Source organism: Giraffa tippelskirchi, chromosome 7 (assembly GCF_054371585.1).
Source record: "Giraffa tippelskirchi isolate mGirTip1 chromosome 7, T2T-mGirTip1v1.2.pri, whole genome shotgun sequence".
NCBI classification, from domain to species: Eukaryota; Metazoa; Chordata; class Mammalia; order Artiodactyla; family Giraffidae; genus Giraffa; species Giraffa tippelskirchi.
The window spans coordinates 3,158,538-3,424,332 of NC_137281.1; the positions used below are offsets into that span (position 1 = coordinate 3,158,538).

Genomic DNA, 265,795 nt, shown 5'->3' on the forward strand with positions numbered 1-265,795 from the left:
CGGCCAGTCCTGTGTCTCAGGACGAGGACTGGCCTCTCCAGCCTCCACCCACAAGATGCCAGTAGCACCCCCTCCGTGGTGATAAAAATATCTGTAGTCCTTGCCAAATGTACCCCTGGGGGCCAAAGCCAGCCCCCGGCGAGACCTGTGGGCTAGAGTGACAAGATGATGGGGAAGGGGGGCCTCTGAGTCAGTAGTACAACCGACGCCATCACAGTCCCAGGCACCCCGGCGTCTGCCTCCACAGCAGCACTGCCAAGATCGCCCCACACCTCTGCAGATTGTCCCCGGAGGGCACGCGCGTCTGCCTTAGCCGCACAGCTGGTACTGCGCCCAGCCCACCGTGTGCCACCAGGCTTTTGCCTCAGCCACCAGGTAGAGGGAGCCCCAGCCTCGACAGGGAGCTGAGAGGCGTCCTTGTCGAGTCCTGTGGGCCAGCAGGCCCTGGGATGCCGAGGAGCTGGGGCTGGCAAGCCCAGTGGGAGGGCAGGAGGGTCAAGGTTCAGGCTGAGAACCCCATCATAGACCAGGGAGCCAGAGCAAGGAAACGGGGAGGCTGGCTGGAGGAGAAGAAGGGGAGAGCTGAAAGAAACAGGAAGTAATTCCAGCCCAGAGTCTCAGGAAGTGCAGCAGCTGTGCCTGAGACAGCAGGGGAGCCAGGCGGGACACTCAGGCCTGGCTCCCGTTTCTTCCCTTGAGGGCGCTCTCTGACCCTTTTACCCTCGGCCTCCAGGAGCTCCCAGGTGGCGCTAGTGGTAAAGAACCCTTCTGCCAATGCAGGAGAAATGAGTTCGATCCCTGGCTGGGTCGGGAAGATCCCCCTGGAGGAGGGCATGGCGACCCACTCCAGCAGTCTTGCCTGGAGAATCCCATGAGCAGAGAAGCCTGGCGGGCTACAGTCCATGAGGTTGTAAAGAGTTGGACATGACTTGAGGCAACTGAGCCCACACCAGGAGCTCCAGGGCCCTGTTGATGGGTTTGGTCATCCTGGGCTTGCCGATCGGGAGGGCAACTGACAGTCAGTCACCCCACCACCCAGTGTGATACTGGGCACCAGAACTGGACTGATATGCCACAGGTTGTCTAATAGACAGAGATCTCACACCCCCTGAGAGCAGCTGGGCTGGACACTGTTCTGGCTCATCACATGGCATCATCCTACCCACAGCCCTGGAAAGTGTAGGTGTTGCCATCACTGTGATCTGGGTGAGAAGGTCCCAGCCCAGAGGCCTGAGGAAGTCTGTCTGGGGCCACAGGGCTGGCAGGCTTCAGGGCCGGGACTTGAGCCCATGTTCAGAGCTCATCCAGGCTCTGAGGTCGTTGGGAATGAGGCAGGTACCAGAGGGGAGGCCGGCCCTGTGCCCACAGGAGGCCCAGGGCTCGGTTCAGCAGTGGCTTCCATGGGATGGTGCGGGGGGTGGACAGAGAGCACAGCGCTTGGAGGGCTCACAGAGCAAAAGGTTTGGTGATTCTGTGATCCTGAACCTGCCAGGGGAGGAAGGAGCTGCAGAGGGATGGGAAGAGGGTGGGGTTGATGAGAAGAAGCTGGGGGTGGGGTAGGGGAGCAGGTATGCAGGTGGGGGGAGGGCTGGGGGAGGGGAGACGCCGGAGGCCTCCGTTTCCTTTGTCCTGGCAGGCTGACCTGGGGGTTTCAGGATACAGCCAGGCAAAGCTGGCTGGGGAGTGGTGGAGGAGGTGTTCACAGCAGAGTTTGGGGCCTGAGAGTGTTGGTCCGGTGGCTGGAGGTGAGGTGGGTGTGGCCCTGCCCTGGGCTCAGGCATCCATAGGACAGTGGTTCCCAGCAGGGAGGCTGGGCGAGTCAGCAGTCCCAGAGGTGGTGGAGGGATGGGGCTGGGATCCTGGCCCCAGAGGGAAAGAAGGGGGAACTGGGAGGGGCTGCGGCGGCTGGCGCCTGGGGAGGTCGGGAGGGCGGCCGCGGCCGCACAGGTGTCAGACCCTGTGCTCGGGCGCTACCTGGGTGAGCTCACCGAGTGTTCAGACAGCCTCCGGTCCGTGCTGTGACTCAGAGCTGCCTTGCCCGCGTGGCATCGCGGCTTGCTTTCGTCCCTGCGGCAGCGCCACCTCTGTGCAGGCCAGAGGTCTGCAGGTCAAGGGAGGTCGCGAGAATGTCTCACACCGCCCCCCCCCCCGCCCCCTGCCCTAGCTTCCAGCCTGTCTGTCTGTCTGAGTCCACACCCTGTGCCCTCATTTGCCCGGGTGCCTTGCAGGTTGTGGTCTGAGAGCGGGAGCCCGGGGCCAAGGTTTCGGTGGAGCCGTCGTGGGAAATGTCACGCTGGGGTGTGCCCTGGGGAGGGGGCGATGAGGGCAGTGTAGAGGGGCGAGGGAGGGGAGTGGAGGGACCTGTTTTCCCCGCAGCTCGCACAGCCCCTCCCGTTGTCCCACCTCTCCTGATAATGGGGTCTGCACCATCTCTCTGCACAGCTGGAGAAACTGAGGTGATGCAGGTCAGGAGGCTTGTCCCGGGCCACCCAGGAAGTCATCACATGATTAGTAATAGCCACCTTTGAACCCTGGGGTAGAATGGGGACCCTATGAGATCACTGCAGGCAGAGTCTGGGGGTCCAGGCTGCCCCAGGAGGCTGACAGCTTCAGGAGGAAACAGTCAAATCCACCCCCACCCCCACGCCCACGCCCATCTAGGGCAGGACCCGGCTAGAAGCCCCAGGCTCCAGGTTCTGTCGAGGGTCACTCAGCCTGGCTCAGGGCAATGGTAGTGGTGGTGGAGGTGGCCGGAGAGGTGACATTTTGAGAGGCATCTGGAATCAGGATGAACCTCAGCATTGCTGTGTCTGAGCTTGGCTGAGGGCAGGCCCAGAGCGGGAGTGGGGCGGGAGCGAAGAATAATTCAGCCTGGAGCTCCGAGTGTCCTGGAGGAGCTCACAGGGAGGGGTTGGCAGGAGAAACTGAAGTGACATATATTTGAGCAGAGAAGGCTGCTCCCGGCCATGGGTAGGTGCTGAAAAGACCGAGGGGACTGGGCGGAGCACCCTGTTGGGAGAGGCTCATGTGATGGGTTCGGGGATGTACCGGGAGGGGAGGGGAGTCAAAGGGGCTGGGGGCCAGGGAAAGGTGGAGAGCCAGGAATGGTCTGGAGCAGGGAGGGAGTGACAGGGTCAGTGCTGGGTGGTGTAAACATTGCTCCTCTGTACCTGAGATGGGATGGAGGGGGTGAGACTGGTGGTCCAGGAAGGGAAGAGGACCCTGAGGGACTTGAGTGACAGGTGGGGGACTGAGAGGCAGGACCCTGGAGCCATCCTGGCGGGCAAGCGCTGGGATTCAGAGAGCCAAGGCAGACCCTGCTGGAGCCGGGGGAGCTGGGGAGAGGACGGGAGGGACTCCCTCACTCCTCCCAGGACTGGAACCAGTAGTGTCGGCTGCAGGGCACAGGAAGGGCCTCCCGATGCCCCCTCACCTTACCGACCAGACATTAAAGAGAAATACCAACAGTAACGCCGCTTTATTTGAGGCTTAAAGACGGGGCGGAGGGGGTTGAGGTTTGGGGCGGTGGGGCCCATTTTCCGGGAGGCGAGAGGATGGGGCGGGGAATGTCACTGGGGCCGATTCTTCGGAGGAGGAGCCGCGCTCAGACAGTTAGATTTTCCCAGCGAAAGTCCCGTCCTTGATCTGCTCGGTCCAGCGCTGCACCTGGGGGTGGGGAAGAGGGGAGTGGGCGCCGTCTCGGCTCAGCCGACCCATCCACCCTCGCCCAGCCCTTCCGTGCGGCCCTCTGTCCGCTCACCCAGCTGATGGGGCACAGCGAGTGGTACACGCGGAAGTAGTACTCGCAGGGCTGTGTGCTCTTCCCGCGGCGGTTCATGGCCTTGATGCAGCGATGGTAGTCTGCCGACGGGGGCGGGGAGGGGCGGGGCGAGCAGGTGGGTAGTCCCGCCCCCACGGCGGGCCTCCCGCCGGGCACGCACTCTACCTGCCCCTCGTAGCCACGCCCCCGAGAAGGCCAACCCCGCCTCCTCCCCGCAAGGCCCCGCCTATCCTCTCTTCCCACCCTTCCAGGACTGGGTCACACGCCTCCAGGATAGGCCCCGCCCCTTCCGAGATTGAGTCCCAGCCCAACCTGGAGGGCCCCACTCCGCCCTCCCAGGCCCCGCCCACCCCTAGCCCCGCCCCCTCCACGACTCGGACCCTACTCTTCCAGGCAAGGCTCCGCTCCTCCCTCGCCCCGCCCCTCCACGGAACGATCCGCCCCTTTGAAAGAGGCCCCGCCCCTCCGGCTGTCGCCGGCTCCCTCTCCATCCCAACGGTTTCCGTCCCCGCGGCGAGCTGCGGACGCCCTCCGCGTCCTCGCGCGGGGCGCGCCCCTCCCCGCCTCGCACCTTCTCTCACCCGCCGCCCCTGACCTGGCCCGCGAGGTCTTACCCAGGAAGTTCTGGTAGCAGTTGCGGGTCTGGTTCTGGTTGGGGAACCGCGGGTCGAAAGGCGGCGTTGGCCATTTCTCCTTCCAAGGCTTTGGGTAGTCAGCACCCAGCATCGGCGAAGGCGGCGCTGCCGGGAGGGGTGGGCTCCGTGGGGCCGACCCGCGCCCCTCGCTCCGCCCTGCGCCCGGCGCCTGACGCTCGCCCCAAAGCCCAGCCCCCGTCCCCACCTGTCCGGCGCTCAGCAGGCCGTCGGCGGGTCGCTGGGTCAGCTGTGCCTGTGGCTCCGTCGGGGGTGGCCCTAGCTGCGGAGTCTCGAGAGTCCCAGCCCAAGAAAGCACTACCCCTCGGGCCCGATTGGCTGGGCCCCCCGGAGCCCCAGCCAATGGGAGCCGCGGCGCTGCAGGAAACGTTGCGGGACGCGGGGCCGAGGTCGGTGCGGACGACTCCCCCTCCGCCGCCCGCCGCCCCCTCTCGGTGCCGACGCGCGCACACAGGCAGCAGGCGCTACTCACTCCGGCCGAGTCTCAGACTCGGGCTTTTAATCTCTGCATAGCTGGGGCTCCACGCCGGCTCTCCCGGGCCTCGGCCCCCGCCCCCCGCCCCGTCCCCTATATAAACGTATAGATAGCTCTGGTCTCTCTACCCGAGAAGCACCCCGCCCCCGCCCGGCCTTTTCAGCTCCCTGCTGCTTACGGTAGAGGTGCACAGCACCTGGGGGCCTGTGAGGAAGAGGAAAGAGCCAGGGTAAGGGCCGGGCTCCTGGACTCCAGGGCCAGGTGTCAGGCGGACCTACAGGGTTCAGGGGCTACCTGACCCCGCTGGGCTCCTCTGGACACTGGCGACTTAAGTTGAGTCCCTCGCATCCCACTATTGATAATGCTGTGAGTGCGGCCTGCTGGAGAGAGAGAGAGAGAAAGCTAGAGAGGTTTTGGGGGACCCGCGGGGGAGAGTAGTGAGTGCTGATGGGGGGCGGTTCCTGCTTCAGGGCCCGGCAAGCCTGACCTGGAATCCATGTTTCCTCCAAGGTCCCTCCTAGGGTTCCCTCCCTCCTGCCTCCCCAATATCAAGCCTGACTCTGGATCCTTCACCCAGCATCCAAATGCACTAACATCTCCTTCCTCTCAAGAAGTCCTCTTGTGTCCTACATCCTAAACCAGGTTCCTCTTCAGGTCCCTCCTTTCCTTCCAGCGAATTCCTTGGGAAGAGCTGGTGAACGCCTCCTCTCCCATTCCCCTCTTTACGTGTGTGTGTATAACGAATGGGGAAATACACACTCTGCAAAAATTACCACTGTAATGATTTGGAAGTGTGCAACTCAGTGGCATTAAATTGCACTCATAATATTGTGCAACCACGTAGTTCCCAGGACGTTTTCATCACCCCAGAAGGAAACCTCACATCCTTGAGACAGTTGCTCCCCATCCCTCCCACCCCTTGCAGCTCCCAGCAGGCAGCCACCAATCTGTTTCCTCTCTCTTGGGATTTGCCTCATCTGGACGTTTTGTACAAACCACATCGTACACGACGTGACCTTGTGTGTCTGGCTCCTTTCACTCAGCCACGTTTTCAAGAGTTGCAGCTCGGTGATCCTGCCCTGTGCTCGCCTGAGCCTGCCCTATTCAGGTCCTCCCTCTTCCCCTCCTTGCTGTTAAATCCAGAAGTTCTGTTTCCTCCCATCTTCCTTCACCTGCTTGCAGCATTCCACATGGCTGCTCCCACAATGTTCCTGGTCATTTTCTTCACTTGGTGGGTTAAGGAGGCTGTTCCGTGCTCACCCTCTCTGACCGTGTTTCCCCTTTCCTTAAACACCGTGGACCCTGTCTCCGCCTGCCCTCGCTCGCTGGTGACCTCCAGGCTTATAGCTTGTGGAAGCTGTCCACGTGCGGTTGACTCCCCACATCATTCTAGACTCGTGTCCAGCCGCTTACCCCACATCCTCACCTGACATCTCAGAGGCGAGACGTCCAGGACAGAATTCCCAGTCTTCTCCCTGACACCTGCTCCGCCCACAGCCTCCGCTGCCGCACCTTCTGGGTGTCCCAGATCCCAAACCTCGAGCTCACCCTCAGTGCTGCATCAAACAGGCACAGCCCATAAGCTGGCCCGTGGGCTCACCCATCAGAGCATCCGCAGAGCCCCCTCCACCGTACTTCTGTCCCCGCCCCTCTGGTCCAAGCCAGCATCACCTTGTGCCTCGGTCACCACGGCAATGGCCTGTCCCACTCCTCTCCTGGCATCCACCCGTCCCCCTCCACCTCTCCACACTTCAGCCAAGGAGCGTCCTTTCTAACATACGTAAGTTCCAGCCGTCCTGCTCAAAACCCCTAGGGCCACTCAGCACCGAACCCACACCACTTCAGGTGGCCTGCAAGGCCCCGCATGACCACGATTCCTACTGCGGGACATCCCGGAGCTCCTTGTCAGTCCGGCACATCACGTGCTCTCCTGCCTCAGGGACTGTGCCGCAGCTGTTCTTTCTGAAGGGAACGGATTTTCCCAGAAGTCCACATGGCTTCCTCACCTCCTTCCTTGAGATCTTCACACAGATGACACCAGCTCACTGAGGTCTTCCTGGACCAACTCAACCCAGTACTGGAACCTGCCTACCCCCACTCCTAGCTCTCCCTACCCTGCGATGTGCCCAGAGCCCTCCTGCCTTCTAATGTACAATATAGTTAATGTGGATTCTGTCGTCAGAGTTGCCAACCTCAGCACTACTGCTGTCTCGTGGGGCTTTACCCTTCAAGGGGGGCACCATCCCTTACACTGTGGGATGTTGAGTGGTATCCGTGGGCTCCACCCCAAAGATGCCAGGAGCAACTCCCTCCCCAAATTGCTCAGTGCCACGTCCCTAGTGCGTAGAATGATGCCTGGCGCCTGGTCGACGCTCAGTCTACGCTGAGAGCCCAGAGGGAAGTGAGGAAAGAGGCTGTGAGCCCCCTGCCTCCTCGTGGACACTGGGTAGACAGGATCATGACCACCGCCAAATACCTGGGCGAAGGAGCGAACGCGCCCAGCTCCTCCTTTATCTTCTCCACCTTGGAGGCCTCATCCTTCATACTCTCGATTTCCAAGAGGGTGGGCAGGAGCATCTCCAAGTTCGACCCCACTGTGGCCACAGGGCCCTGGTCTGGCCCCCTCTCAGGGTCTTGAGACACTCTCCTGGGCTGCTGGGAGACCCTGGCCTCCATCTTTGAGATGGGGGTCAGCGAGGTGGGTGACTCTGGTATGTCCTCCCACCTCGTGGAGGGCAGAGGGATGGGAGTCTGAGAGGCAACGTTCATCTTGGGGCTGCTGGCCGCACGCCTGGGGCGAGAGGACACGTTGGAAGGTCCCTTTGAGTCCTGGGGCATCTCCACCCTGACCCCCAACTGCGGCTGCTCCCTGACCCCCGCCAACGTCTCATTCAGCATGGACAAGTGGGTGGGGCTGAGGGGTACCCTGCCCATTGTGGACAAGTCACACCCCTGCGAAGTTGAGAGCCAGGAGGGCAGGTCGACCAGAGCCGACCTCAAGGTGGGGTCCTTGGAGCTGGCAATGATCATCAGCTTGGCAAGGGTGAGCCCTTCCACAGAGAAGGGCCTGATCTGCTCCTGGGGGGCTTGTTGGATGGCCAGTTTCTTGGTCTTGACCCACTTCTGCTGCTGCCCCACCTCCGTGGATTTGAAGCCTGGCATGTCCAGAGCGATCTCCTCCTTCGTTATGTGGACCCTGTCCTCCAGCTTGCCCTTGCCCTTCAAGCCATCCACAGCAATCTCCTGGGCCTTGCGGATCAGGACTTCCTCCGACTTCTTCTCGGTGGTGGTGAAGGGCACCTCCAGGGTTGTTTTCTGAGTTCTCGTCTCTACTACATTCTTCTCCTTGGTGCCCATTAACTGCACCGGCTCTGGCTTCTCTTCAGGCTTCCTCTTCTCAAGCACATCCCCTCCATGGCTTCTGGCGGACACCACGCTGACGCTGTCAGGGCCCAGTGTCATGCGGTGTTGGGTGGGTGAGGTCAGACCCTTCTGGGATGGGGCAGGTAGGAACACAGATTTCCTGTTGGGAGCAGGGTGGGAAACAGCCTTTGGGGAGACACCAAGTGTTCCTGGGTCCCTCTGAGATGGCGCAGCCATGGCTGGGGTCTTCTGGGGAATGGCTGGTGCATGACGGGGCTTCTGAGATGGGCCAGGCACGACTGGGGCCTTTTGGGGAATGATTGGTACATGAGGGGCCTTCTGAGATGGGGCCTTTTGGGGAGCAGGAGGATAAGCTCTGGCTTTCTGGGAGGGGCCGGGTGCAGTGAACGTCTTCTGCAGTGGAGCAGGCATGGCCAAGACCCTCTTGGACTGGTCAAGGATGAATGGAGCCTTATGAGGGGCAGCGGGCACAGCTGGGGGCCTCCGGGTGGGCGGCAGAGGCCTGGCCTTCTCCTTGAAACTGGGGAAGTCGGGAATGTAGGCGGCTGGGCCGATGGAGGAGGTGGACACGGTGCTGGTCTCAGGGTCCATCAGGTTGTCCACGTCCTGCTGCCACGTGCACATATCCAGGTGCTCATAGGCGCCCAGCAGGGGCATTTCAGGGCTGTCCTCCGAGATACAGCGTAAAGGGGTCTCGAGTAAACCTGCCAGGAACCGGCCGCCCTCAGAGTCAGAGTAACCCTGTGGGTGGGGGACGGGAGGGGAGGGGTGGTCAGGCCGGTGGAGACGCCCAGACACAGGCTGCAGCCCCTCCTCCCTCAGACCCGGGGGTCCAGACCCCCAGCCCTTCCCCTCTCAGACCCAGGAGTCCGGGATCCCAGCCCCTCCTCCCTCAGACCTGGGGGTCTGGACCCCCAGCCCTTCCCTTCTCAGACCCGGGGATCCAGGCCCCCAGCCCCTCCTCCCTCAGACCCAGGGATCCAGGCCCCCAGCTCCTCCTCCCTCAGACCCAGGGGTCTGGACCCCCGGCCCCTCCTCCCTCAGACCCGGGGGTCCGGACCCCAGCCCCTCCTCCCTCAGACCCGGAGTCCAGGCCCCCGCACCTCCTCCCTCAGACCCGGAGTCCAGGCCCCCGCCCCTCCTCCCTCAGACCCGGAGTCCAGGCCCCCGCCCCTCCTGCTCTGACTCAATCGTTGCCCCAGCCCTGGGTATACAACTGCCCTGGGAGAAGACACCGTGTGGTCTGGTGTGTTGGAAATGATGCTGAAGATGGTCCGAATGGTGATGCTGGGCTTCTCTGGGGGGTGGGGGAGGGGATGCAAGGAGAAAACAGTCTGAGTCCTCTGCAGGAGGGTCAGAATTTCGGGGGTCCGTTCATGGAGGGGGGGAGTGTGCTCACCAGAAACTTGGATTTCAGTCTTCGGTCTGCCAGCGGGGAGGTCGGTTTGGGGCCTGCAGGGGATATTTGGTGTGAGTCTGGCAGCTTCTGCACCGAGACCCCCCCATTCCCACCCCCCACCCCTCTACCTCCCTACCTCCCCTCCCCCGCCCCCTTGCCCTGCTGGATGAGGAGGCCCCACGCCTACTTCTTTTCCGTGGATTTCTTCCTGGCATCCACGTGCTCCAGCTGGGACCTCCTGGACCACACGAGAGGCAGAGAGTCGCCCACGGCCTGAGACTTGAATTTGCGCTTGAGGGTCTGGAGGTGTGTGTGGGGGTGGGTGGTCAGGAGGTGCAGCCCCTCAACCCCTCACGCCCCGCCCTGCTCCCCCCGCCCTGCTAGGCCCACGGCCGGCTCACCTTGGCCTTCTGTCTCTGAGCTGTCAGAATCTTGTAAGGAAAGGTGGGCTCGGCAATCGTGACTGGAAAGAGACAGGGACCGGTCACATCAAGGATCCAGGGATGGTGGGTGGAGGCCCAGAGGATTCTCACGGGGGGCTCAGCCAGGGGACAGAGAGGAAGAGAGGGACTGCCGAGGCTCCGTCCACGCCTGGTGGAGGAGCTGCAACTTGGGGACGGGCCCAGTGGACACCCCAGCCAGCTCACCTGAACGCCTGTGGTGGGACGGGTCCTGTGGACAGGGAGGGGGGCAGTCAGGAAGGGGGTCTCTTCCTGGTGTCCACATCTCCACTATCTCCCCAGTCCAGACCCCCAGCCCCTCCTCCTCCTTCAGACCCAGGGGTCCAGGCCCCCAGCCCCCTTCCCAGGGCTCCTATACTTTCATGGCTTTTGGTCCTGACTCCCTCTGGAATCTAGAACCATAGCTGCCCCCAGGGATCCGTGGGGGTCAGGGCCGCACCTGGAGGCGCCAGGTGGAAGCAGGAGGCGCTAGGAGGGAGAGGCCCGTGGGGGGCGTGTGCAGGGTCCTGGGGGCCCAGGAGGTGGCCGGCTGCTGGAGCAGGTTGATCAGGCGCATCCAGCGGTCGAACAGGAAGCTGACCTCGCTGTCGGGGGCGTCCAGCTTCAGGTAGTAGTAGCGGCCCGTGACCAGGCGCAGCTTCAGGCGCCAGGCGGACAGGTTGTGGACGTAGAGGTGGGCCAGGTCCAGCGGGATCATCCTGGGAGGGGGAGACGGCGGCTGTAGAGTGCGTGACGGGGGCGCGGGGGACGGCGGCGGTAGAGCGCGCCCCCGGGGCGGGGCACGAGGGCGCGGATGGGGGCATGGAGGCACCTGGTGAGGACGAGGTTGGAGCACTCCCTGTCCTCGGGGGGCTGCGCCATCAGCAGCATGTCCGGCAGCACCAGGCCTGGCAGGGAGGCGGCCACGCCCATGGTCACGCGGTTGGTCCTGTGGTGCACGAACACCGGGGCCCCTCGATTGGTCACCTGGGGGGTCCAGGGAGAGGGGCTGGGACCACTAGGGTCTCTTACTGGCTCCCCCACAGCGAGCCCCCTACCCCCATCAAGACCCTCCAGCTGCCTCTTGCCCGCCGAATCCCCCAGCCGGGGTTGGGGGGTCTCCCGCCCCTCCTGCCCCTCTTCCACCCGCGGGGCGCAGGGAGCCGGGGACCTGGACGAAGTTACTCTCGAACATGGGCAGCGGGCGGAGGGGCAAGTGCTCCCCCTGCTGGAGGGTCTTCTGCAGCTCGCCCAGAGTGGGGACCCACTGCGGGGGGCCCCGGAGCGGCTCCAGACGCTTCAGGTTCCGGAGCCGGTTCATGGCGGCTGCAGAAAGGACGGCTCACCCGGGGGCGCGGAGGCAGAGACCCGGCACCCTGGAGCCTGGCTGCCCCAGCCCCCGCCCCAGCCCACCGGCCCCAGCCCCTCGGACTTCAGCGGCTCCAGCGGGTGGAGCTTCCCCCGGGGCTTGGGCATGGCCCTGCAGGGGTGGTCCGCGCCGGCCTGGGGGAGGAGCCTTCCTCGGAGGGGCTTTGTGACCTCATGGACCACAGGTGCGGCGCTTCCCGGGAACTCCCCAGGGACAGTGGGCTCCCTTCTCCTCCTCCTGGGAACCTGCCCCGGAGTCCCGAGGGCTGGGGTGGGTGAATCAGAATCCCCCCTGCAGACCCAAACTAGGGACAACCCAGGGCCCTGGGAGGGCTGTCAATGGATCATTAAATCCAAGGGTTTCTGACTCTTAAAGAGGGGGAGGCTTCAATTACAGTCCCCACTTGCCACTGACCCTTCTCCAGACCCAGGGGAAGGTCCATGCTGCCAGGGACCTCAGTTTCCCTGTATCTAACTTGTGTCTGTGGCAGTGGTTGCGTACATTGTTACAACGAACTTGTAATGGCCCAGTGCTGCACGTTGGGACATCAGGTTTGGAATGAGCCGGACTAGGCAGAGTCAAACTGACTTTCCCTTGCTGTGTGGCCTTAAACGACGGGATCCTCCAGGAGCCTGTTCCCTCCTCTGTAAAATGAGGGGGGTGGGTATTGAGGAGTGCAGGGAATCTTGTAAATAAAACCCCACGCTTAGGGCCTGGCCCAGAGCAGGCCTGCAATGAATGGTCATTCTTGTCCCCTTCTGAGGTCTTTTGGGGAGGGTGGGTGCCGCTACTCTGTCATTCTAAATATAGTGTTTATTTTCTTTTTTTAATGGGTCATGCAAAATACGTGGTCATTGTAAAAGTTCTGGAAAATACAGAGAAGCACAAATAATGAAAGTCACCAGCAACCCCACCCCCACCTTCTACCCTGAGCTGGCCATTGCCAACATTTTGATGTATTTCCTTCTAGAGTTTTAAAATAATCCATGTATCTATATCTGTGTCTACATACCTACATGTGTAAACACACACACACACGCAATGGGGATCACACAGTGGTTTGCAGCCCGCTCCTTCTATGCCGAAGGCAGGCTCTGTAACGACCCTCTTCACGGCTGCTGTGTTGTCACACAGATAGGCACTGTAATTTACATCCCCTACTTTTGGGCATCTAGGCTGTTTTCAATTTGCTGTTGTAAACACTGCCATAAAGAACAACCTTGAACTTGCAACTTTGCCCTGTACTAGTAAACTTCTGGAACCTTCCATTAAATATTTATTGAGTGCCTATGAAGTGCTGGCCACCAGGTGAGGCTCAGGCCCGGCACTAAGAACTCACAGTCTCTGGGGGTGACCCAGAGAGTAGATGGCCCCCCTCTCCTTCCCTGTCCGACCAGGGCTCCCCCAGGGACCCCAGCATCGAGCCCGCAGCCCCCAGAGAAATCACCTCTAAGTGGATGTGTATGACGAATTTAATTCCCCCTTCTCCATCTCACAAAGGTTTCTCACATTTTTGTACAAAAACCCAGGCCTCCTTTCCGCCTCCCTCCCCACCCCAACATAAAAAGTTAATAGTTTAATAAATAATATATGCTCCTGCCCAGGCCCAGAGGGGTGGGGGTCAGGGAGACACTGTGGCCAGACTTCTTAGAGACCCAAGATTCTGGGAGCCAAGTTCCCTCCTCCTCAGGGACCCTGGAGTCCACCTACCTCCCACCACCCCGTTAAATAAATAAGTATAAATAAGGCACAGATGCCCCTCTGCCCAGGTCTCCGGGATGGATCCTGGAGGGATCGTCTCTAACTAGGAGAAAATGGAGTTGGGGGGAAATCCTCTGACCGCCACAACTCCATCCCAAAATAAATAAATAAATAAGATCTGGCTTTGAGCGGCGCCGGTGGCTCTCGGCAGAAGGTCACAGCCGAGTCTTCAGCAGGAGCAGGCCCCGCACAGCCCAGTCGAGCGTCAGGTGCAGCCCCCCAAGGATGGCATGGGCCGCCCGAATGCCTCCCCAGGCTGAGGCTGGGGGCGCCAGGGGCGGTGCCGGTGGGTCTGGGGGCGCCTGGGGCAGGGCCAGGCGGGACATCTGTCAGGAGAGGACAGAGGGTTAGTGTCAGGCCAGGGGTGCAGTGGGGGATCCGAGTAAGGGGAGTGGTTTGCAGCCTGTGCTGAACCAGGTTGGAGGAGGGCCGGGGGTCTGTTTGCACAGCGTCTCGGGCTTGGAAGCTGGGGTGTCGAGGGAGAGAGTTCTGTAGGATGCCGAGTGCAGAAAACTGATGGTGCGGTTCCAGAGTCAAGTTCAGGGGGCCAGGGTGGGTCTGTAAGGTCAGGGCTGGGATCCTGGGGCTGAGGTCTTAGATGTGGGATCTCTGGGATCAAGTTCAGACACTCATGGGTGAAAGCTGGGGTCTCAGAGCTGAGTGAGAATCGGAGTCTGAGTTCCAGGGCCTTTGGCTCATGTCCAGGAACTGAGGACTGAAGTCTTACCACCTCAGGGTCTTGGGTCTGGGGTTTAGAAAGTCAGGGTCTTGGGGTCTTAAGGGATCACAACCTAGATCTGAGCTCTTGGGAGCTCAGGCCTCAGGGTCTGGGGTCTTCTCGTTGGAGTTCTCAGGATCTAGGTCCTTGGGGTCTGGGGCTTGCAGAGTGAGGGTCTCCAGGCTGGTTTTGTGTTAGAGCTCATCATCTTAGGGTCTGGGGTCTTAAGGTGTCAGGATCTCAGGGCCAGGGTGTGTGCTGGGGGTGGTCTCAGGGTCTGGAGGTTCAGAATTTCCTGGGCTTGGGGTCTGGAGTTCTCTTGTCTTGGGGCCAAGGTCTCCAGGTCTTGGGATGAGGATCTGGACTCTCAAATCTTAGGACTTCAGGGTGGGAGACTCGGAGTCACAAGATCATGGGGTCCGAGTCTCCGCATGAGATTTTAGAGTTTCCAGGCAGGACTTCGGAGTCCGGGGGCTCAGGGACACAGGGGGAGGGTCTCAGAGTGGGCCTGGAGTCTTGGGCCTCAGGGACACAGAGGGTCTCAGGGACCCAGAGAGAGAGTCTCAGAGTGCCCTGGAGTCCAGGGCCTCAGGGACACAGGGGGAGGGTCTCAGAGTGGCCTAGAGTCTGGGGTCTCAGGGCCAGGTCATCGTACCAGGAGCTGCAGCCGGCGCAGCAGCCGGTCCAGACGGGCCTGCAGGGTGCCCAGCTCGGGCTCCAGGGTCCGCAGGGAAGGGCCTCCTGAACGTCGCAGCCACTGCACATGCCTCAGGTAGGAGAACAGGTCTGCCCGCAGCCGTGTCAACACTCCCGGGAGCTGGGGGACCGGCGGGCGTGGTGGTGGGGGCGTCAAGGAGCGCCTCGCTAGCTCCCACGCCAACCCCCTGCACCCGCTTCACTGGCCCACCCCCGCCCTTACCTGCAGGGCTCCCAGCGCCCCCGCACTCATGGCCAAGGTGGGGAGCGAATCCAGGCTGTGGTCTCCGTCAGCTGGGAATTTGTCTCTCTTGGGGGGAGAAGAGGCCGTGAGAGGGACCCAGCCCAGCTCTGAGGGTTCCTTCCTCCCCCACCACAAGCCCCTGACCCCCTTTTCCCCTGTCTCGGCCACCCTGGTAGCCCAGAAGCCCTCCGGGTCTCGGTCCTGGTCCCAGCCCATCCCCTGCAGGCTGTCCTACCAGCTGAGCGGCCAGCTGCCGAGTGTCCGCCAGGAGGGAGCGGGTCAGGAGGACGGCGCTGTCCAGCTCAGCGCGAGGGTCCGGGGAGGCCCGCGGCGGGGCAGGCGGCGGCCCCGGGGCAGCAGCTCTATCGGGCCACAGGCTCAGGGCGGCCAGGACCAGGCAGCAAACACCTGGGGAGGTGGAGAGGTGCGGGGAGAGGGCAGCGGCTCAGCCCCGACCGGGGGTCTGAGGGAGGAGGAGCTGGGGTGGGGGTCCTGGGTCCCCGGGCGCAACGCCCAGGGCTCGGCGCAGGGCATGGGCGGGTTTCCCTCTCCCTCCCCGGCTCTGGCTGCCCCGCCTGTCGGAGCAGACGCGGCCCCGGGGCGGGTAGACGGGCCGGGCGTCTCCCGTCCGCCCCCGGACGCCGGAATCCGGGCCCCGGGGCGGGGCACGGATCGGGGGAGACGCACAGGCCAGGACCTGCCCCCCTCCCGGGGCTCGGGAGCCCGAGCCGGACCGAGAGCAGGGGAAAGAGACCCGGTGGGGCACGGAGCCGCCGGAGGAGCCCCCATGGGGGCCGACCCGAGCGGGCCGCAGAGTCGGGGATGCCCCGCAGCGCACCTGGGCGGCGAGCGGCGGGGAGGCGGGCGCGCCGGGCGCGCACGCGGCTGGCGGCGAGGGCGCCGCGCCGGCGGCGAGGTGCGCGGGGGCTCCGCGCCGCCACCGCCCATCCCCCCCGCCCCGCCCATCCCGCCCGCCGGCCAATCAGCGCCCCCCGGGCCGCCCCACTCCCGCGGCACGCCCCCGGCCCGCCCCCCGGGCCCTCCCCGCCCGCGGTCCGTCGGTCTGTCCGCGTCCGTCTGGCTCTGCTGTTTCTGTCTGCGCCCCTGCGTCTCCCTCTTTCTCTCCTCCCCTTGGCTGGGCGCGGTGGGGGCGTGGGGGGTCCGCTCTGACCTCATGGGGCCCTCTGCCTCAGTTTCTCTCCTGGAGCCTGTCCGTCGGGGTCCCCGGGTGTCTGGGGCCCCCTGGGCTCAGCCCCTGGCGTTTGTCTGTCTCTGGGCCTACCATCTCTGTCTCTCCGCCTGGCGCTGCCCCGTCGGGGTCTCCGCGTCCCTGACCCGGCCTTGCACCCCTCCCGCTGCCCGTCCCTTGCCTAGGCCCCCTGCGCTCCCCGAAGGTCCTCCTCGCTGCGTCTCCGCCTCCCCATAGCTGCCTCGCGCTCCACCGGCGCTCTGTCTGCTCCCCACCCTTCCAGCCGACGGTCCCTCCCTCCTCTCTCCCTCCCTGTCCACCCCCCGCCCCAACTCCCCGCTCCAGGAACTTGAACCAACTTACTGTTCATGTCCCCACAGGGCAGGGATTCCCCAGGGCAGGGGGCAGGGGGCTGGGGGCCTTTAACCCTTCCCTGTCCGCTGCCGTGGGAGCCCTGGGGGTCAGCTGGGCCTCGGCCTGGGGAGGGGAGGCATGTGCGTGTGAGCAGAGAGGGCCGCGGCAGTGAGGGAGTGTGCACGCCTGGGGGGTTATATAGGGGGCCGAGGCGGGCGGGCGGGGGGCAGGCGGCAGGGGAGGGCGGCCTGACACATCCTGACTCACCCTCCCTGCCTGCCTTTTCCATTCAGACGGAGCCGGCTGCCTCGCAGGGCTCACGCCGCCGCCGCTCTCGGAGGAGGGCACGGAAGGAAAAGTTGGAAAAGTTGAAAAGGGAAAGGGGGGGGTGGTCGGAGAGGGGCTGGTGAGGTCATTGGCGTCCCCTCCCTCCACCTCCTCGGCCGGCCGCCGGGGCAGACACACACTGCTGAGAACGGGGCCTGGCTGCAGGGCGAGGGGGGGGGCCCGGGTGGCCCAGGGCTGGCAGAGAGATGGGGAGACGGGGGAGCTGAAGATGGGGGCCAGAGGGCTGGAGGTGTGAGTGCAGAGACGATTTTAGGAACAGAGAGAGAGACAGAGAGGGCTGGAGAGACCCAGGCAAGGAGGTCCAGACACACAGAGAGATGGGGCGCAAGACAGAGATGGAGCGTCTGAGATGCAGAGAGACAGAGATCTCCCCAGAGAGACAAAGACAGCCAGAGAAAACCAGCAGAGAGGTGAGGTCCAGGAAGCAACACAAAGACAGCAGGAGAGATTTGGAGAGATCCTCCTCCCAAAAAGGAAAAGAGATAGAGACAGGTGTGTCCAGAGAGGCGAGGCAGGGCAGCAGCGAACAGAGACACAAGGCAGGGTGACAGAGATGGAGCTGCCCCCAGGGGCCGAGGTCCTCTGAGAGAGGCAGATGCCGGCAAGGGGTCAGCCATGGGGACCGACAGAGGGGGGCCCATTCTCCCAGACACACGCTGGAACGTGGAGACAGAGGACCAGAGGCAGAGACAGGGACCAGGAGCGAGAGACACCCAGCAGGTGTGGGACCTGGGACACATGGCTTCACCTCGCTGTGCCTCAGTTGCTCTGTCTGTGAAATGGGGACACCCCAGGCACCCTCCCCAAACGCCTGGGCAGGGATGAAGTGAATTCACTCCTGTAGAGTCACACCGTCAGCTCTCAGTAGACGCGAACCATTGCCATTCTCACTATTGATGTTTTATTAACATATTCAGGGAGACAGATACAAAGATGTGGCCCCTAGGGAGATGGAGATGGGGAGACGGGGGAGAGAGCAGCTGGGAGGGGGGCGGGGACGAGGAGAACACAGGGGCTGGAGCCGGAGGGGGACACGTGGATTCCAGGGGACAGCAGTGCCAACACAGACGCACATATAGCGGTGAGCACCAGGGGTATGGAGCAGAGGTGGCCCCCGGGGTTCATGGCAGGACGAGTGAGGGGCCCAGACAGGACTCCAAGCCCCAGGGAGCACCACCCCCCCACCTAGGATAAAGGTAGCAAAGGAGGATAGAAGGACGTGAGAAGTCAAAAGGTGACAAGGACTTTCGAAGGTCTCCCGGCAGAGCACCCCCCACGCTGCCCCCAGACTGTGCTGAGCTGCCAGGGGGACCCTGGGGATGAATGGTGGCTGCAGGCCCCCTCCCATCCCCCACCACTTGGGGGGAGACTGCTGAGGCCCCCGGGGAGGTGAGGTCACAGCCCCCCCACGGTGGGACATGACCTCATCGCCTCAGGTGAGAGCTCGCCCTGCCTCTCTCAGTCTGTCGCGGCCACCCCTTCCAGGGCCCCCCAGGGGCCCTCCCCAGCCCCCGTGAGCGCTGGGACCCAGGCCTCTGACCACTGGGTCTCCGCCCCTCAGGGGGCCTGTTTCCGGCTGAGTCAGCGTGGGGGGCCCGAGGCTGCGTCAGTGAGGGGAGAATTGACGTAGCCCCCCCCCAGACTGGCGGGGCCAGCCAAGGTGACTCAGGCCACCAGCCCGGGGATGGACTGGCCTGAGGGGGTGTGGGGGCCTGGGCCTGGGGCCAGCCTGTCCAAGGGCAGCCCCTCCACCGACAGGGGACAGGGCAGGGGAGGTGCCAGCCCCCACCCGCTGCTTCAGCCTAGGATTGCAAGACTGCCCCCCCAGCCTCCTCCCTCTCTCTTAGGGGTCCAGACCCCCCACCCCCGCCTCCTCCTCCTCCTTCACGTCCAGGAGCCCAGCTCCCAGCCCCCTCCTCCCGCAGACCCAGGTGTCAGGTGTCCAGGCGCGAAACCCTCGTTTCTCAGAAGACGGAGAGACCTTGTGAGCATGCTACAATCTGGGGAGTGCAGTCCGGAGTGCGGGTATGGGTTGGCGGTCCACGACCAGCGCCAGCCCCCTCCTCAGCCCCCACCCTGAGGGTGTGGGACTCATCTCCCCGCCGCCCCCAGGGTAGGGGGCGGGCTGCAGGGGGCTGGTGGGTGCAGGACAGCAGGGTGGGAGTTCTCAGGACTTCTGGGTCTTCCCCGAAGGTGGGGACACTCGGGCCACTTCTGGGGAAAGGAGGGTGAGAAAGAGAGGCAGAGACAGAGCCCCGGGGAAAGAGATGGCAGAGAATCACAATGACAGGAGATGACAGTGACAAACGGAAACGGGACCACACTGAGGCACCAGAGAGAAAGAGACGCAAAAAAAAAGTTGGGACCCACAGAGACACAGAGAGACGAGCTCAGGGGCTTAGAGACAAAGACGGGGAGAGAGACAGGGGATTCGGGCACTGAGGGGTGGTCACAGACGTGGGGAGGGATGCCGCTGGGAGATGACGGGGCCCCAGGGGGTCCTTGCTCATGGGCTGGCCCCCGGGTGAGGTGGAGCTGGCCGGCGTGAGGTCAGCAGGTCCGAGGCTGTGTGTGTCCGTCTGTCTGTCCCTGGGGGGTCCTGTCTGGCCTCTGGGGGGTGACGGAGCAGGCGGGCCGCAGAGGCAGCCCAAACCTGTCATTAGCGGTGAGGGCCCTGACGGTGGGCCCCCCCAGCCCCAAGCCGCGGTCCAGGGCCCGCGGCCCCGCCCCCCACCCCCTCCTTGATCCCTGAGGAATCCCGGGAATTGGGAAGTGGGTCCAGATGATGTTGACACAGGAAACGGTCAGCAGCTGCCTGGCCTCAGCCCTGCAACCCCTCTGACCCCCACCCCCGGCCCCCTGCCGAGCCCCTCTGACCTGTGTCATCTCTGACGAAGGCAACCCCGAGCCCACTCAGCACCCACCAGGATGTTTACAGGAGGTGGGGAGGCCGGGAGGCAGCCTCACAGGGCTCCTGGGGAGGGGGCTCTGGACTCCTGGTCAGCTGCCCTCAGACCTCGGCCCTGCCCCCTGCACCCTCAGACTGAGTCAGGACCCCCCGGGCCTCCTCTGTCAGACCTGAGTCAGGACCCCGAGCCTGTTGTCCTCAGACCCAGGGGTCCAGACTCCCCGCCCCTCCTCCCTCAGACCCGGGGGTCCAGGCCCCCAGCCCCTTCCCTCTCAGACCCAGGGGTCCAGACCCCCGGCACCTCCCCGCTCAGACCCAGGGTCTGGACACAAGGATAAACCACTCCAGGAGAGATGAGCCCCATCCTCACTGGCTGGAAGCTGAGTAGAGGTTCAGGGGAGAACTCAGGATCAGTTCCCAACCCAGCCCCCAGGTTGGCCTCCTCCCCCACCACTGGGGAACCGGACCAGAAGTCTGGGGACCCCAGCTGGGTCTGTTTCCCTATTCGCGGGTGGGGAAACTGAGACGAGCTAGACAGGGCTCCCTTCCTATGACCCCCCGCCCCACCAACCGGGCCTCAGGGCCTCAGATCTTTCGGATCCTGGGGAGCCCAGCCCTCTGGTTGGTTACACATTCCCCATGGTGGGGGGGTTGCCCTTGAGACCAGGGGGCGCCTGAGCAGGAGCTCTGTGGCCTGACCTCCATTTTCTCATCATCATCCTAGGTCTGGTTGCTCGGGGGCCTCCCTAACAATGGGGCTCAGTGAGGTCTTCTGGGTCTCAGGCCCCCCACCCCTGGTTGCTAGGGAGGCCCTCTCCCTGGCAACCATGTCCGAGGAGCCTTTGGGCCCCCTGGACCTTCCCCTTGGGCATCAGTTTACTAAGCAGAAGGAGGCCCTGGGAAGAGGTCTCAAGGTGCCCACTCTTGGGGTCCCCTGGTTGGCAAGGGGGAGATAACTTAGACTCCCCTTTGCTTTGCACCTGGGTTGCTGAGGGGGCTCTTCTAACTCCAGGGCCCCATCCCACCCCCAAGGCCCCTTCCACCTGGTTGCTAAGGAAGCAACTCCCTAGCAACCAGGCATGACCAGGCCAGTGTGACCCCCCTTTTTGCTTCCCCACTGCTGAGGGGGCTCCCTAGCAACAGAACTTAGAACTTTGGGGGTCAGGCAGGCAGGTGGGCGGGGCCAAGCAAGTTGCTGGGGTGATGGCCTTCAAGGTCTCTCCCCACAGAGGCCCCAGGAGGCTGGGGAGGCGACATGGTGGGCTCTGGGATCCCAGCTTTGGGTCTCCTCCTGCTCATGCAGGGCTCAGTAGGTGAGGGCGCTGACGAGAGGGTCGGAGGGCAGAGCCAGGGGCCTCCTCAGCCTCCAGTCTCCCCACACCGCTCTTTTCTTTCACAGCCGGGAATGGAATCCAGGGATACTTCTATCCATGGAGTGAGCAGTGGAAGACACCTAGGATCCCCCCAGGGACACAGAGCCCAGACTAGACCCCCGGGTCTGAGGGAGGAAGCATGGGGCCTGGACCCCTGGGTCTGAGGGAGGAGGGGCTGGGGACCTGGACCCCCGGGTCTGAGGGAAGAGGACTAGGGGTCTGGACCCCCGGGTCTGAGGTAGGAGGTGTGGAGCCTGGACCCCTGGGTCTGAGGGAAGGGGACTAGGGGTCTGGACCCCCGGGTCTGAGATAGGAGGCGTGGAGCCTGGACCCCTGGGTCTGAGGGAGGAGGGGCCGGGGACCTGGACCCCCCAGGTCTGACGGGGAGAGGAGGGGCTGGGGGTCCGGACCCCCGGGTCTGAGGGGGGAGGAGGGGCCGGGGGTCTGGACCCCCAGGTCTGACGCGGGGAGAAGGGGCCGGGGGTCTGGACCCCCGGGTCTGAGGGAAGAGGACTAGGGGTCTGGACCCCCGGGTCTGAGGGGGGAGGAGGGGCCGGTGGTCTGAGGGAGGACGGCCGGGGGTCTGGACTCTGGCTCTGACAAAACAGGGGCTGCGGGCCCCGGCTGGAGTAGGCTCTGGGCAGGCCGTGGGCTCCGTGAGGAAGCTGCCCCTCGTGATTGGCCCCCAGGTTGTGAAGGTGACGTGTGGGACCGGGAGAGTTGCGGGGGCCAGGCGGCAATTGAGAACCCCAATCTCTGCCTGCGTCTCCGATGCTGCTACCGCGACGGGGTCTGCTACCACCAGCGTCCGGATGGTGCGCGGGGAGCCAGGGCCCCGGGCTGGGGGCTGGGGGCGGGAAGCCCTGGGTCTCACCGCCCCCCCGCTCTGCGCAGAGAACATGCGGCGGAAGCACATGTGGGCGCTGGGCTGGACGTGCGGCGGCCTCCTCTTCCTCATCACCAGCATCTGCCTGTTCTGGCGAGTGGGGCTCGGGGCTCGGGCGGGCGCCCCCGACCCGGGCGTGGGGGCAGGGGGACGGCGCGGCTGACGGTGTCCCCTCCTCGCCAGGTGGGCCCGGCGACGCTACATGCTACGGCTGCCCTGGTTCCTGAAGGGCAAGTGCGACCTGTCCAAGACGGTCTCTTTGTTGTCCAAGGACCGGACTCCGAGGGAAAAGAAGACGCCGTCTGTCGGCAGCATCCCTCCCTCCGCGCCCACAGAGGGGGCCCTGGATGTCTCGGGGGGCACCGAGGGGGAGGGGACGGAAGGGGGCGAAGAAACGGAAGGGGGGGAGGAAGATGATTAGGGGCGCCCCCTGGAGGGGGCCCCTCAATACAGACGTAGCACAGAGATGGACGGTCTTTTTTCTGAGAGGCATGAAGCAGGGGGCGAGGTGCTGGGAATGCGTGTGTGTGTGTGTGTGTGTGTGTGTGTGTATGTGTTTTGGGGGGGTCTTGGGCTGACGGGGGGGGGCCTGGGCTGTGATCACAGGGGTGGGGTGCGAGGGGACAGGCGTCTGGAGTAAGAGAGGCCCCGGGGTAAGTGCGGAGGATCTGAGCTGACAGGTACTTGGGCTAACGGGCACCCTGAGTTGAGTGTAGGTCCCAGCATGTGATGACCCGGGATGGGGGTGGGGAGTGGGGGGGCGTCTAGACTGAGGGGCTGGGGCTGAGTGGGGGTGGCCTCAGCTGAGACTACAGCTGGGCTGTGGGGTTCACGGGCAGTCGAACCCCTCATCTGTCCTTCTGCCACTGTCTGACAGTCTCTGCTGCCCAGCCGACGGCCCGTGGGATCCTGCGGCCCTTGCCGCTCGCCCCGCTTCCCACAGATGCCGGATGACTGCAGCCCTCGGCCTTGGGACAGAAACCTTCCTGGAAGCTCCTTACGGTTGAAGACTCACCCTGCTCGGCCCTTTTCCTTCCTCCTTCCTGTCTCAGGAGACAGAGCCCACCCCAGCCCACCCTCCATAGTGTTTGTGTTTTCCCCAATAAACATCTGGCAGTCTCTGTCCCTCTGTCTGACTCTCCCCGGGGGACCTCAAACTAACCGAGGAACCTGGGCTGCAGGAGGTCTGGATGGGGGGTTGGGTCTGGGCTTGAGATTCCAGCCTCCCTCCCCAAAGAGGTGGCCTGGACCGCTGGGCTCCTAGGCCCCCTTCCCCTGCTTCAGCAGCATCCCTCCCCAGACAGACATGCAGTGCTGGGAGGCAGAGCCGTTTATCTGGGGGAGGAGAGATGGGAGACAGGTAGGCGTATCCTGGTGGCCAGGGGCTGCTGGGGGCGGCTGCTTGTCTCCATCAGGTGCTCACAGGTGGGCCGCGTGTTCATCTGCAGGAGGGAACGTGGGTTAGTGGCGGCTCGGGACCCCTGCATCCCAGGTCCACCATGCACAGCAAGGGGCCCCTTCCTCCTGCTTTGGCCCCTCACAACGGACTCTCACACTTGCTCATTCAGGGCTCCTCCATTCTTTGCGGCCTGCTGTGCAGCAGCAACTGTGCCTTTAACGCAGCGGACCCCAGGGGTACAGGGTGGGGGACGAGAGGCCGGCAGAGGCAGAGAGAGGGAGAGAGAGAAGTCGAGGGGACCACAGAGGCACAGTGATACAGAGCGATGTGGGAGACAGACTGTGACAGACACGGCACACAGCGAGACAGGCAGAGACAGAGAAGATGACACTGGCTGGGGCTGGGGCTGTGCATCTCAACGTGTTTTCATCCCAGAGGGAGAGAGGAGCGCCTGGAGGCCAACCCTCTGTTCAAATTCTGGTTCTCTGTCGCTTGTGTGCTGGAGCCACCTCACCCTGCCCGTGATAGAGTCCTGTCTTTGGATAGGCCCGTTTTCCTTCTCAGAGGGACCTAGAGTCTAATCAGCTTGGCCAGTTTCTGGCAAGCGGTTCTGGCAGCAGAGGTCCACCACAGCTGGGTTAGACTTCTGGGCAAGGTAAAGTGTTTCCAGGGGGTAATGTTAACCACTGGTGGTTATTTCTGCATGGTATGTCAAATTGTGTGTTAGCTCATGCTTCGTCTATGCATACATTTGTTCATCTTCAGCTGTTTCCTCATCTGAACCACAGAATGTAGCATATGATCCGGGTGACTGTTCTCGAAATTCTCTCACCAAAAAAAAAAAAAAAAGGTATATAACTAGCATCCTTCTGGTTGCAGAGGAGGAAAATTAATTCATCACCAATGCAGAATGTCCTAGGACATGGATTTAATCTGTTTATGGAACCCCTCACTTGGGAAACTGATTCGGTCACCCATCCATTGTTCCACTTACCTGTTCACCTACCAGCCAACCCTTCCATCTGCCCTCTCATCTGTCTGCCTACCCATCTGCCCCAAATCCATTCAACTACCCCCCACTAACTGCCATCAGTCATTCCCACCATACTGGGAATCCCCTGGAGGCCCAGGGGTTAGGACACAGCACTTTCATTGCCATGGGCCTGGGTTCAGTCCCTGGTCAGGAACTTTAAATCGGACAAGCCACACAGTGCAGCCAAAAACAAAAAACCTAAACCCCTACCATATCCATCCATCCACCCACCATCCATCAACCAATTCATCCATCCATCCATCACTCATCTATCCATCCATTCATCCACCCACCCACCCAATCATCCACCCACCCACCCAATCATCAGCCTCTGAATTCCTGAGTTCACTCTCAGCTGGGAAATGCTAAGAACAAAGACACCAGAGACCCAGATCTTACCGTCTAGGGTCTCCCTCTTGGGTGCGAGAGACAATCAGTACACACACACACACACACAACACAGGGCAATACAAACAATAAAAGGGGGTAACTTGGACCATGAGAAGACCCAGAAAAAGGCACTGAAATCGGAGTCCAATCGTAAAAGACATCTGGTAAACTTTCTGTGCGGAGTGAAGACTACGAGTGCGCCCCTGATGAAGGTGAAGGCGTGGACAGAGGCCAATTGGTGCGAGGCATCCTGGCCATGATGGATGGGGGTGGGGGGGGTGAGGGGTGGGGGTTTCATCATCACAGCAGAGAAGGCAGGAGAGTGGGGGACACACACATATTGAGTGGCCTGGATTCAACCAGAGGGCAGCAGGGAGCTCCAGCAGGTCTCTGCACTCTGGAGAGTGCAACAACTAGCCCCCCTTGGGCAAGAGGTGGCACCTTTTGGGGACCTCAGCGTCCTCCCTGGGATGGGATGGTAATACTAGTAACCTCAGAGACTGTTACATTGGGAGGATTGCATGGAAAATGAGACCGGGGGTGCCTGGAGACTGGAGACACTGGGACCAATACCCCCAAATATCCAAGGAGCTGATAGTGACTCTCCTGCCCTCATGTCTGGGGTGTGTGTGTGTGTGTTTGTGTGTGTGTGTGTGTGTGTGTGTTAGTTGCTCAAGTCGTGTGCGACTCTTTGTAACCCCATGGACTGGAATTCTCCAGGCAGGAATACTGGAGTGGGCAGCGACGCCCTTCTCCAGGGGATCTTCCTGACCCAGGGATCGAACCCAGGTCTCCTGCACTGTAGGCAGACTCTTCACCATTTGAGCGACCTGGAAATTTCCACGTCGGGGGACAGGGTCTCATTTGTCTCTCACGGCCTACACCCATGCGTATTCTCTCTGGGACTTCACCCTCTGGTCTCTGTGCTCTTTGTTTCTCTCCCTCCCGATCTTGACCTCTACCTGTCTCTCTTCCCCGCATGTCCCTTTCCCCACCTCTCCGCTTCTCTCTCCATTTCCCTGTCCCTTTGACATCTCTCCCCTCGGCCCCGCCCCGCCCCGCCTCCCCACCCCTCACCTCGGGCTCACTCGGTGCCCGCTCCCGCCGCCCCGGGCCCGGCCTCGAGCGAGGCGAGCTGCAGGCGCACGCGGCGGGAACCGGCGGCGGGCGGCGGGGGCGTGCGGGCGGCGCGGCGCGCTCCCCGGGAGCCGGGCGCGGCGCGCCGGCCGGCGGCGGAGGAAGCCGGCGCCGACCAGCGGCGGGAGAGCTTCCGCGCGAGGCGGGCGAGCGCCGAGGGCCTCAGACCGTAGTCGCGCTCGAGCTCCTGGCGCGAGATCTCGATGTTGCCAGTGTACCAGAGGATCCAGCCGAGCAGGCTCAGAAAGACAAGCAGCGCGCCCGTGTAGATAAGCAGGTCGCCGAAGTCGCGGCCGCGCACCTGCAGCTGCGCGAACACGCCGGTCAGCAGCGCCGCCATGCCCGCCACGTCCAGCGCCACGGCCAGTAGCAGCGCCATCCGGCAGCGGCCCAGGCCGGACGCCAGCCCCGGCGCGCCCGCCGCCGGGGACGGTGCACCGCTTGGCGGAGGCCCCGGCGAGGTGCACACGGCCGGCGCCGCCGCCATGGCTGGCTCTGACCCGCGGAGAGCGCGTTCCGCGTTCCGGGTGCGGCCCGGGGCGGGGTCAGGGTTCTGCGCCAGGTATGCCCGGCGCTCTCCTGGTCACCTGGGCTGGGCCGGGTGTGGACGGGCCCGGCCCGGGGGCGCCCTGGCGCTCAGGAGCCTATGCTGGGGCCAGCCGGGCGCACTGGTTAGTGTGGCCCGGGGACCCTGCTCCCCCAAGGAGTCTGAAGCCGCACATGGTCCAAATTCAGGACGTTCTGATGGAGGCACCATAAGGCGCGGAGGAGCCCCGGCGTTGTTTCTGTACCTGCCTCCCGCGCCTCCTGGGCAGCGGACCCCTCGGTGGGGACAGGTGGGGTCAAAAAACAAGTATCAGACAAGGCCCCGGACCCCCAGCAGCTCTGGGAGGCAGGGAATCAGCAGTCAGAGCGCCTTAAGGGATGGAAGTGGGCTCTGCGGGGCTGAGATTTCTCGCACTTATTGCCTGCCTCCCGAAGCCGCCTGTGTGGTCCAGAATGATCCCAAGGACAGAAAGGTGGATCGGACTCACAGGAACTCTGTCACCACCATCAGATTTAGAGCACTCCAATGGAGGGAGCAAGGCAAACCCCAACGTCCCTGTTTGCTCAGATTTCTTCTGAGGCCTCGGGACTGTCGGGACTCATTAGGGGCGAAGTCCAAGGGCAAGGAGATGGACAAGGCCTCTGCCCTCGAGGAGTTCCTGGACATAATCACGAGTTGTCCTGATGGACGTGACATAAGGCCCTGTCTGTCTTTCTATTCACTTGGGAGTCTCGCCAGGCCCTGTGCCGGCCAGGCTGCGACACAGAGATGTATCAGGCGAGGCTCCTACCCCTTAAGGAGGACCCTGACAACAGAAAAGAAAAGTTGCATAGTGTAGCGGCTGTGAACGAGGCGGACCAGGTTGGGGGTGCTGGTGGGAATGGGGCTCAAGGCCACAAGGCACAGGAAGGGGGGGAACATGAATGGGAGCTCTAAGGGAACCAGAGGTTTCGCAGGCAAATCTCCTCTCCTCCAACACAACTCGCCCTTAAAGGAAATCCACGTCCCCTCTGGGTGGCGGTCTGCGAGAAAGTTCCGTCCAGCTTTTCTCTAGACTCAGGGTTCAGGCGTTTAAGAGGGCCCTGGGGAGGGCGAACTGAGAGAAGGGGCTCCCGGGGATAGCCGAAGCTTTCCGAAGGTGGCCGAATGGGGACCGAGTGTTTCCGAAGCGATCCGAAGTGGGCACGGGGCAAGAGGACGGAAGGAGGCCATCTTTCCGAAGGGCGTTTCCGGAGAGTTCCGAAAATGTCCGAGCGGGCCTGCTGCCTTCGTCGGGAATAGCCGACGGTCTACGAAGAAGCTGAAGGCCCTTGAAGTCCCTGGAACTAGGGTTAAATAGTTCACGCGCTCACAGGTTCATTTATCAGACAAAATGTGTACTGAGCACCCATGCTGTGCCCAGCATTGGGTGGCCATGTTGGAAAGAAGCCGCTGAGGAAGAGGACTCAGGGGCTTCTGGAGCGAGACCCGTTCGGAAATCCGGCCGAGGACACACGAAGGGCCCTCGGAAGGGCGCCGCTGCACGTCGAGAACGCACGCGCCCTCCGGCCCCTGGCCAAAGGCTTCCGAAGGGCCCCGAACGGTTGGCGATGGGCTGGCGGAAATAGCCGAACGTTGACGAGCCGCCTCGGAGGCGGGGGAGGCCGACCGCACGCGCGTGCCCAGACAGGAAGCGGAAATGCGTGTTGGTATTAAAGGCGTCGCCCCGCCCCCCGCGTGCCTCTTTCCGTCTCCGGCCGCCGCATCGAGAGGAGGTGAGCGGAGGCCTCTTCCTCTTCCCGCGTGGCCGCGTCTCGCCCCCGCTGCCCGTGTTTGTGCCCCGGCCTGGTCGCCGTTACCGCGCCCCTCGCGTTCTTGGCTGCTTTCCGGCGCCGCCGCCTTAGGTCTCTGGGTTCTCATCGCCTCGTCCCCCGTAGTGAGTCTCGGCCGCCTGAGTTCAGCCCCGCCGCCTTAGGCCGCTCAGCCCCGCCTGGCCGACTTCTAGGCGCCCTCAGCCCACGTGGTGCCCCCATTCCCCGCGCCCCCCCAGAACACCCCTTCTCTGTGGTCAGTCTTCTGCCTGATGCTCCCCTGACGTTTCCCCGCGCCCCTTTCCCCGCAGTCGCCGCCATGTCCGCGCATCTGCAATGGATGGTCGTGCGGAACTGCTCCAGCTTCTTGATCAAGAGGAACAAGCAGACGTACAGCACCGTAAGTGGGGCTCCGACGTCTCGGTCGGAGGAGGGGCCTGCACGATCGTCGTGCCCCCTTCGTCCTCACGACCGCGATGCGTTCCCGTTCTCAGGAGCCGAATAATCTGAAGGCGCGCAACTCTTTCCGCTACAATGGGCTCATTCACCGCAAGACCGTGGGCGTGGAGCCGGCGGCGGACGGCAAAGGGGTCGTAGTGGTGATGAAGCGGAGATCCGGTGAGCCTTTACCCTGGCTGGGCCCACGATCTGACCCCCATCCGGGGCAGAGGGCTGTGGCTTTTCAGTGTCAGTGCTTGTGCTGTTGAATCAGGATTCCTGGGCTCAGGGTGTTTGCCTGGGAGGCTGGTTCCTTTCCAAGCGAGCCTACCAGTTACACGAGCTCATCATCTGAAAAGTGGAGAGATTAATAGGACCTGAGTCAGGACTACAAAATTGCCGCGGTTTGATGATGTTGTCAGAATAAATCCTTGAAGCATCCCAGGTGGAGGTGGGCGTTTGTCTCTCCACAAGTGGGGAAACGGAGACAAACAGATGAGGGACCGATCTTGAGTTTCCACATGTAGGAGGGGAAGCTTCTGAAGCAGTAGTTAGACTCGAGTTGTGGCTGGGGGAGCTCAGAAGGAGGACTCAGCATCCCACCCCACCCCTCATAAACTGGTTTCCGGCACAGATTTGCCCTTTAGACTCTTAAAGAGGGGTCAAGGGGAGGAGGGGTTTCTGGATAACAACTCAGTTAGTGTATCACACCTTCAGCACTTTTGTTTTTGAATGGGCACTGGGTTTTATGAGATAGAAATGCGTTTTCCCAGGTCCCTGATTGATTTCTCTGTGGGTTCTGAGCTCGGTGTCCTGTTCAGTGACAGCACCATCCACAGCTGCTGCCTCCTGGTTTCACGGGGAAAAGAGGTAGTCTCTTCCCAAGAGCACAGCCCCGGGGCAGCCAGTTGGTTATGCTGTTAGGCTTCCCAGATTCCCACGCTCCTGAGAACTCTGTTCTGGGTTGCTGGGTCCCAAAAACCTTGCTTTGCCTTGTTGGATTGTTGGTGGCTCTTTCTGGGCTGTCAGAAACTGGGTTGAGATGAGAGGGTAATGTGGGCTCCCCTCTGGGGTTAGCGAAGGCTAACATCAAACCTCCAGTGTGGTACAGGGTCATAGGCTTCTTGGGGGAACCCAGAAGCACAGGATGCTGCCGGGACCCCATCAGCTCTGAGGCACAGTAAAGGGGGCGTTTTCCTTTCTATCTTGCCTGGGCAGTGGAGAGCAGACTCCAGCTGTGTGCAGGTGAGGGCAGGTGCTTGGCACCGCCCCCACCCTTCTTCCCTCAGTCCCTCCTGTTGCTCCAGATCACCCCTGCATTGATCGGGGCCAGGCCTCAGAGCTTTTGAACTCCCGTGGCCGAGACAGTGGTAGCTTGGGCCAGGGAGGGTGCGAACGTGAGGAGCAGAGCTGCTTTCTGGGGAGCACTCACTGCCTGGCCCCTGCGGTGCCGAGTGCCCGCCTCACTTGGGTTCAGACGACTGCTATGTGCGTGTGACCTTAGACGTGAGAGTCCACCTCTGTCCAGTGAGATGAGCAGTGTTGTCTCCATGCTGGGGTAGGGAGGAGACCCCTGTATCAGTGCAGGGCCTGGCCTGTGGTCATCCCTGTGATTGTCCTGTAAGTGGAGCTTGGAGATGAGGCGGCCTCCCACACTCAACATGGCCCAGGCACTCAGGCTCTCCGGGTGGATTGTGCCCTCATGCCAGGTGTGGGCACCGACGTTCCAGACCATCCCACTGACCCCTGGGGCCCCCCTTCTCCCCATCCCCTGCCAGGCCAGCGCAAGCCGGCCACTTCCTACGTGCGGACCACCATCAACAAGAATGCTCGGGCCACCCTCAGCAGCATCCGACACATGATCCGGAAGAACAAGTACCGCCCGGATTTGCGCATGGTGAGTGGGCCCAGGAGCCTAAGCGGTCCTCTCCTGACTATGGAGCCAGACCTGTGCTCTGGAGAATGTCTCCTGTCTGGGAACACACAGGGTGGGGGGCACAATCTCCCAGGGGAGGTGACCTGAGCCTGCCTCGCCTCCAGGCCGCCATCCGCAGAGCCAGCGCCATCTTGCGAAGCCAGAAACCTGTGATGGTGAAGAGGAAGCCGACCCGCCCTACCAAGAGCTCCTGAGCCTCTGCCCTCCCCTCCCCAGAGCAATAAAGCTGTTAGCCGACTCCTCCACCTGCCATCTTTTGTGCAGCCCTGTCCCTGCTCCCAGGGACCGCCCACACCCACCCGTACCACACAGGTTGCCCCAGCGTCTTCGGTCTGAAGGGCCAGCTCCAGGCAGGGGGCCTGAGTCCGTGGCCCAGTGTTTCTGCCCGTTGGGGCTGGTGGCTGGTGTAAATTCAACACTCGGGAGACTAGGAATTGCAAGTGAAGCAAAATCTAGAATCGTCACACCACCACGCTGCCAGTGCATGCTGGAGCTTCAGGATAGACATACGTTGAAGTTTCTGGTCTCTAAATAGTCTGTCCCCTGAGTGGTGGGCATCTGGATGGAGGCTCAGCGCACCTCCTGTTCCCGTAGTTCTGTGGCCTGTGTCACAGCAGCGTTGGCAGTGTAGTCTGTGAGGGTGACGTGTGTGCTGTCGGGCCCTGCCTGTGGACTGTTTTTCCTCTCAAGGTGGTCTGGAAACCCCAGTGGGAGCTGCGACGGGGAAGAGGGGTACAGACTGACCCTGCCCTCTACTGAGGGTCCTGGGCTCACAGTCTCCTGGGGGACCCTGCAAGTGTGAACTGAGGATCTTGGGACTTAGGGCTGGGCAGGGCCCACTCGTGCCTTGGCCTTTGGTTCTGGGCCAAATGCCTATCTGGGAAGGGAGCCTGCCCTTGGGGGCACCAGGCAGCTTCTGAGTCTGGGATCCTGTTGGGACCCTGTCCCCAGCGGCAGAGGGGAAGGCAGGCTGCAACGGCCACATCCTTGCACAGTGTCTTCTTGGGTAGGAACCCACCTGGCCAGGTTGCATTGGGAGTGAGCCCTCGGGCCCTGCAACCCTGACCTCACCTGCTTCCGCCTCACAGCAGATGACTGACCTGCACTGCGCCCAGCCCCCCTCAGCTCTGCCCACTCCACTCTGCAGCAGAGCCTCCCTCCAGCCCTTGCCCGGGTGCACAGCTCTGTCTCCCCAGGGTCTCTGTTCGCTGGGTCTGAAATAGGTTCTGCTGCTGGCTTCCTGGTGTTTGTTAAAACCAGGATGTAGGCACCGCTGCTGGGCGTCTAACCTGACTCCTTCCAGCTTAGTTTCTAGCTGTGTGGTCTTGGGCAAGTGAGTGCCCCTCTCTGCGCCTCTTAGAATTAAGGAGGTTAATGAATGCCCGGGGGAGAGCCTACACATGGTAAGTGGGGTAATTAGCTGTTGGTAACTGTTGAGATCGGCCTGTGGCATGCGTACATATGTGTACACAAAAGTGTACATAGATACTTGTGGAGTGGCTATTTGTCTTCCAGACACCCCATGAAGCAGATGTTATCCCCACCTTATAGATGTAGAAACCGAGGCTCAGATGAGTAAAAGTCACCCACATCATGGCTCCTGGCATGTTCCCTGTGTACCTACTGTGTGCCAGCCATTCTGCCATCCTGAGGACCCTGCCCCCTCCCCACAGCTCTGCGCTGGGGTCAGGAGCTCCAGCCTTTCTCAGCAGACGTGAACAGGAAGCCTTCCTACCAAACCTTCCTCCCCTGGACCAACCACCCTTGCCCGCCCAAGGTCTGTTCTCAGCCCTGGTAGGGCAGCATCCGTAGTTGAGGTAGAACTTCCATGACTTAACACCTGCTCAGAGCTCTCCCACGGTTCCCGTCCCACTCCATGGAGAGCAGACCCTGGCCGTGGCCGATGGCCCCCCCCACCGCCCACCCTGCCTCACCAAGCCTCCCTGTTCTCTCTGGGAGGTGCTTGCCCACACTGAGCCTTGGTCCTGGGCACGCCCACCCCAGTGAGTACCATCTGCTGGTGAGTCACGTTAGCCCAGCGCCCTGGCAGGCCGGAGGCTCGCAGCGCTGGGCGTCTGCTGCACGGCGTGGCAGCTGGTGGTCAGATGTGGGGGTCTCCTTGTCTGCTGCAGATGCCTGCTGCTCTGGGCGCTCAGCACACATGCAGGCCAGCTGGGCAGATACACGTCCTGGCAAAAATGCTGGACGCCGTGACAGGGGAAATCTGGAAAGCAGCAAGAGAAAAGCAACTGGTGAGGGAAGGCAAGACTGACTGCTGGCTTCTCAGTGGGGGCTGGGGCCAGGGTGGGGAGAGCGGAAGACGCAAGTGCCAAGGTGCCACCCGCCCCTACCACCCACAACACTCCTCTCCGCGCCAGTGGCCAAGCTGCCTGAGTGCCAGTTCCAGAGCTGCCCATTCCTACACTTGTGGCACTAGTGTCTCTGGGCCTCGGTTTCCCTATACGTGAAACGAGTTCCTTTCCTGTCTGATTGCTTGGGGCTCTGAGAAGCAGGGATCTTGGTTCTGTGTGCTGCGTCGTGTCCAGTGGTAATCTAGGGAACGTTTGCCGAGTTGAGTGTAGGGCACGCCCTTGGCAGCTGCCCCGCACAGGGTCACTCAGAGCAGTGGAAACCTGCTCCTGTCGAGGGAGGAGCTGGCCTTGATTGGATTTCCGTCTGCATGGTTTCCTCAGGGCTCCGCCACTCCTTGGCTGTGCAGCCTTGGGTTGGTTCCTTGACCTCTCTGTGCCTATGACGTACACTTCAGTAGACCTTACTTCCTAGAGTTGTTAAGGTTAAATGTGCAAAGAGCTTGTAACATGGCCTGCTGGGACAAGTCCACAGATTTCCCTTGCATGTATGAATGGATGCAATTTATCTTGAGCAGATGGACTCAGAACAAACACAAACGTCTTTCTGTGTCTACAACTACTTGCACACAAAATGATGCTCGGGTTTTTCAGAGCACTTTGAGGAAAAATCCACGTGTTAATGCCTGTGGCTCCCAGTCTCATGAGTTATGTGAATACCCTTGTGCCCTCTGCTGCATTTCCTCCAGCCTGTCTCTGCCCTGTCTAGGAATTTTAAAAATTTACCTTTCTTACTCTTGTAGTCATCTGCTGGAATAAAATCTATTCTTTAAAGTCTTCTGTTACGAAAAGAACGTGTGCATGTGGTTTGGAGACATGCAAGGAGCCCAGCATCCCAGTTGGGGATCCAACCATGCCACATGGCATGTGGGATCTTAGTTCCCTGACCAGGTATCGAACCCATGTCCCCTGTAGAGGAAGCATGGGGTCCTCACCACTGGAGAGCCAGGGAAGTCCTCGTGCCCCTTGGCCAGGCTGTCACAGCCAAACCAGCACACTGATTTCAGCACCTTTGCATTTACAGAGGAGACGCAGCCAGGAGGCACACTGTACTGTCTTCACAATTTCTGTGTAAATCCAAAACTGTTGTTAAAAGAAGTCTTTTAAAGATAACTAAGTGTTCACCTCTCAGGTTGAGAAAAACCCAAGTTGGATAAAAATCAAAGTGCTGGTGAGGCTGTGGGCAGGGGTGGGGCGGGGGTGGACACAGGGTGCTGGCAGTGTCAAGCAGTACAAACCCATGGGGAACGACTTGGCAGTATCTGTACCGAGTTACACATGGATGTACCCTCTAGCGCAGGAATGTCACAGAAAAGAGTGACTGCAGACTTCTTGTGTGCCCCGGGCTCCATGCACCAAGGTCATTCCTTGCAGTGTTGCTGCGTTTTTTGCCATACATTGGGGTGCGACTGAGGGCATGGAAGGGCTGGGTACTACAGGACAGCCAGCCAGACATGCTAAGTCAAAAAGCCCAGGTGTGACATGCCGTGTGCAGGTCACTGCCAGTTATACACAAATGAGACAGTGGACGTAACAGCACAGGTGTTAGGGATCTTCCCCTGCTGGTCCAGTGGTTAGGACTCTGCGCTTTCACTGCCGAGGGCACGGGTTCAGTCTCTGGTTGAGGAACTAAGATCCACAAGCCGTGTGGTATGGCCAAAAAATATAAATAAAAGAACATACGCTTAAATTTGGGGGGCTTTCCTGGTGGCTCAGTAGTAAAGAACCCACCTATCAATGCAGGAGATGAGGCTTCGATTCCTGGGTTAGGAAGATCCCCTGGAGAAGGAAATGGCAACTCACTCCAGTGTTCTTGCCTGGAAAATCCCATGGACGGAAGAGTCTGGTGGGCCACAGTCCATGGCGTCACAGTCAGACAGGAATTAGTGACTAAACAACATGCTTAAATTTGCTTGCGTTCCCATAGAATTGCCTCAGGAAAATACAAGAGAACCCACTGACACTGGATGTCCCTGATTAGGGAGTTGGGTGTTGGGGAGTTGGGAGTTTGAGGGAGCCATTCTAGTGAAACTTCGTTATCTTTAAGTCAAGACTTTGCATTTTGAATGGGTACCATACACACAGTATTCCAGGCTCTTCTTTCTTGGGACAGTGTTTGCAGGTGCTAATGTCACCTTCTGGTCAAAGTTTAAAAAGAGAAATGGTAGCATATCTTACACAGCGTTGGCATGTTGCTCTTTCTTACGTAATGTTTTGGAACTTGGTCCATCTCTCATAAGGCACTTCTTCATGTTCTTAAAATTCTGAAATATAGCAGATGCACAGAAAAGCACACATTTACACATTTATATGTTTCACTCCTGGGCTCCTTGCTGGTTAGGGGTAACCAGTATCCTGAGCCTTAGGGAAACATCTTCTTGCTCTCAAACACAGCGTGACCACCAAGGTATGTGCGTTTAGCAGCAGAGCTTGGTTTTGATGGTTCTGGAACTGCATGTGAAGGTGTCCGGACTGTGGGTCTCCTGAAACTTGCTTGTTTGGTTGATGGCAAGCTTTTCCACAATGCTGGGAGCGATGGCCCACTGCTCTTGTGTTGCATAGGATGTCCTCAACTGTATACAGGCATGTTTATAGTGCTTGCAACTTAGAAACGTGGCTTTGCAGCTCGTGGTATGTGTGCAAGAATGCTGAGTAATGACATACTCGTGCTTTCTGCCTTTCCACCGCGTCTCCACGTGACTTTCATTTCCCGCTCCTGCCAAGGGGGCACTGTGGGCTGGGAGGGCATCCGTGGTTCTGCACTTGGGCATTGCCAGGTCTAGTGGGGTCAGCTTGGGCTTCTGCTGTACCTTTCCCATCCCTCGTGATGATGGGAATCTTCACCTGTGTGCCTGCTAAGTCGCTGGGATTCCCCTTTTTGCGACGTGTTTGTGCAAGAGCTTTTGCTTTCACATTTTTACTGATCTGTAGGAGCTCTTCACACATTTAGATTTGTCCTTTCAGTTGTATGTCTTGTTAACCATCATCTTTCCCACTGAACAGAATTCCTTGATTTAAAAAATGACATCCAATTCTGAGATGTACTTGACGAAGAGTACAATACACCGATTTTAAATATACACGTTCACATAATTATGCAGCCACGTGACCCCAACCGTAATCGCGATCTGGAATGTGCTCATCACCAAGGCTTGATCCTCCCTCATCCCAGCCAGCCAGGGATCTGCTTTTGGCTGTCATCTAGACTTTCACAGAAGTGGAACCAAATATTTTGTACTCTTGTATGTGGCTTCACTCAGCGTTTTGTGTGCCTAAGTAGTATTCTGAGTGACTGCACAGTTCCTTCACTCATCTGTTGATGAACATGTCCGCTATTTCCAGTCTGATTACAAAAGAAGCAACTATGAAAGTTGGCGTACCAGTCTCTGACAGGCTTTCATTTTTTGTACTTTTTGATCATTTCTGATGCTGTCCTGAGGCCCCGCAGAACCTGATGGTGTCCCCCTCTGTGCCTTCAGGGGTTTCTGCCAAACCAGTGGCTCCCTGCTTTTCCTCACTTCTCCAGGCTTTGCAACCTTACCCTGACCCTCCACAGCCGCCCACCAGGTGCAGTGATGGTCACTCTGCCCTCCTGCAGATGAAGAAACTGGACGGGGAGAAGGGCTATGCCCCAACCCCCACTTCCCGCCGGGACAAGCGCCTGCAGTCAAGTTCTTCCCCAGGGCTCATCAAACAGCTCCATCTAATCAACTAGGCCCTGCCAAAGGACGTCAGCCACAAAAGGGGGACGTGGGGTGAGGGCCCTGGCAGCTTCCAGCTGAGGACAGCCCCAGGCCCCACAACCCAGGAACTGAGCCCTGGAGAAGACCCGAGAAAGGAGCAGGCCTAGTCAGCTTCACTCCTGAGACCTGAGCAGCGACCCGCCCACCACAAGACCGGGTCACAAGGCCTGGGAGGAGAGTCAAAGGCCCACGGGAGCACACTCTGCGGCCAGAGCTCGACCAAGAACCCAGGGAAGGGCAGATACACGGGGGCCCGCACCCGACCAGAGACCCCACCAGTCCACTGTGCCTGTTTCAGGACAAGGGCAGGAGTGATCGGGACCGGGCCCCCACCAACCACTGCACCCCAGACAGGACCGGGGTGCCCGCTGCTCACAGCCCAGGCAGCAGAGGCGCAGAGCTGCTTTTCCAACTTTATTTAGAAAAACAAATCCAGGTCCCAGTGCCCTCCCCCACCCCAGCCATAATTTAAATAACTTAGAGACAGAGTCAGGTCAGGTGGGGAGGGAGGGGAGAGTGCCCACTACAGGCGTCGCAGCGCCCGCTTCTTGTCCGTCTTTTTCTTGGCTGCCAGCTTCTTGTCGCGCTCGCCTGCGTGCTTCTTGGCCATGGGCCCCTCAGCCCCCCCTGGGCCCCCTGGGGCTATGGGGTCGGCACTGGAGGCCGCCGCCCCGCTGGCCGTGGCCCGGCCAGGCTCGGGCCGCCCGCCACTGGGCCCACCGGCGCCGCCGTGGATCTCGGTGAGCAGGCGCGCGCGGGCCGCGTACTCCTCGTAGTTCTCCAGCAGCAGGCGGCCTGCCTCCTCGTTGAGGGCCGACTCGGGGTTGGGGTGGATCAGCAGGCACTTGATGGTCTGTGGGGAGAGGGCCGGGGTCAGGGGCCCACCCCCAAGCCTCTCAGACCCCTACGCTGCTCCGCCATCGGTGCCCAGGCCTGGGCTGGGGAGCCCAGGTACTGGCCCGGCAGACCACACTCACCACCCCGCGGGCATGCCCGTACTCGGTGAGCTCACCCGCAGCCTCCCTGGCAGCAGCTACTAACACTCCAGGGAGACAAGGCACAGCTCTGGGGTCTGTTTACCCTGGTGCTCAACCCTCCCTGTGCCCTGTAGGAAACCCCAACTCCCTGTCCTCCCAACTGTTTGCCCCAGGGGCTCGTTAGAAATTCAGGTTTAAAAAAAAATTTTACCTTGTGAGACAGGTGGGGAGAGGCACCAGGTGACCTCCATGCTCTAAGGGGCCCACAGGGACCCTGGAGCCCCACGTGGGGGTTGGGGGGCATGGCTCTCCAAGGGGCAGGCCTGTGGCAGGAGGGGCAGCAGCTCCCCAGTGTCCACCCACTAGGGGTGCAGCACCCCAGCTGGGACAATTAAAGACGTCCCGGGGGCACAGAGCCACTCCTGACTGAGGAACAGCAGAATTACAGCGCTGATGGTTACACTAGTTGTTCGGTATCGGAAACGCTCTCCAACCAGATGCTCGGCCTGCACCTGTCAGAAAACTGTCCCCACACAAACCCATCACCTGCCCCATGGCAGAGCTACCTAGGCACTACCTACCCTTCTAGAAAAGCTGGAAACCTGGACTCTTACTTGGAGGCCCCCACCACTTCAGCACTTCCTCTTGATTATTTTAAAGAGGAACAAGGCTCTGTGGCTTGGACATGACTGGACAGGCCAGGAGGGAGGCCGGGTGCAGAACTCACCAGAAGCACATGCCGGATGCCCAGTTCAGCAGTCCAGTCCCTCTTGAGCACGTTGACGCAGATCTCACCGTTGGCGCCCACGTTTGGGTGGAAGATCTTGGTCAGGAAGTAGCCCTTGGGTGGGGAGGCCGGAAAGTCCTTCCCCAGCAAGAGTTTCATGCGGAAGAGGCCTCCAGCGTATGGGGTCCCCTCTGGAAGGCAGGGAGGGAACGCATCAGGAGGCTCAGGTCTTCTAGGCACCCCCAAAACCCCGCCTCCCCGGTTTGACGGTGAGGCAAGTGCCCCCCTGCTTCCTTCCCCAGACTGGGAGCTCTTGAGAGAACGACAGGGCTAGGTTCAGAGGGGCCTGCAGGCGACCCCTCCCTACCCCCAGCTCAGAGCTAACCCAACTGGTGGTCCCCACCCATGGAGGCCTCCTCACTCCCCACTGAAGTCACAACACACTGTTCCCAAGTGGCACAGACATATATGCCCACTTAGTCCCCCAGAAAAACATCTGGAAGTCTCCCAGGCAAGAGTCAGGACAGTTCTGTCCACTCTATGGTCTCCCCGCTACAGCAAACAGCCCTCTCATTCACACTCCTGATCAGGCCAAAAACCCGTGGGAGCCATTCCAGACCCAGGGCTGTTCCTGGTGCTCCAGCCCCCCATGTCCAACCCATCCAGTTCCCCCCATAAATCTGAGCCCCCTTCCAAGTCCAGCAGAACCACTTCTCTCACCTGATGGATGCAGCCTCCAGCTTGCAACCCCACCCAAACCCCCACCGGTCACACTGAAGTCCTGCTTTAAACCCACCAAGGGCTTCCTTTCTCAACTCCTTGAAAAAACCTACAGAACCTGAAAGATCCGTTCTCTGTAAGCTTCACCAGTCTTTTATCTTCTGTTCTTATGAAGTATCTAATACACCCCAAGACTGCCAAAGGCCTTTTGGGATCCTCACCTCTTGCCGAGCCCGCATCAGCATGGGGTGAATCACCTTGTCATCATCTCAGGAAGCCTTCCCTGACCCTCTGCCCACAAACCCAACTCCAGACTAGGTCTTTCATTACATACTGTTCATTTAAATCGTAAAAATTCAATAATCTAAATGTAGTACACGTGAAGGGACACGCTAAACCAACCTACAAGATCAAACGCTTGCCTGCAGTGACTTGGTTATTATCTCCCCCAAGCCTGCATCTGGCTTATTCTCTGCTTGGTGTCCAGAGGCCCAGCCACTGCCGACAGGAAGAAATCTGAGATGGTCCAACCCCCCTTCCAGGCCTTTGCTGACAACTCCCCACCTGGCACCCTCCTCCCAATCCCACGTAACTCCTGCCCTGCTTCGGGATGGAGGAAACACCCAGACCCGAGCTAAGGGCCCATTACACGCTCTCTTGGCCCCCACGGTTCTTTCTCACCAACACATAACAGGGAAGGAATACACAATTTGTCATTCCTAGTGTCCTGCCCTGCACACCAGGAACACCATATGTAACAGGTGTGCCTGTCCTGCCCACTCTTGCGTCCTCAGGGTCTGGCAATCCACTTAGAGTGGGAGCCTCCTATCCTGGCTCTAGGGTGACTAGGATCTGGGAAGTGCACCCTTCCCTGTCGTCCCCACACTCACCAGGGCCCTCAATGGTGACCTGCAGGTCGGTAAGGTCCTCCTCGTTGGGAAAGACCTTGATGCCGTCAGGTGGGTCAGCGGTCAGCGTTGTCACCTCCTTGTACACCAGGCGGATGATGTGGGGGGGCAGGTTCTCCACGTTGGAGTTCTAGGTATGGAGACAAGCGGGTGAGCCACCAGCAGAACTAAGGCCCGGAGCCTCCTGCAGGATCTAGGAGTCGGTGGAGTCCCGGACTGTCAATCACCCCTCCCGAAACCCGCAACCCAGGAAGCTTCAGGCAACGGCCCCAGGCTAATCCACTAGAAATGGGGCGCATCTCCGAGCTCCTGCGGACGACCCCACCTCCCCCAGAAGCCCGTTCGTAGATCCGCACAGGCTCCCCAATGACTCTGGGTAAGCCCGAGGCCTACCTTGGTCCCTTTCCCCTACCTAATCTTTATAAGACCACCCTGGAAACCCCGATCGGTCCTGGAGACGGCCGCAGAGTGTTGTTGTTCCCGGAACACCCACAGGCCTGCCCAAAAGGCCGGAGCCCTCCCCGGGACTCGGCCGGGCCTTCCCATCCCGCCCCGCCTACAGGACAGCCCCTGGGCCCAACTCAGGCCTCGGACCTCCAGGTGGGCTCTCCAACCCCTCAAGCAGACCGCGAGAGTCCTGAGACCACGCCTCTTCCTCTACGGCGGGGTACCTCGCCCACCCTTCCCGGGCCTGGGCGCCGCACTCACCATGACTGCAGCCGGCCGGGGGCGGGTCCCCCCGGCCCCCTTCCCTCACTCTCCGCCCGCCTGCCGGGGCGGGGGGCCCAACTGCTGTCGCTGCGGCCCTAGCGAGGCCCCGGCGGCCCCGCTCTGCTCCTCGCTGCCTCCGACGTCCGCCGCGAACCGCACGACAGCTGCACCCGCCCCAGTGACCGGCCGCAGTAAGCCGGCCGCGCGCGCACGGCCACCCTTTTATATCCACCTACAGGCCACGCCCCCTCACGGGCCCTTCTCGCGGCGCCTCGACCCGTGACGTCAGCGCGCACGGTCCTCGGCGTTCGACGGGCTCGCTCCCTTCCTGCAAACTGCGGGCAGAAGTTGGAGAGGGGGCGCGCGGCGGGCCAGCCAGTCAGGGCGCGTAGGGGTCCGGGAGGGGATCAGGGAGAATGGAGCTGTGGAGGAGGGGGAAGCAGAAAGGAAAAGGACGTAAACGGCGACGCGAACGCTGATTGGGCCGTTTGAATGAGACGCCTGCGTACGCGCGCGCCCTGACGTCCAGAAATCGCGCACGCGACTAACGGTCGGCCGTGGAGCCTGGGCGGGGCGAAAGGAGGTGGGACTCGCGGGGTTTAAAAGGATGATAGAAGGCACTCCGACCAATAGGGGCGCGCAGTCGTGGAGTGGCGTCACGAGACGCGCGCGGGCCAAGCCTTGACGTAGAAGGCGGTACCAGAGGGGCGGAGAAAAGGAGAGTGACCAATGGGAGCTCTGCCTAGCGCGGACCCAGGCTCTCACAGCCAATGAAGTTCGTTGGTTTTGTGTATGCAAATAAGTCGCGGACATTCGCGCCCCTTCCTCAGCCCGTCGTGGGGGTGGGCGCTGGCCGTCGCGGTACGTTTTTCTTCGAGGCGCCATTTTGTGGTGGGAATGACGTGTGACCTGCGTGCCGTGTAGCGGAGGTTCCAAGACCAGTCAGCCTGGCGCTGAAGGCTTAGAAGCCTGGCCCTCCAATGTGTGACCTCTGGCCCCCGGCCAGGCCTCAGTCTCCTTTGAGGACGGTGTCTAATAAAGAAGGAAGAGCCCTCAGGCTTTGCTGAGGGTCGGGCCTTGCCTGTGACTGACCCCGTTCTTCCGCCAGCCAGGCCTCGTCAGGACTCCCTTTCCCTGTCTGGGGAACTGGCCCGGCACACCCCGGGCGGCCGCGTGTCGGCGCCCTGAGAGCAGGGCCCCTGGGAGTTGACCCGCCTCCTCGGCTACTGTGTGGCCACAGCGCCCCCGCCAAGGTCTCTTAGACCCTCTAGAGAGGGTCCCGACAAGACCCCAAGTGGGGCCCTCCCTAGCTTCTGGAACTGCGGCAGAACCGTGCAGAGACACCCACCGCCCTAACCAGAACTAGTGTGTGGTGGGTTGACCGCACTCGGGCGCCCCCCACGCCTCACCTTAAGTCCGGCCCAGTTAACACGCAAGGACTCTGACGGAAGAGGGGTTCTAGTGACTTGCCCAGGGCCCCCCACTTGGGAGGAGGCAGAGTTCGTGCTCAGACTGATCTGTAGCTCTGGAGTCCACCCGACAGACAAGGACTGATGGTGCTCATGATAGTGATGGTTACTGATTCATGCTTGCTGGCCTGGGCACTGTTGTAGTTTATTTGCATGTCTGATCTCATTGAAACCTCGAGATAACCCGGTCAAGTGGATGCTATGAGGTTCCTCTCTGGACACTGGCAGTTATTCAGTATGCTTTGGGTTTTTGAGCACCTTCCTTTGTGACTCAGTGGTAAAGAACCTGCCTGCCAATGCAAGAGACTCCCCTTCGATCCCTGGGTTAGGAAGATCACCTGGAGAAGGAAATGGCTATTCAGTATTCTTGTCTGGAGAATCCCATGGGCAGAGGAGCCTGGCGGGCTATGGTCCATGGGGTTGCAGAGAGTTGGACAAGACTTAGTCCAGCAACAGCAACATCCCTGTGGCAGGCAGGATGCTTTGGGGATACAGCTGAGAGTAAAAGGGACAAAACCCCTGTGTTCAGGGCGCTGACAACCTCGTGGGGAAGCCAGACAGTAAACAAGTAAGTATATCTTATCATGTCAGCGAGTGATAAAGACAGACCGGATCAGTCAGGGCCCAGGGTGCAGGGAGAGAGGACTGGGGCTTCTCACTGACCTGTCAGACGAAGAATTGCCTGGGATCCATATGGGAAAAGCACTTCAGAGAAGGGAACAACCCGTACAAAGGTGAGGCAAGGGGATCATGCGTGATGTGTTTGGGGCGCCACCGGGAAGCCGGTGAGGCTGAGTGAGCGGTGTGTTGAAGCGTTCAGATCCTGGGGAGCTTTTGGAGGCTTTGATGGGCCGTGGGCGGGAGCAGACAGGCCGGTGAGCAAGTTGGTGGCAGGGCGTGTGGGAGACGTGCTGGGGATCCCTGACGTGGACAGGCCCTGAGGGAGAAGGAAGGAATCGCCCACACCCTTAAAATTGGGCTCAGCGAACCTTCTTAGTAAAGGTTTTTGATTCTGCAGGCTATCCATCTCTGTCCCAACCGACTCAGTTCTGCTGCCCTAGCCAGAGCAGCCAAGTGGATGTGCAGATGAAGGGGGCGGCTGTGTTCCAGTTAACCTTTGTTGATAGAAACAGGTAGTGGCTGGGGCAGTCCTCAGGGAGGCTGCCCTTTACCGACCCCTGAAATTCCAACAGGCCCCATCTCTGCTAAGAACTTTTCATGATCTTTGCCTTTTTGGGGGTTTCCTGTGGTAAGGGAAAATAGACACAGAAGCGAAATGTAATAAATAAAATACATGGTAAGTTAGAAGGGAGCGAGTGCTGTGGAAAAAGAGAAAAGTAGAGCAAGGGGGAAGGGTTTGGATGGGGATGCCAGATTGTGGGATGCCAGCTAGAATGAATTTTAAGCCAGGTGGCCAGTGAAACCTCACCACTCAGGTGTCATGTGAACACAAGTTTGAAGGAAGGGAGGAAATGAGCTATCAGGAAGGTGGGCAGTTGAAACAGCTGGAGCAGAGGCCTAGCACATTTGAGGAACTGCAAGGAGGCCAGTGTGGTTGGAACAGAGTGGGCAAGGGGAGAGTATGGGGAGATGAGGTCAGAGAAATGTATGTGTGGATGGAGTTGGGGAGGGGGTATCATGCAGGACCTTGAAGGCCGTGATTAGGACTGTGGTCTTGTCTCTGAGGGAGTAGGGAGCCACTGCCAGATTTTGAGCAGAGGACTGCTGTGGTCTCACTATGACTGCTGGGTGGAGAAGAGGATGAAGGGGGATGCTCATGGGGATGTGGGTGGAGGAAGGGAGGCCAGAGAGGAGGCTGTTGGAATAACTGTGAGAAGAGACAGTGCTGGTGGTCAAAGATGTATAAATGGCCAGTAGCACATGACAAGATGCTCAGTGTCATCAGCCATCAGGGAAATGAGAATCAAAACCACGATGAGATAACATCTAACACCACCAGGGTGGCTGTAATCAAAAAGTGAGATAATAGGTGTTGGGAAGGATGTGGAAAAATTGGAACCCTCACATAGCTGGTGGGAATGAAAAATGGTGTAGCTGCTTTGGCAAACAGTATGGCAATTCATCAAAGGGTTAAACCTAGAGTTACCATGTGGCCCAGCAATTCCACAGCTAGGTACATACCCCAGAGAAATAGAAACATGTCTACACAGAAAGTCATACACAGATATTCATAGCAGTGCAGATACGCATATCATAGTTTGTAATAGCCAAAAGATGGAAATAACCGACATATTCAACACCTGGGGAATGGATAAACTAAATGTGGTGTATACTTACAATGTCAGATCAATACAGCCATAGAAAGGAATGAAGTACTGTTACCTACTACAGAGTGGACAAACCTCCAAAACGCTGTGCTAAGGGAAAGAAGCCGGTTACAAAGGACTGCATTTGTATGATTCCATTTATATGTAATGTCCAGAACAATTGAATCCATGCAGACAGAAAGTAGATGAGTGATTGTCTAGGGCTGGGGGATGGGAAAGTGATGTCTAATGGGTAGGTTTTCTTTTGGGGGCAATGAAAATACTCTGAACTTGACTGTGGTGATGGCGTAGATGTGTGACCCTGTGAGTGTACCAACACACTTTAAATTGGTAAGTTTTGTGTATGGTATGTGAGTTATATCTCAATAAAGCTGTTACTTTCTAAAAAGAATTTTTTGAAAACCCTGAGATGGGAGGAACTGAGAGAAGGGCAGAGGAGTGAGGAAAGAAAGGTCTGACTGGAGAAGGTTTTGAGCTGTGAGAGGTGGGCATGGTCCGTAGGGCCCTAGGGAGCTAATGAGGAATTCTGACCCGGAGGTGTGAATGGATTTGTTGTGATTCTAGCTCAAGGCTGTTGGTTAGAGACTTGATTGGAGGGCCCAGAGTGGAAGCAGAAACTTCAACAGGAAGTTCGTTGTGGCTTGGGCTAGGGTGGTGGCCATAGCTATGGTGGGAGAAAAGTGGGCAGATCTGAGGACTCGGGAGGTGGCCTAGTGATGGGCCCTTATGAGTTAGTTTGGGAGATGGATGGGCAGGAGATGGGCTGGGAGAGGTGTGTCCTTCCTTTGCTAAGTGCTGGAGGCCCAGAAACTTAACTTTTGCTCAGTGAAACCCAAATTTCTAGCTTTAGAAATAAACCTTCATTTCTTCTGTTCATATGTAGTAAGTCACAGAAGAAATACATGTTTGGAGGGAAATTCACAGTGACTGCAGTGAAAGGAGGAAGCACAGCTCTAGCCCTCCTTCCCCTTTCATGTTCCCATTCACGACACCTCACATACCTGCTGTGAATATCTGGTGTCTGCCTCCCCACACTACTTGCACATTTACATTCCCACACATCCTTCCTCAGCAGCGCGCACTGCAGTCCTCCATAAGAACCTGGGAGTTTCTAGCATTCTCCAGCTAATGAGTGTTTACGCTGGTCTAGTGTGTGGTTAGGAGCTGCAGTGAGCATCCTTGGGCAAAGCTGTGAGCTTTCCTAAAGGGGAAGTTCCTAGAAGTGGAATTGCAGGATCAAAGAGCACGAGTGTCTGAAGTCCTGCCAAGTAGCCCTTGGCAGGGCTCTCCTTATTTGGATCCCCACCACTAGGATCTGGTCCCTTCATTCAAGTATTTATTTATAGCCAGCTGTCTGCCAGGCCCTGTTCTGTGTGCTTGGGATACATCAGTGACCAAGACAGGAAGCAAGGCACCACGTTCCTGGGGCACCCATTATATGGAGAGACAGATAATAAACAGTAAGCACTAAACCCAGGGTGGCCAACTGTCCAGGTTGCCCACAATACCAAACTTTAGTGCTAACACTGGGAAAGTCCCAGGCTAATTGGTAAGAAAAGTTGGTGGTACACAAAGATAATTACTATAAAAATTAGAACAGCTAAGGTAAGGTTCAGGAACACTGGAGAGGAAGAGGGAGGGGGGAGAATTTTTAGATTAGGGGAGTCAGGGTAGACCTTTATTGAGAAGGAAACATTTCCATAAAGATTTAAAGGAATTGAGGGAGCAGGTTTTGTGAATATCCAGAGGAGAAAGACCGTTCCAGGCAGAGGAGGCTGCTGATGTCAATGTCCTGATACAGAAATGAGCCCAAGCATCAGCAGTCTCTGAAACGTGCGTCAGTCGTGGAAAGACAGAGGTGCCTTGTGTTTCTCCTGTGTTCCCTTTCTTCCCAGTGAGGCTAAGCATCTTTTCATGGGTAAATGCCTCCATATTTATTGCTGAGTCCATGGTCTGTGGTTGCTGACAAGGTCTTTGTCCCTTAGTGGCCTTAATATTTTTAAGCATGTCGTCTATAGGGGCTGTGGTAGGTGATTAACAAGAACCACTTTCCTCTGTGTCCCTGAGCAAAACTTAGAACTTTCTTTGATGGTGAGAGCCACTTAATTGGTAAATATGACTGCAGTCATATTTACCATATTTACCAATTTACCATGTTGGTAAATTCTTAAAGAGGTAGGAATACCAGACCACCTTACCTGTCTCCTGAGAAACCTGTATGCAGGTCAAGAAGCAACAATTAGACCTGAACACAGAACAACAGACTGGTTCAAAATTGGGAAAACATTGGGGAAAGAGTACGTCAAGGCTGTATATTGTCACCTTGCTTATTGAAATTATATATAGAGTACATCATGTGAAATGCCAGGCTGGAGGAATCACAAGCATCAGCCTGGAGAAGTATCAACAACCTCAGAGATACAGATGATACCACTCTAATGGCAGAAAGCAAAGAGGAACTAAAGAGCCTCTTGATGAGGGTGAAAGAGGAGAGTGAAAAAGCTGGCTTAAAAATCACAATATTCAAAAAACTAAGATCATGGCATCTGGTCCCATCACTTCATGGCAGATAGGTGGGGAAACAGTGACAGACTTTATTTTCGTGGGCTCCAAAATCACGGGATGGTGACTGCAGCCATGAAGTTAAAAGACGCTTGCTCCTTGGAAGAAAAGCTGTGACAAACCTAGACAGTATATTAAAAAGCAGACACATCACTTTGCTGTTAAAGGTCCCTATACTCAACGCTATGGTTTTTCCAGTAGTCATGTATGTATGTGAGCGTTGGACCATAAAGAAGGCTGAGTGCCACATAATTGCTGCTTTAGAATTGTGCTGGAGAAGACTCTTGAAAGTCTTTTGGACAGCAAAGAGATCAAACCAGTCAGTCCTAAAGGAAATCAACCCTGAATATTCATTGGAAAGACTGATGCTGAAGCTGAAGCTCTGATTCCTTTGGCCACTGGATGTGAAGAGCTGACCATTGGAAGACCCTGATGCTGGGCAGGAGGAGAAGGGGGTGACGACAGAGGATGAGATGGTTGGATGGCATCACTGACTTAGTGGACATGAATCTGAGCAAAGTCAGGGAGATAGTGACGGACAGGGAAGCCTGGAGTGCTGCAGACCATGGAGCCCCAAGAGTCAGACCCTACTTAGTGCCTGAACAACAGTGCCTGCAGTGGATCAGGTGCTCCCTCTAGTGACAGCGTCAGTGAACCGCATTGCCTGGCTCTCATCTTGCTCCAAAACCCCAGGCTGCAGGGCTGACTTCGCCTTGGATAAAAGCGTACTTTAGCCGCCAGAGGCTTCCTTAAATGGCTGTAAAACTGACTTCTCTGATGCACTGCAAGATTAAATAGAACAATGCCTGATGCTGGTGACTGTGGGAGCAAATGAACATTCTCACATACATGGACTTGGCAAGGCTCTCGGAACTGCAACTTGGCATCATGTAGCAAAAGTCTTAAAAACACATCTCCCTCCAGCCCAGAAGTTCACCCTCCTAGGAGCTCATACCAGGGAAAACTAAGTAAATGCTCCATGTGGTGTGCAAAAACATATTCCTCAAAGTATTGTTTATCATAGTGGAAAATGGGAAAACCCTAGGTGTCTACTGGTAGGGACTGAAATAAAAATTATGCTGCTCCTTGGACTCCAAAACTCATGAAAGATACTGAGAAGCTGTTCAAGTCTCGAGAGACACAATAACTACACACAGCACCTAATCCCAGAGTACCAGGGGCTGAAAAGAGAATTGCTCCAAAGGACTATATTGGGACAGTTGGTGAAACCTGAACATGGACTTCATCACTGTTAAGTCCTTGATTTTTGATAACTATACTGTGACTCTGTAAGAGAATATCTGTTTTTCAGAAATGTTCCTTAGAGGCTGCTGACTCTCAACTGTCTTAAATATATGGGAAGAAAACTGGAAAGCAGTGGAATGAAATGCTGACAATTGGTGAATTGACAAAAGCTGTGCAGGAGTTCTTGGGCTTATTCTTGTAATTCATGCACATTTGAAACTTTGAAAATATAAAGTTAAAAAGACATGAAAAAAAGGCACACAGCATCTGGTATAGATATCAGAAGTTCACAAGGCTATCCCGTCAAATGCAGGTTAAGAATACCTGCTCAGAGGCTGAATTTTTTTTAATCAACACAGTGAAGTTGCAAATTGAGCAAGTGTTAGGTTACAAAGGCAAAACTCTTGTGCCAGATCTTGTCCTTGACTTGCCCAACTAAAGCACGGGACATGTGGATCAGATTACTTTCTTGGTTGAACAGAAATGAAGTAGTTGACAGGCACATAGAGGCCACATTTAATGAAAAATAGGTAACATTTAAGCGCTGGCATTACAACTGCATGGGAAGGGAATGAGACTCCTGTCTCCCATATCACCCTCACTCCTGGGCATCTATCTATTTAGTGAGGGCAATGGCAGCCAAAGTTGGCACTGCTGACATTCAGATTTAAACTTTTTTTGAATTTGAAAATATAAAAAAAAATTTAAGTAAATTTTAAAAATAAATTTAAACTTTATTTTTAAAAACTAGATTGAAAAAAGTAAAAATGAAAGTGTTAGTTGCTCAGTTGTGAGCAACTCTTTGTGTCCCCATGGACTGTAGCCTGCCAGGCTCCCCTGTCTATGATATTCTCCAGGCAAGAATACTGGAATGGGTAGCCATTCCCTTCCTTCTCCAGGGGATCTTCCCAACCCAAGGATTGAATCCTGGTCACAGGTGGATTCTTTACCATCTGAGCCACCAGGAAAGCCCAAAGGTAGGTTACGCAACTACAAAAAAGTCACAAGTGCAAGTCAGTCAGTCAGTTCAGTCGCTCAGTCGTGTCTGACTCTTTGCGACCCCATGGACTGCAGCACGCCAGGCCTCCCTGTCCATCCCCAACTCCTGGAGCTTGCTCAAACTCATGTCTATCGAGTTGTTGATGCCATCCAACCATCTCATCCTCTGTCATCCCCTTCTCCTCCTGCCTTCAATCTTTCCCAGCATCAGGGTCTTTTCCTGTGAGTCAGTTCTTTGCATCAGGTGGCCAAAGTATTGGAGTTTCAGCTTCAGCATCAGTCCTTCCGATGAATACCCAGGACTGGTTTCCTTTAGGATGGACTAGTTGGATCTCCTTACAGTCCAAGGGACTCCCAAGAGTCTTCTCCAACACCACAGTTCAAAAGCATCAATTTTTCGGTGCTCAGCTTTCTTTATAGTCCAACTCTCACATTCATACATGACTTCTGGAAAAACCATAGCTTGGACTAGACGGACCTTTGTTGGCAAAGTAACTTTTCTGCTTTTTAATATGCTGTCTAGGTTGGTCATAGCTTTTCTTCCAAGGAGCAAGCATCTTTTAATTACATGGCTGCAGTCACCATCTGCAGTGATTTTGGAGCCCAAGAAGAGAAAATCTGTCACTGTTTCCCATTGTTTCCCCATCTGTTTGCCATGAAGTGATGGGACTGGATGCCATGATCTTAGTTTTTTGAATGTTGAGTTTTAAGCCAGCTTTTTCACTCTTTTCTTTCACTTTCATCAAGAGGCTCTTCAGTTCCTCTTCACTTTCAGCCATAAGGGTGGTGTCACCTGCATATCTGAGGATATTGATGTTTCTCCTGACAACCTTGATTCTGGCTTGTGCTTCATCCAGCCTGGCATTTCGCATGATGAAAAACCCTGATGCTGGGAAAGATTGAGGGCAGGAGGAGAAGGGGACAACAGAGGATGAGATGGTTGGATGGCATCACCGACTCAATGGACATGGGTTTGGGTGGACTCCGGGAGTTGGTGATGGACAGGGAGGCCTGGCGTGCTGCAGTTCATGGGGTTGCAAAGAGTCAGACACAACTGAGCGACTGAGCAACTGAACTGAACTCTGCATATAAGTTAAATAAGCAGGGTGACAATATACAACCTTGACATACTCCTTTCTCAATTTGGAACCAGTCAGTTGTTCCATGTCGAGTTCTAACTGTTGCTTCTTGACCTGCATACAGATTTCTCAGGAGGCAGGTAAGATAAAAGTGCAAGAATGTACAGCAAATAGCCCCAAGCCATCCAGCTACCCTTCTCCATGGACAAGATGCATCACCCAGAATAGGCTGCAGTGTCCCACAGTAACAGCAGCCCCAGAGCCCCAGGTGCTAAAGCAACAAGGGTTTGTTTATATCTGGCATGTCTAATAGCATCTGGGAGGCAGGGAAGTACTGTCCTAGTCTGTGCCCAGGAGGAGAACCTCTGAGTGCTCAGTGGTGCCATACTTAGATGCAGTGCATTACCACCCTCCCTCTCCTCCCACCCCACCCTCCAATTACCTGTAGACAAAGCCTCCAACACAAAGAATAGATGGACGAAAATTACATGCACCAGATGGGGGCATTTTACCAGTGACCTAACACCAGTATTTGAAGGCGTTACCCCCTTCCCCTCCCTTTAATCTAGAGTCAAACAAATGGACCCAAGCAGGTAAAATCTAGCCGGTGGTGAACATGTCACGGAAGGGGAGGAGTGTTTCTCAACTGCAGGTCACACTCCGTCTTCCAGCTAGCCCTTCCTTGCAAGGATGGTTAGGTTTCATGTGTCAAATTGGCCAGGTGACAGTGCCCGGCTGTTGGTTCAAACACAGCCCTGGTATTGCTGTGAAGGTATTCTGTGGACACAGTGAACACCTACAGTCAGCTGACTTTGAGTAAAGGAGGTTATGCTAGATCATACGGTGGGCCACATCCAATCAGTCGAAGACCTTAGAGCAAGAAACTGAGGTTTCCTGGAAAAGAATGAATCCTGCCTCAAGACTGCAGCCTAGAAAGCCTGCCTGAGTTTCTGAAGTGCCTTACAGACTGCATTTGCCAGCCCTTACAGGAGATGCAGGAGACACAGTTTTGATCACTGGGTCAGGGAAGATCCCATGGAAGAGGGCATGGCAACCCACTCCAGTATTCTTGCCTGGAGAATCCTATGGAGAGAGGAGCCTGGCAGGCTACAGTCCTTGGGGTCGCAAAGAGTTGGACACAGCTGAAGCGGCTGAGCACGTACAGTCACACAGGCCAGTTCCTTAACAGAAATACACACACACACACACACACGTTGGTTCTGTTTCTCTGGAGTACCCTGACTGAAACAGAATAAAATCTAATATTTGAGAAGCAAACACTTAAATGCACTAGAGAGGAAGGGGATTTCTTAGTGATAAAACTGATACTGGGATGCCCTGCACACAACAACCCAGAGAGACGATCCAACTCCTGCTTTGATGTGATGAGAGCTGGCAGTTGGTAAACAAGCCTGTAGATGCTCCTGGGGTAGGCCGTCCTAAAGTTCATAAAACCCAGCCTGCAGGGCACCTCCTGGGATGGAACGAGGGGACAGTTCTGTCTTCACTATGCATATATGTTAATGCACTGGCCGGGAAGAGAGGGGTGTGGAAAATGCTTCCTGGTTATCATAAAAACTGACACTTAGACTGTATTCTGTCACACGTCCTGTTATGGGTTGAATTTTGTCCCCTCCGCCCACCAAAAAAAAAAGTGTTTTAAGTCCTAACCTCCAGGACCTGTGAATATGACCTTGTTTGGAAATAGGGTCTTTGCAGGGAAAATCATTGGGGTGAGCCCTAATCTGTCATGATGGTGTCCTTGTGAAACGGGACGTTTTGCCAAGGAGATGGGCCTACAGAGGGAAGACAGTGTGTTGACAGATCCTCCCACCCAGCCTCAGGAGGAGCGGGTCCTGCCAACACCTCCCTCTCAGACCTGCAGCCTCCAGCAGCTTTGGGAGAGAATGCACTTCTGTTTAAGCTGCCCCGAGTGTGGTATTACTGTTACCACAGCCTAGGGAAACTAACACAGCAGTCCCCCCGCCCCACGCACTTTAATGACATTCAGTCAAAAAATTCGATGTAAGGAGGTGCAAACAAATAGAATCTGCAAGCAAATGCTTACGTGCTCAGAGTCAGGACACATAGGAAGAAATCAAGGATTTCAAAGCACCTAACAGTGCAGCCCTATGTCCGACTCCTGACCTGTACACACATTTAGATGCTCACCCTGCCTTGGCCACAAAGAGGACTCCCCAGTGACCTGCAAATGCGGAGGTGGAAGCCCAACCTTTCCCCACAGTAAACCTGAGGCCGGGGATCAGGAAAACATCTGTTTATTTAAAAAAAAAAAAAAATCAAGTGCAGCTTGGCTGGCTGTCCTCACCAAGGAGCTGGGGCAAGAGGCCGGTGTTGGGTGGAGGAGTAGGGTAGGGAGGGGTAAGGAAGCAGGCAGAGCTGCGGAAGGTCTTTTGGTCCAGAATGGATCATCTTCTCTCTGTACTGCCCTCCACTGCCCACTCCCTGGAATGGGTGTGTGTGTGTGTGCACACACAAGCCTGTATGATGTACAAGGCGGCGGAGCAGGGGGGAGACTCAGATGGCGAAGTCTCAGTTCTGGAAGCATCAAGGGGGTCTGGCAGGACATGCACACTTCCTCACCCACCTCGAGACCTCTCTCCACTATGGCTTATTTGAGATACGAGGTCAGGGTCCCAGGGTCAGGCAGCCTGTGTCGAGTGAGTGATGTGTGGTGGGTGGCGGGGGGCGAGATGCCTGGAATCCAGGCCAGGAAAGAGTAAGTGGAAGGGGAGGGGGTGTAGAAAAGACGAGAGGCTCCAAACCCTCCAGTTGTGGGGGCTGGAGAAGGCTGAGTGCTCCTTGGGGGTGGTGAGTGGAGGGGAGGGGCTCTGGGAGGGGGCAGGTGCTCCAGCCGTCTCCTTTTGGGGGAAGTCACAGTCTGCCGTAGGGACCCTGGGTGTGCCGAGGCCCTTGCAGGGACTGGGGGAGCCCACCGGAGCAGCTGCAAGCAGGGCGCTGGGGCCCTGGGAGATGGAGGGGAGCCCCTCAGTGTCCTCAGTGTGGTGGGGGCTGTGCTGTGTGCTCAGTCGCTCAGTCATGTCCGACTCTTTGAGACCCCACGGAGTATTGCCCTCCAGGCTCCTCTGTCCATGGGGTTTCCCAGGCAAGAGCACTGGAGGGGGTTGCCATTTCCTCCTCCAGGGGACCATGGAGGGAGTCAAGGGCCAATTATCTGCCCCAGGCTCCCGATAAGAAGGGATGAGCTGAGGTGCCGTTACTTGTAGGGAGAGAGGAGAGGAAGGGGGGTGGCCCAGAGGAGGGAGAAGAGGCCCCCCGACCTGGCCCTCGGGGCAGGGAGAGGGGGTGTGTAGCCCTTTAAGAGTGGGGGAATGGCCACCCCCCAACATGGCTATGTACAAAGAGAGTTTGGGGCAAATTGTGCGTTGGGTGCTGGGGACTCCCCAGAGGGTGAGGGGGCAAGGGGAGAGCTTGGTGCTCCTCTGCCATCCTGGGGAGATGCAGAGCACACCCTGCCCCGCGGGTGGCACGGCCGGTGGCCCAGCGCTCCAGATGTGCCCTCCCAGGACCAGGCAGTGGCAGACACTGCTGAAGGCCCCGGGGAGGTTGGCGGCTGTTGGCCCGGCCCTGGAGGTCTCCAGGGAGAGTTTGGCCTAAGCCAATGGTGTGCGGCTCTGGTGCCAGGGATGGGACTGGGGCAGTGACATCACCCAAGGACTTGAAGGCCCCCCTCTGGGGATGGTAAGAGGTCTCTGTGTTGACCCTGTCACCGATCAGATGGTTGGGTGAAGGGCAGTTATCCGGAGGGACTGGTGCCCTCACCCAGGGGTGAGGGGGAACTGGCCAAGGCCAAGTCTGTGGTCGGGTTGAGGCAGGCATAGCCTGAGTCAGGAGCAAGGCAGTGACATCATCAAGAAGGGCTGGAGTAGGATGATGTCATCAGAGGGAGCCCCACCCCACGCTGTTTTTGAGGGAATGGGAAAAGAATACGTATTGTGCTGGTTCCCCTAAAGGGGACAACTGTAGGTGACCCCACGAGACAATTGAAATATAGCTGTCATAGTACTTGGCTCCCAAGGTGATGGATCTTGGAAGGTGATGATACATGGTTGACGTGGATCCTGATAAATGACATAATTGGGTGTTCTGGATCCTGGGAGATGATAATGTCACAGTTATGGTGGATCCCAGGAGATGATGATGTTGGATGTCATGGGTCCCGGGACACCATCGACTCTCATGGATGCTGGGGGGTGGTGGCATCATGGCTGACTTGAATCCTGGGAGGTGATGACAGCATAGTTAAGGTGGATCCTGGGGGATGAAGACATCATGGTTGGAGTGGATCCTGGGAGATGATGACAGCACAATTGTGGGGGTCTATGGGAAACTGTGGCATCATCAGTCCTAGTGGATCCTGGTAGAAGATGTCACCATCAGCCATACTGGATTCTGGAAGGTGATGACATCACTGGTCATGGTGGCTTCTGGGGGGTGATGACATCATCAGCTGTGGTGAATCCTGGGAGATGATGACACTGTGTTGGTGGAGAATCATGGAAGGTGGTGACACCATTGGCTATAGGCTACCTTAGAAGGTGACACTATAGTTATGACGAATCTTGGATGAGAACGAGACCCTAGCTGTGGTGGATCCTGGGAGATGAATACGCTGTAGGTCATAGGGAACCCTGGGAAATGACGTCATCATCAGACATGGCTACCACGGGACCCCAGGTGCAATGCCGCCATGAGTGGTGGAAGTCTTGTGGTGTGATGTCAACAGCAGGCACACACACCCCCAACAGGAGGCCAGGACTTTGTTTACAGAGGTGATGATGTCGGTAGCTGTGGCAGAGAGATGTGGGGCTGCCTAAGAGTCCCCAGGTCTCCGGGAGCAGTGGAGTGGCCTCCTTGGGAGCAGAAGCCAATCTGGGAGTGCGTGCTGTCCTCCAGGAGTCACCAGGTGACATCCCTGCACGGGGGGAGGAGCCATGGCCCAGCCTCACCTTGGGGGAGGGTCTGGTGGAAATCCCACAGGGCTGGTCCCAGGCGTCAGGGGAGAGAGCAACCAAGCTAAGTCATGGTGGGACAAGGCAGAAACTCTGGTGACTATGTCACAGGAATGGCCTTCTAGAGCAGGCAGTGTCTCCAGTGGTGACGTCACAGCTCTGGGGCCCTAGGGACGGGCTGTCATCGCTGGCCACAGCTTCCCCACAGGGCAGCTGCGGCCAGCGATGACACCTGGGGTCCTGACCGGGCCCTTCCTTGGTGGCCCCCAGGTTAGTTGTGGGCTCTGGGCAGCCCTCCTTATGGATACTGGGCAATCGCAGTGGACATGTCTCACCGGGACGTAATCTCAGCGCAGGCAGAGTCTGGTGCTGACGGTGCAGAAGGGCCTCACCCTGGCGAGGTCCCCAGAGCGGGCTGCCTGTCTCTGGTGATGACATCACAGGGCAAGCCAGCTCCTCTGGCGATGGTGTCACAGGAAGGAAGCAGAGCCTCCATGGCTACGTCCTAGAAAGGAGGCCTTACGTCTCGTGAGGACGTGGCTGGCAAGGCGCTTTCCCCTGTAGCATGTCCCGGGAAGATGGCTTTGTCTGCAGGCACAGCTTCATAGACAGAGGCATCTTCTTTGGAAAAAAATATTTTCTTGGTGATGATGATGTCCACAGAGGCCTTCTGGTGCCAGAGACGACATCAGAGGTTGAGACTTATCTGTGCAGTGACATCACAGGAGGGCTCTTTGTCTGTCGGGACGATGTCATGGGACAAGGCATTGTTCTTCTTATGATGTCACCGGAGGGAAGTCTTTGTGATGACACCGAGGAGCACAGACATGGTCTCCAGCGATGACCATAGTGGGCCTGTTCCTCTGCGATGACCTCGTGGGAAGCAGTGTTTGTCCCTGTGATGAACACAGACGTTTTTGCTACTGATGACCTCACATACAGGCCTCTTCCTCTGTGATGACGTCATGGGAAGGAGGCCCTGCCTCAGACTGTGACATAGGAGGAGGATCTTATCTGCCAGTGACATTGCCGAAGGAAACTTTTTCTCTCATAAGGATTTCGTCCAAAACCGTGTCCTTGGAGGTAGCCTTCCTGGCCCCCGCAGATCTGGATTCCAGGCCCCTCAGCTGGGTGTGACGCGGGGGTGCAGGCTGGGATGGGGGCTCCAGGCCGCAGCGCCCAAGCCCCCGGCCCGGCCTCGGACGCTCAGACAGTCACCTCGTTCTTGCTGGCCGTGCGGAGGTGTTGGGGCAGGTGATGGCCGGGGATGAACTGCAGCTGCTCCAGCGTGCCCTGGCGCTGGAAGGGCGGCCTGCGGGCCAGCGTGCCCCCTCCCCCGCCGGCGTCTGACATCCAGGCGGGCTGCGGCGAGCCGTGCAGGGCGTGGTGGTGGTGTGCGTGCAGGCCGGGGGGCGGCGGTAGGCTGTGCAGCGGCGTCGGGGGGCCGCCGGGCCCCAGCAGCAGGTTGGAGTGGGAGGCGGCCAGGCTGGCGCGCGCGGCGGGCTCGGGGGGCAGCGCGGGGCTGCGTGGGGGCGACAGGAGGCGCTCGCGGCTCTGGCGCAGGGCCTCGGGCGACGACAGGAGCAGGTGCTCCTGGGACACGAGGCGCGCGCGCGGCAGCGTGAATTCGTAGCGCGACCGGCCCCCGTCGCCCAGCAGGTGCTCCTGGGACATGACGCGCCGCGGGTGGGGTGCGGGGGCCAGGCCCAGCTCCTCGGGGCCGCCCCAGCCATCCATGCGGTAGCCGCCCCCAGTGCCGGGTCGCCGCAGCGCGTGCAGGGGCAGCGTCCCGCGGGGCACCTCCGCCAGGGGCCGGCGCTTCAGGTAGGCCTCGTCCAGGTCCTTCTCGGCTGCGGGAGAAGGGGGAGACCACAGAGCTGGGCCCCCAGCCGGCCCAGAAGCTGCCCGCCTCCCTGGGCCATCCCTCTGCCTCTCCCCGCACTGGGCTCCTGCCCCCGGGGAGCTCCAGACATCCCTGGGAACTTCCTGGGCATTAGCCTGGGCAGGGGCACGGTTTTAACCAGTGGGGACAGTCAAGCTAGAAGAATGCATGTTCCCAGGCCCAGCTTGCGGTGCTGGGACCGTAGATGAGGAGGGGGGTTGTTTTTTAAATCGCTTGGGAATATCCTTTCTTTTGGGCATAGAACCTAGCTCTTGCTTTTTGAGGAAACTTTTCCTTCTCTTTCATCCTGTAGAAAGTATTTTTCGATTCGACCCATTCGTGGGTTGTAAAGTCAATGTTGTGGGTAGAGACAGTATTTTGCAAAATGAAATAGGATAGAAAATTATTAGAAAGTTTCCCACAATAAGAGAATAAGGGTGAGTACGATTCATACAATTTTTGTTTCAGCTGTGTGTGTTATTGAAATATCAATGATTGAAGTGACATGATATCTGGGATTTGTTTTGAAATAATCACCAAAAGATGGGGTGGGGGAAGGAGGGAGTAAGAAAATGTTAAAGCTGGGTGATAGGAACCTAGGGGTTCATTTCACAGTTTCTCTGCTCTTGAACATGTTTGAAAATGTCCACAATAGCAAGTTTCAGAACTTGGTGTAATTAAAAAATTGCCAGTGTATGTAGGTTTAAAAACCCTTTCTGACTGTGAATCTCAGTTTAAAATGTGTGATGCCTCCTCCACGACCAGGAATGTCCAATCGAGTCATGGTGACTGGTTCTGGGACAAGCTCATGACCCTTTCTTGTCCAGTGGGGTTCAGGCTTGGGATTTTTGCTGCAATCACTGGGAGAGACTCTTCTGGTAAGAACTGTCCTGAAGATTCTCAGGGCAGTCTTTGCCATCACAGGGGGAGATTCTGTCTGAAAATGAAGCCAGCCCACTCTTCAGCAGAGCTGAGAGAGGTAGCATCCTGGTGCCAGCTCTTGAGCACCTGGGTTCAGACACACCTGAAGCTCGTAGCGCACAGAATTGGCCTTATCAAGCCGGCGTAGTTACCTTTTTTCCCTAAGTTGTGTTTCAGCATAGTTACCTTTTTTGTGTGTGTGTTTCTATTAATTGCAAACAGAAGTCCTGATGAATGCAATAGATCTTGCGAGGAGGACCATGGATTTGCATTTATGAAAAGCACCCTAAGTAATTAATTGCGATGCAGAATGACCTTGGGTCTTTCTGGAAGCCCACTTGGAGAAAAAAACCTAAGCGGGGAATCGAGAGCTTGAGAAGGCGCTCGGGCCACTGTCCAGGGTCCTGAACCCAGGCCCTGACCCCGCCCCGCCGCCCAGGCAGCCCGCTTCCCGGGACTCACCGAGCCTCTTGAGAGAGGAGTAGCGGTTGAGCTCCGATTTCACGGCGGCTTCGTAGGACGGGGGCAGGTGCGAGAGGTTGTGGAAGGACCGCGAGCAGGACAGCGTGGAGTAGCGCAAGGAGGGGCTGGGCGGCGGGACGGCCCGCCAGTCTGGGGCAGAGGGCACGGCCGGGGTCAGTCCAGGCCAATCTGGGGCAGAGGGCACGGCCGGGGTCAGTCCGGCCCTGCTCCCTCGGACCCAGCGGTTCCGCCCCCGCCCCCGCCCCCTTAGAGCTTTAGCAGCCTGCGGTTCCAGCCCCTCAAAGCTGCAGCAGTCCAAGCTCCCTCTGCTCACTCCCACCCCACGCCCCTCGGGGGCTCCTTGCTGGGGAAGGAGCAGGAGGCGCAGCCAGCAGTCCTGTGTGCCCCGCCCCAGGCAGGAGGGGCGCGCTCCACGCCGCTGCCCGCGGACCGCTCCTGGGTTACCCGGCTGGTCCGTGAGGACAGGCTCCCACGGCCTCACCCCTGCCCGCCCCGGTGCGCACCCGGAGCGGCAGCGCGGTGTTTGGGGCTGCTGACGTTGAGGTGCAGGTAGTTGTGGTGCAGGTTATCTGTGGGGATCAAGAGGGGAGAGGCGTCACTGCCGCTCCCCGCGCCCAGCTGGCACGCGGTCCTGGTCCGTGTGGAGGGCGCCCTGCTCGCTTCTTCCTGGTCCCCAGCTCTGCAGTCTTTGCCCTGACTTCCTTCTCCCTCCTGGATCGTCAAAGCAGCCTTCCGCCCAACTCCAAGACCAGCCCCGCCGCGGTGCTCCTCTCACACACACGCGCACACACGCCCCCGCCCCTCTGCTGCTCGAAACCCTCCGCCTGTCTCACCATCACCCGTGGGACACAGTCTAAGCTGGGGGCGGCCTCTGAGACCTTCCGACCTGCCCTCAGTCTCATCTCTCACCCCTCGCCTCAAGCCCTGCTTCCCTCTGATGCCCAGTGGTCCAGCTCAGTTTTGCCACAGGGCCTCTGCACGGGCTGTTACACCGTTTTCCCCGCGTTGAACCCCTTCCTCCCTTTCTTTGCCTGAAGACCTCCTTCCTGCTCATCCCTCCAGATCTAGGTCAACTGTCTCTTCTTCATCACTAGTATTCAAAGCCCTCCCCTCTCCTGCGTTCCTGACCTCAAATCAAACCGCGTCCGTCCTTCGCTGCCTGGACCCCCGTCGCAGCCTCCTCCAGAGCCTCCCTCCTCTCATTCCTTTCCCTGCACACAGGTCCCAGAGACACAGTCCTGCCCGCTCGAGACTCTGCTCCTCTCCCGCTCTAAACTCCTCCCTGGCTCCCCACTGCCCTCAGGACACAGACAGAGCTACTCAGCCCGGCCTGGCACTCGAGGCCCTTTCTTCGGTGCCTGCCCACCTTCTCCCCAGCCTCAGCTCTGGGCGCCTCACAAGCTGAGCTCCCCCTGCCCAAGAAACTCCCCTCCGTCTCCTGGTCACTGCCCCGAGATCACTTTCTGAGGGCGTCTCTTCCGCCTCCCCAGACGAGACCCTCTCAGCCCCTCTCCCAGCCACCTGGCCCTCTCCGCTGACGCTCTGGCCACACCCGGTAAGAAGAGCGGTGATGTGAGGCGAGGCCTCCACTGATGTTCATTTTATGGATGAGGAAACAGGCCCAGAGAACCGAGGCCCCAGGTCACAGTGGTAGAACTAGGATTCTAACCAGGCGTCTGGCTCCAGACATTCTAACTCAGTCGCTACCTGCGTCCTTGTGTGTCACCGGCTGCTGGGTGGTCTGACACGAGTTTCTTAAGTGCAGTGGCTTGAGAAACCGTCGACGCGCCCGCGGTGCCCACCTAGGGTGCCCACGGAAGGGCAGGGAGTGGGACGGGCTCACTGCAGCGTCCGGAGCAGTGTCCGAAACAGGGCTCCGCCCGGATGGTTCGGGGAAGACAGAGACCAGGCGGGGCGGTGGGAGGCGGGGCCCCGTGGGGGTGGGGACACAGTGGGCGGGGTCACAGGGATGGGTGGGGCCGAGGCGGCCGCAGCCCCGCCTCTCGCTCACCGAGATTGGAGGGCTTCACAGGGTTGTAGAGGTTCTTGGGCGTCCTCGGCGGCATGCTGTCGGGGCCTCCGACCCCTGGGGTTAGGGAGCTGCTTCGTGCCCGGTCTGGGCGGGCCCCGGGCCCTGCCTGATGTCTCAGAATGTCCACCAGAGCCCTGGAAGGGGCAGAGGGATGGTCAGTGGCCTGAGCGCTGCGAGTAGGGATGGAGAGAGGGAGGGCACAGGCCTCTTTTCCCTCCCCTTCTCACCTTTGCGGGTATCTTAGTTCAGCTCGGCTTCTCGCCTTTGGCCACGCCCCTTGCTAGCGTCAGTCTGAGCGCCGCCTGCCTCAAGGTCCCTCCGACTCACTTCCCACTGGAAGCGCCCCTTCCCCAATTATCTGGACCCTACCCTTTGTGTGGTCCCTCCGACAGCGTCCTCTCTGTGGCCCTGTCCCCACCCCGAACCTTGGACCTGACTCGTTTCTTTTGCTGCCTTCCCCATGGCGATGAAACCTTAGATTCACCCTTGACTCTTCTTTGTCTTTTCTCCATGGCCCTTAGTAATCTCCTGGATTCGCTCTCCAAAATATATCCCAACCATTTGACACCACCTCTGCGGCTAGCAGCCTCTCTCACCATGGATGCTGCAGTCTCCACCTGGCCTGCCCGTTTCTGCCCTTGTCCCTTGCAGTCTAAGTTCACATGCACAGCCAAGGGGTCAGGTGGCCACACACGGAGCTCAGGGCACTCCAGTGGCTCCCCCGTCACACTTAGGATGAAGCCCCCTCTGCCTGCTTCTGTCCACCTCCTCCTCACCCACTGCGCTCCAGTGTCGTGGGCCTTTTCACAGTCCTTCCAACACACCACCCCAGGGCCTTTGCACTTACGGCTTCTTCTGCCTGGAGTGCCCTTTCCATAGATACCTGCTTGGTTCTCTCTTGTCCTCCAGGTCTCTGCTCAGAGAGGCCTTTCCTGACCCCTTCATGTAAAACAGCACCTCCCCTCCCACTCACAGCTCGTCATACTGCTTTTCTTCACAGCAGTTATCAGTATCTGAAAGTCTATTGCTCATGTGCATGACTTCCCTGGTGGCTCGGATGGTAAAGGATCTGCCTGCAATGCAGGAGACTCAGGCTCGATCCCTCAGTGGGGAAGATCCCCTGGAGAAGGAAATGGCAACCCACTCCAGTATTCTTGCCTGGAGAATCCCATGGACAGAGGAGCCTGGTGGGCTATGGTCCACCAGCGGTGGACGACTCCCAAAGAGTTGGACACGTCTGAGCAACTAACACTGCTTGCTTACTATCTTAATGATAATGGTAGCCAGCATTTATTGAGGGCTTACTGTGTGCCAGGACTGGACATGAATCAACCCAGTTAATCTTCCTTACTGTTCGAATGGGTGGGGAACAATGATTAGCCCCACTATACAGACAGAGGAAACAGGCACAGAGAGGTTAAGCAACTTTCCCCGGGTCACACAGCCCGCAGGCGGCTGACCTGGGATTAGAAACTAGGTTTACTCGTCAGTGCAGGGATTTTGTCCCCAGCGCCTGGCTCACAAAAAGCGCTCAAGAAATATTTGCTGAATGAAGGCCTGAGCCTACCACTCAGGCCTAGCCTGTCACTTAAGTCGTCTATATTCTTAGGCCCCGCCCATCTCCTCAAGGCATCCGCTTCTGCGCTCCGGGAAGCTGCCTCCCGCTCTGGCCATGCGGGCCCAACCCCCTCACTCCATGCTGGCCCCGCCCCTCACTGCATGATGGCCCCGCCCCCGTTGCCCAAGCCCCGCCCCCGGCTCCCCCCCACCGCCCGGCCCCAGAGTACACACACCTGGGCACGTTGATCTCCCGGGGCGCCCTGGGCGCACGGGACGCCTTGCTGAAGGCCACTTTGGCGCCGACGCCCACGGCTAGGGCGAAGCTGATGACCCCGCACACCACGTAGGCCGTGCTGCCCCCTGGGCCCTCGCCCCCACGCACCCCAGCGCCCCCCGCCCGGCCCCCTTCCAGCCACCCGGCCTGGCCAGGCCCAGGTCCCCCGCCCGCACCCCCAGCGCCCCCGGCGCCCCCGGCCAGCGGCGGCGGCGTGGTGGCCCAGCGCGGCGTGTCGTAGTTGGAGCAGGAGGCCTGCGCCAGGCGCATGTGGCGGTGCTCGCAGCAGAAGCGGTAGTGGCAGGTGCCGCAGCAGAAGCGGTAGGAGCCGGTGCTGCAGTTGAAGGTGGCGTCGTACTGGCCCATGACGTCGTAGTAGCCGTGGCACAGCTCGGCCGGAGGGGGCGCCCGTGCAGCCGCGCCCGCCGAGCTCGGGGTGCTGGCTCTGGTGCCGTTGGCCCCCGGGCCCGTTGCGCCCCCGCTGCCCGTCAGCGCCCCGGTTAGGCGCCGCAGGTGCGCCAGCAGGGCGGGCAGCGGACCCGGGGGCTCGGCGCTCGTGGCGTTGGACGGACGCGCCCCAGCCTGGCCGGTAGTCGAGGCCAGGAACAGGAGGGTCCCGAGGAGCAGGAGGGCCGGCATGGGGCGCGCAGGAAGTCGGCCGGGGCAGCCAGGCTGGGGAGAGAACCGAGGCTGGAACGGTGGACGGAAGAAAGGCGCCAGAGGTGCAGAAATGTGGAGATGGTGCCGGGCAAGGATGAGGAAGGCAGCCCAAGGGAAGACAGAAGGACGGGGCAGGGGCAGGAGCCACGAGGAGGAAAAGGAGGGGACGTGCATGGGCCCGGGGTTGGCCAGGCCCAGGGGGCAATGGTCGGTGATGCGGGAGCCACAGAAGAATGTCCCGATGCCGCGGAAGGGGAACAGCAGCGATAGCGGGCAGAGAAAGGGTCAGAGAGTGATGAATGGGGAGGACAGAGTGGGAAAGTGGACAGGGGTGTGAAGAAATGAGAGGGACGGACAAAAACCAGAGAAGAGATGGGGTGGAGGGAGAAGAAACCAAGGAGTCAGGCGAGGGAGAGGGCGGAGGGAGAGGCCGAGGGGAGACAGGCGAGCCAGGGCGGAGGCGGGCAGGGGGCCAGGAAGCGGGGTCGGGCCAGCCGGGACCAAGGGCGGCAATAAGGGAGCGCAGGTGGTGTGGGCGAGGTGGGAGGGGTGGGGAGACGGGGAGGAGAGAGAGATCCGAGTTGAGAATCTGAGTTTATAGACCGGGAGGCGGGGCGGGGAGGGAGCGCGTGCACTCCTGACAGCCGGCGGAGCGCACTTTGTTGAGGGCCCGTCCCTGCACTGTGGGCTGTTCAGCAGCAGCTGCTGGGTGCAGCGGCGTTCACACCCCCCTCCCCCAACCGCATCCTTACAACATAGGCTGCCTCCAGGTATTGCTCAGTGTCTCCCGAGGACATGCCCCCCAGTTAGAACTGCTGGCTTAGACCCCTATGGTCCTCAGTTCCCCCAAGGCTCATTTTTCTCCTTTATTTAGGTCTGATAGTCAAGGGATCTTGAGCCTCTGTCTCCCTTCTCTCTCTCTCTGCCCCACCCCCACCCTTACCCCTCACAGACACACACACACACATAATCTTACAATTTCAGCTCTGAAGTGTCTCCTTGCACAGCTGGCAAGTCAGAGTAGCAGTGGTTCATCTCCCGGCCCCACCATGTGCCAGGTGCCTGACACTGGACACACCTAAGTCCTCACATGCCTCAGTTTCCCCATGTGTAAACTGGGGGTAAGGGTGGCTATCATTGGGTGGTTGGAAGGACAAACCCATGGCAACCCACCCAGTATTCTTGCCTGGAGAATTCCACGGACAGAGGAGCCTGGCGGGCTGCAGTCCATGGGGTCGCAAAGAGTCAGACACGCACTCAGAGAGCTTCAAGCAGCGCCTGGCCTAGTGCCGGTGCTGTACTCCCAGGACAGGACACAGGACGAGAGGGGCCAGACAGACAGTTCGGCTCCGCTGTTTCTACGGCAGCAGGCCGGCAGGAGGGGCTCCTGCAACAGTGTTTACTGAGGCTGGGGGTGCAGTGGTGGGTGAACCGCAGGGTTCCACCTCTATCTTTATGGGGCTTGCATTCTGGCACGGAGACAAAGCCAGGACACAGACACGTATCAATGGGATGCATGTTGAAAACTATTATGAAGAAACACTAAGAAATTATGAAGGAGGCCATGAAGAAATAAAAGCAGCGCGAGGAGGTGGGAGTGAGGGTGGGTGGGTGAGACTAGTTTAATAGATGTCTGTTCGCTGTTATTTTTACCCTTTGTTCCTTCCCATTGAGTGCACGTGTATCTTGGGACCACGGCATTATCAAAGGCTGCTGGGGGCTGGGATGTGGCGAGGGCTGTGGGAGGCTGAGGCGCCACCTGCGTCCCCGTGGGGCCTCCACCTTCCCTTTCAGCTCTGCTCTGGCCCCGTCCTGCCTCCCTGCTCGCTGCCTTCTGGACGCCCCCACTTGGTGCATCACAGTCCTCACTCTGGAAAGCAGCTTGGCCGCAAGAGGCAAACACACAGGGGCTTCCCTGGTGGGCCAGGGGTTGGGACTGTGCTCCCAACGCAGGAGTCACAGGTTCTGTCCCTGGTTGCGAACTAAGATCCTGCACGCAGCAGGGCCTGGCCAAAAATAGAAAAACCAAATTAAGGTTACCACAGGAGTTCTACTCCTAGGAATCTGCCCCAAAGAGTTGAAAACATGAATGTCCTTAACAGCATGGTTTACAACAGGCCCAGATGGAAGACTGCCCAAGTGCCCGTCAGTTGATGAATGGGTAAACAAAATGCGGTCTAGCCATTCAGTGGAATAATACTCAGCCATGAAAAGGGATGGGGCACCAATACATTCCACATCATGAAGAACCTCGAGGATGTTAAGAGAGAAAAGCCAGACACAAAATCACATATCAATGATTACACTGATATGAAATGTCCACAATAGGCACATCCATGCAGACGGAAACTGATAAGTGGTTGCCTGGGGCTGAGGGCAGGTGGGAAGAGGAGCTGACTGCTCAGTGCGGGCAGGGCCTCCTTTTGGGGTAACGAAAATATTCTGGAACTAGACAGTGACGGTAGTCACACAACATCATTAAATACAATTGACCCGTACACTTAAAATGGTAAATTTTGTGTTACATATATTTTACTACAGTTAAGAAACAAAAAAACAACCAACGTACATCAGATGGTGTCACAGCTAGATTTTGAACTTGGGGCACCACCGCCCGTAGAGCATGGGTGCCTCTACCCCACACAGAGAAATGCAGGTCTTCATGCTCACAGAGATACCCCTTCTGAGTGCAACACACGCAAGTGGTGGTGTGGATTCCTTCATTCACACAAGGGCTGCCACGTATGGTTGGGCAGGTGGTGCACTGCACAAGAGTGTCCGGCAGAGAGACTGGCTCTCCTTCCCAAGGCACGCTGGTGGGGCAGCATCCATCTCTGGAAAGGGGCACTCCTTCCAAACACACACAAGGGTGCCCTCTGCCTGCTAAATCACAGACGCTGGGGAGATGCACAGGGCCAAGGGGTGCCTTGGTCTCATCTGCCCCTCATGAGCTAGTAGTGTGCAGGCTCGGTCCCTGTGCTGTGCCAAGCCTCTGGCGGGGCTCCATCACAGAATTTCCCCCTCTGCTAACAGAGTGCTGTGGTCTCCTCCAACTTCACACACAGGCACATTCCCAGGGAAATTTCAACTCCTGGTCGTTGACAGCTCCGGGGAGTGGGGCAGGAGGAACGGGGGCATACACCCCCTCAGGTCCAGCAACACAGACACACACACATGGCCCCTCTGTCAACAGGGCCCCAGAGCCTCCTGCCCCTGCCTCCCACCTCTTGCCCTCCAGCACCTACCCCTGCCGACACTGGGCCAGATGCAAGGACACGGGACCGGCTCCTCCTCTGCCTCACAGAACTATGCACAGACACACAACAGAGCTTGTGTGCGCAGTGACACAGAACACAGGACACCCACGTGGTGTCCCAGACACAACACGCAAGGACACCTAGTATCGTCCTGGTAGCACACCCGAGCCTCCTCCCAACACACACACAGTACAGCTCCCTGTGGACACACAGCCAGCGTCTCCGGGCACTCCCGCCCACAGCACCCAACAGTAAGACACAGCCTCAGACACCATGACACCCTGGGACCACACGCAGCTCCAGAACATGGCCAGAGACCTGCCCCAGCCATCTGCACCTGGACACGCTGCCCACCGCCTGTAGACCGTGGACACTCATATCCCACACAGACAGCCAACCTCGTGGGTACACACGCCAGTGCAAACCCCGCGGTGGAGCGTCTGGAAGCAGGCATGTGGCCCTCCATCAGACACGCCCAGACGGCACCCCCTCTCCAACACACACACACAGGAAGGCACGGTCCTCCTCCTCCCCCAAGCGGTCTTCTCCCTCCCCGCCCCATGCACAGCCAGCAGCTGAGGGCCAGAACCCGGGATCCTAGTCCAGGACCTGAGAGATAACAGAGGTGCACACAGAGCTCAGGGAGCCAGTGTGAGACGGAGTCCCTGCGCTCCTGGAGAACCCCCTCCTCCACCTGCTGCCCTGCCAGCACTGCACCCCATACCTCACCTCCCACCCCTCTCCTGACTCTGTCAGCTGGGCTGGGGGGGCAAGGACTGCCTCGTGAGATGCCTGGCAGCAGAGAATGAGAACAGGATGCCGGAGGACAGGGAGAAAGTCTTGGGGTGAGGGTTAGGGTTAGAGAGAGAGGGAGGGGTAACGTCCCAGGGAAAGGCAGACAGAGACCCACAGAGAGAGAGAGACATGGGAACTCAGGGAAACAGAGCCTCGGGGAGAGGGACAGAGACCCAGGGACCCAGAGAGAGAGAGAGAGAGACCCAGGGAGAAGGAGACGGAGACCCAGAGAGAGACAGAGACCCAGAGAGACAGAGACCCAGGGAGAGGGTCAGAGACTCAGGAAGAGAAGAACAGAGATGAAGAGAAGGGATATTCTCCTCCCGTCAAAGAAATTGAAGATATTCAAAGAAAAGAGGACAGAGACCTGGGAGGGCACAGACCCAGAGGGCGAGCAGTGACGGGGAGAAAAGACCCAGAGAACTGGGGATCAAAGGAGAGCGAGAGAGAAGCAAAGAGAGCCAGAGAAGGAGGACAGACCCGCAGCGGGAGGAGACCCAGAGAAAGTCAGAAGCCTGATCTCGCGCTGCTGGGCGTTGGACAGGGGTGGGCGGGTGGGCGCTGAGGGTGCGGGGGTCCGAATGCGAAGGGTGGGCGGGCCTCCTGGCAATGTCCGGGGTTGAGGGTGGGTTTGGGGTAGTAGGGATGTGGAGAGCAGGCAGTAGGAGGGGCGATCCGGGTTCAAGAGGAGGTGGACCCGGCCGCAGGGGTACGGGTGGGGGGCGGGGCGGCGGGGTGCAGGGACCCGGCCCCGCCTCCAGCTCGCCGCCCGGGGGCCGGGATTTGAGGGAGAGACGCGGCCGGTCCCCACGCACCCCCCGCGGCCCGCCCGGGTGCCTAGGCCTTCCCGCCGGGTCTCTGTCTCTGGCAGTCTCTGCGTCTCCCTGTCCTGACCTCCTCCCGGGATCTCGCCCCTCTGCCCCTCCCTCGGCCCGCCAGTCAGTCTTTCCTCTCTGCGGTGGGGGTGCCCGGGGTCACCGGCTCTCTTAGCCCGTCTCTCTCCACGTGTCTCAGGGCATCTCTGCATCCTGCCGTCTCTGCCCCACGTCTCCTCCGCGTGCCAGCATTTCCTCCTCCCCTCTGCCCCGTCAGTCTCTTCTCTCCACATCTCCGTCTCTCGCTCCCTCTGACTGCGTGTCTCCGTCTCTGTGTGTCTCTTTCCCAGGTTTGCTGTCTACAGATCTCTGACCCTGTGAGTGTCTCTGTGTCCCCCCCCCCGAGCCCGGACCACCCATCTCCTTCCCCGGGCCCCTCACTCTCACTCAGGCTCGGGTTAGAGGGGCGGGGTGGGGGGGCGCTGCAGCCGGAGCTGTGTGTTCCCAGCGCAAAATAGACTCCTGTTGCCATGGCGACGCGAGCGCGGCCTCCGAGACGCGAGGCTTCAGGCTGGGGGGTGAGGAGGGGGGACACCTGGATCCGGAAGGCGGGGGCCGAGGGCGCTGGCGCCCGGTCCCAGGGGTTCCTGGAGGAGGGGGAAGCAGGGACTCCTAGGTCCCTGTGGAGAGAAGGCCCTGGGCGCTCTGACGCGGGGTCCGGTGACCGGGCCTTCTGAGAGATGTCTGGGATCCAGGGGCGGGGGTGGGTGGGTGGGTGCTCTGATTCCCCAATGGGGGCGGTCTGGCTGAGAGCTCTGACGCTTGGGTCCCTGGGGGACTCGGATTGCCTTCTTGGGCTCCTAAGGGTTGCGGAGTGGGGGTGGGGGTGCCTGAGAATCTTAAGGGGCTGAGGGGCCCTGACTGGGGGGCTCGTTGAGTCCCGACTCCCAGATTTCCAAGGGGGCTGTAGAATTCTGGGAGCCCCCATGCGGATCCCCGGGCTCCTGCGTCTTAGGAGAGCAGAGACCACTCAGATGAAGCTATCTGTCCTTCCCATCCATACGTCCATCCATTCATCCGCAAGCCTGTCTCTTCCTTCCTCCGCGTCCCCAAGTCCCTCCTGCCTCAGTTTCCCTCTCCGCACCGGGGTGCGGCCGCGCTCACCTCACTTTCCGGATGCGGGACCCTGGGGGAGTCGGGGGGTGGCGGCGACGTGGGGGGCCGGCCGGGGTAGGCAGAGCGAGCGCGTGTCTGCGAGCCAACCCGGCTGGGCGTGTGCGCGCGCGCTGCCTGGGGGGCGGCCGGCAGCGTGTCGGGGACCCGGGCCGGCAGTCCCTTTGCGGGCAGATGCGCGCCGGCTGCGGTGCAGATGTGAGTGGCCGCCCTCGCCTTTGCCTCGCGCCGCCGGCTCGGAGTTGAGCGGAGGCACCAACCCCTCCCCACCTGCCGGAGACCCCTCTTCCCCCGCCGCCCGCGGGCCCCGGTCGCCCCCGGGACACCCCCCAGCCCAAGAATGGTTCGGCCCACAGTCACATCAGTGTTTATTCTCCGAGAGCGGGTCCCACACAGCCTGTGACGCCCTCCCCCCCGCCGCCCCTTGGAGTGGCCCGGGGCCTAGCCCCGCCTCCAGCCCAGCTCGGCCAACCCTCGCCCAGCTCCGGGAGCTTCATTTGCATTTCCGGGAGCTGCGGCCCAATGGGAAGGCGGCACCAACCGCCCTCCCGAGGGGGCGGTCCTCCCGGTGGACTGCACCACTCTCGGGACCCGGCGACGGGGAGAGAAAGCGCCCCTGCCTGAGTCGCGAGGACAGGAGAAGAGGGTGTCTCCGCTCAGCGCAGGGTGGCGAGGTCAGCGGAAGAGGGGGTTCTGGTCTTGGAAGAGGCCCAGCAGCCCGCTGTCGGGGCTAGGCTCCTTGATGAGCTTCTGGATCTGTAGGGGCAGTCAGGAGTCAGGGGTTCCTGTCTCCAGGACAGATCCATTTTCATCTCCCTCGCCCCCCCGGGCAGTAACTGGCCAAACTAACCGCCCCCTCCCCTCAAGACTTTCGCTGGTGGTCTCCCTTTCACCACAGCTACCAGGCTTAGTGCCTGATCGTCCATCGCCTGGGCCCACCTTGCCGGCTTGGATCACTGAGGGTGACTGACTGTCCTGGGGTTTGTGTACACCTGCTTAAGTAATCTCACTTCTCCTATCTCTCAACTCTCAGATCCAGCCCACGCCTTGCGCCTCAACTCTGGAGGCACTTATCCAACTGCCTCTTAAATGCTGGTGGTCATTTGACCTTTCACCCCCACCCCAATCAGTGCAGAGTCTAAGTGGCTGTGCTCAACCTGGAGCCTCTCTGGGCTGCCTTTTCAGGCACTGCACCCACCAGCAAGTCCTCTCATGCTAACCTACAGAAATTACAAAATAAAAGTGAGCCAGGCCTGTAACCCTGCTGCCTCCACCCTCGTTTCCCTCCTTCCTACCCTATGTCCATTAGCCGCCCAGCACCGCACACAGATCTGACAGTGTCCAGCTCCCGGGTGCAACCCCACCAGAACCTTTGGGAAGACTCCACTTGGTCCTCCCTGCCCCTCGCCCCTCCTCCACCCTGAGCTCACGGTGCCCTGCTGTGGTTCCTTGAATAAATCAACTTTAGTGCCACGTCCAGGCTTCTGCCCTAGCTGTCCACTCTGCTAAGACTGCTTTTCGAATGACCGGCTGCTCACCGCCCCCGCTTCAAGTCTCCGCTTTAAGGCCACCCCCAGGAGGGGCCTCCGTGCTGCCAGCCCCATCTCATCTCTCACACTCCCCACAGATTCCCTCCCCAGCTCCTGGCCGCCATGTGAAACTGAATACAGACTGTCTTTTTCTGCGATTGCCCCTGGACCTGCCACAATGGCTGGCACACAGTAGGTGCTCAGTAAATGCTCAACAGCCCTGATCTAAGAGGAGAAGGGGCAGACCTCAGAAGACTGGGAATACCAAGTTCTGACATATTCCGTTACCCTAAGGGCCAAGGTGAGAAGCCGTGGCTACCCGGTCAGACCTGGGTACTGGGAAGGCCACTTGGGTGGTGGGTGTGGAGGCTGGACCTGAGTGTCACAGACTGGAGGAGGAGGAGGGGTGCTGGGGAAGGGCCAGGGGGTGCCGTCGACATGGTCCCCGCTGGCTCCCTTCCATCTCCACCTTGCTCTAAAGTCCCCTTCTTCCAGGAGGCCTCTGGACCGCCCTCGGCAACCTGTCCATGGCACACCCGGCCCCTCCCCTGCTTTCTCTCTCTCTACAGCCCTGAGAGCCAGCCGGCTTCTCAGCTCCTGGATGTATGGTGTTGACCCGCAGTTTCCCCTGGGGGTGGCAGCCTGCTTGCTATGTTCCAGGAGGTATTCTGCCGTTGTATCGCTGTTTGCATGGGAGAAGGGGGAGGTCGGGTGTGGGGGGGTCCAGTACCTCCTTGAACTGGGGGTGGGCGGCGTCACCCATGAGCTGCAAAATGAGCCCCTCGCTGGTGGAGAGGAAGGCGCCGCTCTGGCGCATCCGGGACAGCGCCACCAGCCGGTCCACCTGGCTGAGGGGATGGGGGAGGGGGTGGGGGAGAGGGTGTCACCATCTCGGTCCGCACGCCCAGACACCCCGTGAACTCAACAAGGATCCGCCCCCGGGGTCTCCCTGAGTGCCCTAAACCCAACCCACACGCACCCACCCCTGAGGAGATGCTCACCTCCGGGAGGTACAGGCGTCCACCACCACGTGAACCTGCAGCCCTCGATCCAGGAGGTCCAGGGCCGTTTGCTGGGGGCAGAGAGAGGTCAGGGCCACCCCAGCCACGAGTGACCGGGGCCAGGGTGGGGCTCAGGGTGGATCAGGGCAGGAGGGGTGGGGATTATAGCGGGATCCTCAGCAGGATGAAAGCCCAGGTAAAGAGAGCGGTCCTGAGAGGGGGTGAAGGTCCCAGGTCAGGATGGGAGCCACGGTCAGGAATGGGAGCATCCAGGATTCTAGGTTTTCAGGTTGGGGAGGTCCCAGGTGGAAAGGAGGTCCCAAGGATCAGCGGGGGTCTCACCAAGATGCAGGCTTGTGTCTCTAAGCCACAGAGGAGCACAGAGCGCAGCTGGGGCCGAGAGTCCAGTTCCTGCTGCACCACAGGCACCATGCTGAAGCAGGTCTTCGAGTATGGCTGCAGGCCCTGAGCCCCAAGCTCGGGTACCGTGGGGCCTAGGCCCTGTGGGTACTGTTCGGTCAGCACAGCTGGTATACTCAGCAGCCGGGCCACCTGGGGTGGGGGCAGAGCAAAGGTCTGAGCCCTGAGAGGAGCGCGGGGGTCTGGACTCCTGGTCTGAGGGAGGAGGGGCCGGGGGTCTGGACTCCTGGGTCTGAGGGGGGAGGGGCGGGGTCTGGACTCCTGGGTCTGAGGGAGGAGGGGCTGGGGGTCTGGACCCTGGGTCTGAGGGGGGAGGGGTGGGGTCTAGACCCCGGGTCTGAGGGAAGAGGGGCTGGGGGTCTGGACCCCGGGTCTGAGGGGGGAGGGGTGGGGTCTGGACCCCGGGTCTGAGGGAGGAGGGGCTGGGGGTCTGGACCCCGGGTCTGAGGGAGGAAGGGCTGGGGGTCTGGACCCTGGGTCTGAGGGGGGAGGGGTGGGGTCTAGACACCGGGTCTGAGGGAAGAGGGGCTGGGGGTCTGGACCCCGGGTCTGAGGGGGGAGGGGTGGGGTCTGGACCCCGGGTCTGAGGGAGGAGGGGCTGGGGGTCTGGACTCCTGGGTCTGAGGGAGGAGGGGCGGGGTCTGGACCCCGGGTCTGAGGGGGGAGGGGTGGGGTCTGGACTCCTGGGTCTGAGGGGGGAGGGGCCGGGGGTCTGGACTCCTGGGTCTGGACTCCTGGGTCTGAGGGGGGAGGGGCGGGGTCTGGACTCCTGGGTCTGAGGGGGGAGGGCTGTACCTTGAGCATGCGCGCAGCCACAGAGACGATCTGGGGGAAGTAGACGACGTGGCGGAACTTCTCCTGTATGTCGCACAGGAAGAGCATGGAAGATCCCGGGAGAACGCGGCCCAACGCGGGCCTCACAGCTGCCATGTCCTGGGGTGGGCAGAGGGGCCCAGGGAGTGCGGTTAGGCTTAGAGGGGGCTTCTCTGCATGTCCGGGGTCCATGCACTCACACGCCAGATCCCCACTGTGACCCTCCCGCACACTGAGGCTCTGAAGTCCAGCCAGAGGGCACGGCCAGCTCCTGAGGGGTCGGGATGGGGTCCTGAGGCAAAGCTGCACCCCCCACCCCCAACGGCCTGCGATCCCTCAGGTCTGCCTTTCTGAATGCAGTTTGCCTATGTGTGAGACTCACTAGCTGAACCCCGCCTCACGGTCTTAGAAAGAAAGGCTGGGGTACCTGCGGCGTGGAATATTATTTGGCCACGAAAAGGAAAGGAGCGCGGACAGGCCATGGCGCGGATGCCCCTCACTGTGATGTTGGCCAAGTCACAAAGCACTGCGCAGGAGCCCATTTACATGGACTGTCCATTGAGACGTAGCAGGCTGGGGAGGGGGGCGGAGGAGTGACTGAAGAGGGGCACAGAGTTTCCATCTGGGGAGATGGAAGCGTTTTGCAACCAGACAGTAGTGCTGGGTGCACAATATAAGGAACATACAAAATGCCTCTTAATTGTACACTTTAAGATGGTCAGGATGGTAAATTTTAGGTTATGTGTATTTTGGCACAATTTAAATTATTTTTATTTTGTTTAATTTCTGACTGTGTGGCATGTGTTCCCCAACCAAGAATGGCACCCTTCCCCCAGCATTAGAAGCACAGTCTTAACCCCCGGGGCCTCCAGGGAAGTCCCTGTCACCATTAAAAAGAAAGAAAGCAATATAAAAATTAAGGGGAGCACTGGTAGAGCCACCTGGCCAGCAGCTCTTTTAAAGGGGAGGACACGGGACTTCCCTGGTGGTCCAGTGGTTAAGACCCCTAGCTTCCAATGCAGGGGTTGCAGGTTTGATTCCTGGTCAGGGAAGTAGGAGCCCACATGCCAAGGGACATGACAAAAAAACCAACCATGTGCATTAACTTAAAAAATAAAAGGGAGGACATTGAGGTCTCGGGGAGGGGTCCATGAAGGCCGAAGTGCTGCGGGGACTAGAGGGGTGACTGCTCCGGTCCCCGTCAGGGCCCTGGACACCCTGAGTCTCATGGTCCCAGCCCATGTTCCCAGAGACTTGTGTCTCTGGTTCCCTGAACTGCTGCACAAATGGGGAGTCCTGGCTTGTGTCTGCTGCAGCTAAGTCGCTTCAGTTGTGTCCGACTCTGTGCAACCCCATAGACGGCAGCCCACCAGGCTCCCCCATCCCTGAGATTCTCTGGGCAAGAGGACTGGAGTGGGGTGCCATTGCCTTCTCGGCTTGTGTCTGCAGCTCCCCCCATCTCTGCACATCACTCACTTATTTGTTGATTTATTTAGGAAACAAAGGCCCTGTGGATCCAGTGCACCCAGTGGATGGCAAGGTGGCTGACCCTTCCTCAGGGCAAGTCTCAGTGTCAGGTGGTGAGTCCCACAGATGTTTTTGGTTATTCTTTACACTAAGCACGTCTACCACTGAAAATGTTTCCTACATGTGGCATATCTAAAGTTTAAAACCTAGTGGATGGCTAAAATGGTGAATTTTATACTGTGGGAATTTTGTCTCGAAATACAAATGGAAAGGAAAGTCCCTCAAAAATGAAACCACACTGCATTACTTCATTGTGTAATTACAGCTGTTGCCAGGGTGAGGATTTCTGGGGAAGCTACTCTGTCTTGGCAGAGTTCTTCCGGAGAAAGTGGAGAGAGAGAGAAAGCAATCTTTTTGAAAACACATAGCTGACCCTGTCACCCATCTCAGCTCTCCCCCAGGCCTCCGGGCTTTTCTCTGTCCTCAAGACTAAGAGGTACCCTCCTCCCACAAGGCGCTGGACTGCCACATCCCCCTTCAGGGCCTTTGCCCAGACAGCTGCCTCTATCTGGAGCGCTCTCCTCACTCCGGTTCTGGGTGGTAACTCTCCAAGAAGCTGAGGGACAGGGTCACGAGCAAGCGGGCGCTGGAATGTCCGAAAGCCTGTGCTAGGTGTCTGCAGGAGCTCCCCTTTGGGCTGGTAGGAGTGTAAACTGCAGCAATCACCCCCTAGGGAGAACCATGTGCCCACATGTCTCAAAATTACAGATTCACAAACCCTGTGACCCAGAGAACTCATGCTAAGTATTTAGCCTACGTGCTTATCCTGTAGACATGCCAGTGAAATGACACAAGTTATTCAGTATGGGACAAGGTTATTCACCATGAGACCCCTCCCTGAGCAAATAAACAGAAATAAACCCAAACATCCATGGTTAGGGCACTGGTAATCACAAGGAAGATCTTTAAGTATCAACGCGGAGAAGTGTCTGAGAGATGTTAACCGGGTGGGGGTTACGGACAGGACAAACATAGTGTGTAAACAGTGCTCCCATTTATGCCAAAATGCAAGAAGGAAAAAAAAAAAAGCCTGCATATTGCTGCAATCCATACTTGCTCTCTGGCGAGCACGTAAGACCAGGCTTTTCCTGCAGGGACAGGCCTCTGAGGGGCAGAGTGTGAAGGATGTTTGACCACTATGTGTATGACTCTGTTGCTCTTGAATTTTTGACAGTATGTAAACAAGTTGTCCAGTCAGGTAAATACAATACAGTAAAATACAGTACAGTGAATACAATACAGTAAAACGTTTACATAAGGCAAGAACCGAGACAAACCCATCTGTGACATTAAAGTCATAATGGTTGTCCTTGGGCAGCAGTGATGAAGGAGGGGCTGGGACTTCGCGTGGGGGATGTTTGGTTTCTGCGTTTGTATGCTGTTCACATACTCTTCATGAAGTTAGGTGAGCTGTGTATCTGTGATTTGTACTTTTCCCTGCACATGTAATCTGCAGCTGCTGCTAAGTCGCGTCAGTCGTGTCCGACTCTGTGCGACCCCATAGACGGCAGCCCACCAGGCTCCCCCGTCTCTGGGATTCTCCAGGCAAGAGTACTGGTAATCAAACTTCCACAAAAAAGTTTTGAAAATATAAAACAGGGAGGCCTCGCTGGCCGCCTGTGGGGCTGGTCTGGAGGTGGAGGCCAGGGAGAACGTGAGGGCCAGGGGCCAGTCCAGGCAGCGGGGATGGAGAGGAGGGGGCAGGCGGGCCTGGTTTCCAGTCGTCAGAGGGTGGGCTAATTCCCTGGAGAGCCCACCTGATTGAGGCAGAGGACATGAAACACGTGGGGGCGGGGCCTGGGCTGGAGACAGAGTTTGGGGTGCTCTAGGGGAGTGAGGAGAATCCAGAAAGGAGCTCGGGGCAGAGGAAGTCCGAGGCCGGGCGGAGAAGGAGCGGCCCGAGATGGGCGGCCACCTGCGGAGCGAATCGGTCTGTTGAGACGCCCACGTGGCCCGGGGGACGTGCGTCCGCAGCCCAGCCTCGCTGGCTGTGTGACCCTAAAGTTTCACGCTCCGTCTGAGCCGGTTTCCTTCTTGGGGAAACACCCGCCGCGCAGGGGTGATGCGGACACTCGGCGCGGAGGGTGGAGTCGGCCCTGGCCAGCCACTTGTGTCGGGCGCGGCGGGCAGGAGTCCTGCCCCGGCCGCGTCTCCTCGGCCCCGGATGGCCCCGCGGAGCCTCGGTCCCCCAGCAGCAGGCGGGGAGGTCGGTCCCCCCGCAGCGACGGCGGGGCCTTACCCGGGAGGCGCCGGAGGGACCCGGGCCTGCCCTCCGCAGGTGAGGCCTGAAGTCACTCACCCGCTGCCGCCGGAATCGCGCCACTCGGCTCCTCCGGCGGGGTCCGCAGGCCGGGTCAACGTTTCTCACCTCTGGACACGGAGTCCCACCCTGCGCCCTCCGCGTCCCGCCTCCCGAGCCGATCCGCCCAATAGGCACTCGTCTAGCTCTGCTCCGCTCCGCTGGCAGCCAATACGCGAGCGCCGCTTCTTCCCCCGCCCCGGGTAGGGCCAGGCTGTCCGTCTTGAGAGCATGATTGCCCCGCCCTGGAGAAAGGCAGAGTATCGGGCCAATGGGGAGTCGCGAAAGGCGTGCGTGGCGGGTCCAAAGGGTACAGAGAACTCGGGACTGCAGCCCCAGAGGTTGGTGGGTCGCGAGCAGCCCGACTGTCAAGTTCGGACGACAGCGACGAAGGGCGGGGGGTGCGCGGCGCAGGGGCAGGCTTTGGGTCCGAATCTGGCCCTTCTAGCTAGAGACAGAAACTTACAGAGACCCACGCACTTTCCAGGAAAGGGCTAAAGGCGCGACAAGCCAAGAAGTCCTTCCCTCTCTGCGCTCAGTCGTCTGTTCTCTTTGAGCCTCGGTTTTCCCTCTCTCAGCACCTGTCTCCTCGGGTGGTGTCCTAATGTTTAAGTGGGGTGCTTGGAAGTGGGGTTGCGAGAAAGGGGTGGAGAAAGAATTTCCCATCACTTTTGGAATAAAAGCCAAACTACTTCCAATTCACTGTCTGAAAAAGCCCCTCGACCGCCCTGCCGTCTTACCACTCTCCTCCGGTTCACTCCGCTCCAGCCAGGCTGGCCCCCAACGTCCCACCTCAGGGCCTTTGCATCGGCTGTTCCCTCTGCCTGAAACCCCAGACTTCTTCGCAGTACCAGCTCCTTGTCATTGAAAGCCTTTCCTGACCACCCTGTATCAAGAGTCACCCGATCAGGTCACTTCACAGCACTAATAACAATCTGAAATTGGAAATTTATCTTGCCTTAAAAAAAAAAAGTATGGATGTACTCATTTATTTTCAGCGACCCCAACTTTACTCCCCACCCTGCCATGTGAACTCCACGAGGGCAGAGATGTCTGTTTTATTCACTGTTGAGTCCTCCACACCCAGATATGCCTGGTATGCAGTAGGCACGCCACAAATCTTTGGGAATAAACAAGACGAGACCAGACGTTAGACAGAGCTGAACCAGGGTGAGAGGGAGCCGGAGGGACAGTCACCAAGGAGGTGGGGCTGGGCAGAGAAAAGGGAGAAGGTGAGGGAGAGAGAGAGCACCCCTTCCCCCACCCCAGAGGTGGAACTGGGGGCCCTGGACCTGGGAGAAGACCCTTGAGGCCGAGGCGGGAGTCTGGGCTTGATTCCTGTGGCCAGAGGTTGCCAGGAGGGACGTGGATGGGACAGGGGACTGCCGGGCAGGCAGCTGAGGAGCTGTCATGGCGGGTGCTCTCGTCTGTCTGGGAGCCTGGGCTGGGTTGTGATTGGGTGTCACGGGAAGCAGGTCCCCCAGCCTTCAGGGGTTCCCTGAGAAGGGCAGGCGCAAGACACCTCCCACCTGCCCCCACAGCGACCCTCAGAAGCCAAGAGCTCTTCCCCTCCCCCCAGGGAACGCGTGGGAGGGAGCAGGGGGTCGAAGAGCCGTGTGTCCTGCCTCAGGGCCGGCTGGCCCAGCACACAGAGGGACAGGTCAGATGGCGCTGAAGGACACGCCGGGGGGAGCGCAATGTCCTCAAAGAGGTCGAGGGTGGAGGCGTCCAGGGCAGCGAGACTCAGGCTGGGGCCAGCATAGGGTGCCTCGGTGGGCGCCACGGCACAGGCCACGCCCAGGAAGGGGGACGGAGGTGGTGGGGGTGGCATCTGGGGCGACGGTCTCTGGGGCGGCGCCTCCTGGGACAGGATGGACATCGCCAGGCGCTGGGTGGCAGCTTCGATCTTGGCAAACTGCCTGCAGAAAGAGCCGGGCGTTACAGGGGTGACCACGAAGAAATCCCCTCCCGTCTGCCGTCCCAGGAGTGACGTGTCTCTTCTCTCCCTCCCCATTTGTCTTTATGCTACTGTCTCTGCCGTGGGTCCGTTTTCTTGAGTCCCACAGTTCAGTGTCTCTAACTCCATTCATGGGCTTCCCTGGTGGCTCAGATGGTAAAGAATCCGCCTGCAATGTAGGAGACACAGGTTCAATCCCTGGGTTGGGAAGATTTCCCTGAAGAAGGAAATGGCAACCCACTCCAGTATTCTTGCCTGGGAAATCCCATGGACAGAGGAGCCTGGCAGGCTACAGTCCGTGGGGTCGCAGAGTCGGACAGGACTGATCAACTAACCCTTTGTTTCACTTTCAATCCCATCTGCAGGGAAGCTCTGAACAGCTGTGGGGCTTGTGCATCGCACAAGGCAGCACGTTCCGTCCAACACTGTGCACACTTAAAATATTTATTTATTTACTTTTGTCTGTGCTGGGTGTTCGTTGCTGTGAGGGCTTTCCTTCCTTGAGGCGAATGACGGCTTCTCATCGCGGTGGCTTCTCTTGTTGAGGAGCACAGGCTCTAGGGTGCACGGGCTTCAGTAGTTGCAGTGTGAGGCTCCATCGTCCTGGCTCCCGGGCTCTGGAGCACAGGCTCAATAGTGTGGCGCTTGGGCTTAGCTGCCCCGAGGCCTGTGTGATCTTTCTAGACCAGGGATCGAACCCATGTCTTCTGCATTGACACAAGGATTCTTTACCACTGAGCCACCAGGAAATCCCGATATGTTTGGCATTTAGATTTATTCTGACCATATTCCAACATGTAGAAATAAAGGATGTCTTAAGGGGTGCCTTTACAAATTTTTTTTTCGCACAAAGGCACTCTGTGGACTGGCAGCGCGACTATAACATTGAAGCTTTGTGGATTCTGCTTCCTAAAGGGCTATGAGTCTGCATCTCCACCAACCCTTTCAGAATCTCCACCAACCCCTGGCTGGAGACCCCGGCCTCCCCCAGCTGGATGACTGCAGTAGCCACTGCACAGGTCTCTCCCCAGGATTCCTACCCCCTCAGTAGCAATGCAGGTGGATCTCGCACTGCACTGTGTCCCCCTAAGATTGATATGTTGAAGTTTTAACCCCCAGCACCTCAGAAAGTGAAAAGTCTCTCAGTCGTGTCTGACCCTTTGCGACCCCATGGAGTGCAGCCCGCCAGGTTCCTCCGTTCATGGGATTCTCCAAGCAAGAATACTGGAGTGGGTTGCCATTTCCTTCTCCAGGGGAATCTTCCCGACCCAGGGATTGAACCCAGGTCGCCTGCATCGCAGGCAGATTGTTTACCACTGAGCCACCAGGGAAGCCCCAGGGCCTCAAAACATGACTGCGTTTGGAGATTGAGTCTTTAGAGAGGTGATTAAGTCAAACGACATCATCAGGGTGGTTTCCAAACCAGGAGGAGGAGATTAGGACGCACAGAGGAATGACCACAGGAAAAGCCAAAGAGCGAGCCCTCTCCCCGCCAGCCCCTTGGTCTGGGACCTCAGGCTCCAGGATCGTGAGAAGGTTGTCCTCAGTGCCCTGCCCAGTCTGTCGTGTTTGATCATGGACGATGAATGCAAAAACATGATGTTGAACAAAAGCAGTGAGACTTAGTGGGTGCGTGACACCATAGAAATAAAGTTCAAAACCAGGCTAACTCGATCAACAGGGAGAGACGTCAGGATGGCAGCTCATGGGAAGGCGATCCAACCAGGATCTCTGGGGGCAAGAAATGCCCTGTTCCTGGATCTGATTTTATCAGCAGGTCCCCTTTGGGAAAAATTCATTAAGCTCCACACGGACGATGTGTGCTTTTTTTTGGTACTATGTTAAACCTCCAGGGAAAGGTTTATTTAAAAATGTATCTGTTGGAACTTCCCTGGTGGTCCAGTGACTAAGACACCACGCTCGATCACTGATCAGGGAAGACCTCACATGCCCTGGAGAAACAAGCCCCAGCACCACAACTTGAGCCTGTGCTGGAAGCCGTGCTCCCCAAGGAGAGAAGCCACCGCAATGAGAAGCCTACGCGCACCTAGAGAGGAGCCCCTGCTCGCCACAACTAGAGAGAAACCCACACAGCCGCGAAGACGAATAAAAGTTAATCAATTAATTTTAGAAAATATATCTGATGGGACTTCCCCGGTGGTCCAGAGGCTAAGACACACAGTGCGTCCAAAGCAGGGGCCGCGGGTTCGATCCCCGGTTGGGGAGCTAGATCCCTGCACGCCATGCCTCAGGCTGCAACTGAGACCCAGAGCTGCCAAATAAATAATTAAAGTTTCAATAAAAGGACTGCTGCATCAGACAGCTGTCTTTTACTTTTCTGCAAGTTTGAAAAATTTTCACACTGAGTTAAACAATCTCTAGCGTGGGTGGGAAAGGAACCCCGGGGGAGCGGGGCCTGAGGGGCCTGGAGAGACGAGGGCGCAGGTGGGCAGGCGCCGAGGGGAGCTCACCCCTGCCCCGGGTCTTGTCGGGCCGTGCCTGCGTGCCCGGGGGGATGTGCCCACTGTGGGCGGCCCGGGCCTCCGAGAGGCCTGGGGCAGAGCTGCCATGGGAGTGGGGAGGTCTGTGCCGCGCGGAAGCTGGCCCTGGGGGGCGGGGAGGACAGGCAGGGAGCCGGGGAGCCCAGCTGCCAGCATCGTCGGGGCGGGGCGGGCTGAAGGTGGGGAGGGGTCCTGGAGCAGTCGGTGAGGGGGCCGGCTCGGGAACGTGGGGCGGGACCGTGTTTGGGGGCAGGCGGGGCGTGAGCATCCTGGGCACCCTGGAGGAAGGCGGCTTGCGGCAGGGGAGCAGCGGTCAGGCGGGGCACCTCCCACTCACTCACATGTGGTCCAGGACCTCCTGGGGCAAGTCCCCGGAGCCACCCACATCCAGAAAAGCAGATGCTTGGGCAAGTCACTTTACCGCTCTGTGCCTCAGTTTCCTCATCTGAAAAAGGAGGACTGTGAGAGCTCCCGCCTCCGGAGGCTGCTGTCAGCAATTCCTGAGCCCTGCTCACTGTAAGGGGCCTTGGGAGCTAAAATTAAAGCACTAAGAACAGTGCCTGGTGCATGGGAAGTGTCCGGTAAGTTTTAGCTCCCATTACCACCACCATGATCCTTTCCATCACCTCAGCCTCAGCACCATCATCTTCACCCTCACCATCATCATCACTCTCACCACCATCACCCTCACCATCACCACCACCACCCTCACCATCACCACCATCACCCTCACCTTCACCATCATCACCATCACCCTTACCACCATCATCACCACCATCACCTTCACCATCACCACCCTCACCATCACCATCATCACCCTCACCATCACCACCATCACCATCATAACAGTCACTATCATCATCCTCACCATCACCTTCATCATCATCACCTTCATTATCCTCACCACCATCACCACCATCACCCTCACCATTACCAACATCCATCACCCTCACCACCATCATCACCACCATCACCACCATCACCACCACCACCATCACCATCATCACAGTCACTACCTTCATCCTCACCACCATCACCATCCTCACCACCATCACCCTCACCACCCAGTCCCTGAGATGCTGTATCCAGGCAGGACTACACAGTGGTCCACAGCATGGACTCAACTGTCCATGGACTACAACTGTCTCACCTCTCAAGCTGTGTCGCCTTGGACAAGTGTTTGAACCTCTCTGAGCTCCCTTGTCAGTAATATAGGGAAAAGACAGAACCTACAGTGCAGGTTTGTGGGAGTGTTAAGCGACCTAGCGTATGTCAGGGCCTTAGGACAGTGTACCTGGCACACAGCAACCTCAAAACATGGTCACTGTCACAGGATGAGGGGCGAGCACAGGGCAGGGCGGGTGTGCGGGCGTGGACAGGCTGGGCAGAGACCTGTAGAAGCAGAAGTCTCCATCCCCACGCCTGGAGACAGCAGAAGGCGTGGCCCCCGCAAGAGGCTGACTGGTGCAGAGCTAGGTGGGAAGCTGAGGCTGGCAAGGGGAACAGGGGCTGGCGGGGCAGAGCCTCTGTGCTGAGGGCCACGGGAGCCACAGGAGGGGGCGCTCAAGCAGGAGAGAGGCAGAGCGTGGAGTGTGGGTTAGAAAGGCGCTGCCTTCAAACAGCCCCGGATTTGGGCGCCGCCTCCGTCGTCTGAGCCACCACCATCCCTAGCCTCCTGCACCCCTGATCAACAGCCCGAGGGGTCCTTTCAGACCCCACCACATCCCCGCCCAGAGCCCCAGTCCCTCTGAGGCCCACGAGGTCCCCCGATCAGTCCCCTGTCCGTCTTGAACCTGAGTCCCTCCCTTGCACTCTGCTGCAGCCTCCCCAGGCCCGCTCCCTGGCGCCTCGGGGCCTTTGCAGTGTGCCCCCTTCCAGGGCTGCCTCCCTCATCTCCGCAGGGCTCCTCCTTCCCCTCCCCAGGGAGGCCCTCCCAGACATCTTTCCTAAAATGCCAGCCACTCCCCCAGCACGACCTCCGCAGCACTCACCACCTTCGAACACGCCGTATCCTTTGTAAAAACTGAGGTAAAATCCACAGCACTTAAAAGGAAACATTCTAAAGCGTGCAATTCAGTGGCCTTCAGTACACTCATGATGTCATGCAAACACTCCCTCTAATTAGTTCCGGAACTTTCCATCCTATCCCAGAAGGAGAGCTGGCACCTGTTAGGCATGTCTCTCCACCCCAGCCCCCAGCGCCTGGCACTCACTAACCTGCCTCCTGCTCCTTGGCTGTGCCCGTCCAGGATGTCTCACAGGGATGGGCTCACACAGTAGGGGACCTTCCGTGTCTGGTTCCTTCCACTCACCATGCTGTCCTGTTGCAGCCTTGTATGATGTCATTCACTTCTTTATTTTTTTTAAGTCTTTATTGAGTTTGTTACATTTGCTTCTGTTTTATGTTTTTGTTTTTTTATTTTTTGGCCACAAGGTATGTGGGATCTTTCTTGGGCCTCCCTGGTGGCTCAGCTGAGAATCCGCCTGCAATGCGGGAGACCCATGTTTGATCCCTGGGTGGGGAAGCTCCCCTGGAGAAGGGAAAGGCTACCCACTGCAGTATGCTTGCCTGGAGAATCCCATGGACAGAGGAGCCTGGCGGGCTACAGTCCGTGGGGTCGCATAGAGTGGGATGTGGCTGGGCGACTAACACTTTCACTTTCACGCTATGTGGGATCTTAACTCCCTGCCCAGGGGCCAAACCTGCACGCCTCGCATTGGGAGGCGAAGGCTTAACCCCTGGGCCAGCCGGGAAGACCCCACTTCTTTATTTTGACAGTCCCTTATCAGCTGCCTCCCCACTGGAACACAGACTCCATGAAACAGAGCTTTTCTGGCTATGCCCGCGGCATGCAGCGTCTTAGTTCCCGGACCAGAGATTGAACCCATGGCTCCTGAGTGGAAGCATAGAGGCTTAACCACTGGGCCGCCAGGGAACTCCCAAGGCAGAGAACTTTGCTTCCTACGGATGGGTCTCTGAGGCCGGCACACAGTCGGCACTCTGTAGATGCACGTTGGGTGCATCCGGCCCCGGGGTCCCCTTCGCTTTGCTCTGTGCTGTCTGGGCCTGGGTCCCTCCCATCCCCCTCCCACCGCACCCCTCCCAGCCCCCTCCCACCCTGCCCCCGCCCTCACCTGCAGATCTGGTTGTGCAGGAACCGCCTGTGGTTGGGTCTCCTTTTGGGGGGCCTGGCCCACCGGGGGTGCAGGGCTCGCAGCACATGGGCAGCCGCCCCGCTCATGAAGGCGCACAGCTCCCGGGGGCCTGATTCGGAGATTCCAGGGCCTGCGGGAGCCCCGGGATGCATGGCCGGGGTGATGGAGCGGCTCCCCACAATGCTGATCAGAAAGCAGCCACCCCCGCAAATCTGTGAGGGGCGAGGAGCAGCCAGGGCTGGGGGCCCAGGGCCAGGGAAGGGCACAGGAAGAGATTCGGGCTTTTGGAGGATCGCGGGGTCGGGGTGGGGGACCCTACAGGGAGGTGCACGACCCCAGTTGGCGGAGCAGGGCCGGGGGAATTGGAACCGTCCTGTGCCCTGAGGTTTGAGGAGCCCATAGGTGGGGGTCTGATATAGGAAGGCCAGGGTGCAGGGAGGGGAGGGGTCATTTTGTGTGCCCCCACAAAGGCCCAATTAGCACATAGTTGGACCTGGGATCTGGGACTGGCAGTGTAGGTGTAGAGGGCAGAGAAAAGCGCCTGGAGATGGCCAATTAAGGGGACAAAGGCCTCATTAGGGAAGCGGGGCCAGGAGCGAGTCAACCCTGGCGATTAGCCTGGAGGACCCTTAATTGCAGCCCAGGGGAAGGGGCGCGGGGAGGGGTGCCCAGCGCCCAGAGGGAGTGGGCAGTGCCCATGAGAGGGTGCTGAGAGCCTCCAGCTGCGGGGCAGACACCCCATGTCTGCCCAGCCCCCTCCACACCGCCTCTCCGTGCCTTCCCGCCCCCCTCTGCTCCAGGGCTCAGAGAGCGCCTGCTGTGCCCAGGGTCTAACAGCTGCGGGGGGCGGGGAGCTGGCATCTAGGGGGCGGGCTGACTCCCAAACTCTGCCTTTCCCACCTCAGCTTCCGAGTGAGCAGGGAAGAGGGGTGGGGGCCGCCTGCAGGCTGGGCCTGGCTGCTCAAGTGGGTGACGTGGATGCCAGCCAGACTGGGCCGAAGACCCAGGCCTGGTTTTCCCCCAGGTATTTCACTGAGGGGCTGGGGGGCTGGCCCTGGACGAGGTAGGGAGGAAGGGCTGGCTCCTGGGGACTTGGCTGGTGTGAGAGGGGCTTCTCAGCGTTTGAGAAGACCCGGTGGGGGTTTGTGTTGGGAGGTACATGAGCCCCGTGGCCACCCCAACACGTGGCCGCAAAGCTGCGGCTTCACACCACGCATGTGGCTTCCCCTGCGGTTCTGGGTCAGGATCACGCCGGGTCTCCTGAGCTGAGGTCAGGGCGTTGCTTCCAGAAGGTCTGCTCCTGCCTTTCCCGGCTTCCTGAGGCCGCCGGAGTCCTTGGCTTGTGGCTCCTTCCTCCGTCTCCTGAGTGAGTCCTCCTCCGACCTCTGCCTCCGCCGCCCCGGCTCCTTCTGACCCTGCCCCTCCTGTCCCCCGTCATAGGGACTCACGGGGTTACCCTGATAATCTCCCGCTCTTCGCATCCTTAACTCCGCCACGCCCGCAAAGTCCCGCTCACCACCTAAGGCATGCTGTTGGAGGTGTCGCAGGTTAGGACTTAGGACGGCAGCAGCTTTAGGCCACAGAGGGCGAGGTTTGGCTCCTCCAGCTCCCCTGGAGGCCACGGCAACTGGGTCAGTGGTTGCAGCTGCTGAGGCCGAGCCCAGAGCTGCCCGGGGCGGTGGCAGGGTGTGGGGCGAGCTCTGGCACCCAGGCAGGGAGCCAGACAGACACAGGACGGTGAGGATGAGCCCCTGGGGTCTCCAGTGCCTGACACGCTGCCCCTTGGCAAGGCCCCCTGCCCCCGGGCACACACAGGAAGGCATGAGTGTTCCTGTTTCCTGAAGGAGAAACTGAGGTCAGGGCACAGGTGCACCCAAAGTCAGGGCAACTGAGCTGGGCTTTAACGCATGTCGGGGAAAAGCTCTCAGGAGGGAAACTGAGAACTTTCTGAAAGCACTCATAGGGCTTCCATTATGACTCAGCGGTGAGGAGTCTGCCTGCCAATGCAGGGGACGCAGGTTCGATCCCTGGTCCGGGAAGATGCCACATGCCGCCGAGCAACTGGGCCAGCACACCGCGACGCTCGAGCCTGCGCTCTGGAGCCCGGCCACCGCGACGCTCGAGCCCACGTGCGGCAACTGTGGAGGCCACACACCGAGTGCCGGGGCGCTGCCTTAAGAGAAGCCACTGCAGCGAGAAGCCAGCACACCGCAAAGAGAGAGTAGCCCTGCTTGCTCGCCGCGACGGGAGGAAGCAGCGAAGACCCGGCACAGCCAAACATAAACAAATACATCTTAAAAAAAAAAAGTTCTCATAGTCATTAAATACTAAAGTATGTTATTTTTAAGTCCATCCATTATAAATTTCCCCCCGAACGATTCCCAGATAATATTATCAGCAATAAATTATAAATGAATCTGGCTCAAGAAGAGAATATATATTATAGGAGTCCTTTTTTTTTTTTTCGGCCGAGAGGCTTGAGGGATCTTAATTCCCAGACCAGAGACTGAACCCAGGTACTGGTAGTGAAAGAGTGGAGCCGCTCGGGAATTCTTAGCGTAGCTGTCCTTTTGAAATGAGGGCTACCAGATGGGATATAGCATAAAGTATTGGAGCTTCAGCTTCAGTACTTCCAAGGAATATTCAGGGTTGATTTCCTTTAGAATTGACTGGTTTGATCTCCTTGCTGTCAAAGGGACTCTCAAGAGTCTTCTCCAGCACCACAGTTGGAAAGTATCAATTCTTTGGCACTCAGCCTTCTTTATGGTCCAACTGTCATATTCTGTTAGCTCACTGGTAAAACGGGGATGAGAAGGTGGCCCAGGAAGAAATTTTCCAAACTCCCGCAGCGACTAAGTGGCAAGGCTGGGTGTGAACTTGAATATGGAAATCCCACGGACCGGACAGAGGAGCCTGGCGGGCTACAGTCCGTGGGGTCACAAAAAGTTGGACACGACTTAGCGGCTAAACAACAACAATGCCCGAATCTAGGCCTTTGCTTCCCGGGCCCGTTCACCGTCCAGCCATGCCCCAGGTGACAGCCCAGTGGGCAGTGGCTGAAGCCCGGCCAGGCACAGGGCTCAGAGGGGGCACCAGGCCAGCCACAGCATGGTAGCAGCAGGCACTGAGTGTGGCAGTCTGCATGGGGAAAGCGACCCGTGCCAGCAGCAGGCGGCCAGCGACGTTGCCAGAGGTCTGGTCCCCTTGGCAGCATGTTGTGAGCTGCAGCCAGTGAGGCCAGTAGCAGAGGGTCAACCAGAGGCCCCGTATCACCCACGCCAGCTACAGCTCCAGTGTGTTGACCACTGTCCCTCCCACCGCCAGTGCCACCCATGTGCCCCACTGCAGTCAAGGACAGGGCAGCGTGGATGCAGCGTGGGGCCTGGGCGTCAGGCATCTGCATGGGGCTGTCATGGGCCTCCTGCGCTCCGCCCTGGCCCCTCTCGCCGTCCGTCTGAGTCTCCCCTACTGCAGGGCTGTCTCTCTATCTCCCCTGCTCTCTCCTCCTCTGCGCCCAGCTCTCCTGCCCCCACCCAGGTCTGCACCTCTCTCTTCTTCACTGTGTCTCTGATGACGTCCCCGCTCTGTCCTGGCTTGTCTTGCTGTCTCTGTCACCACCTGTCACCGTCTCCAGAGCATCTCTCCAGACTTTGAATGCGTCTCCGTCTTGATCTGGGCCGACTGTGTGTGTGTGTGTGTGTGTGTGTGTGTGTGTGTGTGTGTCTGTGTCTGTGTCTGTGTCTGTGCACACGTGTCCTGGACAGGCCTGGAAGGTTTCCTAACCTGTTGCTCTCAGGCCCAGAGGGGAAAGTCCAGGATGCCTTGGCAAGGAGGGCTGGGGGGAGTGGACCCGCAGGTCTCTGCAGGATTAGAGGTCAGAGCTCAGGCCCCAGGACAGGCAAGGGGCTGCCCCTGCATGGCTGGCATGACCTTTGCCAGCCCAGCTCCAGGAGCGGACTCACATCCAGGCCATCAAGGGTCATGGGCAACAAGGGCTCCGTCCTCTTGCGAGGGCAGCCAGCCGGCAGAGTGTCGCCTGGATGGTCCACCAGGGGGCGCCAACGTTCGAGGCCGGCCTTGGGACGTCCCAAAGGAGGGACGCTCCAGGGTGTGTGTGGCTCCTACTTCTGAGCCTCTTTCCTTCTCCTCCTGTCTCCGTCCTTTTTTGTTTTTTTTAAAGCAAAAAAAAGTCTTTAAAAATACTTATTTATTTGTCTGCACCAGGTCTTAGTTGCGCATGCAGGATCTTTCAGTTGCGACGTCTGGGGTCCAGTTCCGTGACCCTGCCCCAGGTCCCCTGCATTGGGACCGCAGTCTTAGCCACTGGACCACCAAGGGAAGTCCCCTGCGTCCTTCCTTTCCTAAAAACAATTTTTAAAATGCATTTAGTTTTGGCCGTGCTGGGTCTTCATTGCTGCGTGGGCCTTCTCTAGATGCAGTGCTCTGGCTTCTCTTGTTGCAGAGGGTGGGCTTTGCAGTGTGAGGGCTTCAATAGTTGTGGCTCCGCAACTCTAAAGCACCAGCTCAATAGTTGTGGTGCATGAGCTTAGTTGCCCCGCGGGATGTGGGAATCTTCCGGGATGAGGGATCAAACCCGAATCTCCTGCATTGTCAGGTGGATCCTTTACTACCGAACCACCAGGGAAGCCTCCCTGTCTCCTTCCTTGATGAAAGTCCCCCGCAGCTGGGGGCTGGCTTCATCTGAGGACCTGCCCTTGCAGGTATGAGAAAGTATTCACAGGCTCCTTTCTCCTATCCCAGCTGTCAGAACTGGTGGTAGAGGGCGCATGGAGTCACTCAGCGAGCATTTATGCAGCACCTGCTGTGTGCAGGGACTCAGGATGCAGTGGTTAACAAGACAAGCACAGTCTGTCTCTGTAGGAGTCTGGGAGGGAGCCATCTGTAAGCTAGAAATTACGGTTCCAGAGGTGCCATGAGGATGCAGAGGCTGGACAGGAAGTTGGAGGCAGGGGTGATACTTCAGGTGGAGAAACCCTCTCTGAGAAGGTGATAATTGTCTGGCAACCCTAATGGAAGGGGTAGCAACCAGGAGCTTCCCGGGCAGAGGGCACAGCGGGTGCAAAGGCCCTGAGGCAGGAGTAAGCTTGAAGGGAGGGAGTGAGAGAGAGCGAGCAAGCGATGTGAGGAGGTGAAGTCAGAGAAGTGGTAAGGGGCCAGACACGTGGGGTTTTGTAGGCTAGGCAGGAGTTGGGTTATGAGTGCAAAAGCAATAGGAGCCATGGAGGGTTTGGGACAGAGGTAGTTCCCAGGGCTCAGGGCCCTGCCCCAAACCTCCTTTGCCAGCCTCGCTGACCCTGTCCCTCTGCATCCCTCTCCAGTGTGGGGAGGGGGTGTCAGGACCCCGCTGGGAGACCAGACAAGGCTTCTCCGTCCCTGCCTCCACCCCATCATATGCTGCCTCCCTCAACCCAGTCCAAGAGGGACTTTGTCCCCATAATATTTTCTTTTTAAAATATTTATTTCTTTATTTGCGCCAGGTCTCAGTTGCGGCATGCAAGCTCTTATGGCATGTGGGATCTAGTTCCCTGACTAGGGGTTGAACCCTGGCCCCCAGCATTGGGAGCCTGGCGTCTTAGCCACTGGACCACCAGGGAACTGCCTGTTCCACATAACAGTTATTGTAAAAATTTACAGATGACAGGTTCCTGGTGTCGTCAACCCATAACTCAGAGGTGCCAGCACTGTCATATTTGTTTCGTATCTCTTCTTCTGAGAAGAGGGATGGGTTGAATTGTGCCTTCCTGAACTCATGTGTTGAAGTCCTAGCCACCCTACCTCGGAATGTGACTATCTTCACAGATAAGGTCTTTAAAGTGGTAATTAAATAACAAGGAGGCCAGCTGAGTGGGCCCTAGTCCAGTGTGAGCAGTGTCCCTATTGTTGTTGTTCAGTGGCTCAGTCGTGTCTGACTCTTTGCAACCCCATGGACTGCAGCACGCCAGGATTCCCTGTCCTTCACTATCTCCCAGAGTTTGCTCAAACTCATGTCCATTGAGTCAATGATGCCATCCAACCGAAAGCATCAATTCTTTGGCACTCAGCCTCTGTTATGGTCCAACTCTCATATCCATACATGACTACTGGAAAAACCATAGCTTTGACTATACGGATGTTTGTCAGCAAAGTAATGTCTCTGCTTTTTCATATGCTGTCTAGGTTGGTCTTTTCTTCCAAAGGGCATGTTTTCATTTAATTGCTGCAGTGACTATCTGCAGTGATTTTGGAGCCCAAGAAAATAAAGTCTGTCACTGTTTCCACTGTTTCCCCATCTATTTGCCATGAAGTGATGGGACTGGATGCCATGATCTTATTTTTTTGAATGTTGAATTTTAAGCCAGCTTTTTCACTCTCCTCTTTCACCTTCATCAAGAGGCTCCTTAGTTGCTCTTCACTTTCTGCCATTTGGGTGGTATCATCGCCATATCAGGAAAGCCGTGGTGCTGTCCAAAGGCCTGAGAACCAGAAAGCTGATGTCACAGGTTCCCGTCTGGGTCTGAAGACAAGAGAACCAGGAGTGGTGAGTGCAGGCAGAGAGCAGTGTCCCAGTTCAGACAGTCAGGCAGACAGTGAAATCCACCTCCTTCCACCTTTTTGTTCTCTTCAGGCCCTCAGTGTATCAGATGGCATCCACCCACCCACACAGGGGAGGGCCTGCAGCTCCAGTCTTCTGATCCAAACGCAAACTCTTCCAGAAAGACCCTCACAGACACACCCAGAAATCACGTTTAACTGCTGGGCACCCTGTGGTCCAATCAAGGTAACTCATGAAATTAACTCTCACATTTCCTGTTGATTAACTCAAAGTCAACTGATGAAGACCCGTGATTGCACCTGCTGAGAACCGGTCACAGGAGTGAGGGACACCCCCACCACACACAGGGCCTTTGGGGCAGGAGTGATCCCCGTGGTCCCAGGTCCTGGCCACCTTCAAAGACTGCGGGCCTCCCTCAGCCCTGTCCCCCTGGGAAGAATCGTTCACCCGACTGGCTAGGCGGGGGGCTCGAGGGACTGGCGCTGGACGGGACCCCTGATCTCCTTGGAGGGGGTCCCTCCCCGTGTAAAGTGCTGGGGCAGGGTGTTGTCGGCCAGAAAGAAGAATGCCTTGGGGGACTTCCCTGCCAGCCCAGTGGTTACGACTCCATGCTTTCACTGCAGGGGGCGCAAGTTCCATCCCTGGTGTTCAGTCCAGGGATGGTTGGGAACTAAGATCCTCCCTGAGGACTGGAGAGGCAGAGGTCCAGATGTTGGCTTGGTCCCCCGTGGAGCCTTCATGCCTCTAGCCCCGGACATGTCCCCTTGCCCATCTCTCCTGCTGTTTTCTCCTCTGAGACGCTTAGCAGCACACAGCCATAGGACATGTGTTATTTATTATGTCCTGTTTATTGCCACCCCTCGCCCCTGTAGAGGCTCAGATGGTGAAGAATCTACCTTCAATGCAGGACACTGGGGTTCGATCCCTGGGTGGGGAAGATCCCCTGGAGACGGAAATGGCAACCCACTCTGGTACTCTTGCCTGGAGAATCCCATGGACAGAGGAGCCTGGGGGCTAAAGTCCATGGGGTCACAAAGAGTCTGACACCACTGAAGCGACTAACACTTTGTAAACTCACTGGGGCCCAGCTTTTGCTGCCCTCACCCAGGCCCCCAGGCGTGGCTATGTCCCAGCTCCTAGAGCGAGACCGCCGGAGGGTCGTGGGTCGCGACTGAAGGTCTGGAGGCTCCGGAGCCTGGACCGGGTGCCTCTGATGACCTCCTGGGATGTCTTTGTCAGCTGGCCCCTCGGGGTCAGGGCCCGTGACACCCGGCGCAGGGCTGTGCGGAGGAGTCCACAGTCAAGTCTCCCTGAGCGCTCTAGCGCAGGCATGGCTCCTCCCGCGCGAGTCCCCGGAGAGCCAGACACGGTGCTGGCGTTCCATCAGTTGCCCCACAGGGCTGTTACTGATGCTTTGAAAATGAGCCTGTCAGATCTGCAGATTTTTTTCCCCTTCCCCAGAGGCCCCTGGGCCCAGAGAATGGGATCCCGTTGCTCCCGGGTGCTCCTGCCTCCTTCCCCAAGCCCAAGTTAGGGGGCGGGGCCTGGCGTGTATAGACCCGGATCCAGACCGGGGGCGCGGCCTGCAACTCTCTGCTTCTCCCTAGCCTTCCCCTCATCCTCCTGGACCGTTCAGTGCTCTGGTCAGGCGTCCCTCCCAGGGCCTCCTTTCTGGCAGGGGAGGTAGATAAAAGCTAAAGGGAGAGGAATGTTTGGGCTGAGCTGTAAGCAAGGCCTTTATATTCACTGGGGATTTCATAAAGACCCTGCGAGTCAGGGTAGGTCTGAGAGCTTAGATAACCGTTAGTCAACCTCCCAGGATCGCATCTGGAGAATAGCTTGTATTCCACCAGCTTCGGAGTCGGGAGGGAAAGCAAGCCTGGCAGAGGTACCCATTCCATTCCCAGTTTGCTCAGTATCTGGTGATTGGAAGACACTCTGCAACAAGAGAAGAAAAGAGAGAAAAAAAAAAAACAACAACCTTTAGTCCCAGCCTGCCTGGGGGCCTTGGGGAACTGTCTTTTGTTGTTGTTCAGTCGCTAAGTCGTGTCCGACTCTTTGCGACCCCGTGAGCTGCATGCAGCAGGCCAGGCTTCCCTGTCCTTCACCATCTCCCAGAGTTTGCTCAAACTCATGTCCACTGAGTCAATGATGCATTCAGTCATCTCATCCTCAGTCGCCCCCTTTTCCTGCCCTCAGTCTTTTCCAGCATCAGGCTCTTCGAATCAGGTAGCCGAAGTATTGGAGTTTCAGCTTCAGTATCAGTCCTTCCAATGAATATTCGAGGTTGATTTCCTTTAGGATGGACTGATTGGCTCTCCTAGCAGTCCAAGGGACTCTCAAAGGTCTTCTCCAACACCATAATTCCAAAGCATCAATTCTTAGGTGCTCAGCCTTCTTTGTGGTCCAACCATCTGGGAGGCTGTAGAACTTCACTCATTCAAGAGTGCCACCTGCTCCTGACAGGGCCCCTTGTTTGTTGTTGGGGACACCTGGGTGGCAAAGGCAGACCCCACCCCTCTGACATGGAGCAGAGATGAGCGCTGAGCATGTAATGGGACCCCCACCTAGAAAAGGTGAAACCGTTCACCTCAGCTTGGGACTGGAACCAGGCCCAAACCCACAGTCTCTTAACTAAGGTCACACAGCTGGTCTCACGACTTAATGAAGCTCAGTTCTTGAGGTCTCATCACAGAAAGAATTCAATGAGAGATAAAGTGATAGGAAGAAGTAGAGTTATTAATATAAGACGCTTGTAAGAGGTGCAAATGGGCAGGTGAGGGAGCTCTGCCCCCAAGGATTAACAAAAAAAGTTGCTCAGTTGTGAGGGACTCTTTGCAACCCCATGGAGTGAAGACGCACCAGCCTCCTGTGTTCATGGCATTCTCCAGGTAAGAATACTGGAGCAGGTTGCCATTTCCTTCTCAAGGGATCTTCCCAAACCCGGGGATCAAACCCAGGTATCCTGCATTGCAGGTGAATTCTTTACCATCTGAGCCACCAGGGACGCCCCTCCCTGCCACCAAGGATTAAGTGGGCTACAATCTTACAGTTAAAGGAACACGGGGAAAGGAACACGGTCCAGTAACTTTCTTGTGAGATCATCAGCTTACAGTGGCCTCCCAAAGTTTCCTTTCCTAGGTTTCCCTCTCTATCTGCAGCTACCTGTATGACTATCCGATTCTATCCCTACATAGCGACTTTCCAGTAGGAATTGAGAAGGGATGGGGTACGGGGTGGCGTGAGGCATGGCCATCAGGCCGAGGGGCGTTGCCTTGGAACAGTGGTTCTCAACCAGGGGACTGTGGCCAGGTCTGGAGGGGGCCGTCTTAAGGTGTGGTGGAGGGAGCGTTATTGGCCTCTGGTGGGTGGGGGCCAGGCTGAACCAGCCTGCAAGGTACAAGACAGCCCTCACAGCAAGGAGAGGTCAGCCCAGATGTCACTAGTGTCCCGGCTGAGCACCTGGGTTGGAGGGCCTGCAGAAAAGTCGGTGTGGCTCGGAGGCTGGTGAACATGGGAAGGGCGGAAAGGGGGTTCAGGACGGTCCCGGCGGTCCCTAAGCCCCCAGTGCCCTGGGCGAGCCCCCTGCACAGTCAGGCCCAGGTTGCCCGGCAGCCGCACTCGCGAGCAGGCGACAGACGCCCGCAACCGCCAGCACTGCGGGCCTCCGTTTCCCTCACGGGGGTAACGGGAGCCTCGAGGGCCTGGGCGTGGGCCAGGAGTGGCAGGGCGACGCCTGCTTGGGATTCTATCACAGACAAGAGGGAGTCGATGCTAATAAAGGGGCACGTCCGACCCCGCGCCTCGACCCAGCTTTGCCCGGCCTTGGTCCCACCCCAGCGACCGCCTCGGGGACCCCCGATCGATGGTCGGGCTTCCGGGAGAACTACAACTCCCAGGATGCTTCGCGCCGTAAGCGCCCGAGAGCGCCGCGGCCGCCGGCAGCCAATGGGGTGGAGGGGCGGGGCCTCGGCGCACGTGGCGTCCTGACGCACCGGCGGCAACGTCGGGGTTTGTGTGCGCGAGAGGCCGCCGATAAAGGTTGGGTGCCTCGCGCCGGGGGCCGTTGGGAGGGAGCGCGCCCCCGCCCCCTCCCCGGCCCCCGCTCCCGCCCCGCCGCCGCCGGGGCCCTGCCTTCCCGTCGACCCCTGCGGGAGGGCCCTGGGCCGCCTCCGCTCGTTCCCCGGTCGGGGCCGCAGGTGAGAGACCGGAGGGGCGGGGGTGGAGGAGGGACCGGAGGGCGGAGACGTTGGGGAGACGGCGAACGTGAAACCGGAAGGGGTGCCTTAAAGGGAAGGGTGCTGCCTCACCTCCGACTTTTGCCCGCCGGGCTGGCCCCGCCCTCTTAAAGGGCAAGGGACCGCTCTTTAAAGGATCGGGGCAGGTGGTGCAGTTCGCAAGCTCTCCCCTCTTCCATCGCCCCTTTGTCCCACCCCGCACCCCCAGAAAGAATCCGCCTCCTAAAGGCCGCTGACAGTGTCCCCCACGCTGAAGGAAAAGCTTCTGAATCCTAGTGGCTTCAAAGCAAGTCCCTAGTTTAGCTCAGCAAGATAGGTGGGTACGCGGGCGCAGAACCCTCTTAAAGGGGAAGTCGGGCCTGATGGAAGGGTGTGGCCTGGCCTCTTGACGGGTTGCTGTTTACCGGATAAGCAGGGTCCGGACCCTTCCAGAGCACGGCTGTCTTCTCCTTAAGGCATGCTGTCTTCTGAAAGACACGTGCAGCTTCCTGGGGTAGCCTCTTAAAAGGAGGTGCTTCCATTTTAAAGGGGTCGCTCATTTTTTCTCAAAGGGGGTCTTTATGGCCTGTGAAGAGAGGATGCCCCGCTTTGTTTCACCCAAGATGTGTTCACCGAGCACTCACTCTGTGGCAGATGCATCCCAGACTCTAGGCGCCGGGAGGCAACCGTGAACAAGATGCCATTGGCATCCAGTGGGCAGAGGCCAGGGGCTGACCAACTTGCGGTACAGGGAGCAGCGCCTGGACCCCCGTCCAGCCCCAGATCTCAGCAGCGCTGGTGCTAGGAAACTGATCATAAAGTAGGCTAGAAAGTGATAAGCCCTATGGGGGTGGGGGTGGTGGATAATAAGGCAGAGAAAGAGATTGCAGTGTGTTGGCAGGGACTGCAGAGTTCAGTAGGGTGATCAGGGAATACCTCCCGGAGGTGACATTTCCACAAAGCCTTGGAGGTGAGGGAGCTTCTAGGCAGGGGCCTATGTGAGGGTCCCAGGTGGGAGCAGGCAGGCCTGCCACAGCCCTGTGAGCAGGGAGCTGTGAGGGTTGGAGAGGCCAGCAGGCGGAGAGTCAGGGAGGGGAGGAGGCCACAGGCCGTGGAAAGTCTGTAGGTTCTTGGGAGGGATCTGTCTTCTGCTGTCAGATGGGAGCTGTGGAAGCCTTTAGCACAGAGCACTGAGATGGTCTGTGTCAGCAGTTTCCATTCAGCCTCTGTGTTGGGAACAGGCTGGGGGTGGGAAAAGTAAGGATGGGAACTAGGAGAACTGTCAGATTCCAGCGATGCTCCTGCCAGAATAGGGGAGTCAGCTAACGGACTGGTCAGAGAGAGCAGGAGAAAGAGACTGGTCAGAGAGAGCAGGAGAAAGAGGAGTCGAGGGCGCCCGGGGACTTTTGGCCTGAGGAAAACCAAAGGTGTCTTCCGAGATGGAGAAGACTGGGGGTGAAGGAGATATCTACAGCGGGGCGGGACACAGGAGAGAGCAGGAGCAGAAGTTGGGGCTGGAGCGAGGTGTGGGGCCCGTCAGACGTGAGGTGTCTCCTAGGCACCCAGCAGGGGTGTCGGTGTCCGAGGACAGGTGTCACGTGTGGAGGAGTTTCGGAATGGTCCTGTTTGTGGACTGTGGAGTCCCAGGAGTGGTGGGGGCCCCCAGGGAGAGGGTGGGTGCGGAAGAGGAGGGCTGACAGAGCCCTGGACTCTGCTGTGTTCACAAGTAGGACCGCCACCCGGAACAGAGAAGGGCTGGCATGGAGGAGAGCGGGGAGCCCAGAAGCCAGGGCAATGGTTCAAGGAGAGAGAACCAAGGTGTCTGCTGACCACTGAGCAGTGACCACTGGGTTTAGCACCATGGAGGCCGTGAGTGTGGGGGAGGGTCTGGTTGGCAGGGTTTGAGGTGGGAGAAAGGGTGTACTGATGGCATGTTGGGGTGGCTTTGCATGGAGACAGAAAGGAGGCCACAGCTGGAGGAGCAAGTGGGGTCCACGGTCTTTGTTCTTTTTAAAGGTGGGACACTTAGCCCGTGGGTGCACCGATGGGGACGGTCCAGGAGGTGAGGAAAATCAGAGTCTTTGGCCCAGAGGCAGGAGGCAGATGGCAGGGGTGGGGGGCAGTTCAGGGTTTCTCAGCCTCAGCACCCCTGGCATTTTGCACTGATGGTTCTTTGCTGTTTGGGGGGTGAGTGGTTCTGTCCTGTGCATTTAGGACGTGGAGCAGCGTCTCTGGCCCCTGCCCCTCCAGTCGGCAACAGCCAACCCAGTCTGCTAGCATGGCCAGATGTTCCCTGTGGGGGGGGTGTCGTGGGGGGCGTGCAGATCGCATCGCCCCGTTGAGAACCACCAGTGTAATTGCTGCATCGTGGGAACATTCTGTTCTGGTTGCTTTTCTCAGCCACAGGGTCAGTGGCAGACTCCACCTGCTAAGAGCAAGAGGGGACAGGAGAGAGGTTTGAGGAGAAAAGACGCGTGCCAAGTGTTACCTGGCGGGCAGTGCAGGGTGATGGGGCGGGAGCTTTGAGATCCTGGGGCTTGGATGCGCAGGGAGACGGAGGCCAGGTGGATTCAGGTCACCCGCAGCACGTATGCTGGGTAAGGGGGTGGCGAGGCTCTGGATGGGGGCTAGGGTGCGGGCTGCAGGGTCAGTGGTCGGTTCGGGGTTCGGGCACCCGGAGCAGGTGTGGAGAGTGGGTGTCAGAGAGGCTTCCTCTAGAGGGAAGAGGCTTCGGCAGTGGGAGCAGGTACTAAGGCAGGATGGAGGAGGAGGAGGTCTTTAGAGGGAGCCAGGGCGCTAGAGACCCGGCGTCCTTCAAGGACACTGCCTGGCTTTAGGGGGACGGGGCAGAGAGCGCTCCAGCCTCCTGGAGGGGATGGCCCGTGTCAGGGAGTGAACAGCTCCTCCCAGTGCCCGAAGTTTCCCCTTGAGCGCCCAAGGCCTCCATCGCGGGCAGCTTCCTTGTCGGAAGGGAGGTACTCTCTGCTTCTGAAAGGGCCAGCCTGTGGGTCTGGGGCTGCGATCGTCCGGCGTGTGAGTGGAGGTGCGGGGAGCCCCTGACCTGCCCTGACCCCGCGTCCCTCCTCAGGTGTGATGGTCGGCTCGCACGCGGACATGGCGCCGGCCTCCACCGCCGAGGGGGCCGGCGAGAAGCCCGGGCCCGCGGCCCCCGCCCCGCCGGCGCAGTATGAGTGTGGGGAGTGCGGCAAGTCCTTCCGCTGGTCGTCGCGCCTGCTGCACCACCAGCGCACGCACACGGGCGAACGGCCCTACAAGTGCCCCGACTGCCCCAAGGCCTTCAAGGGCTCCTCGGCGCTGCTCTACCACCAGCGGGGCCACACGGGCGAGCGGCCCTACCAGTGCCCCGACTGCCCCAAGGCCTTCAAGCGCTCGTCGCTGCTGCAGATCCACCGCAGCGTGCACACGGGCCTGCGCGCCTTCACGTGTGGCCAGTGCGGCCTGGCCTTCAAGTGGTCCTCGCACTACCAGTACCATCTGCGGCAGCACACGGGCGAGCGGCCCTACCCCTGCCCGGACTGCCCCAAGGCCTTCAAGAACTCATCCAGCCTGCGCCGCCACCGGCACGTGCACACGGGCGAGCGGCCCTACGCCTGCGGCGTGTGCGGCAAGAGCTTCACACAGAGCACCAACCTGCGCCAGCACCAGCGCGTGCACACGGGCGAGCGGCCCTTCCGCTGCCCGCTCTGCCCTAAGACCTTCACGCACTCCTCCAACCTGCTGCTGCACCAGCGCACGCACGGCGCCGCCGCCGCCGCCCCCCCCACCCCGGGCGCCGGCCCCGGGCCTCCGCCGCGCGAGCCCGCCGGCGGCGGCAAGGTCCTGGTCTCCGACGCCTACCTGCAGCGGCCCCTGCCGCCGCCCAGCCCGCCCGCGCCGCCGCCGCCCGCGCCCCCGCCCGTGGTGCCCGAGCTCTTCCTGGCCGCAGCTGAGACCACAGTGGAGCTGGTGTACCGCTGCGACGGCTGTGAGCTGGGCTTCGGCAGCGAGGAGCTGCTCTTGGAGCACCAGCCGTGTCCGGGGCCCGAGGCGCCGCCCCCGCCGGCCTCTGCGCCCTCCGAGGCACCCAAGGCCGACCTGGCGCCGCCGCCGCGGTCCCCGCTGCCCCAGCCCGCTCCCGCTGCCGGCTTCGCCTGCCTCCCCTGCGGGAAGTCCTTCCGGACGGTGGCCGGCCTCTCCCGCCACCAGCACAGCCACGGGGCGGCCAGTGGGCAAGCGTACCGCTGCGGCAGCTGCGACGGCGCCTTCCCGCAGCTGTCCAGCCTGCTGGCGCACCAGCAGAGCCACGTGGAGGAGGCCGCGGCCGGGCGCCCACCGCCCCAGGCCGAGGCCGCCGAGGTCACCTGCCCCCAGGAGCCGCTGGGGCCCGCGGCCGGCCCGCCGGCCTCCGCGCCCGCCCCAGCCTCGGCGGAGCGGCCCTACAAGTGCGCTGAGTGCGGCAAGGCCTTCAAGGGCTCGTCGGGGCTGCGCTACCACCTGCGGGACCACACGGGCGAGCGGCCCTACCAATGCGGCGAGTGCGGCAAGGCCTTCAAGCGCTCCTCGCTGCTCGCCATCCACCAGCGCGTGCACACGGGCCTGCGCGCCTTCACGTGCGGCCAGTGCGGCCTCACCTTCAAGTGGTCCTCGCACTACCAGTACCACCTGCGGCTGCACTCGGGCGAGCGGCCCTACGCCTGCGGCGAGTGCGGCAAGGCCTTCCGCAACACGTCGTGCCTGCGTCGCCACCGGCACGTGCACACGGGCGAGCGGCCCCACGCCTGCGGCGTGTGCGGCAAGAGCTTCGCGCAGACCTCCAACCTGCGCCAGCACCAGCGCGTGCACACGGGCGAGCGGCCCTTCCGCTGCCCGCTCTGCCCCAAGACCTTCACGCACTCCTCCAATCTGCTGCTGCACCAGCGCACGCACTCGGCCGAGCGGCCCTTCGCCTGCCCGGTCTGCGGCCGCAGCTTCGTCATGGCCGCCTACCTGCAGCGGCACCTCAGGACGCACGCCCCTGCGGCCCCCGCGGCCGGCCCTCAGCCCCCGGCCCCGCTGGCCGCCGCCCCTGCCCCGTCGGCCACCCAGGATGTCCACGTCCTCCCCCACCTCCAGGCCACGCTCTCCCTAGAGGTGGCCGGGGGAACGGCCCCAGCCGCGGCCCCCAGCCCCACCGCTCCCAACTCGCAGACGTTTCTCCTGGTGCAGACGGCTCAGGGCCTCCAGCTGATCCCCAGCAGCGTCCAACCGCCCGCGCCCCCGCTCCCGCCAGCGCCCCCCAAGCTCATCCTGCTGCCCTCCTCCGGCCCTGCTGGGGGGGGCAGCTGTGCCCGGCAGGGCCCGCGGGCAGCGGGGAAAGCTGGGCCGGGGGCTGGAGTAGTCTGGCTCCCAGGCCCTGGGGGGTTAGGTGTGCAGAGAGGAAGCAACGCTGGGGCGAGCGTGGGAGGGCAGAGCCTCATAGTTCTGCAGAACGTGGCGGGTGGGGAGACAGGCCCGCAGGAAGTGACTGGGGTTCAGCTCCAGCCCCTTCGTCCAGCCCCGGAACTGACCACCGTCCAGCTCCAGCCGGCCCAGGAGGTGACCACGGTCCAGCTCCAGCCTGTGACAGGTCCGCTGTCCAGTTCCAGCGGGGGAGCCGTGACCACCGAGGCGCCTAATCTGTTGGTGGTTCAGAGTGGGGCGGCCGAGGAGTTGCTGGCGGACCCCGGCCCAGGGGAGCCTGGCGAGGGCGAGGCCGGCACGGGGGTGGTCCCGGATGTGCTCTTTGAGACGCTGCAGACGGAGGAGGGGCTGCAGAGCGTGCTGGTGCTGAGCGGGGCCGACGGGGAGCAGACCCAGCTGTGTGTGCAGGAGGTAGAGACCTTATCCTCGGGGCTGGCCGAGCCGCCCGCCTCCGGCCCACCCGGACAGAAGCTGCTCATTATCCGCAGCGCCCCAGCCGCAGAGCTGCTGGAGAACGGCAGCGCTGGGGGAGGCGCTGCTGCGCTGCAGCTGCTGGCGCCCCCACCGCCTGGCCCAACCTCTGCTCCCGCGGGCGTCCCTGCGGCCCCGGGTCCCCAGATGGTACAAGTGGTCCCCGCAGGAGCGGCACCCGGGGGCGTGGCCCCACAGGGCCTGCCCTCCATCCAGATTGTCCAGACTCTGCCCGCGGTCCAGCTGGTGCACACGTTTTGAGTCGGACCACCGGTACCTCTTCCCGCTCCACACAGAGGCCCCCACCCCATCTCCGCCTGGCCTGGGCTGTCCTTGGGGGAGGGGAGCTGCAGGCTGGGCTTGCTAATAAAGACCAGAATCCCCTCTCCTGTGTTTTTTTGTCTTATTGGTGGGGTAGGAGGTCAATGTCATGACCATAGCCACCACTTGGGAACCGGGGAGTCTCGTGCTTCCTGGCTCGCAGGTGACTTTGCGTCTTGGGGCCAGCCGCTGCTCCTATGTGGGGGCCCTGTTTGTCCATTTTTTAAGAAAAGGGACGCAACGGTCACGGTATGAGGGAGGCGCTGGAATCTGGAATCCTGGTTCTGGCACTTGTTCTCTGTAAGTCACCGCACCCCTCCTCGCACAGAAAAATAGGTGGATGGCGGGAATGCTTAACCCGACTGTCACTGAGAGCCTTGGTGGGCAGTTGGGGAACCTGTGGGTCTGAGATGCTGTCACGGCCCCGCCCGCGGAAGCCCGGGAGCCAGTGGGAATCAAGCCGCCTTCGCAGCCCCACCCCCGCGCTCAGGTCGCTTAGCAACCAGGGACCATCGGGAAGCAGGCCGGGGGCGCGCTGGGTAAGCCCCGCTGCCCGCCCCCACCCGGTCCACAGTTCCAGGCCCTTGCGTCCGGCCTGCTCCCCTGCCAGCGTCCCGCACGCCCCGCTCTCTCCCGCTGGTCCCGGCTCTAACCCATCAGACCAGACGCTTGGCAACGGTTGCTAAGGCCGAGAGTAGGCACTGCCCCGCCCCTAGCGCGCGGGTTGACGTCACTTCCGCCGGCGACCCCTCCCCGACCCTGCCCCCCCACCCCCGCCCCGCACTTAGTCAAAAGCGGGAGCGACCCACAGAGGTGTCTGCAAGTCCTCCTTCTTGCGACAGGCGCCGCTCGGGGGCAGCCGGGGGGGCAGAGGCGCTCTGGGCGCTGGGGGCGGGGAGCGCGGTCCTTTCCCTGGCCGTGGGGGTTCACCTACCACCAGGGCAGCCGCGGGGCCTGGAGGCAGCGCGGTGTTGGCTGGTGTTGGTGGGCACTAGGCTTTTAGGCGTGGGTCGCCGAATACCACCGGGGGCGGGCTTCACCCGAGAGGCTTTCGGAAGGTCTCTGGGTTGACCGGGAAGCCTGTCCTGTCTCGGCCCTCGCCTGGAGGCCGCCAGCATCCCGCATCCTGACCTGGACACGCTGCCGCTGCTGGCCCACAGCTCTGGGGCGCTTTGGGGGCAAGAGGTGCCCTCCTGACACTGACCTGCTTGTTTTCGCCAGGTGCACGCCTGCTCCTTTGGGGGCGTGGGAGCCTGGGGGCTGCCATGGCCCCCAGCCACCTGTCGGTGCGGGAGATGAGGGAAGATGAGAAACCGTTAGTGCTGGAGATGCTGAAGGTGAGAGCCATTAGCAGCGCCACTGAGCCCGGGGGCGTGGAGCGGAGGGTACCACTTGGGGGTGGGGGGTGGGACCCTGGAGAGCCCGGGAGGGGGCGGGGACAGAATGGGGGCACCAATGAGCTTGGGAGGGGCGGGAACAGAATGAGGGGCACCAGGGAGCCCGGGAGGGGGCGGGGTGGCATCCCGAGCGGCTTCAGCCACGCTCCTGAGCCAGCGGTGACCCTGGAGAGCAATCTTTTGCTCCTAAGACACTTCCAGCCATGGGCCCTCCTCTCTCTAGTGCCTTCTCCCTAACCTGGGGATCGAGAATGGTTGTGTGTGTGTGGCCACGCCACATGGCACGCAGGATGTTAGTGCTCCCGCACCATGGATCCAACCCGTGTCCCCCGCAGTACAAGCCCTTCCATCTTCCCACTTCCCCTCAGCCCTGTGCCCCGGCCTCCTACTCCTCCGAGCCTGGCCCTCGAGGACCCCCAGGCCCCTTCCAGCTTCCTCTCTTGGTGGGGCCGCTCCTCTGTCCAGCCTCCCCTGGTGCCTCACGCCTGCATCTCCACTGAACCCGGAGCGCCCACCGTTCCTAATTCACCCGCTCCCTCATTCAGAGCCCAGTGTGCCAGCCAGCAGTGTGTTCACGCCGTGGCACGCCTGCCACAGGCCCCGGCTCACTGCTGTCCCCTCCACTCCGATCGCTCCCACCCTGGGCAGGGCCTGCCTCCGCCCCCACCGCCTGCTGCCCGCGGGAGCCCCCACGCTGACTGCTCCTCCTGCCCGCAGGCTGGCGTGAAGGACACGGAGAACCGTGTGGCCCTTCACGCGCTGACCCGGCCGCCGGCCCTGCTCCTCCTGGCTGCGGCCAGCAGTGGCCTTCGCTTCGTCCTGGCATCCTTCGCCCTGGCCCTCCTCCTGCCCGTGTTCCTGGCTGTGGCGGCCATGAAGCTGGGCCTGCGGGCCCGGTGGGGCTCGCTGCCCCCACCCGGTGGCCTCGGGGGGCCCTGGGTGGCAGTGCGGGGCTCAGGGGACGTGTGCGGGGTCCTGGCCCTGGCCCCAGGCTCCGGGGCTGGGGACGGAGCCCGGGTCACCCGCCTCTCGGTGTCTCGCTGGCACCGCCGCCGAGGCGTGGGCAGGCGCCTGCTGGCCTTTGCTGAATCCCGGGCGCGAGCCTGGGCCGGCGGCATGGGGGAGCCCCGGGCGCGCCTGGTGGTCCCGGTGGCCGTGGCAGCGTGGGGCGTGGCCGGGATGCTGGAGGGCTGCGGCTACCAGGCCGAGGGGAGCTGGGGCTGCATGGGCTACACGCTGGTGCGGGAGTTCAGCAAGGAACTGTGACTCCAGACCCTAGCGGGAGGAAAAGCAGCACTCAGTGAGCACCTACTGTGTGCAGGCACTTCCACACCATCCCTCCCTGAATCCCCACCCACCCAGGGCCCAGCAGCCGAGGCCCGCAGAGGGCAAGAGACCCCGCCACAGCCTGACGCCCATCCGTAGTGCTTGAACTTCTTAGAGAGGTCCACCCGTCCAACCCCTGCCTCAGATTCTGTCTGCACTGAGAAATCTCTCTGTCTGCCAAGCCTGTGTCGCTTGTGCTTTGACATGTGGCAGGAGAGGAAGCCAAGCAAGTATGCCACCCACCAGGGTTAGGACTCGGGCAGGAGAACCCCAAACAGGGACAAGGCAGTTCCCCGCCCCCCCCTCCACCAGGGGAGTGGGGTGGGCGGCGATGCCTGTGCTTGGAGGGGGTGAGGCTGCAGAGGCAGAGAGGAGCTGAGTGAAGCCTCTGCAGGGGAGGGCTGTCTGCCTGGAGAGAGCCCCGGGGAGGGGGTGGTGGGCACAGGGCGGCCCGGCCAGCCCCTCCCCAGGAAGGTGGGAGCCCAGAGAGGTGGCCAGACCCATCTGGTTTTTTACACCCGTTTGTTAATAAAGCCTGTAACCGCTGCGCACCCGTCTCTCTCTGATGCCTTTTCCAGTCTGCCTCCGCAAGCCCCCCGTTCTGTCTGGCCCCTCCTCCCCGAGGTTGACAGTAATTGTTGGGGGGGGGCAGTGTGCTGGACTGGGGGCAGGGGAGGCGATGAGCTCAGGCAGCCCAGCTCTCTGCCAGCCCTCTGACTCACGCTCCCCATTACCAAATTTTTTCCGCCTCACAGCTGCTTAGTGCAGAGCAGAGAAAGAGTGCATTCCTGTGTGTGTGTGTGTGTGTGTGTGTGTGTGTGTGTGTGTGTGTGTGTGTGTGCGCGCGCGCGCGCGCCTGCAGTCGCCCTCCCCCACCCAAGTCTTGACCCTTGGCCCTCTCGACCCCTGACCCGTTTTCTCGGGAGACACACAGGGGGCTGATGACTTCTGCCCGCAAATCCACCAGGGGGAATGGAGAAGGGAGTCTCCCTGTCTCCTTTCTCGGTCCAGGAAGTCCTTCCTGGTGTCTGCCCGCAAGCCCTCTTGCTGCACCAGGTCCCCAACCCCGGCAGCTGATGTGAGCCCACCCTCAAAGCCCTCTGTTTCTGGCATGCCACCCTGGTGAGACAGGAGAAGAGGCAGATGGGTGGGCGCCCCACCCGCGCACCCCTGTCGGGATCCTCCCATGCAGCCTGCTGCCCCCCGAGCCTCTCTGAGCGCAGCACTCCTGGCAGCCGGCTGTCTTCTGTGTGGGTGTCTGCAGTTGGACACCCTCCCTCCTGCCCGCCACCGCCCTCCTCCCCAGGCCTCAGCCACTGGCCAGCCCCCTCCCCGCCCCACTCCTGTCCCCTGCTGCCTCCTCGGCAGCCTCTCTTCCTCCTGCAGAGCGTCCAGCCCCCGCCTGCTCCTCCCCAGGTCCAGGGCGCCTCCGGCAGGCGCTCCCCTCCCTCCCGCGTCGGCGGTCCCCTCCTCCCCGCTCTTGCTCCCGTCCGCTTCCACCCCGTCCCCACCCTGACTCTCCAAACATGAGGGTCCTGGCCTGCCTCCTCGGTGAGTGACCCTTCCCCTCCTCTGGGACTCAGGGGCCCGGGCCCGGCCCTCTGACCCTGAGCTGACCCACTGCAGAGCCTCCGAGTTCCAGGGCCCCATCCCTGTTGCTTGGCGGGGGTGGGGGGCACAGGACATCTGGCTGCCTCTGACTGATCCTCCAGGGACCCAGCCTTGGGCATCCTGAGTCCCACCCTCTCAGGAGACCCCAGGACTTCCTCTCCCCACCATGAGCCCTGACCCTGCAGGGGAGGTTCACCCATCCTTCACCTTTAGCCAGGCCCCCGAGGGGAGCGCCAAAGGCTGGCCCCCTGCCCAGACCTGAGGCCTCCGGGCTCCGCCCATCTCAAGGACCTGAGCCTCAGCCAGGCGCTGGGCCCAGAGTCCTCCTTCCAGGCAGCGGGGTTTCTGGTTCAGAGGAGCGAGGACCTCACTGCCTCACCCCTCCAACCTCCCTTCCAGTGGCTCTGATGGGGACCCAGGCTGTTGGTAAGTGGCCCCAAACACTTCTCCCGTTGGCTTGCTCAGCTCCAGGCCCTCCCCACGTCCGGCTCAGGCTCACCCTCCCTTGGACCCTGGCCACCCCCATGTGCCCACGACCCCCACACCACTTCCACAGGACCACGCGGTCACCCAGCTTCCTGCTTCCTAAGGGGCTCCCGGTCACAGCCCTGCAGGACAGCTCCCAGCCCTGCCCTCCCCACTGCCCCCGGGGTCTCCAGGATGTCACAGCCTCTCCTCTGTCCCTGCAGAGCGGCTGCGTCTGGCCGACGGGCCCCATGGGTGCGCCGGCCGCCTGGAGGTGTGGCACAGTGGGCGCTGGGGCACTGTGTGCGACGACGGCTGGGACCTGCGAGACGCCGCCGTGGCCTGCCGGGAGCTGGGCTGCGGGGGCGCGCTGGCTGCCCCCGGGGGTGCCTTCTTCGGGGAGGGCGCGGGGCCCGTGTGGCTGAGTGAACTGGCCTGCCGGGGCGGGGAGCGGCAGCTGGGCCTCTGCCCCCACCGGGGCTGGAAGGCCCACATCTGCTCACACGAGGAGGACGCGGGCGTCGTCTGTGCAGGTAAGGGGTTCTCAACCTCCTCAATGCCCAGGGACCCTCAGCCCAGTAACTCTGAGCATCCGGAAGTCCAGACACCTTACCCCTACCTCACTCAGGGCCTGTCCTCTCCATAGCACTGGGGTGTTGGACCGTGGGGATATCGAAGAACATCCTCCAAACTATGTGGAAGGAACTTTGATAAAGTCGGCAGCTCTGTAAAGGACAACTATGCAGTTTATCATGAGCTCACACAGGGAACTCATGCAAACAGGATGGATCGGGCAGATGGCAGACAGAGTTATTTACACGCACCTGTGCTTCACCCCCCCTGAAGGGGTGCAGGGAGACTTAAAGGGGCCAGAGCTGGGCTGCACAGACTGGAACTGGGGATTGTCCCTCCCCTCAGGGGGTCTCATGACTATTATTCCTCATGGGCCACTTATCAACTGTGTCAGCAAAAAGCATCTGTTTTCACAGAGAGGAAGGCAAGGGTAAAAACTGATAGGGAACCTACTTGGCTTGGGTGAAACTCAGCCACGCCTGGTGGGGTGGGGGCAGCACAGGCCTGAGACGGGCCCACAGGAGGGAGCCGTGCCCTCCAGCCACACGCTGCTGTCCCCAAGGCCAGCGTGGGACGGACTCCAGGGACCGCGACCCACCTCCAGTCCTGGATGGGGACCCCTGGCCGGGGCTGGCAGGGGAGCTGAGCCCCAGCTCTGAGGAGCCCCCGGCGACGCCTGGTGAGCCCCCGCCCATGGTCTGTCTCCTGCTTTGGCCGTGAGGGAGAAGAGACAGAGGCCGACTCCTCCACCACCCCCGGGGCCCCTGCGATGCCCCCTTCAGACCCTGGGGGACTCTCAGGACTGACCTGCAGCCCCAGGAGATTCAGCTTCCAACCACCCTCCCCACTGTCCCCCTCCTCGCCCAGCCCCCCGCCCAGCCGGGACCCCCCAGAGCGGCTCCCGGAAGAAGAGCTCCCGGCCGCCCAAGCCGGCCAAGTCCACCAGGGCCCCAGTGCTGACTGCCGGAGTCCCCCGCCAGGGTAAGTCTGAGGCAGGCCTTCCGTCTGCAACAACTCCAGAAGGGGTCAGGCCCTAGGCCCCCCCGGACCAAACTGGGGACCCCCAGGTGCAGGGTAGGGGGGCACTGCGTCCCCGGGGATTCAGTCAGGCCCAGGCTCCCCGCCTGGTCAGTAGACCCGGGTGTCCACTCCCGGCAGGCCCCCAGGCCCCCTGCCCTGTCCAAACCCTGACTTTCTGCCATTGGCCGTCTGGCAGGCTGATCTCAGGCCCCTGACCCCGCGGGGCCTCCGTTTTCCCAGACTGAAAACGAGGGTGTACCAGCCGCCTCCACGAGGCCCCTCACAGCGCCCCCTCCCGCCCGCCCCGCAGAGCGGCTGCGCCTGGTCTCCGGCCCCCACGGGTGCGCGGGCCGCCTGGAGGTTTGGCACGGCGGGCGCTGGGGCACCGTGTGCGACGACGGCTGGGACTTGCGGGACGCCGCCGTGGCCTGCCGGGAGCTGGGCTGCGGGGGCGCGCTGGCAGCCCCCGGGGGGGCCCGGTTCGGCCCGGGCGCGGGGCCTGTGTGGATGGACGACGTGGGGTGCGGAGGCGGAGAGCAAGCCCTTAGAGACTGTCCCCGAAGCCCCTGGGGCAGGAGCAACTGCGACCACAGCGAGGACGCAGGACTGGTCTGCACCGGTACGTGCCCCTCCCGCGGGCCACGCCCCTCCCGCGGGCCACGCCCCTCCCGCGGGCCACGCCCCTCCGCGGGCCACGCCCCTCCGCGGGCCACGCCCCCATACCACTCACCTAAAGATGTCACGACTTTCAAAACAATCTCTCCAGCCCTCTTTCTCCTTCCTCTCTTCTTTCTTCCCTCCCTTCCTCTCCCCTTACCCCCCTCCCCATATTTCCCCTTTGCCCTGTCCCCCTCCCTCCTCCCTCCTCCCAAAACACACACTCATTCAGCCCCATGCACGCTGGGCACTGACCCACCCCGACCTCTGTCTCTCGACTTGGGAGTCCTCGTGCTGCAGGACGAGGATGCAGCTGGCAAAGGGCGCGGCGGCGCACAGGTGTGGGGTGGGAAAGTTCAAGGACCCACTGGAGGCAGACATCCAGGGGCCAGGAAATGCTTCAGGGAGTGGGTGGGAACTAGGAGAGGGAGCCGAGAGCCGCTCCAACCAGCACTCCCACCCACACGGCCCCACCCTTCCCAGATGGAGCAGAGGCTCCACTAGAGCGTGACCTCTGGCCGGCCGGCCGCACAGAGGGATGATGTGGGGGTCTAGAGTGTGGGGGTGTGGTGGGGGTGGAGACCAGGGCAACGCAGGTCGGGGGACCCGGAGCAGTGAGGTTGACCCCTCTGAGGGCCGTACTGTGGGGGCCAAGCTGTGGCTCTGAAGCCTGGAAGGTCAAGCCCAGGCTCCCCAGGGTGGTTAAGTTCCAGGGAGAAGTTGTAAACTCCATCGAGGGGCCGGGAGCTTGGTGTCTGACCTCCATCTCTGCTCCTCGGGGTGGGCCTTTCGGGAGCTCATGCAGCCGGGTGATGCAGGCCAGGGGTATCTCACCCTCTCTGGTCTGGCCCCTTTAGACACCAACTAGGGGTTGGAGATGGACTCCACACTGCCCAAAGCCGGCGCCGCTCTCACGCCACAAACACCTAACAGAAATGTGCCCCCAAACCTCTAGCCTAGCTCTCAGCCCCACTGCTAGGGTGACAGGGGCGGTGTCTGGAGACCTTTCCGGGGGGTGGGGGGGCTGCCGGCATCTGGGGAGCTGAGGCTGAGAAGCCCTGCTCAGCAGGCCTGGAGAAGGCAGCTGGGGCCTGGGGACTTGCTTGGGGAGGTGGGGCGGGCATCGGCGGATGTGCCCTGGTCTCTCCCTGGAGAGGGAGGGACGTGCCGGGGGCAGCGGACGGAGCAGAGCTGGACTCTTGCAGCAGGATGTGGGCCTGGAGTGGAGGGGTGAGAACTAGGGGGGCTTGTGTATTTTCCTGAGGTACTTCCCGGATGCCTGCACTCCGTCCATCCAGATGGCCCATCTCAAAGCCTCTTGCTCACTTGTGAGGATGGAGGGTCCGCTCTGCAGCCCCATGCTGGGTGTGAAGCAGGACCCATACACGGCCTGTGCCCGCTCCCCTATGCTCGCCGCCGCAGTCCCTGCCTGTCCACTGCAGTCTGCCTCCTCTCTGCTCTCCTCCCTCCCCCATGTCCAGGCCCGGCCCCCCGGCTGCGTCTGGCTGACGGCCCCCACGGGTGCGCGGGCCGCCTGGAGGTGTGGCACGGCGGGCGCTGGGGCACCGTGTGCGATGACGGCTGGGACCTGCGGGATGCCGCCGTGGCTTGCCGGGAGCTGGGCTGTGGCGGCGCGCTGGCCGCCCCTGGGGGTGCTTTCTTCGGGGAGGGCGCGGGGCCCATCCTGCTGGACGACCTCCGCTGTCGGGGGAACGAGACGGCCTTGCGGTTCTGTCCGGCGCGGCCTTGGGGCCAGCACGACTGTCACCACCGGGAGGACGCCGGGGCCGTGTGTGACGGTGAGGGCGGCCCGGGGGAGAGGCCAGGGAGGGAGGCATGGGGGGTTGCGCCCAGAGGGGCAAGAGCTGGGGTGCTGTGTGTCTTCTGAAGGTAGCCAGCACTCCCTCTGTCCAGGTGGCCCGCCTGCCCCATTCATGCTCACGTGTGAATCCCCCCCCAACGGTGGTCCTGGGCTGGTGGTCTGGGAGCCGCCTGCTACATAGCAGGGGGTGGTGGTCACCTCTCCCCTCCGGTGCCCCAGGTATGCCTCTCGGATATGTCCCTCCCACGGCCCCCTCGGCGGGCAGCAACAGCTCAGGGCCCAGGGGGGCCGTGTCCAGGCCCCCACCCCCCACGGCGAGCCAGGCCCCGCGGATGGCCAGCGTCTCAGCTCCGCCCGCCCCCCCGACCGCCCTTCAGGAGCCTGGGCCGGACGCCGGTGAGCCCCCGTCCTCCCCTGAACCCCAAGTGTGGGGCTGAGCATAGGTTTCCTGCTCTCCCCCTCCCACAGCCCCCCGGGCGCCCCCTCCCCGCTCAGGACAGAGGGGAGGAGAGCACAGCGCGTCTGGACCAGCTGGGGTCTCCTCCATCCAGAGCGCAGGCCTGGGTGAATGCATGAAGGGAAGCTGGAGGCGGGCCTGCCTCGAATTCTCTGTGTCCCCCCACCCCCTACCCCAGGGTCCCCCCAGCTGCGCCTGGTGGCAGGGCCCAGCAGGTGCTCGGGTCGGCTGGAGGTGTGGCACGCGGGACGCTGGGGGACCGTGTGTGATGACGGCTGGGACCTGCGGGACGCGGCCGTGGTCTGCCGGGAGCTGGGCTGCGGGGTGCCGCGGCAGCCTGACCCCACTGCCGGCCGCTTCGGCTGGGGCGCTGGCCCCATCTGGCTGGATGACGTGAGGTGCACAGGGACCGAGGCTGCCCTCGCCGACTGCCCCGCTGCTCCCTGGGGGAAGCACAACTGTGCCCACAACGAGGACGTTGGAGTCACCTGTGCTGGTGAGGAGGCCTCGCCGTCTGTAGGCCCCTGGAGCGCTTCCTGGTGGAGGGAACGGGAACTGACATCGGCACTAACTTTGAGCGCCTGCCTCCTAACCCCTGCCCTGGGAGGGCTGTTTTCACACACGTGACCCCATTCACACTTTAGAATAAGTCCAAACTGATGGACGTTATGCCCACATGAGGGCCTTCCCAGGTGGTGCAGTGGTGAAGAATCCGCCTGCCAATGCAGGAGATGCCCTGGAGAAGGAAATGGCAACCCACTCCAGTACACTTGCCAGGGAAATCCCATGGACAGAGGAGCCTGGCGGACTGCAGTCTACGGGGTTGCAAACATTCAGACACAGCTGAGCGACTGGGTGCATGCACACACACACACGCGCGCGCGCGCACACACCAGTTTTACTGATGAAGATGTTAGTGTTAGTTGCTTGGTTGTCTCCAATTCTTTACAACCACATGGACTGTAGCCCACCAGGCTCCTCTGTCCATGGGATTTCCCAGCCAAGAATACTGGAGTGGGTTGCCATGCCCTCCTCCAGGGGATCTTCCCAGCCCAGGGATGGAACCCAGGTCTCCCACATTGCAGGCGGATTCTTTACCATCACCAGGGAAGCCTGGTGATGATACTGCAGCACAGAGAGGTTGAGTAACTTGACCAAGGTCACACAGCAACTAATCGGCACAGCTGGGATCCTTCCTCCTCTTCTTCCTACCAAGAATCACAGGGTCTCCCTCCTGGAGGGGAGCTCTGTCCTCCCTGAGATGAAAGGAAGCAGGCACAGGGGCACTGAGAGATGGCGAGAAGCCAGTGTGATGGAGGGCCAGCTGAAGTGAGTTCAACCTTGGCCTGTGTTCTCTCACATGCTGTTGTTTTATTCAGTGGCAGACACTGAGCCGGGTGCCGGGGCCTCGGAACGCGAGTAATGCGGCCCTGGCCTCCGAGAGGCCCGGGGCTCACTGAGGGAAAGAGACTCGAGCCTGTGTGACATGTTGTCACTCGGGAGGTTCCCCAAGCCCACCCTCAGTTTCCACAGTTTTCTAGAAAGACTCACAACGGTCGGAGAAGCTGTCAGACTCAGAAGCAGGGTTTCCCACAGCGGAAGGGCCCAGATTCACATCATGAGGGAGGAGGCAGCTGGGGCAGGGTCCGGGAGAGACCCTTGTGAACCCTCCTCTCCCAGGGGAGGGGTGCAGACAGCACTTAATCCGTGCCTCCCCCAGCCCCCTGCCCTGGCAATGACTTACGACCTTGCAGGTGACGTGCTGCCAGCCAGGGACGCTCTCCCAGCCGGGCGTCAGAGCCTTCACAAGAGCTGGGTCCCCCCATGCGGCTGGCGGCCCACGGGCGGCTCGCGAGCCACACTGTTAGTGGAGATGACCCGGGTGGTCCCGGGCCCACAGGGGAGCAACACGCTCCAACCAGGCAGGATGCTGCAAGGGCTGGGAGGGTCCCCCTGCCTCCAGCAGCCGGGGGCGAAGGGCCAGACCCCTCTGTGGGCAAGACTGACCCTTGTCCTGCACCACTCACCCTCAGCATCACCCGCGGCGTCCGCCACCTTCCCTGCGCTGCCCAGGAAGATGTCGGGTGAGCTGCGGAGGCTGGGAGCCTGAAGCTGGGGTGCTTTCCCTCTTTCCCTCTCCTCCCCAAGGCCCCAGGAGCCACAGAAGGGTTCTGAGCTGGGGAGTGACCTGGTGCCACCCTGGTGGGGCGGTGAGAACCAAACAGGGAGTGGGACCATCAGCGGGTACAGGGGCGAGGGCAGCAGCTGGGCAGACAGGACGGGTCACAGTGAGGGGGCAAATAGGGGCAGGCAGCTCAGGACTGCAAGTGCTTAGAGGCAGGATGGGGCCGGCCACTGCCCCGGGCCTGGCTCGTGGGAGACGCTCAGATGCCATCTGTGATGAGGCGGAACTCGGTGGCCGTCTGCAGGGGGAGACAGGAGAAGGCGGGCCCTGGCCAGGGACCTCACGGTGTTTGCTGTCTCCCCTGCCGCCCCCCTCTGCCCCGTCTCCAGGAACCCCCGGCCTGGACTCCATCTCAGACCCCTTCAGTTGGAGCTGGATCCCTGGCCTGGGCAGAGACCCGGATGCCTGGCTTCCGGGGGAGCTGGCCACCAAGCCCTCTGCAAGACGGACCCCCAGTGTCCCCGAGAAAACCACCACCAAGGCCCCAGGGAAGATGCCCAAAAGCACCAAGAAGTGGGTGACCAAGAACGCAAAGAGACCAACCACTCAGCCCCCGGTGATGCCAACCACTAAGCACTCTAGGGCCCTGGGCACCCAGAGTCCCCCTGAACTGACCTCACGGGCCACCACCACCAGCACCCCGGCCACGGGGTCCTCCCGAAGACCAACCTCCGAGTTTACCACCAGGCTGACCTCGCACACCACCATAACTTGGACTTCTCGAGCCCCCCGGGAACGGACCTTTAAGACCATGGTGACGCCAACCACCCAGGGCCCCCGATTAGTGGCCTCCGAGGCCACCGTGGAGCCATCTGCTGAGATCCCAGGACAAGGTTCTCCGGAGTCATCCACGGACTCGGCCCCCTCCCCCACCGGCGCAGCAGGTGAGCAGAGGAACGAGAAGGGTGAGGCTGGCCCCTCTAGACCCCCGCTGACCCCTCCTGATCCGGGCCTCCCACCAGCAGGCCCATTCCGGGTTCGTCTGGCGGACGGGCCCAACCGGTGTGCCGGGCGGCTGGAGGTGTGGCATGCCGGACGCTGGGGGACGGTCTGCGACGACGGCTGGGACCTGCGGGATGGCATGGTGGCCTGCTGGGAGCTGGGCTGCGGGAGGATCCGGCCTCGAGTGGGCAAAACCCACTACGGCCCCGGCACCGGGCCCATCTGGCTGGATGACGTGGGCTGCAAGGGCAGCGAATCCTCGCTGAGCGACTGCCCCGCCCCGGCATGGGGACAGCACAACTGCGACCACGAGGAAGACGTGGGGCTCACCTGCACCGGTACGGGGGGCGGGGCACGGAGCGGGGGGCGGGGCGCGGAGCCCCGAGTCGCGGAGCCCCGAGTCGCGGAGCCCCGAGTCGCGCCAGGAGATCCCGGCAGGGGCCTCGGGGGGAGCAGCAGAGGCAAGGACCCCTGAGACGTGTCGGGCTCTCCCCTCCCCTCTTCCTCCCCAGGCTACGCCGACGAAGAGGACTATCCCCCCTGGACCTGGGACACCACCTCGGGGGAGGACCTGGCCAAGGGGACCACCGCTGCAGGGGTGCCCGGACACACCCTCTCCCGGGAAACCACGGGGAGCCCAGCGGCTCCTGCCCCAGCAACGAGGCGCCTTCCGAGCACAGGTGAGGGGCACGTATGGGGTGGGGAGGGGAGGTCTTCCTGCTGGGCTTCCTGAAAGACCCTCCTGAATGAGCTGGCCCGGGTCTCTGAGACCCCAGGCACGTTTTCCTCGGCTCCAGAAACGCTAAGAACTTTCCCTCCTTGGGCTGTCTGTAACTGTCCTACAAGAGCCTAGAAGGAGATCCCTTCCTCCGTCCCGCCCTGCGTCTCAGAATCAAGCCAGGCTCAGCAGAGCCCGGCCCCCAGTCCTCCTGCAGACCTTCTGGGGCCTCCGGGAATCAGCCTTGATGTCAAAGCCCGTGTCCCTGGAGCCAGAGCCTCCACAGAAGTTCCCCAGTCCCCACACGGAGGCACACGCCGTCACCACGCCGCCGCCCTACCCCAGCCCCTCAAGCCTCTCCTCCCAGCCCACGCTCTGGTCTGGGCGGGGCTGAGGCTCGGAGGCGGGCTGGGGGCATTCACATGGAGGGCTCTGTCCCCAGCCTGACCCCTTCCTCTGGCCAGTGGAGGCAGCCTCCAGGCCCACAGCTCCAGCCCCACTGCCCCATGGCCTCTGTCTCCCTGTGGCCTGTTTTCCTCCGTCCATTTCTGTGGTCACACTCGGGGCCTTGACCCGCTCAGATGGTGCCCAATTCTCTGCTCGTGTGTGTGTGTGTGTGTGTGTGTGTGTGTGTGTGTGAGAGAGAGAGAGAGAGAGAGAGAGAGAGAGAGAGAGAGAGAGAGAGAGAGAGCTCTCTGTTCCATCCTGCTCTCTTCATCCCTCTGTGCTTCTCTTTCTCACATTCTTTTTCCTTTCAACTTCTCATCCTCCGCATCTCGATCACTTTTTTCTTTTTCACCGACCATGTTTTACTCATCACCCTTCTCATTTTCTTTATCAAGCTCATGTCCCACCATTTCTATTTCTCTCCGCCCTCCCCCACCTCGGTCAACTTCTCTTTATCACGCCTCCCCGCGTCTGGCTTTCCCTTGCATTTCTCACTGCCCACCCTCCTGTCTCTCTTTCTCAGTCTACTTCTTGGCCAGTCTCTCTTCACGTCTCCGCTGTCCTCCCCCTCCTCCTGTCATTTTCAACGTCTCACGCTCAGCTTCTCTGTTCCTCATTCTGCTTTCTGCGGTCAGTTTTATCTTTTCAGCTTCGTGTCTGCCTGCCTCCTCTCCTGTCTCCCTCTCCTCGTCTCTATCGTTCACCGGCCTCTCACCATTTTTCTCACTTTTTCTCTCCTTGTCAAGGCCACACTCCATCACTCCCGTTTCTCCCAGTCTCTCTCTCTCTCCTCCCGCCTTCCTTTCTCTTTCACTCCACGCCCAGCCTCCTCGCTGTTTCCCATCCGACCCGTCTGCCCGGGGCCGCTTCTCCCCTCTTCCCTCCTCCGTGTCCTCGTCCTTCTCGGCGACCCTCCGTCCCTCCGCTTCCCACGGGCCGGCTGCCTCGCCCCGCGCTCCCGGCTCCGCCCCTCCCCCAAGCGTCGCGTGCTTTGCTCCTTCCGCTCGGGATCCCGCCTTTTCCGCGCGCTCAGCAAGCATGCGCACTCCGCAGGCCTCGGCGAGAGAGGCGGGGCCTCGGCTTGAGGGGCGGGGCCCCAGCTGGGGGGGCGGGCGGAGGGGACGTCAATGGCTCAGCGCCGTGTGACGTCACAGGCGCGGCACGCCTCCTGATTGACCGGCTGGCCCGCGCCCGCAGCTATAAAAGCGTGAAGCCAGCTGCGGTCCCCCTCGGCTGTGCCTGTCCTGGGTTAGGTGTGTTGCTTGCCGGGGGGGGGCGGGGCCACGTAGCAGGGCTTGGAGCCGCCGAGATTCGGGGTGGGGGGCACCCGAGTCGTGACAGGGCTCAGTTTCCAGAGGTGATGCGCTTTCGTGCCGTGTGGCCAGGATTCTAGAGCCTTCGGTCTCTGCAGCCGGGCGCCGCCTCACTGTCTCGTCGCGCCCCCTCGCGGCGGAGACGGTCGGATGCTGGGCGCCTGCAGCTCTTGAGGGCGGCCGAGTCCGGGCCTTTGAGACCCCACCTCTTTCTGGTGGGGGAGAGGGGGTGCGTCAGCGCAGAGAAGTACAGAACTAGGCACTGCGCGATGGAAATCCCAGGGGTCACATGTGCAACCTTAGTACTGGGAAGAGGGGCATGGCTGGGTGGGGAGAGGTGGAAACGACAGAAATTCTGTCCTTATTGGCAAGGTGGCCTTGAAAAAAATGACTCCACTTCATTGAGTCGCAATTCCTTACTTCGAAAAAAGCAAAATAAAAAAGCTCCAGCTCCAGGGTCCCTGGAAAGAGTCAAGGACAGTGCCAGGAACACATGCCATTAACTGGGGAACATAAGTCCTGAATCCCATGGGTAGAGAAGCCTGGCGGGCTACAGTCCATGGGGTCACAAAGAGTCGAATGCAACTGAGCGACTAACACTTTCACACTTTCATAGGTCCTGGTGTTGCCCCCTGTGTTTCAGGTGGGAGGGACGGGAATGAGGCTCGGGGAAGTTGAACTCAGGAGCCGCGGCTGAGATCCATTTTAAACGATTTCGCACACTGTTTGCTCGTTGGACTGGGGAATTACTGAAGTCATTGCAAGTGTGAATTTTGGAGTCTGGCTGCCAGGGTTCCGGCTGTGACTCCACTGGAATTAGAACAAGGGGCTGGGTGACCTCAGGTCCCAATTCAATGAGCAAAATGTGTGTGAAATCACTTAAAACCGCAATGCACTGCTTGTTAGAGTTATTTACCGTAAATGAACAACAGCTGTAGAATCCCGGGGACACAGCGATTATTTCTAGTAGAGCAGTGGGGAAAAGCTCACAGAGGAGATGGCAATCCTTTCCACCAGGAGACCCCACAAGGAAGGGGCTTCTCTGAGAAGCAAGACTGGAGCTGTGAAAATTGCATTGCCCATTGAGGACACATCATCTCCGCTAGACTTTTAGCTGTCTCAGGTTTAGCTATGTCAGTTTCTATTGTTGCCATAACACCACCCCGCATTTGGGGCTTAAGACAACACAAGCTTATTACTTTGCAGTTCTAGAGGTCAGAAGCCCCGCTGGGGTCTCTCACTAGTTGAAATCAAAGATGGCAGGGCTGTCTTCCTTCTGAGGCTGAAGGGAAAGATCGTTCCTATGCCTTTTCTAGCGTCTAGAGGCTCCCGTATTCTTTGGTGCACGGCCCCCTCCTCCATCTTCAAAGTCAGCAATGTTGCATCTCTGTGGTCCTTTTCTTATCTTAACATGTTTGTCACTACAGCGAGGATTTGTGTGTGTGTGTGTGTTAGTCACTGAGTCGTCTCCAACTCTTTGTGACCCATGGACTAGAGCCCACTAGGCTCCTCTTGCCTAGAATTCTCCAGCCAAGAATACTGGAGTGGGTTGCCATTCCCTTCTCCAGGGGATCTTCCCGATCCAGGGATTGAACCCATGTCTCCTGCACTGGCAGGCAGATTCTTTACCACTGAGCCACCAGGGAAGCCCACGGCTGGGATAGATACTCTAAGAATAAGGATGTATGTGATTAGATCGGGTCCCCTTGGGTTAACATAGGATAAACCCTTCATTTCAAGGACTAGCTGCTGCTGCTGCTAAGCCGCTTCAGTCGTGTCTGACTCTGTGCGACCCCATAGACAGCATCCCACCAGGCTCCCCTGTCCCTGGGATTCTCCAGGCAAGAAAGAACACTGGAGTGGGTTACCATTTGCTTCTCCAAAGCATGAAAGTGAAAAGTGAAATTGAAGTTGCTCAGTCGTGTCAAACTGTTTGCAACCCCATGGACTGCAGCCTACCAGGCTCCTCCATCCATGGGATTTTCCAGGCAAGACTACTGGAGTGGGGTGCCATTGCCTTCTCCTTCAAGGACTAGACCCTTAGTCAATTTGCAAAGTCTTTGCCATGAAAGGCAACATATTCACAGATTCTGAGGGTTAGAGCTTGGACATTTTTGGGGAGCATTAGTCTGTCGTCCATGGGATCTGTGCTGAATGAATGAAGGAAGGAACGAACAAACAATTGTGAGATTGCCGTGTAGGTCTAGAGAGAGTGCACAGGAGATGAAGATGGAAGCTTATGAAGGTTGAATTCTCTTTCCATTTCATTTGAAGCAACATTTCTTGAGGCTTCCTGGACAGTGGAGTTTGAAGACACAGGCATTAGTTCATGCCTCAGGTATTTGCTGTGTGGTAGGCATGAGTCCCAACCCCTGGGAACATGATGGACAGAGGAAGGGAGGGGAAGGGGGGGGCGAAGAATTGTCATTTAAAATGGGATGGTTAAGAGATGACTTGCTAAGAAAATGCCAGTTAAGTGACAGCCTCAAGAGGTCAGGGGTCTCCCCTGCTGGTCCAGCGGTTAATACTCAGTGCTGCTAATGCAGAGGGTGAGGGTTCAATCCTTGGTTAGGCAATTTAAATCCCACTTGCCATGCAGTGCAGTCAAAAGTAAATAAAATGAAAGTAAAAATGAAAAAAAGGAGGGGAGAGCCATGCAAATACCTGGTTGGAGAGTGTTCTGTAAAGTGCAGTCAGCATGCATGTGTGAAGGCCATAAGGTGGGAGTATGCTCAGCTGGTTCGAGACACAGCAGTGAGGTCAGTGGGGAGGAAGTGGAATGCTTGGTGGGAGGGGTGGCAGGGGGTGAGGTCTGTGGTTCATTGTAAAGATGTCAGCTGTGATGGGGAGCCTGGAGAGGGAGCTAAAGGTGCTTTCTGGGCAGAGGGGTCAGCATGTGCAAAGGCCCTGTGGTGGGGTCTTGAGAGAACAGCAAGGACCCCTGGAGTGGAGTGAGCCAGGCAGGGGGAGAGTGACCAGGGGTGAGGCCAGCCTCGAGCTTTATTTCTGTCTGCCCCCGGAGGGAAAGAAGTCTTCATTCAGAACCAGGTAGGCCTGCTGGATCTGAAGCCCAATGTTGCTCCTTAGCTGTGTGACCTTAGGAAAATTCCTTGCCCTCTCTGGGCTTCAGGTTGGTCATCTGTCACGAACCTGCAGCTTCTTTGCCCACCAGCTCCCCACGAGCTTGCCAAAAATTAACATGCCTTTCAGCAGCAAGGATGTGGGATAAAGGCGGGCCTGAGGATCTGCGCCCACTTGTGAGGGCAGCTGGACGATGTCTGGAGAGACGGATGCTCCTCCGGTGGCTCAGTGGCGAAGAACCTGCCTGCCACTGCCACCTGTGGCACAGTGTCCTCTGTGCTGCAGGGCTGATTCCTACCAGGGAAGCCCTGCAGGTCCCCTTTTCTCAGTGTATGTTTTAATGAAAAAAATCAAATCAATCACACACTAATGAACCACGAATGGGTATGTGGCCATTTCTTAGAACACATTTCGAGAACACACAGGCCCCAGGGAGCATGCCTGTCCTTGGTGGGCTGACATTTTAACAGGAAAAGCAGCTTCTATTTGTGTTCTTCTTGACGGAATCCTCCTCAACCCTGGCGTCCTGGGAAGAAAGCCTCAGAACACAGAGACAGGGATTACTCGGTTCTCTCTATTATCTCTCAAGGTGACGCGGATTGTCGTGAGCCTTCCCGGACGGGGGACACACCTTCAGGAGGGGTCCCCGCCAAGGAGACCCCCACTGCAGCCACGCCTGGCCGCCCCGGCACCACCAGGAGCTCAGGCCACCCCTTTCTAGCGCCCAGGCTCCGTGGGGACACAGGTGAGGCATGTGGCGGGGGGCGGGGCCCAGTGTGTTTGTGGGGTGGGCTGGAGAGGTGGTGGAGAAGGGCATGGCAACCCACTCCAGTATTCTCGCCTGGGACATCCCACGGACAGAGGAGCCCCGAGGGCTACAAGTCCACGGGGTCGTAAAGAGTCGGACACGACTCAGCGGCTAAACAACAACAACAGAATGGAGAGGTGGACTGCAGATTTCCCAATGGTGACCCAGCTTCACCCCAAAAAGACCAGGCAGAAATACATCCTGAATATATTTATATCGACACCACTGGTCTTCAACTGGGATAACTGGCAACACGTGAAGACATTTCAGGTTGTCACGACCGGGAGCGGGGAGGCTAGTGGTCCCTGGTGGGTTGAGGCCAGGCTGCTGTTACACACCCTCCAGTGTACAAGAAACCCCCCACCACAAAGAGCCAGCCAGCCCCACATGTCACCAGTGCTGAGGTGGAAAAACCCTAACCTGTACCATGTTAGTCACTCTGACAAATCACCAAAAGGATGATAGGAAATCCTGTAAGAGAACGGGGGAAAAGGTACAAACAGGCGACTTGCAGACTAGGAAGCCGAAATGCCCAACAAGTATGTCTGGAAATGCTCACGCTCATAATGAGTCAGAAAATTCAAATAAAAACAATGACAAGCATGGAAAAAAAATGGAAAGGTCAATAATACCAGTTGTGGGTGTGGGCATGGGGAGACAGGCATCCTCACTGGATAGAGCAATTCAATAAAAGCAACCTAGTGATGTTTAGTCAAATTAAACACGATTATCACCCAGCAGCCATGCTCCTAGATCTGTTTGTTGTTGTCGTTCAGTCACTAAGTCGCGTCTGACTCTTTGTGACCCCAGGGACTGCAGCATGCCAGGTTTCCCGGTCCTGCACTATCTCCCGGAGTATGCTCAAACTGCTGTTCATTGAGTCAGTGATGCCATCCAACCATCTCATTCTCTGCCACCCCATTCTCCTCTTGCCTTCAATCTTTCTTAGCATCAGGGTCTTTTCCAACGGGTCGGCTCTTTGCATCCAGAGAAATTCTTTCACAGGCTTACAAAGGAATATGTGTGAGGATGTATTAGGGAATAGGAGGCAAGTTAAGTGTCCAAGAGAAGGGTAACGAAGAAGAGAAATGGTTGCACCTGATGGAATTCTATGCAGTAGCTAAAGCTATGGCAGGCATTATACAGAGCAACATGCATAGGTACTAACAATATAATACTGAGAAGTTCAGAAACAGAATGAGATTACAGCAGAGTGTTATTTGCAGAAATTAAAAGCACAAACCCCAAAATATACATACACTTTTGTATTAACATGAAAACATCTATGCATTCTATTTTGTTTAAGACCACACGTGAAACACATTAGACTGGAGGTGCCTGTGGGAGAGGATGAGGGGAATGTAGATGGGGGTTAAAGAGGAGAAGAAATAAAATAAGAGGAGACATTGCAGGAACTATTGATGACAATGTACAGTGGAGTATGATTAGCTTAACTCTCTGTTCTTGGGTCTAAAAAATTAAAAGTCAGTACCTCTCTAGGTATCTGAGCCCCTGTGAACACAAACCAAGCTGAGATTCTTGAAATGATAACTAGGAACAGTTAACATTTATGGAGCAATATACCACGTGTCAGGCACTATTCTGTGTACTTTATGGGTATTAGTCTTTAACATTTATATATGTTAATCCCTGTAGCGGCCACACGAGGCCTAATGAGTGATGTAGGTGCTATAATTGTGCCCATTTCACAGATGAGAGAAACGGAGGCACAGATACCAATGCCTATGGGAATATAAGTAATGATGAGAATGCTTATTCCCTGCTTGGCAATGCGTGAGTGTTCTGAACCCTCATGATTATAGGGGAGATACATCATCCGTGGTTTACAGAAGGGGAAGAAACTGAGATTCGAGGCAGTTAAGTCACTTGCCCACAGTTACCCAGCTAGGAAGCAGCAGATGTGGGGTTTAAACCCAGGCGGCCTGGCTGGAGGCGGAGGCCTTTACTAAACTGCTCCTCGGCCCCGCGGGGGGACACAGCGCACCTCAGGGACCCTGCAGAAACGTGGAATTCAGTCGAGCTGTGCTGGTCAGTTTGGTAGCCACCAACACAGGCGGTTGTTTAAGTTAGTCAAAAACTTGAAAAAGGAAGGACCTACTATTCAGCACATGAAACTATACTCACTATTTTGTAATAACCTACATGAGAAAATCAGGGCTTCCCTGGTGGCTCAGACTGTACAGAATCTGCCTGCAATGAAGGAGACCCAGGTTTGATCCCTGGGTCAGGAAGATCCCCTGGAGAAGTGAATGGCTAACCAATCCAGTATTCTTGCCTGGAGAATTCCACAGACAGAGGAGGCTTGCGGGGTATAGGTCCATGAGGTCGCAAAGAGTCGGACATGACTAAGCGACAAACACTATACTATACGAGAAAATAATCTGAAAAAGAATATATATATATATTTATGAATGACTGAATCACTTTGCTGTACACCTGTAACTAATGCAACATTGTAAATCAACTATAATTAAAAAAACAGTGCTTGCTTCCGTAGCACATATAGTAAGGTTGGAACCATACAGAGAAGATTAGCATGGCTCCTGTGCAAGGATGACACGCAAATTTGTGAAGTATTCCATACTTTTGTTGTTGTTAAAAAAAATTTACAAAAAAAAATCCATTCAAAGTAAAACAAACAAACAAATAAGTTGAGGACTTCCCTGGTGACTTAGCAGATGAGAATTCACCTGCCAATGCAGGGGACATGCGTTTGATCTGGTCCGGAAAGATTCCACACGTCGCAGAGCAACTAAGCCTCTGCGCAACAACTATGGAAGTCAGCAGCCTAGAGCCCGAGAACCACACGTCCCGAAGCCCAGGTGCTCTAGAGCCTGTGCTCCCCAACAAGAGAAGCCCTCACAAAGCAACGCAGACCCAGCGCAGGCAAAATAAAAATGTGAAAAATTGAAAAAGCAAACATTTGGTTCCTTAGTTGAGCCACATTTCAAGTGCTCAGAAGCCACAGTTGACCAGTGGCTACCATACTGGCCAGCACAGAACATTCCCACCGCTGAGAAAGTGATACTTACTGGCCCAGACTCTGGATGCAAAGGACTTGGGCTCAGACCTTATCTTGTAACCTTCAAACTGTGTCAGTGTGTGACCTCGGGCAAATTACTTGCCCTCTTGGCCTGATTTCCCTCATCTGTCAAAAGAGGTTAAAATTCACGTTTACCTGGAAGCAGGACCTGGAAGAGCGGAAGGTTTCTCCCTTATTCAGGCCTAAAATTTGGGGGCATTCCAAGCATTTTGTAATGAAGATAAAATTTTAATACCATAGGTTAAAAAACTAGAAACGAATGCAAAAACAATCCACGATAAAGTAAATAAAATTTGAACTTAAGTCAGATCCGACCTACCTCACCAGGATCTGACAGCCAATTTTAGGGGGGATTCCAGTGAGGTAGGCCGGATCCTGCCTTGAATTAAAAATTTGACTTTTTGTTCATTGTGGATCTTTCGCATTAATTTTGATTGTTTAAAAATAGGTCAAAAAGATACTGGTCTTGATGACTTGATTCCGACCCCTCCTACATTCCCTCGGAGCACCTCCCACACCCTCCGCCTCTTTATCTCCCTTCACCCCATCTCTGCCCTTCCGCCCCCTCTTGCATCCGACACCCCCGGCCCGCATTCCCCTGGCTCCCTCCCGCATCCTCTCACACCCCCTGCACACACCCCCCCCCCACCATTCTGCATCCCGGGGTACCTACCCCTCCGCGTCCCACTCTCCCTGCGCGCCTATCCCCGCAACTTCCAGAGGGGAGGACGCCAGGGGGCGCTTGGAGACATCGGAGCACGCGGGGAGGTGGGGCACTAGGGCCGGGTGAAGTCTGCCGGCGACCCGTGACGTCAAGAGGCCTCGCGCCTTCCCATTGGCCGCACCGTCTGGAGGGCGGGGCGCGCCGCGGGGTGGGCGGGGCGGCCTGACCTCGGCCGTCTGTCTTTCCTCCGCCAGGCTCCCCGAGGAGACCGTGGCCAGAGCGCCGGCTGCGGCCTACGACGGCCAGGACCGCACCCGCCGCCCCTTCCCCAGCCCCCTCCGCCGCGCCGGGGCCCGCAGACACTCCGCTGACCTCCGCGTCCGCACCGCCGCTCATCCACACGGCGGCCTCAACGCCGGAGGCGACCCCTGACGCGCCCTCCGCGGTGCCGCCCAGCCCGGCCGCGGCCTCTCGGGGGAGCGCTCACCGCACCTCGACGAGCCCCGGCCTTACCGGGCCCTCCCCTGACGCCGCCGCGCCCCCCGCGCCGACCTCTGGGCTTTCGCCCACCCCACCGCCCACCGCGCCCAAGGAGCTCGCCTCAGACCCCTCTGCGCTGGCGGCGGCGACCCGCCTCTCCCCTACCTCAGGGCTGACCCCAGAGCCGGACAGAGCCCCAGGCCGGGGCACGTCTCCACAGCCCAGCGCAGTTCCAGAACCTTCCAGTTCCCCAGACCGCTCCACAGGGCCTCACCCCACCACAGCCCCGCACTCCACCATGACCTCTCACCCCGCAGCGACCTCTCACCCCACTACCGCCCCGTACTCCACCATGACCTCTCACCCCACTACAGTCCCATACTCCACCATGACCTCTCACCCCACTACGGTCCCGTACTCCACCATGACCTCTCACCCCACTACGGTCCCGTACTTCACCATGACCTCTCACCCCGCAGCGACCTCTCACCCCACCACCGTCCCGTACTCCACCATGACCTCTCACCCCATTACTACCCTTAACCCCACCACGACCCCTCACGCCACCACGACCCCACACCCCACCATGACCCCTCATCCCACCAAGACCTCTCACCCTACAGTGACCTCTCATCCCACTACTGCCCTTTACCCCATCACGACCCCTCACGCGACCACAACCCCTCACCCCACCGTGACTCCTGCTCCCATCACTGCTGCTCAGTCCACCACAACCCCTTACCCAACCACAACTCCTCACCCTTCCACGACCCTTCATCCCATCACCACCCCTCACCCCGCCACGACCCCTCATCCCATCACCACCCCTCACCCTGCCACGACCCCTCACCCCACCACAACCCCTCACCCCGCCACGACCCCTCACCCCACCACAACCCCTCACCCCGCCACGGCCCCTCACCCCACCACGGCCCCTCACCCCGCCACGACCCCTCACCCCATCACCACCCCTCACCCCGCCACGACCCCTCACCCCACCACGACCCCTCACCCCGCCACGACCCCTCACCCCGCCACGACCCCTCACCCCGCCACGGCCCCTCACCCCGCCACGACCCCTCACCCCGCCACGGCCCCTCACCCCGCCACCGCCCCTCACCCCGCCACGACCCCTCACCCCATCACCGCCCCTCACCCCGCCACGACCCCTCACCCCGCCACGACCCCTCACCCCGCCACGACCCCTCACCCCACCACGACCCCTCACCCCACCACGACCCCTCACCCCATCACCATCCCTCACCCCGCCACGACCCCTCACCCCACCACAACCCCTCACCCTATCACCACCTCTTACCCTGCCATGACCCCTTACCTCAGTACCACTACTTACCACACCATGACTCCTCACGTCACCTCAGCCCCTATGGTCACTGCCAAGTCTGTTCTAACTTCCTTGGGAACAGAACCTCCCTCTTCCTCTCCAGTTAAGCCCAGCCTGCACCCCCAGTTGACCTTCACGGGGCCCCATTGCCCCTCCACATCTCCAGCCTCAGAGTCCAGCCTGTCTCCCACCCCAAGCATGGACACACTGTCCACTGAGAGCTTCAAACCAGCCACAAGCCAGAGCCCCCAAGTAACCTCTCCACCTACCCAGACTCCACACTCAGCCTCTGACCCCACTGAGACCCCTGTGGGGTCATCTGGGGACCATCTGGCTCCTGTGGCCCACCCCTTGGATCAACCGCCCCCTGACCACCTCTCCCTCGGGCCAGCTCCCAGTCCAAGCTCAGGCCCTCTGGGCCCATGTGAGGCCCCAGTGCCACCTGTTAGGGTCATGGCTTGCGAGCCACCTGCCCTGGTAGAGCTGGTAGCTGCTGTGAGGGACGTGGGCAGCCAGCTGCAGAGGCTGACCCAGGCCCTGGAGCAAGATCAACAGGAGCGCCAAGCCCTGAGACTGGGGTTGACCCAGCTGGTGGAGGCCGCCCAGGGTCTGGGGCAGCTGGGTGAGGTTGTGAAGAGACTGGTGGAGGTGGCCTGGCCCCCGACCACACCTGTACCAACCACTGCCACCCCTGAGTGGGAAGAGAGGCCTCTGCGGGGAGATGTGTGACCTTATCGGAGGGCCTTAAGCCACTCCCAAACAACAACAACAAAAAAGGAAAACCAAAGTATCTACTTAAAAACAAAGTGTGAATGATGTTTCTGGGGGACTAGGGGAGGTGGAATCACAAGACCAATCTGTTTGTGAATGCCAGAGGCACCACACAAGGCAATGAAGATGACCGTGACGGTGATGATGGTCATGATGGTGAAGATGAGAGAGGTGATAGTGATGGCAAGGATGAAGGTGATCATGCTGATGATCATTATGATGGTGGTGGTGGTGGTGATGGTGGGGGCGATGAAGGTGACCGTGATGGTCATGATGGTCATGAAGGTAGTGGTGACAGCTATCCTGATGGTAATGATCGTCATGGTGATATTTATAGTGGCGATGACGGTTATGAAGATCGTGGCGATAGCCGTTGTGATGGTGATGTGATGACAATGATGGAAGTGGTCGTGGTGATGATGCCGGTGAGGTTGAAGACGATCGTGGTGGTGACAGTGGTGGTGATTGTCATGGTGATAATGAGGGTGCTGAAGGTGACCGTGATGGTGGTGACGGTCATGAAGGTCACAGTGATGACTATCATGCTGGTGACGAATGATGGAAGTGACGATAGTGGTCGTGATGGTGAGGATAGTGGAGGTGATGGTGGTAATCACGATGGCAGTTACGATGGCGACGGTGAAGCCCCACGAGGGCAGAAATCTTTGTTCACAGATGTATGTCCAGGTCTTAGAATGGAGCCTGACACAACATGCCTCCTTCATTAATACCTTCTGAATGACTGAGCTCATCGTCATAGTAATAATGACTAATGTTCTCCGGGCACTTCCTACGGGTAAGGCTCCGGGTGGAGGGCTTTGCATGCATGATGTCATTGTATCTTAATGAACAGCCGCTGAGGAGGGTACTGTTTCCACAGCTCCACAGGCAGTGAGTGAGCTTTGGAGCCTAAATGCCTGAGTTTGAGCCCTTGGCGGGCCCAACCCTGAGTCAGTTACTGCTTGGTCTGAGTTTCCCCATCTCTTAAAGAGGAATAATAATAATACACACCCCGTGGGGCTGCGGTGGTCATTAACTGATAGATTAATGCCTATGTGAGAGTGCTTAGCACAGGGCCTGGTTCTTGATACCTGCTCTCTGTGTGATAGTTATTACTGTATTATCCCCACTTTACAAGTCAGGGCACTGAGGCGCAGAGACGTTTGGTCCTTGCCCCAGGTCACTCAGGGAGTATGCAGTAGGCTCATGACTGGAACCCAGGCCTGTCTGACCCGGAGCCCTTGCTTATAAGGTGTTACATGCCCCCAGTCAGATCACCCTGGCTCCGAGGCCATGTCCTGGCTTGTGGGGACTCTGGAAGTTAATTCCCTTTCTCGAGTCTCAGTTTTCCCATCTGTACAAGGGGGGAGTAGTGCTTGTGCCTCCCGCCTCCTGGGGTGGTTGTGAGGATGAGAGGAGTTACTGCAGCTGACAGCAGAGCTCGGCGCGACTTAACCAGAGTGGTCGCGACCACTCCTCGCGGTGCTTGTCTGTGCCCCCACAGTAGGGGATCTTTTTTTTTTTTTTTAATATGTTTTTGGCTGTGCTGGGTCTTCATTGCTGCGTGGGCCTTCTCTAGTTCCAGAGGGTGGGGTCTCCTCTCTGGCTGTGGTGCGGGGCTTCTCATTGTGGTGGCTTCTCTCGTTGCAGAGCTCGGGCTCAAGGGTGTGTGGGCTCCATAGTTGAGGCAGGTGGGCTCAGCGGTTGCAGCTCCTGGGCTCTAGAACACAGGCTCAGTAGTTGGGGCGCTCAGGTTTAGTTGCTCCAGGGCATGTGGGATCTTCGTGCTCCAGGGCTCGAACTGGCATCTCCTGCGTTGGCAGGTGGATTCTTTACCACTGAGCTACCAGGGAAGCCCCAATGTGGACTCTTAATACACTACCTCCTGCCCTGCCTACAGCTCCCAGAGGGAGCAACTTGACCCCTGTTTCGGAAAGGGCTTTGAGGCTCAGAGAGGGCAAGCTCCTTGCCCAGGGCCACACAGCGGAGCTGGAGGGCCTTAGAATAACACGGTGTCAATCCCTCAGCTTCCCTCCTCCCCCTTCTCCCCAGACCGGAGCCTGGCTCTGAGGTCCTGGAAGGTCATGGAGCTGGCGCCCCCGCGGTCCTGCAAAGGCCAGCAGGGTCCAGTTACTTGCTGGGGGTGGGGAGGGATATTGTCTGGGGGTCTTGGTAGATGAGCTATCTGCCCCTGCCAACAGACCAAGGAGCACGCCGAGAATCCTCTGTTCCCCCCGGGTCCCATTAAGCCCTAAGACTTAAATAACTGCTGACTAGTGCCCTGGGGAGGGCGTCTGCCTGCATTCTCCTCACTGTCCTGCCTCGTCGGGGCTCCAAGGATGGCACCCCGACTCGGAAGCCAGAGGTGCCCTCTTTCATCCCCAGATGGGAGAAGGTGCATCCTGGCTCCAGGCCCCCCCAGAGGGTCCCCCCTGGGGGTTCAGAATCCTGGCTCCACTCTCTGCAAGCCAGGGTGGCAGGGTCTCCCAGACACCCGGGCCTAAGGTCCCTCCACCCTCTGCCACCTTCTGCCAGCCCCGAAGAAGCGGGTGCTTAATTATCTGGTCACTTTATCCCCGCTTGGCCAGGCAGCTAAGCCCAAACATCTGGCCCCAGGGCCCATGGCCAGGATGGGCAGCCAGCCCCCACCTACTGCTGGCCCTGACCCTGGACACCTCCCCCAGGACATCTGAGCCCGCTCCTCTGCCTGCCAGCTTGCAACAAGCCCAAAACAGTAGCCGCAGAGGCCTAGCAAGCTTGACGCAGAGAAAACATTTGATAAAATTAACACCCATTCATGGTTTACAAACGCACACACATGCACACACACGCACACACCGTTTGCAGAGTAGGAGCAAGGGGAGCCCCCTTAATCAGATAAAGGGTGGAAAGAGAGCCACAGGTCTGTCATTTCCCCACAGATGATGTGACCGGTCACGTCGAAAACTGCATGGCATCGAGCGGGCGAATGTTTAGCACTAATGACGGTTCAGCTGGGATGAGGGGTCAATACTCTTAAAATTGTGTTCCACTATTCCCTGCACCTCCAAGTCTATGTGACCCATGGATCGGAAGCGTCGGCCTTGCCTCCAGGAGCTGGTTAGAAAAGCAGAATTCCAGGCGCCATCCAGACGCCCCCCCCCCCCCCCCCCCCGTTTTAACCAGGTCAGGGGTTGGGTTGTGGGCCGGGGCGGGGCGGGGGTGGTGGTGACGTCTGGGTGCAGCCCAGCCATTTGTGTGTCTGAACTAAACATGCTGCTGCTGCTGCTAAGTCGCTTCAGTCGTGTCCGACTCTCCGCAACCCCATGGACTGTAGCCTACCAGGCTCCTCCGTCCATGGGATTTTCCAGGCAAGAGTACTGGAGTGGGGTGCCATCGCCTACTCCGGAACTAAACATGAATTGCAGGCAAAGGGCAGTGTCTCCGAGGCCGTGCGCAGCCGGCCTGGGCAAAGAAGGGAGTGGGTTGGGTGCAAAGCCCACTGGTTTAATGCTCTGCAGCCACTAACCGACCTGATGTGGGTTGTGACTAGTGATTCTGCGTTTTGAAGCTGATGGGACAAGGAAGCAGGCCCTGCGTGCTCCTGCAGTGTCCTGCTTCCCTGACGGGTTCTGATGACCGACTTCTGGCTGCCCGCCTTCAGGCAGGCTCCACGACCCCCGACCCTCTTGAGGGTCTGCCAGCGATTATCCTGGTGCCCAGGGAGCACAACATTCAGTAGCAAATGGGGGATGAGAAGGGAGGGGGAAAGCTTTTCTTAAAAAAATTTTTTTGTCTATTTCTTGGCCGCGCCAGGCAGCATTCAGAATCTTAGTTCCCTGACCAGGGATCGAACCCATGGCCCCTGTAGTGGAAGCGCAGATTCTTAACCACTGGGCCACCAGGGAGTGAGTTAGTCGCTCAGTTGTGTCTGACTCGCTGCGACCCCATGGAATGTAGCCCACCAGGCTCCTCTGTCCATGGGGTTCTCTAGGCAAGACTACTGGAGGGGGTTGCCATGCCCTCCTTCAGGGGATCTTCTCTACCCAGGGATCAAACCCAGGTGTCCTGCATTGCAGGCAGAGCCTTTACCATCTGAGCCACCAGGAAAACCCTAAACCACAAGGGAAGTCCCAGAAAAAACTTTTTTTAAAAACAAGAAATCCCACATTTTAATTTTATACTGGACACCCACAAAGTTTTGTAACTGGTCCTGCTTGCATGCTTGGGGTTCCCCAGCTGGGGTGTGGCCAGAACTTCCTTGGTGATCACAGGCCTGTAGACACTCTGGGCAGGTGACTGGGGAGTAAGACCAAAGACTTTGGAATCAGACTCTGCCACCTTTTGGCTTTAGGGTCTTTGGAAAGTATGGCCTCGACAGTCTTGTCTGTAAAGAGGAGAGAGGTGTGAGCAGGTCCTGTGTGACGAACAGGTTCTGAATTTAACGCTTTTAGGAAAAGGGCAGGGTTTTCCCTTTTGTTTTTAATGGGAAGTCAGAGGCTCAGAGAACCCGATCAAGGTCACAGCATGAGAACTTGGAAATGCCTGTGTTTTGTGTTTTTTTGGAGCAGTCTCACTGAGATAAAATTTACGTGCCAAATTAACCCTTTAAATTTTTTTATTGAAGTGTAGTTGATTTACAATGTTGTGTTAGTTTCATGTGTCCAGCGAAATGATTCACTTATGCATATATGCATTCTCTTAAAGATTCTTTTCCATTATAGGTTGTCACAAGATGCTGCGTACAGTTCCCTGGGCTGTACAGTAGGTCTTGGCTTATTTATTTGGCTGTGCCGAGTCTTAGTCGTGGCATGTGGAATCCAGTTCCCTGACCAGGGATCATACCCAGCCCCTGTATTGAAAACATGGAGTCTTAGCCGCTGGACCACATAGTGGACTGTACAGTGTGTATGTTTTAATCCCACACTCCTAATTTATTCCCCCTTTCCCCTTGGGTAACCATCAGTTTGTTTTCTAAGTCTGCAAGTCTATTTCTGTTTCATAAGTTAGTTCATTGGTATCATCTTTTTTAGAGTCTGTCCATAAATGATATCACATGGTATTTGTCTTTCTCTGTCTGACTTACTTCACTTAGTATAATAATTTCTAGGTCCATCCGGAATTCACCCTTTTGTATGTACAATTGATGACTTTTTTTTTAATACACTCAGAGAATTATGGAACACTCACACAATCTAATTTCAGAGCTTTTTCCACCGCCATCACCACCCCCCAAAAGAAAACCTGTACCATGAGCAGTCACCCCCATTTCCCCTGGTGATTGCTAACCTTTCTTCCTCTGTGGATACAGAGAATCCTACAACAGGCAGTCTCCAGGGTTTTGAGGTTCATCAGTGATGTGTGTGTCCGTGCTTCCTTCCTTTATCTGCCTGCCAGTGCAGGAGACACAGAAGACATGGGTTCGATCCCTGGGTCAGGAAGATCTCCTGGAGAAGGAAATGGCAACCTGCTCCAGTATTCTTGCCTGGAGGATCCCATGGCCAGAGGAGCCTGGCGGGCTACAGTCCAGGGGGTCACAAAGAGTCAGATAGGACTGAGCACGCACACATGTGATATTCCATTGTATGGACAGACTGCATTTCTCTTTTTTTGGCCATGTGGCACAACTTGCAGGATCTCAGTTCCCCTACCAGGGATTGAACCCCGTCCTCTGCAGTGGACATGTGGAGTCCTAACCACTGGACTGCCAAAGCAGTCCTAGACCACATTTCTTTTATCGTGTCGCCAGTGACTTGACATCTGGATTGTGTCCATTCTTTGGCTATTGTGAGCAATGTTGCCATGAACACTTGTGTGGACATGTGTTTTTATTTCTCGTGGGCATCTACCTACGACAGAAATTGCCGGGCCGTATAGTAACTCCATGGGTTTCCCTGGTGGCTCATTGGTAAAGAATGCACCTGCCAATGCAGGAGACATGGGTTCAATGCTGGGGTCAGGAAAAGCCCCTGGAGGAGGAAATGGCAACCTGTCCCAGTATTCTTGTCTGGGAAATACTCCTGAGAGGAGCCTGGCAGGCTATAGTCCACGGGGTCATAAAAGAGTCGGACATGACTGAGCAACTGAGCACGCACGGATAGTAACTCCAAAGTTAATTAATATTCTGAGGAGCTGCCGGGCGGTCTTCCAAAGGGGCTGCCCCATTTTTCGCATTCCCCCAGCCCCACAGGAGGGCTCCAGCTTCCCTCCTTGCCAGCACGTGTTGCTGTCTGTCTTCGTTCTACGGTCATTGCCCAGGTCTGAAGGCTTTTCAGCTTTCCTTTCCATGTAGCTGCCCCAACTCCCATCTCCAAGGGAGAGGTGGCCCCCTCGCCAGCACACACTCACACACCCACACTCACACCCACACACGTGTGCTCAGGCCCCCAGCCCCTGATGGCCGCGGAACACGAGCATGCACCTCGGACCCTTGAAGGGCTGGCCTGGATTAGAATCCTCCTGCCGCTCAGGCAGGTGCTTCGGCCTCTCTGAGACCTTGTGCCCGCCCCTGGAGTGGGGAGGGTCTGAGAGACCCCCTCCAGCATCATCAGGAATTGCCACCTGCCAGGAGTTGCTTGAGGGGTGAGCGGCTTCATGTAAAGCGTAATGATCAGTATCCTGTGTCCTGTAATTAAGTAAGTAATGCTTAATGACCGCCCGGGGGCCCTTCCTCCTGCACCTCCTGGGGCCCTTCTCTGGTCATTATCGCCTCCTTCCAGTTAATCCCCAGCTGCTGCCACCAATTTGCACCCTCTGGTCCCCCGCCTTGCTCTTCTTCACTGCCCCCTCCCTCAGTGCCACCCCGCCCCAGCCACCTCCAGCGTTTCACAAACACACTCTTGGCCTCGTTGCTTGGGCTGCTCATGGGTGAGAGGACAGGAAGTCCAGCTCTTGCTGGCCCCCCCAACCCAATGCACCCACCATCTTATTCTCTCCAACAGCCCCCTACTCCTGGAAGCCCACTGTGATTGCCGGGGTCACAAGCCCATGTCCTCAGGTCTCTGGACTGAATTTACATGGAAAGGGTCCTTGGGGGTCATTCCACCACCCGCCTCCCCACCAGACAACACCTTGTCGGCCGCAGCAGGGGCCTGGGAGGGGCTGCAGGGGCCAGGGAGAGGGTGACATGCGATCCGGCCTGGGTTGTAGCCTTTCTCTGGGCGGGCAGCCAAGGAGGCCACGGAGAGGAAGAGAGAGTGTTTGCAAACAGGGTGGCTGCCAAGAAGGGGCCAGGGTGAGGGCGGGGGGAGGTGTGAAGGAGAGAGGGGCCCAGCGGGGACTGGCAGCCGTGCCTGGGACTCTGCTTCCCCTGCTACACACACGCACGCACACAAACACACACACACATGCAGGCTCAAGGCCTGAGGCGCACAAACACGGGCCCAGTGTCTGCACACAGCCAGGTACACTCCACTCTCTACCCTCACACGTGGTCACACAATTCCCTGAACACACAGGGGCTCGTAGACACACAAAACATGCAACTCATGTCGTCCGCGTGGAGTGAGACACACTCAACCCTCACATCTCTCTGTCACTCACACACACACACACACACACACATATACACGCCGGCCTTCTATGTCCCAGGCTGACAGACCAACAGCATCACAGGGACCTAAGTACCAGAAGGACTTTATTTGCAGAAAGCGGCTGGGGTGAGAAAGACAAAACTCCTTACCAAGAGGGCGCAGACCCAGCTGGTGGGAGAAGAGGCAGAGGGGGCGAGGCGGGGAGTGGAAGGCGCCCAGCGAGAGAGGGGGGACGTGGGCAGGACGACAGGCGTGCGCAGGAGGGCCGAGCACTCTATCTGTGGGCCGCCTGCACGCGGCACGCTCGCCCCTGCTGCGTGGGCTCCACCGGAGAGGAGGCCGGCGAGACCCCGGGCCTCCGGGAGCCCAGACCCCAGCGGAAGACACACAGAACAACCGGGACGAGTAATGCAGGCAGCCGTGTAGCTGGACGGGAAGGAGTGTCACAGAGGAACGGGGAGTGGAGAGGGGCGGGGGGCGTGAGCCAAGAGCAGCCAGGCAAAGGGAGCCGTGGGTAATGCGGCCCCGGGAGGGGGAGGGGTGCGGACGGACACGGGTCCGCTCAGAGACCCCCCGACCGAGGCCGCGGACAGACGGGTGACATGGGAAACAAGGACAGGAAGCGGACAATCCCAAACAGAGGTGCACAGACTGCAGAGCAACCAAGTGCCGCCCCCGAAAGCGCAGGGGGCGGTGGGATGGGCGGGGCCTGTCCGGAGCAGCCCCGCCTCGCCCTCCTCACCCCGAGTCCCCATCCTCCCCGGGGTATACCTCCTCGGCCTCCCCCTCCCGCTGCCTCCAGGGCCGCCCCAGGAAGCCCCGGACCGAGCTGACGGGGCTCCTCCTCCGCGGCTGGGGCTCCAGCAGTCCCCACAGCAGGGTGTCGGCTGTGGGCGTCAGGCCGAACCAGGGCCGGGGCCGGTGGTCTGGCTGGCCTGAGGCCTGCCAGATGACGAAGTCCTCGTAGAAGGGGTCGGCCTCGGCCAGGGGCTGGTCCCAGGGGAAGTAGCCAGTGAGAAGGCAGAAGAGCAGGACGCCCAGCGCCCAGGCGTCCAGGGCGGGCTGGATGGGCAGCCCCTCGGGGAGGGGCGGGGGTGCACAGAGCTCGGGAGCTGTGTAGGGGATGGGGGCGCCGGCCAGGCGCAGCAGGGTCCCCCGGGGCCGCGTGTGGCCGAAGTCCGTCAGCTTGACCCGCCGGCAGTCGGGATCGCACACCAGCACGTTCTCGGGCTTGAGGTCCCGGTACACCAGGCCGAGGGAGTGGATGTGCTCCAGGGCCGAGGCCAGCTGGACCGCGCAGCGCTGGGCAGCCGGCTGTGGGAGGCCCACCTGCGGGAACGGGCGTCAGGGGCCGCCAACCCGGCCTGCCAAAGGGGGCCAGGCCCTGGGCTTGTCCTCAGCCCCAGCGCCTGAGAGCAGGCCCAGGGCGACAGAGGCCTGGTTGGCCCTGATGAGGCCTGGGGTGAGCCTTGTGGGGGGGCCTGGGGTGAGCCCGTTGTGGGGAGGCCTAGGGTGAGCACCGTGGAGGGGATGCCTGGGGTGAGCCCCGTGAGCCCGGGGTGAGCCTGTGAGGTAGGCTCCGCGTTGCCTCTGTGATAGCCATGGACTCGGGGTGGGGGTGGGGGCGCGTCCATCCCACCAGACCTGCGGGCGCGGTGGGGCCTCTGCAGGGCGATGTGAGTCAGGCTGCCCTGAGTGTGACTCCCGAGGCCCAGGCTGGGCAGGGCATTTGCGCCAGGCGCCCCCAGCTCTGGGGCCGACCCACCTTGGGGCGGATGTAGGCGATGAGGTCGCCGTGCAGCACGGGCTCGATCAGGAAACTGTAAGAGTTGGCCGACTCCAGGCCGACGCCATAGGCCGCCACGATGGCCGCGTGTGAGCCCAGGGAGAGGCCCACGCAGAACTCGTAGAGGAAGCCACGCAGGGTGGTGGAGGCCTTCGGGAGCTGCTTCAGGGCCAGCACCGTGCCTGGGGGGCGCGGGGGCGTGAGCCGAGGGCCGGCCTGCTGGGGGGCCGCCCCGGCTCCTCCGCCCCTCCCTGCCCACCCGCCCTAAAGGAGCATGGCCACCCAAATGCCGCTGGTGGTGCGGAAAACGCTGTGTGTGCTTAGTTGCTCAGTCCTATCCGACTCTGCGACCCCGTGGACTGTAGCCCGCCAGGGTCCTCTGTCCACGGGATTCTCCAGGAAAGAACACTGGTGGGACTTCCCTGCTGGTCCAGTGGCGAAGACACCACTCTACCAGTGCAGAGGGGCTGCGTTAAGTCTCTGGTCAGGAACTAGATTCCATGTGCTGCAGCTCAGACTCAGTGCAGTCAAATAAATAAAGAAATTAAAAAAAAAAAAATACTGGAGCGGGTTGCCATTTCCTCCTAGAGGGGATCTTCCCAACCTAGGGATTGAACCCAGGTCTCCCTCCTTACAGGCGGATTCTTTACCAGCTTAGCTACCAGGGAAGCCCCCAGTGATAATAATAGCATTTAATGCTTCCTAGGTAGCACTAGTGGTAAAGAATCCGCCTGCAATGCAGGAGAGCGGGTTTGCTCCCTGGGTGGGGAAGATCCCCTGGAGGAGGAAATGGCAACCCGCTCCAGTATTCTGGCCTGGAGAATCCCGTGGATAGGGGAGCCTGGAGGGCAGTGGTCCACAGGGTCTCAGAGAGGCCGTGTGTGGCGGGGGAGAGTCACCTCCTTGCCTGAGATACCTGAGTGCAGCCCCTGCCGTGTGTCAGCAACGTCCTGAATTCCTGCCAGCCATCAGCACTCGCCGCCTCCCATGTTGAGGACCGGTTCTCCCCTCTGGGGGCAGGTACACCTTCAGACCCCAGCACCGCCTGGCCCCGGGGGAGGGCATCGAGCCGGCCTCCAGGTGTGCGTTACCTGAAGGACAGGTGGGCAAGGCCCCCTCACGGAGCCCGTGGTTCCGATTATCGCTCACGTCCCCCGAGCTCTGTGAGGACCCAGGCCTGTATCTCTTTTCATCTCTCTCTCTCTTATGAGCTGACTGACTTCCCTCCTCACTGCCTCCCGTAAAATTCACGCATTAAAGTAGTCCTTATGCCCATTTTCACAGAACATGACTGTATCTGGGGACGGCGCTTTTGGTTTTGTTTTGGCTGCACGGCTTGTGGGATCTTAGTCCGCCCGACCAGGGAGTGAACCATGGCCCTCGGCAGTGAAAGCGCGGAGCCCTGACCCCTGGGCCGCCAGGAAGTGCCCTGGAGATGCGGTCGTGAAAGAGATAAAGTGAGATCACTGGGGGGTGGTCCCTAGTTCCAGTGTGACTGCTGTCCTTCCGAGAAGAGGAAGTTTGGACGCAGACATGCAGGCAGGCGTGAGGACACCGGGAGAAGCTGGCCGTCTGCAAGCCGGCAAGGGAGGCCTTGGGAGAAGCCCGCCCTGCCGGCACCCAGGTCCCGGTTGCCCGCCTGCTGAACTGTGATCCCCCCAGTCTGCGGCCCCTTGTTATCAGCTGACAACCACAAGGAACGGACGCATCCTGTCATGCGGGGGGTTCCCTGGAGGCAGGGCTGGTGCAGGTTTTTCCCTGGGGGCCCAGCTGCCCCCCACCCATCCCCGGTCAGGGCTGAGCCCTGCAGTCTCCTTGGACGCTGACCAGCAGGCTGGGGCCGGGGACCGTGTCCTGCACACCCGCCCTGTGCTGGCCTCGCTGAGTGTCCAGCAGATGGTGCGTCTCTCATCGCCCCCACGGTGACCACTGAGCCGGCCCCGTGTGAGGGCACTGGCGGGGGTGGCGCACTCCGTCTTCCTCCCCGTTGTCCCCGGCAACCAGGGCCACTGACATGTTCTCTGGGAATCTCGGTTCCCTCAGAGAAGGGATCGTCACCCCCGTGTTCAGAGGAGGAGGCTGAGGTTCAGAAAGAGCCAGGCCATTACCAAGAACACAGCCCGGAAAGGGCAGAGGCGGGACTGGCCGGGTTTGCAGACCCCCGCCCGGCGAGCTCCCCTCGTCCCTGTGCCCTGGCTCCAGGCACCGTACCTTCCTGCCGGTGGGTGACCAGTGAGACGCGGCCGAAGCGGCCCTGGCCCAGGGCACGCACGTGCTCGTAGAGCTCGTCCACCTCAGCCCGCACCAGGCTCTGGGCGCTCAGGGCCATCCTGTCCTCCAGCACCCTGGCGGCCTCCTGGCCCTGCTGCAGCTCCTCCGCCGTGAGGCCCCCCAGGTCCTCCTCCTCCGCCCGGCTCTCCAAGTGCTCTCCATGCGTGGCCTCCATGTGCTCCTTGTGAGATGCTTTCCCGGGCATCCCTGCAAGGGCAGAGGAGAGGGCACCTGCACTCAGGGCCTGCCTGACCAGGGCCAAGGGAGGGGAGGACCTGGGGGCCTGGACCCCCGGGTCCGAGGAGGAGGGTGGCAGGTAACTGGCTCGGGCCCTTGTGACTCTGTTTCCCCCCTTGTCAGGGGCGTCTCTGGGGCAGGAGACCCAGTGCTGGGTGGGGTGAGGTCAAGCCGGAGGCCCCGACATGCCTGCCCCGCCCCCACCACCCTGCGCCACCTGATGGCCTGAGGGTGAAAGATGAACCAGATGACTAGAGACACCCCTCGCCCTGTTTCCAAAGCAAACAGACTTGGGCCCTGGGGGTGGACGAGAAGGCTCCGTCTCCTAAGAGCGAACAGGTGCTCGGCCCCCAGGGGCTGCAGGGGGCAGGCTGCACACTCCAGGCCTGGGCATGCCGGGGTCCCGGTGGGAGCCAGCTCTTGGGACTGGGTGTCCAGCCGTTGGGGGGTCTGTGGTCCAGTGCTCACAGCCCCAGCCTCTCCTCTTCTCTCAGACCCAGGGGTCCAGGCCCCCAGCCCCTCCTCCCTCAGACCCAGGGGTCCAGGCCCCCAGCTGACCCCTCTCCTGAGACCTGACACAACGCACAAATGTTGTGACCCCCCCACCCCAGACTCTGCGTCCCCCACGCTCAATCACTCTGCAGTCTCAGGGTCTGTAATTAGCCGCTGATCCCTGAAGGACCCAGCACTCTGACCACCTGCCCGGCTTCTCTCTCAGGCACTGCCCACCTCAGGCCGTTTGACTCCTGCCTCCTCCTGACCTGGGCTCCAACCTGCAGACCTCAGCTTCTCCCAGGCTCGCCTGACCCTTCGGCTGCCCGCTGTGGTCAGTGCCCAGCACTCAGAGCCCATGCCAGCAGAGGCCTGCCCGCAGCAGGACCCGCCCCCACCTAGGGGGTCGGAGCCCCGCCCCCGGCCTCACCCCTGGACTCACTAGGGGTAGAGCGACACCATGCGTTGTCGCCCAGAACTGGCTGCGGCCAGACCGGTCCCGACCCAGGGACTCTGCCCTCCTCCCCAGACCTAAGAGTCCAGTCCCCAGACCCTCCTCAGAGGCAGCGCTGCAGGCCCCAGCCCCTCCTCCCCAGAGCCAGGGTCCAGACCTCAGACCCTCCTCCTCAGACTCAGGGGTCCAGGCCCCCAGCCCCTCCTCCCCAGACCCAGGGGTCCAGACCACCAGCCCCTCCCCCCTCAGATCCGGGGGTCCAGGCCCCCTGCCCCTCCTCCCTCAGACCCGGGGGTCCAGGCCCCCTGCCCCTCCTCCCTCAGACCCGGGGGTCCAGGCCCCCTGCCCCTCCTCCCTCAGACGCAGGACTCCAGGCCCCCGGCCCCTCCCCCCTCAGACGCGGGACTCCAGGTCCCTGTAAAGGATGAAATCGTTTTTCCAGCCTGCCCCGCCTTGACCGCCCCCAGCTGCCCCTCAGTGCCCCATGACTGGTCAGACGCAAGTGTTTGGTGAGGGGAGTCCGGGGGAGGAGGCACTGGGGTCTGCCGGGGAAAGGATGACACAACAGGATTCCAGAATGATGCAGTGAGGAATGACCTCAGACGCGGGCGAAGGGGAGCAGGTGTGCGGCAACTGGGCCGGAGGGCCTCGGGGGAGGGCCGGGCGGAGGGGCGTCCCCGGCTGGGGTCTGCAGACTGCAAGGTGGGGGCGCAGGCAGGGACCCCCAGGGCTGAGGGAGAGGGCCTGGGGGGCCGCACACCCCCACCCAGGTTTAGAGCAAGATGACGGATGCCAACTCACTTGCTTCTTTTTAAGTAAGCTTTTGATTTCAGAATCATTTTTATTGTTTTTAAGTCTTTATTGAATTTGTCACCATGTTGCTTCTGTTTTGCGTGTTGGTTTTTTGGCCCTGAGGCATGCAGGATCTTCGCTCCCCAACCAGGGATCGGATCTGCACCCCCTGCATTGGGAGGCGGACCTCCGGACCTCCAGGGAAGTCTCATATCCCAGAATCATTTCTGGATGCACAGGACAGCTGCTTTGAGCTCCCACGTCCCCTCCCCCAGCTCCCCGCCAGGTGGGTCCTCACCGATCACACGTGCATTTGTCCAAAGGAAGGTAAGAACTGTCGATCAAATGGTAAACTGGTCCCACATCCACAGCAGCCTTTATCTGTCCCAGGGTTCAATCCCAGACAGCCCATTGTATGGGGAAGCCTGTGGGTCAGGCTCCCAGCAGCCGTGACTGTGCTGGGTGCAGGGGACGTGGCCTCGGGTCCACGCGGCCCCTGCCTTGCGGGTCTGTGTGCTGGGCTGTGAGAGGTGCATGGGGCCGGCCAGGGGTCTGGCAGAGGTCCCTGCAGACCAGCCGTGGCCCTCGGTGTGGACAGGACCACGTGCTCTTGGGGAGCTGGCCCAGGAGACTGTCTGGACAGGAGGAGAACCCGAAAGGCTGCACAGGTGAGAAGGACCAGGTGCATCCTGGACGGCCTGAGAAGGGAGATGTGAAGTGGGGGCACAGGTCACTGCGCTACGGGCTCCGGAGGAGTGGGAGCGGCCCCCGGGGGGCTCTGCTTCCTGGAGGCCTGGAGGTGGAAAGGAGGTATTCTTGGAGGAGAATGCTGGGCGTGCAAACGTCTGTAGGCAGGAGAAAGAGTGTGTATGTGTGTGCACGTGTGTGCATTTGTGTGTCTGTGGATCTGTGTGCCTGTGTGTGCATGCGTGCGTGTCGATTTAGGTCCAGAAAGGATGAGTGACTCCTGTAATGTCACCCAGCATCCAGGAAACAGATGGCAGATGAGGGTTCCATGGTATTGAAGCTGCAAAGCCATGGTCAGCGGGCATCCACTAACGTCTTAGAGGAGAGGCGTGACCGCTCAGAGGTCCACAGGCACCAAACACATCCCCACGGGGCAGAAATGCATATGCGGGAGACATGGCACCACCTCTCAGGAAGACACAACAGAACAGAAAGGAGACGGAGGGTCCCTGAGGGAGGAGGGGCTGGGGGGTCTGGACCCCCGGGCCTGAGGGAAGAGGGGCTGGGGGCCTGGACTCCGGGTCTGAGGGAGGAGGTACCAGGGGCTCCAGACCCCCAGGTTGTCAGCTGGGAGGGAAGTCGTGTGTCTGAGCGCAGCGTTCGGTTGGGAGAGACGCAGGGCGCCGTCCGCTCTCCCAGATGCAGCTGTCTCTCCGTGCAGGGGGCCGTGGGGGCTGGAGGCGGGGCCTCTGGCCTGGGCTCTGGCCACCTGTCCGGGTCACCTGCTCAGGGCTCTCCCCCGTCTGTCCCCGTCTTCCCCCCCTGTCCCCGTCCTCCTCCTCTGACCACTCTTCCAGGCTTGCTGCCCCCTCTTCCTCCTCCTCCTCCCCACCCTCGCTGGACATGCTCCCCAAGCCCCCGGCTCTCTCTTTGTTCCCCTCTAACCCCCAGTCATCTCCCAGGAAGTCCAGGACGACCAGCGGGGGGCTCCTGGTCTCAGGATCCAGATCCAGGAGCCCCTGGAACAGGGCCAGAGCGGGGGGTGCAAACTGGTCCCAGGGGGGTGGCGGCCGAGGCGGCTGGGGCCTGGTGGTCATCCAGCCCGCAAAGACCTCGAACTCGGGGTCAGGGGCCAGTGCCACATCCCAAGGGAAACAGGCGGTGGCCGCGCAGAAGAGAAGCACCCCCAGCCCCCAGGAGTCCAGGGCGGGCCGCAGTGGCAGGGTGTCGGGGGGCAGCAGGAGGCAGAGCTCGGGGGGCGCGGAGGGCAGGGGCCCTGGGGGCGCCGGGGTGGGGCTGCCCTCGGGCCGGGTCAGACCCAGGTCCCCCAGGGCCACGCGGCTGCACACAGGGTCAAAGACCAGCACGTTGTCTGGCTTCACGTCCGCGTGGACCAGCCCCCGGCCATGGAGGAAGTCCAGGGCTCCAGCGAGCTGGGCCACCACCCGCTTCACCAGCAACTCTGGGAGGCCCTGGGGTCAAAGGCAGAGGGCAAAGGTCACCCTCGGTTCCTCTTCTCTGCTGCTTTCTGGGGTTCAGGAATCCAAATCCCAGGACCACTGGCTACCAGGAGTGTCCCTGACACATCTCCCAACACCTTCTCCAGGTCATCTTCAACCACCAGCTCTCCCTGTAGACCTGCCCTCAAATGTTTTCCTCACCAGGACCCCGCATCTCACCAGAAGCTCTCTAACTTCCATCGAACTTTGTCCTGACACTCACAACCACTACTTACATTTCTTATCTTCACTCAACAGACCACAAAGATCTCCAATGAAACCCTAAATCTCACACTTAACTAATTAATTTAACTAATCTTAGTCCTGTGCTAATTGAGGTCCCATCTCCAACTCAGACCCAGTTCGAAAGTCCCAGCATTATTTCATTAATCGATTGATATATCTGTCCATCCAGCTGGCCAGGCAGTGAGACAGCAATCCATCCATCCTAACTCCAACCTGTCATCTATCCAACAGTCTATACAGCAAGGTTCCACTCAGTATCCATTCCACCAGCTAGTCAGCAGTTCAATAATTTGTCCAGTTATTTAGCATCTGATATACATCCATACATTCCTCCATCCTCCAATCCATCCATCCATCCACTCATCCACCCATCTATCCGTCCACCTTCCTTTTCTTTCATCCATCCATCACCCATTTGTCAATCTACCCTTCAACCCACCCATCCACCTATCCACTCATCCACCCATCCACCCATCCACCCATCCATCCATCCAACCACCACCCAGCCATCCATCCATCCACCCATCCACCTATCTACCCATCCATCCATCCACCCATCCACCTATCTACCCATCCATCCATCCACCCATCCACCCATCCACCCAGCCACCCATCCATCCACCCATCCACCACCCACCCAACCATCCACCCATCCACCCATCTACCCATGCATGCATCCATCCACCACCCACCCAAGCATCCACCCATCCATCCATCCACCCATCCACCCTTCCACTCATCCACCCATCTACCCATCCACCCATCCATTCATTCATCCATCCATCCACCCATCCACTCATCCACTCATCCACCCATCCACCCATCCACCCACCCACCCATCCACCCATCCACCCACCCACCCATCCACCCAGCCACCCGTCCATCTGTCCATCCACCCTTTCTTCCATCCATCTCACTCTTTCCCTCCTTATCGCCCTTGCTTCCTTCTTTCCTCCTTTTTATCCCCAAACTTATGTCAAATCCAAAGTCTATTCCTAGAGATGAAAGTGAAAGTGTAAGTCGGTCAGTCATGTTCGACTCTTTGCCACTCCATGCACTGTAGCCCACCAGGCTCCCCTGTCCATGGGATTGTCCAGGTTAACAATACTGGAGTGGGTTGCCATTCCCTCCTCCAGGGGATCTTCCTGACCCAGGGATCGAACCCTGGTCTCCTGCACTGCAGATAGATGTTTACTCTCTGAGCCACCTGGGAAGCTATTCTTAAAGATGACCCCACCTTAACTTCAAATTCAAGTACCCCTAGAACGTCACAGACTCAGTCCTGACCTGGTCTTTCTAGAGAGAACTCCATTACAGTCCTTCTCCAACTCCCTCTACACAAACACATCTTCAACCATCTCGGCAGCCCCACCCATGGGCTTCTCCACACTTGGTCAATCTGTCATCAACCCTAAGCTCAGCTCATCCAACTCCACCCTCACCCCTTCCCAGCCCCACTGCCATTAAAATCCCATCTCTGCCTCTGTCCCCACCCTCTCATCGGACCTGCTCTGTCCTCTACCCCAACCTCTCATCCAGGCAAGTTTGTGTTCGGATGGTTGGATGGATTAGGGTTGGGTTAGTCATGGAACTGCGCTGAGAAAGAGAAAGGAGGAGGTGGCTGGGAGGAGGGCATGGCAACTCCACTGTTGTTTCCTGGGAAATCCCGCGGACAGAGGAGCCTGGAGGGCTACAGTCCACGGGGTCGCAGAGAGTTGGCCGAGACTGAGCAACTAACGCCCTTGGGGACTTAGGGCGGAGCTCACTCTGGGGGTCAGGGTGGGGGACAGGCCCGGGGGAGGGCTGACGTCAGACCAGGACTAGCCCCCCACCTGCCCGCCTCACCCGTTCCTGCAGCATCCCGCTGAGGTCCCCACAGGGCGCGTACTCCTGGGCGAAGGCGAAGTGTCGCGGGGTCTCCAGCGGTCCCGCCAGCGTCTGGAGCAGGCCTGGATGTGACGACACACAGCGGCCCACACAGAACTCTCTCAGGAAGGTGGTTCTGAGGACCAAGGCCCGAGGGAGGAGCTTCAGAGCCACAGCCCGACCTGCCAGGGAGGGGGGTGCAGAGGGCAACTCAGGGCGCTCTGAGCATCAAGCCCGGGAGCGGGGCTCAGTGGTTGACCTCTGCATGCCTCTGCTTTCTCCATCTGTGAAGGGGGGGTGTTGGAGGACCCCTTCCCTGAGGACTCTCTCTGCTCTGTCTCAGATTGCTGTGTGATCCTGCACCACTGCCTGACCCTCTCTGGACCTCCGTTTCCTCTCGCGTGAACTGGGGGACATGGCAACTGGGCTAGCGATCCTAGTCGTGCTCCTGCCTCTCTGTGTGACCTCAGGCAAGCCTCTCCCCCTCTCTGGGCAAGAGCTCTGGTTTCTTGGGCGGTCACAGAGCTCTTGACGTTCTGAGAGCCCCATCGGGAGGGGTCCTGGTCAGCTCCCCGAAGGGATGCTCCCCGTGGTGTGGCTCCCGAGGACCCTAAGAGGGGGCCGTCCTGGGGTCTGCCCTTTGATGGCCACACTCACCCCCTTGGCGAGGCCGGGCAAGCAGCACGTGGCCGTAGGAGCCGGAGCCGAGCCTCCGGATGAGGCGGTACCGGGCTCGCAGACTCCGCACGGGGGTCACCCTGGCGGCCGTCAGGTCCACGAGCCTCTGCAGGGCTGTGGCTGTGTCCTCCTGCAGAAGAGGGACAGGGCGGGGGGTGGGGGGTCAGTCAGGGTGGCGGGCCGAGCTGGGGGGCTGGGGGCCCATGGTCACTGTCCCCGGCGAGGAGGGTGAGTCACAGTGACTCACCCTGCCTTGGGCCACCTGTTTTCGGGCCTTGGCTGGGTCATGGGTGATTGTCTCGGTGGCCCTGCCCATGGCCGTCTGGGGCTCCACCAGAACCCCCAGCCCCACTGGGGGCTGCCTCCTCCCCAGCCCGCACCCCCGCCCCGCCCCGCCCCTCTCCATCCTCCTCTCTTCCTGTGTCTCCTGCTCCTCTGTCTGCGGATGTGTCTCCCGGGGCCCCAGTCTCACTGCGTCTCCTCGGGTCCCCTGGGTCTTCGATGTCTCTGTCTCCCTGCTCTCTCTGTGTGTCTCTCCGTGTCTGCCCCCGGCCCTCCCATTCCTCCTCTCTCCATTATCTCCTGTCTCTCACCTCCGGGTCCCCATCTTCCTGAGTCTCGGGGCCCCTGAGCTCCATCTCAGGGTCGGGCCAGCACCCCTGGTCTGCGCTCCCCAAAAAGCCACTCTCCCACCGAGCCCCGCTGCAGCCCTGAGCGGAGCCAAGGCCGGAGGGCTGGTCTGTGGGGCCCACCTCCGTGTCCCCCTGCGTCTAGTTCTGGAGACTGCCCTGCGTGGCCACCCACCTCCCCGCACCTCCCTGGCCCGGTCCAGCCCTGGTCCGTGCGCCCGAGGTCTCGGGGTCTCCCTGCCCGTCTGTTGGCCCCTGGCCCCTCGCTCTTGTCCCCAGGCTCTCCCCACTGCGGCCGCCTGTCCGTCTGTCTCGGGAGGCCCTGTCTGTCCCCTGCTCTGGCCGCCCTCCCGTCCGTCTCCCTGCCGTCTTTGTTTCTGCCTTTGTCCCTCCCTTTCTCCGGCCGGGACAGCTCAGAGACATCCCGTCCCCCCACACCTCCCCGCCCCGCGGCCCCCCTCCCTCCCCCGTCCAAACTTAGACCAGCCTGGACTCTGGGCTCTGCTCCCAGGACAGAGGGGACAAAACATATCCTGAACCCCAAGGGCCGGGCCGGAGGGCAGTGGGCAGAGGGGAGACGGGCGCTCTGTGTCCTTTGCCGGGGACGGGGGCTCTGGGCTGTGTGCATCCAGCCTTCCCCGTGGCCTCTGGGGGGCAGGAGCCCACTCCCAGAGCCCCTTCACGGAAGACCCCCCCGGCCGCCCTCAGCCCTGGACGCAGACCCCCGGCCCCTCCTCGCTCAGGCCCAGGAGCTCTCAGCCAATGGTGGAGACCCTGGAGGAGGACAGGCTTCCCTCCTGGACGCAGCAAGGCTCTGCGTCCAGCTCCCAGCTTGGGCCTTTACGCTGCGTCCTGCCGGGCACCCCAGAATGGCGCGGACTTAGCCCCAGTTTACAGAGCGGGAAACTGAGGCTCTGAGAGGCGAGCGAGTCAGAGGGGAGGAGGTGTGGGGCTGCCTGGGCCATGCCTGTGTGACTCAGCCTGGTTGCTTTCCACTACTACTACAACCTGCTATTAATAAAAGACGTGGCTTCTGGAAGGGTCCCCGGAAGCCGGCTGGAGTGTTGGCCCTGAGAGCCTGCGCGGGGCTCGGGGGATGGCAGACAGAGCTTCCTTTGCTCTTTGACTTTCTGGGGTTTGTGGAAAGTTGTGAGCACAGATCAGAGCAAGGAAAGGCTGCGCCCTGCGGTCCACTGACCAGATTTCACGCGTGTTCCTTTTTTTTTTTTTTTGGCCCTACTGGCTCTCTCTCTTTTCTGTTGGGGCGATGGCATATTTTAAAGTAAATTGCAGCCCACAGAAATCTTCTGGGGCAAAATGAGGCGCCGTCTGGTGTTTGATTTCAAATACTCCTGTGTTGGAAAATCACGACTCGAGTGAGGGCGGCGGTCAGGACACAGCTGCCTACGTGTCGCTGAGAACAAGGACGTGCCTTTACTCTTTAGTTTTGGTTCTGCTGGAAATTTTCCCTCATAAAAGCTAAAAGCGATTCAATAGGCTTCAGACATCACGGCAAACTGTGCCTCAGGTTTCCATCTCCCGTCAAAGGAAGGAAAATTTCCGGCTCAATGGCAAAACTTTTTTCAATCGCGATAATTGTTTACAATGAGGTGACGCCCAGCTTGCATTCCCAGCTTGCATTCCGCGTCCCCCAGGTTCCCCAAACACGCCTCCTGTGGCTGCTTTAGTGGGGTCAGTAGTCTGTGTTGACACAGCTTTGGGGAAACCTTGCAACGCTCTGCCTTTCTTAATATTTGAATTTCCCTCACGGCATCACTGACTCAACGGACATGAGTTTGAGCAAACTCTGGGAGACAGTGAAGGACTGGGAAGCCTGGCGTGCTGCAGTCCAGGGGGTCGCAAAGAGTCGGACACGACTGAGCCACTGAACAACAACACGGCATATTACCGATTCAAAAACTAAAATTAAATAATGCAATGGAGACTTTTCGTTCAGTGCTGATCCGGTGTCAGACCCTCCCTGGCTCTTTTTTTGCTTTTTGTTCAAGACTTCAGAGTCCTCCATACAAGTCTTCGCTGAATAAAATGATGGCTTCCAATTTACGGATGGGGAAACTGAGGCAGGGACCAGCAGCTGGCGACAGGCAGTGCTAGGGTCCCCCAGTTTCTGGGGACTCCGGGCTGTCCTCTGCCCCCGCCACCATGCAGGCTGGAGCTGAGCCCCTGCCCTGGGGGCCTGGGGTGGCTGTGAGTGTGTGGGGAGGGCTGTGCGGGAGCAGGGCCCTGCAGGCCAGCTGCTGGGAGGGAGCTGAGAGCTCAGGCTGCGGAGCTGGCCACCTGGGCCCTCAGGGGGAGGAGGTTCAGAGGGGCCGGTGCAGGCCTCCGCCCTCCTCAGCACCCCGCCCCCCACCAGAGGCTCACCCATGATCCGCGGAGCTTTGCACCTCCCCATTTAGCAACACTGCCCCATGGGGTCACCCGGAGTGACCTGGAGAGGCAGGTGTGCTGGGGGAGGGGGGTGCTCCGGCCCTGGCCCTGGGGTGCACACGCCCGTGGGTAAAGCTGGCTCTGGGCCTCCCCCTCCCGCTCCCGTGGCCCCTGCTCTCCAGCCCAGGGGCTCCTCTGGTGACCTCCTCCTGCCTCTGACCCATCGGCCAAGTGTCCAGCTGCCTCCCTGCCTCCGTTTCCTCCTTAAGAAAAGGGAGCGATTGCTGGTCCTGCTCAGAGTGTTACTGTTAAAGAAACGTCTAACATTTGTAGCATACATTTATAGTATATGTTGATTGTATCTAACACAATAATAAACACAATACACATGATCTGATATTATATACACTATGTCTGGAAAAGGGAATGACAACCCACCCCAGTATTCTTGCCTGGAGAATCCCTGTGGACAGAGGAGCCTGGCAGGCTACAGTCCATGGGGTCACAGAGAGTCAGACACAACTGAGCAACTTAACACACACGTGCAGTAGGTACTATCATATACATTATATCCAGCATTTATTTATATGTTATTTATATACTTGTTATCTTTTTCCAAATACAGATCACACACAGATATAAAGAATTAACTTACACTTCAAAATAAAAAAGAAAGAAAGGAAAAAGGAATTCCTTGGCAGTCCAGTGGTTAGGACTCTGCGCTTTCACCACCAAGGGCCCGGGTTCGATCCCTGGTTGGGGAACTAAGATCCTGCAAGCCACACAGCATGGCCAAAAACAAAAAAAAAATTGTACTTCAAAGGTGGAGCAGTTGATAGCTTACCTGTCCACCCCCCCGCCCCAACTCCCCACCATCCTTGGGCCAAAAAGAAAAAGAGAGAGAGAGGAAAAAAAGAAAAAAAGCCCTAACATGAAATCAGTGTGTTTCATCTGTAAAGAGTAAGATTCTAAACTAATTGGGAAATCTTGACTGTTGGCAGTTATCATAGTGCATCATGAAGACTGGGCTCCCGCCTGCCCTCCTGTGTTCGTGACACTCCTGCTGTTTCTCTCAGTCACATCCATGGGGTGGCTGGCTTTATTCCTACATATACTGAATTTTTGTTGTTGTTGTTCAGTTGCTCAGTCATGCCTGACTCTTTGTGACCCCGTGGACTGCAGCACGCCAGGCTTCCCTGTCCTTCACCATCTCCTGGAGCTTGCTCAAACTCATGTCCATCGAGTTGGTGATGCCATCCAACCATCTCATCCTCTGTAGTCCCCTTTTCCTCCTGCCTTCAATCTTTCCCAGCATCAGGGTCTTTTCCAATAAGTTGGCTCTTAACATCAGATGACCAAAATATTGGAGCTTCAGTTTCAGCACATACACTGAATAAACACTATGAAATAAAATAATGGATGAAGACCCTAGACGTAGGACCTAGAACAGAGCAATTCTTAGCCATATGATTTCTGGCAACAGACACACCAATGACAGTTACAACAGGCCAGATACTGTTCTGAGGGCTTTATCCCCCATCCAGGAGTTTCACAGAACCCTCACCAGATAGTTCGAGTATTTTTCAAAGCACAGGCAGGCCACACATGCCCGCTCACTGTCTGTCTGACCAGGTCACGAAACAGCACAAAACTTTGCTGTGGTTCCTTGTGCAAAAGAATGTCTCAGGCACACACGCCCAGAGTATCCCAAATAAGCGTAACTAGCGTCTCCCTGCCCACAAGCGTGCAGCTGAAGAAATATGGCTTTTCAAATATAACTGGAACCCTCTGTGTACTTACCCTTCTCCAAATCCTCCCCTTCCGTCCCAGAAGTAACCACTGTCCCTAAGGAGGTGTTTGTTATCCTTCATGTTAAAAAAGAAGATACTTTTGCTACATCCGTGTGAATCCGTGCCTGCCCTAGAGTATCGCCTTGCGTGTTTTTTAATGTTGTATAAATAGTATCAGGTCCCTGACCTTTGGTAGCTTGCTTTTGTCCTCACTCCCTCAACCCTGTTGGTGCGTTTCTTCTGTGTTGTTACAGGGACCTCAGGTTCCTTTCTTTGCAAAGATGTTGAAGACTCTAGTGTGTGGACATGCTGTGCTTTACAGATGCGTTCTTCCGAGCACAGACATTTCCTTTTTCTCCACTATGGTGCTCTTACAGGCAGGGGTGCACAGAATATTCTTATTCGGGTCGCCTGGTACAAAGTGGTACACTTCGTGGGGCACTAGGCTCAAAGTGGAATTTCTGGGTGGAAAGAAGAACGCGCAGCTAAATTCTTAGGTATTGCCACACAGCTCTCTCCAAGGTGGCCGTACCTGACGTTGCATTTCCAATTTTTATTTTTTGAGTTCCCGGGGCCCTTTGGAGAGTCTGAAGAAAGCTGCAGGGACTTGCACTGATATGAAAGCCACCAGCTGTGTGGGGCTCTTGGGCACTTGAAATGTGGCCAGGCCAAATTGAGATGTGCTGTAAATATAAAATAGAGCCCGGCTTTCAAAGACTTAGCGCGAAAAAGAGAATGTAAGCTATCCGCGGGTGATAGTTCTATTAATTACATGATGACATGATAATGTTTTGGATATACAGTCGGGCTCATCGTTGGGCGGATTCCTGTATTTGCCAATTCGCCTATCCACTGAGATGCCGCTGTAACCCCCAGCGGGCTCGCGCAGAGCGGCCGACGCCTCTCGTCTCTGACACGTGTTCCCAGCTAAGGGTGAACAAGCTTGCCTAGCAGTAAAGGAGCATCCTTTTCTCCCCCCGCAGTATTGGGCTTTTTTGTTGGTGATTTTACAGCTTCAAACGCCCCCCACCCAGGCCCAAACATAAAGCCCAAGTGCTGCCTGGTGTCCTAAAAGCCTAAGAGCTGGGACGTGCCTTATGGAGGAAATGACAGATCAGCTTCCTCCGGGCGTGTGTGACAGCACCGTTGGCTCTGAGTTCACTGTCAGTGAGTCAACAGTATGCGTTAGACAAGGTGCCTTTAAATGGAAACACACATAAAACAAGATTATGTATAAATCAATTAACAGCAACAATGGAGCGTGATCAAAGTCTATCAGGAGCCCTAACCCTGTATTTCCCCTCCCACCCTGCACTGGTTCAGGATCAGTTATTCAGGGTTCACTATGCTGCTATAGGGGGCTTCCCTGGTGGCCCAGTGGTAAAGAATCTGCCTGCAATGCAGGAGACCGGGGTTCAGTCCCTGTGTGGGGAAGATCCCCTGGAGAAGGGAATGGCAACCCACTCCAGGATTCTTGCCTGGGGAAATCCCCATGGACAGAGGAGCCTGGGGGGGCTACAGTCCATGGGGTCGAAAAGAATCAAAAACAACCTGAGCGACTAACGCTTTCATTTCTCCATGCCAGGCTATAAACCATCACTACCGTGAACAAGGAGAAAAAAATACACTGTATAGGGTGAACTAAAATGTGTCACAATTACGTTCACCTTGTCTCTCTTTTGCATCTGTAAAAATGGAAGCACACGGCTGGCAGACGAAGGCGGTTGTACAGACCCTCCCAGATCTCTCTAGAAGTCTAGAGATGGTGGGCTCAGAATCGTGGCAGTCTCCGTGCGTGCTGGGCTGCAGGCCAAGGTCGTGGCTGCGTCCTCCCCCATGTGGCCATCCCCCTGCCTCTACCTCCTGCAGGCCTACCAGTCTCCCCCCACCCCAACCAGAATGAGCCCCTGTCAACCCCAAAGCCATCGTCCTAGTGCTCAGAGATAACCTTTGTCCCTCAGCCTCTCAGGGACCATCTCCTGGCTCCTTGTTGCCCTCGGGGAAAGAGACCACAGTCCCAGGCTGGCCTTGGAGCCCTTGCGGGGCTAGCACCGGCCCTGTCTTATCTGCCGCCCCACCCCGCTTCACCCAACACCCCAGTCACAGGGAAGGACTCACAATCCCCAGGGGAGCCCTGCATTCTTGCTCCCTCTCCTCCAGAAACGTGTGCAGGGCGAGGCAGCCGACGGATGGACCAGCAAAGGGTGTGTGTCATGGCTTCATAAATCCTGCGTGCTTAGCGATAATTATAGCCAGTATTTACTGAGCTCTGTGTATTACCAGCCCCTGTGCTAATCCTCGCAGCCGTGGGGAAGAGGTAGGTCCTATTATTAGCTCCGTTTTATAGCTGAGGAAAGGGAGACTCGCGGAGATTAAATCTCCTGCCCAGCGTCCCGCTGGGGGTCAGCTGTGGAGTCGGGACTCACTCGGGGACAGGTGGGCTCCATGCCTCACCCCCGGGGCCTCTCTGCTGGGCTGGGGACACCTGTGTATGTCGAGGATGCTGACTGCTCTGGTTTCCATTCAAAGGCAACACCCACGTCCCTGGGGCCTAATGAGCCAAGAGGGCCAGGTAGATTCCATCCCCACCCCGAGGAGTCCGGAGGGTGCCCCAGACAAGGACACAGGCAATTGTGAAGCAGCGTGTTTCCTGCTGTAACGGAGGTGACTCTGAAAGTCCTGCTGGACAGTAGGTGAGGGGGAGAGAGGGCCCTGAGAGAGACCAGTCGTGACTGGAACTCACAAACAGATCGAGTGCGTGCGTGCTAAGTCACTTCACTCGTGTCCAACTCTTTGCGACCCCAGGGACTGTAGCCCGCCAGGCTCCTCTGTCCATGGGATTCTCTAGGCAAGAATCCTGGAGTGTGTAGCCATGCCCTCCTCCAGGGGATCTTCCCGACCCAGGGATCAAAGCCGCCCACATCTCTTGTGTCTCCTACATTGGCAGGTGGGTGCTTTACCAAGTTACATTTAACTATGGAGCGCCTGCCTGCGGGATGGAGCCAGCAGGACTGCAGATTCTGGGGACACATCAGAGCGAAGCGTGCAACTCCCACCACCAAAGGCAAATCTCGGAGATGGAGAGGGGACGAAATGGTTGCCCAGGAGATGGGTCCCTGAGGAGCAATGCCTAAGGGCTATGGTGTTCCTTTTATTCTTTTTCTTTCTGTTTTATTTTTTTATTATTATTATTTTGTCTTCTTTTACAGTGTTTCCTTTTGGGGTGATGGAAATGTTCTGAAACTGATTGTGGTGATGGTCACACAAGCCTGTGATGACACCAAATCCCCTGAGTTATACACTTTAAATGGACACATTGTGCGGTCTAGGAATTGTATCTCAATAAAGCGATAAAGACAATTCCCTGTCCCAGTGGAGCACGCATCCTAACCAGAGGCCCCAGCGACCTGAGGTATTAGACACCCAGATCATTCTCACACCCCCTGTCCTGTATGTAACAGAATGATGTTCAGTCGTTATTGTGGAAGAACCATCAGCATCCTTCTTGATTTGTGGGTTTTTTTTTTAATTTCTTTTTTAAAATAAACTTATTTTTAAGAGCAGTTTTAGGTTTAAAACAAAATTGAGTGGGAGATACACCCTCTTGTTGTGAGGTCCCCTCCACCTTCAAAGGCAACAATGGAGAATCTCCTCCCTTTTGAACACCCCTCATGTTTTGAGTCTCTTTTTCCAGAAGTTGCATGAGAGGTCACCTGATGAGGCCAGGCCCACCGAAGATACCTTCCTATTGGGAGGTCACCTGAGATGGGACCAGGCCCACCAAAGAGCCAATTCCTATTGGGAGGTCACCTGATGGACCAGGCCAATGAAGATACACTTCCTACTGGGAGGTCACCTGATGAGGCCAGATCCACCGAAGAGCCAATTACTATCTGAGATTTGGAACCTTAATTCCAGCTTCAGTGGCCCTTCACAGCAGCACCTACATCCACATCTGATTAAATAACTGGGAAAAGGTGTGTGTTCACCCTGGGAGCAGGGATCTTGGGGGCCATCTAACAATTCTCGCTAGAGAACTGGGGTACAGGGTGGGCCTCCTGGGGGGGAGGGGAGGGGTCAGTCCTGCCAAGAGGCTGGCCTGTCCCAGGCCACAAGGCAAGGCAGCATGGTCTGTGCTGGTAACCAGTGAGTTGTTGTGGAGATGAAACCAGAAAAGGCGTGTGAAGTGCCTGACACCAGCAGAGAGGCCAGATAACAAGCAGCAGCAGTGCTGATTATCCCATTATTAGAAGTCTGGAGGCCGCTCAGCTCTCTCTCCTGGTCACCCCAGCCGGGTCACGTCCCTGGCTTCCCGTCAGCATCCACCAGAGCCCCCTCCCTCCTGGAGACGAAAGAGCTGCTTTGGGAGGAGGGCAGAGGAGGGCAGCGGGGGCTCGGGCAGCCGGGTGAGTGGCGGCAAGTATTTGTGGAGCGCGGGTCGGTGCCAGGCACAGTGCCGGGCGTGGCGAGATAAGAGGCCGCAGGAGGCTGGGGACTTGGCCTCGGAGGCTGAATTCCAAACTGCCCTCCCGGGGTGCAGAGGGCTGAAGCTGCCGTGGGTCTGGTGCCCGGGAGAGGCGGGTGAGCTCCGGGCAGGTGGCCGACCCTGTGGGGCCTCAGAGCCCCTCCCTGGCTCAGCTCCTCAGCCTGTCTGGGCCAAATTTATAATTGTTCAGTTGCTCAGTTGTGTCCAACTCTTTGGGACCCCATGGACTGTAGCCTGCCAGGCTCCTCTGTCCATGGGACTCTCCAGGAAAGAATACTCGAGTGGGTTGCCATTCTCTTCTCCAGGGGATCTTCCCCACCCAGGGATAGAATCCGTGTTTCCTGCACTGACAGGCAGATTCTTCACTGCTGAGCCACTGGGGCAGCCCAGTTACACACACACACACACACACACACACACACACACACACACACAATGTCTCTTTCAGACTCTTTTCCTGGGGCAGCCCAGTTACACACACACACACACTCAGCCTCTTTTCCCTTATAGGTTACTACGAGACATTGAGTTCCCTGTGCTTCTTTCCCTCGCTCTTGACAACACCGGGCATTCAAACACAGGTGAGCTTCTATGAGATTCATAAGGTGGCACTGGACTGTAATATAGACTACTTATACGAGATAATGTGGTGTTTGTCGCTCAAACTATAAAGAAACAGCTGTGAATCCATTCGGATTCAAATAAATGACTGAATACATGAATAAACAGAAGGGGCAGAATTCCCCCCAAACGTATCTGGATACAGCCCCCTCCAGAAGGCGGAGCTTTCTTCCCCTCCCTTCCGCGAGGGGCGGGGAGCTGCGCTCAGCGGTCTGTTTACAAAGAGTAGAGGTTGGAAGCGGGCGTGGAAACCGCCAGGTGAGGGGAGCATCCTCAGTGACGTCACGGGGGCACCCGCTTCCCAGGAGCCGCGGGGCGCGTGGGCTTGGCCTCTCTTTCAGGAATCGCTCAGAACGGCCAGGGTCGTGCAAGACTGAGGCCGCCTCAGGAGTGACCACAGGCCAGTGGAGGCTCGGCGGCAGGACCTAAGGCCACACGGTGTCCTGCGGGTGGGGCGCGGGGATCCTGGGACAGAAAGACAGTAGGGAAAACGAGCGAAATCTGAGGAAGCGCTCGCATTTGGTTGATAGAAACCTGCTGATTTTGGCGTCTTGGTTTTGGATGGTAAGGACAGGATGATATTCGGGAAACCTGGGTCAGGGGTACCCAACCTGAGTACCATCATAGCAACTTCTCTGTATATTTAAAACGATTCCAGAAGGAAAAAGTTATTTAAGAAGAATCTGTCCTACTGAGGTGTTTCTGTAAGCTCTCAAAGTTTACCGGATGGTAACATAACCTGCTTTTCACCGACTTTAAATTTCATCAAGGACAAGGAGGTTAGATAAATATTTGATATCTTGGTATGATACGCATGCTGACGTGTTTAGCGGTGATGTGGACTCATGTTTGGAGATTGCTTTGAAATGCGTTTTTAAACGCATTTAAACGCATTAGGTGGATGGAGACCATCTGTATTTCCCTCAAGTTTTCTGTGAACCTAAAATGGCTTTAGATATTAAAATCTTTTTACTTTTAAAAAGATGGATGGGGAGTTCCCTGGTGATCTAGTGGTTAGGATTCTGTGCCTTCACTGCCATGGCCTAGCTTCAGTCCCTGGTTGGGGGACTGGGAAACCGCAGCCCACGTGGCACAGCCTAAATAAATAGATGTATAAAATGTTAACGGGAGAAGGGAAGTCCAGTCCTGCCAGCCTCTTCACGAGTCCCTTCGAGGCGCTGTCTGCACCTCACTGGAGCAGAAAGCAGACTCCTGTGAGTTGCTGCTAGATCTGGTCCCCGTCTCCTTGCTCCTCTCCCGTCTCTGCCTCCGCTCAGGCCGGCCTCTCTGCTGCCTGGACACACGGGTCACAGTCTCACCCCAGGACCTCTGCAGCTGCTCTGCCCTCCCCTGGGACACGCCCCCGGTTATCCTCGAGGCCCCCTCCTTCAGCTCCTCTTTGGACAGCGTGGAGTTCCCACCGCACCCCCACCTTGTCCCGCATCACCCCGCTCCACAGCCTCATCCCCTTCGAAGATGCTTTGTCCCTTCCCTGATCACTGCGTTTTCATGTCTGTCTCCTCCCACCAGGAAGGACACCCCTCGTGGGGACGACCTCGTGTCTGTTTCATTAGACAACGCGTGATCAACAGCTAGCGCGGTGCCCAGCCCAGAGTGGGAGTTCAGTACGTGTTGTGTTTCTTTGTTTTTTAAATGTCACTTTCTTTGTTTACTTTTGGCTGCAGTGGGTCTTCGTTGCAGTGTGCCGGCTTCTCACTCTGGTGGCTTCCCTTACTGTGGAGCGCAGGCTCTAGACGCACGGGCTCGGCTGCCCTGCAGCATGTGGGATCTTCCTAGACCAGGGATCGGACCCATGTCCCCTATATTGCAAGCTGGATTCTCAACCACTGGACCACCAGGGAAGCCCAGAAAGTATTATTTTGAACTGAGGTCCTGAGGATGTTTGTTTATGTGCATCCCCGACCAGAATGTGAGCTTGTTTGCTTGACTGCTGATGTTTTACCTCTAAACACAAGATGCTCTGTAGAGTTTAGGATGAATAAATGAATGAACGGGATAAGCATGAATCCGGGTAAAAGGGGTACAGGCACAGGCTTTGGCATAGTGACAACCTAGACTTTGATTGGTTCTGGACGTGGGGAGAGGAGATGCAGTCTTGTGGGGCTGAGCCCTTACCCTGTGTGATCTGACGTTATCTCTGGGTGGACAGTGTCAGAACTGAATTGAATTCTAGACGCCCCAGGCTCAGCGGTGAAGAATCCAGCTGCCAGTGCCTGCCAGTGCAAGGGTCGCGAGTTCAATCCCTGGGTCAGGAAGAGCCCCTGGAGGAGGAGATGGCAACTCACTCCAGTATTGTTGCCTGGAGAATCCCATGGACAGAGCAGCCTGGTGGGCTACAGTCTGTGGGGTCGCAGAAGAGTGAGACATGATTTAGTGACTAAACAACAAAAGTTTGACGATGAATTGCTTGATGTGTGACCAAATGCCACAGACATTTGGTGACTGGGAGTGTCAGAGATGAAGTATTTCCTGAGTAGTGTTAGAGTAGAGTGGAGGAGAAAACCAGAAGAGTTTTCTTTACGTACCTATGATGGTCATTTTCGTTGGGACAAGAAGTTGAAGGGTGATTGTTGGGGGCCGGGTGGAGGGGAATGGAGAGTTACCATTGCTTAATGGGCACAGAGTTTCAGCTGGGGACGATGAAAAAGTTCTGGAAATGGAGGGTGGTGATGGTTACATGACAATGTGAATGTCCTTAATGCCACTGAACTGCACACTAAAGTGGGCAAAAAGGTAAATTTTATGTTCTGTTTTACCTCAACAGAAAGGGAGCTGGTAAGTGGGGGGGGGGGGGGAGAGCAGAGGCTTTGGGACCACAGTGCTCGGGGTCATATCGGTAACTGCCGCTTCCTACCAGACCTTGAGCATGTCCGTTCACGTCTCTGGACTTGAGCTTCCTTCTCAGGAAAATAGAGCTCCCTTGAGAAGCCCGCATGTCTCGCTGGTGGGACTGTAGGTGGAGAATAGTCTGGCAGTTTCTTAGAAAGCTCACCTTAAACTTCCCACACACCCTGCCAATTCCGCTCTTGGAATCTGCCCGAGAGAAACGGAAACACACGTCTACAGGAAGACTTGTACACATGTGTTCACAGCAGCACTGTTTTTTTAAGTTATTTATTTTTAATTGGAGGATAATTGCTTTACGGTATTGTGTCGGCCTCTGTCACGCATCAGCCTGACTCAGCCATAGGTATACACATGTCCCTGCCCTCTGGAAGCTGCCTCCCACCGCCCACTCTTCTAGGTCGTCACAGAGCTTCGGGGATGAGCTCCCTGTGTCACACAGCAAACTCCCACTGGCTGTCTAATTTTCCACATGGTGATGTATATGTTTCAGTACTGCTCTCTTGGTTCTTCCCGCCCTCTCCTTCCCCCACTGTGTCCACAAGTCTGTTCTCTATGTCTGCATCTTCATTGCATGCCAGCACTATTTGTAAGAGCTAAAGAATGGATCCAACCCAAAGGCCCATGAATGGATGGAACGGAATATTATTCAGCCGTGAAAGGAATGACATGCCGATACAGTTTACAACCCGGATGGACCTTGAGGACATCAAGTGAAAGAGACCGGATACATGTGTTGTGTGACCCCCGCCTGTGAAATGTCTAGAAAAGGCACGTCTATAGTGACGGAAAGTACATTCGTGTCTGCCTAGAACTAAGGGTGGAAGCCGGAAGTGCTGTTTAATGAGCACAAGAGATCTTTGGGGAGGGGTGATGAAAATGTACTAAAATTGGATTATGGCGATACTTGCACCACCCTATGAATTTACCAAAAATCATTAACCGGCACGCTTAAGATGAGTGAATTCTGTGGAACGTAAGTGACGCCTCAACAAATCTGCTTAAGAAGGAAAAAACAGCCTATGAAGGTGTCTCTCTAATGATGCCGTTGTGAAGACTGTGAGCTAATTCACATGAATCTCCTTAGCGATGTAGGTAAATACTCATCAAATGTGTTCTGTATCATTATGATCAAGTGTGACAAGATCGTCTGTGTAAAACGCTCTCTCCAGGGAAAGACAGCGGTCCGCACAGAGCTAGAGTCACGAACAGCCCTGATATTTCTTTACGATAATACCAATCGCCTGGTTATTTTATCATTTCCTGGGGCTGTCCTGTGTACGTGGGCCTCAGTTTTCTCATCTGCAGAATGGGAGACGTGGGCTCCGTTTCTAAGGCCCTTTTGTTGCCATAAGTCCTATATTTTGCTCTAGGAATGTTTCTCTTCAGATGTAGTGTCCTGAAGTGTGAGTAAGCATGTGGGGTGGGGGAGGGTAGAGGGCACACCTGTAGTGGGGGTGCCTCGGGGCTTGGAGACCAGGATGTGTGTAGCCGGAGGGGGGGCCTTGAAAGGTGGGTTGTATGGCTGGGAGCTGATTGTGAAGGTCGTATGGGCCTGGTGCAGGGTTCAGGGCATGGAGCTGGTCCAGCCTGCGTTGGAATCCCGCATCCGCCGTCACCTACCTATGGGACTTTGGACGAGAGAGTCCTGCTGTGAGCGGTGTTAACTCCTCTGGGAAATGGTGAGGATGTTCCCTGTGGGAACTAGGATTCCCTGAGATCGTATCTATACCAATAAGAAAGCAATAGCAGCAAAAACTTTCCCCCAGATGTCAACCACTGTCTTCAACTCTTTCCACAAAGTGATTTTTTTTTTTTTTGGTCATCTCATGCAGTTTGTGGGGGTCTTAGTTCCCCGACCAGAGACTGAACCCAGGACCTTGGCAGTAAGAGTCTGGAGTCCTAACCACTGGACCTGCAGGGAATTCCCCACAGTAACACGTTGATCCGAAGGGCTCCGTTCATGTTAGCGATCACGGAAGTAGGACAAATGCCTTCTTAGCATTAACCCTGTTTGCCTCTTCTGTAAACGAGGCTGTGTAATCACCTCCCTCAAGGAGTTTCATCCGTGAGATTGTGCTGAAACGGTGTCTGGCCCACAGTTGGTATGTGGTAATAGTGAGCCCATGCAGGTTCCTGGGCAGGGAGGTGGCTGGCCTGTAAGGAAAGCATACCCCAGCCCCCTTTCCCCCGGCACCCAAGGCTAAGTTATCGCTTCAGGTAGGATATAGTGCCCTGGAGACTGGGGCTTATTTGGAAACTAACATTATTGTGCCAATGTGGGATTACCTCCCCACCAGTCTGTAAGCTCCCCGAGGGCAGGTGTTCCTCTGGTCTTTGGCGCCAACATGCAGCCCAGGGTGTGGTGAACGCAGCACAAATGCAGACCTTCCTGTGTGCCGGGCACCGTTCCAAGGGCTTGGCTACAAGGCGTCTCGTCACGTCTGGGAATTCTGCGAAGCGCCGAGTGGTCGTCGTCTCCCCGGCCTGCCTCTCAGCCCCCATCTTCGCAGCTTCCCTCCTGCCCGCCCTCTCTGCCAGTGTTCCATCACACCAGGGAAGCAGGCCCCCTCCCTGAGCCCCGAGCCTCTGACTGCTGACCTCACCCGTCCCTCGGCTGGCCTCCCAGGTGCGGAGAAACCTCAGTAGTCAGGGCCCCTGTCTGCACAGGGCGAGAGCCGGCGACGGGCACCCGGGCAGGGGCGGGGCGGGCAGGATGTCGGTGGGAGGAAAGAGGGAGCTTAAGGAGTACTGGGCTGGGGGCACCCCCTCCACTGCTAGGACCTAAACACACATACACACACACACACAGACCTCGAGGCTGTGGACACAATGACACTTCCCACCCCACCCATGATGCCTTGCGGTTTCTGAAACAGGGAGCAGCCACCCAACACACACACACACACACACACACACACACACACACACACACACACACACACACACACACACACACACACACACCCCTGCTCTTCCCTCTTTCCACTGGTTCTTTCCACTGGTTCTTCATTCAGGTCAAAAGGTCAGAGGTCGTCTCCCCAGCGGCCCTGCCCTCCCCTGGGGCTCCATCTTCACAGCACCCCACCGTTCTCTTGGAAGCCCTTAACCATACCTGATGTTACGGTGCAGACTGGTTTATTACCTAGGGCAGCGAGGGTCTGGTGGAACTTTCTGTGATGTGGAATGTTCTAGATTTGTGCTGTCCAGCTGGGGAGCCACCGGCCACAGGGGAATACTGGGCACTTGAAACAGTGTGACTGAGGAATGTTTAATCTTATTCCGTTTTAATTATTTTATCATAAACGTATTATTCTCCATTTCAGCGGGAGCACCGCCTGAGGCTGGTGGCTACACCGTGTCAGCCAGTGCTGAGTGGCGGTTCCAGGTCCCCACAGACTGGCTCTCCTCTTCCCGTGTCCCGGGGCCTCACGCCGTGCCTGGGCAGCGTTTAGTGAATGAGTGCACACAGGGGTCCCCGAAGACCCCCGGGCAGAGGGCAGCTTGTTGCCTGCCGCCCCTGGCTCTTCTCATCAGTGTCTTGCTTGGCTCGCGGGCCCATGTCCCCTGAAGTGGGGCTCTGCCTCCTTCCACTCTGAGCCAAGGCTCAGGGCCTGGCGGATGCCGCACTGCTCCCCAGACCCACCCCCACCGGCCCTCCCCCACAGACAGCCCCACTCTCTCCGGTTCCACAAACTCACATTTATTCACAGACGGACAAAGGGACAAGGACAGACCTTTGCTCGCTGGGGACTGCCCCCCGCCCCCAGCATCCGGCAGTTAGAAAGAGGTGATGGTGTCCAGTGTGTGAAACGGGGAGGCAGCCAGGCTGGGGGGGGTCTCCCCTTTTCAGTCTGCATCCCTCTGGCCAATGTCCTCCACCTCCGACTCAGTGTCCTGCCTTCAGACGCGGGGCGAGCAGTTTCTAACCAGCATCAGGGGCCTGGGGGTGGGCGATGGGGCCGGAGGGGCGGCCAGCCCCCTCCCCTAGTGTCGGGGCTGGAAGGGGAGGGTGGGTTCACAGAGGAGGCTCCGCTCCTTTCACTTCCCTCCTCCGTGCTGCAAACCGGGGGGCAGGGGGCGGCTCCCTCGGAGGGGCTGAGGGTGATGGGCGTGGGTCAGGAGGCCAGGCCCCCCAGGCCGCGCAGGTGAGCCTTGCTCTCCATCTCCTCTTCCTCCATCTCGAAGGCCGAGTGGTCTTGGCTGTCGAAGCAGGAGGCGCTGAGGAAGACAGGGGGTGCCGCCGCCGCGGGCGACTGGGGCGGGGACCCTGGGGACTGCGGCTCTTCCTTGATGTGGGCGAGGGGCAGCGGGAGCCCCTCGGCCTCCTGGCCAGCGGGGGGCGGCGGGGCGCGCGGCGGCGAGGCCGGGGCCTGCAGCGCCTGCTGCGCAGCGGCGGCCCGCTCCAGCTCGGCGCGGTGGCAGCGCTGGTGGCGCAGCAGGCTGTAGGCGCGGGAGAAGCGGCGCGAGCAGTGCGGGCAGGGGTGCGGGGCCGGGCCCCCCGCGTGCACCTGCGCGTGGCGCGCCAGGTCGGCCAGCCGCTTGAACTCCCGCTGGCAGCGCACGCACTGGAAGGGCCGCGCGCCTGAGTGGGTCACCCCGTGCTGCCGCAGGTGCGCCCGGCGCCGGAAGCCCTTGCCGCACTCGGGGCACCAGAAGCGGGGCTCGCCGGCTGGGGCCCGGGCCGGGGCCGCCTCGCCTCCGTTCTGCCCGCCCGGCCCGCCCTCCGCGGCGGCCCCGCGCTCCGCCCCTTCGCCCCCCTCGGGCCCCCTCCCTGAGGTCCGGCCGCCGGCCGCCGCCTTGTCGTCCTTCTTGGCTGCCGTGGGCAGCGGGGCCAGCAGGCTGAGCGCGCCGTGGACGCGGCGGTGCTGGCGGAGGTAGGAGGCCAGGCGGAAGGCCAGGCCGCAGTCCGTGCACACGAAGGGGCGGTCGGTGGAATGGACCAGCCGGTGGCGGGACAGCGACCAGGGCCTGGCGAAGGCCTTGAGGCAGATGGAGCACTGGTGGCGCTTGGGGCGCGGAGGGGGGCCCCCCTCGCCCTCCTGGTCGCCCTCGGGGCGCAGGCACGGGTGCGCTTTGAGCTCGCCCTTGGTGGCGAAGGCCTCCCGGCAGCGGAGACACAGCAGCGTCCAGTCGGCCTGCAGCAGGACCTGCTTCTCCTCCTGCCGTCCGGCCGCCAGCGCCAGCTCAGCCCTGAGCTCCGCCGCCCCGGCCTCGGCCTCGGCCCCCTCCGGCTCGCGGGGCCCCGCGCTCGTGGCGGCCACTGGCGTGGCCGGCTCCCCCGCGGCCCACGGCTCGGGCCGCGCTGCCGCCTCCTCCGCCGCTGCGTCTTCCTCCTCGGCTCCGGCGCCGGGTGGCTGCTCAGCGGCCTTGTCCTGCGGGCCCCAGCCGGACTCGGCTGCCTCCTTGGCTGCCCTGTCGATGGCCAGCTCGACGCCGCCTCCTGCGTGCTCCTGGGCCAGGTGGCGCCTGAGCTGCGCGGGCTCGGGGAAGGTGCGCGGGCAGGCGGCGCAGCGCAGCGGGGGTTGCGGCCCGTGGCCGCGCAGGTGGCGGGAGAGGTGGGCCGGCCGGCGGAAGGCCTTGGGGCACAGCGGGCAGGCGTGGGGCCGCAGGCCCGAGTGGCTCAGCCGGTGCCGGGAGAGGTAGTAGGGGAAGCGGAAGAGGCGGCCACACGTGGGGCAGGGCAGAGGCGCCCGGGGGGCTCCGGCGCCCCCCCGGCCACGGCCCCGGCCTCTGCCACGGCCTCGGCCCCTGCCCCGGCCCCGGCCCCGGTGAGGTGGGCTGCCCTGGGCTGGTGGAGGGGGCTGCGGATCCATGCCTGTAAAGAGAAAGGGAAAAGACAGCGATATTGTTGCGGGGGCTGGGGGCTGGGGGCGGGGGGGAGCGGTGCGGAAATACAGAGACAGAGCGATGGAGAGACAGAGAGGGTCAGAGGTTTAGCGGGGCAAGGGAGGGAGAGACGGACGGAGGAAAGGGGCCGGGGTGAGAGGCAGAGACCTGGAGAAGCAGGAAGACGGGACGGCGAGAGGCAGAAGGCCGGCGGGAGAGAGACAGAGAGAGATGGGGACACCCAGCAGAGAGAGAGATGGAGAGAAAACAAAGAGATGCAGACAGAGATGCGGCCAGCACAGGCCAGCGGGACCGCGGCAGGATGGAGCGAGGGAGAGACGGGGAGGCAGAGAGAGCCAGACGGAGACAGAAGAAACGGGGGCAAAGTCGGTGAAGCGCTTTTCCTCCTGGGGAGGGGGGGGCAGGCCGGAGCGTGCCGGGAGGGGCCGGGTCACAGCCCCCGGTGCGAGAGGAGGGGGTGGGAGTCAGGGTCCGGAGGCCCCGGAAATGGAGTGTGGGTGCCCGGGTGGCCAGAGGCTGGGAGAGGCCGGGATGGGAGGGCTCGGAGTCCTGGGAGGGGGCTCAGGGGCCCGGATTCCAGGGGCTGGGTGTGTGTGTGTGTGTGTGTGTGCGTGCGCTGGGGAGGAAATGCCGGGGACCCGCATCTGGACTTGTGTACCTGGGGTGGGGGGTGTGGATTCCGGGGTCCCCGGGGGTGGAGAGGGCTGGGGGAGGGGGCCGGGCGCCTGAGACAAGGGAGAGGAGGGCGCTGGGGGCCCGGGCCTGGACGTCCCCCCGGGGAAGTCCGCTGGGGGTGGGTGGGGAGCCCCCGGCCCCCGAGCGGGGCCCGTCCCCCCGCTGGGTCCAGCCCTCGGCCCCCCGCAGGCGTGATCGGCAGAATCGGGGCGGCGGGTCGCGGCCTCCCCGGCAGGGTTCTGAGCCCGGGGCCCGCGGCTCGGCCTCGCGGCCCGGCGCCCGGCCCTTACCTCCGCGCCCTCCGCCTCTCCGCTCCTTTCTTCCTTCCCCGCGGCCGGCCGAGCGCGGACGGCGGTGGCGGGGAGGCAGGGCCCCCGAGCGCGGTGGGGGCGGGGGCGGGGGAGGAGGCCGGGCTCGGTGTCGCCGCCTAAGCCTTCCCCCCGGAAACCCGGCTCCTCGCCCGCGCCTTGAAGGGGAAAAGGCTGGCGGGGAGGCCGGAAGCGGGTGGACGCGGGGACCCAGGAGGCGGGGACGCAGGGCGGCTCGGACGCCTGAGTCCTCTAAGGGGAGGGGGCTGGGGGCCCGTCCTCTGCCTCTAGGAGGTCAGCCCCCACCTCCCACAACACACACGCGCGCGCGCGCGCACACACACACCCATTCATTCCTTCAACACATGCACATTCATCAGGTCCTGTCTGCGCCAGGCACTGTGTGGGGCGAGCCGGGTGGTCGGGAAAGATGGTGAATGCTGCCCTGAGTGACAGGCGACGGGAAGACTCTCCACAATCGGGACGGGAACCTGACCAGCCGTCACGCGGCTGCCTGAGAAGGCGACGTTCCCTCTGTGAGCCTCAGTCTCGCCCTCCGTGATTAACACCCCGTGGCTATCCACTTGACGCTAAGGAACCAGTTACTCATCGTGCTACATAGATTCACTCCAGCCGAAGCCACCGGTGTTTACTGAGCACCTACTACGACCTATCTCTGTCCTTGGTGCTGGAGCTGCAGTAGCAAAGACAGAGGCCACTGGACCCAGCGCACAGGGAGCTCCCGGTCTGACGGAGCAGGAGGCAGACACAGGCCCTCCTGCCCTCCTGGAGAGTGTGCTCCAAGGCAGGAAACAGGATGCCCTGGGATTACCGGAGCAGACTCGCCTCTGAGTGAGAGTGACCCCTGAGGGCTTCCTGGAGGCAACAGTGTTTCTGCTGAAACCTGCAGGATGAGAGCCAAGAGTTAGAAATGGGAAGAGGGAGCAAATGGAAATAGGAAAGAAATATACCAGCGCTACTCAGAAACATGCCAGGAGAGGCGTCTGTATCAGGTTAATCGTTGCAGTATTGTGCCTTGCTTCAAAACAGGGGGAGTGAACTAAACACCCATCCGTCAGGGATTTGAGTGATAAGTCTACCCAGCAGAATGCTGTGTGTTCATAAAAGAAAGAACAAAGAAGTTTGCTGTGTAAAAATATGGAAAGGTTCCAAGTGATAACAGAAAAATTTGGAAGATGGAGCACAGCCTGCCCTGTCTGTACTTATCAGTGGGCTGTGTCTGGGCAAACTGGGAGGAGAGAGAAGAGCTCGCAACATTGTCTAACTCCCAGGACTGAAAGTGACTACACTCTCTCCTTTTGTACTTTCCGAACTTGAAACCATAGTGAATGTGTTCCATACTTCACAAAGTGAAGAGAAAAGAAACAAATGGGGATAATAAAAAATAAAGGAAAATAAATTATAACTTACAATGTAAGTGCTTTACAAACACAAACCCATTTGTTCCTCCTCGTGTTAAGAAGTGGGTAACATTACTCTGCCATTTCACAGAGCAGTAAAGTGAGGTCCTGAGAGTTTGAAAGTGGTGGGTCTAATCTCTATCTCACAAAGAGATGGGAGAGATGGTAGTGGGTGAGGAGCATGATTTTTAAAACCACTTGGTCGATAATGCTGTATTTTAAGGCTCAAAAGTCAAAACACATCCATGAAAACAATATGCACCAAATTTGGGGTACGGTAACCTCTGAGAAGGGAGAGGCAGTCAGGGGAGGGGAGGGAGAGGCAGTCAGGGGAGGGGAGAGATCTATGGAGTCAGGAGTATCTTGTTTTAAAACTAGTAGTCAATATATGAATGTGTGCGTGTGTATATTTTTATTTGTTAAAATACACATAACATAAAATTGACCACTTTAGAGACTTCCCTGGTGGTCCAGTGGTTAGGACTCTGGGCTTCCACTGCGGGGGGTGTGGGTTCGACACCTGGTTGGTGAACTAAGATCCCACATGCTTCGTGGTGCAGCCAAAAAAAGATAAAAATTTACTATTTTAGCCATTTTGAACTGTGTACAATTCAGTGATATTAAGAACATTCACAAAGTTTTCAATCAACCCCAGTGTCTAGTTCCAGGACTTTTTCATTACCCTGGACAGAAACCCAGATCTATTAATCTGTCATTCCCCATTCCCTTCTCCCCTCAGCTCCTGGCAACCAATAATTGTCTTTCTGTCTCTATGGGCTTGTCTACTGTGGATATTTCATATCAGTTGAGTCATCCAGTGTGTAGTTCTTTATGACTGGCTTCTTTCACTTATAATGTTTTCCAGGTTCATCCATGTGTAGCCTGTGTCAACACTTCATTCTTTTTTATTTAATTATTTTTGGCTGCACTGGATCTTTGTTGTGGCGCCCGGGCTTCCCATTGCAGTGGCTTCTCTTGTTGTAGAGCACAGGCTCTGGGCATGCAGGCTTCAGTAGTTGCAGCACAGGGGCTCAGTAGTTGCAGTTTGTGGGCTCTAGAGCACAGGCTCAATAGTTGTGGTTCACGGGCTTAGTTGCTCTGCAGTATGTGGAATTTTCTCGGACCAGGGATTGAACACGTGTCCCTTGCATTGGCAGGCTGATTATTATCCATGCATCACCAGGGAAGTCCAATGCTTCATTCTTTTTATGGCTGAGTAATATTCCATCGTATGGGTTACCGTATTTTGTTTATCCATTCATTTGTTCATGAACCTTAGATAGTTTCTACCTTTGGACTGTTGTGAACAGTACTGTTACGAGCATTCGTTACGTGTAAAGTTTTTGTTTTAATGGCTGTTTTCAATTCTTTTGGGTACATACCTAGGTGTGTGCGCTATTATTTTATTATATATATTTTAAAGCCTTAAAGTATTTTTTCCTAAATAAAAGAAAGAAACGAATTCAGGAATGAGGGTGAGGGAAAGCAGTTTCAGAGGGATCGGCGTGCCTTCCGTGTGTGAAGCGGCGGCGGCCGTGGTAATCCGTGCCTTGGGGACACGTGGGGCCTTGGATTGGGGCATGGCGAGAGCCGCACGAGCAACGACGTCCGGCCTCCCAGTCCAGGCTGAAGGCCGAACGCATTCCGAGTGTACTGAGGAGCCATTGAAAAGGTTTTAAGCTGGAGAGTCACATGATCCGATTAGTGTTTTAGAGAAATTCCTGTGGGACCCGCGCGGAGGACCGGCCGGATGCAGGGGAGACGGAGGAGCGGAGCAGGGAGGGGGCGGGGCCCGGGTCCAGGTGAGTGAGGAGGCCTGGGCGGGGCCGGCTCGGGCTGGGGGCGGGGCCCGGGTCCAGGTGAGCGACGAGACCTGGGCGGGGCCGGCTCGGGCTGGGGGCGGGGTCCGCAGGCAGGGGTGGGGACGGGGTCTCGGATAGGGGCGGGGTTCCCTGTGGGGGCGGGGCCTGTCGCTGATTGGCCCAGCGCTGCCCTTGTGGTTGCCATGCCCGCCTCCGCCGCCTTCTCATTGGCTTCCCTGCTTCGCGGTCCCGCCCCTCCCTGGCGTCCTGTCTCCAGCACCTGGAAACAGCAATCACTTTTGCTCCTGCTCTGAACACGGTCCCAGGGCTGTCACCTCTTCCTCTTCACCTTCCTCACCTACACCCCCGCTCTCCACCCTACCTGCCTGAACCCTGGAGCCTCTCTTAACGGGTTCGAGCCTTTCTCCCTCTGCTCCATCCTCACCGCGCTTTTGGCTCGTTCACTCTCAGGGCCTTTGCACGCGCACTTTTCTGCCTGGAATGGCCTTCTCCTAGGTGGTTGTGTCCGACTCTGTGACCCCATGCACTGTAGCCCGCCAGGCTCCTCTGTCCATGGGATTCTCCAGGCAAGAATACTGCAGTGGGTTGCCATTTCCTTCTCCAGGGGATCTTCCCAACCCAGGGATCGAACCCGCTTCTCCTACACTGCAGGCGGATTCTTTACACCTGGGAAGTCCTCTCCTAGGTTACCATCATGTTTTCCTTACTTCCCTCGTTTCTTACAGATCTCCTCAGAGACATCTGTCCCGTCCACCTCAGCTCAAATAGCCCTTTTGGGAATTCCCTGGCGGCCCAGTGGTTAGGACTCCGCGCCTCCATGGCAGAGGCATCGGTTCGATCCCTCATGGGGGAACTGTGATCCCACAAGCTGCACAGCGCGGCCCAATAAATAAATAAAAATTAAAAGAGCTCTCCTGTCACCATCTAGTCCTTGCTTGGTCCTAATTTTCAACATTGTACGTATCACAAATATTAGGCTGTGTATCAGTTGCCCACTGATTGCCTATTTCCCCTTCCACTGGAATATAAACGCCCCGAGGGCGGGGGTTTTCTTCACCTGTTTGTTTACCTGCTTTACCCTAGTGAGCGTCGCACTTCGAGCAATATTTTTAGGTGAATAAAGAGGGCCGAGGGGCTTCCCAGGTCGCGCTAGTGGTAAAGAACCCACCTGCCAATGCAGGAGACGTTCAGAGACGCAAGTTCGATCCCTGGGTGGGGAAGATCTCCTTGGAGGAGGGCATAGCAACCCACTTCAATATTCTTGCCTGGAAAATCCTTTGACCGAGGAACCTGGCGGGCTACAGTCCAGAGGGTCGCAAAGAGCGGGACACGACTGAAGCGACTTAGCATTCACACAAAGAGGGACGCGGGTGAAGAGGACGCGGCTTCAGGTTTTCCAGTTGGGGCGCCCTGGAAGGGAAGACTGCCGTCGGGAGGGGGGAGATGTGGAGCGCAGGTGAGCGGGTCTGCGCGCGGGAGTCAGCGCCTCCTACAGAGGCGTTGGAGTCCGGCATCTGGTTAGTCACTGATGCTCCGGAACCGCTGTTATCGCCCCCAGGGTAAAACCCATCCCTTCAGCCTCTGAGCCTCAGTTGAGCACATCGATAAAATGGGGTCTCCGTGTCACGAGTAGGGGACCACGTCCAGGCCACCCCTTGGCACTGGGGAGCATTCGGGAAAGGGGGTGAGTCCCTTTCGCTACCGTCTCGGAAGAGAAAGGATTGGAGTGCAGGTGAGGTGGGAGGGAGTTCCCTATTCATCACCCTACTGCCAGGCGGGCGTCTCCATGACAACCCTGGCACGTTTCCAGGCCCTCGGCTCTGCAGGCCGAGCGGGTCTCCAAGTGGGCGGGTCTTGTCCCTGGGGGCGGTACCTGTACCTAAGGAGGTGGGTCTTGTTTCTCCAACTCGGAGGAATATATACATATATATTACCCCAAATGGGTGAGTCTGCTTCCCCTTGCTGAGTAGTGGGGGTAGAGAGGAGAGGTTGAGCATTCCCAGAGGCCGACCTGCCATTTCTCCAAGTGGGCACGTGTGGATCTCCAGGCAAAACGTCTTTCTTGAATGACAAACTCCCACTTGTTTGCCCTCAAACTTATCTCCTTCCTTTAAATGTTCTTTTTCTGTGTGAAATATAAGACGTATCGGTGTAAAGGGCATGATAAAAACGCACAATTTAACAAAGAATTATAAAATAATCAGCAGATTAAGAAAAGAAATGTTGGCAGCTGCCCCAGAGCCCCATAGAAGGTTCCCCACTATGTCCCACCCCGAGCTTAACCCATCTATCCACACCGTTGTGAGTTTTACAGGAAAAAAAAAAGTTTTCCTCTCGATGGCTCACACCCACAGGGCGTCCTAAACAATATTACAGTTCAGTTTTGCTGACTTCCATGTGGTAGACACGAAATGGGACTCTACCTATCTGATTTCTTTGGCCTGGCTTCTTTGTAACTTTTGCTTGTGTAACTGTGTGTCTCTGTACTCATGCATTCTCTTCCTATATAGTGGTTATGGATTTATCTGGCAGGGTTGGGTCTTTGTTGCAGCAGGCGGGATTTTCGTTGACTCCTGTGGGATCTTTCCTTGTGGCATGTGGGCTTAGGTGCTCAAGACATGTGGGATCTTAGTTCCCCCACTGGGGATGGAACCTGTGTCCCCTGCATTGCAAGGCAGATTCTTAACAACTGGACCATCAAGGAAGTCCCTATAGTATTTCACAGCATAATATTTGTTGTTGTTGTTCAGTCACTAAGTCACCTCCAACCCTTTTGCAACTATGTGGACCCATGTAGTCCACCAGGTTCCTCTGTCCATGGGATTCTCCAGGCAAGAATACTGGAGTGGGTTGCCATTTCCTTTTCCAGGGGATCTTCCCAACCCAGGGATTGAACCCAGGTCTCCTGCATTGCAGGAGGATTCCTTGCCATCTGAGTCACCAGGGAAGCCTGCATAAATATACCACCATTTATTTATTCACTGTATCGGTGATGAATGTCTTAGTCCATTCAGGCTGGTATAACAAAATACCACAGACCGGGTGGCTTATAAACAATAGAAGTTTATTGCTCACAGTTCTGGAACCTGGAAGTCCAAGGTCAAGGTGCCAGCATGATTGCCTTCTGCCAAGGGGACCTCTTACTTGTTCACTGCTGTGCCTTCTTCCTGTGTCCTCATGGGGTGGAAGGGGCTACAGTCTCTCTGGAGTCCCTTCAGTTACAAAGAAGCCCTTTATGAGGCATGAATCCCATTCGTGGGGGCTCCACCCTCATGACTTAAGCACCTTCCAAAGGCCCCACCTCCAAATACCATCACATTCATTGGGAACTAAGATTTCAACATATGAATTTGGGGGAACATAGCAATGGGTATTTCAGTGGTTCTGAGTTCAGGGTTTCTCTAGGGTCATACCTATCAATAGCACAGCCTTATTAAAGCGTGCCACTGAGGGTAGGAGGAGAAGGGGGCAAGAGGATGAGATGGTTGGATGGCATCACTGACTCAATGGACATGAGTCTGAGCAAACTCTGGGAGATAGTGGAGGACTGGGAAGCCTGGCGTGCTGTAGTTTGTGGGGTCAGACATGACTTAGCGACTGAACAACAACACCTCCCAAGCACCTCAAATTTAAAAAGCTCAAGATGGCACTCGTGACCCCTGTAGCCTCTACCTAAACTTGCTTTCTCTCCGTTTTTGGCCCCACCATGAAACCAGCCCCCACCCCGATTCCTCCCTTTCTGTTAAACACACACACACAGAACACACCCTCCCGCATCCCACCTCCAGGATTCATCTTGGGCCCACCCAGCTCTGTCCACTGCTCGGCTCCAAGCCTGCACGTCTCTCTCCTGGTGGACTGCAGTAGCCTCCTCTGCATTCCCTCAGCCCCCTTCTCCACTCAGCGGCCAGAGGGACCCTTGGAAAGTGCAGCAGCAGTCGCATCCCTTCACACTTACAGTGCTTGTCAGCGTGCACGGAGCACAGTCAGATGCCTGTGTTGGCCCAGGGTCTGTGTGCCCTGACTCCTGCTCATCTCTTCACGTCTTCTCACCAGCCCCTCCCCTCCTGGGCTGGCCCAGCTGTCCACTTGGCCGGCCCCTCCTCACCCTTCTGGTCTCAGATCAGGTGTCACCTCTGCAGAGAAGCACCCCCCCCGCCCCCTCTCCCCCCACCAGACCACTCCACCTAAGGTGACACAGCTCAGCCACTTGTTCTCTCAGGGAGTAATTCTGTTCGCTGCTGGATCCCCAGGGGGAATTACAGTGCCTGGCACTCAGTACAGGAATATAATCTAGTGTGTAGAAGACAGTGTGGAAAGTCTGCTCACTCTCAGATGGGCGCATCCTAATCTAGGGGAAGGACGCTAAGGGACAAACTTGGTTGCCTGGGAGACAGAACCTAAGGGGCGGGGCCTTTAGGTGTTTAGGGGGCGTGTCCTGTGGGATTGAGGGTTTCTAATGCGTGTGTCTGATCCCAGGGGGCATGTCCATCCGTTGGGGGTGGATTTTGTTTTTCAGAGGCAGGGTTCCACTCAGATGAGATCTAAACCATCCCTGACATTAAAAGGGTCATACACTGGGACTTCCCTGGCGGTCCAGTGGTTAAACCTACACGTGCCCGGTGCAGGGAACACGGGTTCGATCCCTGATCGGGAAACCTAAGATTCCCACATGCCACGAGGTGACAGGCAGTCTCTGTGAGGGAGTGGAGGACTCGAAACGTCTCCGGCGAAAGGAAAGCTCTGTCTCTATTTGTCTGTCTCCCGGCCCTAATTCAGGGAGGGAGAAGGACGCAACCAGTATAGGAGCGTCCTAAAAGCCGAGCATCAGGACATGAGACGGGAGCGGCTGAAAGGACGGCGTTTATTGGGGTCCAGGAGAAGCTGGGGAGTGGGGTGAGGGGGTGAGGTCGAGGCTCACAGGGGACACCCCCGCCCCCCAGCCAAACCCCTCTTCCCCTTGACGCTGGGAAGAACACAGAAACAAACTGACAGAGATGGAAAGACTGACGGGTGCTACAGCAGAGCGAGAGGGATACCCCGGTGAACCCCATGCCCCACTCTTGAGCTCACAGAGCGGGGAACGACGTGGACCGGCCCCACGCTGGAGGGAGGGGAGGAATGTCTGCCGCATTTGCTCTGAGGTGGGGTGTAGGCCGCAACCTACACCAGCCCATTCCAGTGGACAGGGGGTGGAGTCTACGTGTATCCGGATCAGTCCATCCTAAGGGGAGGCGGGGGTGTCGAATCAGCCTACTCTAAGTTTTGAGGGGCGGGGAAGATCATTAGGGTCCATCCATTCCGCGGTAGGGGAGCGAGACCGGGCAACTACCCTGGTCCTCTTTCCACACAGGATATAAGTGACAGGGGAGGAGGCAGATTCTGGCTCTATCTGTTATCTGGGGGCACCAGTGACTCCTGGTGGGTAGCATTTGGCGGGGGGGGGGGAGGGTGGAATCCAGGGAAATCTGGGGACATGGTTCCCCCCATTCTCTAGATCTAGGTGGTTGGAATGATGGCTCTTAGGAAGAGGGGCAGTCTTCCCTTGGGTAGGGAAGGGGGTGCCCATCTTTTATTATTGGGCCCTCAAGAGAAGGGCTTGTGGAGACCCCTTTGTCATCCCCAGGTCCCCACAGCTTAGAGGCCGATTGACTTGGGGGTGCTCAGCACGTGTTCCAGGGGCCTCGAAGTTAGGAGTCTCTCCATAGATCCGGGACTCCGAGGTTGGTCTTGCCCCCCACCAGCTCAGGGGCCTGTGCAGGTGCTGGGTGGTCCCCTGTCCTCCAGCCAGGGTCCCCTCTTCCCAGTGCCCGTGCCTGGCTCTGGAGGGCCAGTTGGGGACCTCCCTCGTGGTCCCTAGGTCCCCGGGGCCCGGGCCCTGAGTCCAGACCCCGGGGAGGGGAGGTCGGACGGCGGGGCTCATGGCCCGGCCGCGTCAGTCCATGCCCCGGTGCAGCTTCAGGTGTCTGGAGAGGTTGCTGAGCGTGATGAAGCCCTTGCCGCAGACGTGGCAGGGGAAAGGCCGCTCAGCGCCGTGTAGCAGCCGGTGGCGCTTGAGGTAGCACTCGTGGCGGAAGAACTTGCCGCACTCCAGGCAGGGGAACGGCTTCTCACCCGTGTGCACCAGGACGTGCCGCTCCAGGTCGCGTGGCGAGCGGAACAGCTTCTCGCACTCGGAGCAGCCGAAGATCTTCTTGCCGCGGCCCGAGGCGGACGCGGGCTCCCCGGAGGGGGACTCCCCCTCGCGGGCGGGCGCTGCCGCCGCCTCCGCGCCGCCCGCGCCCGCGGCCTCGCCGTGGCTGGCGCGCCTGTGCTCCTCCAGGGCCGCCAGCGCGGCGTACAGCGCCCCGCAATGGCCGCAGCCGTAGGCCGCGGGGCCCGAGTGCGCCTCCAGGTGGCTGGCCAGCGCCGCCGCCGACGCGAAGAAGGTCCCGCAGTCGCACTGGTACAGCGTGTCTTCCGACGGCTCCGCGGGCGCCTCGCCGCCGCCCTCGGGGAGCAGCACCCCCAGCTCCGGCACGCCGCCCCCGGCGCGGCCCAGGAGCAGCCCGCCGTCCCAGGCTGGCTGAGCCTCGCCGCCCTCGCCGGCGGCCCCGGGTACCCAGGCCTGCGCCGGGGGCGCGCCAGGGCCCTGCAGGTCGTGGGTCAGCTTGTGCCGCTCCAGCAGCGCGGGCGCGTTGAAGTCGCGCTCGCAGCGCGGGCACTTGAAGGGCTTCACGTCGGTGTGCGCCGCCCAGTGGGCCGCCAGCTCACGGCCCTGGTCGAAGCGCCGCGCGCAAGCGCCGCATGCGAAAGGGGGCAGGGAGGCCGCCGCGGCGGCAGCCGCGGCCTCGGCCAACCCCCAGCCCCCAGCGCCGGCGCCTGCCCCCTCTGGACCGTCGCCGCCGGCACCGCCCCCGCCCGCCCCCGCGCCCCCGCACACCGAGCAGGGCCCCACGTTGCAGCAAACGGAGCAGGGCGCGCTCAGGGCGGGCAGGCCTGCGCCAGGCTGCAGCGGGGACGGGAGCGCCCCACGATGCTGGCGCTTGAGGTGGCGGCCCAGGCTGGAGCGCGAGGAGAAGCGGAGCTCACAGACGAGGCAGCAGTAGGGCTTCTCACCAGTGTGGACGACCTGCGAGGGCAGGAGGGAGAGCCCGGCGTCAAGGCTGAGCGTCTGGCCCTAGGGACAGAGTCTTGGCCTCCCAGAGGGATGCGAGGGAAGCCTCTGGCCAGGTCCACGGAGCCAGGATCTAGCTGCGACCCTCTCCTCATCTCTGCGTCCGGCCATTGTCCTCATTCTTTTGGTCCCTCCAGCCTCAGGACCTTCGCACTGGCTGTTCCCCAGGCCTGTTGTGCTGGTCCCATTGCAAATTCCTGCTCTTCCTTCAGGTCTCCTTTGGAGCATCACTTTGCCCTGACCTTCCTACCTTGTCTGGTAGCCCAGAGCTCTTCCCCCTTTCCTCCTTCATAGCAGATGGTTATTAGTGCTGTTGCTGTTTTAACTTCCTTCCCCAAATCTCTCCCTTTCTAGATCACCCGCGCCTGTGAATTTGCTGATTGTCTACCTAGCTATGGACCACTGTCAATGGAATGTAAGTTCTCCGAAGGCATGGACTTTATTGATTTCATCCTGGTAGCCCTGGGGTTGGGAACTGGGAAATCAGTTGGTAGATAATTGCTGAGTAAAGGAATTAAGTACATATATGGTACATCTATCTTTAAAAACGGTACGGGAAGATGAACACAAAGTTGCAGATGCTGGCATATGAGCAGAAGCACGGGAGAGGGGAGGGGCAAATTTACTGTGAATGTTTTAGTTCCTGGGTTGGGTGGTGACTCAAAGAGAAACACCTCATGGTTTCACTGGTCAGGATGCTTCGATGGAGAGGGAGGAAGGGAGAGAGAAATTTTCTCAGGGGCCAGCTGTCTGCTGTTGCCCACAGTGGGTCTCCGGGACTCCGAGGGCGAGGCCAGCCTAGGGCCGGCCTGCAGGACTCACCTGGTGGTGCAGCAGGCCGGTGGAGTCTCGGAACCCCTTGGGGCAGGCGGAGCAGCGGTAGGGTCGCTCGCCGGTGTGCGAGCGCAGGTGGTTGGCCAGGTTGAAGCTGTGCTTGAAGCCCTTGCCGCAGCGCGGACACGCGTGGGGTTTGAGCGCAGTGTGCCGAGCGAAGTGGCGCCGCAGATCCGAGCGGTAGCGAAAGCTCTTGCCACACTCACTGCAGTGAAACGGGACGCGAGGGGCAGCAGCGGGCGGAGCCGGGGCTGGGGCCGGGGCCCGGGCGGGGAGCGGGGGCGCTGGCAGTGGCGCGTCATCCATGGCGGCGCGGTGCGAGGGCAGTGGCGGATGGGGGCTCTCTCTGGAGCAGGGAGACATGGAAGGGGGTGAGGGAGTCACCTCCCCATCAGCCTCCCCAATTAGGCTCCTTGGACTCAGAGACCTGCCACTTGTCCCTGGAAATCCGGAGAAGTACCTCCTAAACCACGCCCGTCGTCAAAGGCTACGCCCAATACTCTTAAAACCCCTCCCACTCTCCTGGGACCACCCCCTCCACCATTCATCTGCCTATCTTCCCAATCACTTCTAAGTGGGACTCCCGCCCTGCTGCAAGCCCCACCCACTGTGGTTAAGCCCCGCCCACTCGCGCTCAGGCCCCACCCACTCCTTCCAAAGTCTGCTTGTTCCTGAAGCCTGTTGTATTTATTAACAAGGCCCTTCCCCCTCTGAAAGCCACCCCCTCTCTTCTTTGAAGATGAAAGTCATCTTCAGAGGAAGGTGGACATTCTTAGCCAATGAGAGAACAAAGATTTGGGGTTAAGGGCACATGAATCAACCTTCCACGGTGACCAGAACTAGTCTTGAAATCCTCGAGAAAACCAACCGATTCTATTTCCATCTACATCGGATACTAAGAGGACCTACCTCAGAAGGTGGTGAGGACTAAGCAAAATTGTGGCCACGCGTGCCCAGTGCTTACTGACCGCACAGCAAAGACTCAACAGCTAAGCTGGTTTGATTAACTGCTGTCTGCTAAATTCCTCCAAGCTTCCTCTTGAAGTCCTCCTCTCTTCTCCAAGATCCACCTCCTAAATCCCGCTCACTTTTTCCTTAAGGTCAGGCTTTATGTAAATCCCTTTCTTTCCAAGGCTCCATCACTCTCCCTCTCTTGCCACCTCAGCCGTTCCTCTCTGATGCCCTCCCCATCTTCTCTAAGTCATTTCACCTGCAGTTATCTAGACTTGCTATTTCCATTAAAGACGCCCCCAAATTACACGCTTAAACCCCACCCCCCTGCACTAGGTCCATCACTTTCTGAAAGCTTCATCCCTAGACAAACTCCACCCCTTCTCCTAGCTCCTCCCACCTCCACACTGAACCCTTTTCCCCACTCGGCCCCAGTAAGGACCCTTCAACCTAGGGCCCTCCTGCCAGTCTCCCGGAGCCACGCCCCCTGGCCAAACCTCGCCCAGCCCCGCCCCTCCCAAGCCACGCCCACTCAGTCTCCTCGCAGCCATCGCTCCGCCCCGGCGCCGCTAAGCCCCGCCTCCTCCCCACCCAGCCGCCCGCGGGGCTGGCCCCCCTCCCCAGTCGGCTCGGGGACCCAGGCCCCGAGTGCCGGCCTTTTGTGCCCCTCCCCCTGTCCCTGAGAGGTGCGGGCCCGGGAGCCCGGGGCGGGGGCAGGTCTGGCTGGGCCCGCGGCCCGGCGAGTCCATCTTGCTCGCTCGGAGCGGGGTTTCTGGAGCCCTGAGGCGGCCCCGGGAGGCCGGGAAAGTCAGTCGGCTTTCCTCTTTAATTACTTACACCTCCCTCTGGGCGCCGACATTTTGGGCAGCGGGGGTAGCGTCACTTCCACCCGGGGGGCCCCTCGACTTCCGCCTCGGCTCCCTTCTCCCCCGCACTCCCCCCTCCTCCCGCCTTCTTGGCTTCCCTCCTCCCCGCCGCCCTCCCTTCTCCCTCTTTCCCGTCCCTTTCCCAGATGCAGGAGGGTAGGGAAGCCAGGGCGGCGCCATCTTGGGTGAGGGCATGGGGGAGGGGCGGGGCTTAAGGCGACCCTCGGCGCCATACAGACTAAGGGCAACAAGCTACGAGCGCGCGGCCTCATCCCGGCGTTGTCGACGCTGGTGGGTGTTAACTAAGATGAGGGCAGATTTGATTCCCTCGTCGCAGCTTCAGGCTTCTCCTGAGTAGGACGTCGAGCTGCATCAGGAAAAGACAGAAATTGAAGTTCGCCGCCTGCGATAGAGACAGGAGGAAAGAGCGGGCTCCATCTTGTGCTTGAGTCTTCCAGTGGGCTTTGAAGCCCATCGGGCGCCATGTTAACTACGGGAACGCGCCGCCATTTTCCCGTTTCTCCTCCTTTTGGTACCTGTCTTTGATTGGGTCACCCGGCTGGGTCCTTTGTGGGAGGACGGTATTTCTGTTTATGTAGGATGTGTTGGTGCGGTAATTTTTTCCCGCTCGGGGCCAGAGAGAGCGGCGGGTGCGCAGGAGCGGCCTGCCTACGGGGACGTGACCGGCCCTTAGGACCCAGCGCCTGCCCTTTGTTCCCCGCGGCCGGGGCAGGGGCAGGGGCAGGGGTGGGGGCGGGGGCGGGGGCGCCGGGGGCGGGGCGTCCTCTCCGAGGGGCGGGGCCGCGCGCGCGCCGCCGGGAGGCAGGGCCCCCCCTCTCCCCCGCCCCGCCCGCGCGCCGGCCTCGCGCCCCCGCGCGCGCACACTCGCGAGTCCAGGCGGCATGCAAATGAGGTACCCGAGAGGCGGGGGGCCCGGGCGGCGGGACGGGAGCGGGCGAGGGGAGGCCCGGGGCCGTGCGCGCCTGGAGCGCGCCCCCCACCTGCTCCGGCTCGCGCCACCGCCGCGGCGCGCGCGCCGACCTCGCGCCCCGCCGAGCCGGCCCGCCTGGCCGCGCGCGCGCGCAGACCCCCTTCCTAGCTCGGCCTAGCCGTCCGCGGCTCGGCGCCGCTCATTGGCCACCGCCCCCGCAGGGCCCGCCCCGCGCGGTCGGGGCCGCTGGCCGAGCGCGCGCCTGCGCTCGGGGTGGAGGAGGGCGAGGGTCTGGGCCCTGTTCCCGAGACCCGGGTTCTGGTCTAGGCACCCCCAACAGAGAGAGCCGTGTGGTCACGGAGACGTGGCTGCCCTTCCGTGGGTCTCAGTGTGTGGATCTCAGCCTGTTCTAATGGGGTGCACCTGTATGTTTCTCGCCGTTCACTTTAGTACACTCATCCCCTGGTCCCAGGCCCTCGTGGTGGTGCTGATGGTCGATTGTTTGGTGCTTATTACAACCGGCAACCCTGCTATGTCCATTTTACAGAGGTGGGAACTCGCTCGGAGAGGCAAGGCCACTTGCTAGTTAACAGCAGAGCTGGATTCAAACGCAGGGCGAAGGGACCTCATGAGGTTCCTTGGGTCCATTTCTTACCACGACACTGGGGTCCCTGAGATCAAGTCCTGACCCGGCCGCTTACCTGCAGAGGGAGTTGCAACTTGTGCCTTTCCCAAATTTGCAAAAACGAAGTGATATATTCAGAGGGTTGGTGTAAAGCTTAGTTACAAGCCGTGATAATAAGAGCTAATATCTCCTAAGGACCTCTGTGTGTGAAAGTGTTAGTCGTTCAGTCGTGACCGACTCTTGCGACCCCATGGACTGTAGCCCGCCAGGCTCCTGGGTTCATGGGATTCTACAGGCAAGAATACTGGAGAGGGCAGACATTCTCCAGGGGATCTTCCCTACCCAGGGATGGAGCCTGGTTCCTTTGCATTGCAGGTGGATTCTTTATTGTCTGAGCCACCAGGGAAGTCCCCTGCGTACTGAGCACTTTACGTATATCATCTTCATGGCACGTCTGTGCGAGTAGGTGGAAATACCCTGATGTGCAAAGGCTTACCTGGGGCTCAAAGAGGTGAGCGCCTTGACCAAGGCCACCACACAGAGAGTGAGTGACAGGCTCAGGACCCAAACCTCTGGCTCCAGAGCCCAGGCTCTTAACAGCTCTGACATACATCCTCATCCACAACTTAGGAGCAGAGTCACCCGGGAACAAGGCCCTTTCTTTTTGCTTCCAGTCCTGACCCCCCACCCCCTTCTCTTGCCTTCTCACCTCATCAGGAAGAGAGAGAAAACATTTCTGAGGCCTCGCTGGCTCTGTTCTGAGCCTCAAATGCTGGCTTGCACCCTCAGTTGGACTCTGTCCTCTCGGGAACAGTTTTATTTTTGCTCGTTGACTCTGAATGTCTAGGAGGAGTTAGGGAGGTCTGGGAGATGCCTGTGGGGCTCAAGTGTTTAGCGACTCGTACAGAATTATCCTGCTATTTTACCCACTAGTTTGGCTTTAATTGCGTGTCCACGCGGATGTCGGCCATGCCCTGGTGGACGGACTCGAACCCAGGAAGTTGTCTGGGGGACTAGGGCTATTCCAGACCACCCTGCATTGACGGCTGCCCCTCTCTCCTCTTAGCCTGGCTCCAGTGCCCAGACCCAAGCCCCCCACTGCTCAATGGACACCCCCAGTCCAGACCCGTGGCCTACGCCTTTGCCTGAGGAAGAAGAGAAACCTCTGGCCTTACCTCCTCCTGTTCCCCGGGGCCGCCGAGGCCGAAGTCTTGGGGGGGCCACCTCCTCGAACCGGACGCTCAAGGCCTCCCTCCCGCGCAAGCGGGGCCGCCCCACCAAGTCAGAGCAGGAGCCCCCCCTGGCACAGGGGGTGAGCGCCCCGGTGGACAGCGGCGATGGCAGTGACCTCCTGCTGATCGATGATCAGGGTGTGCCCTACACGGTCTCCGAAGGGTCAGTGGCCAGCGGGCCCGAGAGGTCCGGCCCTGGCCCTAAGAAGGCGCCACACTTCTGCCCGGTGTGCCTTCGGGCCTTCCCCTACCTCTCCGACCTGGAGCGTCACAGCATCTCACACTCAGAGCTGAAGCCGCACGAGTGCAAGGATTGCGGCAAGACCTTCAAACGGTCCAGCCACCTGCGGCGGCACTGCAACATCCATGCGGGCCTGCGGCCCTTCCGCTGCCCGCTCTGCCCCCGCCGCTTCCGAGAGGCGGGCGAGCTGGCGCACCACCACCGCGTCCACTCCGGCGAGCGCCCCTACCAGTGCCCAGTGTGCCGGCTGCGCTTCATGGAGACCAACACGCTCCGGCGCCACGCCAAACGCAAGCATCCCGAGGCCATGGAGGCACCTCTGTGTCCTCCGGACCCAGAGCCTGAAGCGCCGTGGGACGACGACGGTATCCCGGCCACGGCAGGGGCCGACGACGACGAGGAAGAGCTGGAGGGGAAAGAGCTGGCCTGACCCACACCCCCGGCCACCGCTCCCGGGGCCAGGTTTAGAGCTGGGCGTGCCGCGGGCGCGGGGCCTGGGCAGCCAGGCCGGGACACCTTGTTTGGTGGTCTTCCCGTTGTGGGAGTGGGCTGAGGGTGCAGACCTCAACTTCTGGGTCCTGCCGCCTTCTACCACCCTCCCCCGGACTGACAGGCCTGTGGAGGCAGGGGCTGTGGAAATAAATCTCTGCCTACTGCCCACTGGTGTGTGTTCCCTCAGGGTCCCAGGGCTGGCCGCCTTCTCCCTTCCAGTGTGCTTCCGCCGCTGCGCCACCCCCGTGCCAGGTGCTTCATTAGCTTGGCGCTAAAGACTGGGTTGGGAGAAGCCTCTGCCGCCGCTCCCATCTCCAGCGGACCCCAAAGCACTCCCCCTAAATGTCCACTCAAGTAAAACATAGAACCTTCTGTGCAAACGTGACTCCGGGTCCCGGTCCCCCACGTCATTCGAACCAGATTCCTGGAAATCCTACAGCCACCACTTTGGCCTGACCAAGTGCTGGACTGACCACTTGGGTAGGGCGTAAGTAGATGAGGAGTGACCTGGGCCGGCAGAGCTCAGAGCTCAGGACGTTGCGCAGTTAGGTGATGGCTGTGGGCGGGGCCTAGGATAAGGATTAGGGCGGGGAGGGGCTTAAACAAGTGGGCGGGTTGGCGGGCAGAAATTGAGAGCCTTTAGAGGGAATGGATAGGGGGTTTATCTGACTGGAGGGGCTTCAAGGGGAAACTGCAGGAGAGCAAGGTGTTGGGACAGGTAGGACTTGAACTGTGAGGACGCTGAGCGGTGGCTATAACTGCTGTGCAGGCCAAGGGGAGAGAAGGGGGTCCTTAAGAGAGGAGTACCGAAGGAGAGTCCCAGAGGAAAGCAGAGCTTAGGAGGAAGGGCTGGAGAGACTCGGACTTAGCTGCTTGAGGTGGGGCTGAGTTAGAGGCGAGGCTTAGGGCGAGTATACGAGAGAGGCCGTGTAAAATGTGGTAAAGCTGTGTGGTTCGAAACTTCAGCCTGCGTCAGAATCACCTGAAGGATGTTTTAAAACGCAGGTCCCTAGGCCCTACCCCCAGGGTCTGTGATTCAGGGAATCTGGGAATTTACATTTCTAACAAATTTCCTGTGGCGCCGCCGCTACAGGTATTCAAGCCACACTTTCAGACCCCCTGACTTCAAGAAACGCTTTGGAAGTGCGAAACAATTAATTGAGCGTGAAAGCGGTGAGAGAGGCGGGGGCTTAAATACTGCGAGCGGAAAGGGCGGGGCTCACGCGCAGGGGCGTGGCTCGGCCCCAGAAACTCCTAGAGCCGGGGATTACGAGGGGCTTCCAGAGAGTGGAGGCCTTTGAGACGGGGAAGTACGGGGTAGACTTCAAGGGCTGGGTCGAGGAGGGTGGGTTCTGAGGCGGTGGGCGGGGACTATGATAATTAAGCTCCGAAAGAGGCGTCGTCGGGGCTGGGGCGGGGTTTAGGCGTTAATTTTGCATAAGGGGCGTGGCCCAACGAGGGGGTCCGGGGGTGTGGGCGGTGCCCTAGGAAGGGGCAGGCGCACAGCGCTCCGCTTGCCCACCGGAAGCGGGGCTGGCTTCCCCCTGTCCCCACGGCCCCCGAGCCAGCGCGCAGGCGCACTTTCCCTTCCCGGTCTCCGCCGCCGCCTCCCCCTTCCGCTCCTCCACGCCGGCGCCTCGGAGACGGGCGCGATTTCCGCTTCCGGACGGGCGGGCAGGCGGGCGGCGCGGGGCTGCCGGGGAGGGGGAGGGGGAGGCACTTCCGGTCGGGCCCTCGGGTCTCCCCGGAGCGGCGGCGCCTCCTCCGCCTCCTCAGCCTCCTCCCGGCGGAGACCCCGGCGCCGGTGAGTGACGGGGCGCGTGGCCCGGGGGCCCGGGGGCAGCGTGGGCGGGGGGTCCCGCCCTGGCTCCCAGAGCGTTCCTATCAGTGCTTCTCGCGCCCGGCCCTCGCCGGGGGCCCCCCCAATGACTGCTCCCCCAGAAGACTACTCCGGATAGCGCCCCATTACCGCCCCCCGTGCACAGCTGCCAGAGCGCCCTCATTCGTGGCGACCCCTCAGCTGCTGCCAGGGCCCCCCACTAAGGCTTTCTCATAGGTTCCCTTTATACACAGCCCCCGCGTCTTGGCTTCCTGCAGGACAGCCCCCAAAATGCCACCAGCATCGCCCATCCCCGTGCGGAGCAGCTGTCCGTGAGCCCTCCCTTTGGTATTCTTGTAGGTTGCTTCGCAAGAGTGTGGTCTTAGTGTGTTATAGCAGACCCCTATTTTCTCTGTCCACGCACAACAGCCCCCAAAGCTCGTAACCATCCCCCCAACGCCCCCTTCGTTAGTGTAAAAATACTTTGCATTCTGATCAGCGGCCCAAAATACCTTTTTTTCTCCCCCCCCAATAATTCCCCTTGAGAATATTGTTTTCGATGACCGACACCCTCACTCCCCCTTTCCAGAAACAGCTCCCCCTAGAGTTGTGCTCTCACACACACATCCTCCCTCCCTTCAGGTAGGGATAGCTGCCCGTTTAGCCCCAGGCTCCCCCGAAACACCCCCACCCCGCCCTCCTCGACGTCAGCGCCTGTCTGGGGTCCTCCCAGGGCACAGCGCCCCACGTGAAGCTTTCCCCTCAGAAAGCTCCTCTTCCCCTGGCCCCGACAGCTCGCTTCCTCACCTGCAGCTTCTCCCCACGCCCCTCCTCCCCGACTCCCGGAGGAAGACTCCCAGCTTCACTGGGCCACGGCCGCCTCTTCCCCTGGACATTCATTCGTTCACTCTTCACTGAACGAATATGCACTTGCTGTTCCAGGTCCAGGGTGTACAGGGTGAAGGGGAGAGAGCCCAGCGGTCTTTGTTTTGTGGGTCTTTACAGTCTGGTTGAGACAGATCAAAAGCAAGTAAACAAGATCGGTGCTGTTTCCTGGGTGTTCTGAGAGCCTTATTAGCTACTTCATAGGTGAAACCTGAATTAGCACAGGCAACCTAGCCAGATAACGGTCTGGGTGAATTGTTCTAGGCAGAGGCCCTGAGGTGACTGTGATTGTGCTGATGGGAGGGGCAGCAGGGGAGGCCGGTGAGGTTGGGGCAGAGGAGTGGAAGGGAGGATGAGGGGGGAGACGGGGTGATCTCATAGGGCCTTAGAGGTGGGGGCGTTGTGATCGGTCACCTGGCCTTGGTCAGCTCCGCGGGGCCCAGAGCATTCTTCATTTGTTCCTTCTTTTCCTTTGTTCAACAACTGTTTAATGAACACCTGCTACACACTGGGGATGCAGCAGAGAACAAAACAGACAAAAACCCCTGTCCTCATGGAGTACATATGCCAGCTCTGGGGCAGACAATTAGAAAGCAAAATACAGATGTTTATGTGAAGGAAATACAGCAGGGTAAGAGCAGTCACAGGGGCCGCAGTGTCAGAGGAGGTGGCGGGAAGGCGTCTTTAAAGAGATCGCCGTCCCCCCAGCACCGAGAAGTTAGACCTGTGTGTAGACTCCTCTCCTGGACAGCTGCAGTCCCCCCCGGGGCGGGGCTCCTTAACACTCCCCTCCCCCCAGGAGTGAAATGGTTAAGAGCATAAACCCCGGGTCCACTAGCCTTCATATCTCTGAGCAGACCACTCCCTATTTCCCAGACCTCATTTATTCACGCATTTAACACGTTTGTCGAGACAGGCCCTGTTCTAAGGGCTGGAGCTAGACCAGTGAACAAATCCGATACAAAATCTTGCCTGCTTGGAGCCCACCTCCGGGAGGGACAGTCCAACAACAAATAGAACATACGGTGGTAATACTGACTGGAGGGCATGGCAACCCACTCCAGTATTCTTGCCTGGAGAATCCCCATGGACAGAGGAGCCCTGTGGACTGCAGTCCATAGGGTCACAAACGCACACATGCATGCACTGACTGGAAAGGAGAGAAGCGAAGGAGGCTGGGGTGAGCAGGAATCTTGCTCTGGGTGACAGGTTACAGTGGTCTTGGAGCACCTTGCTGAGAAGACAGCGTCTGACCAAAGACGTGAAGGAGATGAGGGGGTGAGAGAGCCGTGTATATGGGAGTCCCAGCCTTCCAGGCAGAAGCAACAGCCCATACAAAGGCCCTGGGGCAGCGATGGAGCCAGCACATGGCCAGAGCTGCCAGGAGGCAGCTGGGGCTGCGGAGGTCAACTCTGACCTCCTTTGAGACGTCACTGCAGGTTTTGAGCAGAGGAGTGACAGTGACATGGTTCAGTCTTAGTCTTCAGTTTACTAGGTAAGAACAATAATAAAGCTTATCTTTTTTCTTTATTTGTATTTCTTTGGCTCAGTCGGGTCTTAGTTGTGGCGTGCAGGTTCTCTAGCTGTGGTGTGCAGGCTTAGTTGCCCTGTGGCATGTGGCATTTTCATTCCCTGACCAGGGATTGAACCCACTTCCCCTGCATTGCAAGGCAGATTCTTAACCACTGGGTCACCAGGGAAGTCCCAGTAATGCTTATCTTGCCAGTCTGTTGTGAGGTTTGATTGAAACCAGCCACATAAAACAGACAGTGCAGTGCATTGAGTAAATGCCAGTGACTAGTCCTGGGGTTGTATGGCGGCAAAGTGAATGGGCAGAGTGTATTTTTGGTATGAAGGGGAGTGAAGGCTTTTTTTTTTTTTTTTGAGAGAGAGAGAAATATTGAAAGACAGCATGGGAATTCCCTGGTGGTCTAGTGGTTAGGACCCCATGCTTTCACTGCAGGGGGACCAGGTTCCATCCCTGGTCAGGGAACTAAGATCTTGCAAGCCATGAGGTGTTGCCAAAGAAAGAAAAAGATAAAGGCAGCATGTTGTGAGGATAACAGCATGTCCTCTTGAACCTCACCACTGGCCTTCGACTCCTGGCCCTGCCACTTGGTGGTGGTATGACTTTAGGAGCTTAATTGACCTCTCAGGCCCTCAGTCTCCTCTGTAAAATGGTGTTAATAATCTGCACCATCTTCTAGGGTCATTGGGAAGACTTGCTGCAGGATTTAAAAGGGCACTTGCTGTGTAGGAAGCACTCACGCAGGGCTCCGTTACTGTGTGTCATTGTCATTACAGACGAGACTCGCATCACAAGGCAGCTTTATCGCACCAGCGTGGCCCACAGGTCTGGGCATCAGGGACCTGGGATCCAGTACTTGCTTTCCCCTCCTTGGGGAAATGAGCCCTCCCACTTCTCCATTTCCTTCCTTGTACAAGGGATCCAGTAATGGCGCAGGACTCTTAGTAGGCAGCAGGGTGATGGTCCATGTGAAACCCGTCAGACAATAAACACGAGTTGTTACCACTGTGACTGTGGTTGCTGTGGGACTCCTGCCCCTTGGGAGGCGCCCCCCCCCCCCCGGCCACTCTGCACGAAATCCAGGACATATCTCCCCTTAGAAAGACAGCAGTTTAAGAATTGGGTGCCCGGAGACAGGAAATGTGACTCCTTTCCCAGTGGAAATAGTTGTGAGCCCGGTCAGTTTTGGCCCTCAGTCTCACCACCTGCATCTCACCTGCCCTGGAGGCCCTCTTCATAACAGCTTTCCCACCAGAATTCGTCCTCCTGGGCACACCTCGACAATATCAGCTCCATCTCTGCTAAATGCCCCTCTGCCTCCCTCTGTAAGTTCTGGTCGGTTATTTGTCTGGTCTTGTTATTTATTCAATAAATTTATATCAGCAGACACCGACAGCTGTAAGTTTACCTCTGAGCCCAGCTTTAGCTGCATCTCCTAACTTTTGTTACTTTTCCATTTTTGTCCATCTGATTTCCCACTGGTGATGTGGGAGGGTGCTGTTTAATTCCCACATTTCAGCAAATAATTTACCGAATATCCACGCTGTGCCAGGCGCTGGGCGCCCAGTGGTAAGCCACACAGGCCAAGTCTTTGCTCTCTTAGGCAAGGAGGCCCGACAGTAAAGAGACAGCAAGAGGAAATATGAGCAGTATGTTGGCGGCAGTGGCTTTGATGAAAAAAGTGCGGCAGGATGAGGGGCGGGTGAGTGGTGGGGCGCCAGGGACGCACGTCCTCTCCTGAAGTTGACAGCGACCCGGAGCAGAGAACTCAAGGGGTCAGGGCAGGGGGCGTGGGGTCTGGGGACGAGAATCCAGGCTGGAGGGAGCAGCCGCACCGCCTCACCGCTCCATGTGTTCAGGAAGGTAACCCCCTTCCCACCCGGCCCAGTGTAGAAACGCCCCTCATAACCCAGAGGGAGGGCGCCCACAAAGTAAGGCTCCTGTGCCCCCAGTTCCACTCTCGCCTTCCTCCTCGGGGAACCACCTTTTGCGTGCGTGTCTTGGCGGGGATTCCGAGGGTGCTGGCCTGTGGCAGTGCCCCGCAGCCTTAGCTGTGCGCTCGGGGTGGGGAGGGGCTTCATCCCAGGACCCCGCCCGGCCCCGCCCCCGCCAGGCGCTCCCTACCCCCGCCCCCTCCTCCACGTGCCTCCCTGCGGTCCCCCCCTCAGCCCACTCCAGCATTGCCCCCCGGACTCGGCTTTGCCCACAGGCTTCCACCAGCACCCGGCCACGCCTTTGGTCCTTCCGGAGATCAGATTAACCAGCCGAGTGTGAAGGGCATGGGCTGTTGAGTCGCATCCAGGGACACCCGGAGCTGGAGGCTAAAAATACTGACCTCCGGGTGGGGGTCGGGGAGGCACTCACCTCTCACCTGTCTGGGGACAGAGTCAGCCAGACGGGCAGATGGGGCGGACGGGCCCACTGACCCCTGGGGTGGGCTGGCCGCAGGGCACGGGTCCCAGCAGAGGGGGAACGATGGCCAAGAAGCACGCCTGATCGTGCGGGCCCTTCTCCCCGTGGCGCTCCATCCGCTCAGTGGAGGCGTTTCCCGGGGCCACTGGTGGGTGTCAGGCTGAGATCAATTGCAGGGGACGCTGTGGGTTGGGGCAGACAGACGCTGGCCAGCTGCAGTTTGGAAGGAGAGGTCCTGGAAAGGAGGTGCTAAGAGAATGACTGCTGGGTGGAGGAGGCGCGATTCGCCGCCAGGGGCGAGGGCGGGAAGCCCCGCTCCCAGACCACCTGCCACCAGGCTCCTCCCAGGCGCGTGATGTCCATAAAGGTACAGGTAGCTCCAGGGACTGGACGAGCGAGCTCTGCCAGCCAGCGTGTCCCCTTCCACCCTGCGCCAGCCCCTTCAAGTCCCCCTCCTTCTGGGGGTCAGCGCCCCCTTGGACAAGCATAGGTCAGGACGGGGATGGGACTTAAACCCTGGCCCAGCGTGTTTCCTGCTGTGACTTGTTTTTCCTCCCAGGCCGGCAGCATCTCCTTCCTACCCGGTAGTGCAGGGACACCCCCTGCCCACACGGCCCTCCTCCCAGCTCTCCTGCCTGGTTTGTCCTGACTTTGTGTTCCTACTACGACCACGAGAACCCCCTCCAGAGGGCCCTGAGCGTCCACCCGTCCCGCCGTAGCTTGTCGGGTCCTCGCAGCAGCCCTGGGAGACAGGGACATGCTTTGTTACTTCCAAATGTGGATGGGGCGGTTCAGGCACTGCAAGGTTCAGTAACTTGCCCGGGGTCACACAGCGAGAGGCTAGCGGGGCATCATGGCTCCACAGGCCACCCTCTTAACCACTGTGATAGAAACTGTTCTTGTCATTTGGCAAAGGCAGAACCTGAGGGGTTTGGGAGCTCAGGGCTGGGGCTAGCGCGTGTGTGGTGGTGGTGGGGGGCTACAGAGCAGAGGGCCTGGGGGACCCAGCCTGGAACCTGAGAGCGTTTCCACAGGGGCCTGAGACCAGAGTCTGAGAACAAGGCTTGCAGGCGGTGTCCGGGATGGATGGAGATGTGTGGGAACCGCCAGAAGGGAGAGGGGGAATCTCTGGAGAAGGAGAGAGACAAGGGCCAGAGAGGACGCAGGCAGGAGGCGGCAGGCCGAGTGAGAGGTCAGCATGCCAGCAGAGCCGGGGGGGGGGGGCCTCAGTGCGGGGGAAGGACAGAGGGACTGACGGGCGAGGACGGACAGTGAGGGGGCCCTGGCCAGTGCGTGTGGCTCTTCCAGGGACCACAGCTGGGGGACCCCGCGCGGCCCTACTTCCTGAACCCTGCCCTCCTCTCCGCAGGGTCCCCCGTCTCCCCGCCGCCCAGGATGGAGGCCAACCCAGCGGGCAGCGGCGCCGGGGGCGGCGGGAGTGGCGGCCTGGGGGGTGAGGACGGGGTCCACTTCCAAAGCTACCCCTTCGACTTCCTGGAGTTCCTCAACCACCAGCGCTTCGAGCCCATGGAGCTGTACGGGGAGCACGCCAAGGCGGTAGCTGCGCTGCCCTGCGCCCCGGGGCCCCCGCCGCAGCCGCCGCCGCAGCCACCGCCGCCACAGTACGACTACCCCCCCCAGGCCAGCTTCAAGCCCAAGGCCGAGGCCCCCTCCTCGTCGTCCTCCTCGTCCTCGTCCTCGTCCTCCTCGTCGTCGTCGTCCTCCCAGGCCAAGAAGCCCGACCTGCCGCTGCCGCCCGCCTTCGGGGCGCCGCCGCCCCCAATCTTCGACGCGGCCTTCCCGGCCCCGCAGTGGGGCATCGTGGACCTCTCGGGCCACCAGCACCTGTTCGGGAACCTGAAGCGCGGGGGGCCGGCCTCCGGGCCGGGGGCCGCGCCGGGGCTGGCTGCGCCCCCGGGGAACCCCGGGCCACTCCCTGCCGCCTCGCAGGCGCCTCCGGGCCCGGCGGCGGCGGCGGCGGGAGCGGCGGCCTGCGACGCGGCCAAGGACGACAAAGGCTACTTCCGGCGACTCAAGTACCTGATGGAACGGCGCTTCCCGTGTGGCGTGTGCCAGAAGTCCTTCAAGCAGTCCTCGCACCTGGTGCAGCACATGCTGGTGCACTCGGGCGAGCGGCCCTACGAGTGCGGCGTCTGCGGCCGCACCTACAACCACGTGTCCAGCCTCATCCGCCACCGCCGCTGCCACAAGGACGTGCCGCCGGCCGCGGGCGCCCCGGCGCCCCCGCCGCTCCCACCGCTGGGCCTGCCCGCGCCCGCCGCGCCCTCCTCGGCGCCCTCCGGGCCCCCGGCCGCGCCCGCCGACGGCAGCGCGGCCCCCGCGGGCGCGGGCGTGGGGGTGGCCCCTCCGGCGGGGGCAGCGGCGGCGGCGGGGGGCGGCGACGGCCCGTTCGCCTGCACGCTGTGCTGGAAGGTGTTCAAGAAGCCCAGCCACCTCCACCAGCACCAGATCATCCACACGGGCGAGAAGCCCTTCTCTTGCTCCGTGTGCAGCAAGAGCTTCAACCGCCGCGAGAGCCTCAAGCGCCACGTGAAGACGCACTCGGCCGACCTGCTGCGCCTGCCGTGCGGCGTGTGCGGCAAGGCCTTCCGCGACGCCGCCTACCTGCTCAAGCACCAGGCGGCTCACGCGGGCGCGCCTGGGCCACGGCCCGCCTACCCCTGCGAGCTGTGCGGCAAGTCCTACTCGGCGCCGCAGAGCCTGCTGCGCCACAAGGCGGCGCACGGCCCACCCGCCGCCCCCGACGCGCCCAAGGACGCGGCGGCCCCCGGCGCGCCACCCGCGCCCGCCTTCCCGCCGGGGCCCTACCTGCTGCCCCCGGACCCGCCCGCCTCCGACGGCGAGAAGGCGGCGGCGGCGGCCGCCGCGGCGGTGGTATACGGCGCCGTGCCCGTCCCGCTGCTGGGCGCCCACCCGCTGCTGCTCAGCGGGGCCGGCTCCGGGGGCGCCGGGGGCTCGGGCGCCGGCGCGCCCGGCAAGACATTCTGCTGCGGCATTTGCGGGCGCGGCTTCGGGCGCCGCGAGACGCTGAAGCGGCACGAGCGCATCCACACGGGCGAGAAGCCGCACCAGTGTCCGGTGTGCGGGAAGCGCTTCCGCGAGTCCTTCCACCTGAGCAAGCACCACGTGGTGCACACCCGCGAGCGGCCCTACAAGTGCGAGCTCTGCGGCAAGGTCTTCGGCTACCCGCAGAGCCTCACGCGCCACCGTCAGGTGCACCGGCTCCAGCTGCCCTGCGCCCTGGCCGGGGCCGCCGGCCTCCCCGCCGCCCAGGGCGCGGCGGGGGCGGCCGGCCCGAGCGGCTCGGCCGCATCCGGGGCCGCCGCGGACGGGCTGAGCTACGCCTGCTCGGACTGCGGCGAGCACTTCCCGGATCTCTTCCACGTCATGAGCCACAAGGAGGCGCACATGGCCGAGAAACCCTACGGCTGCGACGCCTGCGGCAAGACCTTCGGCTTCATCGAGAACCTCATGTGGCACAAGCTGGTGCACCAGGCGGCCCCCGAGCGCCTGCTGCCGCCCGCACCCGGCGGCGCCCAGCCCCCGGAGGGCTCCGGCGGCACTGACGCGGCCACCGTGCTGGACAACGGGCTGGCCGGCGAGGTGGGGGCAGCCGTGGCAGCGCTGGCCGGGGTGTCCGGGGGCGAGGACGCGGGCGGGTCCGCGGCGGCCGGCGGCGGCGGGGGCACCAGCGCGGGCCCGGAGCGCTTCAGCTGTGCCACCTGTGGCCAGAGCTTCAAGCACTTCCTGGGCCTGGTGACCCACAAGTATGTGCACCTGGTGCGCCGGACCCTGGGCTGCGGCCTGTGCGGCCAGAGCTTCGCGGGCGCCTACGACCTGCTGCTGCACCGGCGCAGCCACCGACAGAAGCGGGGCTTCCGCTGCCCGGTGTGCGGCAAGCGCTTCTGGGAGGCGGCTCTGCTCATGCGCCACCAGCGCTGCCACACGGAGCAGCGGCCCTACCGCTGCGGCGTGTGCGGCCGCGGCTTCCTGCGCTCCTGGTACCTGCGGCAGCACCGCGTGGTACACACGGGCGAGCGCGCCTTCAAGTGCGGCGTGTGCGCCAAGCGCTTCGCGCAGTCGTCCAGCCTGGCGGAGCACCGGCGGCTGCACGCCGTGGCGCGGCCCCTGCGCTGCGGCGCCTGCGGAAAGACCTTCCGCTACCGCTCCAACCTGCTGGAGCACCAGCGGCTGCACCTGGGCGAGCGCGCCTACCGCTGCGAGCACTGCGGCAAGGGCTTCTTCTACCTGAGCTCCGTGCTGCGCCACCAGCGCGCGCACGAGCCGCCGCGGCCCGAGCTCCGCTGTCCCGCCTGCCTCAAGGCCTTCAAGGATCCCGGCTACTTCCGGAAGCACCTGGCGGCCCACCAAGGCGGCCGGCCTTTCCGCTGCTCCTCCTGCGGCGAGGGGTTCGCCAACACCTACGGCCTCAAGAAACACCGCCTGGCGCACAAGGCCGAGGGCCTGGCGGGGCCGGGAGCGGGGGCCGGCCCGTTGCCCGGGAAGGACGCCTGACCTGGGGGTGTGCCTCCCCTCCGCCACTCCCATCAGACGTCCCCTCCCGGACTCGCCCCTCGGGGGCGCGGACCTCCTCCTGCCGGCCGTCCCATCCATCCTTCCGAACTTCAGACAGACTAGCCTCCTCTCCCAAGCCCATGTCGTGCAGACCCTAGACTGCCTCTCTCCACCTGGACCTCCCTGGCCCTCTCCTCCTATCGGACACTGAACTCGACCCTCCGTCCACCCCTGATGTGTACCCCTCTCCAGCCCCCCTGCCCCAGCAGCCTTCAGCCCCCTGGTGAGCTGGGTGGAGCCGGGTCTGGACGGCCTCTCCCACTTCCCCGGCAAGCTGGCCGGACAGCGGAGCACGAGCGGTTCGCGGGGGGCGGGGGGGGCGGCGCGCGGGGTGGGGGCCTGGGTGCTCTTGGTTTGTGGGGGTGGGGGGCGGGGGGCAGACGCGGCTTGTACAGAGCGGAGAATAATAAATCTTATCAACAGGGCCGCTGGAGTCCCTTCTTTCGTCCCAGGGGGCGGGGGTTGAGCGCTGACCAACGGAAGGCTGAGAACTTTGGCTTCCTGGGATGGCGATTTCCCGACACCTTCTGCCCGGCCTGCCTCTCTCTGCTTTTCCTTATTCAGCCGGTAGTCACCGAGGCTTCACCATGTCCAGGCTCTGGTCTCCCAGTGGAGCGGACGCAGGAGAACGAGACAGGTAAGTCACGGCTCTGGGGAACCGACCAGGTACCTGGACCCCGTCCCCTTCAGGATGCTTTCGCGGTTTGTTTATTCCGCCGCCGCCATTTCCCCAAGGCCCCTGTCTGCCGGGTCCTTTGATGGACATGGGGGAAACATTGGCGCTAGTGGCGAAGAACCTGCCTGCCAGTGCAGGAGTCCTAAGGGACATGAGTTCGACCCCTGGGTCGGGAAGACCCCCTGGAGGAGGGAATGGCAGCCCACTCCAGTATTCTTGCCTGGAAAATTCCATGCACAGGAGCCTGGCAGGCTGCAGTCCATGGGGTTGCGAAAGTCAGACACGACTAAGTGACTTAGCATGCATGGGGAAACATGAAGTGGACACATTTCTTGCCCTCAAATGAGCTGAAAGAGAGCTGGTGAGCCATGGCTCTGTTTATCATACAGCCTACTTGTAGGATGTCTCTCTCCAGGGTGACTTAGTGGAACTTCAGAAGCCCTTTCACAGCCCTCATTGTGGTCCTCAGAACAGTGAAATACATGCCCTGTGAGGCTGACTTAGTCAGCCCACCTGTCAGAAGAGGATGCTGAGGTCCCAGAGAAGGAAGAGGCTCCAAGGTTACCTTGCAGGTTCGTAGTAGCCCTGGACCTACAGGCCTGGGTGCCTCAGTACTGAAACCTGGAGACAAAGTGAGGTCAGGGGTCACTGCCTGGGTGAGTCCAGTGTGATCCACGAGAAGACAGCAAGCCGGTGTGGCCACTTTGCTCTAATGCTGGAGACCCAGCAGGTGACAGACCTCCTGTGGGACTCAAAGTCAGTCACATGTCACCACACTGTAAAGGACGTCAAGTCTCACTAGGGGTTGAGAGCATGGCACACTCTCTGAATCAGACTGGAGGGGCTAACCAGGCTCCCTGGAGCAGCGGGACACCCAAAGGATGACAGAGCCGCGGAAGCTTGCCAGGTGACGTGGGCATTGAATTCCAGGTGAAGGGTTAAAGCATGTTCAAGTCAACCCAGTCGTTCCAGTGAATTTTGAATAGATTGGTGTGGCCAGAGATGCCAAGGGTCGGGGACTGGCTCCTGAAGAGCCATGAATCCCAAACAGCAGAGCTCAGATGACATTGGAGGCAGGGGTTGGAGGCTGGCAGCTGCTGGATCTGAGCCGCTGAGACATCCGGTTTAGCCCATGGGAGGAAAAAAAAAAAAAAGACTTGGGTGGCAAACTTTGAAAATGGAACGATTTTACATATGGAGACTTGCCTGGTGGTCCAGTGGTTAAGACTCAGAGCCCCCAGTGCAGAGGGCCGGGGACGAATCCCTGGTCGGGGAACTAGATCCTACATGCACAACTAAGGCCCAATGCAGCCACATTAAAAAAAAGAGCGAGTTCACATAATATAAACAGTAATGCAACTTTTGAAAAGTCTGGAAGATCTAGCAATGTGGTCTGCGTCCCCCCGGGGCCGAGTAGCCCTTGCTCTCTTTGGATGTGGCATGTATTCTCCGAACTGCTGCCAGCTCCCAGCGCCGTCGCATCCCACATGTCAATGGTCCCATTTCACCTGGCTGGTCCCGGTGTTTCTCTTTGAAACCCCACCACCTTCCTCACTCACATCATCACAAGGTCCCTACAGGTGCTCACGTTTGGGATCCCTCCTCGCAGCCACAAGGACCTGGGGGCCGGTGACAAGGTGGGGATCTGTGTTTCCGAAGGATGGGTCCAGGTGGCCACAGCCTGGAGAGTGAAGAGGGCGGGGCCCTGACCTGTGAGACTGTTGTTGGCTTGGTCTTCAAGGATAGTGATGATGAAAAGTGTTCAGATTCCAACCACAGGAAATTGATAAGGGATTAGATGGATGGGTGAAGGGTGAAGATGCTTAAGGAACCCGCCAAGGTGTGTAGCTTGGGTGGTGATGTCCACACCAGGAGCATCTCCTTGGTGAAAACAGAATTCTCTTTCATCAACGGGATGTCTTGTGGGGATGTTGGGTGAACAGGAAGAGGTGTGAGTCCTGGGCTCCCTCCCCTGAAGCATACCGATCCCGAGAACCCCTTCGTATTGCCAAAATTCCCCGACCCCCAGTTCCACAGCTGAACCACAGCTTCTCTGGATAGCCAGATGCTGTCCACCGCCAACACCTTCCCCCCCAACTCCCTCCCCGGTTCTAAAGATGAGGAAACAGGTTTGAAAAGCGTCACAACCCACTGCTGGGGACAAGACCCCAGTGTAGCTCTGCTACGCCCCCCCCCCCGAAACACAAGATCAACATAGAGAAACCCTTCAGAGAGTCCTTTAATAGGAATAGCACTGGAGGCCTCCCACCTCCAGCCCCCAGGTCCTCCTCTGCGCCCCCCCCAATGACTCACCTCCTGCCCCACACCCACCACAGGCCGGCCAGGCAACCGCCGTTCCCATCCACCAACCCTTCTGTGGGATAGCCTGGGACCGGCCTGTAACCTGTTTGCTCCCAACTGGGAGTGGAGGGAATTAGCTCCACTGGGGGCTACTCAGTAGCCCCCTGGAGACCGCGGGCTCTGAGCCGAGAGCTTTAGGAGGGGCTGGCTTTTCAGTTGTCTTGAGAGAGGAGTCTGGCTTAGGGAGGGACCACTGTGGGAGCAGGGGTCAGGCTCCTGGCATCAAAATCCTTAGGGTCAGGCTTCAATCCTTGACACTGTGACTTGGGTGCCCTCTGGCTTTGAGGTGACAGGGTCCCAGCTTCTTTACTGGAGGATCCGGCAGGCAGACTGAGGATGGGGGGGCAATCTCAGGGTCAGTGCGATCCAGTGAGGTAGGCAAAAGGGTCCAGCCTGGATCCCCCGCCCCACGAAGTGCCCAGGCTCTGCTGCGACAAGTGATGTCTTGTGTAAGGACAAGCCGTCGGGGAGGTGAACAAGGCCATGACATCCAGCCCAGATTCCTCGCACCCACAGGGCTGCGGCCGTGCCTTCCTCTGAACCTCACGCAGTGGCTGTGTGACTTGTGAGCGTCCTGAGCCCGGCTATCCGTGCGCTCTCCCACGCGGGCCACTCGTGGCCATCTCCGCGAGCTCTCACGTCACTCCGCCCCGAACCTCTCCTCATCCTTCCCGGCCTCTCTCACCCACCCACCCCTCCCCTGCACCGATGTGCCGGCTCTCCCAGACTACTGGTCGACCTCCACCTTCACTTTGGCCGTCTCCCCACTCCCCTCTTCCGGAAGGTTCCCTGCCCCACACCCGCTCCCCAGGCCCTCGGCCCCCGGTGCCAGCGGGCCCCCAGAGTCCCCCGGCCCCGGCCCGTGGACGTGGGTGCGCTGGTGCTTGCGGAAGTTGGAGGAGTTGTTGAAAGTGCGGTCGCAGAGGCTGCAGCGGAAGGGGCGCTCGCCGGTGTGGATGCGCGCGTGGCCACTGAGCACCGAGGACTGGGTGAAGCCCTTGCCGCACACGCCGCAGTGGTAGGGCCGCTCGCCCGTGTGCACCCGCTCGTGGTCTCGCATGTCTGAGGAGCGGCGGAATGGCTTGGCGCAGAACCTGCAGGCGAAGGGCTTCCCCACCGCTGCGCCCGCCGCCGCCGCCGCCAGCACCACCTCCGACCTCTCCGGGGGCGCCCCGGGCCGCTGCTCTCGAGCCGCCGCCGCCGCCTCCGGGGGCCTCCGAGGGGCCCCCGGCTCCGCCCCGTGTCGGTGCTGGTGCCGCAGCAGAGGGGCCAGGGCCTTGAAGGCCCGGGGGCAGAGCGCGCAGCGGTAGGGCCGCTCGCCCGTGTGCAGGCTATAGTGGGCACGGAGGCTGGCGGGGCCGGGGCAGCTGTGGCCACACACATGACACCGGCTGGGGTCCCCACCCTGCCCGCCACCCTCAGCCCCCGCCAGGTGACCATGTTCGTGGAACAGCAGCTCGGAGACCAGACGGAAGGCAGCCGGGCACAAGGCACAGTGCAGAGAACCTGGCTCCGGGGGCTCGGGGACCAGCGTGGTGTCTGTCACCTTCACCACCTGGATCTGGATGAGGTCACTCGGGGGGGTGGCCGGGCGGCCATCATCAGGCACCAAGACCTGAGTGGGGAGGGGGAGAAACAGAGGGGCCTGTGGACTCTGCCGCAATCCCCCGCCCCCCCAACAACATGCCCCACTTATTAAAACGCCCTCTGCAGCCTACTGGGCCCCTCGACTTCTAGATTCAGCTCTCCATCCTCTGGGATTCTGCCCTATGACCATCAAGGCTTCCCCTCCTGCCCAAAATACATCACAGATCCAGCCATTTCTCTCCCCCACCCGCACTTAAAAGCCAATCATCTGTTGCCAAGTCTCCTAACCCTCTGAATGTCTCTGTGCCTAAGCCGGCTCCCTTATAACCCAACCCCCCAAAGCAGCCCGAATGACCTTTTGAAAATGGAAATCAGACAGCAGTCGTTTTCCCACTCAAAACTGTCACATGACTCCAATTGCACTTAAAATCCCAAACCGTCATGTAATATCCACCATGACCCAGCTCCTGCTTATCTCTCTGACCCCGGTGTAACTATAAGCCGGCACACAGCTGACTGCTCTCGTCTAAATTTAGCTCCCCTACCCGCCACCCTCTCAGCTTGCTCTTTCTTTCCAGATCACAATTAAGTCTCGTTTATTGTCTCTCTTCCCTTACTCGACTGCGTGCTCCAAAAGAATACAATTCATGTATTCGTTCGCCTCTCCGTCTGTCTAGCCCAGGTAGGAGCTCAGTAAATGTCTGTCGAATGAATGAATGTCCTCAGGTACTCTCCCATCCTGAGCGCGGGTCCAAAGTTACCTGGAGCAGTCATTTCTCCCTCCACCCAAATCCTCTTCTGGGCATCAAGACGCATCCCTCAGATCCCTGCAGAATCATACCCCACCCCAGCGTGGATGCCCCCACCCCAGCGTGGATGCCCCAGCTATAACCCCACACCCTTGTCTTTCAGGGTCACCTTCCCAACCTACGAGGTCTGCGATCCCTAAAATTTCCGAGGCCCCGCCCTCCTGAGGCCCCGCCCCCTAATTAGACAAACTCCACCCCGGGAACTCCTCTCCGAACCCATCAACAGATCAGGTGTCCCACCCACCTCTCCTCAGGGTCCACCCACTCAGGCCTCACACACCATCTTCATTGGCTCCACGCTAAGCCCCGCCCCTCGGCAACCCGAGAAGCTCCGCCCCCAGAGCCAGAGCAATAAATACCGCCCCCGCCCAGTCCTAGGCCCCGCCCTGGCCCCGCCCCCAGCCCCGCGACCTCCTGCCGCCTCGAGTCCCCAGCCCTGGCCCCTTCCTCGCCCGCACCAGGTCCGGAGGCTCCGGGGATCGCGGCTCCGGAGCCGCTGAGCTCGGACTCGGGGGTTCCGGGCGCGCGGCGGCCATCTTCTGCCCAGGCCCCGCCCCCGAGGCCCGTGGTCGCCTCGGGAGGGGGCGTGGCCTGGGAAGGCGTCAGCGCCTCGGCGCAGGCGCACCGGAGGACGGGGCGGTGCATCCAGGGAGCCGGGAAGAAAGTGGCGAATTTCTTTCTAATCACCTGTCAGTGCCCTCAGTAGCCATCCTGCGTGGTGCGCTAGGTTCTTGAGAAACTAACTCGAATTTCTCTTTTTAATATGTATGAGTAGGCTCTGGCAGTCAGTTGACACTGACCAGAATTGAATGATTGTTCTGTTTTCAAGCTACACATTTTTGCGGTCACCTCCTCTGCATGGCTTGCCATAACCCAGTGAGACAAAGTTTTCCAATGTAAGGATTTTAAAGTCCATTTGCAGAAATACAGTCATCAAACAGCCACGCTGGTGTACTGGGATTTATTAGCAAAAGTCCCTAGGTGGTATGATGTTTGGGACGAAAGAGCCCAAAGATGGTGGGGTTTTGACAGCTCCAAGGACAGGGCTGAGGTCTTAGGAGTCCAGTTATTCATTCTGTAGCCTGGTTGTGTGACCTTGAGGAGGTCACCACATTTCTCAGGGTCATGCCTGCATTTCTCTCACGTACAAACTGTAAATGGTTGTAAAGCCCAATAAGAAAGAAATATGCAAGATATTTGGATTGGAGCAACTTTAAATTGTTTTCTTGGGGGAGCAGGGGCGTCAGTTTAGTCACTCAGTCGTGTCTGACTCTTTGCGACCCCATGGACTGCAGCACGCCAGGCTTCCTTGTCCATCACCAACTCCCGGGTTTACTCAAACTCACGTCCATCGCACCGGTGATGCCATCCTACCATCTCACCCTCTGTTGTCCCTTTCTCCTCCTGCCTTCAATCTTTGCCAGCATCAGGGTCTTTTCCAATGAGTCGGTTCTTCACATAAGGTGGCCAAAGTATTGAAGTTTCAGCTTCAGCATCAGTCCTTCCAATGAATATTCAGGACTGATCTCCTTTAGGATGGACTGGTGAGATCTCCTTGCAGTCCAAGGGACTCTCAAGAGTCTTCTCCAACACCACAGTTCAAAAGCATAAATTCTTCGGCGCTCAGTTTTCTTTATAGTCCAACTCTCACATCCATACATGACTACTGGAAAAACTGTAGCTTTGACTAGACAGACCTTTGTTGACAAAGTAATATCTCTGCTTTTTAATATGCTATCTAGGTTGGTCATAACTTTTCTTCCAAGGAGCAAGCGTCTTTTAATTTCATGGCTGCAGTCACCATCTGCAGTGATTTTGGAGCCCCCCAAAATAAAGTCTGCCACTGTTTCCACTGTTTCCCCTCTACTTGCCATGAAGTGATGGGACCGGATGCCATGATCTTAGTTTTCTGAATGTTGAGTTTTAAGCCAACTTTTTCATTCTTCTCTTTCACTTTCATCAAGAGGCTCTTTAGTTCTTCACTTTCTGCCATAAGAGTGGTGTCATCTGCATGTCTGAGGTTATTGATATTTCTCCCAGTAACAGGGGAGGAGATGCTAAACGTGACAATCATTCCTAAATTCTGCTTCTCCTTCTGGGAACATGACAAGGTTGCATTTTCCTTTGAAATTAGATGTGGCCTTGTGATTCTCTTTGCCCAATGAAATGTAAGTGGAAGAGATGTGTGTCAACTTCAGCATAAGATAAGAGCCAGCTCAGCTATTGATCACTTTCCATTCCTGCTGTTCTGTGCTTGGGGACTTGTAGGGTGAAGTGAAGTGAATTCATCAGCCTGAATTCCAGAGTATGTGTCTACAGTGACCAGAACCTGATGCTCATCTATATAACATTTAAAATAATCGTGTGTTGTGTAAAGCCACTGGGCTTGGTGGTGTTTGTTGCTGCAACAGAATCTATTGACAGATGAGTATAGAGAGTCTTTTATTAATATTAATTTTATCTGGAACCATTTCTCTGTACAAAAAAAATCCAGAATCATAAATAGCTCCCTGTTCTCACTAATAAACAAAGACTGTACAACTTTACAGAAGCAGTCTAAGCCCTCTGTGTACCCCTCCCCGCAGATTTTCCTCCTTCCCTTCCCTGAGGGAGGTTATTAGATTCTGCATCTTCTGTTTACCATTCCTATACACGTATGTCTTTCTATTTGGCTACATACATGATGCATTGTGATACTGTTCTGCACATTTAACACCTCTAGGATAAATGTGTCATTCAGTGTAATCTTTTCTCCCATTAATATTGCTTTTTTATATTTGTAAACATCCATAGTGTAGTATAGTCTAGTCATTCATTGTCAATGCTGTTTTGATAGCCGACTGATGATAGTAGATTACCTTTATTCATTCTCCTGGTGGTGGACATTGGGTTGGTTCCAATTTTTTTCCTTTTTACTGAAGTATAGTTGATTTACAATATTGTAGTAGTTTCACTACAGCAAAGTGGTTCCTATATAATATATATTCTTTTTTGGATGTATATATTTTTGGCTTCTTTTCCATTATAATTTATTACAAGATATTGAATATAGTTCCCTATCATATACAATAGGTTCTTTCTGGTTATCTTTTTTATTTTGTTGTTGCAAAAACCTGTATTATTTTCCATTGATTCAAGGCTCCAGAGAGGGCTCCAAAGTGGTTAACAAGCTGCCTAGTGGGACTTCCCTGGTGATTCAGTGGTTCAGAGTCTGTCTGCCAACATAAGGGACACAGGTTTGCTCCCTGGTCTGGGAAGATTTCACATGCCTTGGTGCAACTAAGCCCCAGTGCCACAATTTCTGAGCCTGAGCTCTAGATCCTGTGCTTGCCACAGAGTACCGCCAACTTGGCAACTAGAGAAAGCCCTCGAGCAGCAACGAAGACCTAGCACAGCCAAAAATAAATAAAACAAACAAACAAAAAATATAAACTTCTTAGTGGCAAAGAGTGGAGAAGGCAATGGCACCCCACTCCAGTACTCTTGCCTGGAAAATCCCATGGACGGAGGAGCCTGGTAGGCTGTATTCCATGGGGTCGCAAAGAGTCGGACACGACTGAGCGACTTCACTTTCACTTTTCACCTTCGTGCATTGGAGAAGGAAATGGCAACCCACTCCAGTATTCTTGCCTGGAGAATTCCAGGGACGGGGGAGCCTGGTGGGCTTCCGTCTATGGGGTTGCACAAAGTCGGACACGACTGAAGCGACTTAGCAGCAGCAGCAGCAGCAGCAGTGGCAAAGAGAGGCTTCAGGCAGAAGCCCTGCCACCAGGGGGTGGTCTCCTCAAAGGCCGCTGGGCTCCAGAGGCTCCTAGCGGTGCTTTGGAGGCTGAACCTTTGCAGGAGAAACCCATCCAGCCCCGCCCGGGACCAGCTGGCCTGCGGGGCTGGTCAGGTGGGCGCCTATCGTCGTGATGAGTTTCACCTGCTTGTCCAGGACGTGGCTGCAGGAAGTCACGGAGGTGGAGTCTGGCGGCGAGGACCCGGGGCCTGCGGATCCACCAAGGCCTGCCTCGGGTTCTTCTCCGCGAGCAGGGCGGCCCCACGGCGTCCGGGGTCTGAGCCCCTCGTCCTGCCCTGGACAGACGTCCTGGAAGAGCGCGTGGCCGCAGCGCTGGCTCTGCAGGTTCCATGGAGCTCGGCCCCCGCCCCCCCACCCCCCGTTTCTCCCCCGATCCGCGGGGAGATGGCTCACACCCTCCAGAGCTGCCTGGCCCTAGTGGTCGGAGAAGCCCAGAGAGAGGTCGGGGTGGCAGTCCGGAAGCTGCATGTGGACCGGGCGGCCAAGGGCGCCTCTGATTGCAAGTGGCGTTGGCTGGTCCCGGGGGCCGAGGACAGCTGAGTGGTTGGTTCCAAGGTCGCCACTGGAAAAAATGGTTAGAGGGTGGTTGGAGGCTGGAGGAAGGGGCGTCCCTGGGCCTGTTCTGTACCAGCACTGTGGAAGGAGAGACACATTCGTAGTGCTGCCCAGCACACTGCCGGTTATCTATATGCAGTACGATGATTCTACTAGTCACATCCTCCCAATTTATCCTCTCCCCTACCTTTCCCCTTTGGCAACCATAAGTTTGTTTTCTACTTCTGTGGGTCTATTTCTGTTTTTCATATGTATGTATAAAAAGTTTGTATGTATCATATTTTAGATTCCATATATGTGATATCATATAATTTGTATTTCTCTGGCTTACTTCATTTAGCACAGTAATCTCTCGTCTATTCATGTTGCTGCAAACGGCATTATTTCATTCTTTTTAATGGCTGCGTAATACTCCATTGCTGGAGGAAGAAATGGCAACCCACTCCAGTATTCTTGCCTGGAATCCCCATGGACAGAGGAGCCTGGTGGGCTACAGTCCACGGGGTCACAAAGAGTCAGACACCACTGAAGCGACTTAGCACACACGCAATACTCCATATGCCCCTTTTTATCCATTCATCTGTCACTGGACATCCTGGTGCAAGTTTTTTGTTGGTGTTTTTTGTTTTGCTTTCTTTTGAGCAGTGACTGATCTAACGACTCTTTGAATTCTCAATACTTACTACTCAGGAACTATCTTGTGCAAGTAAGGAACCCCTGAAGCTGATTCATGGTAAATACATCTCTGCGGTTATGCTTAACTAATTTTATAGCAAAGCATTCTATGTGCTTTGCTCTGTGTGAAGAAGAATCCTTGTAGATGGGGCAGAATATCAGATGGAAGTTGACTGTGAAGGCCCTGAATTCCTCCTTTAGGAGCCATGCTGTTACTATTTACTTCACCTATTCTCTTTCTTTTCTAAAAATTTATTTTTAAATTGAAGGATAATTCCTTTACAGAATTTTGTTGTTTTCTGTCAAACCTCAACATGAATCAGCCATAGGTATACATATGTCTCCTCCTTCTTGAACCTCCCTCCCATCCCACCCCTCTAGGTTGATACAGAGCCCCTATTTGAGTTCCCTGAGACCTACAGCAAATTCCCATTGGCTATCTATTTTACATATGGTAATGTAAGTTTCCGTGTTACTCTCTCCATACATCTCACCCTCTCCCCAAGTCCATATGTCTATTCTCTATGTCTGTTTCTCCACTGCTGCCCTGCAAATAAATCCTTTGGTATCATATTTTAAGATTCCATATATATGCATTAGTATACGATATTTATCTTTCTTTTTCTGACTGACTTCACTCGGTATAATAGGCTCTAGGTTCATCCGCCTCATTAGAACTGACTCAAATGCATTCCTTTTTATGGCTGAGTAATATTCCATTGTGTATATGTACCAGAACTTTTTATCCATTCATCTGTTGATGGACATCTAGGTTGCTTCCACGTTCTAGCTATTGCAAATAGTGCTGCAATGAACACTGGGGTACATGTGTCTTTTTAAATTTTGGTTTCCTCAGGGTATATGCCCAGGAGTGGGTTTGCTGGGTCATATGGTGGTTTTATTCCAAGTTTTTAAAGGAATCTCCACACCGTCTTCCATAGTGGCTGTATCAATTTACATTCCCACCAACAGTGCAAGAGTGTTCTCTTTTCTCCACACCCTTTCCAGCATTTATTGTTTGTAGACTTTTTGATGATGGCTATTCTGACCGGTGTGAGGTGATAGCATATCTCTTGTAGTTTTGATTTGCATTTCTCTAATAATGAGCTCTGTTGAACATCTTTTCATGTGTTTGTTAGCCATCTGTATGTCTTTGAAGAAGTGTCTGTTTAGGTCTTTTTCCCACTTTTTGATTGGGTTGTTTGTTTTTCTGGTATTGAGTTGTATGAGCTGCTTGTATATTTTGGAAATTAATCCTTTGACAGGTGTTTCATTTGCTATTCTCGCCTATTTTTAAACAGAAAAACCCATGAGGTTCTGGGAACTGGAAACCGGGAGACCCTGACTTGAGTTCCATCTGGTTCCTGGTTGACTAGTTTTAAGCAAGTTCCTTCCCATCCTTGTCCTCATTTTCCCCAGTCTGTGTAGGAGGAGAGCATTTCCCTATTTCCTCGGCTGTTTGGGACAGTATCAGAACAAAAAGAGGGCCTTCCCTGGTGGTTAAAACTCTGAGCTTTCACTGCAGGGGATGTGGGGTTTGGTTCCTGGTCAAGGAACCTCCGCATGCCGTCAGGTGCAGATAAAGGGGAGAAATTATAAAGAAAAATCAAGTTTGCAAACTTAAAAAAAAAAAGAACAAAAATGAAACGAGGGGAAGGGAACTCCCCTAGAATGAACCTTTTGGGATCCCTCTTATTAGAGCCTAAGCGCAAATCGGAATCTTTCTTTCTGGGCTTGGTGTTTGCAGCCCGAGCATTTTTGCAAAGGGCCTGAATCGCGCAGCTTCTAGCCGGGGTCTCCCCTTAGAAGTCCGGGGTCCCTCCTTGCCAGGCCTCCCGTAAAAGCACTTCCCCACTGTCCGCTCGACCTGAGCCGAAAGGCAGCTCAGAGGACGGATCTGATAGGTGCGGGAGGCTGATGGCCAATACTGAGGAGTTTAGGCTCAACTTTAGAAGAGGAGCCGATAAATGAAGGATGGAGAAGGAGGACCATAGAGAGGTTGGCGGCTGATAGAGGGGTCCAGGGTGGGAGGGAAACGAGAGAAAGCGTCTGGCTAGAGGGGTGGAGGGGGAAAACCATAGAGAGGCTGCTAGAGGGAGGACTAGAAGGGCCATGGTGGGCGGGGAGGTGGGTAAGAGGGAAATTGGCTTCCAACGCGAGGACCAAAGACAGCCGAAAGGACCATTTCCTTCAGTGTTTTAGCGCGGCGAGGGGGTGGGGGGGTGGGGCTTGCCTGGTGGCTCAGCGGTAAAGAACCGACCTGCCAATCCAGGAGACGCGGGTTCCATTCCTAGGTGGGGAAGATCCCCTGGAGAAGGGAATGGCAACCACCTCCAGGGCTCCTGCCTGGGAAATCCCATGGGCAGAGGAGCTGGCGGGCTACAGTCCGTGGGTCACAAAGAGTCGGACATGACTGAGTGACTAAACACGCACACACATGTTATTGCTCTAGAGCTCTCTCAATCCCCACAACCCCTTCTGTAGCTTAAACCTCGCTCTTTCTCAGCTAGATTTTGGCCCCAGCCTCCTCCCTACTCTGAAATTTCACTCTCTAGCCCGACAACATAGACAGAGACCTTACTAAAACTTTGGTCCTTTACCAGCTCAAAATCCTTCTACACTCCCTCTTGACTCAAGACAGAAATCTCAACTCCTCTGCCCTGTATTCGTCACATATGGTTGTGAGAGTTGGATTATAAAGAAAGCGGAATGCTGAAGAATCAATGCTTTTGAACTGTGGTGTTGGTGAAGACGCTTGAGAGTCCCTTGGACTGCAAGGAGATCCGACCAGTCCATCTTAAAGGAAATCAGTCCTGAATATACATTGGAAGGACTGATACTGAAACTCCAATAAATACTTTCGCCACCTGATGCGAAGAACTGACTCATTGGAAAAGACCTTGATGCTGGGAAAGATTGACGGCGGGAGGAAAAGGGGACGACAGAGGATGAGATGGTTGGATGGCATCACCGACTCAATGGACATGAGTTTGAGTAAACTCCAGGAGTTGGTGATGGATAGGCAGGCCTGGCATGCTGCAGTCCATGGGGTTGCAAAGTCGGACACGACTGAGCAACTGAACTGAACTGCCCTGCGTTGGAAGGCCTTCATGACGAAGTTCCTGCCAAGCTCACTGACCTCCTTTCACCACTTGGATTGTGCATCTGCCAAACACAACATGTCATAACCCCCAGTGAAACCCTCACACTTTCATTTCTCCAGGTGCCAGGTCTTGGACTCTTCTCACTACCCAGAATAACCTTTCCTGGGTGTTCCTGGCCATTTCATCAGGCCTTAATTCCTCCAGAAAGCAACCTCTGACTCCTGTGTAGCTCCAGCTGGGAGCTGACTGAGCCACTCCTTCAGGCTACTGGTTTTACAGGAATGCTTGTAAAGCCCTCATATGACAGTTCTCTCACTAGCTCCCAACTCCCTCCTGATGCCTGCGACACAAACTCCAAGTTCTTCAGTCCGGTCCCTGTTGATGTTTCAGCCAGCATCGTCCCTGGCTGTGCACGTGATGCTTGCAGCTGCCGCTGTGCTTGTGATATGCTGTGCTTAATCGCTCAGTCGTGTCTTACTCTTTGCGACCCCATGGACTGTAGCCCGCCAGGCTCCTCTGTCCACGGAGATTCTCCAGGCAAGAATACTGCAATGGGTTGCCATCCCCTCCTCCAGGGGATCTTGCCAACCCAGGGATCAAACCTGCATCTCTTGCATTTACAGGCAGGTTCTTTACAACTGAGCCACCAGGGATGTTTCATCACCCTAAAAGAAGAATGGTTCTTTAGGCTATTTGCAGTCCTGGTCTTTGAATCCCCACTTCACTGCACTTGGAACTGCATTCACGCTTCCCAAAGGCGGGCTAACTCTTTTGTCCACGACTGAATTCAGATGTTACCTCCAGGAAAAATGTCCAATTCTGCACCCCTCTCCCCACCCCAGTTGGGTCATGTGCCCCTTCTGACCCCCTGGAGTGTCTCGTCATTGACTTGTGACCCTACTTTGTAGCTGCCTGTTTGTTAGTTGGCCTCCCATAGATTTGTCTCTTCAATATGGTGGCCACCAGTCATGCATCAGTATTGAGCACTTGAAACGGGATTAGTCCAGATTAAGATGTAAGGTGGCAGCTGCTAGCGGATACTGTTTTGAGAATGGCAGGTGGTGGCCTTGAGTCTGAAACACTTCAGAAAATTCAAGTTCTCAGCGATGGAAGAGTGCGTCTGAAACCACGTCTACCCAGCTCCATTAACCAAAAAGATGTATTTTTTGGCTGCACTGGGTTTTTCATGCTGCACAGGCTTTCTCTAGTTGCAGCAAGTGGGGGCTACTCTGTTGAAGTGCCGGTGCTTCTCATTGCAGTGGCTTCTCTGGTTGTGGAGCATGGGCTTCAAGAGTTGCAGCGCATGAGCTCATTAGTTTTGGCACAGGGGTTAACTGCTCCCTGGCATTTAGGATCTTTCTGGACCAGGGGTTGAACCTGTGTCTCCTGCATTGGCAGGTGGGTTCCTATTGACTGTGCCACCAGGGAAATCCTCCAGCTCCATTTTTGATGCCTGAGCCACAGTGACTCCATTTTTATTTTATGTACATTCTTTTCTTTACTGGTTATAGAAGATGTACGAATACAATGTATGTTTGACAGGCCATAAGACAGGCTGTTCTGGTCAGCATAAAGTTCTAGACAGATTATGTATTGGCCAGAAGGACTTCCCCATACCTCAACACCAGAAAATTTCTTCTATCATAATCTACATATCAATATAGAAAAGTAAGATTAAAAGGAAAAACAAAGAATGTCAAACAGTGTATGACAGATGAGGAAACTGAGTCACCACATGCTTTTCAGATTTGCCTAGAGAAGGGAATTCCCTGGCGGGTCAGTGGTTAGGACTCGGTGCTTTCACTGCAGTGGATCTGAGTTCAATCCCTGGTGTTGGGCAACTAAGATCCCACACGCCAAGCAGCCTGGTGAGCGGAGGGGCGGGGAGGTTTGCCTGGAGAAACTTGAGGTCTGATTGATTTGAGACCAGAATTGGAATCCTGCTGTTTCTAAGTTCCTGATTACAATCTGATCTTTGCCATGAAACATGGAATGCCCACTCCTTCAAGACAGTGGGTACCGCGGCAAGAAGGCGGCCCTGTGTGAATTCCCAGCGCTCTGCGTGGATGGGAGCTTGAAAGCCCAGCCTTTCGGTTTTTCTTGGCCAGCACCCGCAGCCAGCCTTGAGGGCTGTGTCACGCTCGGACAGCTCTTTCCCTAACCGTCTTCCAGCTGCACTCCTCTAACTCTCGGGGACCATAGGACAATTTCCCGAAAATGAAGGTCTGGGGATGAGAAAGTGTAAAGACCTCCCGGATTTAGGATGTAACCCTGGCTTTGGCACCCACTTGCTGTGGGACCATCAGCCTCTCATTTAAACTTGCGCGTCAGTTCCCTCATCTGTAAAATGCTAGGACTGAATCTGACACCTTCTTGTTCAAATTCTCTTTTCGGCATATATCCGATTCTTTAGTGACGCTGACTCGTCGTTGTTGAATTTGTCTCTTGATTGTCATCCCTACCTGCTTCTTCCAGGTGCTGGGGCGGGCGGGGTTTGCCTGGGAAGATGTCAATATTTTGGTCTCTGTCGCCCCCAGGAGGCTTAGGAGAGTTCCTTGTTGCAGCAGATGTCCAATGCAGATAACGTGTGTCACCTCTTAAGATAGAGGAAGGCAGGGACTACCTAGGTCTGGTTGGCTCACGCTTTTACCTCCATAAGCTGGTATCTAGGAGCCATTTGTGTGTTGAACAACACACAACAGATATGTTGAACGAAATGACTCAGCTTCAAGCCAGCGGAACAAAAGGTGCTTGGAACCCTTCCTTTGAGGGGGTGTGTTTCCGGGCGGAAGGCTTTCACGTGAACCCCACCCCACCCCCACCCCCTCTCCTCGGTTGTCGGAGCCTGTGTGTCCCCATTTAGGGCTCCGGGGGAGCGGGGTTAATGTTTTCGCCTCCTCCAGTTCGGGATCGGGCTTTCCGGAGACCGTTCCTCATAACAGACGGACAGAAAGGTCACGCCCGGAGTAAGGGCCCTGGAGCACGAGGCCAGGTCACCAAGACCGGACCTGCCGACCCACTGAGGGGACCTCTTTGGAAGAGAAGAGGCGGAAACCAGGCAGGTCTTGGTTGGAAAGAGACGGTGGGGAGGTGATGGAGTCGATCGAATACAGTCTCTGGAGGTGAGAGACTTCATTGGCAGCCGCGGTGGGGATGGCGGGGGTGGGGGGCAATGGAATCACTTAATTGGTGTCGCAGGACCTGCATGAAAGGAAGAGGTCTTGGAGCTGGAGAGAAAAATACTCCAAGAGTATTTAACCGTCTACTTTGCCCCTTCGCTGTGTCCCATCGATACCTGCTCGCTGACTGGAAGGGCCCAGTGGACACCCACCCACACAGACACCGTGAGTGGGGAAGCCCAGTGACCCAGTCCCACCCAGCGCGCCGCTGTCCTGAATGCCCACGGGCCTCCAGGAACGCGGCCTGTCTCAAGGCCCAAGCCCTCGCCCATCCGGACGCCCGGTGCTTCATCTGTGAAACTTGTGGCAAGGCCTCCAAAGGACCCCGCTGACTCTGCCCGCCCCGTCTCACCCACCGGGCTTCTTGCCGCTGCTCCTGCTGCTCCCGGCAGGTCAGCCTTACCAGGGAGCCGGCTCAGCACGTCCTGGTGCATCAGGGCAGACTGAGTCTCCTGCTAATGTGGGCACAAAAAGGGAAAGACACCGTGAATGTCACTCAGGCGTGTCTGACGCTTTGCGACTCCATGGACTGTAGTTCATGAGATTCTCCAGGCCAGAATACTGGAGTGGGTAGCCTTCCCCTTCTCCAGGGTATCTTCCCAACCCAGGGATCGAACCCAGTTCTCCCGCATTGTGGGCGGATTCTTTACCAACTGAGCCACACGGGAAGCCCGTGGTAGATGCATAGGGAGGGAAAGGCACAACACGCATGCCTTTAGGGGGCCTCGTCCTGGGAATCCTGCCCCAGGCTGTCAGCATCCAGCTCGAGGGCTGTCAGTTGCAGAGCTAGGCCCTGGCATCTCTGAAGGGCAAGGCAGTACCCTTTTCTGTGCTGGCTCTTTCTAAGGCTGAATGATCTTCAGCCTTGGGGTGTGCCGCGAGTCCGTGGGTGCCAGGGGAAGCAGGAGACAGTATCACGAAAGATGCATTCATCTCCCAGGGCGATTTCTGGTCTCCTTGGCTCAGATGGCAAAGAATCTGCCTGTAATGCAGGAGATCCCTGGGTCAGGAAGATCCCCAGGATTAGGAAATGGCAGCCCACTCCAGTTTTCTTGTCTGGAGAATCCCCACGGACAGAGGAGCCTGGCGGGCTACAGTCCATGGGGTCATAAAGAGTTGGGCACGACTGAGCGACTAACACAACACTTTTTCCTATTGTAGAATGACTGGTTCCTTCTCCAGCCTAGAAGGATAAAGTGACTTTTAAAGGAAAGTCACAACTTTTCGAACAAAAGCTATCTCTTTTGTCTTCCTTCCCTCCGCATCTACCGCGTCTCCAAATCGTGACTTTATATTGGTTGGGTATTATTATTATTATTCTTTTTAATCCTCTGATGGCAGAGAGGTGAGGCGCGCAGGCACCCGGAACCGTGGTTCGCCGGTGTTTGTTTCCCGCCGGGGCGGATGCCGCGGGCCCCACCCGGCCGCGATGGCGGCGGGAGCCGGAAGAGGGCTTCGGGCTCTCAGAGTCCATTTCCACCGCGCCGCGGGCAGCCGTCCTGGGGCTGCCCCTCGGGCCGCTTCCCGCCGCGCTATGACCCTAGAGGCTCCCGCACCGCCAGCCCTCGCCGGAAGGCAGGGCCCGAGCTCCTCGCGGCCAGAGAGGTCCGAGCGGCGCGGTGCGTCCGCTGGAGCGCCCGCTCAGACGCAGGCGTGCGGGGCGGAGCGGCTCGGAGCTGGTGGGTTCCGCGGAAAGAGCTTTAGAGGACCCCGGGTGTGTCCGCCCCTCAGGTTCCCAGAGGGCTCCTCGACCCTGAGTCTCTCTGGGGACCATGGGCCCTCCTTCCCTAGGGTGGCCCCCGCCCCGGGGCCTCTGCCCACCTTGGAAGGCCCGTCACCTGCTCACCGCCGGCGATGGTGTTGGCCCTGCCTGGCCGGAGCCCCAGGCGCCCCTCTTGTCCCCGTCCCTCCCCGCCCCCCTCCCCGTCCTCCTCCCCAGGAGCTCCCCGCACTGCAGGAGACGCAGTACCTCCCACTCGGAGGTCTTCAAGCACCCCAGCGAGGATTCGGAGGCGTCGCTTCACACACCGGCCCGCTGTGTCCCGGTGGTCTCAGGAGGCCGGGCGGCTGGCCCAGCACGTCCAGGACCGCTCGGCTGGAAGGGATTTCCTGGACGGTGGCGAGGCCGCAGGGGCTCCGTAGAGGCTCCTGTTTCTGGCACAGAAGGGAGAGCGCGGGGTCTGGGTCTCCTGCTTACTTGCCCTGTGACCTGAGGCTGCCTCGCTGGGCCTGTTTCCTCTTCCTGAAATTACTTGTGACCTCCAGCTATCCTGGCCAGCGGGGAGAAGCACGAGTCTCTTGTTGGACCCCTGACTCTTCCACAGCCTCTCTTCATAGCCTGGACCTGGACTCAGGTTCTCAATCTGTGAGATGGGGCAGAATGAAGCGTCCTTATCAGTTGAGCTGCAAACTGACCTAATACGAAGGTAGCACACACTGTTCCATCACCTTTCTTTTCTTTCGACCGAGCGGAACAACTCGCGGAATCTTAGTAGCGGCTTGGCGGATCCTAGTATTAGTTCCCAACCAGGGATGGAACCTGCGCCCTTGGCAGTGAAAGCCAGGAGTCCTAAGCACTGGACCGCCAGAGGGTTACCTCCATCACTTGTTTCTAGTAACTCATGGTGCCTGCCGATGCAGGTGAAAATCAATGTTCGTTCGTTTGAGTCCTTTTTAAATGGCAGTGGTAGGGCTGGAACCCAACGAGGTGGGAACCTTTCCTTTCTGGATGTGGGTTGTAGGCTGGAGTGCTTTCCTAGTACTCCCTCGGTAGGGTCGGGGGGCTGGGCGATGCCCCGTGTGGCTAGGCCACCTCAAGAAGGGCCTCAAACCCCAGGTGGAGGAGCCTGGGGACTTGGTCCTGAGGGTGTCCGCGACTGTGAGAAGGTTTCATGCGTATAACGCAGCTGTGAGAAGAGTATCAGGCCAGGGTGGGAGGAGTTCTGGGGGCCAGGGGGCCAGGGAGAAGGCTAGTGGAAGAGCCTAGGTGGAAGGAAGGAGCCAGAGCTGGGGCTTGGGGGGTGGAGGGGAGCATACGGGTCCTGGCCCTCGGGACGTTCAGCAGGAGGGAGGGGCAGCACTGGCTGCCTGCCTGGCTTTGGGGAGTGAGGTAGGGGGTGGGATGGGAACCTTTGACTGGGTGGATGGAGGGCCTCACCGTGACTCTGTCCCAGGAGAGAAGCAGGGCATTTTGTTTGGGTGGGGGAGATGAGCTTTACCTTCTGGCGGGGGGACTGAATTCCATTCATTCGATCGTTTAACCGGTATTGAATCCAGCCCCTCCCTGCTCCCCAGACCTTTCCTAGATTTTGAGGATAGACTTGCTCAGGAAAGGCAGGCAGGAAAATAGCAAATTGGTTAAGGAGCAAGACCATCATGGAGATGCGGAGATGGCCTGAGCGGCAGAGTGGGGCCTCCCCTCCCCTCCCTGACCTCTGATATCACCTGCAGCGCTTCAGTGATGAAGGGTTACTTGAGTTCCCACCTGGCCAGAAAGGATGCATCCTTGTGAGGGGTTGGGAGGAACAGCACACACAAGGCCCAGGAGGTGGGAGAGGTTGGCCAGGGGGCACAGGGCCGGGCACTTCTGGGTTTAGTCTAAAGTGCAGCAAGGAGGGTTTGGGGTCAGAGAGTGACATATTTTGGCGGGTTTACAAAATTGCTGCAGTGTTGCCATAGGGAGAAGGGGCCAGAGGAGGCAGAGGGGTGGGAGGGGAGGCTGTTACCATGGCAGCAGTGGGCTGGGGGCAAGCCCGAGGTGCCCACGGACAGTGGCCATGACTTCTGACTTGGGTCAGGTAGATGCAGGTGCCATCCTGGCTCCCCAACCTGAGGATGCATGACCTCTGGCCGATCATGTGACCTCTCTGAGCTTCTGTTTCCTCATGTATAAGGTTGGGATCCTCAAGACACTTCCCGTCTGGGTCTGCTCTGAGGGCTTGGTGCATCTAACACCCGTGACTGCTGGCACCATGTTCAGTTGCTCAGTCATGTCCGACTTTGCGACCCCATGGACTGCAGCACGCCAGGCCTCCCTGTCCTTCAACATCTCCCGGAGTTTGTGCAAACTCATGTCCATTGAGTCAGTGATGCCATCCAACCACCTCATCCTCTGTTGTCCCCTTCTCCTCCTGCCTTCAGTCTTTCCCAGCATCAGGGTCTTTTTAAATGAGTCAGTTCTTTGCATCAGGTGGCCAAAGGATTGGAGCTTCAGCATCAGTCCTTCCAATGAATATTCAGGGTTGATTTCCTTTAGGATGGACTGGTTTGATCTCCTTGCAGTCCAAGGGCACCATAGGAAAGGCCCAATAAATGTTGGTCATTGTTATTATGTCCAGAGATGGGTGTGGTTCTCACCACAAAGCTAGTTTTCTGGACCTGAAACTTAAGAAAGGGATCCGGGGGAGAGATTCATGGGGGTGTCTGTGTAGCCCAGGATCTGTGTTGTTTCCTCCCCTGCAGGAAGAGGAGGGCCATTGGCCAAGCCTGTTGTCACAGCCGGGTGGGAGGTTTGGGTGGGGGGCGGGGGTGACGGTGCTTCCAGCATCTGAAGGGTGGAGGCCAGGGATGCTGGTCAACATCCCACAGTGTGCAGGATGACCCCACAGCAAAGAATGGCCCAGCCCCCAGAGGTCAGCAGCGCCAAAGCTGAGATGCCTGGTGTAGACAGAAGGGGTGTTGGCCCCTTCAAGCCGGGCACATGTTCTCCGTCCACCAGATTCCATCCATTTTCCCTACTGCCTGCCATGAGACTAGAGGAGGAAGAGCTTGTAGGACCAGTGATGTCCAGTAGCGAGCCACACTTTAAAAAATGAAAAGGAACAGCTGAAATGAATTTTAAGGACTCACTTAATACCTAACCCAGTCAGTTTGCCCAGAGTATCCTTTCTCAGTGGAATCCACACAGACATCATTCGTGACGTACTTTACACTCTTCATACTCAGTCTTCAGAATCTGAGGGGCGTCTGCATCGCAGCCCATCTCAGGTCAGCCCGGACATTGCCAAGTGCTCGAGAGCCGCGTGTGGCCAGTGGCTGCCCTTCAGGACTGGACAATTCTGGAGGGTCTTTGTTTTTTTAATAAAATTGTTTTGTTGGAAAAAAGATCAACACAAACACCAAAGTTACTCTCCAAATCCCTTAAGATATAGTGATGCTGTACAGTAGGCCCTTCTTCGTTATCCATCCGAAATACAGCAGTGTGAACATGTCTATCCCAAACTCACCGTCTTGCCCTCCCCATCCTCTCCCACCTCCAGAACCGTAAGTGCCTTCTCTTAAGTCAGTGAGTCTGTTTTTGTTTTTGTTTTTTTGGTTGCATCGAGTTTTAACTGTGGGATCGGGTTCCCTGACCAGGGATCGAACCCCGGCCCTCTGCATTGGGAGTGTGGAGTCTTAGTCACTGGACCACCAGGGAAGTCCCTGTGCGTATGCTTCTGTCTTGTACATAAGTTCATCTGTATCATATCTTTTAAGATTCTGCATATAAGGGATGTCATAGAATGTTTCTGCTTTTCTGACCACTCAGTATGACAATCTCTAGGGCCATCCATATTGCTGCGAAAGACATTATTTTGTTCTTTTCGATGGCTGAGTAATACTCCATTGTATCTATGGATGACATCTTTATCCATTCATTTGTTGATGGACATTTAGGCTGCTTCCGTGTCTCATCTATTTTAAACACTGCTGCAGGGGAAGATATTTAATTTAGCCTGATACCACAATTGTTTGGTCACTTGCAGGTTTCTTGAAGCTTTTCTGAAGAATGTTTAGCAGTTCCAGCTTACTGTTGCCCCACCTAGAGACTTTTTTCTATTTCTGGGGATTTGTGTGTGCATTTTTGGGCATTTCGATTATTGCCCAGTAAAACATATCTTGCGATCCAAGCCAAATATAACTGAATCCTCTCTGGCCCGCGGGTCTCCAGTTTACAACTGGTTGAGTGTGGTTCAGGAGCTATACCGCAAGGTGGGCAGCCACTAGCCACCTGTGTCTATTTATTTAAAGAAGAGAAAGAGAAACGTTTAAAAGTCAGGTCCTCAACCACGAGCCACCTTTCAGATATGCAGCAGTCCCCCGGTGGCTAGCAGCAGTTCCCCTGTACAGAGCGCAGGTCGGAGGATTTTTCCATCATTGCAAAAAGTTTTTGTTGGCAGTTCTCTCAGAGGGAGCTCTGGCTCAACCCGGCTCTTTGGTCGGGGCGAGACTTTAATGCCGGTTCTCTCGCTCTGTACCCCAAGCTGCCGCGACGGCCCCACGCCGCTCTGGTGCTGCGCAGCTGGAGGACGAGCTGCGGGCGCGCGGAGTGCGGCCTTGCGCGCGGCTCCCGGCGCTGCCCTCTGGGTTCCAACTCCTCGCGTGCTCCCCCTTCGCCCGCCTTGCAGCGCTGCGGCCACCTGGCGGCCCGGCGCCGTCCCCCTCTCTAGGTCCCGGGCCGGCCTGGCTGCCCTGCCACCCTCTGGTCCTCGGTCCCTCCCCCGCCCCCTATGAGAAGCTCCCCCTCCCCATCTCCCCATCTGGGGACTCTGGCCCTCTCCCCTCTCCCCATGAGAAGCCAACCCCCCCATCTCCATACCTGGAGATTCTGGTCCTCTGGGCCCCCCTGCACCCTCCCATGAGAAGCCCACCGCTCCCCATCTCTGTATCTGGGGACTCTGGCCCTCTGTCCCCCCCGCGCACCCCCCCATGAGGAGCCCACCCCTCCCCATCTCTATAGCTGGGGACTCTGGTCCGCTCTGGTCTTCGGTTCCCCCGCCATGAGAAGCCCCATCTCCCCATCTGGGGACTCGCGTCGTCTGGGCGCCCCCGCACCCCCCCATGAGAAGCCCACCCCGCCCCATCTCCCCATCTGGCAGGCTTTGGGCTTCTCTGGGCCACGGTTTCCCCACTTTGCGGGCGGGAGAATCCCGGCGGGGACACGTCGGCGCCCAGGCTGGCCTCTGGGACCTGGGATCTGCATCCGCCCCACGAGCATAAACGTCGGTCCTCCCGCCCTCGGCCTGGCCGGGCTGCGGACGCAGGCGGGATGGCCGGGGCGAGCGGACGGACTGGGAGCCCTCGCTCCGGCGGGACTTAGGGCCTACGCAGCCCCGCCCACCCCCGTCTACCCTCCGACCTCGGTCCCAGGCCGCGAGCAGCTCCCGGCGCGGGCGGTCGCTGCGGTTCCCGCGCCCTGGCCCCCTCGCTGCTCCCGACCCCTAGAAACTCAAGAGCGGCGGAACCTTCGCTGCGGAGCGCGCTTCCGGCCGGCGCTGTTTCCCAGGGACGCCGCCGCCCCTCGCGCCCCCGCGCTCCCCGCGCCCGCGTTCCCGGCGCCGCCGGCCCGGAGCTCCCCGAAGCCTCGGCCCCGCTGCCGCCGGCCCTCGCGAGGGGAAGCCCGGGCCCCTCGGGACCTCGGCCCGCTCTTCCGGACCCGAGAGGCCGCTGCACCGGGTACAGGGGCCGGGATGGAGGGAGGAGCCGCGCCGGGCCGGCGGTAACCGGGGTGGGGGTTGGGGGTTGGGGGTTGGGGGTTGGGGGTTGGGGGTGGGGCCGGCCACGGCGGGGACGGGGGACAGGGGCAGCGCGGGGGCGCGGGTCCTGTGGGAGCGCGGGAAGCTGAGCCCGGCACAGCGCGGGGAGGGGTGGGGAAATAAAAGTGCTGCATCCCGCGGAAGGGGGGTGCTTGGGAGGGGGGCTCCGGGGCCCCGGCAGCTATGGAGAGGGTCGGAACGATGTCAGCGGCCTATGCGTAGGGGCCGGGCCAGAGAAGGACCCCCAGGAGCGGGGGAGGTGGAGATGTAGCAGGTGCGAAAGTTCACAAGCCGACGCCTGCACAGAGGCTGGCAGTTGAGGTGTCCTAGCCATGCGTACCTGAAATTCGGAGGTTAGGTGATGGAGTGAAAGTCGCTGAGTCGTCTCCGACTCTGTGCGACCTCAGGGACTGTAGCCCGTCAGGCTCCGCTGTCCATAGGATTCTCCAGGCCAGAATACTGGAGAGGGTAGCCGATCCCTCCTCCAGGGGATCTTCCCACCCCAGGGATCGAACCCAGGTCCCCCACGTTGCAGGCGGATTCTTTACCGTCTGAGCCACCAGGGAAGCCCCTAGGTGATGGAAGAGTATGTTGAATCTTAAGGTGCCAAGTGTAAGAACAGGTTAGAGGAGCCCCGGGTGGAAAAGTGGGGAACTGGATTAGTGGGGCTTTGGGGACGTCGTACCTCGGGAGGAAATTAAGAGCAGCCAGAGACGTATCCAGGTTTGGGAGGCCTTCCAGGGAACTAGTGGGCATGGGGGTCTAGGAGGGTCAGGAGGCCAAAGAGAGGCCGCTGTGGTGGTCCTGGGGGGTGAGGTAGGGGGTAGGGAGAGGATGCAACCTGAGTTGCGGCCCGAGGAAGCGACCCGTTAGAGAAATTCTGGAGGCAAGAATTCTGGCGAGACTTGGAAGAAGCCATGAAGATGTAAAGGAAGAAATAGGCTTGGGATTTGATTGGCTGTCGAGGAGTGAGGGGAGCGGGAAGCAGGAGGAAGGAGAGGAGGAGGAGGGTAGTGGCCGGGTGATGCCCTCGGTTCCCCCAGGGGGAGGAGAGGAGGACCCGCGAGGAAAGGCAGGTGGGGTCTCTGAGCTGCTGAGCTTAGCCATAGAAGCCGTCGAGGCTGCCTGGTGCGGGCCGAGCGACCCGGCCTGGAGGCAGCCTCCTTTCCCGTCAGGGAGGAGGTCAGTGGGACAGAGGGCCGCGAGCGCTGAGACGGCGGGGACACTGTCCCCGGGCAGCGGCCGTGTTGACCTGTCTCCCCTCCGCCGCTCCCAGCTGCCGCCCCGGATGCTGCTGCTGCCGCCGCGGCCCCCCCACCCTCGGGCCTCCTCTCCCGAGGCCATGGACCCGCCGCCCCCCAAGGCGCCCCCTTTCCCCCAGGCGGAGGGCCCTGCCTCCACTGCGTCCTCGGCGGCGGGGCCCCGGCCCCCGCGGCTGGGCCGCCACCTGCTCATCGACGCCAACGGGGTCCCCTACACGTACACGGCGCCGCTGGAGGAGGAGCCGCGCGGCCCGGCCCCGCGCGAGGCGCCGCCCGGAGAGCCCGGGCCGCGCAAGGGCTACAGCTGTCCCGAGTGCGCCCGCGTCTTCGCCAGCCCCCTGCGGCTGCAGAGCCATCGCGTGTCGCACTCGGACCTCAAGCCCTTCACGTGCGGCGCCTGCGGCAAGGCCTTCAAGCGCTCCAGCCACCTGTCGAGGCACCGCGCCACGCACCGCGCCCGCGCCGGCCCGCCGCACGCTTGCCCGCTCTGCCCGCGCCGCTTCCAGGACGCCGCGGAGCTGGCGCAGCACGTGCGGCTGCACTGAGCCGGCGGGCGGCCCCGGCCCGGCCCGGCGCCCCTCCGAGCCGCCGCCGCCGCCTTGCGCGCCCCGCTCCCGGGTGGTGAGCGCCTGACGTCTGCGCGGGGGGGTCGACGAAAGGCCGCGGCCCGGTTCGCTCCTGCCTCTTCCCTCGCACCCGCCACCCTCACCCTCTCAATAAACATTCCGCACTTCACTTCAGGGTTCTTATTTGCGGGGCGCGGGGCTGGGACGGGCGTGGGTGGTGACGCCGGACCGTGAGCACCTAGGAACCGCCGTCCCGGCGCGCGTTTCCGGCCGGAGCCGCTTCCCGGCGGCCCGGGCGCCCCGCCCCCACCGCCCTGCCCTGGACCCTCTCCTCCGTCCCCCGGTCCTTTCCGCCCCTCCTCGGCGCCGCCGAGCTCCCGGGGGAGGCCCCGAGCGCTCCGCCCCGCCGCCGTCTGCACCCACGCGGGGAGCTCGGGGCCGATCAGGAGCCGCCCGGACCCGAGAGGCTGCTGCACCGGGTACGGGGGCCGGGAGGCGGGCGGGAGCTGGAGCGGGCCGCGGGGCGGGGCGGGGCGTGGGGAGCGCGCGGAGAGGCCGAGGTCGGGGCCGGGGCCGAGTCCTGCGGAGCGCGGACACGCCGCCGGGAGTGGGGGCGGGTGGGCGTGCCCCGGACGGAACGCGCCGGGGGCGGCGGAGGGCACAGGGCTCCCGACACGGCCGCCCACCGGAGAGGGCCCGGGCGTAGGCCGAGGGGGCGCAGACCGAGGGGGCGCCCGGAGCGATCACTGACCCCCACGGCCGGGTCAGCGGCCTGGAGGCCTGATGGGTGGGGCCTGCGGGCGACTTGTGAGCTGAGGAGGGCACACAGGGGGCAGACAGCCACAAAGAGATCCCGCGCCTGCGGTCTGCGGTGGGAACGAAGGGAGAGGTGTCTTGAGGAGGGGGCGCCTGCGAGCCTCAGAGGGTCACGGAATCTGGGTAGCGTTGCAGAGGATGCAACGGTCCGGAGCAGGGCACGCAGAGTGGGAAGGACGGAGCCCGTGGGGCCGAGCTTCCCGCCTCTGCGTGACCTCCTCGTCCTGTCTCCCACCCCCCAGGCCTCAGCCACCCCTCCGGATGCTGGTGCTGCCGGCCCCCGGCCCCCGGCCCCCGGCGTTTCCCTCCGCTGAGGCCATGCAGGCCCCTCCCCCTCGGACAGGCGGGTCCCCAGAGCCCGGACCTTCCTGCTCCACAGGATGTCCCCAGACCTCGCCCTCTTCTTCCAGGCCCAACCACTACCTGCTCATAGACACCCAGGGTATCCCGTACACCGTGCTGGTGGACGAGGAGTCGCAGAGGGAGTCCGGGCCCGATGGGGCGTCGGCCCAGAAAAAATGCTACAGCTGCCCCGTGTGCTCCCGGGTCTTCGAGTACATGTCCTACCTGCAGCGACACAGCATCACCCACTCGGAGGTGAAACCCTTCGAATGCGACACCTGCGGGAAAGCATTCAAGCGGGCCAGCCATCTGGCGCGCCACCACTCCATTCACCGGGCAGGCGGCGGGCGGCCCCACAGCTGCCCGCTCTGCCCTCGCCGCTTCCGAGAGGCGGGCGAGTTGGCCCAGCACAGCCGGGTCCACTCCGGGGAGCGCCCCTACCAGTGCCCGCACTGCCCGCGCCGGTTCATGGAGCAGAACACGCTGCAGAAGCACACGCGGTGGAAGCACCCCTGAGCCAGGATGCGGGGGGGCCCCCCAGGTACCACGGGATTCTGGGGGCGGGGGTGGTGCACATGGACACCTGTCGTCCTCAGACAGCTGGCGAGCACCAGGGGGCCCTGGACACAAACACAGACCCACTGCCGCAGGGAGGCCGACCCCGGCCTTAAGGAGAAGCCCTGCAGTCATCTCCGGGTGTTTGGGAGATAAGATGGGAACGAGACCCCACGTTTTCTGAATGGAACCCTCTAACCTCAGAGACACCAGCGATTCCACGACTGAGCCCTGACTGCAGGGGTTGAGCCGGGTGGGGGCAAGAGTGCCGTGTGTCACCGTTCTCGGGCCTGAAAACTGCCGGGGGGCCATCAGGAATCTGCACTGTCTTCCTGAGGCCACCCCTGCGATGCTGGGGGAAGGGGCCCCAGAGTTGCCTCCCACTCCCCAGCCAGAGGTGGAGACTGGACACTCACTCAATAAACACGTGTTTCACTTTGAGCACGTGAGGTTCTGGGAGACCTCTGCCCACTGCCTGGCAGGGAGACTTCGCAAGTGCCTGGCCCACCTGGCTGGGGAATGGGAAGGTTGGCCTGTCCTGGGGTTCATCTGAGCTTGGCTCCTGACCACCTGTGTCATTGAGGCAGGATGTTTTTAATCTTAACTTTCTAAAAACCACGACCCATTGTAAGAAACACATTTTATACGGCAACCAGCTATACAGTTACACAAAATACATGCAAAACAAAGGTTTAACAATAGTTACTTCTGCTGCGTGCAGGCCTCTCATTTTTTTTCCCATCTACTTCATTTTTTAGACTGCTTATTACAGATTTCATTCTACCATATTAAATTTTCTGCGCATGAATATGTAATGTGAAAGACACCGAACTAGGGCAAGTGCCTCCCCCTGCACGTTTTGACCCCGGTAGTGAAGTGAGTAGGAGGGGCGTGTGGCCAAGACGGTTAGACTCCAGCTGCAGAGTAAAAAAGCACTGCTCTCTTAAGGGCCGGTAGGAATTTCGGAGCACGGAAGCTACCGCTGGGGCAGAAGCCGAATAAACACCTGCCCTCTCACCGAGTTTTCTTTGCGTGTCGGAGTTGTGTCAGGCATTGTGCGGGGCCTCATCTCTTCTTCCGACCGCTGGGGCAGAAGCCGAATAAACACCTGCCCTCTCACCGAGTTTTCTTTGCGTGTCGGGGTTGTGTCAGGCACTGTGCGGGGCCTCATCTCTTCTTCCGACCTCTTGTTGGGTGGAGGAGCAAACCAGCTGTCTCTACTCCACAGAGAGGGAGCGTCCCATAATCTGACTCCAGATAACACTCACAGGGCCCCGAGCTTGAGCTCTGGCCCTGGCTGGGCGCTGGGCTGAGCGTTCTGCGTGTGTCATATCATTCTACCCCCACAACAGACCTAAAAGGGATTATAATCGCCCCAATTTACAGGTGAGAAAACCGAGTCTGCGAAGGAGCGGCCAGGACTGGGATTAGGTCCGAAAGTTGCACAGCCAGCTCTTAATAACACGCGGGCGGGGACTGGTTTTTAGGCCTTTATTTTCGGGGAGGGGTAACTCACTACTCCAGGGCCCCGGGAAGCCCAGGGGAGATGCCGGAGCGGGTCGCGGGGGTGCATCCGGCCAGTTCCCAGCATCTCTCTTAAGGGGATCCTCAATTTTGCTGGCTGTTCGCTACGTCTCCCGGCCTCTCCCAAACCCGACCCGGCGCCTCCTCACCCACTCGGGTTACCCCGGGCGCCGCCAGCTCTCCAGGAATTGGGAATTTCGTGATGTTCCCTAACCAGGCTTCGCCGAGGGCGGGGAAGTGATGCAAGGGGCCATCGCGCAAGTGCGGCCCGGGTCTCCGCCGCAAACGGCCGGCTCACTGGGGACCCGGGACTCCGGGAGGAGGCACGCCACCTGCGCACCGGGCAGCCCCGGCTGCCAGCCCTCCCCGTCACCCGGCTCCGAGAGTCACCGTCGCCGCCGTCCCCCCCGCGGGTGGGTGGTCACTTCCTTTCGCTCCTCGTCACTCTTTGCAGACGCTCCCCGGTGCTGGGCATGGGCGCCACCGCCGTCGGTCCCCGGGCCGGATTCCGCGCGCGGGTGGGTGAGCGGGGGGCCCCGGCCAGCCCGGCCCCGGGCACTGGGGGAGGGGTAGTGGCCGCATCCACACTTGCGGCCAGGCGCATCCCCCGCGGGGACCACTCGCCGCCGCCGCTCGCCCTCCCGCCCGCGGGACAAAGGGCGGGGGCGGTGCATCCCCACGCGTGACCTTCCCCCGCGCCGCGCGCGCCCAGCCCCCCGCGGGCGACAGGTCGGTGCTCGCCCGCACGAGCCCGGGGGTTACGCGTGGTCGGGGAGGCCCTCCCGTGGCTGGGGTCCCCACCCTCCGCCTGGAAGTTGGGGGACTCTCTCCCAGGCCGGTGACCTGTGTCGAGACCCTGTCGACCTACTTCGGCCAGGAGAACCCTGCTCCGTCGACCCCACGGGTCCTCCTTCCTCCAGTCCCCGACTCCCTAGAGCCTAGGAGTTTGTAACCCCAGGTGTCCTCAGTCCGCCCCGCCTCCGTCAGACCCACGAGTCCCGGCCCTCAAACAGCCCTCCCCACGTCGAGAGCCCCAGGTCCCCCGGAATGTCCCCCAGAAGCCCGTGTGTGTTCCTCCATCTGTGGCTGCCCTTTTTGTCCAGTGGCCCTGAGGCGCTCTGCTGCCGCGGTCTGCAGAAGGCCGCGCCATGAACAGCCGGAGGAGGCCAGGTGAGGAACCGGGAACCTGCTCCAACCACCCCGGTCCCTGCCCTTTCCTCCCTGGTTGGGGGCTGGTCCGAGGCCCCGGGACCTCCCTTGGGTGAGCCTAGCCTCTCTTCTCCAGTGAAGAAGGACAGCGAGGCCTTGGAGATTTCCATCCCCTTCGATGAGACGCCCCACCTGGACCCGCAGATCTTTTACAGCCTGAGCCCCTCTCGGGGGAACTTCGAGGGTGAGTGGACTGAAGGGGGACTGAGTCCCGTGGGGGTGCAGCCAGGGTCCTTGAGGCCTGGGGTGTGACCAGGGCCGGCCGCCCCTAGAGCCGGCGGAGGCTGCTTCCCCGACAGCGGCCCTGATGAATGGCGTCCGGGCCCAGCTGCACCTGGCCCTGGAGAGGAACTCCTGGCTGCAGAAGCGCATTGAGGACCTGGAGGAGGAGCGGGACTTCCTGCGCTGCCAGCTGGACAAGTTCATTTCCTCTGCCCGCCTGGACGCAGGTGAGGGCGCCCCCCCGCCCAGGGCACCCAGCTCCACCCTCCTCAGGGACACTGTGCCCTCACATTCACACTCCTTTGGTGGCTCTCTGTGGGCTCCAAGCCCAGCCTCCTTCCTGCCTGAGGCCTGCTGATGGGCAGGACTGTGGCCTGCTTGTCTGTGTCCTGAGCACTGCCCCGACCCCTCCCCACGGGGGCTTTCCTGCCCGGCATCGTTAGCAGTGGCCTGGCGGATCCAGCCTCTCCTCTCGCCTTTCTGGTGGTCAACCCCTGGCTGGCTCCCTTTAAAACTTCCACTTTCCTCTCTGGGAAGTCAGCTGAGAATCAGGGCAAGGGGCCTGCGGTTTTTCTCAGCACCTACGTCATTGGGGACCCCTGTGCACTGGCACCACCTCTAGCCTGGGTTGCTGGGGCCTACCACCGTTTGCCCACGTTGCTGGGGAAACCTATGCAGGATGGTCAGGGGCAGGGGCCCCTGGACTTTCTTATTGGGAAAACCAGCACCGGGCCTCCCACCCCCCCTCGGAGGGACAGCCTGCATCAGAACCTGGACAGCTTCCCAGTCTGGGTGAGGGCAGGAGCATGCCCTTCCCAGGGGACTAGACCCAGAGACGATTTCTCCTGGGGTCTGAACCCCACACCCCCACCGAGGCCTTGCCTGTCTCCACTCTTCTGAAGGCCTCACTGGGTCCCCAGAAAACTCCTCCACTGTGAGAACCCCACAAAATCACACTCTCCTGAGGTCCCTATGGTACTGCCCTGGCCCACTGGGCCCCTCCCCCAGACCTCTTGCACCAAGTCTGAGCGTCTTCAGGCCACGCCCCACCCAGGGCCCTCAAATCCCGGCCTAGTGTACTGTGTTCAGCTGGGCGTCTGTACTGCACTTCCTCCTGGGGGACGCCCTTTCCCGGGAACTCTGTGACCTGCCGCCCGCCACCTGGCCGTCCTGTTTCCGCAGTTTATGCGTGTGCGTGTCTGTCCTCCCGCCTCTCTCCAGAGGACCACTGCCGGGGGAAGCCCGGGCCTCGGCGGGCAGAGGGGGACGGCCGAGGGGGTGCCGGGGGCGAGGCCTCAGACCCCGAGTCGGCCGCCTCCTCGCTCAGCGGAGCATCTGAAGAAGGCAGCACCGTGGAGAGGAAGAGGCAGAAGCAAAAAGGAGGCCCAGGCCGGCGGCACTTCGGGAAGCCCAAGGCCCGAGAGAGGCAGCGGGGTGAGTTGGGGACGCCCGGGGCTGGGGGTCTATGTGAGCTCCCCTCTCCCCACCCCCGCCAGCAGCAAACAGACCATATCAGACCTGGCTGACTCTCCGGGCCTCTGTGGGTGGTCCTGGTTGATAGTCCTGGAGTTATGGCCCACCCTCGCAGCTGCCTCTCCAGAGCCTCAGGTTCCAGGGGAGGCAGCGATGGCCCAGGAGAACTGGGAGGAACGCAGCCCTTCCCCGCACTCGGGCCCTCCCCGGACCTGCCTGTCTTCCCCTTCTCCCACCTTCTGCAACTTACAGCTAGCCTCCCGGCCTTCCTGTTTACCCTTTTTGCCTCAAAGCGCGCCCCCCCGGCCCCGCTTCCCCGTCTCTGTACCCCCAACTCTCCCCCCTGCCCTCGGCTTGCAGTGAAGGACGCGGACGGGGTGCTCTGCCGCTACAAGAAGATCCTGGGCACCTTCCAGAAGCTGAAGAGCATGTCTCGGGCCTTCGAGCACCACCGAGTGGACCGCAACACGGTGGCGCTGACCACGCCCATCGCGGAGCTGCTCATCGTGGCCCCGGAGAAGCTGGCCGAGGTGGGCGAGTTCGACCCCTCCAAGGAGCGCCTGCTCGAGTACTCGCGCCGCTGCTTCCTGGCCCTGGACGAGGAGACCCTCAAGAAGGTGCAGGCCCTCAAGAAGAGCAAGCTGCTGCTTCCCATCACGTACCGCTTCAAGCGGTGATCCCACCCACCCGGCCTGGCGCCCGCCCTCCGGCCCCTGCTTCCCTCGCCCGGCGCGCGGGGTCGGCGTGTGCACGGGCGGTGGGCCCCCATGAGGGCGGCTCGTTTCCGCGCGGACCGCCACACCCTCCCCAGGCCCCCTGTATATAGGTCTGTCCCCTGGGCCTCTTAGCCCTAGCGTCCACCCTGCCCTCCGCCTTTCCTGGGTCGGGGGCGGTCCTCGCTTAGTCACGTTTCCAAGAAGACCACCATCCAGGTTTCCCTCTTCCCTCACCACTGGCACCCCCGCATCTGAGCGGCACCGTCCTGCCCTCGCTAGGCCCTCCCTCCTGGGAAGGCTGCGGGACCCTGCGGGGCGAGGGCACTGTACATACCCCGTCCACACCCCAGCCCCGCAGCGAGCTTCCCACCCGCCTTCCGGGACCTTCCGAGTCCACTTGAGACAGAGAACTATTAAGAGAATTTAAATTAAAAAGATGATAAAATTTGGAATAAACTAGGCCCCGGCCTTTTCCTGGGCAGGGGGTGGCCGTTACCGCGGGGACGGGGACGGGGGCTCTGGGGGATTCCGGAGCGCGGAGAGTCAGGCGGGAGCCGGGGAACTCGGCGGGACAGGGTGTAATTAGCCCCCGCAAAGGCAGGGGTGGGGGGGGCAGCTGTGCTCTGGGGAACTCGGGGGCGGGGCAGAGCTCCGGGAAAGTGCGTGAGCACCACCTGCTGGGCTACTGGGACCAGAGGCGGGGCGGCAGGAGGAGGGACTCCATGACCTCCGGCGGAGGGGGCCGGCCAGGGCAGCCGGGAACCTCCGAGCGGCGAACTCCGCCAGGAGGCGGTATCGCGAGATTATCCGTCTCCCGGAAGTGTCCGAGGCGTCGCTCGCGGCGCCTGCGCGGCGGGAGGGGCGAGCGCGCTTGCGGTCGCCACGGCAACTAGTAGAAGGGGGCACCCTAGCTTAACGGTTGGGAATGCGGTGCCCTCCCCGGGGTAAAGGGAAGACTCGCGCACGCGCACTGAGGGCTCTGGAAGCGGGGTCGGGGGTGGGGGGCCCCTTCTGGAGCAGCTGAGAAACCTAGCCTCAGACCGACGTCTACGCAGACGCAGAAGCCCATCTCGCACCCCCCCCCCCACCGCCGCGGCCTCTTCCACCCTGCGCAGGCGCACAAAGCCGCGCTGGCAACCTCCGCAGCGGCCGCGCGCACCCTTTACTCCGCTGGCTGCTTTTGTCTCGCGCAGCCTTCTTAGGCCCTCCGCAGGACCGGCCCTTCTTTTCCTCCCCTTCCCCACCCGGAGAGTCAGGTGCCGAGAGCTGGGACGCTGCTCTTCTCCGTTTCCTCTCCCCTGACCCACCTCGCCTCCGTCCTCCCTCCCTTTTCGGTTCCCGGAGCCGGAAGGAGCCGAAGCGCTGACGGAAAAAGCCGAAGCTGTCACCCGTGAGTGGGGGCCTTCCCGAAGTGGTGGCGGAAGGAGCCGAAGTTCTCCGGGAGGGGAGGAGGGTGCCACTGGAATCTCCGGAAGGAGCCGAAGTTTGGAAACAGCTTGATCTCTGGCTGGGTCCGAAGGCGAGCGCCGGAAACCTTCGGAAAGGACCGAATCCGGGACGGTTAGGACTGTCGGAAGTAGCCGATTCGCTTGGACTGGGCCGGCGGAGAAGAGCGGGGAGAATCAGCGCAAGCAAAGGAACGGTTTGAATTTTCGGAAGAAGCTGTAGTCTTAGAGGGGGCTGGGTGCAGAGGAACGCGAGGACCTCCGAAAACATCCGAACGAGGAAGAGCTAATATCCGAAAAGTTACGAAAACTTGGGAGAGTTCGAGAAACCCTCACTTCGGGTGTTTTCGGAAGCAGCCGTAGTCACCGCTCCGGACGCTTTCCTCTACGGTCCGGAAATAGCCGACGCGTTTCGGAGCCAGACCCTGGGGGGAGGGGCACCTCGCGGGCGCGAAGGCGGGGAGGGGCGGAGCCGGGGCGGGGCGGGGCGGGCAGTCAGACCTTGATTAGGTAGGAGGCGGCGGAGCGCCGGCGGCGGCCGGAAGTAGCCGAAGCTAGCGGCGGAAGTAGCCGAAGCGGCCGGAGCGGGCGCGCGGCAAGGCGAGGCGAAAGCTGCACAGCGCCCTACGCGGCCGCCTCAGCATGTCGGACTTCGACGAGTTCGAGCGGCAGCTCAACGAGAATAAGCAAGGTGAGAGCACCGGGGGAGAGGGGCAGCGGGCGGGGCGGCTTTTGGCTTCCCTCTGTGTCCCCCGCCATTTTCCCCGTCGCTTCCCCCTCAGGGCCGTGCGGCGCACCCCCCCTCCCGTCCCGTAGCGCGCGCCTCGCTCACGTGACCGCCCGGCGTGCCGCGCGCGGCGGGGAGGGGGCGGTGGGCGCGGGCCCGGACGCATGCGCACCGCGCTTCGTTCAGCGCCCGGAGTGGTCCGCGTTGGAGGGGGCGTCGGCGTCGGCGCCCCGGGCTCACCTAGTGTCACCTCACGGATTTATGCGTTTTTTAATTTGGAAAGGAGATTGTATAGATGAGTCCCGCAACACCTCCTTTTCGCCCGACGCCCTGGCACTTCCGCTTCCGGCTGGGTCCTCGGCCTGGTTCTCCACGCCCCTTTTGTTCCAAAATGGCGGTTGTGGGTCCCCTTTCACGTGGGCGCTGGCAGTGCCGCGCGGGGAGCCCTTGTCGCCCCGGCGCCTTTGCTCCTTGTCCTACGCACCGGCCCCCGGGGCCCCGCGGGCCGCTGGGGTCGGGCGCCAGGGTCGGCGCCGGTGGAAGAGGCCGCATTGTCCGTGCTCCGTGCCCCTCCCGCACCCCTGCACCCCTTCTCGGGGCCCTGGCCCCCCCGGCGGTCGCAGCGTCGCTCCCCACGGCCTACATGATCGCACCAGCCTCCTAAATCTCAGCGTGGAGCGGACACGACACTTGGGCACTGAGCGAGGAGGGGGCTCGCTTCACTTCGGAGGGTGGGAGGCGCGTCCCCCTGGGGAGACGCCGAGTCCAAGCACGGGTCCGTGATTAGTTTGGGGACTCCAAGAACGTTAGCGCTGGGAGAGGTGTTGGGCAGTTAGCAGGTTTCCTTGCCTCCTTAATCCGGTTTGAGAGTGAAGAAACTTAAACTTAGATCGAGGGAAGGTGGCGGGCTTGAGGCTTACTCTACTTGTGTCTGGAGCGCCGAGTGAGGGGCGCTAGGATTCCCCTTTCGGCCCAGCCTGGAGTTGGGGAGGGGGTGGCTAGATCAGTAGACTGTGCCTGGGGAAGCGTACCCACAGGGTGTCTGTCATGTACATGATGCACTGCTTAACAGCACGGGCTTTGGAGGGGAGCAGACGCGGATTCTAGCACCTAGTTAGTTACTGAGTATCTGTGGGCATATTTTTCCCTCGTGTAGGGGACTGCGTTTTTCTTTTTTGATCGCTAGAGTGTTGGAATTAACAAACGATAGTAACAATAGTTAAGCTTACAGCACCCACCATGTGTCACGCACATTGCTAAGCTTTTCTGCAGTTTTCCTAAGTGGATTCTTGTAACAGCTCCGTGAAGCTGAAGTGATTTCCTGCCCTTCGCAAAGGAGGAAACAGGCTCAAGTATAAAAGCTTTCCCAGATTTCAGCTGATCAGGGGCAGAGCTGAGATTCAGCGAGGCAACATGCCGACAGTGTGTGGCATGTGGCTTGGCCTCCTTTAAGGGCCCAGTAAGTGATACCATTTCAACGGTGAAATCGTTCCTAGTGAAAGGGCTCGCTCAGGGAGGAAGTGTGGAGGCGCGTTTCCAGAAGATGTCCCCAAGCCGTACCTGAGGGTGCCCGCGAGCCTCATTTAAATAAGAGGAGAAAACAAGTTAAGAGGTTTGGTTGCTGTTGCACGGTTTTGTGTAGGATAGCTGAGATGGCCCGTGAGTCTGCGGGGCTGCAGAGCCGCGTCTTGCCGGGCTGGACAGCCAGTGGGAGCTGCTGAAGCTGCCCTGGGGCACTGACACCCGCGCTCTGGTCTCTCCCTGGGTGTCCCCTCTGCCATGGGAGGCCAGGCCCTCAGCCTGGGCACGTCCCTGGGGTTGGCAAGTTGTTCCCACGACGATGTGGCCGTGGCATTTAGAGCAGCCGGAGCTCCCTTCTTGTTGTGATCTGTGCTGGATCATTCTGTGGTTTTTTTTTTTCTGGGGGTGGGGGCGGGGGTTACCCTTGCCTTATGGGGCAGGTTTGCCCACGTGCTGCTCTGCCTCTGAGTCTGTCTCCGTGGTCCTGCCTCGTCCAAGCCTCAGCCCCTGAGACCTGGGTTCCGTGTCTGTGTCCAGGACACCCGGTGGGCCCCACTGCTTTCTGTGTGACCACCTCTCTCTGCCTGCCGGTCTGTTTCTGAGCCTCAGCTGCAGGGAAGGGTCTCTGCCCATCTTAGCAGTGGGGAGCCAGAGGCCCAGAACCGTTGTTGTCCATCTCCTTCCCAGGGCCAGGACGCTCCTCACACTGCTTGCCCGTCCCTCCTGTTTTCTTCTGGTGCCAGTCTTGGATATATTTTTCATGTTTATTGTTTTCATCTTTGAGGAGGTAATTCCAGCATCACTAGTGGTTCCAGCCAGGCCTTATTGGGTCTGCCTGTTTCGTGTTTAGAGGTATTGCCCCTGCCTAGCTGCCCTTGACCTTTCAGGGTTCACATTCAGGCTTCACCTGTATCCAGGCTTTTTGGCCAGGGCAAGCACGTGACCACCCCTGAGCCTTAGTTGTCTCATCTCGTGAGCGAGATCCCCCCACCCCCCAAGTGTTTTCCCACAGTAACCCGGGGAGTAAAAGCAGCGAAGTCTGGTTTTAGACAGCATCTGAATGTTTGCAGCGAGATTTTTTCCTTTTCCGGGTGCTTATGTAGCTTGTTTTAGTGTTGAAACTCATTTATAAAAGTTTGCGGGTAGTTGCATCGGAAGAGCATGAGAGTTGAAGCTGTACGCGAGGCTCTGACAGCCTCTCCTTATTGGCCCCGCCTCCTGGTAAAATGAACTGGAGTCTGAGGGCTGGTCGAGCATAGTGGAGGAACCAGTGGTGTTTTTGAACCGAGGAACTGAACTGCAGACCGCGTGGGGCAGGAGCCGCGCGCCTCAGAGGGTGGCGGGCTGCTGGGCGAAGGAGGGGAGGTTGAAGGCCCCGGCTGGGCTGTAGCGGCCGTGGGGCGCTCTGGACGAAGCGCCCACCCAGCTCCTGCGTCTTTGACGCTGGGGGCGGTGGGCGGGGCCTCCCAGCAGGGCGTTCTGCTTGGTGGGCGGGGACGGGTGGGTGCCCCGCCTCCCGGGGCTGCCCGGCCCCGCCCGGGCTTGAGGTGGGGCGTGGGGCCGGCTGGTTGAGGACTCACCTGAGGGGTCGCTGGGTCCCTTCAGGAAAACATCACTGGGTCTCTTGATTCCCCAGCGTCTAGCCCTGCCCCTCTCAGGGACGACCCTGGGTCAGGCCCCTCAGCCCTGGAGGGGGACCAGGAGCCAGCCTCCTCTGTCTTCTCTGGCCCCCCAGCTCCTCCTGAGCAGACTCAGGTACCTTACGCCCCTGGGCCCTGCCAGGCCCTGTCCCCTCAGGTAACTGCTCCCGCCCGGCCCCCAGGGCCCTCGGGCTCCACGTGGACAGGAAGCCTGCCGCCCCGCCCTCTGCGAGCCCTTCCCCGTGGGGGTGGCCTCCCGGGCTGGGGCGCGGCCTCGGGGGCGGGCGGGCCGGGCTGCCCCCGCCCAGCTCACGGCCCTGTTCCCGCAGAGCGCGACAAGGAGAACCGGCACCGCAAGCGCAGCCACAGCCGCTCCCGGAGCCGGGACCGCAAGCGCCGCAGCCGGAGCCGCGACCGCCGCAACCGGGACCAGCGCAGCGCCTCCCGAGACAGGCGGCGCCGCAGGTACCAGGGCGGCGGGGCTAAGTCCGGGCCGCGGGCCCCTCTTCGCGCGGGGCTCGGGGTTCTGCCGTCGTGTCTGGCCGCTTTCTTCTCTTTGCGGTGGCTTCCGGGGGCGAGTCGAGTCAGGGCCCCGTTTCCCCCTTCTGGTCTGGGTTCTCTGTCGGCTTCCCAATCCCGGGCTGCGCTCTGCCTCCGCGGGGCAGGGCGTCTCCTCTTTGGGGGACAGCTCTCTCTTCTGACGCCTCTTCCCTTCCCAGGCTGCCCCCTGTTCTCTGCCCCGAGTGGAAGGGCGGGGGGAGGGGTTAGCGCCCCGCCTCCTCCCACCTCATCTTCTCTAGCTGGAAGGTGGTCTGTCCGGCCCTTCTTCCCTTCCTCGTGTTTGGGGGTGCTTGGGGGAGATGCCCCGCCCCAGCCCTGGGGCTCAGTGCCCTCGGGGGGGTGCGGCGTGCGGGGGAGACGAGGGTCCCCAGTCACCCCTCCCCACACCTTTCCCTCCCACCCCCAGCAAACCTTTGACCAGAGGCGCTAAAGAGGAGCACGGTGGATTGATGTGAGCTTCTCTTCTGCCCCTTCCCCCCACGCCCTCCCCCGCGCACCCGCCCTGTCCTCCTCCCGCCCGGGAAGAGTCCCCCTGCCCCGAACGGCCGGCCCTGACCACGTCCTCTCCCTCCTGGAGAGCCGAGGCGGGGCGAGGGGAGCCTGGGGGGCCCGCAGGCCTGCCTTTGATCAGACTGAGGTCGCCCCGCCCGGCTCTCCCCTCCCGCCTCCCCCAGTCGCTCCCCCCGCCACGAGAAGAAGAAGAAGGTCCGCAAATACTGGGACGTGCCGCCGCCGGGCTTCGAGCACATCACCCCCATGCAATACAAGGCCATGCAAGGTGGGCTCTGAGTCCTTGGCTGGGGTGGGGGGCTGCGAGGCCCTCAGCAGACCCGGCTCCGCAGCGGCGGCGCCCCCACGTCCTCTGACCCCTTCTGTCCCTCTTGAAGCTGCGGGTCAGATTCCAGCCACCGCCCTCCTCCCCACCATGACCCCTGACGGTCTGGCTGTGACCCCGACGCCGGTGCCCGTGGTCGGGAGCCAGATGACCAGACAGGCCCGGCGCCTCTACGTGGGCAACATCCCCTTTGGCATCACTGAGGTACTGCCCTCCCCCGCCCCCGCTGCCCCCCCCTTCCTGTGCCCGCTGTTCCTCCCTCCCTCCGTTCCCTCCCCCAGCCTGCACGGTCAGACTCTGCGCCTGCAAGGCCCCCCGGCCCCCTCCCCGCCGGACGACGGAGTTGAGCCAGCCCGGGGCCGGGCTGGGTGGCCCTCTCCTCCCTCCTCTTCCCTCTCCCGTCTCCCCTCCCCAGCCTCCTCCAGCCGCCCAGGGATCGAGCACACATAACGTACCCACGAGTCCGCGGTCTGAGTCCGTGTGGAGAGAGAGAGGGAGACACGCACACGCACACACACGCAGACGCACGCCCCCAGTCTCTCTGACACGCCTCTTGTTCTCTGCCGCCTCCCCGTCCTCTCCCCCACCCCTCCATGGTCGCTGCTCTGATTTTGATCGCCCTGACCTCCCCCCTTCCCCACCGCTCCTGTCCCCTCCCCTCTCCCTACCCCTTCCCGTGGCGCCCCCGAGAATCCCAAGATCAAAGAGTTGTTTCCATTTCTCTTTAAAGTGAAATATTGTGGGGCTGAGATCCCTCGTAGCAACAAAAAGTTTGCTACCATCGGCGAAGGCAAGTAAGGTCCATTCTGACTTTCTCAACCTGCACTTTGCTGCATTTGATAAACCAGCCCCCGACTCCAGGACCAGATCCCTCCACATCACTCTTCTCTCCCCCCTCCCCGCCCCGCGCCCCCTCCCCGCCCCCTCTCTCTGACCCTCCGTGTGTTCTGCCTGCTGGTGCTCCACTTCATGCCATTTCTCTCCTGCTCTCGCCACTGGATGTTTCTTCTACACTTTCCGTCTCTGTTTTCTCGCCTCTCCCTCTTGTTTCCCGCTTCTTTCTGACGACCTCCCTTCTTCCCCGGTTGGGGCCCTGTGGCTGTCCCCACACCTCTGGCCCCTGGCTGTTTCCTGTGCTACCCCTCCTCCCGTTTTCTTTCATCTTTCTCCTGCGTTTGTCCCCACTACTGATCTCTGCCCCCACCCGGACTCCACTGTCCCTCCCCTCCCCCCACCCCTCTGTGTCTCCCTCTCTCACCCTTCCCCTCCTCTCTCCACCTCCCCTCCCCGTCCCCCCCTGTCTCCTCTCTCCTCTGCAGGAGGCCATGATGGATTTCTTCAACGCTCAGATGCGCCTGGGGGGGCTGACGCAGGCCCCCGGCAACCCCGTCTTGGCTGTGCAGATTAACCAGGACAAGAACTTTGCCTTCTTAGAGGTGAGCAGTCCTTGTTCCCACTGAGCCCTTCTGCAGTCTGCTCGCCACCTGGCTGTGGTCTTGGCACCCTCGGGTGGGCTCTGACCGGCCACCCACCCTGCCCCTCACCGCCTCCTGTCCTGTCCTTTCCTTCAGTTCCGCTCGGTGGACGAGACCACCCAGGCCATGGCCTTCGACGGCATCATCTTCCAGGGCCAGTCGCTGAAGATCCGCAGGCCTCATGACTACCAGCCCCTGCCAGGCATGTCGGAGAACCCCTCTGTCTACGTGCCTGGTGAGTGGCCTGGGGGTGGGGTGGGCTGAAGGGTGCGCAGGACCAGCCTAGGGCCTCTCAACCTGTTGGGGGCTAGGGCAGACCGAGGGTCTTGGGAGAAGTGGGATGCTCTGGGCCCCCAGGTCAGGGCGAGTGTGCCAGAGCCCAAGTGGATGCCCATGTGTCCACTGAGCTCCTCCGCGGGCCTGATGCGTGGCTGTCCCCCCTTTCCTGTCTCGGGGCTTCCACTGACCCCTTGCTTTGGAGCCCTCTCTGCTGTGGTCAGCACCATCTGGGTAGGTGGACAGACACTGCTCTCTGATGGGCTGGAGAGTCGTTGTGCTTTGCAGCCACATTGTCTCTGGTGAAGCGCCTCTGTCCCTTGGGTCCGAATGTGCACAGATGGCTGGTGTTGGGGGCCGTGTCACACTCACGGTGTAAAATGCCCTTCTGGAAAGCTCTCAGACCGGGCAGGAGCGGCATGTGGCTGCACTGGATCTGCAGGCTGTGCCGAGGGGTGGGCCTATGTGCGTCACCACACCCGGATGGTCGAGAACACGGTTGTGCTGGCTGAGGCTCACCCTGAAGGGCACCTTTTGGAAACAGTCCGTTCCTTCCTTTGTGAAGCCAGGGGTGTGGGGCCCAGCGAGGGTGGCCCCGGGGGGGGCACCTGGCTACTCTGTTCCCCGCTAAGAGTGGGTGAGGCCAGCTGTCCGGTGAGCTTGCGGGACGCCCTGACGTGCTGCTGACATGCCGTGTTTTCTCTGCATGCGTCTCTGGGGCGGTCAGGCCATGGGACGTGCTTCTGTGCCTACTGGTGAACCGCATGCAACCTAACCGCCCTGTTGACGCAGGCTGGCCCGAGCCTGCCGTGCCAGGTGCCGTCCGGGGGTGCCCTGTGGGTGCGGCGGCGGCGTGACTGTCCTGTAGTACAGGGTTAGAGCTGCGTCTGCGCTGCAGGGCCGCCCTCCACCCACAGGAGCCGGGATCCCCTCTAGCCAAGGAGGGAGGGAAGGTGGGGAGGGCGTGGTGACCCGCTCAGAGGGTGACCTGGGACTGTAGAGAACCTCACCGCTGTGTGCAGGCCCGCCTGTCGCCCTGCTCTTGTGGGATCCTGCCTCTGTCAACTGTGGCTGGTCTCTTCTCCTGGGATTTGCCTCCAGCCTCCACGGAGAGCTGGGGGTCCAGCCACAGTGACCGGGGAGCGTGCCTTCCTGGGCTGTGGAGGGGGCAGGAAGCCAGATTCTGCCTGTGGGTGAAGCATTCTCTGCCTTAAGTTTCTCTGTAGTGATGAGTATTTTATTTGAAATTTGTTTTTCGCTGTGTGGGTCTTTGTTGCTACTTGAGGATCCTCCAGTTGTAATGCTTCTTGTTGCACAGGCTTCGTGTTGCAGCGGCTTCTTGTGGGGCTCTAGGGTGCTCGGGCTTCAGTAGTTGTGTTGTGTGGGCTTAGTTGTCCCGAGGCAAGTGGGATCTTCCTAGGCCAGGGATCAAACCCTTGTTTCCTGAATTGCTGGGTGGATTCTTAACTACTGGACCACCAGGCAAATCCTAAACATAGTATTTTGATTTTTCTTTCTACTCGAATGAAAAAGTCAACTGTATGATTGAAGGGGAGAAAGTGAAAGGGTTAGTCGCTCAGTCATGTCTAACTCTTTGCAACCCCGTGGACTGTAGCCCATCAGGCTCCTCTGTCCATGGGATTCTCCAAGCATGGATACTGGAGTGGGTTGCTATTTGCTTCTGCAGAGGATATTCCTGACCCAGGGATCAAACCTGGGTCTCCCGCATTGCAAGCAGATTCTTGACCACTGAGCCACCTGGGAAGCCCCAGGGAGACACATTTGATAAAATTCAACAGACACTTTTGGTTGGAGAAGAAACAGTTCAGGTAGCCTAGATGGAAGGGGACTGGCCCGAGGCTGTGCACCTGTGTGGTCCGGAGGGGTCTGCAGTGGTCGGGGCCAGGCTCACCCCTCGGCTCCGGGTGAAGCTGACTGCCTTGGGAGGCTCCTGCCCGCGGGCTCCGTCCTCTCCCGGGAGGGTCCTGTGGGCCAGGTCGGGTGCCGGGGCAGCGAGGGCTCCTGCGGAGGAGGAGGTGACGCTGTGGGGCCTGGGGAGGCTTCAGAGCAGAGGGGAAGGCCAGAGCTGGTGCCAGCGTGGGAGAGCGGTCAGGGCATGGGCTTCGGGCGCCCGCACCAGCCCGGGGCCTCAGTTTGCATTGTGCGACCTCAGGCGGGCCCTCCTTGCGGCCTCAGAACCCAGCGACCACGGAGGGGTGGCGATGGCTGGGATGCAGCCTGTGCTCCCCCGTGCTGGGCCCCCGGAGTCCTGTGGTCTGTCGTTGTTATATGCCTCTCCATGAGGAGCCTCACTCCGGGCGGAACCCTGCCTCTCCGTGGTCCTCCAGGCCACCGGGCGCTGGGTCGCACAGGCGGGCTGGGCCGGGCGGCTGGCCGTAGTGGGCCCTGAACGCAGTCAGGAGCCGCCCAGCCAGGGTGTGGGCCCCTGGGAGGTGGAGGACAGCACTGCGGAGCTGGGCGGGCTCTTGCGGGGGGCAGGGGGGGGAGGCGCTCAGCAGAGGGCATGGCCAGTGGGTGCCTGGTGGTCCTGAGGGCTGCTCCGCTGAGGGGCCCCCACCTGACGCAGCACAGGGTGCTGAGCGGGTGGCACAGCCCAGCCTCACGGACACGGAATGCTGGGCCCGAGGTCACACGGGGCCAGGCCCTGGGAAGCGGGGCCCTGGGGAGCCCTGGGTTACGGGGTGGGGGGCGTGGGCTCTAAGCTGGGGCCAGAGGGGAAGGGGAGGCTGTGGCCTCCGACCTTCCCTGGGGGCTGAGAGCTCCCGCAGCTTGGGGCGAGCTTTGTTGCTGACCCAGCCCAGTGCGCGGCTAGGCCCGCTGGTGTCGGGCGCTCTGAGGAGGGGGCTGGCAGCCAGGTGGGGCCCTCCCTGGGAACATCCCCCAGGTCCCCGTGATGACCGTGACGGGAATCGCAACCTGTCCACTCCCCCCACCAGGAGTCGTGTCCACCGTGGTCCCGGACTCTGCACACAAGCTGTTCATTGGGGGCTTGCCCAACTACCTGAACGATGACCAGGTAGGTCCCGGCCCACCCCCCACTCCCCCTCCTCGCCCACCGGGAAACCTGACAGTGCCCCAGCCCTTCCCCCACTCCCCCTCCCCCCGCCCACCCCGAAATCTGATGGCGCCCCGGCCCGCGCAGGTGAAAGAGCTGCTGACGTCGTTCGGGCCGCTCAAGGCCTTCAACCTGGTCAAGGACAGCGCCACTGGGCTCTCCAAGGGCTATGCCTTCTGTGAGTACGTGGACATCAACGTCACGGACCAGGTGAGCCCGGCCCCAGCACGCCCCGGGTCCCGCTGCGGTCTCCCCTCAGGGCGGGGCACGGGGCTCTCCGCTCTCCCTCTTCACCGCTCCCTGTCCCCTCCGTGGCCTGGCTCTGACCCCAACCACCTCTCCCTGCCCCGCCTGCCCCGCCCCCCCCCAGGCCATTGCAGGGCTGAACGGGATGCAGCTGGGAGATAAGAAGCTGCTGGTCCAGAGGGCGAGTGTGGGGGCCAAGAATGCCACGCTGGTGAGCCCCCTGGCACGTCATCTTCCATTGGCTCGGGGCACTGGGGGCGGGGAGGGGCTGGGGTGCTGGCGGGTCCCCCCGCGCCAGGAGCGGGCACCCTGTGACCCCTGTCTCTGCCCCCCACAGAGCACCATCAACCAGACCCCCGTGACCTTGCAAGTGCCTGGCCTGATGAGCTCGCAAGTACAGATGGGCGGGCACCCGACGGAGGTGCTGTGCCTGATGAACATGGTGCTGCCCGAGGAGCTGCTGGACGACGAGGAGTACGAGGAGATCGTGGAGGACGTGCGTGACGAGTGTGGCAAGTACGGGCTCGTCAAGTCCATCGAGATCCCGAGGCCCGTGGACGGCGTGGAGGTGCCCGGCTGCGGGAAGGTACGTGCGTGCGCGCCACACGTGCGCTGCTCTGACCCCGGCAGTGTGTGAGGCAGCGGTGCAATGCTGTGGCTGAGCACTTGTCTCTGCAGCAAAGCAACTTTGCCACAAAACCGGCTCCTGTGTGCCCCTGTGCACGTGGTTTGCTCTTCTCGGGGGGCACAGTGTGGAAAGCCGTGCCCCAATGCAGCCCCCATCCCTGGGGCTGGCTCCTCTGCTGCACTTGTCTGGCAGCTCCCAGCTCTTGGCTCCTGGTTTGCTTCCTGGTTTCCAGTCTCTGATTCTTAGCCCACCGAGGCGTGCTGGCCCTGGCACCGTTCCAAGTGTCAGTACCTTGCCACACCCCGGGGAGCATGCATGCCTTGTGACCCCCCAGCCGTTCCCCTCGCGTGTCCGCGGGACACCGGTAGACCTGAGGGGAGCTGGGGGGTGGGGCAGGGCCTCTAGGTCTAGGTAGGAAGGTGGTGAGGCCCTCAGAGGGTCCCGGGCGGGCGCTGGGTTAGCTGGAGCGAGCGCGGGAGACCTCGGTGCGGTCTTCGAGGAGAGGTAGGCATGGGTGTGCAGCCCTGCGGAGCTGGGACTTCCCGGGGTCGGGGTGACGGCAGGATGGTCTTTGAGGCTCTGCAGATGAACTGTTGGCCGTTGTCTGGCAGGAGGATGGGGAGAAGGCACATGAGTGCCTGGACCCTGTGTCTGCCCCGCCTGTGTTAGGGGCAGGGGTCGTCGTGTGCTCAGACTTGGGGTGACGGGGCAGAATGGAAGCTGAGAAGCAGGGAGATGAGCAGGCCAGAGGGGAAGGGGCGGTGCCAGGGCCTGGGGTCCCAGTGAGGTGCTGAGGGAGCAGGGGGCTGGACAGAGTTGCTTTCCAAGTGTGGGGTCTGGAGTCGCTGGATGGACTGGCCCCGGGGGCAGAGGGGTGGCCCGCCCAGGAGGGCCTCCGTGAGGTGGGGGCTGAGGGTGTGTTTGCGGGGAAATGGATGGAAAGACCTCGCCTGGTCTCTGGGATCTGCCAGTGAGATTTGTGTCTAAACTTTATTATCATACTTTTCAAACATACGTAGGAGTAGAGAAACCGTCAGGGTGATAGTGACCGTATGGAATAATACTTAAGTCGTGTCAGAGTGCCCCATCGGCCAGCGTCAGGATGCCAGGGTCCCCTCAGCCTTCCTTTCTGCCTTCAGCTTCCCATCTCCTCCTTTGTGTTTCTTTGCTGAAACAAAGTGTATCTCAGGTCACTTGAGCACTTGTTCTCCGTCTGAGCCGCTGCTGTCTCGGGCCTGGAACCTGTGCTTTGGGGTCTGTGCTTGGGCCCCATCCTGCCTCCACACGCTAGGAGCCGGTCATGTCCCGTACGCCGGCATGACAGTGAAGAGCACGTCGGGATGCTGCCCAGTGCCCCCTGGGGGCGCATCCACCTTGGCTAAGAACTACTATAAACAGAGGACTAAAACATTTTTATTTTAAAAAACCCACGATACCGTTTGTACATGAGCAAAATTACCATTTGTATGTGTCTACCCAAGCATGTTTAGAGTTCCCTTACTGTCTCAAAGACATCTTTTTTGAGACAGTTGGATTGATCAAAATAAGAGCCCTGCAGTTTGGTTTCAGACTTTACTTTTTTTGGCAAGCCGTTTTTGCTTGTCGAAGCATTAGGGCATATTTTCTAGAATTCTCCTGGTTATGTCCGCCCCTCCCTCCACTCTGTCAGCTGCTGGTTCAAGCAAGATGATAATCTTGAGTAGATCAAGGTTCAACTGTTTTCTTTGGAATCGGCCTGCCTGGGTGTGAATACTAATTGCTGAGGCTTCCTTATTTCATCCCTTGTCTAGGGGAGACACCATGGCCCTTGGGGACTGGGGAGCACCCAGGGGTGCCTGGTGCAGGTAGACTGCTCTCCTTGAGCCTGCCCGGTGCCCTGCCCTTTGGGTTCTCCACGCCTGTGTGTTCTTTCTTTGCTCCTGGGGCGCTGGAGGATGTTGCGTGAATGTCCCCGCACCTGCAGTGAGGCCGCTCTCCAGCCCTCTTCCTCCCGCGGAGTTCTGGGTTTGGGTGGGTGCTGCTGGTTGCTGAGAGGGAGCTAAGAGGCCTGGGTCTTCACAACCCATGTCTTGTTCTACAGATCTTCGTGGAGTTCACCTCTGTGTTTGACTGCCAGAAAGCCATGCAGGGCCTGACGGGTCGCAAGTTCGCCAACAGAGTGGTCGTCACAAAATACTGTGACCCCGACTCTTACCACCGCCGGGACTTCTGGTAGAGGCGGCGGGGGAGGGCAGGGGCAGAGCTGGCTGGGGGCTTCTCCCCTTCCTGCTCCGCCCATTTTCCCCCTTTGAAGACGATGGGCAGAGGAGTGACAGCCGAATGACAGCCGGCAGCAACTGGAATGGCAGCGATTAAGGGTGGGGGTGGGGTAGGGTGGGGGCGGGGCGGGGCCTGGGGAAGTGCGCACGCAGACCCACACAGACACACGCACCCACAGACACAGAGGGAAGGGCGGGGAGGGGGTGACAGCAGGGCAGGGTCGGGCCCCCACAGCCCCTCGCTGAAGCAGTCTTCTCCCGGATACCCCCTTTCTCTTACCCTTCCCCACCGTAGAAACATAGCGTGTTTATATTTTACGGCCAAACTCTTTTGAATTTTGTTGTCCGGCCCGGTACCCTGCCCCTTTCCTCTCAGGACCACAGCTCCCGTCCTCCTGGCCTCTGGTCCTCGTCCCGGTGTCCTCCTGGTTTCTTATGTAGTTGATTCTCTCTAGTCTCCCGGACCTGCCCCCCACCCCGTGGCCCTTGTCCCTCTCCTCCTCTCTGTGGCAGTTTCATATTTGCTAAGACGAATTTGCTCATTAAACATTTTGTTGTATTTTACTTTATGGAGCTGCTCTGTGTCCCCTGTGTGTGAACCCTCCGCTCTCCAGGCCTCTGGGGTTCTCTGGGTCCCAGGCTGAGGTCCAGCTCTGGGAGGCCCAGTCGTCCCCCGCGTCGCCCCGGTGTAGGTGCCCGTGCCTTTGGCCCAGCCGAGGTGACGCTCGCCTGCGTGGCCTGCCGCGCTGGGACGGGACGGGCCGGGGCGTGGCCCCGGGGAGCAGGGGTCAGTGAACGGGCCCAGCGGACAGCGAGGAGGGCGGAGGGTGGGCGGCCGGTTAGCCTGGTGGGCCCAAGAGCTCAGGTCGCCCAAAGCACCGCCTGTGATGGCGCGGGCGTAGTCTGGAGACGACGAAGCGTTCTCAGCCGTGGGACGAACGCATTAACCAGGCTCTCCCTGCGCCCCGCCCCTCTGTCGGCTCCCGGCGGCGGCGCCCGCGCGCCGGAAATGACGCAACGTTGGTGGGCGGGGCTAGGGAGTAGCGATTGCGCAGACTCGCCGCAGGCAGCTCGGCTAGGTGGGCGCGGGGTCACTTCCGCTTCCGGTCCGTCGCCTTCGGTTGCTTCCCGTCTGCTCGGCGGCTCCCTTCCCCCGCCCGGCTCTCCGCGCCCCTCCCGGGCGGCGGGGCGGCGGGGCCGTCGACGTGCGGCCCTCCGTGCGTCCGCGCGTGCGCCCGAGCGCGGCTCCGCGTCCGCCGCTCGCGTCCCGGCGCGCGCCCGGTGACACCGAGGCCGAGCGGGGGCAGGGGGCTGCCTGCCATGAGCCCCCGGAGCTCGGCGTGAGCGGCCCGAGGTGAGAGCGGGCGGGGAGGGGGAGGCGGGCGGGCGCGCTCGGGCAGCTCCGCGGCCTTCGTGTGTCTGCGCCCGCCCGGCCTGGACCGCCCGCGGCTCTCCGTCTCTCCCGCGTCTGCCTCCCGCGGGCCCCGCCTGGGCCTCGCCGGTGCTCGTGTCCGTGTGTGTCTCGGCATTTCCACAGAGCGCTCGTCCCCGTGTGTCTGTCCCGGTCTTGTGCTTTTCTGTCACGTCTCGGCGTCGGAGGGTCAGGACTAATGCCTGTGTCTCCGGTCTGTGCCTCTCTCCCCGCCGTCCTTCCGCGTCGTGTTTGTCCTGGTGCTCGTCTCCTCCAGCCCCGAGTCCCTTTCGGCGGGTCTGTCGCTTGGTCTGGGATCTGGCCTTCCTCCCAGGTTCATGAGTAAGGCGTGAAGAGCCCGACTCTGCAGTCAGAGGCCCACTTTGTGCCAGCCTGTAATGTTTATAAGCTGACCAGACAGTTCCCTAGTCTTTAAAATAGTAGGACAGCTCTACCTAATAACGGAGGTGATGCTGCCCCTCGCCCCTAGCCTGTCCTTAGCTGCTGGGAGCTCTGGTTCCCATTAGTACTTGTAGATTTTCTGTCCCACACGGTTAAGGTTTGATATTGTTTGATATCTGAGTAACTCTTGGACGATTTTGCCATATCATGTCTTTTATTTAATCTAGTAATTTTGTTTGGGTCAGCCAATTGTGGAAAACCCAATCTCCTTAGCCGTACCCATGAAGTCTTAGCTTTACTGCCTTGAGTATTTTTTCTAATGCACTTTAGTATAAACGCACTGTGTTAAGATAGCACATCTTTTGAAAATGTCTTTTCTCTGATAATGAAAATCAGCCAGTGTTATTGACCTCCTACTGTGGGTTGCGGAGTCGAGTACTTTATGTTCCCATTGTATTTAATCGACAAACCTGGCAGCTGGAAATCCTTTCCTTTATTTCAGAGTTGAGCAAACTGAATCCCAGGGAGGCCAGAATTTGGACCCAAGTTTCGCTGTTCTTTCTTCTTTTCCTTGCCTGATTTCTCAGTCCCAGGTTAGCCTCTGTTTGTTTCAGGGCCTCTGTCTTCTCTCTCTGTCTCCCTGCCTCACTCCTGTCTCGTTTTTTTTTTTTATCTGTCCCTGTGTCTTTGCCCAGGTTTCTCTGTGCCTCTTTCTCTCCTCTCTCCTTCCCTTCCTCTTAAAGTTTCCTGCTCTGTGTGTTACAGGAGCGCTGTGTCTTCGTGTGTCTGGCTGGGCCTGTCTTTAGCCCTGGCCATCTCTCTCCAGCTGTTCTCAGCCGTCTCCTAGTGCCTGGCTCCCCTGCGTTCCGGGCAGGGACTCAGGTGGTAGGAGGTCTCCATAGGAGACGCTGTGGGCGATGGTCAGAGCCTGCTCTGGGACCCGGCTGCCCTGGGGGGAGGCCCAGGCCTGGCTTCCTCCCCATGAGGCATCCGCGAGTCACGCACGGCCCGTGCAGAGGAGCAGAGATGCAGGCGTGGCGTGGGGCGAGGGCTGCAGAGGGCTTCATGGATCCCCGTTCCCCTCTTCTGTTTCTTCTCCGTCGCCTTTCTCTCAGCACAGGTTAAGTTAAAAGGACCTGTTTTGGAGCCTGAGGTGGCCTGGGACGGAGTCTGCGCCACCTGCCTAGTGTGTGACCTTGGCTGGGCACTTTAGCTCTGTGACCCATCTCCTCCTGTTAGAACCCGGCGTCCGTGTTAAATGAGATCATGCGTGTCCCGTGCTCCCCGAGGGCCTGGCATGCGGCCGGGGCCCAGCTAGGGGGCTGCACTCTTCCTTATCTCCGCTTTCTTGGGACGCCGCGTCCCCCTCCCCGGCTGACCCCTCCTGGCCATCTCGCCTCCCTTCCTCGGCCTCCTTCCTGTGTGCCCTAATTGCTGCCCCCACCTGCTCTGGAGGTCTCTCCTGCCCCACCCCTCTTCCCTTCCTTCCTGCTCCGTTTACTGAGTGGCTCTTCCGGGCTAGCTCTTCTGCCAGGAAAAGCCTAGTCCGTCCAGAGCTATGTGGTTGCTGTCCCCACGGGCTCCGGGGGCGGCCTCAGCCCGAGTCAGACACCCGTAGGAAATCACGAGGAGAAGCCCTGGTGTGGGGGTGGGTCGGGCCGGAGGTTCCTGCGGAGCCCAGCGGAGGAAGAGCTGGGTGGCCATCTCAGGACCCACCCACGGGGACAGCACACGTCCCAATCCCTGGCTTCCCTTCGGGTGTCTAGACTCTAGATCGAGGCCCCATCTTACAGAGGAGAAAACTGAGGCTCTGGAGGTGCGGGCTAGGAAGTGTTGGCTGGGGTGTGTCCCCAAGGGCCCTTGGCCCCCCACACGCTCTGCCACCCGAGCAGGAAGGTGGTGGGCACAATTGAGGAACTGAGAGATGGCGGGGTGACTCAGGCAGAGGTTGGCCAGGTCAGAGCCTCGCCGGCTGTGGCGGGAATTGTGTCCTGCGCCAGGCGGCCGCAGGCCCCACTCCTGGTTCTGAAGGTCCTCTCTCCACCCCCCAGATGCGGTGACCCACCCATCGCTGCCAGGCCGCCTCCCTCCTCCCGTTGCCCATCTCTGCTTGGCCCGGGGCCCGCCCCCACCCCCCGCCGCCATGTCGACCTCCTCGCTGCGGCGCCAGGTGAAGAACATTGTCCACAACTACTCGGAGGCCGAGATCAAGGTGCGGGAGGCCACAAGCAACGACCCCTGGGGCCCGTCCAGCTCGCTCATGTCCGAGATCGCCGACCTCACCTACAATGTGGTCGCCTTCTCCGAGATCATGAGCATGATCTGGAAGCGGCTCAACGACCACGGCAAGAACTGGCGGCACGTCTACAAGGTCAGTGTGTGTGTGGGGGGCCCGCTGGGCAAGGGGGGGCGGCTGACCAGGGGGCACCCGGAGTCAGGCCTACCCTCCCGGTTTCCGGGAGGAGCTGGAGTTCTGTGTCTTTTCGGTGAAGGCAACAGACGTAACAATTGTAGGAATTTTTCGCTTTGTGATTTTTTTTCTCCTTGTAGAATTGAAACCGCTGTTTAAGGCTGTGTGGGGACCCGACTGCCGTGGCGGGCGGTTTGGTCGCAGAGCGCGGGCCTAGGGACGTTTAGACGCAGTGCTTGTGGCGCCCGGGCTTAGTTGCTCGGCGGTGTGTGGGGTCTTCCTGGACCAGGGAGGGAACCATGTCTCCTGTGTTGGCAGCTGGATTCTTATCCCCTGTGCCATCAGGGAAGCCCCAAGCCTTGTGAACTTTGAAGAAGTGGCACATTCTCTAGGCTGGTCCACTCTCAAGGCCTACGTGGATGCTCCGAGTCCACTTTCACGTGCCCCAAGCCCAGCGCCCTCCGGGCCTCCTGTCGTCCCCGGGGTCCTCTGTGCATGGGGCTCCAGGCGGGGGCTAGTAGCCCCAGGGGCTGTGGGGGCCGCGGGACCACTCTGTATCTTTGCTGTGGTGGTGCTCATGCGGCCATGTCCGATTTCCAGAACTCAGAGCTGCGTGAGAAAGAGTGAGTTTTACTGTAAGTCATTCCCTGCTTTTAAAAAGGAAAACAAGTGTGGGTGTTATGGATCATTCCTCATTAAGAGAACAAAGGTTTGTTGCTTAAAAACAAAGCACCTTCCCAAGTGTTTAAGTTCGGGCTGATCACAGTGGACATAACCGGCTACCTGACGGTGGAGTTTTGAGTGGCTTGCACCGCTCTGCTCTTACACACAAGGCGGGGATGACTGTCCGGGTGTGCTTGCCGTTTTCCAGAACTGGGATTTCTGGGCCCGTGCTCGTGCCTTGACCCCGTGCTGCGCACCACGCCCCCATCCAGTGCACAGACAGATGGACAGAGCCCAGGCTTTGGGGGAAGGGAACTTGGTTGCACAGGGCCCTCTCCTGTTTCACTGCTGCTCTGGGGACCTGGGGCCTGGCGTCCCAAGGTGGGTCCAGGAGCGGCCGGGCTGGGGCCTGCCTCTGGAGAGTGGACTCCTGGGCCCAGGAGCGCCGGGGAGTCCCATCTGTGAACTTGGGCGGTCAAGGGTCTGCTCTCTGTGGGGTGGGCAGGATAGGGAGGCGCTGGTCTTGTGGCAGGGAGCCCGCGCTGGCCCGGCCGCCCGTCCCGGGGAGGCTGCAGGGCCCCGCGGTGCTGGCTCCCTGCCACGCCCCACTCGGGTCACCGATCGCCTGAGTCACTTCGTGGGAAGGGACGGGGCCCCGGTCACTGTGCTGTGGGTGAGGAGGCGGAGGCGCGGGGGCTCAGAGCCGCCCTTCCGCCCTGCGGAGGTGCGCAGGCTTGCAGCGGATCCTGCCAGCTGGGGCTGCGGCCGCGCCTGGTGTGAGTGAGTGAAGCGCTGTTGCGTGTGGCCTGGGGTGGGGCTGCGCGCTCAGGACAGGCCCCTGGCCTCCGCAGGGCAACTTGCTGAGCCCCGTTTGCTCGTGCTGATGGCCGGGACCCCTGGGGCAGCCCGCCGGCCCCTCTGTGTGTGCCTGGGGTGGGGACGTGTAGGTCGTCTCCCCGGGGACACGGCGCCTGAGGTGCTGGTGACGGGGGCTCCTGTGGGCCGCGGTCACTGGTGCCTGCTTCCTGTGTGGGGAGGGCGGCCGCACAGCACTCACGTGTGTGCGTTCCCCTGGGGGGTTTAGATCATTCCCATGGGCACAGACTTTTAGACTGCAATTCCAAAGTCCTCAGAACACTGAAAATGAGAGTTTTCTGAGTCTGGTGCCAGGGCTGCTTCTGGACTGGGCTGAGGTGGTCGGTGTGGTGTGCAGGGCCCATGGAGCATGGCTGTTGGCGTCCCCCTTCTCTCGGGGACTGCTGTCAGGTGTGGGTGTGACCCCACGAAGCTGCTGAACCCCAGGGCGCAGCTGGCCCAGGGGTCAGGAGCCTGTGGTCCGCATGTGGGGCAAGGTGTAAACACCTTTGTGTCAGTTAAAGACTAATCTCCAGCAACCTGGTAACAGTATCGACACACCTCCGGGAGCCGTGCCAGACCTCGGCTGGGCTCCCAGGAAGGCAGTGGAGACGTGACCCGGGTGAATTCCAGCATGGCTCTTGGTGTGGCCCCGAGATGGCCCCCCTGCTGACGTGGCGGCCCAGGGCGGTGCAGCGAGTCTGGGAGGCCCCGGGTGTCACCTGCAGACTGCGTGTGCCCTCTGCCCGAGGACGGCGGCCTGGGCCTCCCGCAGAGCCTGGCCGGGCCGAGCCCTCGCCTCGCTCCCAAAGCCCCTGCCCGGGGTGTGCGCTGCGGGGTGTTCCCATCTAACCCGTTGGGAAGGAAGTCTGTCTCCAGGTCATAAAATGAGAAGACCCCAGAGGCTGTTCCCCCCTCTCTCTCCCTCCGAGGCCGCGGTCCTCTGGCTGTGCCAGGCGGGTGTGGAGTCCCCGCCTCAGACGACACTTGCTAGACGCTGGGTGTGACCTTCCGGGTCTGGCCGTGTGGCCTTTGTCTTCGTTTTTTTGAAACAGCAGGTCTGTGCTGCTCAGGGACACCTGTGTGGGCTGCAGGCCAGGCCTGCCTCTCTCCCCGCACTGTGCCTTGAGACACATGGAGGTCGTGCGCCCCGCAGTTCATCCTTGTTATCCAGGGGCTCAGTGTTGTTCAGTCATCACCCACCTTGTTCAGAGCATCTTTGTCGCCCAAGTCCGGGCTCTGGGTATGCCTGCTTGGATGCTCCTGTGAGCAAGCTGGCACACTCTGTACTTGGGGCTCGGCTTCTGCTGTCCGGGGGGCTGTTCTCCAGGTCCAGCCGGGGGCACTGGTGCCGCTGGGCCCTGGGTGACGAGGCAATGCCCCCGCAGGCCATGACGCTGATGGAATACCTCATCAAGACGGGCTCGGAGCGCGTGTCACAGCAATGCAAGGAGAACATGTACGCTGTGCAGACGCTGAAGGACTTCCAATACGTGGACCGCGATGGCAAGGACCAGGGTGTGAACGTGCGTGAGAAGGCCAGGCAGCTGGTGGCTCTGCTGCGCGACGAGGACCGGCTGCGGGAGGAGCGTGCCCATGCGCTCAAGACCAAGGAGAAGCTGGCGCAGACCGCCACGGGTGAGCAGGGGTCACCCGCGGGCTGGGATCACAGCGGGACACCAGCGGATGGGCAGGGGCATCTCTGCAGCCCGTGGTCAGGGTAGAGAGGTGCGATGCTGGGGGCAGGGGCTGCAGGGGAAAGCTGGCTGCTCCCTCTGGTCTTCGCCCCCGTTTTCTCTCCATCCTTTGCTCACTCACCCCTGGTGTTGAGAGCGGGGTGGGGGCCAGGTGTGCAGGCTCTCCCCTCCCAGCATCCAGCCCCTGCCCCAGCCCTGGAGACCAAGATGTCCGGCTCCCCAGTGGGAGCTGTCAGGAGCTCTCCAGCCCTGGAGACGGGGAAGGAGGCCATTCATCCCCCAACTGAGAGCGGGAGCTTCTGCCACCGGCTCAGATGTCCGCAGGGCCCTGCCCCTCACCAGCTGACTTCTGCTTCAGGCCCTTAGGGCTGTCCCTCGGCGCCCCAGTCCTTTAGGTGGGGCCGCCTCACCCCTCCTCGGCCACAGAGCCTGCATCCCACTGGGGGTGTGGGGGCGTCTCAGATTCTGCCTTCTGTGGGGTACCATCTTCTCGGGGCCTCAGCGGCTGTGCTCCCTCAGCTTCTTCCGCAGCCGTGGGCTCCGGGCCCCCGCCTGAGGCGGAGCAGGCCTGGCCGCAGAGCAGCGGGGAGGAGGAGCTGCAGTTGCAGCTGGCGCTGGCCATGAGCAAAGAGGAGGCCGACCAGGTACCGGTGCGCCGTGGGGTCCCAGGGCCGCGGGTCCGTGTCCGTTCTGTTTCCATCTCCACGCCTCGCCTCCGCCCCTCCAGCTCTCCCTTTCCACCCCCCTCCTTTCTGGAGGAGCGGCCCCACCCCAGCTTGTCTCTGCTGCTCTTCACCGGGTCGAGGCCCTGTCTGTGTGTCTCCTGCTCCAGGCCAGCCCGGCTCTGTCTCCTTGTGTGTTGGCGAGTTCCGCTCTCTCTCCACCTCGCCCCATCCCCGCCCACCACTTCCCGGCCCCGCCCCTCATACACTCCCTCCCCGGCCCCGCCCCTCACTCTCTCCCCGGCCCCGCCCCCTTACCCCCCCCGTCCCTCACACGCTCCCTCCCTCCCTCCCGGCCCCGCCCCTCACACCCTCCCTTCCCCGCCCCGCCCCCTCACTCCCTCCCTCCCTTCCCGGCCCCGCCCTTCATACACTCGTCCCCGGGCCCGCCCCTCACTCTCCCCTCCCCCCCGCCCCTCACACGCTCCCTTCCCGGCCCCGCCCCCTCACTCTCTCCCTCTCCCCTCGGCCCCGCCCCTCACACCCTCCCTTCCCCGGCCCCGCCCCTCACACTCTCCCTCCCCGGCCCCACCCCCTCTCACACTCCTTCCCCAGCCCTGCTTTGTCTGGCGCCACTCCCGTTCCTCGGCCCCTGCCCCCTCACGCTCTCTCTCCCCCAGCCCCCGTCCTGCGGTCCCGAGGATGACGCCCAGCTCCAGCTGGCCCTTAGTTTGAGCCGCGAGGAGCACGATAAGGTCAGAGCAGCTTCCCGACCCCCAGGCTTCCTTAAGACCCTCCCTAGGTCCCCGCCCCCACAGACTCCCAGTGCATCTTCTGTGGGACCCCGTGTCAGGCTGGCTCAGACCATCCCCCCCCACCTCTTGTGTAGCTGCTTGGTGCTAAGGCGCCCTGCTCACCAACGCTAGCACCCCCACCCCATGGGAGAAGACCCCCGCGTCAGGCGCCCCTGCCACCGGCTGTCCCCACACAGCACTCTCACGCCAACCCCGCCCCACCCCCGTGTCCTTTCATATCGCACCTTTGTCCACATCCCATTTTAATTTTCAGTCGCCTTGTCTTGGTGTGGGGGTTCTGGGGCTATGCATTTGGGGGTGGGGGCGCAGTGAGAGTTCAGTCACCCAGAGTCTGACTTCTCCCCACCTGCCACTCTGGTTGGATCAGGAGGAGCGGATCCGCCGTGGGGACGACTTGCGGCTGCAGATGGCCATAGAAGAGAGCAAGAGGGAGACCGCGGGCCAGGAGGAGGTGAGTGTGGCCCCAGGCCCGCCTTGGCCAAGGGCGACCTCAGTGGGCACACAGCCCCCTGCTCCTGGGAGGGTGGGGGGGATGGCTGGGGGGCCCCTCTGTATCCAGGGGGACCTGGCTCTCCCCAGGGACAGCCTAGGATTGGTGTGTGCGCTGCTGTGCTCCCCTGAGCCCATGAGCTGGGGCGGGGCTAGGGGGCTCGGGGCGGCTTTGGCCTTGGTGCTCAGTCCTTTAGGGCTGGTTGGCTGGCTGGGCTGGTGGGGAATGGTGTGTCTGTGCAGGGCCTGCTGACGGCTGTGAGGAGAGTGGATGGCGGGGCCAGGGGGGAAGGAGGGCTGGCGGCCGTGTGGGGGCAGGGAGGCGGTGGGCAGAGCAGAGCCTGTCAGAGGATCCTGCGGCAGCTCAGCCTCCTGGTGGGCAGTCTCCCTCCCCACCTCTCCTCCTGCTCTGGGGATGTCCTTTCTCTTTGGGTCTGGTCTGGGGTCATCGCCACTCCTCTTCCTGTTCTGGGCACTTCTTTCTACCCCCGGATCCCCTCTCTATCCCTCAGGGTCCCCTCTCGGGGTCTGGAGTCCTCTCCTCGTTCTGGGTGCTTTTTTCTACCTTCTCCCTGGTGTGCCCTCTCGGGATCCGGGGTCCCCTCACCCCTCGGTCTCTTTTCTCCCGCAGTCGTCCCTCATGGACCTTGCTGACGTCTTCACGGCCCCGGCTGCTGCTCCTGCCACTGATCCCTGGGGGGCCCCTGTGTCCATGGCTGCCGCCCTCCCCACGGCTGCCCCCGCCTCGGACCCTTGGGGGGGACCTCCTGTCCCTCAAGCTGCTGATCCTTGGGGGGGTCCAGCCCCTACACCGGCCTCTGGGGATCCCTGGAGGCCTGCTGCCCCTGCAGCGCCTCCAACTGACCCTTGGGGGGGTACCCAGGCCCCTGCGGCTGGAGAAGGACCAGCACCTGACCCTTGGGGGGGCTCCGATGGTGAGACCCCCCTGCTCCCGGTGTGCAGCCCTGGGGTGGGAGGCTGGTAACTGTGGGGCTGGAGGTGGCCTCGTGGGATCGGGGAATGGGGGCTAGGTGGGAGGGGCTGGGCCCGTGGCCTTGGGGACACCTGGCTTGGGGCAGAGGGGAGTGCCAGCACCTCACACGCCTCCTTCCTGCCCCAGGTGGGGCCCCAGTTAGCGGACCCCCAGCCTCTGATCCCTGGGCCCCAGCCTTCTCAGACCCCTGGGGGGGATCCCCTGCCAAGCCCAGCACCAATGGCACTGCAGGTACTGGAGGGGGGCTCGGGGTGGGGCAGACCCCTGGGTGTGTGAGGGGTCTGGTCTCCTGGGTCCCGGGGAAGTTGAGTGCAGTCTTGACTCCCACACAGTGGTTGGGGGTTTTGACACGGAGGCTGACGAGTTCTCTGACTTTGACCGCCTGCGCACGGCCCTGCCGGCTTCAGGGAGCAGCACAGGTGAGCCCCTGCCCCGACCCCCACACCTGCCCACGTTGGGCAGGCTGGTGCTTGCTCACCCACCCATGTCCAGAGACGAGCACCTGTCTTTTGAAGTGAAGGCAGATTTGGAGGGAAAAGCTGCAGAGGTGGTGGGGGCGTCCCCTCTGCAGCTCCCTGGGCGCTGCTGGGCCTGTGGCCCTGGCAGGGCGCCCGTGTCCCCAGGGCCCCTCGGCAGGCCTCATCCCCCTCCTCACCTGCCCGCCAGCCTGGCCTGTGTGTCCTGCTCCTGGGAGATCTCTGTGGTCTGTCCATGTTCAAGTGACACTCACTTTGTGGAGGCAGCAGGCTGGGGTCTCGTTGTCCAGCCTCTCTGCAGCTTTTCTTACGCCTTTTTCCCAACATAGCTGGGGTTCTGATATCTTTAAAAAAACAAAACCAGGCCCCGCGGACGGTACTCAGTCCACTTGCCCCCGCCCTGGCGGTCCCCACGTTTGTGTCAGCCTCCTAGGAGCTGTCCCCTCTGCTGGGCCTGTCCCCTCTGCGCCTCTGAGGTGGAGGCCTGGCCCCTGGACCACAGTCAGCCGTGGGTGGCTTGGGGCCCTTCTCCCGGGCCCTGCGTTTCGGGGCCTCCCCCTGAGCCCCTCTGCGGCCCCTTCAGGGGAGCTGGAGCTGCTCGCCGGAGAGGTGCCTGCCCGCAGCCCTGGCGCCTTCGACATGAGCGGGGTCGGGGGCTCTCTGGCTGAGGCTGTGGGGAGCCCCCCACCCGCGGCCACCCCAACCCCCACGCCACCCACGCGCAAGACGCCCGAGTCTTTCCTGGGCCCCAACGCCGCTCTGGTGGACCTGGACTCGCTGGTGAGCCGGCCGGGCCCCGCGGCGCCTGGGGCCAAGGCCTCCAACCCTTTCCTGCCGAGCGGTGAGTGTGGCTGGAGGGTGGGTGGGGTGCAGGGGTGCGGGGTCGCAGGCAGACCCCTGACTCTGCTGCGCCCTCCTCCCTGCAGGAGCCCCGGCCACTGGCCCCTCCATCACCAACCCCTTCCAGCCTGCGCCCCCCGCGACGCTCACCCTGAACCAGCTCCGGATCAGCCCCGTGCCCCCGGTCGCGGGAGCGCCGCCCACGTACATCTCTCCCCTCGGCGGGGGCCCTGGCCTGCCCCCCATGATGCCCCCAGGACCCCCGGCCCCCAACACTAACCCCTTCCTCCTATAATCCAGGGCGGGAGGGGCCTCCCCCATTCCTGCTCCCTGGGAGACCAGTGTTGTGAGTGCATGTGAATCGGGGGACCCTGCGCCCACCCCAGCGCCCTTCCCCCTCCTGGGGCCCACTCACACTACAGCCTCTTCCTGTGTCCCCCGCCCGCCTCCCTGAGAGAAACTGGACACGCTGGGGAGGGTGCTGGCCGGAGGAGGACCCTTCCCACGGCATTAGAAGGGGGAGGGGAAGCTGGGGGCCCCGCCCGCTCCCCGCCCCCGGCTCCTGACTGGCCCTCAATCAGTGTTTGAGCCTCCTCCCCTCACGCACCCCTCGGTGAATCCTCGGTGATGATTTTTGGCAACTTCGGGAATAAATGGCAATTCTCACAGGCACGGAGCCCCCCAGTCGCACTCATGGGCCCTGTGGCCTCTTCCCCCGGGGGCTCGCAGTCTGTCTGCCTCTTGGGGGCAGGGGGAGCCTAGGTTTCCCTGACTTCCGGGTGCCATGGGGGGTTCTGTGTCGGGGGTGGGAGGGGGCTCCGTCAGTGATGGGGCTGCGGCCCCCTGGCCTTCTGGAGAGCTGACCAGGCCAGAGACGGGGCGTGGACGGTGTTGAGAGCTGGGCTGGGCTTGTGGGTTGTTCGTAAGGACTCAGTGTGCGTACACATGCAACACCTGCCGCCTGGGGCTCAGGGCCCTGGGCCAGGGGATCTGCAGGCCGCCGGGGGCCCCAGAAAGAGTACCCAGGCTTCGTGGGGATCCCGCCACACTCGAGGTGGTCCTGCAGCCATTCTCTCAACTGGGTCTGGCTCAGGGGCCTTGGGAGACCCATGGGCAGGGTGCCCTGAGATCAGCTGGCCGGCGTCCTTTCCCAGGAGCTGCGCCCGCTCCATGAGGGCGGGTCAGGGCAGACCTCCAGGGTGCAGGGTGGCCTGCATGGACGCCCAGGCTGCCCCACTGGACCCTCCCCGCCCCCCCCCCCCGGGGTCTGGGGGACGGGCAGGGGAGCCTGGTGGGTCCTCAACCCTAGAGCTATCTCTGTGCACGCCGGTGCTGGGAGGGTTGTGGGGACTGGACGGATGGACAGGGGGCTACCCCGCTGCCCCAAGGAGAGTGGAGACCCAGGGAACTTGGTCCAACTGGTTGAGGTTGGCTGGAGGTGTTCTGCAGGGAGCAGGGCAGGGTTCTGGTGACTGTAGACCAGTGGGGACACGCTTCCTGTCCCAGGGCCCCCACATCCTCAGCACCACCCACACTCACCTGCCCTCCCCTGCACCCCCATGGTCCCTAAGCCCCCCCTCACAGGCCCTGGACCCCACACATGGAGCCCCTTGGCCCCCCAAACCCCGATGGTAGGACGAAGGTAGGTATCCCAGAGGCTTTTCACCAAAAACGCGCTCCTTTTGCTGTCCTAAGTTCCCTGTTGAGCATATCTTCTTGCTTTATTCTACTCTGCTCAGTTGTCCAGTTGTGTCTGACCCTTTGTGACTCCACAGGCTGTAGCCCATCAGGCTCGTGTGTCCATGGGATTCTCATCCAGGCAAGGATACTGGAGTGAGTGACCATGCCTTCCTCTAGCTTATCTGTCTGACCCAGGGATCGAACCTGCATCTCTTCTGTCGTCTGCATTTGCAGGCAGAGTTTTTACCGCTGAGCCAGAGAGGCCCCCTGGGCTAATTCTTTATTTCTTCCACCTCATTTTATTTCTGTTGGAACACTTAAGAGTTTCTATGAGTACTATTTAACATGTGCTCCTTAAAATATGGTTTTAACTGACGCTTTCTAGTTCAGGAAGCTGTAGAGAAGATCACCCACCCCCCCACTCCTGTCTACGCTCAACCATTGTCCAGCCTCCCCCAGATCCAGTTTCCTCTAAGCCCCCCTCACAGCCCCTCCCCTGGAGAATTTGAGATTGCACCCTGGCTAGGAATGGTTTGGTGCCAGTTCATATGTGGTGGTGGGGGGGAACCCTACAGACTTCCCTGTAGCTCAGGTAAAGAATCTGCCTATGATGCAGGAGACCAGGGTTTGATCCCTGGGTGGGGAAGATCCTCTGGAGAAGGGCACGGCAACCTACTCCAGTCTTCTTGCCTGGTGAATCCCATGGGCAGAGGAGCCTGGCGGGCTGCAGTCCCTGGGGTTGCAAAGAGTGGGACACAACTGAGCGACTGAGCACATACAACATACAACTTCAATCATTATAAAGACAACAAGTGATTGTTTAAAAATGTGAATTAAGCTAAGTGCTGAAAATGGATGGATGTAGTTGGATCTCCAGTCAGACCCCCTTTACCAGTAGCATGCCACACAGAGCCCCACGTGCAGCTGCAGACCAGCTTGTGGGTCGCTAAAGAACTGCCCCCCACGGACAGCAGCAGCCTGACAAACTGCAGACCGGTAGAAAATGCTTGTCAATCTGAGACTGAAAAGGATTCAATATTCAGAATGTATAAAATACAACTCCCAGAAGAACAACAAACCCAAGCAACCCCATACAAAAACGTGCAAGGACTTGAAAAACGACATTTCCCCAAAGACATACAAACAGCCAGCAAATATTTGAAAAGGTGCTCGGCATCATTAGTCGTCGGGGAAGTGCTGATGAAAACCGCAGATACCTCCTCACACCTGCTAGGGTGGATCCAGTCAAGCAATGGGAAATAGCAGTACTGGAGGAGATGTGGAGAAACGGGAACGCTTGCGCACTGCTGGGGGGATAGGAAATCGAGCGATGGCTGTGGGCAAGTTTGGCGATTTCTCAAAGGTTACACACGCGGATCCCCTACGACACAGCCATGTCTCCCAGTTGTACGTGAAGCTAAACGGAAACCTGGGACGGGACAGACACCCATGTTCACATGGACACGATTCACAACAACCAGCAGAAAAGACAGCACAAGTGTCCGTCAGTGACTGAGGAGGTCGACGAAACGTGTGTACGCAGAATGGACTAGATTTCAGCCATAAAAGGAGGAAGTTTGGTATCTGCCCCAAGATGGAACGACCTTGAGAACAGTATGCTTAGGGAGACAAGGCACATACAGAAGGACAAACAGCATTACGACTGCGTAAATGAAGAACCTGGAACAGGCAAATCCACAGAGACAGTAGGGCAGAGAAGGGTCTGGGCTGAGGAGACGGAAGGGCCAGCGGTGGTTTTAATGATACCAAGGATCTAGGGTGGTGATGGCCGCCCGCATTGTGAGTGTGTTGGATGCCACTGCCTTATACACTTGAGGATGGTTAAAGCTGTAAGTATGATGTTAGGTATGTTTAGTAACAAAAGTATAAAAATGTGTAAGTGGTAGATGATGACTAAATACAGCAATCATGGATGGTACACAAACTGACATATATAAAAATAAACCTTCGGCAGCAAGGAGATCAAACCAGTCAGTCCTAAAGGAGATCAGTCCTGAATATTCACTGGAAGGACTGATGCTGAAGCTCCAATATTTTGGCCACCTGATGCGAAGGCCTGACTCATTAGAAAATACCCTGATGCTGGGAAAGATTGGAGGCATGAGGAGAAGGGGATGACAGGATGAGATGGTTGGATGGCATCACCAGCTCAATGGACATGAGCTTGAGCAAACTCCGGGAGATAGTGAAGGACAAGGAAGGCTGGCGTGCTGCAGTCTATGGGGTCTTAAAGAGACAGAGTCACCACTTAGCGACTGAACAACAGCAGCAAACCTTTCAACAGTGATTTCAACAACTCACGAGCAGAACTGAGATCATCCAGAGTCCCTAAGGATCAAGAGGAAGGGGCTAAAAGTGGGGAAACAAAGCCAGAATAAGAGTGGCCCCCGTCAACCACAGAAAAGACTCCAGAAGGACAGGGGCGTAACAATGGAAAGTGGAGCTCAGCAGGGAGAAGCTGAGGAAGGTGAGCACCAGCATCAGGATGGTGTGGGCGGCTCTGGTCTCCAGGGGGCATCTGTGGTGTCCAGTGGGGGTGTGGATATACCACCCCCTCTGGCGGTGTCTGAGCAGGAGAAGCACCACGGAGCCACTGGACCAGACCATGAGGCCAAGAAACACGGCATCAGAGACGGACCACAGGAGGACAATGGCTGTACTGGGACTTGATGAACAGAACCGCTTCTCTTGATTGTCAGTATCATTTCCTGTGTCCTGTGGACCCATGACTGTCACAGGAACAAAGATACTCATTAACAGACTGAACATTCAGCAGGTAGAACAGGAAGGATCAGTGACCTTGGGGGCCCTTCCTCTGAGCATCACCCACTCCACTCTCCTGGGGACGAGAGTGAAGGACTGACGATGACTGGTCAGGACATGGGTGGAGCACCTTACACCCAAGACTGGACAGGGGCTTCCTCAAAACAAAGCTGCAAGGGCAGTGTGAGGAACGCCAGGGGAGAGAAGAACCAGGAGGCTGGCCAGGGCCAAGTGTGGGAGAATCACATCTGTACCTCCTTTAATGGTCAAGCAAGACTGGAGAGATGCTGCGGGAGAAAAGGATGACATTACCCAGAGCCCCAACCACCACCTGGAACAGAGAGATGGTTTTCACAGCCGCCTCCCCTGGGTTTCTCAGGGCATCTCTGTGAAGACGTGGAGAGGACGTCAGAGTGGCCTGCAGCAGAAAGGGGCTGAGCTGGTGATGACATCAGAAGTCTTCTCACAGAACCATCATCGGAAAAGAATTCTTGGTCTTTTCCTCTCCTGAGAAGGGAGACACTGTCATACTGCACAGGAGGAGCTCAACCTGGAGAATATACGCATGACACCACTTACACTTTTCACTATTATTATTTTGTATTTATTTCTATTTACTTGTATATCCTGATCCTCCACCTGCAGGTAAGGTCCATGCACTTAGGAACCAGGTCTGTCCTGTTCAGTAACATGGTTGACCAATAAAAGGTGTTAAATAATATATACTGAGTATATGAATATGTTACAGGACACAGAAACAAGGATGTACTCCACACTCCTTAGAATTCATGGTCATTCTACCTATGATAAGGATTTATTAACTTAAGACAATGAAAGAAAAAATGGAAAAATATCATTGAGCTAATAAGATGGTCTAATTTTAACAGAGTGTCCAAGTGAGTTATAGCAAGCTCCTATTTCATCAGACTTACTGGACACTAAATAACTTTTAAAAATGAGTCTTCAGGACTTCATGGACTTCAGCTTTCCAGGTCCTCACTCAAGGAGCTCATTCAAGTCATCACTCCATCCTAACAAGACTGAATAGGATGAAAATTCTCGCATCATGAAGAGAGGAGAGAAAACAGGGGCACCACTGCCTCCAAGACTGGAGAGCCAGACAGTGACTAGTGGGGCTCAAGGTTCTGGAGCAGAGACTCATGATGGAGACACCTTGGGAACAAGGCCTGCCAGGACGGGAAATGCTGCAACATAACTGATGGGGAAAAAACTCCGTTTGTGCTTTCAGTGGGGAATGGAGGAAGAAAGCATTTTCAAATACACCAGAATGTGGGGTTCTTCTTACCGAGGTCTGCCTTCAGGAGAGACTAACTGGAGCCTAAGCAGCTGGGGTCTTCTGAGAGCCTGACTGATCTGGGAAGGGAAATACCCAGCATCCAGCCCAATCTAGCCATACTGTCCCATCCAAGGGGGAGAAAAACATGGAGAAACAGGAGGTTCACAGTCCAGAGGCACAGGATCACGGGCAGACTGAGACCTCACTGTAGGAGGTGGACGCTCCCCTCTTCCCACACCTCACCACCGCATTGCTAAAGGTTTATTAACAGTTCCTTTTACCCAGTCCACTATGTCCAGATATCAAGAAAAAATCCCTAGGCATACTACAAGGCAAAGAACTGTTTGAAGACACAGAGCGAGCATCAGATGCAGACATGGCAGGAATGTTGGAGTGGTCAGACCTGGAACGTGAATCAGCTATGATCACTGTGCTGAGGGCTCTAGTGGATAAAGCAGACATGTGCGGGATCAGCTGGGCAATGAGAGCAGGAGAAGGGAATTCTAAGGAAAACTAGGAAGAAATGTCCGAGACCAAAACACTCTCAGAAATGAAGGATGCCTTTGATGGGCTTGTTAGTAGGTTGGAGCAAATGATTGTAGATGGAGAAAGAGTGTCTGAGTTTGAGGATCTATCAATAGAAATCTGCAAACTGCAAGGCCAGAGCAGAGACTTAACACAAAATGGAGTATCCAAGGGCTGTGGGAGAAGTACCAAGGCTGGAACACGTGCACGACGGGATTATCGGAAGGCAAGATAGAGAAAAAGAAAAGAAATATTTGAAGCAACAATGACTGAGAATTTCCCCCCAAAACAATGTCAACACCAAACCACCGATCCAGGAAGCCCAGAGAACCCCAAAGAGGATAAATGCCTTCTCCCAAACCATATATGCAGGCATGTCATATTCAAAATAACATATGTTCAACTATCCAGTATTCGTGCCTGGAGAATCCCATGGACAGAGGAGCCTGGTGGACTCACAGGCACAAAGAGTGGGTCACAGTCAGACAATGACTAAGTGACTGAACAACAGTGCAACCCGTCCAGCTCTGGTGACTGAAGAAGGTGAAGACGCTGACCGCTGTCCTGCCTGTGTAGAGAATGAAACTCATCCCTCTGCTCTGGGGCACACGTGTCCCTAAGTGCACACATACTGCTGGGCACCAAGCTGACCTTACACGACACTTGCTGAATTAACAAATGCCTGTGTGCTGTGGACCCTGCTCTCTCAATCTGCCTTCTGGAGAAAGATGTGAAGAAGAAATTCCATAAACCGGACCCACCTCCAGGCCACTAGTTTCTCCTGTGGCCTCCACTGACCACTCAGCTGTGGAGTGAGACTCCCCTGTGGGGACTTTTATGGGAGACGGTCCCTCCTCCCTCCTTACTTACATCCCACCTCTCCTCCTTAATCCCATCAGAATTTATTTCTGGCATAAGTGAGATTTTATTGAGGACAATAGGGAGTTTACCACAAGGAAAGGTGAACAATTTATCCTGGAAGTAGTTTTATTTTTGTTAATGTTGAAATAATTGTCCAGGTCTAAGATGGTGCTTCTCCTACCCAGGGTGACATATCTGCAAAGCAAACCTTCAATAACTCTCATCCCTGTAAATGTTTCCCTGGACTAGAAATCCAGTGTGTCCAGTCAGCCTGCCCCCGAGCACTGTACGCATTTCCTGGTTTCTCCTCACACCAAACGAGTTTCACCAAGTGGTCCCAGACCATCAGATGTTTTTCATATTCCACAGGCTGGTTCTGTATTCTTTATCCTATAAAAGTCTCCTTTTCCTTCAGCTGTATTTTGCAGTGTTTTGAATAGGGGCTATTTCATGACATGTTAAAGTTTATCACCTAAAATGTCTTCATCACTTTAAACAACATAAAGTATTATTTTAATACATGCACTCCAGTGTTCATAGCAGCACCATTTGTAATAACCAAGCAACCTAAATGTTGATTGACAGATGAGTGGATGAAAAAGAGGTGGTGCATACATAATGGAATATTACTCAGCCGTAAAAAAGAAGAAATTAGGTCATTTGTAGAGATGTGGATGGACCTAGAGTCTGTCATACAGAGTGAAGTGAGTCAGAAAGAGAAAAACAAATATTGTACATTAATGCTGGTTGATTGTTAAATAAAAACTTACTGGAATTCAGGGATACCTTACAATGATCCCACACTACAATGACAACAGAAACTATGTGTGATACAGAAGGTGGGACTCAACAGCCTGAAACGGTTACATTCTGACTCCGCCCCTGCAACTCAGCAAAGGTGGCGGGGCTTCCAGCTCCACCTCCCGCTCTGCCCCAAAGCCCCTTGTGCAGCCGGCCCTGGGACGGCCACACACTGCCCACTGGGTGCCAAATGCTCCTGCTGTCTTTGGTTTCCTGCTGCGTAGGTGTCAGGATTTAAATCTAATCTTAGGGATAATTCTTTCACACTGTGCTTCACCAGATAACTTGTTTTATTTTACTCTGAATATGTAAATTTCAAAGACACTACTTGATCCCTAAAAATACAATTGGAACCCACGTTTTCAAGCACACAAAACTACAGCCAATAGTAACAAAACCCCACTCCCATATACCTCGGGAACACCATGTCTGATTTCAACTGTCATTTACACTGAGCTGGATCTAGTTTTGTCACTATCCCCTCATATGTCCTTTCCCTGGAGAATTTAAAATGATAATTGTCCTCTAAGCTGGAACTTTGATGCTGCTGTTGAGAAATACACTGTGACATATTTATGGGGGAAACTGTGCAGCATGAAGTCAATATGTTCAGAGGGGAATGAACTTAGCGGGGAGACTCATGACATAATGGGTTTCCCTGGTGGCTCAGTGGTAAAGAACTTGCCTGCCAATGCAGGAGGTATGGATTTGATCTCTGCGTTGGGAACATCCCCTGGAGGAGGAAATGGCAACCCACTCCAGTATTCTTGCCTGGGAAATCCCATGGACAGAGGAGCCTGGTGGGCTACAGACCACGGGGTGGCAAAGACTCGGACATGACTGAGGGACTAAACAACAACAGGATACAAGTGTGGCAGGGGCCCTCGGTGCTGTCTTGAGGGATGTTCCAGTGGCTGCCTCACATCTCCTTGGCCCAGACACAAGACCACACCTAAACCTAGCCAGGCATCGCTGGCTCTGAGCATATCAAAGAGAACAATGAGCAACCAGACACAACTGCTACAAACTGTGCTCTGGTTGGACCTACACATGGACTCCCTCTCCCTGGATGGCACATGGAGCCCTGCCTGCAGGCACGGGCTCAGGAGACTCTGGAGACCTGCCCAGGCGGACTGCAGCTCTCCCACGGGGACACGCTGGGCGAGCCCTCCGACCCACCCCCAAAGCCCCCAGCCAATGTCCCACTGAACTAGAGTCCACACACCCTTGCTTTTAATTATGTTTCCATCCACACTTCACAGCCCCTATGGGATCAGGCTTCAGCTGAAACCACCTCCTTGATTGAAAAAAAATACTTAGGATACGTTCAACTAAGGTGTGAAGGCTCTCTACAATGAAAACTATGAGACTTGATAAAGTCTTGATGAAAACTAAACTTCCTTGATGAAGAAAATTGAAGAAGACATAGCATCTTAGGATCCATAGCATGGATTGGAAAACTGACATTATTAAAGTGTCCATACTACACAAGTCAGCTATTGATTCAATGCAATCTTTAACAAAATTTCAATGACATCTTTCACAGAAATAGAAAAAATATTTTCCCCAAATTTTGTATAGAACCACAAGAGACCTCAAATAGCCCAAGCAATCGTGAGAAACACGAACACAGTTGGAGGCATCACACTTACTGTGTTAATTACTACAAAGCTAGAGTTATTAACTGTGTGTGGTGTGGTATCTCTTCAAGAAAATTAGAGATACCAAAGGAACATTTCATGCAAAGATAGGCTCGATAAAGGACAGAAATGGTATGGACCTAACAGAAGCAGAAGATATTAAGAAGAGGTGGCAAGAATACACAGAAGAACTGTATAAAAAAGATCTTCATGACCCAGATAATCACGATGGTGTGGTCACTCACCTAGAGCCAGACATCCTGGAATGGGAAGTCAAGTGGGCCTTAGAAAGCATCACTACGAACAAAGCTAGTGGAGGCGATGGAATTCCAGTTGAGCTATTTCAAATCCTCAAAGGTGATGCTGTGAAAGTGCTGCACTCAATATGCCAGCAAATTTGGAAAACAGCAGTGGCCACAGGACTAGAAAAGGTCAGTTTTCGTTCCAATCCCAAAGAAAGGCAATGCCAAAGAATGGCAAACTACCGCACAATTGCACTCATCTCACATGCTAGTAAAGTAATGCTCAAAATTCTCCAAGCCAGGCTTCATCAATACGTGAACTGTGAACTTCCAGATGTTCAAGCTGGTTTTAGAAAAGGCAGAGGAACCAGAGATCAAATTGCCAATATCTGCTGGATCATCGAAAAAGCAAGAGAGTTCCAGAAAAACATCTATTTCTGCTTTATTGACTATGCCAAAGCCTTTGTGTGGATCACAATAAACTGTGGAAAATTCTGAAAGAGATGGGAATACCAGCCCATCTGACCTGTCTCTTGAGAAACCTGTATGCAGGTCAGGAAGCAACAGTTAGAACTGGACATGGAACAACAGACTGGTTCCAAATAGGAAAAGGAGTACATCAAGGCTGTATATTGTCATCCTGCTTATTTAACTTACATGCAGAGTACATCGTGAGAAACGCTGGGCTGGAAGAAACACAAGCTGGAATCAAGATTGCCGGGAGAAATATCAATAACCTCAGATATGCAGATGACACCACCTTTATGGCAGAAAGTGAAGAAGAACTAAAGAGCCTCTTGATGAAAGTGAAAGAGGAGAGTGAAAAAGTTGGCTTAAAGCTCAACGTTCAGAAAACTAAGATCATGGCATCTGGTCCCATCACTTCATGGCAAATAGATGGGGAAACAGTGTCAGACTTTATTTTTGGGGGGCTCCAAAATCACTGCAGATGGTGATTGCAGCCATGAAATTAAAAGACGGTTACTCCTTGGAAGGAAGGTTATGACCAACCTAGATAGCATATTTAAAAGCAGAGACATTACTTTGCCAACAAAAGTCCGTCTAGTCAAGGCTATGGTTTTTCCAGTGGTCAGGTAGGGATGTGAGAGTTGGATGGTGAAGAAAGCTGAGCACCGCAGAATTGATGCGTTTGAACTGTGGTGTTGGAGAAGACTCTTGAGAGTCCCTTGGACTGCAAGGAGATCCAATCAATCCATCCTAAAAGAGATCAGTCCTGGGTGTTCATTGGAAGGACTGATGTTGAAGCTGAAACTCCAATACTTTGGCCACCTCGTGCGAAGAGCTGACTCATTGGAAAAGACCCTAATGCTGGGTAGGATTGGGGGCAGGAGGAGAAGGGGACGACAGAGGATGAGATGGTTGGATGGCATCACTGACTCGATGGACATGGGTTTGGGTAGACTCTGGGAGTTGGTGATGGACAGAGAGGCCTGGCGTGCTGCGATTCGTGGGGTCGCAAAGAGTCGGACACGACTGAGCGACTGAACTGAACTGAAATGGTGTGGTACTGGCATAAAAACAGACACAAGACCAAAGTAAAACCCGAGACCCCAGAGGTAATTTCACACGTCTCCTGTCAAGTAACATTTGGCAAAGGAGTGACAGACGCTTGTTGAGGAAAGGGCAATCTCTTCCACATACTGGTATTGGAAAACTGAATAAAGAAATGGAGAAAAATGAAATTGTACACAACTCACAAAAATTAACTCAAAATGAATTAAAGATGTAAGTGTACAACCCGATGCTATAAAATCCGAGAGAAAATATAGGGAAGAAGGTCCCTTTGGCATCAGTCATGACAATGATTTTTTAGATATGACACCAAAAGCAAAAGCACCAGAAGCAAAAAGCAAAAAAAAAAAAAAAAAATCAGCAGGTGGGACTACATCAGTGTTAAAAACTTCTGCACATCAAGGGAAACAGCAAAATGAATCTATGAAGTGGGAGAATATAACCCAATAAAAGAAATGGGCAAAGGAAATGGATAGATACTTCCAAAGATGTGTCCACGTGGCCAACAGGCACATGAAAAGATGCTCAGCTTCACTGATCAGGAAAAAATACAAAATCACAATGAGATATTACCTCACACCTGTTAGAACGGCTCTCATAAAGAACACAAGTGTTGGTGAGGATGTGAAAAAATGAAACCCTTGTACATTACTGGTATAAACCAATGTATAGGTTTATTGGTATAAACCCTTGTATATTATTGAGGCTATAAATTGGTAGAGCCACTGTGAGAAATATGGTGGTTCCTCCATAAATAAAATTACCATATGATTCTACTTCAGGCTGGATATATATCCAAAGGAAATGGAAATAGAAGCTTGAAGAGGTATCTGTACCCATAAGGTTATTGCAGCACTACCCACAATAGCCAAGATATAGAAACAACCTAAGTGTCCATCAGCAGATGAATGAAGCTGTGATATATGTATATATCTATGAAAGTATGAAAGGGAAAGTGTTAGTCAGTCAGCTGTGTCCGACTCTTTGCGATCCCATGGACTGTAGCCCGTCGGGCTCCTCTGTCCATGGAGTTCTCCAAGCAAGAATACTAGAGTGGGTTGCCATTCCCTTCTCTCTCTATATATATATGTAATCTCGCCATTAGAAAGATGGGAATCATGCTATTTGTGACAACATAGATGGACCTTAAAGGCATTAAGCTAAGTGAAGTAAGTCCAAGAGAGATAAGTACAGTCTGTTATTACTTATATGTGAAATCTTTAAAAACCAAGCTCATAAAAACACAGAGTAGAAGAGTGGTTACCAGAGGCGGGGGTGGGGCTGGGGGGTGGGGTGGGAAGTTGGTGATGTGTATCTAAGGGCATAAACTGGAGTGAGTAGATAAATAAGTCCTGCAGAAATTTTGCACAGAGTAGTGATTAGAGTCAACAATACTGTATTATAAGTTTCAAAGTTGCTAAGAGACTAGATCTTAACTGTTTCCACTATAAAAAAAGAAATGATATTTATTTGAGGGGCTAAAGTCCTGAACTAGTCCTACGGTGGTAGTCATTGCAACATACAAGTGTATAAAACCAACACACTATACACCATCACTGTACACAATGTTTTATGACAATTATAATTCAACTGAAAATGAAAAAATAAAAGATCCCTGTGGGTGTTATGTAAACAACTGTTATTCAGTGAATTATTACTGAACAATGTAAACATGGCTATTATTGAAACTGACTATATCAATAGATTCTCAACAGTCATTTAAATCATTTCAAGAGCAGAAACAAGGAGCTCTAGGGTGTCTAGAAGTCAGCAGCCAGGGGCAGAGGGCAGGAAAACATGAAGCCCAAAAGGTAAGAGGCCTGCATCAGCCACATGTGATGTCCCACTAAAGTGATGATGCAAGTAGCAAGAACAGAATTCAGTAATTAGCAGGTGACAGAAGTGACCATTAGCATCAGAATGGTGTGGGCAGAACATTCAAGAGCCTGCAGCAACGAAGACCCAGCACAGCCAAAAACAAACCCCGAATGAGACCACATCAACCTCAAAACTGCTATGAGTCAAAGGACACAGTCAACAGAGTGAAATAAACTTACAAAACAGGAGAAAATACTTGCAAATCACATATCTGATAAGGTGTTAATAAATATATTAAATATATCTTAAATATATAAAGAACTCCTGCAACTTAACTAAAGACAAACAACCTGATTAACAAATGACCAAATGATTTGAAATAGACATTTCTCTAAAAAGGATACACAAATGGGCAAGCAGAAAATGAGAAGGTGCTTAAGATGATGAATTTTTAGCTAAACGCAAAACGAAACCAAAATAAGACATTATCTTACACAAATTAGCATAGTTACTCTTGAAAAAACCCAGAAAATAACAACTGTTTTGGAAGAGAAGGAGACATTCAAACACTTATGCACTGTTGTTAACTTTATAAAATGCAGCAATCACTATGGAAAACACACGGCAGATCCTCAAAAAATCGAAACTAGAAACACCACAGGACCGAGTCATCCAAATACT

The 265,795-nt window shown here is 58.9% G+C and overlaps 24 protein-coding genes, 5 long non-coding RNA genes and 2 other non-coding genes across 96 annotated transcripts; 16 read left to right on the plus strand and 15 right to left on the minus strand.

The window, feature by feature from the left end:
• Positions 1-3,459: 3,459 nt before the first annotated feature.
• LOC145512056 (cytochrome c oxidase subunit 6B2) lies at positions 3,460-11,637 on the minus strand. Of its 20 annotated transcripts, none has more exons than XM_081505544.1 (11): positions 11,479-11,637; positions 10,965-11,119; positions 10,593-10,851; positions 10,340-10,364; positions 10,094-10,155; positions 9,880-9,992; positions 9,693-9,745; positions 9,514-9,590; positions 7,386-9,034; positions 5,188-5,289; positions 4,691-4,791 (listed from the first exon to the last, which is right to left on the minus strand). In XM_081505544.1, the coding sequence occupies exons 2-10, from the start codon at positions 11,063-11,065 to the stop codon at positions 5,262-5,264; spliced, it is 2,367 nt and encodes a 788-aa protein (XP_081361670.1). In that variant the 5' UTR covers positions 11,066-11,119; positions 11,479-11,637; the 3' UTR covers positions 4,691-4,791; positions 5,188-5,261. The 20 variants fall into 20 exon arrangements, with proteins under 20 accessions (XP_081361681.1, XP_081361682.1, XP_081361683.1 ...); XM_081505547.1 differs by lacking the exon at positions 4,691-4,791 and adding an exon at positions 4,903-5,113 and having other exon boundaries at positions 5,209-5,286; XM_081505546.1 differs by lacking the exon at positions 4,691-4,791 and adding an exon at positions 4,903-5,113 and having other exon boundaries at positions 5,204-5,286.
• A 1,318-nt stretch (positions 11,638-12,955) lies between these two features.
• IL11 (interleukin 11) lies at positions 12,956-16,613 on the minus strand. 2 transcript variants are annotated; one of them, XM_081505559.1, is made up of 5 exons: positions 16,473-16,613; positions 15,156-15,328; positions 14,900-14,986; positions 14,636-14,797; positions 12,956-13,588 (listed from the first exon to the last, which is right to left on the minus strand). In XM_081505559.1, exons 1-5 carry the CDS (start codon positions 16,477-16,479, stop codon positions 13,418-13,420), a joined length of 600 nt encoding a protein of 199 aa, XP_081361685.1. In that variant the 5' UTR covers positions 16,480-16,613; the 3' UTR covers positions 12,956-13,417. The 2 variants fall into 2 exon arrangements, with proteins under 2 accessions (XP_081361685.1, XP_081361684.1); XM_081505558.1 differs by lacking the exon at positions 16,473-16,613 and adding an exon at positions 15,759-15,833.
• A 4,303-nt stretch (positions 16,614-20,916) lies between these two features.
• TMEM190 (transmembrane protein 190) lies at positions 20,917-22,445 on the plus strand. Its single transcript, XM_081505560.1, has 5 exons — positions 20,917-21,032; positions 21,119-21,154; positions 21,782-21,907; positions 21,987-22,071; positions 22,162-22,445. The coding sequence occupies exons 1-5, from the start codon at positions 20,975-20,977 to the stop codon at positions 22,397-22,399; spliced, it is 543 nt and encodes a 180-aa protein (XP_081361686.1). The 5' UTR covers positions 20,917-20,974; the 3' UTR covers positions 22,400-22,445.
• Positions 22,446-23,290: 845 nt separating this feature from the next.
• Positions 23,291-26,439, minus strand: TMEM238 (transmembrane protein 238). Its single transcript, XM_081505605.1, has 2 exons — positions 25,878-26,439; positions 23,291-23,420 (listed from the first exon to the last, which is right to left on the minus strand). Exon 1 carries the CDS (start codon positions 26,422-26,424, stop codon positions 25,885-25,887), a length of 540 nt encoding a protein of 179 aa, XP_081361731.1. The 5' UTR covers positions 26,425-26,439; the 3' UTR covers positions 23,291-23,420; positions 25,878-25,884.
• Positions 26,440-26,683: 244 nt separating this feature from the next.
• Positions 26,684-30,886, plus strand: RPL28 (ribosomal protein L28). Of its 7 annotated transcripts, none has more exons than XM_081505582.1 (5): positions 26,684-27,318; positions 28,401-28,674; positions 28,769-28,892; positions 30,491-30,609; positions 30,753-30,886. In XM_081505582.1, exons 1-5 carry the CDS (start codon positions 27,113-27,115, stop codon positions 30,840-30,842), a joined length of 813 nt encoding a protein of 270 aa, XP_081361708.1. In that variant the 5' UTR covers positions 26,684-27,112; the 3' UTR covers positions 30,843-30,886. The 7 variants fall into 7 exon arrangements, with proteins under 7 accessions (XP_081361708.1, XP_081361714.1, XP_081361710.1 ...); XM_081505588.1 differs by lacking the exon at positions 26,684-27,318 and adding an exon at positions 28,203-28,399 and having other exon boundaries at positions 28,586-28,674; XM_081505584.1 differs by lacking the exon at positions 26,684-27,318 and adding an exon at positions 28,203-28,367 and having other exon boundaries at positions 28,586-28,674.
• A 6,275-nt stretch (positions 30,887-37,161) lies between these two features.
• On the minus strand, positions 37,162-41,001 carry UBE2S (ubiquitin conjugating enzyme E2 S). Its single transcript, XM_081505593.1, has 4 exons — positions 40,801-41,001; positions 40,075-40,222; positions 38,465-38,655; positions 37,162-37,613 (listed from the first exon to the last, which is right to left on the minus strand). The coding sequence occupies exons 1-4, from the start codon at positions 40,801-40,803 to the stop codon at positions 37,284-37,286; spliced, it is 672 nt and encodes a 223-aa protein (XP_081361719.1). The 5' UTR covers positions 40,804-41,001; the 3' UTR covers positions 37,162-37,283.
• A 13,469-nt stretch (positions 41,002-54,470) lies between these two features.
• SHISA7 (shisa family member 7) lies at positions 54,471-63,309 on the minus strand. 2 transcript variants are annotated; one of them, XM_081505574.1, is made up of 5 exons: positions 62,551-63,309; positions 60,737-60,891; positions 59,229-59,294; positions 58,705-58,854; positions 54,471-57,289 (listed from the first exon to the last, which is right to left on the minus strand). In XM_081505574.1, the coding sequence occupies exons 1-5, from the start codon at positions 63,228-63,230 to the stop codon at positions 56,646-56,648; spliced, it is 1,695 nt and encodes a 564-aa protein (XP_081361700.1). In that variant the 5' UTR covers positions 63,231-63,309; the 3' UTR covers positions 54,471-56,645. The 2 variants fall into 2 exon arrangements, with proteins under 2 accessions (XP_081361700.1, XP_081361701.1); XM_081505575.1 differs by lacking the exon at positions 59,229-59,294.
• Positions 63,310-69,646: 6,337 nt separating this feature from the next.
• ISOC2 (isochorismatase domain containing 2) lies at positions 69,647-76,983 on the minus strand. Of its 5 annotated transcripts, none has more exons than XM_081505596.1 (7): positions 76,881-76,983; positions 73,482-73,627; positions 73,037-73,174; positions 72,164-72,373; positions 71,822-71,892; positions 71,551-71,668; positions 69,647-70,047 (listed from the first exon to the last, which is right to left on the minus strand). In XM_081505596.1, exons 3-7 carry the CDS (start codon positions 73,169-73,171, stop codon positions 69,967-69,969), a joined length of 615 nt encoding a protein of 204 aa, XP_081361722.1. In that variant the 5' UTR covers positions 73,172-73,174; positions 73,482-73,627; positions 76,881-76,983; the 3' UTR covers positions 69,647-69,966. The 5 variants fall into 5 exon arrangements, with proteins under 5 accessions (XP_081361722.1, XP_081361721.1, XP_081361723.1 ...); XM_081505595.1 differs by having other exon boundaries at positions 73,482-73,676; XM_081505597.1 differs by having other exon boundaries at positions 76,821-76,983.
• LOC145512081 (uncharacterized) lies at positions 70,917-81,155 on the plus strand. The gene is made up of 4 exons (XR_014058266.1): positions 70,917-71,121; positions 71,390-71,483; positions 74,551-74,634; positions 79,691-81,155. It is a non-coding gene; the product is annotated as an uncharacterized LOC145512081 (long non-coding RNA).
• Positions 77,927-84,700, minus strand: C7H19orf85 (chromosome 7 C19orf85 homolog). Its single transcript, XM_081505600.1, has 2 exons — positions 84,474-84,700; positions 77,927-78,799 (listed from the first exon to the last, which is right to left on the minus strand). Exons 1-2 carry the CDS (start codon positions 84,644-84,646, stop codon positions 78,343-78,345), a joined length of 630 nt encoding a protein of 209 aa, XP_081361726.1. The 5' UTR covers positions 84,647-84,700; the 3' UTR covers positions 77,927-78,342.
• A 6,419-nt stretch (positions 84,701-91,119) lies between these two features.
• Positions 91,120-104,769, plus strand: NAT14 (N-acetyltransferase 14 (putative)). Of its 4 annotated transcripts, none has more exons than XM_081505603.1 (3): positions 91,120-91,272; positions 102,717-102,832; positions 103,610-104,769. In XM_081505603.1, the coding sequence occupies exons 2-3, from the start codon at positions 102,761-102,763 to the stop codon at positions 104,156-104,158; spliced, it is 621 nt and encodes a 206-aa protein (XP_081361729.1). In that variant the 5' UTR covers positions 91,120-91,272; positions 102,717-102,760; the 3' UTR covers positions 104,159-104,769. The 4 variants fall into 4 exon arrangements, with proteins under 4 accessions (XP_081361729.1, XP_081361730.1, XP_081361728.1 ...); XM_081505604.1 differs by lacking the exon at positions 91,120-91,272 and adding an exon at positions 95,177-95,246; XM_081505602.1 differs by lacking the exon at positions 91,120-91,272 and adding an exon at positions 101,782-102,034.
• Positions 92,857-92,996, plus strand: LOC145515987 (small nucleolar RNA SNORA7). Its single transcript, XR_014061176.1, has one exon. It is a non-coding gene; the product is annotated as a small nucleolar RNA SNORA7 (small nucleolar RNA).
• ZNF628 (zinc finger protein 628) lies at positions 95,056-101,558 on the plus strand. 7 transcript variants are annotated; one of them, XM_081505565.1, is made up of 5 exons: positions 95,198-95,246; positions 95,494-95,601; positions 96,995-97,133; positions 97,281-97,326; positions 98,353-101,558. In XM_081505565.1, the coding sequence occupies exons 3-5, from the start codon at positions 97,125-97,127 to the stop codon at positions 101,433-101,435; spliced, it is 3,138 nt and encodes a 1,045-aa protein (XP_081361691.1). In that variant the 5' UTR covers positions 95,198-95,246; positions 95,494-95,601; positions 96,995-97,124; the 3' UTR covers positions 101,436-101,558. The 7 variants fall into 7 exon arrangements, with proteins under 7 accessions (XP_081361692.1, XP_081361693.1, XP_081361697.1 ...); XM_081505566.1 differs by lacking the exon at positions 95,494-95,601 and having other exon boundaries at positions 95,056-95,246; XM_081505567.1 differs by lacking the exons at positions 95,494-95,601; positions 97,281-97,326 and adding an exon at positions 97,665-97,861 and having other exon boundaries at positions 95,056-95,246.
• LOC145512082 (uncharacterized) lies at positions 97,246-104,167 on the minus strand. Its single transcript, XR_014058267.1, has 2 exons — positions 102,700-104,167; positions 97,246-97,692 (listed from the first exon to the last, which is right to left on the minus strand). It is a non-coding gene; the product is annotated as an uncharacterized LOC145512082 (long non-coding RNA).
• Positions 104,770-105,669: 900 nt separating the features above from the next.
• On the plus strand, positions 105,670-126,676 carry SSC5D (scavenger receptor cysteine rich family member with 5 domains). 3 transcript variants are annotated; one of them, XM_081505561.1, is made up of 14 exons: positions 105,670-105,769; positions 106,229-106,255; positions 106,519-106,827; positions 107,430-107,546; positions 107,735-107,848; positions 108,198-108,506; positions 110,026-110,343; positions 110,586-110,762; positions 111,002-111,319; positions 113,338-113,892; positions 113,971-114,288; positions 114,463-114,630; positions 120,099-120,254; positions 124,300-126,676. In XM_081505561.1, the coding sequence occupies exons 1-14, from the start codon at positions 105,745-105,747 to the stop codon at positions 126,597-126,599; spliced, it is 5,211 nt and encodes a 1,736-aa protein (XP_081361687.1). In that variant the 5' UTR covers positions 105,670-105,744; the 3' UTR covers positions 126,600-126,676. The 3 variants fall into 3 exon arrangements, with proteins under 3 accessions (XP_081361687.1, XP_081361688.1, XP_081361689.1); XM_081505562.1 differs by having other exon boundaries at positions 113,974-114,288; XM_081505563.1 differs by lacking the exon at positions 107,430-107,546.
• On the minus strand, positions 120,932-124,765 carry LOC145512080 (uncharacterized). The gene is made up of 4 exons (XR_014058265.1): positions 124,691-124,765; positions 124,055-124,229; positions 123,371-123,486; positions 120,932-122,719 (listed from the first exon to the last, which is right to left on the minus strand). It is a non-coding gene; the product is annotated as an uncharacterized LOC145512080 (long non-coding RNA).
• On the plus strand, positions 122,820-122,926 carry LOC145515895 (U6 spliceosomal RNA). Its single transcript, XR_014061104.1, has one exon. It is a non-coding gene; the product is annotated as a U6 spliceosomal RNA (small nuclear RNA).
• A 7,565-nt stretch (positions 126,677-134,241) lies between the features above and the next one.
• Positions 134,242-139,283, minus strand: SBK2 (SH3 domain binding kinase family member 2). Its single transcript, XM_081505579.1, has 4 exons — positions 139,176-139,283; positions 138,150-138,416; positions 135,918-136,120; positions 134,242-135,481 (listed from the first exon to the last, which is right to left on the minus strand). Exons 2-4 carry the CDS (start codon positions 138,412-138,414, stop codon positions 134,891-134,893), a joined length of 1,059 nt encoding a protein of 352 aa, XP_081361705.1. The 5' UTR covers positions 138,415-138,416; positions 139,176-139,283; the 3' UTR covers positions 134,242-134,890.
• A 947-nt stretch (positions 139,284-140,230) lies between these two features.
• SBK3 (SH3 domain binding kinase family member 3) lies at positions 140,231-146,168 on the minus strand. Its single transcript, XM_081505578.1, has 4 exons — positions 145,754-146,168; positions 145,140-145,290; positions 144,462-144,664; positions 140,231-142,343 (listed from the first exon to the last, which is right to left on the minus strand). Exons 1-4 carry the CDS (start codon positions 145,796-145,798, stop codon positions 141,495-141,497), a joined length of 1,248 nt encoding a protein of 415 aa, XP_081361704.1. The 5' UTR covers positions 145,799-146,168; the 3' UTR covers positions 140,231-141,494.
• Positions 146,169-161,621: 15,453 nt separating this feature from the next.
• Positions 161,622-164,984, minus strand: ZNF579 (zinc finger protein 579). Its single transcript, XM_081505576.1, has 2 exons — positions 164,755-164,984; positions 161,622-163,757 (listed from the first exon to the last, which is right to left on the minus strand). Exon 2 carries the CDS (start codon positions 163,753-163,755, stop codon positions 162,058-162,060), a length of 1,698 nt encoding a protein of 565 aa, XP_081361702.1. The 5' UTR covers positions 163,756-163,757; positions 164,755-164,984; the 3' UTR covers positions 161,622-162,057.
• On the plus strand, positions 163,844-166,228 carry LOC145512084 (uncharacterized). Its single transcript, XR_014058269.1, has 2 exons — positions 163,844-164,154; positions 165,153-166,228. It is a non-coding gene; the product is annotated as an uncharacterized LOC145512084 (long non-coding RNA).
• LOC145512083 (uncharacterized) lies at positions 165,390-172,383 on the minus strand. The gene is made up of 2 exons (XR_014058268.1): positions 171,975-172,383; positions 165,390-170,141 (listed from the first exon to the last, which is right to left on the minus strand). It is a non-coding gene; the product is annotated as an uncharacterized LOC145512083 (long non-coding RNA).
• A 478-nt stretch (positions 172,384-172,861) lies between these two features.
• Positions 172,862-178,083, minus strand: FIZ1 (FLT3 interacting zinc finger 1). The gene is made up of 3 exons (XM_081505573.1): positions 177,795-178,083; positions 175,995-176,352; positions 172,862-175,127 (listed from the first exon to the last, which is right to left on the minus strand). Exons 1-3 carry the CDS (start codon positions 178,016-178,018, stop codon positions 173,952-173,954), a joined length of 1,758 nt encoding a protein of 585 aa, XP_081361699.1. The 5' UTR covers positions 178,019-178,083; the 3' UTR covers positions 172,862-173,951.
• ZNF524 (zinc finger protein 524) lies at positions 177,641-181,512 on the plus strand. 4 transcript variants are annotated; one of them, XM_081505591.1, is made up of 5 exons: positions 177,641-177,764; positions 178,182-178,355; positions 179,205-179,303; positions 179,755-179,890; positions 180,446-181,512. In XM_081505591.1, the coding sequence occupies exon 5, from the start codon at positions 180,485-180,487 to the stop codon at positions 181,280-181,282; it is 798 nt and encodes a 265-aa protein (XP_081361717.1). In that variant the 5' UTR covers positions 177,641-177,764; positions 178,182-178,355; positions 179,205-179,303; positions 179,755-179,890; positions 180,446-180,484; the 3' UTR covers positions 181,283-181,512. The 4 variants fall into 4 exon arrangements, with proteins under 4 accessions (XP_081361717.1, XP_081361716.1, XP_081361715.1 ...); XM_081505590.1 differs by lacking the exons at positions 177,641-177,764; positions 179,205-179,303; positions 179,755-179,890 and having other exon boundaries at positions 178,105-178,355; XM_081505589.1 differs by lacking the exons at positions 177,641-177,764; positions 178,182-178,355; positions 179,205-179,303; positions 179,755-179,890 and adding an exon at positions 178,672-178,736.
• A 1,561-nt stretch (positions 181,513-183,073) lies between these two features.
• ZNF865 (zinc finger protein 865) lies at positions 183,074-193,009 on the plus strand. Its single transcript, XM_081505572.1, has 2 exons — positions 183,074-183,148; positions 189,358-193,009. The coding sequence occupies exon 2, from the start codon at positions 189,384-189,386 to the stop codon at positions 192,522-192,524; it is 3,141 nt and encodes a 1,046-aa protein (XP_081361698.1). The 5' UTR covers positions 183,074-183,148; positions 189,358-189,383; the 3' UTR covers positions 192,525-193,009.
• Positions 193,010-195,481: 2,472 nt separating this feature from the next.
• ZNF784 (zinc finger protein 784) lies at positions 195,482-198,562 on the minus strand. Of its 2 annotated transcripts, XM_081505581.1 has the most exons (3): positions 198,476-198,562; positions 196,859-197,236; positions 195,482-196,780 (listed from the first exon to the last, which is right to left on the minus strand). In XM_081505581.1, the coding sequence occupies exons 1-3, from the start codon at positions 198,551-198,553 to the stop codon at positions 196,349-196,351; spliced, it is 888 nt and encodes a 295-aa protein (XP_081361707.1). In that variant the 5' UTR covers positions 198,554-198,562; the 3' UTR covers positions 195,482-196,348. The 2 variants fall into 2 exon arrangements, with proteins under 2 accessions (XP_081361707.1, XP_081361706.1); XM_081505580.1 differs by having other exon boundaries at positions 195,482-197,236.
• An 18,022-nt stretch (positions 198,563-216,584) lies between these two features.
• On the plus strand, positions 216,585-218,843 carry ZNF580 (zinc finger protein 580). Its single transcript, XM_081505606.1, has 2 exons — positions 216,585-216,766; positions 218,123-218,843. Exon 2 carries the CDS (start codon positions 218,135-218,137, stop codon positions 218,651-218,653), a length of 519 nt encoding a protein of 172 aa, XP_081361732.1. The 5' UTR covers positions 216,585-216,766; positions 218,123-218,134; the 3' UTR covers positions 218,654-218,843.
• A 113-nt stretch (positions 218,844-218,956) lies between these two features.
• Positions 218,957-221,510, plus strand: ZNF581 (zinc finger protein 581). 2 transcript variants are annotated; one of them, XM_081505623.1, is made up of 2 exons: positions 218,957-219,153; positions 219,733-221,510. In XM_081505623.1, exon 2 carries the CDS (start codon positions 219,752-219,754, stop codon positions 220,346-220,348), a length of 597 nt encoding a protein of 198 aa, XP_081361749.1. In that variant the 5' UTR covers positions 218,957-219,153; positions 219,733-219,751; the 3' UTR covers positions 220,349-221,510. The 2 variants fall into 2 exon arrangements, with proteins under 2 accessions (XP_081361749.1, XP_081361748.1); XM_081505622.1 differs by lacking the exon at positions 218,957-219,153 and having other exon boundaries at positions 219,556-220,373; positions 221,336-221,510.
• Positions 221,511-221,611: 101 nt separating this feature from the next.
• On the plus strand, positions 221,612-225,987 carry CCDC106 (coiled-coil domain containing 106). 11 transcript variants are annotated; one of them, XM_081505617.1, is made up of 7 exons: positions 221,637-221,773; positions 222,366-222,429; positions 223,015-223,081; positions 223,197-223,304; positions 223,393-223,569; positions 224,564-224,776; positions 225,176-225,987. In XM_081505617.1, the coding sequence occupies exons 3-7, from the start codon at positions 223,060-223,062 to the stop codon at positions 225,490-225,492; spliced, it is 837 nt and encodes a 278-aa protein (XP_081361743.1). In that variant the 5' UTR covers positions 221,637-221,773; positions 222,366-222,429; positions 223,015-223,059; the 3' UTR covers positions 225,493-225,987. The 11 variants fall into 11 exon arrangements, with proteins under 11 accessions (XP_081361746.1, XP_081361743.1, XP_081361747.1 ...); XM_081505621.1 differs by having other exon boundaries at positions 221,638-221,773; positions 222,366-222,433; XM_081505620.1 differs by lacking the exon at positions 222,366-222,429 and having other exon boundaries at positions 221,612-221,773.
• A 1,539-nt stretch (positions 225,988-227,526) lies between these two features.
• On the plus strand, positions 227,527-240,783 carry U2AF2 (U2 small nuclear RNA auxiliary factor 2). 2 transcript variants are annotated; one of them, XM_081505608.1, is made up of 12 exons: positions 227,527-227,667; positions 231,194-231,329; positions 231,832-231,876; positions 232,100-232,203; positions 232,313-232,464; positions 233,580-233,696; positions 233,832-233,970; positions 236,969-237,048; positions 237,175-237,297; positions 237,458-237,556; positions 237,671-237,919; positions 240,042-240,783. In XM_081505608.1, exons 1-12 carry the CDS (start codon positions 227,619-227,621, stop codon positions 240,174-240,176), a joined length of 1,428 nt encoding a protein of 475 aa, XP_081361734.1. In that variant the 5' UTR covers positions 227,527-227,618; the 3' UTR covers positions 240,177-240,783. The 2 variants fall into 2 exon arrangements, with proteins under 2 accessions (XP_081361734.1, XP_081361735.1); XM_081505609.1 differs by having other exon boundaries at positions 237,458-237,544.
• Positions 240,784-241,318: 535 nt separating this feature from the next.
• EPN1 (epsin 1) lies at positions 241,319-252,605 on the plus strand. Of its 8 annotated transcripts, none has more exons than XM_081505630.1 (11): positions 241,319-241,573; positions 244,084-244,407; positions 247,349-247,598; positions 248,177-248,307; positions 249,000-249,074; positions 249,502-249,585; positions 250,255-250,558; positions 250,744-250,848; positions 250,950-251,036; positions 251,677-251,934; positions 252,020-252,605. In XM_081505630.1, exons 3-11 carry the CDS (start codon positions 247,352-247,354, stop codon positions 252,226-252,228), a joined length of 1,500 nt encoding a protein of 499 aa, XP_081361756.1. In that variant the 5' UTR covers positions 241,319-241,573; positions 244,084-244,407; positions 247,349-247,351; the 3' UTR covers positions 252,229-252,605. The 8 variants fall into 8 exon arrangements, with proteins under 8 accessions (XP_081361756.1, XP_081361757.1, XP_081361752.1 ...); XM_081505631.1 differs by having other exon boundaries at positions 248,177-248,301; XM_081505626.1 differs by having other exon boundaries at positions 244,084-244,403.
• Positions 252,606-265,795: the final 13,190 nt, after the last annotated feature.

Coding starts and splice junctions, on each gene's coding strand:
- NAT14 (XM_081505603.1), top strand. CDS start 102,761: ATGGCCCCCAGCCACCTGTCGGTGCGGGAGATGAGGGAAGATGAGAAA. Junction 102,833..103,609: donor TAGTGCTGGAGATGCTGAAG/GTGAGAGCCATT, acceptor TCCTGCCCGCAG/GCTGGCGTGAAGGACACGGA.
- CCDC106 (XM_081505614.1), top strand. CDS start 223,060: ATGAACAGCCGGAGGAGGCCAG. Junction 223,305..223,392: donor CTCTCGGGGGAACTTCGAGG/GTGAGTGGACTG, acceptor GGCCGCCCCTAG/AGCCGGCGGAGGCTGCTTCC. Junction 224,777..225,175: donor GGCCCGAGAGAGGCAGCGGG/GTGAGTTGGGGA, acceptor CTCGGCTTGCAG/TGAAGGACGCGGACGGGGTG.
- ZNF524 (XM_081505591.1), top strand. CDS start 180,485: ATGGACACCCCCAGTCCAGACCCGTGGCCTACGCCTTTGCCTGAGGAA.
- ISOC2 (XM_081505594.1), bottom strand. CDS start 73,171: ATGGCAGCTGTGAGGCCCGCGTTGGGCCGCGTTCTCCCGGGATCTTCC. Junction 72,374..73,036: donor TGGCTGCGCGCATGCTCAAG/GTACAGCCCTCC, acceptor CCCCCACCCCAG/GTGGCCCGGCTGCTGAGTAT. Junction 71,893..72,163: donor AGACACAAGCCTGCATCTTG/GTGAGACCCCCG, acceptor CTCTGCCCCCAG/CAAACGGCCCTGGACCTCCT.
- SBK2 (XM_081505579.1), bottom strand. CDS start 138,414: ATGCCCGGGAAAGCATCTCACAAGGAGCACATGGAGGCCACGCATGGA. Junction 136,121..138,149: donor GGTCACCCACCGGCAGGAAG/GTACGGTGCCTG, acceptor CGCGCCCCCCAG/GCACGGTGCTGGCCCTGAAG. Junction 135,482..135,917: donor TCGCCTACATCCGCCCCAAG/GTGGGTCGGCCC, acceptor CCGTTCCCGCAG/GTGGGCCTCCCACAGCCGGC.
- TMEM238 (XM_081505605.1), bottom strand. CDS start 26,424: ATGGCGGCGGCGCCGGCCGTGTGCACCTCGCCGGGGCCTCCGCCAAGC.
- FIZ1 (XM_081505573.1), bottom strand. CDS start 178,018: ATGCCCTCACCCAAGATGGCGCCGCCCTGGCTTCCCTACCCTCCTGCA. Junction 176,353..177,794: donor GTCGGCGCCCAGAGGGAGGT/GTAAGTAATTAA, acceptor TCCCTGCTCCAG/AGAGAGCCCCCATCCGCCAC. Junction 175,128..175,994: donor CCGGCCTGCTGCACCACCAG/GTGAGTCCTGCA, acceptor CTGCCCTCGCAG/GTCGTCCACACTGGTGAGAA.
- ZNF865 (XM_081505572.1), top strand. CDS start 189,384: ATGGAGGCCAACCCAGCGGGCAGCGGCGCCGGGGGCGGCGGGAGTGGC.
- SBK3 (XM_081505578.1), bottom strand. CDS start 145,798: ATGGAGCTCAGGGGCCCCGAGACTCAGGAAGATGGGGACCCGGAG. Junction 145,291..145,753: donor AGGAAGATGGGGACCCGGAG/GTGAGAGACAGG, acceptor CCTCTTCTGCAG/GAGGACACAGCCACAGCCCT. Junction 142,344..144,461: donor GCGGGATGCTGCAGGAACGG/GTGAGGCGGGCA, acceptor CTTTGACCCCAG/GGCCTCCCAGAGTTGCTGGT.
- IL11 (XM_081505559.1), bottom strand. Junction 14,798..14,899: donor GGGCGCTGGGAGCCCTGCAG/GTAAGGGCGGGG, acceptor CCGGTCCCCCAG/CTCCCGGGAGTGTTGACACG. Junction 13,589..14,635: donor TGCGCCGGCTGCAGCTCCTG/GTACGATGACCT, acceptor CTCTCCTGACAG/ATGTCCCGCCTGGCCCTGCC.
- LOC145512056 (XM_081505537.1), bottom strand. CDS start 11,453: ATGAACCGGCTCCGGAACCTGAAGCGTCTGGAGCCGCTCCGGGGCCCC. Junction 10,852..10,964: donor TCCAACCTCGTCCTCACCAG/GTGCCTCCATGC, acceptor TCCCCCTCCCAG/GATGATCCCGCTGGACCTGG. Junction 9,993..10,093: donor CTCAGAGACAGAAGGCCAAG/GTGAGCCGGCCG, acceptor ACACACCTCCAG/ACCCTCAAGCGCAAATTCAA.
- ZNF579 (XM_081505576.1), bottom strand. CDS start 163,755: ATGGATCCGCAGCCCCCTCCACCAGCCCAGGGCAGCCCACCTCACCGG.
- TMEM190 (XM_081505560.1), top strand. CDS start 20,975: ATGGTGGGCTCTGGGATCCCAGCTTTGGGTCTCCTCCTGCTCATGCAG. Junction 21,155..21,781: donor GGGATACTTCTATCCATGGA/GTGAGCAGTGGA, acceptor ATTGGCCCCCAG/GTTGTGAAGGTGACGTGTGG. Junction 22,072..22,161: donor ACCAGCATCTGCCTGTTCTG/GCGAGTGGGGCT, acceptor CCTCCTCGCCAG/GTGGGCCCGGCGACGCTACA.
- ZNF628 (XM_081505564.1), top strand. CDS start 97,191: ATGGCATGTTGGGGTGGCTTTGCATGGAGACAGAAAGGAGGCCACAGC. Junction 97,327..98,352: donor CGATGGGGACGGTCCAGGAG/GTGAGGAAAATC, acceptor GTCCCTCCTCAG/GTGTGATGGTCGGCTCGCAC.
- ZNF581 (XM_081505622.1), top strand. CDS start 219,629: ATGCAACGGTCCGGAGCAGGGCACGCAGAGTGGGAAGGACGGAGCCCG.
- RPL28 (XM_081505582.1), top strand. CDS start 27,113: ATGGACAAGGCCTCTGCCCTCGAGGAGTTCCTGGACATAATCACGAGT. Junction 27,319..28,400: donor GAAAAGAAAAGTTGCATAGT/GTAGCGGCTGTG, acceptor CGTCCCCCGTAG/TGAGTCTCGGCCGCCTGAGT. Junction 28,893..30,490: donor GGTGATGAAGCGGAGATCCG/GTGAGCCTTTAC, acceptor ATCCCCTGCCAG/GCCAGCGCAAGCCGGCCACT.
- UBE2S (XM_081505593.1), bottom strand. Junction 38,656..40,074: donor GGTCACCATTGAGGGCCCTG/GTGAGTGTGGGG, acceptor CCTGCCTTCCAG/AGGGGACCCCATACGCTGGA. Junction 37,614..38,464: donor GCATCCGGCATGTGCTTCTG/GTGAGTTCTGCA, acceptor CTCTCCCCACAG/ACCATCAAGTGCCTGCTGAT.
- SHISA7 (XM_081505574.1), bottom strand. CDS start 63,230: ATGCCGGCCCTCCTGCTCCTCGGGACCCTCCTGTTCCTGGCCTCGACT. Junction 59,295..60,736: donor TGTGAAGCCCTCCAATCTCG/GTGAGCGAGAGG, acceptor TGATCCCCACAG/ATAACCTGCACCACAACTAC. Junction 58,855..59,228: donor ACACCGCGCTGCCGCTCCGG/GTGCGCACCGGG, acceptor CCTCTGCCCCAG/ACTGGCGGGCCGTCCCGCCG.
- ZNF580 (XM_081505606.1), top strand. CDS start 218,135: ATGCTGCTGCTGCCGCCGCGGCCCCCCCACCCTCGGGCCTCCTCTCCC.
- EPN1 (XM_081505625.1), top strand. CDS start 244,176: ATGTCGACCTCCTCGCTGCGGCGCCAGGTGAAGAACATTGTCCACAAC. Junction 248,302..248,999: donor GCAAAGAGGAGGCCGACCAG/GTACCGGTGCGC, acceptor TCTCTCCCCCAG/CCCCCGTCCTGCGGTCCCGA. Junction 249,075..249,501: donor GCCGCGAGGAGCACGATAAG/GTCAGAGCAGCT, acceptor TGGTTGGATCAG/GAGGAGCGGATCCGCCGTGG.
- SSC5D (XM_081505561.1), top strand. CDS start 105,745: ATGAGGGTCCTGGCCTGCCTCCTCG. Junction 106,828..107,429: donor CGCGGGCGTCGTCTGTGCAG/GTAAGGGGTTCT, acceptor GCTGTCCCCAAG/GCCAGCGTGGGACGGACTCC. Junction 107,849..108,197: donor TGCCGGAGTCCCCCGCCAGG/GTAAGTCTGAGG, acceptor CCCGCCCCGCAG/AGCGGCTGCGCCTGGTCTCC.
- C7H19orf85 (XM_081505600.1), bottom strand. CDS start 84,646: ATGCATCCCGGGGCTCCCGCAGGCCCTGGAATCTCCGAATCAGGCCCC. Junction 78,800..84,473: donor CTGCACAACCAGATCTGCAG/GTGAGGGCGGGG, acceptor CTCTTTCTGCAG/GCAGTTTGCCAAGATCGAAG.
- ZNF784 (XM_081505580.1), bottom strand. CDS start 198,553: ATGGCCGCCGCGCGCCCGGAACCCCCGAGTCCGAGCTCAGCGGCTCCG. Junction 197,237..198,475: donor CCCCGGAGCCTCCGGACCTG/GTGCGGGCGAGG, acceptor CTCCCCACTCAG/GTCTTGGTGCCTGATGATGG.
- U2AF2 (XM_081505608.1), top strand. CDS start 227,619: ATGTCGGACTTCGACGAGTTCGAGCGGCAGCTCAACGAGAATAAGCAA. Junction 233,971..236,968: donor CCCCTCTGTCTACGTGCCTG/GTGAGTGGCCTG, acceptor TCCCCCCACCAG/GAGTCGTGTCCACCGTGGTC. Junction 237,298..237,457: donor ACATCAACGTCACGGACCAG/GTGAGCCCGGCC, acceptor GCCCCCCCCCAG/GCCATTGCAGGGCTGAACGG.